Here is a 243,793-nt window from a genome sequence, read left to right as displayed (position 1 = left end):
TTCAACTTCAAGCAACTGCACAGAAATGCTAAGACTTTGGTGTGCTCATAAGAGAGGCAGGGCTGGATGTGGAGTCCAGGAAAACGCTCCTGTGGCTGCTGCAAATTCTTCTCCTTTTGTTAATTCATTTTTAAGAAGTAGGCTTAGCTGCAAGGATTTCACTTGGAAAAAAAATAGTAATGCATTTCACATAAAACAACTGATCATCACTCAGCTGAATAAAGTCTTGCTGCAAAGGTTTATTATGAAATAAATAAAAAGTCCATAAGAGAAGTTTGAAAAATCTATTTTATGAAGCTTTAAGATGCACTGAGTAGAATTATCTATGGTTACATTTAAATCTCAAAATAACAAAGTTATTTTGGGCAAGACACTGAAATGCCAAAAGACTTGATTATCATACAGGTGGAAGATAACATGTATGTAGCATTTTTCTAACAAATTGTCCCATCAAAGGAATCATATTTACACATTGCAAACATTAGCTAGATTTAAATGACTTCTTGCATTTCATTTTGTGTTTTGTACACAAACCCAGGAATATTATTCAACTGATACCAATGCCATGGCCTTCACAGTGGTTATAGGAAGTGTATCTGCTTCGGGGGCCAGGTTCTCCAGTGCTTGAGAAGCACCAGTGGCAGGGCCCCAGCACCCTGCCCGTGAAGCCTGCATGCACTGCCAGCACAGCCAGGCCAGCCTCAGTCTCTGCACAGCCAAGATGCTGCTTGTTTCAGTTAATTGCTTGTCTGCATCAGTAAGTCCAGTATCCCTGAGATAGGAACCACTGCAGGTGGAGGGGCAGGCTCTCCAAACGTTACGTGTGTGATAACTGATGAGTCTCTTGGTACCAGAAGTAAACTCGGCTAAACCAAGGCCTGAATGGTTTCTGGCTTCATACCCACTTAATGTTTACTGGCAGCAAGTCGTTTCAGTAGCGGCTCATCATACACCCAGCATTCTCCATCTTCATGGAATAACTGGAACAAAGGGAAGCATCAGATGTCAGCTTTTTATGACTCAGCTGGAAAGCAACAACGGCTGCAGGTTAGAGGGCATTTACACTGTTCCACTCAAGCTCACCCTTGTTTCCCATGAGGTCTCGTTCTCCTTTCTGGCTCTGGCTTCAGCTCTTTGTCTCTCCTCAAGCGCGTGTTTTGCAGCCGTGGCTGCCTCAATGTCTCTGATTTTTAAGTTGTAGGTCACATCTTTCCATAAGCTTAAAAAAGAAATTGAATGGAGACTGCTTTAGAGAAGCAAAGTGTTACAAGGTTTTAGAAACATGTTACTGGCTATTGGTCATCAATATTGGTGTGAATGAAGGTAGGTCAAAAGGGCAGTCTGCTGCTGGGAGTAGGAAGCTGTGATGGAGTCCTCTGGACTTCCCTCAACATTTAGTCTTGATGAGGATGTGACCAAGAACTACAGGTCTCCTCTTCCCCCTTAAAACCCCAGCCTGCCTGTACCTGGGCTCTGTTCTGCAGCAAAGGCTAATGAGAACAGTTCCTCCATGCAGTGAATGGCTAAATATACCATTAGTCAGACTGTGCTGCAAACCTGGTCTAACAACAACATAAATAGCCCATTTAACTCAAGTTCTTACCAGCGAGACTCAAAGTCTTCTTGGTCCTCCAATTTCCTTACCTTCTTCTTAATTATAGGCATTTTCTTGGTATCTATAAAGACAGCATTCTCCTAGAAAGAGAGATGAAAACAAGTAAAACCAGTTCTTTACCTTAAAAGACTTTATACCTTCACATTCTACTACATTGGTTGTTAGGAAATACATGAAAAAACATTCTTTAGATTTGGTTCTTGTGATAGAAATCACATTATCTTAAGAATAAATTAACCAATTCAGGACTTTATCCCAAATTCTGTGCTCGTGATCTGGGCAGCTTCATACAAGTTCCCAGCTATATGTTCGTTTTGTTTGTTACCATTTTTGTTTTGTTTTTATAACCAACCAAAAAACCCAGAAGAGAAAAGCTGCTTTACCCCTGTTGTGTATTTTGCATACATGACACCATTCCATTCTCCTTCAATTGAGCAGAAAGGTTTCTTGTCGTTGGGAGAACTAAACAGAAAGAAACACACACTTCTCTGTTGTATTATGGTAACTGAAAGGCCCTAAAGGATCAAAACTTCACCCTAGTTGTTGTACAGTGGTTTTTATGTCAGCCTTGAAAACAATCACCAACACAGAAAAGTTCTGTTACACGTCAGAAGTTTTCTATTAATTAGTTCAACAGGATAAACCTTACGAAGAAGGTTCCAGGATAAGCCAGGTCTTGCCTTAGGACTGTATCTGAATTTAGAGTTTAGGAAACTAGTTACAAGCTTTCAAAACAGATTTAGAGTGGTAAGTTTAAGCTTAAAAAGGTTTAACAAATTCAAAGCTTCTTCCCCAGACTACTGGGAAACAAACTCATTCACAAGTGAGGTCTATCAGTAGGCATAAAGATGTGATTTAAAACCAAGTTATGGATCCTCCTTTTGTCAGTATCACTTCCTGACATTACAGCAGATCTCCAAACAAGATCAGAATCTCCAGGGAATTCTCTGCTCTGGGCATGTGCACAGGGTCTAACCAAAATCCACCAAATCACTGGTGTAAATACATCTGTCAAAGTGCAGCAGGGCTTTAATGACACGCTATAAAGAGCAGCATTACAAGGCTTGCTTCTGTATTTTTAGGAAAAACAATGAAGAAATTTTGGATGATTAAGGAGTGAAAATTGAAATTCCTTTTGGCCAACATCTGGGAATGTTGTAGAGCAGTCCTATGCTGGTTCCCTCTCACAAATCCTGGCTATCAAATGGCATCCTGTGACAGGTAATCATAAGCTGAGTTATCGGGTGTAGCTGTTCCAGTATTTTACACTCATGATTGTGTTGAAAAAACACTGTCAGCATTTCAGGAGAGAGATTAACTGAAGAAAACTGCTTACAAGATTTCAGCTGTAACTCTGTGCTTCTTTCCTCCATAAAATGGTTTTGTGTGGAAGACAATGGAAGCGTTATAGCCCGTCTTGGAGCAATTTATACTGCATTCTCCACCCAGTTCTATCCATGGCACAGTGAGAATAGACCTGCAATTAGAAATACATGTGTATATTTATAACCTTTTAACTTTTAATATTAAGCATTAAATATTACAAGGCACTAAAACCAAGAATACCAAACAGAGCATTTACTTGCCTTCCATATCCATTAGGAAAGGTCAAGATGTAGTGTTCATCCTGATCTAGGCATGAGACACACCCTATCAAAGAAAAATACATTGAAAAGACATCCAGCAAAACCTCTACAAGACTTTAGTTACAAACAAACACCATGAAAAGGAAAGGTGAAAAGCTGTATCTAGTTGCTGAGTACATTCAGCTTCTAGAGAAGGCAGGGAGAGTTGTATTTATGTGAACAACTGGGCCCTAAATTATTTCAGCACACAAAGTATGCAGAAGGAATCACCAATTCCTAGATACATCAGCTCAAATTACATAAAATCAAACATTCCTTATGTTTAATAGGGTGACTTTAAATATTTTCTACCAAAAAACCTAATTGCAGAATGTAAATCTATCTTGTCCTGTTAAGTTCATACAACACATACCTTGCCCTATGTTGTGAACCCCAATAGACATTCCTAAGAATTTGGACTTGGTCCATATGTGAGCGTTGAACTGTATCCTCTTGCTAAAACACTCGGCATAAAATGCTGAAACTGAGGAAAAAGGTGTTAGAAAGAGCAGCACGAGACACTTAACACTATTGTTTCCCAATTCATTCATCAGGAAATACCTCAAAGTGCCTCCTGCTCATGTGGCAACAGAGTTTGCAATTTGTTTCTCACAAAAACAGTTTCTAGAGATAAACCTTCAGCTTTCAAGTTTGGAGAGAAGTAGTAAATCCAAGATGTAAACCAAGAGCTGGCTTTACTGTCACTCCTTTCCAGGTGCCACCTCTATTAGCCAAGTTATGGTCAACTTACTTGGAGGATGATGGGAGACCTGCTCTGCCACGAACGTTACGTTGCTTTTGCTGACCCAAGGAACTGGTCCTTCTGAAACTGTCTCCTGTGTGACAAGAGAAAGGGTTCCCATCACTGACAGTGTCTGGAAAACACTGGGTGCACTTCCAAGAGAAGGTGCTTCCACGTGTAAAGCTTCTAAAAATGTATTGCAGCCATTTTAACATAACTGTCAGTTTGATACTTTCATGGGGGAAACCCCCCTACTCCTGCTTTCTGAAGAACATGCAGCTTTTGCTCTTCTAAGTATGAATGTATCTGGGGAGATACCCCCAAATGCAACAGTTAAACTGTCATGTATAAACCCAATTCTAAAGTAATACTTAAATTCACTTAATTTCTTAGTAACTAATTAAGAAATAGGTGACAGAAAGAGTTCTCATTGCTTTTGAGAAAGTCTGATGTGCATATTAGTAGTGACAAGATTTTATATATATATATATATATATATATATCACAAAAACATGAGTCATTCATTTCCTGTGGCAAACCATGAAAAAGGTCATTCATGATTACAAGCAATGGAAGCACACACACAATATTGTCTGCAAATATGGGAGTCCAAACATTCACCTCAGAAACAAAGAGAAATATTTCAGCAAACAAACGGGGGAGGGAGGAGATGCAAATTAAATGGGAAAAATTCCTGTTTGGTATCTAAACAATCATGTTTAGATACACTAGACTGAGGCTACAGCAAGTATCTCACAACAGCACTTCCTACATCATCATTTGGAACTTGACAATGTGAGAAGCCTAAATGAGGTATTAAAAAAAAAAAGACAACTACAAAACCCCCCCCACCAGGCTGCACTGCAAGTGCTAGAGCTTTCCTCTAAAACTAGGGGGGCACTGTGTCAACTGTGGGTCACGTAAGTGGTTAATCCTCAAGTCTCACTGAAATTTGGGCAAACGAGAAAAGCTCCTACACTGGTCGATGATTTCAGACCACTGCTGTTACTGTGTCCTTCACTTCACCAGACATACTCCAGTAAAGGACAAAAGGAAGAGTAGTGGCCAGACCCAGATGCACAACTAAAATATTATCCAAGCTCAGAATCCAAATTTGAGAAGTCTACAAGAAGATTTTAAAAGAATATCATGGAGAAACTGCACTGCTTTCTCTGCTGTGAGGGAAAGAAACCTCACTTAAAAATATAAGGGTTTAGAGAAATTATTATTAAAAATAAATCAGAACTTTGGAAGAAAGGAATTCACACTCAGTGCTACAAAATCACTCAGGAGAAAGAACATTTTTGACATGTCAAATAGTTCTTCAAAAACCCAACAGATCCATTTTTGTTTAGGCAAGATATTTTAAAGAGAAAGGGTAGAAGGGGATCAGTTAAGAAATTGTCTTAGTTTGTTAATTTCACTATTTAAAGATAGTGTAAGTAATTTCAGTCAGTAATTTAATAAAGCTCTGGGAATAACTCATGTGCATTCTAGGCACCAAAAAAATCCCACCACAAGAAACTGACCGTATCGTCTTCACCTTCAGTGCCTGGTAACACCCAGTGGCATCGGAAGATCTCACCCAGAATGGGATTGTAAGGCTTTTTAGCAACTGACCCTTTTCTTCCTGCATGAAAAGCTGAGAGGTACCACTTAACCACCTGAACCATTCGTTCCTTTGGATCCTTCTGGTCACTAATGCTACATGGGCCAAAAGAGAGAGAAAGACAATTAAATACAAGCAGGTACCCCAAATACAGGAAAGCTTTTTGGATGTTTGGCTGTTTTACAACTGGAAGTCTAACTACTTTGACTATTTTTCAAGCTTAGATCAAACCCCAAGTAATATTCTTCAAAAACTACCAACTTACATTTGACAGCCCATATGGGCCACAAACAATATCAGAACCATTAATTTTCTATTTGAAAAACTAAGTACCTGACAAATAAGTCCGGATGTGCAAAAAAGTCAGCATACATTTCCAACAGGGATCTTCTTTCAAGGATAAAAGTTGGAAGAACCACCTGGGTGAAGCAAAACAACTCTTACAAATCAAGATACTTTACCATCCTATACAAAAGCACCCTACAAACTAACTGAAAACCACAAGCAAAGCACAGAAGGCTCCGTCTCTCTAAGCTGGTGGTGTTCTCAGACTTGCCAATGAGTCCTGACATTTGAAAGCCAGTTGCCATCTTCTAAAAGCCAAACGTGTAAGGTGAGCTGGCTCTTGTCTGCTGTATACTCTAGTCCTGCTTAGAGCATATCCAACTACACAGCTGAGCTTACCAGAAGCTGTTCTTAATTACAGTAACACTAGCAATTTTCACTTATAGTCAGAAATCTCTTTCCATGTAGTTACATCCTCTGATGTTCCTCTTTTTGAAGGTTAATCTTTTTCCTATTACTTTTCTTTCCCAACAGCATTTGCAGGTGCCCTTCTGGTGGATCTGCTGCCTGCTTCAGTGTGGTGCAGACCACTGTTGAAAGCAGTGTTGATGGCTGTTGTTGACTTCAGAGTGATCCAGACAAATGCATGCTAATGATGCTTACTGGCAGCTTAACTTGAGATCAACTATTCCAGGAGTCCCCCAAACCCATTTTGGATCAATTCCTACTCAGACTGCCAGAAGCTTTCCATAGTCTACTCAAGAGCTGCAGGGCATTTCCCCAGAAAAGTTTTAAGTTTATCTTTCTATTATCTCTCCTGAGTTTCAGACTGGACAGTTAAAGTCATCCACTTAGGGAAACTAATAATAGGATTAATCTCTCCTGTTCTTTCTCAATCTGGAATTACTTGTTTAAATTTATCCAAGCTGCCTAGAAAGATCACTGCCTTCAGAATGCTGTTCATTCAACCTTAAGACAGACACCAACACGAATCATACTCAGAAAAAAACTGTACTTGCCAGTCCTACACAGAGCATTTTCAAGTAAGTTACTCAAGAAGATCCCAATTAAGCCAAGTATTTCACAGTGTGCTTAATTCCCCCATTTATTTTATCCATCTCTTACTGAATGTCACCACACACTAGGATCTTGTAAAGCTTTGTCCTAGGAAGCTAAAGAACATTACTACTACACAGAGAAACATTCCCACAGCATTCCTCTTATTCCAGCTTTACAGACACTCCAGACACTCTGAGGATCAGGTTCAAAGAGAACAGACAGCTACTTTCCATAGCAAACTCTTTGCCCAAACAGATTTTAGCAGTTAGATATATTTATTCTGCTTTCTTTTTTCCCCTCCCAGTAACAACTCCAATTAAAAAACCGCCAGATTAGAGAGATTATAGCTTAACTAGCTCTTGGAACAAACAGAGTTGAATTATTACTTTAACATTGAACTGATTTGCACAGAATTCAGGCTTTACTCCCCCTCCCTCCCCCAAGAACAGTCATTAAGTTTACCTTTGTTAGATCCATTCCTAATCTAACTTGTGACAACAGATGCATAATAACACTCTTATGTTCTTCCACTGATTCTCCTTCCCCATCATCCTCTCGATCATCAGGAGGATCAAACAGATCTAGAAAGACCAAATTGTGTTTGTTTTTCTCTAAACCTTCAAAGACAGACTGTATTTAAGTAGCATGTATATTAGCTGTCAAAAAGGTCTTATTTATAACAGTTTTTAAATTCTACAATTCAACAATGCTCCATTACTAAAGAAAAATAAAACATTTTCCCTAAGTACCTCGTCACGTATGAACAGCCAAACAGAGTGTGACACAGTTTACACACAGATCAACAATCAAGTTCACAGAGTCCTCTTACCAGCATCATTTGTGCCATTAGACAGGGAAGAATTGAGGGACTCTGTGGTATCTGGACGTTTCAGACTGCTCCCTGTACTGCTCCGGGTCAGGACTGCAGCAGACTCTGAGGAACTAAAGGAGAGTAATAAATTCCCACAATTCACAATGAACAAATTATTATAATTTGTTATACATAGACATCAATTCCCTGAGGAGTTTACTGACAGATACTAATGCATGTGCTGCATATGACTGCACAGAGAATTCAGACTGTAGCTCAACAAATGGGAAGGCCTGCAGTCTGAGAGAACACCTGAAGACATCAAAACAACTGAATAATTAATTCTGCTTTCAGCTAGCGTGTGACAGATTTTAAACTTAATTTTCTGATTCATAAAATAGAAGATTAAACAGACATTCCGTGGAAATGCAGTCAACTGAAAAAAAAATATAAAAAAATTTAGTAAATATGAAAGGGAATGGGCCATGTACCAAAAGCTGCAAAAAATGCCTATGAAATACACCATGGTCTCAAATTTAAATGTGCTGGGAGCTTCCCAAGTTTAGTTAGAGTTTTGTCAACACATCTACCTGATGGAATGGGAAGGAGCAGAAGAGTAAACATCATCCCTCTCAGACAGCTGCACTGGGGGAAGGGGTCATCTCATTCTGTTACATGGAGTGGCTTTTTTGCCTCCCCCTGTTTTGTTTTTTCTTTAAAGCAAATGCAGCTTATTCCCTCATTTAGCTTAAATAACTTCCCAGCAAACCTTGTAGACAAAAACTGTACTCAGCATACACTGCAAGCTTTCAGTTACTTACTCCATACACCGCTTTGGGGAAGAGCTGCTCTGATAGAATTCATCAGCATCATAGAATTCATCCTCACTGCTTGAATAAGAAAAATCTGGGACTGTGTTTGGAGACAGGTTGACATGGCTTGGAGAGGTGAGACTACTGCTAGGTGCTGACTGCCCACTTCCTGTAGATAGTAAAAATTACAGATGTAATAAAAAAAGACAACAAATGATTTTAAATCCACCACTCCTAACTTCTGAGTAACATTGTTGAAACCAGTGAAGACCAATACGAAGGTATGATATCATACAAAATTAGAAGTTATTGATTAAACATTGATTAAAAGCAACATGCACAAGACAATACAGTGTTATCTTAATAGCTAATTACCTTAGGTTACAGACTATATATATTAAGGTTTTGTTCTTGTACTTCAATGAGACAGTTACACACAACTGTACCTGTACTATTTGGTGTTGGAGTCTGATTTCCAAGCGAAGCTACTACAGGTCCCACTGGCAAAGATGAGGGCCTCTGCTCTGACTTGCACAACTGAGCAGGTTCTAGGGGATATTTTGATATGTTAAACCCAAAAGTCACATTTAAATATGAGAATTATACTTTTGTTGAGAAGAGGATTCTATGTTATTTCACCTTCAAAAATTAAATTATTTTCCATCAAAGCTGTTCAGACAGAAAAACATGTTTCCATCATCATTATGCAGCTCTTTGTTATTCTTAAGCAAAGATGGCTTTTTAAATAATTGCACAGATTTAGCTAGAAAGCACTAACTTTTCTGAAAAACCACAGTTTCATCTATTTTAGGAAAGTATATTAGAAACGTAAGGTAGTAACTCACACAATGTATCAGCTTATCCGCAGAACTAGATGCACATTTACCTGATGGCTGAGGAAGCTCCTGCTCCTTTCCCTTCCTTTGCACCCCTGTGGTGAGCCTGCACCTCTAAGTGCAACATGCAGCTGTGCTGCCTGTGACACAGCAGCTCCCCACCTTTAGGCAGCCCCTCCATCTAGACTGCAAGCTCCATCCTGCTCTGCTCAGCAATGTTTCTCCTGAGGTTCTTTTTCTGCACACCATACCTGGAGGTAGAACCGCTTGGGAAGGCATCGTGCTGATCCCTGACTGCTCCAAAGGGCTGGGCTGGTACACTGCGTCAATTGGGTTGATAGTGCTCTGAGACAGAAGAAAGAAAAGCACATTTTTTTCTTAATTAAAAATAAACAAAGCATTGGTAGCAAGAATATGGCGAGCACAAGAAATGCCCAAACGCAAGATAGCAAATTCCTGAGAGAGAAAGTAAAACACAAATTGACAGCTGAGGACATGAGGAATACTTTCAAAGCAATCATACTTTAATTCTTTACACAGATTTTACACTACACTGAATTTGCTCCAGATTTGAACTGCCCTGTAAAGAACTCCAATTTCAAGTTCTAGCTTCTGGTATTCCTTCCAATGTCCATTACTAAATAGTGCATGCAAAGAGTGGAAAGTTAGATGCAAATTATCTGACAAAAATCAGGATAGGTAAGCTGTATTCTTTCAATCATTTTCATTCCAAAATATTTTTTTTTCCAGACCATAGTAAATCAACCCATAAATTAGAACAAGAATCATCAAGCATGCTTACAGCCACGAAGTGATTTTGTAGCCAAAACTCTTTGCAATGCAAGCTGACAGTTTTCAGGGCATACCCAGTAGAGGACATTTCAATCTACTTATGAATGTAGGCACTTTGAAAACGAAGCACCAATTCAACTTGACACTCACAAAAGTCACTGACTTCAGGATATGTTCTTGGCTTTTCTACAACAAGCCTCTTGGAAATCTGAAGTGCAATGTTTTTTAAACCAAACTAGCATGATTTTGCCTTGCTTCACTGGCCTTTAATCTTGTTATCATCTAAGCATCGCTTGTTATACACGTTTACGTACAACAACCAGTAGTTCTGTGTTATTCTGGGTTGTTTGGAACACCTTTTTTGGAAAAAAGGCACATGAAACTCTTTTCTAAACATGTTGCAATTTAAAACAATTTATCTATGTCAGAACTGTGAAAGTCTTTGCCTCAGTTCGCTAGGAAATTAAGCTATTGTGCTTCTGTTGAAGAATATCAAGCACAGGAACGTCATACAAGCCAAAGATCTACATTAAAAAAGAATAATCTGTTTTTAAAAAACCTAGATATGCTTTAAATTAAACAGTATGTTTATTCCTGTCCCCTTTTTAGATCAGTATTTAAATATTAGAAAAAGAGGAGAGTATCCAACTGCTCTTCCATCGCTTTAGTCCATTAATTTCTATTCACATGCAGACAGAAGGAAACAGGGTCATTTTAACTTTCTTCCTCCCATTTTCCTACTGAAGGAAGACTTCATTCCTTCCTTTCCTGGTTAGCTGTTACTCTGAACTTTATCCTACATTTAAAATCAGTGAAGATTTTTTTTTAATAGTGCACAACTGATTTAGTTGAAAACAAAGCTATTGTTCCCTGGTTGTTTTTTTAACTAGATTTTTTCTAAAAGACATAAAAATTTTTAAAAAACATAAAAACCCCATTTTTTACATTTTACATGTTTGTTGGTGTTACTAAGTAGCATACAAAGAAATAATCCAGCACATATAGTACTACTCCACTGTATTCCATCATAAATCAATGTCCTTTACACATCACTTCAACTGCTTTGTGCTATTGTGCATGCAATACAAGTAGGTCCCTGCCCCAAATATTTCACAGTTTAAAATCATGATCTCATTTGCAGAGTTAAGAAACTTAAAAATCCTATGATACACAGGATGATATTGCTATTTCTACTTCTCTTATTTTTGAGGGAAACTAATAATATATATGATACACTACACTGGTGTGATAAAAGAAAAAAAACAACAAAGTAACTTTGACTTTGTATGCAGGATTGTAACCTTATCCTTAAACAATTCTCCACAAGGCAAAATTAAGTATTTTTTTTAGATATTTTGGGATATGCCTTTGTGGTTTAGAAACAGATGACGGCAGACCTGAAATTTCCTACTCTGAGTTTAATAACAACTTTGAAACAACCATGCAGAAACAAGGTTCTCATCCCACCATGGTATCAAACACTGATCATATTCTGGCCCAAGTCTATATCCTGACCTTTAGCCCAAGCTAACACTGACCTCAAGAGCATCAAAGTTTCACAATCACTGATCTATCAGTTTATATATTCTTACAGAAATAGTCTGGGTTTTTTCCCCCCTCCGTGCTACAAGCCAGCCTACAGATAATTAGAACAGTGGCTAATCAAATTCAGACCGTAGTAAATTGTAACAGCTTTATGAAATTTCTGAGTTGCAGATCTAATTTTCAAACCACCACTGCCCAAGGTTTTGCATAACCACTGTGGCTGCATAACCACTCTTTTTAGGGCACACAACAGAAGTCCCATGACACTAAGACCTGAACTATGTGACTCTCCACAAGGTAACTGTTTCTCTTACAAGAAGCATAAAACCAAAATCTGTCTGTGCATCTGTACTCCAAAGCTCTTACCAGAAAATCATACTGTTCAAGTTGTATATAATGGAAAGACAAATAAAGCTTGGGAATCATTGTCAGCTGTAATGAAAGCAAACTATGACTTTGAGAGTTATGTTTTACTGAAACCAATCTCCTGTCAAAAGTATCTGAAATGTACTCAAGTGACAAAAAGAGAATGAGGAAAGAGAAGTCATGTGGGACTGAAACCAAAGATGACAGAAGTGATATTAAAAAAATGAATAAGTTACATGAAAGAAGAAACATTGCTTAAACAGACATTAAACAACTTAGGGTCAAATGAGCAGCACTGTAGAGAAGACACTATTTGAAGCACACAGATAGCTGATTTATTTCATACATAAAGATACTTCAGAGGGAACAAAAAACTATTTCCCTTTCATCTGTTCACATGGCAGATTTTTATCTACGTGTTCAGTCACAACACTGCCATTTAAGACCACTCAGTAGAAGTTGATCTCTATTTTCTAAAGGCAAGGGTGTTAGACAACCTCAGAAGCTAATGACTCAACAGTAATTTTAACAAGACATTTGAAGCAGTAAATTAGAGAAAGGAAGAAGTATGTTGCAAAATGAGTGGAAATTCAGGTCTCTGTTCATATGTTCTGCAGAAATAAAGGGAGATAAAGATTAGATTTAAACTTACTATAAGTCCATCTGCGTGCTTCTCCTCATTATTTTGGTCCTTAAGGAAAAAATGTTAAAAATATCAACATAACAGTCTTGTATGATTTATCAGTTCTGTGTTAAGCGAGAACAGCAAGTTTCTCTAGGAATGTTTAAGTTTTCAGCCATAAAATGCTCCTCATCATGTGATAGAGTAACTAAACTTAGAAGAAACAATTCTATACATAGTCACTGCATCTCTGAAGATTAGAGTTTTCCAAGGATCTTTCCACACAAGTTTGAAAAATTTAAAAAATACCCTTTTTCCACTGCAGACTACAATTATGCTTTACAACACAGGTTCTTCCCAAATGGCTAAGAGCCCCCAAAACATGGTCTGCAGCACCAATGAGTCCCTGAGAACCAAAAGTCCCTGAGAACCAGAAGTTCCCAGTTCCTGAAGAACTGCAGTTTGCACACAGGTCAAGTTTTCAAAAGCACTTCTTGCTTCTGAAAGGCAGAAGTGCCTTTACAGGTTAAATGTTTTAAACCTTTGTTTTTTGGTTTTCACTAGATTTTAGAATGGTTTTAGATTATTTACCATCCAGGATTTGGGTAGGGGTTTTTTGCCTAGAAGCGTATGTGAAAGAGCAGGCAGTGAATGGAATAAAACTGTCAGCAGGGGAAAATACATTAGCAGGAGAAAAATTAATGTCAATCTACAGTTAGCACAGTTTTAATGCTGTACCAGCAGCTGTACACATTTTACTGGACACTAAGCCAAATCCCCTCACTTCTGCTGCCAAGTTCATATTACCAGTGTATCAATCCATAACTTTCTGCAGTGTAAGAGGTCAGACTTGCCTGCTGAGTATCTCCCCAGATTTCCAGTTGTTACAGTTAAGAGGAACAAGAGAAAATAAAACCAAAACACCTGTAAACAGTATTAAGAAAGCTGGCACATACTTATGCTTTGACACTTTACACATTCTTCCTTAGCTTATTTGGTTGGCAATAATCTGCTGAAATTTACTGTCTCCTAGTTGACACTTCTCAAGCAAGGCTTTCCATGTCAGAAGTGACACTAATGGCAATGAGTTCCACTGGCTTGCAAACTTACAAATGAAGAAGAAAGAATAACACTGGACTTCTTTTTTTTTTTTTTAAACAAGGTTTCCATGTTATGCTACCATCTCTAAGACCTAAGAAAGAGAAGGCAAAGATGCTGCATTTGTACTGGTGTTTGCTATCTTATCTCTGCATTGCACAATCAGCAACGTGGCATGTTGATGAGGTAAGGAAGGCAGAAGTGCCACAAAACCATGCAGGCAAGACTGACCAGAAATGGTGGAGTGAAGAGGGGAAGGCAAAGATGCAACAACATTCAATACCTAAGTGTTAAAAGCTACAAAACATGCAATACAGATTTCTAAGACTGCAGTTTAGCAATCCACTGATAAACTACTACATATATTTTACAACACACACATCAGTAAAACTGGACATCTTCAATTGTCACACACGAAGGGGCCAAGCCGAGCCAAATGCTCCTTTGACCCATCCCACATAGTCTATTTTGATTACTTTTTGATAACTGATGTATGTCTTATATTCCTATTTGACTTCATTATTTTGAAAATGCCTTGGATACAAGTAGCATGATTACACACTTGATTTACCAGGAAGTTTAATGAAAATTTAACTAAGTCCTAAGGCAGATTGTTTTAAGAGTCCACAACACAGCTCAACAATTAAAAAACCCAAAACTCTAAACCAACCAAAAAGACAGGTTTGCCCCAATATAGCAAAAATCATCCTAGCAATAAAAGGCTGTGTGTTTGAAGCAGAGAGATGTTCTGAGTATACAGAGAAGTTATAATAATTTTCTAGGTATGCAAACAACCAGAAGGTAATTGTGAAGTCTGTCTCCTAATGAGCAAGGTACTGTAGAGCAGAAATGAGGGGCAGGGGTGGTGTTATGTATGATTTATTTCCAAACCTCCCACCCCCCAAACAACCCAATGGATAAACCCACCTATTTACACTGGTTAATATTTACTAGTACTGAAAGGAGGACTTCAAGGTCTGATTCAGTGTAACAGAAAGCATGTCAGCATCTTTGGGAGACCCATATTCAACCTATCTTTACACTTATATGGTACTTGGAGCAGTAAAGCACTGAACCTGATAAAAAAAATGACAGCAACTGCCACCACAAGTTGAGTTTTGTCCAATGTAAGCAAACCACCTAACCAACTAGAAAATATGCCTAGTGTCAGCACAAGATAAGCAGTCGTATCTGCCTATCCCCCAGTTAACCTACCCAATAGCAGAAATGGAATTTGATATTCAACAGAAACAGGAAAGCTAACTCAGCCACCTACCAGCTTTCATCAACTATCTGAAAAGCAGATTATAGTTCTGCTCTTTCAGATTTGCTAATTGCACAGCAGAGCTTTTAAAAAAGCAAATTTCACAGGAGTTAAACCTCTGTTAAAATAACAACTATTAAATCCATTTATATAGTAATTAACAAAAAATGAGCAGGTAATTTGTTGCAGTTTCTCCAATACCTACCTTAATACAGCAAGTCAGATATGGCTGGGTAAGAAATTGAGCATACTGCCATCTGATCTATCTATAATTGACTCCTCCAAATCCCCAGAGAATGACATACAGTCTGCTGCTTTCACTGTACTAGAGCAAATCTAAACATACCCAGTCCTATATAACAGCAAATTATTAAGTACTTGACAAGACTTTTCTTGCTATCATTACAGTGGAGGATTCTCATATCACTGTATGTTAAATAAAGACTGTTCTAGCTTGCTACTACTTGCAAAATACTTTTGGTTTTGTACAGGGCTGTGAACTAACAAACCATTTCTTCAGAATTTTTAAGCTACTGATACAAAATTTGAATTGCACAAACTATGTGCTGATCCTTTTAGTGAATGACTTCTGATCCTGTAAAATTCTAAATACTTCCATTTTCTCTGGCCTCAAAATTTAGTACAACATATCTGGCATCTAGAATGAAGACAAGCAGCAGTATTACAATTGAAAGTTTAAAAAATAAAAAAGTTGATCTAGACTAAAGAAATAATTAAAGAGCCTACACCAATTTCTGAGTAAACTAGAATGTGTTCTGATCAGATTCAGCCTTAAATTCTGAAAATACCATTAAACAATTTCTTTCGAAAACACTGTCTTCCTGCACTTTGGTCACAAGATATAAATCAGCAGCTCATAATTAACATATCCCAAAGACAGTATATGAAGGCTCACAAGAGTAGAACTTGACAAAAAAAATAATCCTAATCTCACTAAATTAAATCAACTAATATAATTTGTACTTGAAGAAATTCCAACCTAATGAACTTCAGGCCTACTAAAAACCTTGCCAATATAGTTTAGATTAACATCACCGTTTTCCCTTTTTCTATTTCTCTAAGTTACGTCCTTAAATGAAACAAAAATAAGAATTTTGTTAAGTTTCTATTCTGTCACCCTTATGTTTCTTGAAGTTTTTATTTACTCTAACAGCAAACTCTGTGAAAAGAGGTTTATCTCAAAATAAAAGCTTTCTCATTAACACAACTGTTACCACAAATATTAACAGGCCTCTCTGCGATGGAACTCAGTATTTCAGAAACTTCATTGAAACAGCATAAATCAACTTATAACCATTTTTTCATGTATATATCCTAGATCATACAGAAGGCACTTTCAGAGTTCAACTGTTTTCACACAGATTAATGCTGTATAATTAAAATTCAAAATACTTTATAGTGTACTTACTTTAGCAATCTGTAGCAACACAATGCAGTGTTTTATTGATTCTACCATGCTCTAGGAAAACAAAAATAACAAAAAACACCTTGTATTACTATCCTATAATACTTTGCATTTACAGATACTTTTATTAGTTATAAAGAATATTAACTGAAACACTGGGCATGAACTAAATGGACACACTTCTGCAGAACCCCTACATTCTCCCTCCCTTTTTTTATCCAGAGACAAAAGCACAGCAATACAAACTGAAGTTTCCAAAAGCCACATACAACACAGGTTGTCAGGGTGAAACTGAGGTCAGCTCCAAATTTTCAGAGCACTTCATGTGAAGAGAGACAGAGAGCTGGGCTTGTCTAATCTGGAGAGGAAAAAGCTCAGGGGAGACCTTATCAATGGGCATCAGGATCTGATTGGGATGGCAGGGCATAAGGAAGACAGAGATAGACTCATCTCAGTGGTTCCCAGCAACAGGACAACAGGCAATGGCCACAAATCAAAACACAGGAAATTCACCTTACACATAAGAAAGCACTTTTGCACTCTAGGGATGATCAAACATCAGAACACATTGCCCAAAAAGGTGCAGAGGCTCCATTCTTGGAGTTACTCAAAACACAACTAGATTTAGTCCTGGGCAACCTCCTCTAGCTGACCATGCTCTGAGCATGGGATTGGACTACACACCCTCAGAGGCCCCTTCCAGCCCCAACCATTATTATTTCATGATTCTAAGGTGCTAAACATAAATCTGAATACAGCACCAGAACCAGGCTGCCTCTGCCATCCCACTTTTCTGTTAAAAGCTTTGAAAATTTTCTCAAGAAAATAAGGTGAATCTCAGAATTTACATATAATAGATATAAAATTTAAATAAACTTACACTGGTTGTTTCTTTGAGACTTTCAATTTTCTGTAAAAGAAGAATCAAAATAATGTGGTTAAAGACAGACTGTCCAGCATAGAGTTTGACCTAAATACTGTACAAACACTATATTTTAATCTTAAATCAGGGGAGGTAAAAAGCAACCAACATCTCAAAGACTATTTCTGTATATAGACACTATTTTCATTTTGTAATAGACAAGACAGAAGCCAAACCGATTATTAAAGTTTAAAGATGACAAGGTTAAGAATTTCTGAGCAGTGAGATACACGTGTACCCATGAAAGTCTACACTTCAGTTTTGTGTAACATCAACAAAAATTAAACATAGTATGAAGACTCACTCTAAAAGCAATTTGTATTTGTATATAGTGTGAATGGTGGCACATTTCAATGATCTGTGTTACTTGACACTACCATCATTCAAGTGTAAAAAACATCCAGTTAAGCACAGTTTAAAAAAAGTAATGAAAACCAACAGTGCACACGTTCTTGAGCTTTCCAAGTCTTCAGTAAAAGTGCATTTGGAAATCTGCCTACTTAATTTTATCTAGAGACATTGGTTCATAAAGCTTTCCTGTGTGGAATTGCACTCCAGGCATGCAAAAGGCATCTGCATGCTATTTTACACAAAAGCACGACCTATCTAGGAAGCATATGCATCCTGTTGATGTCACAGAATCAAAGAATGGTTTGAGTTGGAAAGGACCTTAAAGATCATATAGTCCCAACACCCCTGCACAGGCAGGGACACCTCACACTAGATCAGGTTCCTCCAAGCCCCATCCAACCTGGCCTCGAACACTTCCAGGCATGGGGCTTCCACAGCTTCCCTGGGCAACCTCTTCCAGTGTCTCACCACTCACGCTAAAGAATTTCTTCCTGATGTCTAACCTAACTCTCCCCTCTTCCAGTTTTAATCCACTACCCCTTGTCCACTTACTATAAGCCCTTGTAAAAAGCCCCTCCCCAGCTTTCCTGTAGCCCTTTCAGGCACCGGAAGGCCGCTATGAGGTCTCCCCAGAACCTCCTCTTCTCAAGGCTGAAGAACCCCAACTCTCCCAGCCTGTCCTCATAAGAGAGGTGCTCCAACCCTTGGATCATCTTCGTGGCCCTCCTCTGGACTTTTTCCAGGAGCTCCATGTCCTTCTTATGTTGGGGGCTCCAGAATTGGACACAGTATTCCAGATGGGGTCTCTCAAGAGCAGAGTAAGGGGGAGAATCACCTCCCTGGCACTGCTGGCCATACTTCTTTTAATGCAGCCCAGGACACAGTGGCTTTCTGGGCTGCAAGCACACATTGCTGGCTCATGTTGAGCTTCTCATCCATCATCTCCCCAGGGCCTTCTCCTCTGGGCTGTTTTCGATCCATTCTCCACCCAGCCTGTGTTTGTGCTTGGGATTGCCCTGACCCAGGTGCAGGACCTTGCACTTGGCCTTGTTGAACTTCATGCAGTTTGCACGAGCTCACTTCTCAAGCCTGTCAAGGTCCCTCTGGATGGTGTCCCTTCCCTCTAGCACGTCAACCTCACCCCACACTATGGTGTTGTCAGCAGACTTGCTGAGGCTGCACTCACTGCCACTGTCCATGTCACCAACAAAGATGTTAAATAGCACTGGTCCAAGTATCAACCCTTGGGGAATGCCACTCATCACTGGTTTCCATCTGGACATTGAGGCATTGATCACCACTCTTTGAGTGTGACCATCCATCAAATCCATATTGTCACAGTTTTGATACCAGGATGTTGTGTGGGACAGTGTCGAAGACTCTGAACAGGTCCAGACAGATTACACTGGTTGCTCTTCCTTTGTTCACCAAAGCCATGACCCCATTGTAGAAGGCCACCAAATCAGTCAGGTAAGATTTGCCCTTGGTGAAGCTGTCTTGGCTGTCACCAATCACCCCTTTGTTTTCCACGTGCCTTATCAGAGCCTTCAGGAGGATCTGCTCCATGATCTTGCCAGGCACAGAGATGAGACTGACTGACTGGTCTATAGTTCCTTGGGTCTTCCTTCTTTCCCTTCTTCAAAATGGGGGTTATGTTTCCCCTTTTCAAAGACTTTTCAAATATGATTGACAGAGGCTTTGCAACTGCCCTTGGATCTGTCTGCAGAAGGCAAAATTTTTAAACTGGACTCAGCACTGAACCTCTATTAATTCAATTAGAGGACCTCTTTATTTTGATTAATGACTGCCTCATGTGACCTGAGTCACAGTCCTTTTGATTTCTGAATAATCGAACTGTGTAAAGGAGTTTTTTTCCATAGACAGCACTGGAAGCCAAATTCTACACCATAAGAGAGCAGTGTACATCTATAAAACTACAGAAATTAACAGTCTCAGCTTATTTAAAAAAAAATAATAATGCAGTGACAGGTTCATAGTCAATATTCGGGGAATTATTTTTCCAGTGATACTCTATTCTATATACTATTCATAAGGATGCTATGCATTTTCTTCAAGATTAATTGGCAAGAGATGATCAAATAGCACCCAGTCTCAGCTTTTTCCACTGAAAGACTGGGCCATGCCAATCTAGGAAATAACATACCAGGGATGTTATATCACAAAGTTATATTATATTTACTTCTGACTCTAGCAGAGAAACATGTCAACAGCTAAAACCACCTTTGTTTTGGTTTTGTTTTTCCTGTCTCTACTATACTGCCAGTACAAACTTTGCCAAAACATATTGAAAAAAGCATTTTAAAGATGACAGCAGTCAAGTTTTAGTCTTTTAGCACCAAAATAGAACAGGCACTGTACCCAAACATATAGATCTTGTCAGAGGAAAGATTACGAAGCTGAAATAAACCATTCAATCTCAAAGCTTTATAGCTGACTGTAGACAGCTATCAGCAGCTTTGATTATTCTTTAACTATTTTATCCGCAAAATGTTGTATTTAGACACCAAATAAACTGGTACTTCATTCCCTTCACTGATATCATCTTTGCAGATAATCTGGAAGTTATGTCAGGCCATATAATGTACTTCAGCCACACTGCTCTGCCCCTACCAATTTGTGATTTTCCATGCAATAGACTTAAGACATTGTTATTCTTACACACAGTAGAGACTAAAGGGTAATTTGTCCAGTATCACACAAAGATGTGAGATGGAAGAAATCTCAGGACACTTGGTTTCCAAGGCCTATCCACAAATTATACAAGCACAATTTTTTGCACTATGGAAATGAATTACTGGGAGCTGGACAATTAAAATAGTAACACTACATATTAATCCAGTCTTTTTCACATTTTGCTGTATGGCTACCTTGCAGGAATACAGCAGATGGAACTGGAATATTGTCTTCCTCATATGTACACAAAACTATGAGAACAATGCAGGCAAATCAGACATACTCTGGCCCTGGAAAGACCCTTCTTAAAAGATTAATCCCTAAAAACCAGCTCATTCAATGCTCTCAACACTTGGAAAAAACAATAGCTCAGGTTTTAAATGCTTAGTCATAAACAGTTGCACAAAACAGCACTCAGCCAGCTGGGGAGCACAGTAACACTTAAATAACCAAATCTTGTTTCTTCAGAGGAAAAAACTGTGGGTTGGGTGGAAGCCTCCTGCAGGTTACACTCAGCCAGTACTCTGAAAGCTGAACCATACTTCCAAAAACAAATAGGAAAACTGCTAAATAGAGAATCAAAAAACCTCCTACCTGCTTCAATGCAGGAAGAGATACGATTTTTTAAAGTGCTTTGATGAGACTTTTTGATTTTTAATAGACATTAAATGGACTCTATATTAATAGCATCACTCATCAAGATTTAAAACCAGGAGAAGCTGACCTCTTCTAAACAAGCCTTCTGCTTTCTCTATAAAGACAATCTGTCTGTTCCCTTGCAGAGAGAAAGAAATAAATCAGCACAACATGCTGAAAGTCCCCAGGAATGAGAAGCACTGTCCCAGGGAAAAAGAAAGTACTGCCTGATCTGCAAAGTAGCATCTGGAAGGAGGTCAACATTGAAGGACAACTCTTCCCAGTAAGATGCAACAAAGGAGAAACAACTCCTTTGGTCAGTTGTCTACAGATTAAATATGCTTAACACAGAGAATGTTTGTACTTCAAAGTTATTTTAAAAGCTTGTAAATGCAAAAGGCCTCCAGAAAGACCATCATTTGTGAAGTCCCTAAAATACTACACAACACATCAAACAAGATGGATAACACATGAAAGGTCAGAACCATTAGAAAGTAAACTAATCACAGAAAGCATCAAACTGTTTTCAAAACTGAAACTCCAAGAGAACATGAGCTTCTTTTTCACAAGTGAAAAGGAGAGAAAACCAGGATGACATACTCTGCCACTTTATGACATTTAATTTACTGCATTTCCTGAAAACAAAAGCAACTCCTTGCTGATAAACACTTGATAAGGAAATGTTAAATCCCTCCTCCACACCACACAAATTAACATACAAAACCAGCATGCTGCTTAATGCCAAACCCACACCACTTCTTCAACTAAGTGGTTGAACTCTGACCTACAAATTTGACTTGGAAAAGGAATAGCACGGGATGCAAAAAAATACACAAAGCTTGAAGTGAGTTACAGTCTTGTTAAAAAAGTAGTGCTCCCCACATAGCAAGTTATACTTTTGGAATCCCCACCAGAATGAATTCTGGTATTCTCAGACTTGCCATGTCTGGCATGCTAGTCCCAGAACTACACAGGATGCAGACTGATTATGTGAAATACATGATTCTTTAGTTTTTTGGTTTGTTTTTTCCTTCAGAACAGCTTTGCTAGTCTTACAAATATTAAACACTCATCCTTGTTAAAGATTGAGAAATAGCAAATTTAAAAGTGCTTTGATGGTTGTAAAACAGAGGGGTGATCTTGACAACTTGAGTTTGAGCTGTACTTTAAATTTCTATAGACTGCAGCAAATCGATGCACAAAACCATCTGATTAAGCAAAATCAGCAATATTTAAGACAAAATGTACTTGCTTTTCTCTGTTCATCATCTTTGCAGTTCTGGAGTTTTTCATCAAAGAGCTAAAAGAAAGAGATACTTGTGAATATACTGAAAGTGTTATTTTTTCACACAGTTATCAGCAAGAAACACCAAAATTTCAAAACCAAAAGCATTGAATGAGTATGTAAGTTATATTGGTATTACAACCCAAAGCATATTTCTTTACAGCATTTGTAATATAACAAATTTGTAGCTAATTTCTGACATTATCCCACCCTGCAAGAGACCAGATCTCAGGTCCCAGGTATTTCCACAGCTCAGCCTGGCATGGTTCTATCACGGTTTGAACAAAAAGATGAGGGTAAGTGATACAAGCATCACTCATCTGAACACCTCAAACGGCCTTTTATTTTATTTCAGCAAAAGCCTTTGGGGCATACAGAGTGCTTACCAGAACAGCCTCAACCCTTACCAGCCCTTCCAGGTACCTTGTTATTTAGGCACGTGATTTGAATCATGTAAGATCTGTAAGAACTTATTTTGCAAAGAATTTGGTGATTTACCAGCATTAACTTCTATTTATTTTCTTCAATGAGGATCATGAGAAGCAGCTTAGCAAAGTGAAATGAATTCTTACTGAAAAGCCTGCAAGTGCATTTAACACAAGCTGTGCTGAAACACTTAAAAGTCATCTCCAAGAACCTCCCTCTAAGGTGCACGTACAAATGACCATTAAGTACAAGTTGTTCAAGGAAGAAAAAACATTAAGGTAATGCTCAAAAGTTCATCACATCCACCCCTGCTCAGGAAAGAGGCTGTAATTTTTAGTTTGTGAACTACAGCTCTTCTCTCAGCTGTCTGCCTAAAACCTACTCATGTTCCTTTTCCCTTGAGGGCTGACTTCTGGTTCTAAAAAAAAACCTGCTGTCTAAGTCTCTGTCCATCCTCCAATTCACTCTTCTTTCATTATTAATTAACTCCTATACTCCCTTCCCCAGCTCGCCTGAAATAGCAATTAGAAGGTGTAAAGATTTAAATACCTTCCTTCAGTGAAGCATGCTCAAATGGCTCCAGAGCAGGAGACAAAGCTAACTCCTGGATCAAGTCTATGCAGTTTAGCTTTGACATTTGTTTGCATCTCTCTTGCACATCTTCATTTTTTTATTGTTATGCTCCTCCCCTCTCTGCCCTCCCCTCCCACCGATTTTTTTGCTGAATATTCTACATGCAATATGGGGAAAAAAAAATCCAAACCAGCAGAACTAAAGCAATCTGAACAGCAATTTTAATTTGCTGAGTCATGAGAAAAAGTGTCCCAACCAGCAGCAAAACCTGTTTTTCTCAAGAACGTGAGTACTCAGAGATCCCTCATGATTCCTCACCTTCCCACCTACTCCTAAAATACATATTCAAAGTGTAAAAGAATGGTATTTGTACAAAATTTCTATATAATGTTTTCACTCAAGGACAAAGAACAGATTATTGCCACTGCAACAAATTCTGAAACTATCTGAAACTGCAGTTACATTATTACTTAAGATAATTTTCTCCATAGAAATTTTAAAATGCTAGGAACAATACAGTGATTTAATTATGTTTTCAAATTAAACTTCAGTCATCTCTGCCATTTCCATGAAGCTATATACACAAAAGAATGCTTCAGTCATTGTAAACCATTCTATAAAATCCATTATCCTAGTTTTCTGAGTCTATTTTAACAATCCCAAGATACATTCTAAGAGTAAGCCATTTTCAGGTTATTTCAGTCCTTAGCTTATAACTTTTAATTTTTATACTTCTAATAAATATCTCTTTACTTCAGAAGCAGTTAGAATGTATGTAACATGCTAAATGAGAAAGAGAAAACAAAACTCTATCATCAGCAGACTTTATATATAAAAAAGGTATGTTTTCTCCAGTTCAGTCAGCTCAGCCAGATGAGTTCTCTCTGCCTCCCACAGTAACCAGAACACGGGTCAAGCCTAAAACAAGATTCTGTCCTACTGTTGAGCTTCCTCTCAACCAGACACTGAAATCCACACACTGACAAGCAGACTCCCAGTACAGTAAATACATCCATAGGTTAGCATACCTTCAACTGGTCTATCAAGATCTGTAAGTAAGCATCAGCCTCGGTAAGTTTCTTGTCAAAATCGTGAACACTGGGAACAAATCCCGAATCCACACCCTAGATATAAAGAAATAAATAAAAATAAAATGTATAATTAAGAGTTTTGCATAAATAAAAGAGATAAAAATACAGTTTTGCCTACCAACTGACTGATAAAATGTTGCCTTGCCTCTCACCCTGCCACATGCAAACAGGCACAGAGCTGAACACATCTGTCTTCCATTTGCAGCTAAATGAGGAACAGTAACTGCCACACATTTTCAGTGGGGGTATAATCATCACACAACAGAGTATTTCATTACTTATGATTGAACAAATCCTCTGAAATTACACTAATTCAAGTCTTTCTGAAGACTGCCTTGTGATTCCATACCCTTAAGTTACAGCTAAGGAAGACAAAACCACACCCAATTGGATGACTGCTTTTCACACTTCAGACAATACTGTTCAACTCGCAGCTTCTTAACTCTGAACTGAACTTAGGAATGCTAAATCCCTCCTTAAAAATGGACCCACCTTTGATCTGAAAATTTCAAATTATTCCTGTTTGCCCTACTTCCTTTACAGCTATAACGATTTGCATCCTTGTCCCTATATTGGATTTCTTACACTTTGTTGCACACAGGCCCACAGGGACAAAGCAGCAGCCATGAGAAGGCTTACTTTCGTATTTTCTTGCTTGCAAATCCATTTCCCTTAATAAGGCAAGACTCAAAGCACACTTTTGTATATAACATAATCCCTACCCTGTATTTAAAGACCTCAACGAACTCCCACTGGGATACATCTTTAACTACAGGAAAGAAAAGAGAGGCTTCTCAAAATTGGTTACTTCAGACTTCATGCACATATGCTTCATAAACACATTTAAGGTTTATTTATATAATACCTTTAAATTGTTCCTACTACTTACACCCATTTTCACACCGATCTAAAATGTGGCATCTTCACTTCAAACTCTCATGAAACCATCAACTGTGCTGTTTTGACTGCTGAGAATCTCATAAGCCTGAATGCGTAAAGGTCAAGCAGTGGAGAAAACAAACATCTCCTATGGGGAAGTTGGGCAATCCATATTTGTAAATCTCCATCTTAGCATAACATCTTCTTTGCTATTGTTTGCTCACTTTTATTTTCCTGTGATAATGGCCAACAACATTAACAGCCTTATTGATGGCTCTTTAGAGGCATGAACACTTGCATGCAACAGAGGAATGACTTGCTTTTATGTCTGCCAAGCTGTGTGCACAGCATCATGCCCACCCTAAAACATACAGACATCTACTGCCTGCAGAAGATCCTTTATTTATTTGCCAAGTCTTAAACTGTGCTACAGACTGAAACCCAGATCTTGACAGCAGTTCTACATGAGTACATCTATTCACACAGCTTACTTTGTAAACCAGCACACACAGAGAAAATGAGAATTCACCCCACATTACACAGTCCACATTGGACAAATTTATAAATAGTGTTTTGAAACAAAGAGGAAGAGAGAAGAAAAGAAAGCAACCATTTTGACTATGCCAAGAAACAAAAATAATAAAAAAACCCCACAAAACAACAAACAAAGAAACAAACCCCTGCGTAACATGTTATTAAAAAGCAACTATCAGGCAGAAGGGAGAGTGCTCTCAACCAATAAACTTTTGACACTCCCTCAAACTTGTCAAGTTTAAATTACACAGAAACTAGATCTGAAACTATCTGCAATCAGTATTCTACTTCCTTGTTGGAAACAGAATTGTCTGTCCAGCTAGCAGCCAACACCATCATTTTAACAAACGGTCTAGAATGCTCAGTTAAAAAATTCTAGAGGTCAGGTTTCACACACCAAAGCTGCATGAACTCCACAGAAAATTTCTGCTGAAGATACTATACACAGAAATATCGAGTGTGGTGCAAGTTATCACTGCAGCAAAAAAGGAAAACCTGATTAACACATTTAGGATTACAACTGGGTAGACACCCACATCAACCACAGAGTGAAAATTGTGACCTAAAAAGTTCTATTAGAAAGTTAAAATATAAAGAAAAAGCCATAAAACCAAGTACAGTGTCAAGCTGACAGCACAGAGAGAAAACATGAAAATGACTTTGAATAAAAACACAGGTAGTTAAACCTGTAGTGCTTCACAAGTTTGCTCTTGGTTTATATAAAGACAGTTCAGGTTACATTTTATAACCTACTGAGCAAATTTACTAGCCTGTGGTACATGAGATTAGGTTAATACTTCTAAGTTCACACATAGTTTTAAAACTGAAAACCAAAAGATAAATAGGAAGCTAAAAATAAGAAGATTAGCAATAGCACAGAAAAAAACCACATTGTATAAATAGCAATCAAAATCAATCAGTATTTCAAACCCAGCAGTAACTTAGAAAAAATAGGTATACAAAGTGCAGATTGGTATAACAAATCCTTGTTTCTTCATTATCAGGTCACCCAAAGACACAGACCCTTTCTTACCTTTTCTCTCTCTTCCCTCCCTTGCCACGCAGGAAATGAGGCCTCAATAGAAACGGGTGAGCAGAGTCAACAGAATGGCATTTAACAGCTTGTTAAACATGTAAATTGGGAAACTGCACATCTGAACTACCAATCAGGTTTCTATGAGAAACTCGTATTATATGCTGCTCACCTATTCATAAACTGACAAAACAGATTGCCTGCAGATATTGTTGAACCTCCACCCTCGGAGGGCAGAGTTCAAAACTCAACTGGATTTGACCCCAGGCAACTTGATCTAACACAGAGGTTGGTCTCACAATGTGAAGGGCCTTGGACCAGGTGACTTCCATAAGTCTTCTCCAGCTGAAGTTATGATGTGATTCTAAAATAAGTATCTTCAAACTATGAAAAATAATAGAACTCAGACTACTGAAGACCTTTAGAAATGCACTGATTCTTTCTTGCTGTCAGCACCAATACAAAGTAATAATCCAAATCAAATCAACCTGTTTTTTCATTGAATAACTAGATCTATTGGTAAATACAGTGTTCATGTATGTTTTTAAAAATTAAGTTTACCAGATGAAATAGCTGCAGAAGCCAGTAAATTATGTAACTTCTAGTCTGCCCATCACCTTCCAAAACAACACATTTTGTATCTGACTCCTCCCCACAAAGAAATCCATATTAATAGCAACTCTAGAGAGAAAACAGCAAACATAGCATCCTTTCCCTCATCCCTCCCTCCCCTCCTACAATTTCTGGGATGTCCCCTTCAGGACACCAGTATCAGAAGCTTGGAGACTAGATTCTACAGAGCGCAGCCATTTACCTACATAATTTATTATGGATGTAGATAATGCACATGTGCCAATGTGCTTATTTGCTACCATAGTTATTTTGTTAGCAAAATCTGGAAAAGGGCAGCATGCCTCTTAACTCTATGCCCTTCCACCAGCTCTTGAAACACATCTATATTGGATATTTTCTTATCTAAAAGAAGTTGTTCCTAGTTTTATGCAAGCATTCTTGACTCGCACTAGAAGCAGCATTGGAAAGCCAGTAACAATATAACATAGTTAAGAGAAAAATAGGAAAGTTTTACTCTATTCTTGTTTGCAGCTTTAGAAAGGTAATAAAAAATCCTGGTTAATGTGATACTAAGTGAATTGATGCTAGCAACACAGCTTCACACTCTACACCAGTCTAAGTGAAAATGAAACAAATCAGTCCTGTTGTTTATTCTGACCCTTTCTCAGCTCTTTAGACTGAGCATAAACATTTACCTTGTCACACAATCAACTCAACACTGAAACTAATCAGGGTTAAAACTAAACTAGGAAAGGGAGGGCAGCCTAATTTGGGCCCTCTTCCCCTTTGCTAAGAGAAGTGAGACAGGACTGCTTCCAGCTGCAGTATCCACTCTTACTGGTGAGGCCATGGTGTAACCCCCAGTATTTCAGCCACTGTGTCACTCTTCACAGCAACCGCCCCAGATCCACTTCTTAAAACATAGTTTTCTTACCCTACTGTTTGGTATTTACAAAGAAAACACCTTGTTTAAATTATGGAGGTATCAAGCTACAGAGCATTTTATGATTTTAAAATTCCTTTCACTTTTATAGAGGTTAAGAAACAGCCCACCTTTTCGCTGACAGTAATTTCAGTTCCTTTGTCTCTACAGTGAGTCGCACCATCTAGTGTTCAAGGACTTCTCAATAAACAAAGCTAATACTAGAATTATGCATATTTTTAGATATGTGTTTAATGCAAGAACACATAAAAATGCAGCAAGCACAACAGACTTCAGTTTCAAAATTCAGAGAAATTAGATTACAAGCATATCCGAAATGTTTCCTCCCTATTTTTGTTCCATTTGGATCCAACATTACTAATGGTCAGCCAGGATCCCTTTACTCATTCTATACGTTTATGACTAAGTTCTCTCTCAGTTCCTTCACTGTAGCATATTCTTGCAAGTTGAGGTTTCTTGGGGGTGAAGGGGAAGTGTGTTTAATTATTTGTGTTTCAAAAACACTTCCATTATAAAGACTGAAGGACAACACAGCAGGACGTTTAGGCAAATGTAAAATTAGCAGGACTAATCAGACTAGAGGACACCACTTCACCTCACATTAATTCCTTATCCTTTCTGTTGTGGTTCACACAACATACAAACCACCCAGCCTTCGGTGCACCTTCTCATGTCCAACAGATACGTATTTGACACTGTGAGGGCAAGTTGATTAAAGTCTGATTTTCTAAACTTGAACATTCCAGTACCAGGACAGACTGAAAGCAGCATGAAAAACTGAAGAAAGAAAGAAAAAAAAAGACCGAGAAAAAGATGTATGATTTGGGGCAAAAGCAGAGGCATGAAGGTTTTATAGGACAGATAAAACCACGTTTCTACTTGCGACAGAAACTAAGAACCTAAGAAAAAAGCCCTACAGAAAACAATCTCTGCTACAGCACTCGAGCCCCCAGCCGTAATCCTCCCAAATAGCTCATCTGACTTTACTGTCCGAATAAAAAGGAAAGCAAGAGAACATCAAAGTGCACGAAGCGGCGTTTTGTTTGAAATGTTAATCGAAGCCAAGGCGTGTTGGTGCACAACGGGCTCCTGTAACCGGAGGCAAGCATCCCTCTGGCAGGCAGGGCGCTCGGAAGGAACCGCAGCCGTTCCCGGGGACCCGCCGCGCAGCCGGTGCCCGCTCAGCCCCGCTCCCCGGGGGGCAGCCCCGGGCCGGGCCGGGCCGCGGCGGGAGGGGGGCCTGCCCAGAGGGGCCCAGCGGCAGCCCCGGCACCTGCCCCCCCGTCCTTCCCTCCCCTGTACTCACACCGGCCATTCCTCCGGGCGCTGCGGCGACCCGAGCGGGGCTGGCAGGCCGCCCGCGGGGCCCAGCAGCGCCGCCTGCGGCGGGGGAGCCGGGGCAGCCGGGCCGGGGCAGCCGGGCGGGCCGGGCAGCCGGGGCAGCCGGGCGGGCAGGGCCGGGCGGGCCGGGCACCCGCCGCCCAGGAGTAAAGCGGGCGCTGATTGGCGGGCCGGGCCGGGCCCCGCCCGGCGCAGCATGGCGGCCAGCGGAGCGGCGGCCCCGCCGCGAGGGGAGGCGGCCCCGCTCCCGTCACCCCAACAGCAGCTGGGGCGCGGAGCGGGCCAGGCCCCTCGGGCGGCCGGGGAGCGCCGGGAGGGCCGCTCCGGGGTTACCTGGTCAGAGGCGGCGCTGGGTTGGGCAGCGGCCGAGCGGAGAGCGGGGTCACAGCGCCCACCCGGTGCTGAAACCCAGCGGCTTCTGCTCCCAGCCGCCCGGCCCCGCGGGCGGGCTCCCCGACTCCAGAGCCTGCTCGTTCCGCCTGCTCATCCACCCTGCGGCGGGAGAGCCGAGAACAGCAGTGAGAGCGCTCTCCCAGCTCCCGAAATAAAGGTACTTTGCGAGGAGATAGGCTCCTGTTCCCCTCTTAAATGGCGATCTGCTCGGCAGCGGGTGCCAGTGAGGACGGTGAGCCCTGACAGTTCCTGAGCTGAGGTGCAAGTGAACAGTGTTCCACGTCGTCTAGAAGTGAGCACGCAGCTGCGGTGCACAAGGTATTACAAGTTTAAGAGGGATGAGGATGTATTTCTTAGCAATTGGTTCTAGAATTTTAATTATTCCCTCGAACATGACTAGATAAATTACTGATTTAGGCTTTTTAATCTCAATATGCCTTACTTATTTGAAAAAAAATCCTGGAACATAAACAGGTTATGTAATGAGACGCAGTTCTGCTACTACCTGCAGTCATAAAACCTATGTCCATCAATAAAAGTACAACCAGAATTTCTAGAGAGGGTGGAAGTGTCCATTTTGATGCAACTGCAGTACATTCTGGTGTTTCATTTCTGTAGTCTGTACCTCCAAGCTGTACAGGTGGAGAAAACTGCACAGATTCCCTTCATTTCAGACCCTAAAACACCACCATTCACATTAACCTTTCACTTTCTCTCTCCAAGCTGAGGATGAGAAAAGAGGCATCCCTTAAGAGGCAGCTTGGCCCTTCTAAATCCATATGTTCGCTATTAGATAATCTGCCCCCTCACACCCACTGCAGAATGGAGGTCTTCAGTCTGTGGTCAACTAACTGTGTCCAGATGGAGAGATTACTTCCAAAATGTCCATGACATGTTACTAGGGATACAAAGCTGATTGTTACTTCATTCAGGGATCTGCTATCCACTAGAAAATTTGTAGTGGCCTTTAGTAAGCCAAAAAAAGCTTGAAAACCACTGTTTAGCAGGAAATCAAGGTAAATTGGCAGAGGCAGCACAAGTGCCTCAAGTTGGATGGATAAATTCAGGTTTGTTCTTACTCTTTAGATTGGGCAAATGTCATCTAAATCAGCCTTCATAAACTGCTTCTCCTTTTGTGATATTAGGGGTTTTAATATATCTCTCTTCATACAGTGTCGGTCATTAGCAGTCCTAATTCTCCTGCCATCCTCCAAAAGATTACCAAACCTTGATACAACACAAATCATGAGTACTTAAGTTTTAAGATTTCTACACTGCCATTGACACCTTTGTGGAACAAACCAAGTAAAAACCCTTTCATGAAGAGTTTGCGTTTCTCTCCTGGGCAAAAATAAAAGTTGAGCAAATCTTATAGACGTTTCCAAGTCTAGAACATGACCAGAAACTGATCTTAGATAACCAGTGCTAAGTACCAGCCTCAGTTCAACCATCTGTTTTTAGAACCAGAAAACTACTGATGCAGCTTACACAGGGGATTCAAACATAAGGTATTTACCTTTTTCTGTCAACCTAGAAAGAGGTTGGATACTGCTGTCTCATTTTGATTTCAAAATTAGGTGGTGTACAAGCACACTACAGGCTTGACCCAAAGAGGTCTGACTCCCAGTTTAAAACAAACAAGCAACTAAAAGTACAATAAGTCTGGAACCACCAATTAAAAATATAAGTTAATAAAGGGAAGTCTTACACTGACTTTTCATTATAGTAAGACAAGTAAATAGTAACAGAAAGACTCAAACCTAATCTCAGGTACCTATACTGATGTCTTACAATATCTGATCGTATAGGCTATAGAACAACCAGATGTCACACTGCATTTGTTTGATATTGTATTTAATTGCTTTGAAAAAAAGAAAGTAAAACAAGTTAAAAGTGAAAGTGAAACTTGCCTGAAGCTGGAGGGTATGACGGAGAATGGTGTCCTCTAAAGCATGAATCCACTTCTCTCTCTCATCAGCATCTCGAGCTGAAAAAGGATTCAAAAGATACTGTTAAATTATATGCAGCATACTAAAAGCCATAAGCAAACAGATCTAATGTCATCACTAGATACAGAAATTAAACTATAGTATCTTTGTTAAGTCACCAAGGACGTAATTCCACAGTTGTCTTAATATCCTGTTTATTTTTCTGTGGTTACGGCTCTGTAACATTATTGTGTTAATCTGCTCTATGGTACAGGGGAGATCTTTTAAATAATCATGCAAAAAGCTTTTATGCTTTGGTAGAAACTTTGTTCTACTGATGACTCTGTACCATATATGCCAAATTAAAAAAAAATAAAAATGTAAGAACATGATAAATACAAGGAAGTTCTGAATTATTGCTATTTGTGATTATTCTATGTGTGGACATAGTTAAGTTAACCTTTCAGGTATGGATTCATAAGACAGGATGAACACCAACTCTGCACTTTTACTTTGGTAGTTTAAAAGAGTTCCTTGCTGTGCTCTAACTGTTTAAAAATCACAGGAGCAGAGTCAGTGGACTCCAGGTGAAGAAAGAAGAGAAAAATCCACAGGCATTTAACAGACTAAACAAACAGGACCACATATAGTTTTAGAACAGTTACTGACAATTGTTTCTAGTTCCTCATTCAAGTGAAAGGTATTTAAAAGGAACAGGAAGCCTGCTTAGAAGCAAGGAAAGCTGAACTGAGCTAGCAGCTATTATGAAACAGAGAACCAAGATTCCTATCTGACTTATTTGTTATGGATTTCAGAGGAAATATCTGTAAGTTATTCTACTGAAATGTACTCTCCAGACCCCAAACACTTTGTTTTCCATGTTCTCTTTATCACCCTTATGTTTCCATTGCTTTTATTCTTTGGAATTGTGCAGCTCAAACCTATCCCTACTCAAAACCACCACAGGTTTTCCAAATGTAAGATGGCCTCACAAAGTAGTGGGGCGAAACTTCCACTGCACTCAAGGTGAAAGCAAAAGCCTAGCTTGAAATCTAGCTAGTTTCCTAGATACTATAAGTCAATCCCTACTAATTGTTCTTTTAAAATAGTAAAGTGTGTTCAATGGCCACAGGTATTCTGGTAATGATACCATCAACCTGCACAAATAAAGACTACAAAAAAGGGAAAGTGACCACCCAAAGTGCTGTCATATGAGCAAAGAAAGCCCAGAGGATGAAGTTAAAGTAATTAAATGTTACTTTGAACAGCAGGTAAATAACTTTCCTGCAGGAACTTCATCAAGTATTGAAAAGCTGGGGTTTCACCATCTGTAATACTCTCAAAAACTCATTAGAAACACCTTGTAACTTACACAGGTTCTTCCTACTAGTTCTCTACATTTTAATGGAAAAGCTGAAGTAGGTGCTGAGGACAAGTTTGTAATGAGTGAAAATAGACAGGATGAAGGGCAAGAAACCTTATGAACTCTGCTGAGATGACTGCATGAAGGCACATACATCTTGCTATGTGCAAATTATGATTTTTCACCTTATGTACACAAATGCACACACAAACACCCTATTGTTTTTTCCATAGCATTGCTTACACTGTAACACTCATTTCAATTAATAAATTAGTCAATCAGGATCAGGCATCTTCTCCTCTGATAGTAATTTTAATGCTTATTAGCTTCTTTGATTCTCCTTACCAAGAATAGGCCCCTTGACAGACACATTAATCAAGTTTATGCTTCCTTACACCAGTCACCACTGAACAGTTAACATATAAAGTTACGTATGTCATTCATCTATCAGTACTTCAACCATGTTCAAAGTGGCAGTGGTTAACATAATTAAATGTCTGTAAGGTTTCTTGGGTTTGTTTTCTGTCTTTCTGTCTTTTTTTAATCAATCATTTCCCAGTCCCAAAGAACATCTTACTGGGGAGCTGGGGTATGAGTCACTGAGGAGCTACTAGGTAATTCATGAGATGCAAAAATCCTGTGTTCAAGTTTTTTTGTCTACAATTATTTAATCCAAAAAAAAGGAGCAATTAAGCTTCAGATCAGTGAATTAATCCTTGTTTTGCAATAGACTTCCTATGACCTGCCATACTGCCAGCAAAAGGAGGTCACTGTATTAGTTAAATACTAATCTCAATACACAGTAGCCCATTAAAAAAGGTTATAACATCAAGACTTCTCTCAGAAACACTGACAGAACAGAGGCTGCTTACAGCAACAGGGAAGGCCTAGAAACCAGCCAAGCAGTGCAGTTCAAAAACTGAACTGGCTTCCCCATGCTTATAAATAAACTAATATTTTGAAGCTTCTTTTCCTCCAATAGCCCTTTTTATAGCTCTCTCTACCAGGGTTCAGCAGAAGGAAAAAAACACTGTTATTTTTTCCTCACATACTTGACAATGCAAATTTATGGTATAGCATCATCAGTCCTTAGGTAGAACTCAAACAAAGTCTCAGCCATGATAAATCCAGGAAGACTGCCATGAGAAGACTGCTTACTGCATGGAAACACACAGCAGTGAAACCTTTTAAGCACTCTGTTCAGGACACAGGTTTAACGTTCAGATCATCATCAACAGCAGGTCCTCCTGGCTCTCCTCCATACACTCTTTTAAGAAAACCATGGAGAAAACAGTAGGATGCAGTTTTTAGTAAAGCAAGCTGCAAGAAAAGTTATATTAAATCTAATCAAAATGGCTGCTGTGAGATTAGGTGCAAGTAAAAGCTCTCTAATGGTAAAAGCAATTTAGAACTGAACAGCTGCCAAAAGATCACTGATGAAAAAAAAAAAAATCAATGGGAACATTCAAAAAAGAGATTAGCCAACACACTCAGAAACAATTTATGGGAAAAATCTACACACAATAGTCAGAGATCACTATCTACCCATCTGTGGGGAAAGCTGGATATCCAAGCCGTTTTTATTTAAAGAGGACAACTTTGGCCAAAGAAAAAGCTCTAATATATTTTCAGCTAAAAAGTTTGTGATGCACACTACATAATCCCCAGTGAAGCCTTTCTTCAGCAGATAGGAGACAAAAATGCCCTGCTCATTAGTCCTGAGTTCCTATCTGAAGTACCCTGAAATCAATCCAACCTTTTTCATTATTTGATCAGGCTTCATTTGAAAGTTAATTCCACCCCCATCTCCCCAGCTCCTATGGGAAAGCTACTCCAGAATTTCTTTCTGCCAACAGATTTGGGATAAGGCAATTACTGCCCAGTCCAAGGAATTTCACTAGTATCTGTGCTTTTATGAAAATGGAGGAATGGTACGTGCTCCCTCCTGACAGAAAACTTCTAAAAAGAGAAGAAAGATAGGGGGCAAGAGAGAAAAAGAAGTTACATTTTACTTGGCTGACTCTAGAATAGCAGTATTACAAAAGACAAATAAGAAACACTGAGACATCTACATAATAAATAGCTGGCATTTAAAAAACTTACAGGCGTTACTTCAGCTGTTTGTAAGTGATTCAAGTGTTTTTATACTAATGAGAAAAATAAATCAAACAGAGGAGCCCACTACACTACATGAATATTCACTGTGGTTCTTAGTCTGATGGATTAATGGAATAGTCACCTTGTCAGCTTGCATTCAAATTGTAGTAGGACATCAATTGTCCATAAAAATATGACTGTCTGCACTGAGAGAACAGTAAGAGTCCCTGTGCTTCTCTTTAAGGGCCAGAATAATTAACTCTTAAGTTTTTACTGCAGTTTGCACACAGAACCAGCTAAATCCACTTAGAGTGATATATTCACTTCTGTATGCAAGTAATGGCTTAAACATTGCAAATTTACCATGTCAGTTAAGTTACTGTTACATCATTCTTGTAAAACTAGTCTTTATGAGCTAGATTACTATTTGTTCCCTTCTGGTCAGCCTTTCTCTTCTGTGTCTATGGTCCATCCATCCTTTGAAAGGTATTATTATGACATCTCAGGCATGTCTGAGACAACCACAGGGTACTTACCACAATCACAGTCCTAGTAACAACTAGTTCAGAGAAGCACACTTGAAAAGTATGTAATTGCAGTACAGTGAGATTTAATATTATAATAATATTTTTAAATATGTGCATTTTTTGAGATCTGTCTGGTTGTGCTTCTTCATATGATATTTTAACCTCCATTTTTTACTTTAAAAAATTCTGAACTCTTACCTAGAGGAGGTACAAAGAAAGAAAAGCACTTACTTTAGTAAAGAAAAAATTACAGGATGGAAAAAGCACTAGAGACATGTATTACTGCCTCCACAGAGGAATTTTGGTGATTCAGAAAAATGATGTTTTACAACTCCTAAAATAGGCCCTTATGTCTGAATTTCCCAAACTGCCACATCAGATATGGCAGAGATTTTAAATAGTTCTAGTATATGAGGATAAGAAGGCAAATGAAATGCAAATACATTGAACACACTCAGCCTCTATTAATTTCCCCAAAAGAGAATAAATTTTGTAATTTAGAGTTTCTATACTGTTTACTTTGTTGTGAAGAGAGTGTATGTGTTTATATAACATACACCAAATGTTGAAGTATAGTATAAAACAGATTACTTTTCAAGCCTAAGCTTGACAGCATCAAAAGATTAGATATAAGCAAGTTTAACAACTCTGCTCCATGATACAGCATTTACCACTAGCATTTCTAGGTCATGCAGAGCAATACTTGGAAGACAGAATATACAAAACATACCACCTCAGAATTAGCACAATGGCACTTTTTTTTTTCTCCTGTGTGCACCTACATGGGCATCAGGATTAAAGAAAAAACTCAAGAATTAGTTGAAAAATCACTAGATTACTTAGAAATACACCATACTGGCAAAAAGTGAAATGCAGATTTTATTTTCATTCACTGTGACCTACTTACAGGCAGAACTCAGTAAAAGAAGTCTATTACACTCACAGAGTCAATAGAGTCAATTATGCAGCCTTCACTCTGACAAAATTCCCACTGTTTTTTAATGCAAAATTCCTGTATTTTCTCAGCCAAGTGCATCACTACTGTTGTATCTTTATACACAAATAACCAGATGATAGAGGTGAAATTCTGTCTATATTGAGATTATTAGAACTTTTGCCACCAATCTCAGTGGAGAGAATTTTTATCAGCAATAAGGTGCCCAATAAGGTGGAAAAGTCACACATCAATGGGCTGTTCTGTGGCTATATAAATGTCTTTTTATAGTCACTGAAGACCTTTCAAACCAGGGAAACACACACAAGATGAAGCAGGGTTTCATACAAGCCTACCAAAATACCATAGCTTCACTGCTTACAAATACCTTTCTACCACATGCAGCTCCCCACATCTGTCAGTAGGTTGAACAGTAGTCTCAATACCTTATTTCCTCTGTATCATAATTCTGGAGTTGTCACAATCATTATTATATCCACTAATCTTCCTCCTGATGCCATTCTCCACCCACACATATAAATCAACCCTCATTTTTGTCTGCAGGTGTTTGACCAGTCTGCTCTCTCTGTACCTACTGAAGACTCCAGCACAGTCACAAGAGAAAAAGAGAAAGTCTAATCTCATCCAAAGGAAAATTATAAAATGGTCTCCTGTGTACAATGTCTTTGTAAGATTAATCTGTGATCATAAGAAACCAACTTAATTGCTGTTTCACTGTTACCTAAGCTCAAAAGCTTTTTTAGTAAGCTTTATAAAGAGCCCATAAACACCTTCAGGTGGAAACTCGTGTTACGAATGAAACGTAATCCAGATGCTATTGGTTCTCTCTGGGAATTCATACACAACATGTAATTTTGCAGTTAAGTATTTCTGATTGTGGGACAACCTGCAAGTATCTGGGCTTTCACTAGAAAATGTCAATATTTAAATATTAATAATAGTAACACTAAATAATACTTTATATAGTATACTCTGTGGAAATTGTGCTCAAGGTATGCTTGTATTTAAAAGCCACTGCAGATGACACTACACTAGCCCAGGACCTACTGGTTTAAGGTAGAAACCATACTTTGGCTTGAATTAAAAAAAATCAACATAGAATAACAAAAATGTAAGCATTTTCCTTAACCCCTAGAGTTCTCAATTTAACAGATCAAAATCAAATTTACTGCTACTTGGAATTTCTGTTTAAAACAAAAGGAAAAGTGTTGAATTTCTAAGTATCTCTCCCCTACTTATAGTGAGACATTTTCTGAGCATTTTTCCTCTTCCAAAAACTAGTTGCCACGTATCATATATACAGTTGAGATAATAGATTCATATTGATGCCAAAAGTAAGAAGCAATAAATATACTATTTCTTCCAGAGGGAGGAAAAAAGAAAACAACCGGACACATCACACAGATCCTGCTTCAAGGTGTTATTTTCTTTGCTACTCCCAAGTTTAACATACATTGTTATATCTGCTGCTTGGCCTCAAGAAATGGAAAACCAAGAGTTGTTTATATGTGACCATAAACATTGAGTGCAGATAGCCCCATTCAAACTGACACTGTCGTGGTATGATTAGAAAATAGACAATTCCCTGTGCTCTGGTTCTGCCATTTACTGGTCACAAGTTTCAACAACTCAAAATACTAGTATAATACATGAATAGCAAAAAGGAGGTAGATGGAAAAGAGGTGAAGATAGAAAAGACATACTGCAAAAGCTAAATGTAGTTCTTGTTCACAGAGGAATTTCTGCAGTTTTTCCCATCAGGAGATGAGGAGATGCAGCCCAGACCTTTGTGCAGCACAGATGAGGTCAGTTAAAGGGAGGAGTGACAGGTACATCAGTTCTGGGTTAAGTGTATGGAGAGACAAGGCTGGAAGCTTTACTCTTAACACAGCTGCTCATCCTCCTCTACAATATAAAAGCACCACTGAGCCTAATGTAGAGGAATTCACTGTTTCAGCACTACCAGAGCCCCAAAAGGCCCTGAAATCCGTTAGCTTAGGGCAAATGACACAGCCGCAGCAGTTATAAACACCACTGAGGAAACCTGCACAAACCGAGATTTCACACCAAAATCTCTTTCTAAGCATTTTTCAATGTAAAATTTAAAAAGGTCTCAAAACTTTGGGGGGGGGGAAGGGCTGCAATTTATGAATCGTTATTTCAATTGGGTAATCTGATAAGACTAAAGTGCCTCTTTTATACCACAAGGGCAATCATCTTCCTGTCAGCTGGACGGTGCTAAGGTTTTCTAGAAGACTATAAATATTGACTGTTTCCCTGAGTAGTGGTGAAATGCAGGTCTAAAGCCATTATACTTAATTTTGATACTTAATACAAATACTTAAAGTCTCAAATTCTGATACTGCTCAGCAACTAAGGCCTTTGTGGACCCTAGTAAATGCTTAGTAATAGTAGTGTCCCACATTAACAAAAATTTCCTGCTTTTATAACATTAAGGCAACCTCTTGCTGTGCAAATCTCTTGTCTTTTCTCAGCTGGGATATTAGGCAGCCATAAATCAAGCTACAAACTGGGGCAGGATGGGGAAGGAGAAATCTACCTTACAGGTTGACAGCTTTCGTGTAATAGGGGAGTAAGTCACACAGCAACATTCATGCTTCATTTCTCAGATACTTTTGTGGCAGGAATAGGAAAGGAAAGACAAAAGCTAAAGCAAAATCATCTCAGATCAATGCACTGGGCTGCTTCCCATCTTTCAGTCCTTTATTACACCAAAAGGTGGTGACAAGATTGATTTGCCTTCCAAGGAACTGTGCTGCAGGCTGTAAAAATAAGAGCTGCGTTTTCAGGTAGGAGTTAAAAAATCTGAATTCTTGTTTGTGTATACAATGTGTGTTTAGTGAAGTATTTCAGTCCAAATAAAAGCCATTATTGCTTCTGGTTAGACAGTAATTCAAATACCAAGAAGGCAACAATACCCTTGATGGACTACCTTGAACATCATGTTCCCACTCTTGAATTTAAGCCACAAGCATCCTAGTGAGCAGAAAAAGCAGCTAAGTGATAAAAAGGATAGAACTGACTTTCCAAATTGAGAGAGCTTATAGATAGGTGATGATAAAAAGATATTAAATGGAAAAAAAATAACAACAACAAAAAAAGAAAACCCAAATCCACAGTGTTTGAAGGTTATGGAACATTTAGAACAGCAACATGTATTGCAGCAAGAAGTAATATATTATAAAGAGCTTCCTAACAGGAAGATGCATTAGTCTGGGAGTATTATCCCAAATGTCTTACAGCAACTGGAATGGATTTTTGCATCTGATGTGAACAAATCCATGAGGGAATACTTTGAGATCTACCTAATTCAGAAGCCTTAGAATCAAGCCATGAAACTGGATATATGGTATGACCAAACAAGGACCAACTGGGAGATGAAATACATTACTTTTAAATATATTTTACAATTTCTGTGGACATTCTACCTCTCCCTTCCGCCTCCAGTGTGAACAGATACCAATACATAAAAAATGAAGGAAAAAAAGATCTGCTGGACACTCTGGCAGAACTAAAGTTAAGTTAACAGTAAAACTAAAACATGCTGGTTGTTTCATTGCCTGTTATTAATTCACTTCTTTCATTTATACCCAGGCACTAAGTATACGGATACATTTGATACATGCACATTCATCATTCAAAGCCTACATTTTCTCTGTAATAAATACTTTTTAACTTTTACTGATGTTCAATACAGAGGTGGCCTCTAGGAAGCACAGCTGCAAACAGAATAGAAGGCAGCAACAGAATCTGAACTACACACTGGAAAGACTCAGAATTTCTCAAGATCCAGTGACAGAAAATCTTAAGAGGAAGATGCTGGAAGAAATTTGGTTACACACACAGGGAAACAACATCCCTGTGAGAAGTCAATCAGACATCTTTAAATGACTTACTTGCCCTTCATCTCATTAGTTACATCTCTAAAGTATGCAAATGTGCAATTTTGAGCAACTGACATTAAGGAATAATTAATGAATCCAGAATGAAGTTTTTTCTTCTTTTCCCAATTTCAAATTCTATCATTCCCTGTCAGCAAAATTTCACTGAGGCCAAAGAAGATTCAAGTTTTCACCAATCAGTGCTTAAAGCCTGAGCACAAAACATTTTTCTTTTGGAGCCTGAAACTACTCCACTGCAGATGGATCCATAAATTGGATTATTTAAAGTTATGTCACTTTCACAACCAGGGGCCAGGTTGTTTGGATCCCTGGCTGTCTTGGAAGGAAAGCAGTAAGAAGGAAGATTGTATCTTGTAAAAAAGTTGCCATTTCTGCAGCAGCCTTATCTTGCACAAGACTTCCTTTATAAAAGGTGAATGTATTTAGAGCTATAACTACCTCTAAAAACAAAAGGTCTATCTGGATCGTGTATAAAAGAAAATCTTAGAAATGGTTAGGAATACTGAATGTTTTCTTGGATTATGTCCAGAATCTGTTTTACATATCCTATGCAGTCTCAGAATACATCTTGTAGCATTTACATTATTACCCATTCATGACTGATACTGACCCATATTTCAGATACATTAAAGCCTATGTAATACTGAATTAATTTAATATACTGAAAAAACATTTCCTCTATGAGGTGAGAAGACATTTACAGTGACTGTAAGAACTACAGATAGAGTTCCACAGAGCTATTTTATACTGAAATATCCCAGCACTAATATTTATCTGTCCTTTTACATTTTTGCTTTACAGCCACATATATTAATACTGTATTTGTATTATTACCATTTGCTGGGTATCAGGGAACTTATCTTCATAATATGCTAATAGAAAAAGCATAATACTGAAAACAGACTACAAAACCTTAGTTCTACACTAAAGGAGTATACACAAATCCTGATATGAAATGCATATAAATGAGATTATAAAGCATGATCTTATGTGACAAAACTGGGATTCAAAAATTATCAATATTACTTAGAGCAGAACATGACTTCTATTAAGTCATCTGACTACCCCAAAGAGTATATATGATTCTATGATAACATATAAGAAATCAGTGCAAATAGGACATATTAAAAAAGTTATATCTTAGTAACTAAAGATAAGAGATTTCCAGATTTACCTGTAACAAATGCTCAAATATTCAGCAGCATTTAGCTTCATAGTACTGAAAAAATGTCACAGTACAGCACTCCATTACTGCATTAGCAATTAGCTTGCATTTTATCAGTTATCCTTGGAAACAGATTTAAGTATTACTGTGAGCTCAGCATTACAAAGGTATGTTTATGAAGCTTAATGCAGTGAAAAGGCAGACTACAGCAGCATTTCTGAAGAACTGTAGCACAAGGAACACAGTGACAATATGGTGTACAATTAATACATATCACTAGAAATATTCTCACAAACACAGCAGTATTAATGACAACTCCCATTTCCAAATCACCAATTTAAAAATACATACAGTAAAATATAGGTTATAGAATTATTCCAGTTTATATAAATTAACATGACTGCTTACATGCAAATGTGCCTCTTGGATATTTACAGTTTCCAGCTCTATGCAAAGCAATTCAATGATTTAGTCACTGCATTTTAGAGGAAAAGCAAAAGGACTAACAAATGTTAGTTGAAAAATATTTTCACCACACTTCCCTAGGATTTCAACATTCAGAAAAGAGAAGTTCTCTAGTCAATATTATCACAGTATTTTGTCCCACTGCTGCAGATGAGATAAAGAGTACATAACAATGATATAGTACCTTACCCTTTCTACCGGTGAACCATAGCATGCAATGACGAAACATAGCAGTGGCAGATGGCATTGGTGCTAGTAAATGTGAATAAAAGGATAATAGCAGAGAAATGGTGACTGGCAGACAAGATACAGAAATGTAGATGAAATGAATGCAAGCTGGTACATCTTGAAGCAAAGCTCCACCTTTAAGCCAAATGTTCCCTCTGGTCTCCTCATAATTGAGCATTAAGTTATATTTGGATACAAATTGCAACCTGCAGATCAGTCTTGATTCTCTTCATACAGAAATGCATAATTGTATCTTGATAATGAAGAGCAGAAACGTTTTGTAAGCGAAACCCATAATCAGAAGCTCATTGCTTTCTCCCCTTAAGTGATTTATTCTTTACATTTTTAATCTCCAAATCCTGCCAGAGCTACAGTCTCTTTCCAGCACATATGTATCCACTGCAGATGTAAATCCCTGCCTAAACTGCAGCACCCCTGGATCCAGAATATTCTCAGTGTGCTCATTCATGCTGTTCTGTTGCCAAACATTTAAAATCATCCATCAAATACAAGTGGAATCTATTATAAGAAAAAACAATCTCTCCTTTCAGCTCACCCTGAAAATGGAAGGTTTTCTGATCAACAGTTATTGTGAAGGTGCTGTCGTCCTCATCGTCTATACCAATCACAGCTCCCTGTGAAACAAAGAACAAAATCCTGATAAGGCAAGCAGTGACATCAGCAGCCTACACTCTATCACTACACCACTGGAATTTAAAAGCACTGACAAATTAAAAGCAAACTGAATACAGTAAAGAGCAGAAAGATTCTCTGTTTAATCACACGATGGATACAAGTAAGTTTTTTAAAAGAATACATTTTTAGTTGCAGAAGAAAAAAGTAATTCATTGTAAAACTGTGATTTTTTGGATAATATGAATCTTTTATTTTTGTAATGGAAGTGGCTTTTTGCTACATCATCATTATTAAACAGTTTTCTACTACATTCCAACTTATATTTTAAAGAAGAGCAGGAAGCAATATTTTATAAGTAACTTCCAGGTATAAAAATGCTAAATCACAGATACTCTACAAAAAAAAAAAGCTCTTGACCACACTGTATCTACCAGTCTACAAAACAAATAAATCATTCTAGCAAGATTAATTTGGCCCATCGTGTCGTATCACTGGTATGCTCTGTGATCTAATTTTCAGTCCTTAAGTAAATATTAACAGTAAGTCGTCAGCATGTATCAAAAGAAGGTAGCTTTGTCTTATAATTGCTCATGAATTATTAGAAGGAAGTGCAAATAAATTATAGAGTTAAAGGCCACTTTAATTCCTGCCCCTCCAAACACTTCATAAATAACACAGTTTCATCCAGGAGAAGACAACAATGAAAAAAGAACCATCCCATGCCTCTGCCAACCCCCAACAAGTTAAAAAATTACCAATGGATATACTCAGTTTCTCTTCTTCTCCAGAAGAGATAGCATCAGGATCTGTTTTATCCTCCCACAAAACAGACAGGCATCACTGAAGCCCCCACATATTTAAAAGGGAAAATTCTTATTGTTAGAGTAAACAGCATCTAACAGTAGTTGCAGTGCCCACGAGTCAATTCCAACAAGTGCCTCCTTTCAGCCCACCAGGTATCACACAGCACCTGCAGAGCAGGGGGTCAGGTATACATCAGGATGGCCAAAATTTAAGAATTGTTTTGGTACAGTCTTAAGGGCAAAGGGGTCTGAATCAATTCTATTCACACACAGTCTTCATAGCCCCTATATGAGCTTTCTGGCCAATGGTAGCAGCTCATGTATGGCTGGGACTATGAGAGGCACCACAAGACACGGTGGAAGGAACGGGTCCTATTTAAGAACAGCACCAACCACAAGTGACTCAAGGGTACACAGCAGGAAGGCGTAGCTCCAAATTGTGTTTTTTTCTTTCTTCCACCGCCAAAAATATCCCACTTAACTTCTCCAAAACAGTATCTTCCATACAGGTGTTTCAAGGACAGCTCTGTGACCACTATAAAAGAGGCACCTAAAAAGTATACCCAAGCCAGTATAATTCTGAATACTTTTCTTGCCAGTACACAACAACCACCAGACGACAAGCCACTGCAGTCAGATTACCTGGTAATCATGCAGTGTGCCAGTGACATAGCATGATGGGCCAGGCTCATTGGGCCAGAACTATTTGTTATTTTTTAACATACCAATAGACAAAAAAATGTCTGGCACTTGGAGTACATGTTTTGCTACACAATGTATCAGAAGTTGTACAATATCATCCTCTTTACCAGCTATATCAAGAATCTGTCAGTCAGACATCAAGAACATGAAAAAGATATTCTCCCCAGAGAATGCAGGTAAAACTAAGGTAAGGCTAAAAAGGTCAGACTGGGACAGTGAAGTCCAGCCTCCATCTTAAGTGGTGGGGAGAAACTGAGGAGGGAGAGCACAATGCTCCATGAAGTGCACAAGCTCCAGTTGTAGTGCTGAGGCAAAGGGTCTGACTGTAAACATAGAAGATGCCTCTGTTGCCATGCAGATAATAAATATGAACAAGTAAAAGAAAAACTGGAGTGTGAAAGTTTCAGTTTATATTCCAGAAAACTTAAGCAGGACTTAAGCATTGTACAGAGGAGATAGATTCCTCTATGAACACACCTTCTTGCATACCCTATGACAGTCAACAAAATACTTTGAAGATGAAACTTCAGACCTATGAAAACTGTGTATCAAGAGCAAAAAGGTGAGGAACAAGCTTTTAAAAATACATTCGAGAAACAGGAAGTATTTTAGCCAAATTGTTTGAATTACAAGTTTGTTTATGTTCACACCTAGAGTTACAAATCAACAATTACTCTAAACAGAAAACCTCTTTGATAGAATTTCAGACTGCAGAAGCCCATCTGTTCAGCTGCCAGTACCACTGTCATCTGCCAGAGGAGCTCCTTTACAAAAGAAGAAAAGAGAAACACACAAAAAACCAACCCCACACACCATCAGAGAAAGGATGGGGGAGTCAGCCAATCTTCAAAAAACTGCAAAGGGTAAGTTGGGGTGGAAGAGCGGCAGATGGGGAAGAGAAAGGGATTATTTTATGTTGAATACATATAAAGATGGATAATGCAACACTGAACAGATTGTTCACTTTTAATATTTCCTAAATTGACAGGCTGAGGCCAACCTCCACACTGACAGGCTCTCAACACTATTAAAGCAGGCATGTTTTTTCAGACTAAATTTTTCCACACAATGCAAAACACATCCTCATGAATCTTTGGGAATGTCATGGTTTGAGTTTACATTCCCCTTACAGAATTTCTAAATGAATATATCAATATATTAAACAAGGGGAAGTGCAAAAAACCAAGTAATCTGAAATCCAAGTGAATGGAGATTCTCTGTACCAGTCTCAAAAGGCCATGGGTACCCCTTTATTAGGCCCACAGAAAAATTAGAAAGGAGTAACAATAGAAGGAAGAAATAACTAGAAGAAGCAGAGTTCTGCTGCAACACTCATTAGGTGTGTGTGTCAGACCACAGATCACCTTCCCTAATACTTCTCTTAAACACTGAAAATGCTCCCATTCATACCCTCCTGACCCCTTCCCCTGTTTACATTAGCTTTCACAAGACTGCTGCATACTGGAACCAGAGATTCTATGAGGAATGTGAAAACATATTTTAAAAGGACTTTTGCAATAAATATTTTTGGCACATACATGACCACAAGGGTAAAAACTGGGCATATATAAGGACATCACAGCATTCCCACCTCAGCTCAGTACTGTCACTTCAAGCTACAATAGCAGCACTCAAGGTTAAATGTCCCAAGCCAGAGCACCTCAAACAGGTAACACTCAGTTTTCCCACTCTTCATCTTCTTACCTCTGTTTCCCCAATTTATATCCCCCCTCAGCTGACACATGAAAAACTCTGCCTGCTGTGTTCTTCCTTCCCTTTCCAGTCCTCCTTTGTTTTACTTAGCTCAAGCACAGTCAAGTGGCAGGCCTAAAGAGTGTCCAAACTGGCAGAATGGAGGACACAGTAAGAGAATAAAGGCAAATCAGAAGGACAAAAGGAAACAGTTTTGCAGTGACTTTTGTAGGTACAGAACATATATGTACATACAAATACATCTTCACACACAAAGAAATGAGAACGGCAAACAGAAACTTTTTCATAGTGCACTACTAAAACATCTTACTCTGTCATGTTTTTTTATACAATGTATACAATACATGTTTTTATATGATAAAATTATAGAATGTATTTAGCCCAGCATGTTACTTGACCTCTAGCGTTTTCTTTCTGTAAATACTTTCACTATTTCAGTATTTTGCTGAGTCAGGAATACAGCACAAACCTCAAAAGTCTCTTTGCAGTTCTCTCCATTAGGCCACATTATACAGAGCAAGGCATTAAGTACTGAATAAAACAACACTTACCCTGAGTCTAACACACCCTCGGCGTGATCCTCTCATCATTTTGTCTTTTGACTGAAACAGGAAAAAAAAACAGATCACTGGATTAACAAGTAACAGTAAGAATTGCAAGGAGAAAGTTCAAAACAACCAAGAAAAGAGCAAAGCATTTTTGTATGTTTTATTGACTGATTAAACAAGATTAAACTTCTGTTACAAAAGAGGTTAGTTCTCACACAAAAGAAAGTACACCACCATGGTATAAAACAGTAATCTTTCAAAAAATGATAATTCAATATCCTACTTCAAGAAGTTTTGTAGAAAGCTTGAAGAAATATTTAAAAGATGCAGTCCACACCTCTATAGAAAGTAAAAAGAAGAAAAAAGGAACTAGGAAATATTAAAAATTGGCAGTATACTGTTTTAAATCTTCCTCCTTTCTCTCCTACTCTGAGATAAGAGTCCATATAAGAAAATCCAGCTGTACAGGCAGAAGTGTACAAATGAAATTGTATCCCTGTCAGGAAGTTTCTCAGATTCATACCCCTTTTCATACATATAAAAATTTCCTGTTTGGACAGGACCTTTAACTTTCAGCTGTTCCTAGCACTGACATATAGATTTATCAGTAATTTTCTGCCTATGTCCTCAAGTGTGACTGGGCAACAGTGGCAAGTCCAAGTGGCAGACACACAAACTCTTTCAGACAAAGAAAAAAATAAAACCTTTTAGTCATCCTAAATACTCAGTTTTTCTGATAGATGCAAAACATCTTTTTGGTTTTCCCAAACAGACACCCCTTCTGTTTTTTACATTAGAAATTCTGCAAAGGTAGTCTTGTTTAATACAACCCCTTTTCTCTTACCACCTAAATATTCAAACTCCATTATTTCAGGTAATGAAAACACAGCCATCTCTGGAGCCTTGTGAACAAGATCTTCTTGCTGTCATCCTCTGAAGCATCCACTTCTTTTCAGCACTATGTTAACAATTTCATCTAGGTAACATATTGATGTGATTATGACCCTCTCTATTGTCACTGAGGCCATTAGGCAATGACATCTTATTGGCATCCATGGAAAAAAAAAAGAGACAGGAACAAAAAGTACCTGTCTTCACAGCAAAAAAAATAGTATTTGTCTGCTACATATTTGAGATACAGCTACAAGAAAAGCCTGAAGCAGTCACAGCAAGTACTAATCACTAAAGATAACTTGAAAATACAGCAGTCAGAGCTTCAAATCATATTTTTGCTGATCTCTTGTTCAATTCAGTCTAATTTGTCAAATGTGTCAGAGTTGTTTTCTGAATGTTAGAAACCATCAGTATTAATCTACTTGTTTTCACAACAACATGGGTTATCTGGTCAGAATGAAATGGAAGTAAAGACCAGCAGTGCATCCATAATGTATTCTACAAATATATCATTTCTTTGTAGATTTCCTGACTGAAAACTTCTACATAGGGAAGTTTTGGGTTTTTAATTTTTTTTATTTAAGAGCTCAAAACCAATAAAGGATCTGGAAACAAAGTTACTCCATCAGAAATTGCATATATTTGGGACACACCTCACTAGAGCACACTTTTATTTTTTATATTCACGGCCTTAAGTGTTCTCCTAAAATGGGAGAACACTACTGAGAGTTTATTACTCCCTCTGGTGGTTTCAAGAAGAAATATTGACATAATCTTAGCAGGAAAGAAAAATCTCTGGATTGAGGATGCAACTCTGCGGCAGCTGAAAGAAACCAATCAGGTCTGTCTGGATCACACACTCCAGGCCTTCAGTGTGCCAGGAAAAGGGCTCCTGGCTCGCTGTGCTGAGCACAGGCAAGGAACCAAACCAGACAAAAAGCAAAGGTAGCACAAGAGACGTTTGGCTTGGTTTAGATCCCTCAGTCCTAGTGTGCAAGGGAGGGCAGAATCCCAACAACTCTGATTTCCATTCTGCAGACTGGCTATCAACTCAACTGCAAAAGATACTGTAAAAGCCTTGCTCTGTCTTGTACACCACATTTTAATGGAATGGAAATTAAGTTTAAACGTTATCATGTTCTCAGTCTGCAAAAATATTCACAAGATAAATCATATATTCAGACTGTGGTTGCACATACATAGAATTTCACCCTTTTCAGACAGAGCTCTAATTGGTCAATACCAATTATAATGAAGGGGTAAATCTAATCCATTCCACCTAAGTGGAATAAAGCACCCGTCATTCCAGTACCTGAACTCCCTGTGCACTAAAGCATGCAGCTATCATCCCACAGAGTGCTGTATTCTCTCATCAGAACACAGCAAATCTTTACTGGTTGCTGCAGGAGAGTATTCTAAAACATAACTCAGCTGACATTTAAAATCTGTCCCCCTCAAAAAAAGGTACGGTTTTATTAAAAATACAATTCAGACAGCTTCAGCTTCCCCTTAGAGCATTATGTTTTACTCTTGGGTTTAAATCAGGCATGAGCATCCACTGTGTCCTATACTTGTCCAAGTGTTCTCGGATAAGTAAAGCCTCCTATAACCTTTTTGAGGAACGGTTCCATTTCACTAGACAAAATCTCATACAGCAGAAAGACTATGGATGGCTAATAAATGGTTTCCTTTTGTATCTAAAGTTTTAACAGGCAGCTATCTTTTTTCAGTGATCAGTTTTACAACCTGACACAATGACACTTTCAACAAACTTTCAATACACAGTGTCCTGATTTTGGTGATAATGGACTTGAATAGGTTACAAGCAGACAGCAACAAGAGGTAAATTTCAGCTGAAACTCAAATAAAAATGTGTAAAAATGAAAAAGCCATACAGTATTCCTGCAGGAGAAATGTAGGTATCTGTAATAATAATTGCATTTATTGGTTGCTTTTTTACATCCACACAGTGAAGTTGATCAAATACAGAGCTGATCTAACATAAGGCATTTCAGGCAAGCTACAACTTCTTAGAGAAATTAAAACAATGCTTGGATCTATTTAAACCAAAAAAACAAACCAAAATTAAAATTCTACCCACCCAAAGGCCCCCAGCCCTCCTTCATCTTTAGAACTACTACTATTTCATTTGAGTTTTACCTGTTGCATGCAAACTTTAAGATTTCAATATAAAACCCAGCTGCTGTCTGCCTCCAGAACTTCCCAGGCACAAGTTCTGCTTGTGCAGAAGTGCACAGGACTTGAAGAGGTACATTTTTTACTCACACAGTGCTGCTGTCAAAGAAATCTCTAACATAAGTACACAGATGAGCAAAACCACTTATGACGTTTATTTTCTGTTGGGGATGAAGAACCTGCAACAAGCTCTATTTATAAAGAATGATTTTTACAGTTACATCTACAGAAGCTTTTGTTTGGATCACTTTCCATGATAGTCATGGTTCTCATCAAACGCTAAGGCAACCCTCATTTTCAAGGAGAAATAAACCCCAACAATTAAAAAAGTGTACATGTTGTTGCCATCCCTGCATTCCTCTAGCTCCCTTCCAAGGCACACTCCAGTCTGAGAGGAGGACCTCCTCAAGCACAGAGACAGCATCTAACAGCAATGTTGTTTCTGCAGCTGAAGCTTTGACTTCTGTGGATGCAACCATCAAGCAGGAACCAAGACATGGCAGCAGTAACTGAGGATGCCACTGGGGCACATTTAACGTCAACAATTGCCAGTACAAACTAAACCCATTAAATTTCTGAACAAATCTGAACAGGCACAATATGTTTATATTGGATGAGAAATGCCAGTAATACACAAAGTAATGATCAATTATTGGGAGACCTAAACCCAAAACCATAGCCGAAAATACTAAAGAGGAGTCAACTACTTAAATTATAATCCTATACCAATTTATTTGGTGCATCAAAACCTGTGATACAAAGCTGAAATTATGTACCAAATTAAATTTAGTGTTGTGTAATAGCCATCAATATTTTTCATCCTGTGTCTGTAAATCCAAAATTCTTTCTCTTATTATACCTAGTTTGCTTATAGTTTCATCTGTTTTTATTAGAATCACTGAGCTGTTTGCAGTGCATGTGACAGAGCAAGTTATGACAGGAAAAAGTGTCCTCAGCTGAGAATGGAAAGCAGAGACCTCAAAGGGAATGTTTGGGCAAAAGCAGCTGTTTTATTTTCCTGTTTTCTTGGGATTTTTGTACACAGCTGTTGATTGAGAAACTGTATTTGGAAAAAGCAAGAAAATTTATTCAACTGAAAGTCTCTACCAGAGGGGCACTGACCACGACTCCAGCTCCAGAGGCATCATTTGAAATCAAGTTAGCAAGATTTTTTTTTCAGTTCACCACCAAAGGCTCATGAAACTGCTGCAAAATTTGAGCTCCCCTCCTCAACACCTGGACTGTACAACCCACAAGCAGTTCTTCAGTACAGTACAACCAGTATTCAAGTTGCTAACTTTAAAAAGCACACCACCACAACTACTTCCTCCAAGTGTTTTCACACAGATTGTGCTCCTGAAAGCATTCAACCAGCTTTAAAACGTTTTCTGAAGTAGTTTGATGGAATGATTAGTGAAACAATTACAGAATACCTAAGCATTTAAATCTATTTTAATGCATTTATTGGTCCAAGAACTGTTAAGATGACGGGAGGAGCAGTTTTGTTTCAAGACCACACACTACGGAGTTGTCATACACAACAAAATTTTATTGCAACACTCACTCACTATACAAGGCATCTAAGTCTACAACATATTGAACAGTTCTCCTTTCAATACCACCATATGTCAAATATCCACAAAGTTTTAAAATATTTTAGGGAACTGACCTTCGTATCTACTGGCTCTGGTTTTAGCATTGTTTGCACAGCTATGCCAGTTCTGCTTTCAATTTATTATACAATTAAAATATTTACTTAAAGAGTACACTTAAAAGAAGAATTTAAATCAGATTTTCAACCTTGAGGGGTTCTCTGGATTATTTCTACAGGATTCCCAAGCGTAATCAAGGCTATAGCAGATGTGTATTTAAGACAGCTCTTCTGCCAGAAAACACAAACAAAAAGCAAATCGCATTCAGTTCCCTCCCTAGCCATTTCTTTGTCTTCATGCTATCTTCCAGATTCATGCCAACACACATTTTTATACTGACATGCAGAAAACAAATGACAGAACAAATTCAGCTGAAAAAATAAATGAGCAGAAAGTTCTTTTTCAGCTGGAATCCAGCTCACGGAACAACTTTACAGCTCCTGTGCCAGCAGAAGGCAGAAATGAGCTACTTCGAGACTTTTCTGTTAAATATTGTCAGTGCATCCAGCTACATCCTGAAAAAAACTGCAATGCTTCAGCAGACTTAAATTTGCTCCACCTTCAAGAGAAAATGTAGTGGATTCATCAATTAAAGAATATTGAGGGGGGAAAAAAAAAAGAAGTAATTTGTCAAACCATTGGTCAAACTCATCCAAAATGGCACACAGTAATTTATTACATACTTTGCTCTTCCAAAAAAGGGGAAAAAGTAACCATTTGCTGATATCAGACAATCATTTATTCAAGCAAAACTGTATAGAGACAATATTTGGATGACAAGCCCAGACCAAACTCTCTGAAATATATAACTCATAAATAAATTCAAACAAATGTCATCATAAGCAAATTTGACAATGTACATTTCTATTCTGAAAGAGAAAAAAAACACCACAAACTGCAGGTGAGGGGAAAAAAACCCCAACAAACAATTTGGCATTGTAAAAAACCTTTGTAAAACAACTTGGAAATGCATGTAAGGAACACTTGAATTCACACTTACAAATAGTACTACTAGTGCTCACTGCAATTCAACTAAGTAGAGAAAGGAAGAAACTCACAAATTAAAACAGAAGTGTGAATATTAAATTATCTTTTATTCCTGACTCAGACATGATGTAAAACCTTTTTTTTTTTGCCTTACTCCTTGAAAGTTCTAACCACATCAGAAATGTAAATTCAATTGAATTAATTTTCTTCTGATGTATGTATCCAAAATATATTTAGGTTAACATCTGTTTACTCTACTAAAAGACAAAGCATGCTAATTTAAGTGCTTTTTTTTCTTTTTTTTTTTTTCACAAATGCATCCATGTTTCTGGATCTGGCTCAGCTGGAAACATCAGCGGCATCAGAAGTTGTTACCCTGCAGTTTTCCACAGCTCCTTTGCCAAAGGTTAACTGGCTATTGGATCTACTGGAGGAAGAGTTTCCTGCACACACAGTTTTCTGGATTGAAATGGGCTAAGGAGTCTGCCAGAGCTGATGAGCAGGTAAAAAGCTCATCAGTTAAGTGCAATCTCTTCTATCAGCAAAACCCTTTCCATTTTGCATGTCTATACAGCCAAGTTGGAACAACCTCAGCCTACCCCACCCATGCATTACACTTCGAGGCACAGGCCAGTTTCAGGCTCAAAAATCATTCAGTTATCATTACACAAGCAGAGCAAGGCAACTATATTGCTTCTGACTGCAACTGGCTCAGAGGGGAGTACACGACCCTACCTACCTGACCAGAGACATAAGGCTTTAATTCAAAATACAACTCTGCATATACAGAGTCACAACAGGCCATTTCCCCCCATAAATAAAGCCCCCAAACCTGCTAATTCTCCAAATTAACGTTGCTTATGTAGCAGAAGCTTGTAAACTACTACTCAGGAGTCAGTGCTCAAAAACTAAAGGTAGAGTTGAAAGAAACAGTATCCCACTACCTTCTCAATGCTAATATTAGTACTTGTGAGACTTGCAGTCAACTGGGACTTGGTCTGAGTTCTCTTCCAAACCCATGCAGCCCTCTGAGTAATCACCCCAGCACACATGAAGAAAGCAGCGTGTGTGCTGAAGGACTGGTTCTTTTGGCAGCCAGTCTTTCAACACCACACACACCCTGAGCTACGAGAATGAACTCAGAGGTCCAGAGAATGGCAGAACATGTGCTTTACAGACGTACGTGCAGAAAAGATAGCACGTCGTTCTTAGCAGTAAAGGCACACAGAGCAGAGAACATTATTTGATTTCTTGAATTTTTTAGGACAGGTAGTCAAAAAAGGATTTTTTGAGTTGCGAACTAAAAGTCATTATAATAACAGAGAACATAAATCATACATAATAAAAGTGTAATGCGTATGTAAGGATACCTAATCACATTAAATAATTAAATATAAGAACTGATTTTTATTAAGAAGGTGAAGACCACAGAATGACAGTCAGTGACATAATCAGAATTATTATTATACACACTAGTCACCAGCAAATGTTTCTATTTCTGTAGCTGAGCACTAAATATGACTTTGCACCTTGGACCTTTACTTGGACTACACTCACTAAGTCATCTCAGTCAAACAGCTGACATTTTACAGCCATTAAAAAGCAATTCTACAGTCACTTTTATTTATCCATCCACATTCCAGTTGAGGGGTTTTGAACCTAGATGAACCAAAGTAGTTTCAGAGACTGTAACTGTTTTATGCTGAGAGCCTTATAAACTTCTAGGTCTGCAGAGAAAAGCTCTCTCCAGATTTAGGGGGAAAAATATATCAATATGCAATGCTTCTGTATAAATATACCTTCCCAGGCAGCATGATACTCCAATGTAAGTTATTGGCTGTGAATCTATTACAATTTACTACAGGTTAAATCCGTGTTTTATCCAGACTGACACACTAGCAGTAATTTCTCCATGCTGAGAAAAGTTCACTGTGATTCAGCCATTTAGCCTTCTCTTTAAGTCCATATCCTTGGAAAAAAAAATAATAATAATCCTTTGTACTGTTAAAATATTTGTAATTTAATTCACACTTTTATTCAAGAAGCTGAACAAGCAAGTCAGGATCTGCCAGTGGTTACGCAAAAGAAGAGAGCCAAGACAGCCAGCGCCGTCTCTTCACGCACGGCACTTTGAAAGTTCGTGCTGGAAAGCAGGAAGTCCCGCGGGGAAGCAGGGAAGCAGCTCCCGCCGGGAAGCACCTGCCCCGCTGGGAGCCGCGGGGCCCGGGGAAGCGGGGCCGGGCCCTGCCCCGCGCAGCCGCCACAGCCGGGCGGCCCGGGAAGGGACACGCCCGGGCAGAGCGGCCAAGCTCCGGGCAGAGCAAGTTCCCGCTGGACAGAGGGGAGGTCACTGAAGCAGCGAGACCCGGGAGCCCGAGGCCACCCCCGAGCAAGGCTCCGGACCAGCCGGGGCGAGCGGGCTGGCCCCGCTCCCCCGGGACAGAGGGATCGCCACCCGCCCGGGGGTGGGCGGGAGGCCCCAGGGGGCGGCAGAAGCCACCGACGGCTTCGCACGCTCCGCCAGAGCCCCCAGCGCCAGCGGCCACCGGGGAACCCCCTGCGCGGGGCAGCGGCCCCTCCCGCCCAGCGACCCCGCCCCGGAGCCGCCCCCTCCCCCGCCAACAAGAAGAGCGCCGCTCGCCCCCGCCGCGGCGGCGCCCCGCAGCGCCCTCCCATTGGCTGCTCCCACCGCCTCCTCCCTCCCCATTGGCCAGCCCGGCGCTCACCCCGCCCCGAGTCCCTCCCCACCCCCACCCTGCGCCTCCACCGGTTTCCCGGCTCCGCGCCCGCCCGGCCCGGCGCTGCCCCTCACCGTGTAGTAGGAGAGGAGCCCGGCGTTGTAGTCCAGCACGAACCAGCGGTACTGCCAGCCCTTCATGACATTGGTCCATTTGCTCAGCGGGCCCTCCATGATAGACGCCATCTTAGGCACCGAACCGGCACCGCCGCCGCCGCCCACCCGCGCCGCCCGCGCGGTGAGGGGAGCAGGGGAGCGGCAGCCCGGCCGCCGGGAGGGAGGGAGGGAGGGGCGGGGCACGCAGCGAGGGGCGGGGCCAACAGCCGCTCGTCCCGGGGCGCGGGCGGGAGGGGGCGTGGCTTGCGCGCGCAGCGGGAGGCGGGGGGGGCGGGCAGCCTGGGGGGGGGGGGCGCCTGGGGTTGGGGGGCAGGTCGGGTTTGGGGGTGTGAGCGGGGGGCTCCGGCCCCTGCAGCGGGGGCTGCCCCTCAGGGCTCGGGGGAGGGCCGGGCGGCGCCGCGGCTCGGGTGTGCGGGGGCGGGAGCGCGGCAGCCTGTCCCCGAGGAGCCTCGGCGTCGGGGCAGCTTTTCGCTTCTCTCGTTGTTGTGCTTTTTTTATATATATATATATATATTATTTTTTTTTTTCCGTTTTTTTCCCCTGTCCGAAGTGTCTGTCGGGCTTCCCCGTCGAGCCCAAAGGCCCGGGTGTGCTCCTGAAAGAGCTACGTGACCAGGGTGCACCCATGAAAAAAAAAAAAACCATTCGTGACTCGAGGTAACCTTTTTAGGGTAAGGCTGGTTGAAAATAGGACACGGCTTTCCTGTGGACTGATCCAGGAATGCGGAGTGAGTTCCCCCAGGAGCTACGGGCGATTGTAAACCTGTTGTTCCGTGCAAGGCATGTCGTTTGGCACTCATCTTCGGTAGCATGAGTCGAAAACTTTAGTTGTACTTTCACATAAAAACTTAAAAGGACTCAGACATTCATGTGCTTTCCTAGGGTTCCTCAGTGTAGCAGCACAAAACTGCCTTTGCCATGAGGCTTATGTTTGTCATGCTGTCTTTACCGTGTTCATGGAGTAACTTTTTCCATTTTTAAAACAAATACAAAACCATTTATTTCCTTTTTGTTATTTTAATATTAAAATCCCTCTGTAGTAGGGCTGAGATAGGTCTAGAGTCTTAAAATGTCGCAACTTTCTGTTAAGCTAATTGTAATAGAAAAACAACGCTTTTTGTGAAAAATAATCGCTCAAAGGGAGAGCTTCTGTGTTTGGTTTTAGAAAATAAATACTTCCATATTTCTAATTCATCTTCCCATTTCACATGTCGCATTGCTTACTAGTTGGTTACCAACTGGAACTCATAGCATTTGACCATATAACCCTCCTTGGAGTCACCGGGTACATGGTGTTGCCAGTTTAATCTAGCTCATGCACAGTTCAGTTTTGAAGTCCAGCTTGTTAATGTTGATAACATTATTTTTCAAGCTGCATATGACCTTAGCAGTCTGTTTTCTTCTTTAGTTTCACTGACTAAACAGAGTGTGGCTGCCTAGAGATAATACCCAGGCAAGCAAAACAAAAAACATCAGATGGTGCCAGAACATTACTAGTACTACCGTTTAAAGCTCTAGAGGGACTGAAGCTTTTTTATCTCAGATCACTGCCTTGACTATTATACCACAGGATTTGAAACTAGGCAAAGAGCTTGTACAAAAAAAAAACACCAAAACGCAAACACCCTCATGGCTGAACTGTGAAAGGACTGTCTGTGAGCAGAGCATTCTCAAAGAGAAATTCTCCACAGAAGAGCTTTCTGTTTACCTTGGTTTGCCAGAGGCTCAGTTTGCTGAATGCCAGGATACGTGGAATATCTTGCTAGTTCTTTGTTCTCTTTGACTTTCTTGAGGGAAAATGTGCCAAAGACTTGTCTCCACTAGAAAAAGCCTGTACTGTAGCTAGTGCAATTTAGCTAAGCCTTGCAGGTCCTAGAGTAGATGGAAAAGTTGTGTTAACAGGTGTTAAAGGTGAACTCATCTCAAGGTTTCTTTTAGAATTGTAACGTGGGTATTCTCTTGAGGTAATTTGGCAGAGAACTGAGAATCATTTGCTTTCCAAAAACCCACACAAATTGAAGTAAATACATAGGAAATTTTGGTCTGTTACCAGCATTCAGGATACAGTATCATATAGGTTCATGCACTACTTTATTGTCGTGCCAGAATGTCTTTTCTGTGTATAACAGATTATTCCAGTATATATTGAACATGGTTCATGAAGGCATTGTTGAAGGGATTAGGCTTAATAATCTAGATCCTTCTGATAAAGATTCTAGGTACCCATTCAAATTGTTTTGAAGGATGACTTTGTATGTTACATCATCAGCATCAATTCTTTTGAATTAAAAATTACTTAAAATCGAAGTTAGTTACTTCCTTAATCAAATAATTTAGTTTGCTTTAACATGTTCTCTCTATCAAGTTTGTGACAAAGAGCTGTTATTTTCTGTAATTGTAGACAGTTTTATTGTCATGTTCTCCATATTTTACAAAACTTAAATTAGACTAGTATGTCACTCTCTTTAGCATGAAGTAGATACTGTTGTCTGAGGTAATTATGTACTACAGAGATCAAGAGAACGGGGCAGAAGGCAGCAGCTGTTACCTTATGCTGCCTCCATTTTACATGTGGCTCCATCAGCTGAAAATCTTGTCCAGCATCATTCTCTGGCCACACAATTAAATTGCTTTGCTGTCGTGTCCCAGCCACAGGCAGATTTCCTGAGCAGCCACAATGTTCAGCCCATAAAGTGGCCTCTAGAATACTCAGATTGTCCCAGTAGGAATGTTGGGGGAAACCTCAGATATGCCCACTCCTTACTGTGTTTTCCAGGGCAATTTGCACTCTATTTTTAAAAAATTCTTCTATATTCTTTTCCTTTGTCCAAGCTTGACCAATAAAGTACATCTGGGTTTGGGGTTTTTTTTGCCGTTATGGTTTAAATCTGTATGGTTTCTAGCCAAGAGAAAAAGGTACTGCTGATTTAGAGTAAATACCAGTGAAGGACCAGGGTAGAGGGAACAAGAGGCAGAAGTATACTACAAGTCTGGTGTCTGGGAGTGTGACTGTCAGCAGTGAAAGCAGCTTCATCTTCTCCCAACAGCTGCAATCACTTGGGGTTCTGTAGAACATAAGGAAGCCATTTGGGAAGTGAACAAATGACATTTTGTTTCATTTTCCTACATCAGGAATGGCCTGGTAGTTTCATTTTGTATTTCTTGTCCTATCAGGTCGCTGTGTCAACTATTGACAACATAATCATAATAATTAAGAAATTATGTTTTAGCCTGATGGAGAATGATGCTTTTTCTGCCTGTTGGTAGTAAGCAGTGTCTTCTTTTTGTATCTTCAGGAAAAAAAATCCCTCAATTTGTTTTTTTAATGGGTTACAAATGCAGTAATAAACTACAATCAAGTAGAAAATGAAGGCTTCTGTGTCATCTTCAGTCTCCTGCTGCTGTCTTTTAAAGGTATTTTCTAATCCTCTGTGCATATGCCAACTACACTAAGAATAGGAATAGTGTCAAAGCCTAAACATTTTTTATTTTGTTTTGTCAGAATTACGTTTGGTTTAGGGGGTTATGAAGAGGAAGACAGATGGGAGAGAATCACCCTTACCCTACAAACATTCATTCTTAAAGGAGGATAATTAAATCAAGTATGCCAATAAGTGCCATCGTAAGTAGATTTTCTGAGTAGATTTATTACACTGTCAGTGTTTTTAGTATAACTGTTTATGAAAAAAAAAAATAAGCAATCAAGTGGAATGAAGAAAGTAGTTGGTTCTTTGGCTTTCTGAGGCAAACAAATAATTCTGTCTTGGGCCTTTCTTGCCAATTCCTGTATGATCCCAGTAAATAAAAGCTATTAGCAATAAATTTTCCTAATACCATTTAATCTATTTTTTTCTCTGATCTGAATGAATTGTCATCAGTTCCTCTAGGTCAGGGATGAGGAACTTCCTCAAGGGCTGAAAAGACCTTTCTGAGTCTTCTGAATGACTACATGTTAGCATACACCAGAATAAATCAAATTACCACAGGTTGTATGGAATTAAAGTACTCAGGCCTCAGAGACCCTGTCCCATTTCTGCTTGTGGCTGTGTTTGGACCAGGATTTACAAGAGAAGGGACTTTTCTTTCTCAACATTATAAAGATCTGCCTCATTAGTGTCCAGATTCTCATCCTTTCATGGTGTGTTTAGAGCTGCACTGGAGAGTATTATGAAATTGCAGCCATTTCCCCAAAACACATGGGAAGTGTTCAGCCAAAATGTGGTACCATTTTAGAAAGCTGAAGAATTTCTCTTGCCTCTAAAGCAGCTAGAGAGTATTCTGAAAATCAGAATCTGTAGTTATTTAGTCTTTTCTCTTGATGCTGTATGTCTGGGGGATGATGCAGCAAAGACACAGCTGACTCACCTAACTGGCACTGTTGCTTGACAGGACTAGAGAAACTTTGTCAGATACTGCAGCTTGTGCTAAAAACAGAGTGTGGTGATATTCAGTTAAGCAATTCAAGTGACTCACTGACCAAATCCTGTTACAAGGTCTACAGAGAAACACATTTTAAAGGCATCATAAATTTGAATAGCTTTGTAACAAATCACATAAGTGAAATTTTTATGTGGTCTCATAAATGAATAAATTCAGGTTACAGTTTTGCAGGACAGTTTGGCATGACTATTATCTGGGAGTTGCAAGAGATGTAAGCTGACATTTTAGGGCTTAATGTTTCTTCAAGAAGTACATTTCTGAACTTGCTGAGGGGCTTTGCCATTTAGAAATGTGGGCATCTTCTGTGCTCCCTTTACGCAAAGGGCAGAGAATTCCTCCCACGTGTCCCTGTCACACTTAAGATGTTTCAGTATTCAGAGATGAAGGCATAAACAGCAATACAAATTTAATAGGGAAAGAACCCTCCAACAAAATCTGTAACTTAAATATAGTCTAAAGCTTGTCCAAAAGAATTAGAAGATTTGCCTAGCATTTATACTGAAGAAACAGTTACATGAGCTATTTTCAGGTGCACATAGACTGAGCTCTGGTAATCTGAAAATCAATCTAGCAATTAGAAAAATGCTGGAATGAGTTTTGCAGGGTCAGTTATTCACTATAATCTTAGTGCTATTTTATTATAAAACTTAGAACATTGTCGTTTAGTCTTGAGAACAACAGGCCTGATGTCTTTGCTGAGTTTAGAGTTTGCAGCATGCTGAATCACATTTATACTCCTAATGCATTGCTTAGATGAGTAACAACTCATCATTTGATTTAAGCATCTTATCATCCTATGGGCAGAGCTTATTTAAAATTTAATGCAGAAGCCCATGCTATTTTCTCAACCGCAAATAAGTGTTTTCTATTTTAGTCTCCACAGAGACTGACAATATATAGGGGAATGCTGCTCAACTGGAACGTTTACTTCACTGCAGCCCTGGTATGCAGCCTACTGGTACAAAAAGGCAAATAAGCACAGTCTCTTTCCCCAAAGCTTTCCCACCATCACCTCTTTTCATAGTCTTTGGCCTATTAATATGCTTCAAAGAAGGTTACTTGCTGTTCCTAGGCCTGTTGTTTTTCAGTGATGCAGTAGGTACATTGTCTTCTCACAAACCTTAGACTGTTTGATGTGTTGCAAAGTTAGCAAGGGAAAAGGTAAGAACTGATTTAATTTAAAGAGTATTGTCCCTAATCGTAAGTGTTATAGAGTATCTTTATTTGCAGTGAGGAGTGTTTATGTTTTTCTTTATACACGGTATTTATCTGTTTTTAATCGATACAGCGATATCAAAGCTGGAATATAGAGATACACAAGTAGGTTCCAAAATATATATCTGTTATTAAACTGTTATGAACAGTATCTGTGCTGTCTGGTACGAAGTCTTATTAAAATCTGGAGGAAAAATACCTTTCCTTGTTTGGTTGGGTTTTTTTTTGTCCAGGTAAATAGCAGAAATAATGTATGAGACTTAAGCATAAATCTGACTATGATAATTTTTAGGGTAGTAGGTAAAAAAGCCAAGGAGATGAAGGAGAGGATAAAAGTAAAGTAAAGGAGACATAAAGCTGAGCAATAAATCATAGAACACTGGTATATAGAATGAGCACTATCCCATGAGTGCTTCTATTACTCATTTTATTTCCATAGCTATAATTATTAAAGAGGTATCTGTTAAAACTAAATTTCAGTTGTGTCAATTTAGAATCAGTTTCTGGCTCCTCCTGCATTTCATTCAGGCATTTAAGCCAAATTATTTTTCTTTAGATCTAAAATCACTTGCAGTGATTTGTACTCAGGAGAAGCAATATGTACAGTATAATCCCTCATCTAATACTGCCCTGATTTTGGGATGCCAAAACGATATTTTCTTCAGGGTTACTGTTTCTTGTAGAAGAACAGGAGAGGAAAGTAGCAAGGTTTATCTTATAAAAAATTGGATAATTCTTTTTCTTCTTATCTGAGAATTAAAATAATCCTTTTTGGTGCCTGCTTAAAGGATTTGCTTCTTGTTCTGATGGAAGTGAAAATGCAGAAATTTATTCATCCTTCTCGCTCTCTTTTCTGTGAGAAATGGAGGAAGAAGAAGCAGAAAATTGATTTAGTAAAAGAAAAATAAGTAGTCACCAGAACTGGCAGAATAAACTCAAATTGTTCCCCCAGAATCATGATCTGCACTTGAACCTCAATTTAGAGAGCAGATGGGTGTTATGGTACTTGGACAGCTCACAGGAGGTGTCAGGAGACTGTCCTGGCTATGTGTGAACTAGCAGGCTCACATGCAGAATGCAGCCACATCTGATTTCCAGCCTAAGTGAGACTTCAGTTCACAGCAGCACCTCCTGCAGCTTCATCAGCTTGGAACCAGCAAGAAGAAAACCCAGGTTCAAAGATCAGAGGAAAGGCCTAGCCCACCCTGGCTCAGTTTCCAACCTTTGGTAGTTTGAAGACAAAATCCTGGGATATATTCTAGGACATATTCAACAGCTGTATAGACTAAAACAGTCACTCACACTGAGGGACTCTATAGGTATCCTTTCAAGGAGGGTTGTTGGAGGGTTTTTTCCTGTAAAAGTGTGGGGTCTCTGTGGGGATCTCTAATGATACTGAAGCCTAATTTTACATTTTAGTAGCCGAACCTTATTTTGCCCATTCTCTTAACATTAGCAGTTTCACTGACTTTTGTTGAGGCTGAAATAAGCCCAGATGTCACGGTCTGAAACAAAGGGAGTCTTACTCAGCTTGTAGGCAGCAGCATACACAGGGTGGCTCTGTTACCCAGTTTGTAAGCCAAGTACTTGATGAAAATCCAGGCCTTGTTGCATCTGTTTGCTTCCAAGTTTCAAAAGTTCAGCCTATTCTATTTGTACTTCCCAGTGCCCTAATAAACTATTCAATTGGAACAGTAACTGCAGCATAACTTCTAAGCAAATGCTACAATAACATTAATATTAAAGTCTATAAATGCTACTGGAGTTAACCAAATTCTCTGGACAGTTGTCAAAATGGAGAGTCACGTAATTTGCTTTTTTTTTTTTTAATACATTTTATAGGCTAACATGCAAGTCTTAACTATAAAAGTAGTTTGCAGTCTACAGGGAGACTTTGATTTCCATAGCATAAGCTGAAGTTGGTAATGTCTAGGATGTTATAGTTTCTTACAGTGTGTGTTTACTTGAGGAATATATAATAAATAGCTTGTTTGAATTTACTTGTCACGTTTGCAATATAGTTTGTAGATTAGCAGCCTTAAGTCTTTGGAAATAAGGTATCAACAAACAAAAGCATTAGTTTAGCCAGGTGTTTCCAGTTCAGCCCAGAAGCTGTTCATACTTGTGTGTTCCAGTGGTGTTGATGTGGTTACATGTACAGAATCAAGAGCAAAATGTGTCCCATTGATTTAAAGATTAAAGCATGTAGGTACCCAAAGTTAAGCTTTGTTATTCATCTTGCATAAGAAAAGAGAAGGATCTGAGATTTTCATTAGTATTACATTCTGGTTTATGCTTACTAGTTCTAATTACAGAGTTTCTGGTATGCCAACTGGAGAAAAGATGCAGCACTTCTGAATACAGCAAAATCCGTAGAAGTTAAACTGTTGTCTTATCAGCCTTTCAGATTTTGGTTTCCATATCTGACAATTTGAGACACAACAAAATCCTACCCACAGTTTTCCCTGATCCAGCTGTCATTTACGTATTGATAACGTTACCCCTTCTGTCACTTTTGGATGGGAATTTAATCTGTTAAATATCAGGGGTGATGTCTCATACATTCAGTCTTTACAGAGTCACTGCAATCAACTTACTCATTGCACTGAATTTCCAAAACACAAGGAGGACAATGTTCTTTTTCTTGTAGGTAGTCAACCAGTCTTATACTGAGTATTTTTCTTGGCTGTAGAATTAACTCAACTTACAATTTCTTGGTGGTTTTCAGATTGAATCCTGCATAACCACAAATTCTTAATTTGTGGCACTTTAGTACTTTAAACATTTCTGGGGATGATCAGTGCAGTGTCAGCAGACACAGTGACTATGTGAAGCATGGGTAGCATTCTGCAGTGGAACTGATCTTGGTGGTGCTTGGCTGACTCAAGTGATGGCTGTCATTTCTGTTCCCAGTAGCAACATGAGTGCTCTGACAGTGTAATTGCTTCTTGGAAATGTTAGATTTTTTTCATGGGCAGAGAAACTCTGTGGGATGCAATCTGCCATTCTCTGGATTCTTTGAATGTAGAATTCCTGAGGTTAGGAAATGCAGACAACTAGATGAAGAGTTTAGGGAGATGGACAAATTAGTCGACACACATATATGTGCAGAGATGTGTGCTGTGTCCTCAGGAAAAAAAAATCCAGATGGAAAAAACTAGCATATCTGGAAAAATCAAGACATATGGTAGCTTTGTATCAGGTTTATTTTACAGTGAAGGCATTGCCTAAGGCATCATGATGCCAGCAGGAACAATGTCTTCACTTAGGCAAGCCAGTGACCAAGTGTTCGACCTGTGGAAAGGCTAGGAAGTATTACAAGCTGGGGAGAACTTTCAGGTAGCAGTTCCTGTATCAGATTATTCAAATGGAAAATCAGTAGACTTCATATTTCAGGCATTTAAAATTATTTATTTGTGCTTAAGCCCTGCCAACCAAAGCATAAGTTAAAAGGGAATTTTAGTCTCTGAACCTTCACGGTTCACATTTTCAAGCTTTTCTTGGCAACCGTGAAGGCCAGAAACATCCTATATTTTGCTGCTTTCTTGGGTATTTTTAATTAAAACTCAACCCATGCAAGCTCTCAACTCCAGAGGATGGAGCTTTATTAAAAAAAACCCAAAAAATTGGAAAATATATTATTAAGTCCTGGTAGCTGATAAAACTGGATTTGTTTTGTAGAGCATGCCATATTGGAAAAGATTGAATAGAAAGACAGAAAACAAGAAAAGAGTATCCTGCAAGCAGATAGGCCCTGTTTATCTAAAGTGGGACAAGGAAAATTTTTGTCCCAGTTAACTTTTGCTTTTGGATGGCATTTGAATTGGCCTCGTGTGTTTAGCAGCTCATCTGTTGAGCCATCTGTTTTAAATTATCCATGCTTGGAGGGCACATTGCATCCAGGGATACAGTTCCCCTGAACACAAGAAATTTGAATTGGATTTGCAGTTTAGTGATCTGTAAACATGGATGTGCAATCATACATCTAAATAAACTCTGCTCATTTTTGAGAAATAAAAGCAGTTATATGGCTGGAGAAACCTGAGGAAGGTTCTCAGTGGAAAGCCTTGGGCCATATTCACTGTCCCATGTCCCTGGTACCAGTGCTCAGGCACTGCAAAAGAAAAGCACCCAAGGTCCCCAGCTGGGCAGTTTCTGGTTTGAACTGAGAAGTTCTTAATGGACCAAGAGCTGATACAGTGACCAGTTTTACAGCCCATTTAAACAGTCTCTTAAAGGGCTTGTAGGGCAGAGAAATTGCAATTTGGCACTCTCTGTTAATGAATCATCTCCAGTCCCATCACAGGGCTAGAGATGCACTGGGTAGTGAATCAGAGAGCTGTAACCAACACTCTGAGAGCCTTTGTTATGCAAATACATCCTGTCCAGGAAAGAGGATTTGATCCATAAACTTTAATGGTGCATTAGGTAAAGTTTATATTATTTATGGCACATTAGTAGCACGTACCTTTTTCATATGTTATCTGCTTTGAACATACCTTTTTTCTTTTTTTTTCTTTTTCTTTTTTTAAGAATATACTGCTTGTTCCACCCCTCCCTATTCCTTCCTTTCCCCAGAATGCTGACTCAATTCCTTTTACTCTTTCAGTCAGCTTGCAGTTTTAGGCATTTCCTTGTCTGGTGTTCAGTGGGACACATTACTTCCCTCTCATCAGCATTGTGCAGCTCTGTTGCTGTTGTTGAATAAATAACATGCTGGCTGGAGATAGAAGAGATTGCTTCACAAGCAGTAGATACTGACAGAAGACCATCTCTCCATGGAATACACTGGAAGTATGGAGTTGGGTAGCAGTTGTGCAGTTCTAGATGAGAGAAGGAAATGTGGCTCCCATCATGCAGTGATAGAAGTAATGGTAAATCTAGAGCCAGCAGGAGACTCGAGGGATAAATGTAATTTTGCCATAGATTCTCTTTCTACATTATTATTATTATTCCTTTTTATAGGTTTTCACATTGGACAATCCCCCAGATTGTTTGCATTATCAGCAAAGTTTGAGTCTTCTGGTGATGAGTTTCAGCCTTAAGTAACATAGTTTAAAATAAATTGTGAGCAGAGCATTGACCACATGTAGATCTATTATATTGTTTACTCAACGGGCATGAAGGGTCTAATTATGACATTAGCTTCAGTAAGGTTCTTGAATATTTTTCTTCCTGCTAGGAGTAGCACACAGTTCATTTAACCAAATATGCTCAATTTGCACATCTAAAATTTTAGGAATTTTACTTTTTGTAATAAATTTAATCTGCTTATCTGATTAAAAATATCTTTGTATTGCATTGCTTACTCAAGTATTAGTTTGTATTACTTTTTAAATTAGCAATCCCAAAAGAGCTGCAGGAACTGATGGACATTGTTTCAGCAATGTTACAAAATTGAGGTACCTGAAAGAAAAAGTCTAATTAAAATGTTGCCTTTTTGAATCTTGTTAGCAGAATAAGTGCTTTCCTCATATGACCAATTTATGAAGTAATTACAAAGCTTCAAGGGCAGGGGACAGAATTGCAGACAAGTAAAAAAATCAGCAGAGGGGAGGGAGAGAGATTCTCTGCTGGATTTAGAATCTGCCAAGGATGTCATGTAGGTGCTGGGTTTTGAGCAAGATAACTCTTTTAGATCTGGCTGGCTTTTGTCTGTGCCAGTTGTTACACAGGCTGAGCCCCGTGTCCTGCCTCTAGTACATTTCTTGAAGTAGGAATTAGATTAAAAATACAGTCATTCCCAGTTACCTGACTGGAAACATACCTATTAAGTGATTTAGAAACCCAAGGAAGTGATCCAAGCTTCTGTGCTTGCATCAGAGACTGATCAAAAGCTTCCTCATCCATGCCCTGAAGCAATTTTTGGATACTTCTCCCCTTTCAAGCCTCACTGGCAGCAAAAAAGCCTGGCTGTAGGATCTGCTCCAATTTGCTGTCCAATACACATGATAAATACAATTACAAAGCCCAAAAAAACCTCCACCACCCACCCCCAGGTCTTCTCTCTAATTCTTTTAATTAGTAACTAATATTTCTGAGATGTCTTGCATACCAGCTTTGTTTCCTGTGGTTCATTTTTACAAAAGACAGAGATCTATCACACCAAGGTTTTCCAAAGCCTGTGTTTATGTTAAACTATTGATATCTCACTTAATCCTCTAAATTATTCTGTAAATGCAAGTCTCAAGCCTATATTGAGGGTAACTGTAGATTTCAAAGTTGTGGTTGTAGGAACTCCATCTACTGGAAGAAGGGATTTGAAAATATCAGTATTAGATACTCTGTTGACTTCTATTTGACTACAATAAACTTTGTGATATCATTCAGGCCTGTCACAAACTTTTGTTGTTTAGATTAAAAGAGACATCTTACCTACCTGAAAATCCCAACTGCAAAAAATATACTGAAAAGTAAGAATAAACATAGTATACCTGTGTTTATAAATACAAAAATATAGGTTTTCTTGACCTTGATCTCTACAAGGTGCCTGTATGATTTGTATTTTTGGGCTGACAGTTGTGCCTCCTAGCTAATGGATTTGCTCTGTAGTCCCACGTGGGAGATCCACAGCTAATTTTTAGCCTTGGCTTTATTCTCTACTTAGGAGAATTGGAGTTAAATTAAGTAACTCATCTATATATTAATTTTACAGTTAACTAAATAGCTCTGCTGGTGCACACCTTAAAATGTTCCATCAAGGCTGAATCACTGCTGCATTACTTTTGTAACTTAATCTTAAAACAAACAAAATAAATAAAAGAGAAGACAAATCAGTCATCAAGCAAATAATTTGGTCATCCCTAAGGATATTTCCTATTTCAATTGCATTGTATGTGCAAAAAAGGAGAACACATATTAAATTGTGAACTATTCCCTGCACCCTTACTTTACTGCAATGAGGTAATAGCCAGACTTGATATTTAGCAGTGATATTTATTGTATGTAAGACATTTTTCATAAAGAAAGATATTTTAGGTGCTGTCTCATCAGTCAAGTTACATTACTAATATTGATAGTACCAAACTGATGTAGAAGAATTAAAAAAAATAACTACCCATCAGTCATTCAGGAGTCTAGAAAACAAAGAGAAGTTTTAAGGCAACATTCCTCAGTTTTGCACGTCAACACCAGTGGGATTATATGTTTTGCACTTAAAGGAACATTTTGCCTGCTGGTGTTGTGCAATAGTTGGCCCAGGAAGAGAAAGAATTCCTCTCCCTGCTACAGACTTGGAAAAAAATAATCCCACATGGTGGATACTCATTCATGGACATACAGCAGGATCATGGTTCTGAGAAGGGGTAGTGCAGCAGAAAGAGCATCTCTAGAGATTCCTAGAGAATCACAGCACATTCCTTCTGCCTGCAGGAGGAATGCTGCAGTGTGGGATCTGATAGCTTTCACAAAGTGCAACCTGCAGTCTCCCTTCTAGCACACATGACTGATAGGGATGTAGACAAGTCATGCTTTGCTTCTCACTATATTTGTCAATAATTGGTGATCTTTTCCATAGCAGCAAAGGCATCAAAACGTATTTTTTTAGTCAGCACAGTTTTAAGTCTGGCTTAGTAATGGATAACTGACATGGTAAAATAATTTCTGTCCTTGTCTACTCTTCAAGCAAAATCATTAACACCTTTTCAAATATGATTGATTTTCCACTTCTTGTTAAGGCTTTTGACTCATCTTCTGACTATACCTTTGGCAGTTGTGGTACCATAACTCAGCAGAGATCTGTCTTTTGTCACCTGTGGTCTTGTCACTGTAATTCACACACACTAAAGAGGTTATTGCTGAAACCAAGCAGAATATGGTTTCAAATTAGGAGAGGTTTTAACTACTAGTGTAAAATTAAACATGACTATTGTGTCGTCCTGAATGAGGGTGAATTTAAATGTGTATTTTAAGTGTTTTGCTGTGTTAGTGCCTGAATTGTTGCTCTGCTTGAGGACTGGATTACAGGTAGCAGGTTACTGTGATTTTGGAAAGTTAGGGTTTTTGTCTACTGACCAACGTTATTGCATCCTTGTTATTTTATTTTCATAATTTCCAAACAATTTTGACATTGTTATGATTGTAATTAAGACTAGATGAAAATGAAAGAAAATTGAGAGGAAGGTAAGAATATCTAAGAAGATAAAAATAATTAGGAGGACTCAAGAAGAAACACTTGGTAGTATCAAGTTTTACAGTAAGGCATTAAAAATAGCTCCATGCCATAAATAGTCATAAGTTTGTCTTAAAGACAAACCATCTCATCAGAAGAAAAAAAGTCAAACAGTCCATAACATGCTCTCTTACCTAATTACTTCAGGTACCTTTTAATTCTGAAATGAATTAATAATCTTTGTGAAATGCAGTCTGAATTAGTTCTAGGTTAGGGGAATGCAAGGAATTCAGTGTGTAGATTCTTTTTTTAAATACATTTTCTATTTACTTAAAAAATAATAGAGTTGTAATTGCTTCAGAAAGGTGAACCATGCATTCCCTGGATTTATAGTATAGATAACATGCCTAAGGAGAAAGGGAACAGAAGAAACTGTTGGCAACAGCCTTTCTGCCTGCTACTTTGTAAACATATTAGTTTTCAACTCTCATTTTGGTCAAATGTAAAACACACTTTACAATATTGATGTGTTTAATTTATAATGAAGACTGTTGCTGTTTCAGCAGTGGTATCAATTGTTCTATTTCTATCAGAGCATATATTAAGCTGTACAAGGAACAGCTCCATAGCCAATGGCTGGACAGCATATCAGATTAGTGCCTATTGAAGATTTTTCTGGGTTTCAAGTATGATCTTGAATGAAAAATTAAATCCGATGTGAAAAAAGCCATTCTGTTGTGTGTCATCTGTCTAGTTTATAAAAAAGGTCAAATTGACCCCTTGCATATGTATGTACCTTTTCTCTTAATTCTTTTGGGGCTTGAGGTTGGCTCATGAAATTGGCTCATACAAATTCCTTGGAGAAGAGTATGCTTATGGTCTTAATGGGAAGATAATTGTGTATGTTTTAAAGTGATATAGATGGGTGTGCAGGGCTGCATTTTACATTTGCCAACTCTTCCATCAAACATAATTCTTTTGAAGTGACTCACTCAAGCATTATTCAGGTTATTATCAAGTGTAACGTTCCAATCTCTTAATAAAAAATCAAGGTTGTTCTTTCTAATTATCACAGTTAAAAATTTTTTTTTGCGCTGTGGGATCCTGAATATTTGCAATATAAATGACATAATTTTACAAAAAGAAAAAGGTACCATTATTCCATACTGTACTCTGTTTCTGTGTGACATGAGACTGCCAGATGAAGAAAATAAATTCAGATATATTCAATTATTTCTAAACATCTGAACAGAAAACGCTGCTCAGACAAAAATATTTGCAAAGATACCTTAATATCCTAGTTTGTGCTTCTTTAGTACTGCTACGCTTTTGTATAAATTTGATCATCCTACAGTCTACTTTAAAACACTGTCAAGGCAGCCATAGCTTTGAAAGTTTGCAAACCACCATGAGGAGCCATGAGCAGAGCACAAGAGGAATTAGCAGATTATTCCTAAGCAGTTTCCATGATGACCCGTGTACGTTCTTTGTACCTAGACATCCTCCTAGAAGATACACTGTAGGACTCACACAGTACAGGTTTTATGCCAAAAAAATAACATTTCTATGGAATGAAGAAGGTCAGGCTAGGTTATTGTAAAGGTCTCTTGTGGCCTGAAAACATACCAGTCTATCAATAACCCTATGTCTAGAAAACTTGCACCTACATAACCTGTAAAGAGCACATAAAACATATCCTGGGGTGTGTTTTTAGTGAAAGGCTTGCCTGCAGTTTTGACTTCCTGAAACAACTTGTGTCACTATTCCTGGAAAGTACTCTGAGATTTCTGATAAAAGGTACCTTTGGTCCAAAAGGTCATCAATATTTTGTGTGATAATCTGACTCATTACTCAGCAGGGATATCTCAATAAGTGTGGGAAAATGCTGCTTTATGTCAGGAGCTCAGCTGTTTCTTGGCTTTCTGAAACCTGTGCAACATAAGACAGTCTGTTTAGGAGTGAGCTGGTTCCCTTGCATTCATTCTTTGATCACAGATTTGTAATTTTGACCACAGATTAGTTGTTTTGTTTAGGTGTTTTGTTTGTTTGTTTGTTTTGTTTTTGCCCAGGATTTTGTGTGTTCAAGCATATAGTTCCTTTGGTTCTGTAAAACTCAAAATGGTTGAATTCTGAAATGTAGATCCTTAATTCTGTGTCTGTTGTATTGGAGCTACTAATCTGCTTTGCACTGAAATTCCAGAAAGCTGGGTATGTCATTTCATGTTCAGGTATGCAGTAGGCAGGAGTGAGTCATTCCTCTGGTCAGCCTCCTCAGTGTTCAGGAGTTGTAACAATACTTTTCCTAGAACGAGTCATACTAAATGCCTACATGTTGTTTTGGAAAAAAAATAATGGGCTTCCTGCATGGTGATCCATAATGTAAACAAAGCTATAATAAAGGAAGGGATGGACACTTGAGATGCTGCTTCTGGGAAGACCAGTGGATGGGATTAAAGTGTTATTAGCTTTACTAACAAAGATCTTTGGTGATCATAAGAGATTTGTAAAGCACAGAGGTCATTAGTGTCATTCTGACTTCTCTAAGGCCTTTCTATGCTGTCTTGCTGCAGCACAGGTTTCAAATTTAAGTCAGCTGTTCTAGAACAAGTCATTTCATGCACTTACACACTGTTTTACCATGGGGATTTGCACCGGAACAGTTATGCTATTGCTATGGTAGCTGCTCTGGTGCAAGCCCCATTCTTCACAAGCCATTTGGCTGGTTTTGATTTATTTATAGTCACTTCTTTGTCCAGTGTAGACTTAACCTTGTGCATTGTACTTCTAAAGAAACAATAAAGCATACTAAGATCTAGTACCCATTTGCCAAAACGTCAGAACTTAGAATCACAGAAAATCCTTTTATACTTACAAGTAATAGCATGCTAATCCTGTTCTCTGTGTCCTTTTGGTATCAAAAGTGTCCTTTACTAGAGGATCTTATGGCAAGTAGATCAACATGTAGCAGTTATTACAGAGCAGATTAGAGATAAACACATCTCCTGCAGGATAATTGATGTTGAATGGGAGAAGATAAAAAATGAAACTTAATTTAAGCTTTTACCTAGCTCATGAACCTTGTGTCTTTCTTATGTTCTCAACAAGATTTCCCAAAAACCCAGTACACAATCCCACCACCCTTCAACATCTACACAATTCTCAGTGGAGGAAATATTGCAAAAAGCCAAGATTCATGGGGTCAGCAAAGGGAGAGAGGGAAAAACAGGGTTTCCAGTGAGGAGCAAGTCAGGGGAGAGAGACCTTTAGTAACTCCCACCAATTCCAGATTTCAGGAGGCTTGCCACCCTAGCCAAGCCTTAGCTAACTGCTTTTGGCTAAGACAAGGAAGTAGTTGGAGGGCATTGTTTTGCAGACCTGACAAATATTTTGGGTAAATTTTGGTAGCCCTGGTTCTTCTCTTGACAGAAAGTAAGTATGAAGCCCAGTTTTATCACCCTGTGTCAGGAGATGCCATTTTGATTCCAGCTTAGAAGCAGAGAGCTATTTCCTTCCGGGAGCTGTCAGAGCAGGCTCATACAGATCTGCAGTACAACAGTTCATTGTCAGCAGGCTGACAAGTGCCATTGTAATTATTACAGATGTCTGAGGCCGTGAGCTAGTTGTTTTAACTCAGGTGGTTGGAGGCATCCTGCACAATGTTTGTCTGTGGAAGGCACAGAATGCTCAACAGCAAGGACCTATGTGACCACACCAATCCAGTGTTGATTGAAAGGAACTGGTTATTATTTTAATTTGCAGAGGCCACAGTGATTACCCAGAGTGATTCTTGCACTTGGACTGTGGGTAGAGTGATCATGCATGATGACCATGTGTTTTGAAAGTCTGTCCACCTCCCAGAGGAGCCAGTCATGCTATAAGCAAGGCCAGGGTGTGAGGGTACGTAACCACACGCCTGGCACTGCCTGCTAGTTCCTAAGCAGTCTGCTGCTGGTCAGGAGACCTCCACAGCAGCATGAGAAGTATCTCTGGATCAGCACACTGCTGTGCACTTCACGGTTTGAGGGAACAAAGTGGTGGTTTTTGTTGTGTTTATTTTCTAGCCCAGAGGCTTCAGGAAGGTCAGGCCTTCAGGGGCAGTCATTTGGCCAGAGCTGACATAGCTCCTGGACAGCACATTCTGCTCAGATGGGTCATAGGACATTCAATCATGCTCTGGGTGAGGCTGCCCTGCATGAAGGATTCTGTTGGGGGAGGCAAGTACCTGCCTAAGTCCCTGGTGTTCCTTGACTCAACACCCTTTTTTCAGAAGTCTCACTGCAGCTGTGGGTCTAGTCCTGGACCAGATGGGAAACACTTGGTGAAAGACTCAGCAGAGAGAAAGGGAACAGCAGCCAGAACACATCTGCTGAATCTGATAGCCTGCCTACAAAATCCTGCTCACAGCAGCTCTCAACATCAAGTCTCTGACTCCAGAACCTGGTCCCATTACCCTGATGTGTATTTTATTTCTATTTGCAATGAGAAGACATCAGCCTGGGCGTAACCTCTCTCCTGAGGGTCCAGCAGTCTGCTGGTAAGCTCTAGCTGTTCTCCTCACCTTGGGAGGAGGCTGAGAGAAGGAAAAAGCAAATGACAGAGCAGGGGACAGCCATGTGAGATCACAGCAGCAAACAGAAACCCAGGCCCTCCAAATGTCTACTGAGGGGGACCTGCCCAGTACTAGTGGGCTCCAATACTGCTGTCCCCAGGAGACACAGCTCTAGTTCCACAATCCTCTGGTTTAATTTCCAGGCATTAATTATTGTGGGATAATACTCCAGTTTAAATCAAAGAAGAAGAAAAAAAATCAACCTAGAAGTATAACAGCCTGTGCCATTTTCTAGGGATTTTACTTAGGAGGAAATGAGTGTGAGGTGCAGTAGAGGTGTAACGGTGTGTGAATATTTTTATATCTATTCTGTTAGCTTTTTATATTCTTCCCCTCCATATCATCTTTTTCTTGTTGAAACAATGACTGAGAAGCAGGTTGAATAAAGCAGAGCTTCTACAAAACCTTTATCAGAGAATAGATGGGAGGGAGGGATCCCACATGCTTCATGACAGATTAGGAGAAATAGCAGCTCAGAATGACTGCCAGCTGAGGAATGACAGGATGCAGAGGTGGGGCATGAGCATTATTAGCACAAGCATGAAACTGAGCTGAAGAGGACAAAAAAATGCAGAGTGGTAGAAAGCCAAGTACTGAGAAAGAAAACAGAGCACATCGTGAAACTTGTCTAATAATCAAGTATGACTCCAGGTAGTTTCCTCTTACTGGTCCAAATATGTGTTTTAAGTTTAAATGTGTAGCTAATCCATCTTGGGGTATAGAAAAAATAGGAATGATTTTCTTCCAGCCTCAGTGGTGGATCAGGTAGCACAAAGAGTTTGGAGCGGTAGCTGAAAGAGTGGGAGTGAGCAGGTACAGGAGGAGCAGGCTCTCTTGTGGCAGAAGAGATTTGCCTGAGTGAAGCTGGAGCTCGAAGTGGGAAAACAAGCAGGAAAATCCGCGGTGACACAAATACTGCTTTCAGCCAATTTGTACACGGTCGTTTGGTGAGGAGAATGTGGTGCAGTTGGCTTCCCACTCCAGCGTGCTCCTCTGTCTCTCACTGCCCATGTCTCAAGGTTTCTCCTGTGATAAGTGTCGCTCCTCCTCCTCCTCCTGCTTCTCCTCTGGCAGAAGACCCCGCTCCCCAGACTGTTCCCGAGCGCAAACAGCCGGACGGGGAGCTGGGTGCACACAACCAGCAGTCGCCCGGGCAGGCGCAGAATTTCCTGTCAGCAGAGAGGTCTGGGGGAGGGCGGCCGAGCCCAGGGCTGCCCCTCATTGCTGCCGAGCCGGGGGAGGACATGTCAGGTCAGCACATCCTGCCGGGCTCACACGCCGCTTCCTCCTGGGCCCGCTGCCCAGTTCTGTTGCAGCCAAGCCCAGACCTGATGTACCTCCTGTTCTGGGACTTCCCCAACCTGTGCTGTGACTAAACGTGGGGCCTGTGAGCGTCCAAAATGCTTGAAGCATCTGCAGCAGAAGCGGGGCCAACAGAGAAGGTACGCGGGGATGCCGGCCTCCATCTCAGCCCGAGAAATCCGGCTCCGGGTTTTTCTTGCAGCTGCCTTGAGCGGGCTCCGGCTCCGGCTCGTGGGCTCCGGGTTTTGCTTGCGGCGCCTGGCGGAGGCTCCGGCTCCGGGCGGGCGCGGCTCCGGTGCCGGGTCTTGGCCGGGGCCGGCTGGGGAAGTTGCCGAAGTTGGGCGGCGGGGCCGGGGCCGCGCGTCCTGCTGCGCCCGGCCGGGCATGATGGAAGCAGCATGGCCGGTCACCTCTCCCTCACTCAGGTACCCCCCGCCCTGCCCCAGGGTCGCCTCCCTCTCCGGGCGGGCGCCGAGGGCTGCCGTGCGCCGGCAGCGGCGCGGGGTGCGGGGCGAGGAGCGGGGCCTGGGGCTGGCGCACGGAGCTGCGCTGGGCGGCGGGGTCGCCCCGGCGCCGCCGGGCAGGGGCTGGGCGCTCCCCGGAGGCCCCTCCGCGGCGCGGCCTTGCGTGCCCTCAGCCGCCCCTCCGCCCTGCGCGCCGCCGGCGGCGGCTGAGGGCGCCCTGGGAGGCAGCGCCCAGCCCCCCGGCCCGGGAGGCGAAACCGCGGCCGGCTGCAGGTGCCGGTGGCCGGGCGGAGCGGGGAGCGCGGCTCGGCCCGGCCGGGGAGCGGCCGTTCGGGCGGGTGGAGCCCGGCGGAGCTCTGGGCTGCGGCTGCCATCGCGGTGGGTCTTTTGTCTCCGGGAAAGGACACCGGGCGGCTGGTTTAAAACAACAACAAACCAAAACACACCCGCCCCGTAGATACGGAAGGCAGGTGTTGAGCTCGGTAGCGCGGGGAACGTTCCCCGCGGGGGGGAAGGGCGGTAGCCGGGGGGGAGGTGGCCGTGGCCCGGTGTGGGCCCGGCCTCCCCGCCCGCCCGGGGCTCGGCGCTGACAGCCCGGGGAGCCGCGGGGGTGAGGGCGTGAGGCTGTGCCCGCAGGGTGCCAGGAGGTCAGCTGCGACGGGAGAGCGCCGTTCCTGGTTTTACCAGAAACCGACTCCCAGAGATACTGCTTGGGAGCAATCTTGCCTTCTGTGTTTTTTTTTTGGTGAGCCCCACGGCATGGGGGCACCATCTTGGTATACTGCTAGTGATGGTCTTAAACCTTGGGGAGTCGTGGTGCCGTTCAGTGCTCAGGTGATCTCACTTCGCCTAAATCTTTGTTGCTTCCGTTTGTTTCCTGACAGTAGTAGAATTGCTTCATACTGTTGAGATTCCCTCGTATTTTCTAGATATTTGGTAGCTAATAAACTGCACCTTTGGCTACTTCTGTTGTTTCATCTAGCAGTCACAGGAGAAATTTGCATTTCTACCTGACATAAGCCTGAGCCAGGCCTGTCAGAGCACACGCTCCTGCTTGGGATGCTTCTGTCCCATTAACCGGTTCTCACATTTCCAAAGTAAAGCTGGTAAAAAAGCATGAATCAGTTAAGCGCATATAAGTGAAGTTTAAGAAGCTGGCAGTAAGACTACTCGATTTCTCTGTTGAGAAAATCATCAGCTATTTCAAGCAAGGAGGTTAGTTCTGTGGAAAGCAGAACTTCAAATATGTGGAGAAAATAAATGTGCCTTTAAAGGTCTAGAGATACACAGTTAAGAAGTAGTACCTCTGTGGAAGCTTGCTTTAATATTAAACAATGTTAGGCTAGCCTTTTCTGAGTCTCTTTTGCAACAGTCTTCAAAGAAAAAAGTTTAAAACACCTCCTTACTGAAGGGGAAACAAGTTGCTGTAGGCAAAGTCACCTTAATTCTGTTGGTCTAAAGGCATGGGCTATTCTGGGTCTGTATCTGGGGAGAGGGGAGGAGTGTGTGCCCTGGTGCATTCCACAAGACGACATTATTGCTTACAGCCTATGCAGTCCTTTCATTGTAGAATTTATTTACTTTTTTGGTCACATGGAAGGAGGCCTAAATACAAATGTGATAATGTTGACAGAAGCAGAAAAATCACCAGTACCCTTAAAACAATTGTGACTGCAGCTTACATCAGTGGTTAAATTGAGGAAGCTATTTCTGCTGTTGTTGACCACTTGTATGGGGACTTTCTTTTTTGGTGGTTTGTTGTTTTTGTGTGTGTGTGTGTCTATTTTTTTCTTCTTGCATTGCATAAGAATCATCTTAGAAAGTCAAGCAAGCCTAAAGGTAATTTCTTCCATGTAGGTTCTAACTTCTGGAATTTCAGGGTCATGAAAAATCATAACAAATTTTTAAGTGTTCTAAATCTGTTTAGATGAGCATGGGGAAGTGAAAATGGCAGTGCAGGGGTGGAGCATAGCATTACTGTCTGCAGTACCTCAGTTACTAAAATCAGCAATAAAAAGTGTGCAGATTGGTACTTTCTGCTGTAGACCAGATGCAGAGACTAAGAGGCACATTAACCTGCCATGAAGCTCACAGTTGTATCAGGTTTTCTGTTCCTCTTCCCGTGTTTGAGTAGACTCTGATTTAACACAGCTAGGAAGTTGGGTATTTCCAAATGAGTCTAGGGTATTTTCAGATGACTTTGCAGCTGCAGTGGCTGAGAGGGCTAGGCATCCTTTATTTGAATATCAAAGCTCTGTTTAAGTAATTTGAAACTTTTTTAGAGCTAATTATATTCTGTTGGTTGATTAGTAAAAATATTTCAGGACCCTGTAGCTGGAGTGAAATTTATTGCACCAAGTATGCTTGAAAGTGTGTTGCAGAATGAAGGTGATTATCTCCCTCTCCTTCCCTCAATTTATTAATAATCTGAAGTATCTTTTATGTCCCCATTTTTAATTCATTCTGCAACATCTTGTTGCCACTTGGCATTTGGTCATTAAGTGTTATGGTCTGACCATAATTGTGAATTTAATATAGAACTTCTAAGGAAACAAGCGAAGAGAATGTTTTGTTGTGGTTGCCTTTAGTTTGGGAACAGCTAGCAGCATCAGTGTGATGGAACTGTTCCTATCTCACAAATTGTCATCTGTTGTTGGAAAACTCAAATTAAGCTATAGCTAATGTGAGGAGTTCTATGTTTGGCCTTCCAAGGATGGTTGCTTATCTGTCCTGTTTCATTTAGGGAGAAGGGACAGAAATCTGAAGATGCAGAAAATGCATTTTGAGAGTGGGGAGGATACGTTTGTTGAAAGCTGGTGTACTATGCACATTCAAAAACTTGTTGCTCTTGAAAATTGAACTTGAGGTTTGTTCTGAAAAACTGCCTCTGTGTGACTGAGGGGGAAGGACTGTGAAGAAAACTTCAGGGAGAACAGAAAGATAACTTTGTGTTTGTCTTCCCGGTGTCATTTAATGCTTTTAATGAAAAATGTGGTATTTATCTTAAAGTAGTTAGGAGGTGCTTTGGTAAACAAGACAAAGTAATGTAAGACCAGTTTGTATCCTAATCAGCTGCAAGTCTCACTTCGAACTTCAGTATTCTATTGTGGAGTCTAGAAGGCTGTGTGTTGTTGGAGAGAAGCATCAAATGTTACAGCGGAGGCTGAGCTAGATAGATACCTGTCTAATGTATGTATTGCCAGGATTAACATTTTGTTACTGGAATATGTAGGGCTTAAGTGTTTAAGAGTATTAATGGCACTCTCTAGTGTTATAGTAATATATATGTTAACAATAATGTAGAGCCAAAGACTTTGAGGTCTGGCAAACCTCTGAGTATTTTTTTGGGGGGGGATCAGTGAAATGATAAAATGAAAATCTTGGTTTGTTCTTTTTACTAGAGGAGGGGTCTTTTGTTCCTCTTTCTGACCTCCGTGAAAAATGAGGAAATCTGAGTACATGTGAGTGTTTAAACTTGTGTACAGAGGAGGCCGACTGCTCCTAAAGTAGATAGAACTATTCTCTAAACAGATACTGCAGCAACCTTGTTAGAGAGTAGCTGCATCTAAAAAGGCAGTGGAGCTACTCTTTCATGTTATACAGGCTTGGTTCAGTACTGATTAGAAGATGGTGGAGGTTTTCTGTAGCACTTTGAAAATTAAATCAAGCCATTCATAATTAGGCGGTGACATCTATGGAGAGTGAAGACGGCAGAGTTTTTGTGGATGCTTCAGCTTTCAATAGAAATGAAAGGTCTGAATTTTTAAGTACTTGGTAATATATAAGTTTACAGTAAATATTTTCTTTTGTTATAGCTATAGGAGATGTGCTTGGTTATATAGCGGAAAGTGGTAGAAAGCTTTACCATTAAACATTTCACATAAAGCAGTAAAACAATAGGGGGAAAAGGGACAAGCCGATTACTGTAAGAAAATCAGCTTGCATTAAACTTTCCTCATTTTTGGCTGGCTGACTACATGAAGTACATTTACAATCAGAATGTGTTGTTTGGCCTGGTAACTCTTGACATTAATTGTGGAGCTTTGCATCATAGTAGAATACAGTATTTTGGATTTTAATCAAAATAGAGTAGGTTGTTTTCCCCCTTTCTATCTCATTTGGGTTGGAGGGGAATGTTCTTTTTGTTTTTCTCAATAGACAGTTGTTGTTTTTTCTTTGTCTTTAAACCTTTTTGGGGTGAAGGAGGTCTGTGGATGGATGAGGTGGGCAGACAGGTAGTAGTATCTTATTACACCTAAATGTGAGTGTGCCAGAGGGATGAAAACACAGGGAATATAAAGGCTTGATTGACAACAGAAGATAAAAAAGGCTTGTGTCCCTGAAGGTATTTTTTATTTCCTAGGTTAGCATTCTAAAGTTCATAGGTTTGTAACAAAGGTTGTAATTCTAGAACAGACATGACTCTCTTGAAGTGATAAACTTTTATATGAAATAGGAATAATGTATTTCTATTTTTGTACGCTGTGGAATCTGACCTTTACTCCCTCCCTCCTTTTTGCATTGAAAACAAGTTGAATTTACTCTCTGCAATTGGTTTTTACAAATCCCACAACAAGCACGTTGCCAGGTAAATTCAACAGCAGCCCTTTGAAAGATGTTGAGCAGTATTTTTTTTTCTTATTCCAGAAGAATATCCTAGACTACATTTGTATTTGTTATTTTATTGCGGTGTATACTTTGAAGGAAAAACAAATCTGCTACTAGTAAAATAGCGTGTGAAACTTTTTTACTACTATTACTCTATGTGTTGTCACAGGAAATTCCAATTACTGCAGCAATACTGATGTTAAAATTAATATTGGAAACACTAATGAAAAAAAAAAAAATGCTGGCTTGTGCTCTTAAGTACTAAGAATGAAGAGATTGTTTTGCACTTAGTATTTTCATTGCAGGACTTCAGCACAATGTTTCCTGTCCAGGAGTGACAATGATCAGTCTGGCTGTAATAATGAAATGTTTGGCTGAACAAGAGGTGATACTGGGCAAGAGGGATGATGTGTGAGAATTGATACTTCTAACATCTGCACTGGCCAGCTCTGTTCTAGTTTTCTGCTCATAGCTTCAATTTGATTCTGTGCCTATAATTTCACAAACGAATACTTAGTAAGCAAAATACTTGAATGTTTAGAAGAGCTACCCCCCTCTGTAGTGAGTGTAGCTGAGTTGTTAAGTACAGCATTTGAGGATTAGTTCAGAAAATGTAGTCTGCTTTGGAGCATACCATATGCTGGAAAGTGATTGAAAGGGTTTGTTACATTGGCATTTTGGTAGTCAGAAGTCTGGCAAAACTTGAATATATTTCATCAGGCTATTTTAAGGGATGTGTGATGGCTGAAATAATAAAAGTCTTTGGGTACCAGAGCAAAGTCAGAGCAAGGTTAAGCTATATAAATGGAGGTGTTGCAGGGAATACCAATGATGATTTCTCAGCATATGTGATTTTTAATATCTGGCTGTGCAAGAGGTGTTTCCCACCCTAACCTTCCAACAAATGAAAACTTACTGTCCCTTTTCTGTCCCGTCCCCCCTGCCCTCTCACTCCCCACAACAAAACCCAACCAACCAACCACAACAACAAACGACTAGAGAATCAGAAATGCTGTGTGGCTTTTCAAAGAATCTGAGGGTCTCTGGGGCAGTGGACTTGCTGAATAAGCAGATGTCAAGGTCTGAATAAAAGTTCTGTTTTTTCTAGCTGTTCTCTGTAATTTATCTTTCAGGATGTTGTGGTGATACTGCACACTTTCTGTTGTTGAACAGGATCACACTAAACCTTTGGTTTCTGCCAAACTTCCCCTCTTAATATTCTTTGATAATCAGCTTCTCTGAACATAAGTGCTTATCCAAAAGAGCACTGGATTAGCTATTGCTGTAGGAGAATGAATGTGGTTTTATTTAGGGTGTCACAATTTATAAAGCTGTAGTAAACTATTTTCTGTAACTATATAATTAATGACATCTGGAATACTGTAGGTTTTCATATTTCAATGCAAACTTCTAAATTTTAAAGCCGAAGAAGCTACCTTGTTGGATTCAGTTTGTACAAAGAACTTTAAGTCCTGGATTTTAAGATCGTATTCCTCTTAAGGGGGAGAATTGTATTTTTGGATGATACTCAAAGTTTGGGTTTGGGGCTTTTTTTTAGTATGTACTGTGTAATTAACTTGTATGGGTTGTTCCAGCTGGGTTTGCAAGAGTCAACACACTGTGATCATTCTAGGGTTATCCTCTTCATCAATGCCCCCAGTTGTGCACCTAGTCTTTGGTTTAGGCAACAAGCACTTAATGAAAAAAGTATCTGATTTTGTGCCTGTTTTTATGTTAGGAAAGGGGGGTAACCCTAACAGTATATATCTTGAGAATCTCTTGAGCTAGGGTATTTGGTGTAGGCCAAGGTATTACGTTTTGCATAATTTCAGACCTTGGGCTTTTTTAGACTTTCTAAGAATGGTTTAAAAATGAAATAATAAAGAAAGGGCCTTTTCCAAAGAAGCTGTTTTATCCTTGTCTACCTAATTTTAGGTGAACACTGAATATTTGGTTGGTGGCAGTGGAATTAAGGCAGAAGTTCTGTCTCGCAAAGATTTGAGTTACAAAAACCAAAGTTAAAATATTCTCTCTTAATTTGGTACCATTACTGTGCACTTAGTTGTGGGTCCAGGACTTTATTTGGATATCTGACAATTTTACAGACTAATAGCACATAATGCTAAATTCTAAAGAATGATGTTGTGGGTAATGAAATAAAATCATATTGCTTTGTATTCATTAGAGAGCACTTCCTAGCCTATATAGTTTCAGGTTTCTTTTTTTGCCTCTCAATGATCTTGCTTAAGAATTCTTGTGTCATGCTGCCTAACCTGGTGACCTGCCTGATGGTAATTGGATAGTGGTTGGTATCGCTGACTTCAAAATAAGAAGTTAGTCTTCCAAAAGTTACAGCATGAAGAGCTGTTGTACTCCTCATCATTTTAAAGAATAGATAGAATTATACAAATGCTTAATGCTTCTTTGAAGACCAGTAAAAAGTGTATCATGTCTTTACATATTCAGGAATAGGGGAATCAAAATACAGATCTTTATGATTAATTCTCTTTCTCTCTTTCTCTCTCAGCTATCGAGTGCAAATCCTGTGTATGAGAAATTCTACCGACAGGTATGTATGTTCTTGTTGACAAAACAGGTTTTATTTTGTATTTAAAATGATTTAAATACTTTTAAAGTGTTTACAAGTCCATGGTATGGACTTCAGCATGGCCAGCAGTGTGCAAGCAGTACAAGTTATCAGTTTTATGTGCTTAATAATGCAGTTACCAGCCCCAAAAGTTTGAGCTTTCTATTCTACTTATAACAAGGGTTTTTCTCCATCTCCACTACAGGAGAGTAGCAGATTTGAAATTGCTGCCAAAGCCTGCCTAGAACATTAGATCTGGAGCATCCAGTTCAAAATGTCTTTGTTCTAATGTACATGATTTTTAATGAAAGGGGGTTTTTCTTTTTTTAAAAAAGGCTGTAGTGATTGTGTTAACTTGAGCATTCATTTTTGCTAGCTTTTTGAGAGCCTGTGTAAAGAAATTGCATCATATGAGGTTTTTTCTCCCCCAGGTTGATTCTGCTAATGCTGGAAGAGTGTTAGCTTCTGATGCAGCTGTTTTCTTGAAAAAGTCTGGATTGACAGATTTGGTACTTGGAAAGGTATTTAATGACAATTACTTAATTATCCTGTCTCTTGCTTCAATTAGTATCCTGTGTAAATTAAAATACTTAGCTGTACTACAGGATTTGTGATCATCCCTAATGTGTTTTCAATTGTGTTATCCAATAGTTTCCAACCATAGTATCCTTGCTTATTCTACTTTGTATGCAGCTTGTGGTGGAAATGAAAGCAATTTTAAAATTTGCCACCAGAAATAAGTGTTGTTATGAAAGTTAGGACCTGTACTTTCATGCAAGAGTGCATTCTTAAATAGTGTGAGAACTTGCCAGCTTCCTCTCAGTGCTGTGGAACATTTTGTGTCTGTGATTTGTATGTTTCAGATTTGGGACTTAGCTGATACTGATGGCAAAGGTGTCCTGAGCAAACAGGTATGATCACTTATATGATATATGAGGTTACTCTCACCATTTGCAGGCCTTGAAATAAGATAAAAGCTAAGATTTCTGGTTCAGGAAAACAGCTTTTCTAAGTGATTTTTTCAGATTTTTCTAATTGGAACTAGATTTGTACTTTCCACTTCAGTATAAGCTACAATAAATTAAGCAGCCTTCAGCAGTCTCATCAGTTTTTCTTCAAGTCATAAAATGAGCTACTCTGTAGCTGTGCAATATGCTGAGAAGTAATTTAAGGGTTAATACATTTACCACAAAGGTGACTTTTTTCTCATAATCTTGCAGGAGACTTAATGCAGAAATGAGAATTCTAGTAAAATCTTCAAAATTCTTACTTACCTAATTTTGGTGGTCTCGACATGAGTACATTCTTTTGGGGATTGTACTTCCAAAGTGGTAGTGATGAGCAGTATGGCAGTCAGACTTGTGCCTCGTTGTTGCTGTTTGAAGTGTAGTTATTTGAGGAAAGACCTGTGAAGAGCTGGCTGCTTCATCCTGTGATAGAAAAAGGAGGAGCTTGTGGCATCTACCAAACAGTATTTTTTTTTTCCAGACTTCTCCTTTTGGTTCATCTTTCTCACATGCTCTGCCTTTCTTTCCAATCCCTCCTTCATCTGCCACCTTCAGGATCAATTCAGTACCTCCAAGATAAGCAGCTGTAATTGCTACTTTACATTTTCACTGCTTTGCCAGAGAAGAACTGAATGCTAAGAACTGACTACATTAGCCAGGAGGTTACTAAATGCTTGGAGCTAGTCATTATAAACACTGCCTCACTGGAGGAGTGCAGCAACTGCTTTCTGCTGCTTTCTGTCACTTTGTGACCCCTTTCCATTTGCAACCCTCTGTGTATATAGCAATACTATAGAAGCTCATAATTCTTCTGAAATGTGAGTATTTTCATATAATAAATACTTTAAAATTTCATTTTTCCTGTAGGAATTTTTTGTGGCTTTACGACTTGTAGCATGTGCACAGAATGGATTGGATGTTTCCCTGAGTAGTCTTAATTTGCCTGTTCCTCCACCAAGATTTGTAAGATTTTTTTTTTTTGATTGAACATATCAACTCATTAATAAAAACTGCTTTTAAGTAAAGAAGTAGGAATGTTTGGTATAAATACCCAACACATGTGAAAGTGATGTTGCAGGGCAATAGGGCCCTACAGTAGGGAAAAATGTTGCAATCTGAAGTAAGAGTTAGGTGCTACGTGTACTAGTGGGGATTTGAATAAAATTTTGTGTATAATTTGAATTTGTATGGTATTTATTCTATTAGCATTGTCTTTAATGGAAGAAATATTTTAAATTTCTTGCTGTAAATTTTGGTATCCTAAACTAAGGTATGAGTGACTAAAATGCAATTCTGGCTTTGAGAAGGAGCACTTTGTCAAATTAAGGAGTGGTTTTACAAGGTCAAAAACATTTCTCTTTTAATACAGGTTTTTTCCCCTGTTTTTCTCTAGACTGATACTAATAGTCCTTTGCTACTCAGTGGAACAGGATCAACTGATGTACCATGGGCTGTTAAGGTAAACTAAAGATCAGGCTGTTACCTAAAACTATTATGTGGTTTTCAAGAAAACGTAAGTCTGAGAAAAAATGCTACTGGTAGCTATGTTTTATAAAGTATGATAAATCACAATGTCAAATCTGTAATTGAGATACTGGACCTAATTTAATAAGAACACTTATCCCTTGGGAAATCTCTTTGTGTTTAGAAATTGGATTTTTTTTTCCTGAAGCCATGAAAATAATTGAAGACTGAATCCCACTGGATTTTGGATGAGTCTGTAACTGACTTAGAAATAATATCTTTTTCTATTTTATTTTACGCATCAGGAACTGCAGCCTGTGTGTTTCTATCTGTATCTTAAAAAATAAAGTTAATACTTTGGAAAGCACTACTGCTTCTTGGCCTACAGGTGTGACTCTTTCCATAAGTAGTATCTTTTTCTGCCCCTGCAGCTGGAAGACAAGGCCAAGTATGATGCCATTTTTGACAGCCTAAATCCTGTGAATGGACTGTTGTCAGGTGATAAGGTGAAACCTGTCCTCCTTAACTCAAAACTGCCAGTGGATATCTTAGGACGAGTAAGAATATCTGTTTACTTAATTATTAATTTACAAGTAGTAACTGCTACACTCAGCTATATCTGTTTTTCAGGTTAAAAATTTGTAATAATAAGCCTAACTATTAAATTCTGTCGTATGGAGTGGCCACATGTGTAACTGTAAAGCTGTAAAAAAATCTATATATTATTTTGATATTTTGATAGATTGCCTCTTAGCACAGTGTATCAGTTAGGTGTGGTCTTTAACACTTGGTTTAGGTCAGGGTACAATTAGTGAATTATGTCTTCAACTTAACAGCCTCTTTTCTTTTGCCTGATTTGTATGAATGTATGTTGCCTACTGAAAAGTAATGCTGTTAAACTTAATTGAGATAGGGTGGAGGGATGCTGTTCTCACATTTGTTTTTAATGAGGTTTTAAATAGAAAGCTTCTGCAGTTTAGGCAAACATCCCTATATTCTGCTTTTTATTGGTAGGTGTGGGAACTGAGTGATATTGACCGTGATGGAATGTTGGATCGAGATGAGTTTGCAGTTGTAAGTATTTCTGCCTCTTGGGGTTTTGAAAGCCTAATGGCAAAGGTTTAAAATAGATGCCTTGTATGTAAGTACTTGACTGATTGTGTCGGTTTTTTTATTGCCTTTATTCAGAGATCCTAATCAAGTTTTAATACTAGCTCGTGTTTCTGTCAGTTTATTCTCTCTCATTACACAGCAGTAACTTTCTTTCTGGGCTAAATGAACCATTAACACTTATACCTGTGATCTGCTGTCCCATGAGAGACCCGGTGTTTTCACTGAATAAGTTTTACCTTAATCTTCAGTGTTTATCATACTTGAATGCCTCCAGATACCTTTGGGGAAAGTTTTAAATACATACATAAATTCTTCAGAAGTTTGTAGCAAATTAGAATTCTAACACTATTAATGTCAAGACTGATGAAATCGTGTAAGAAGCAGTAAATAAGTGTCACCTCCACCAAGAAATGGCAAGTGAGAAGAGAGTAGGAGGTTCTTGCTTTTGAAGACACTGTGAGTCTTGAATGGGACAGTAACCATGAATCAACTTTTTCTCATAACTTTCAGCTAGTTTCTGCATGGAAGTGAATTGGAGATGAAGGAATTATACATTCACTTTGGAGGAGAGAGATATTAATATTACACAGAGAATTACCAAACCTGAACTTAAAGGTTTGGAAAAGCTAACAGAATATTTTAGCAACATTCTGCATGGCAAGAATCTTGAAAAATCACTGTGGCCTTTCTGTCCTTTGGGGACTAAAGCCAGCATTTGATTTTAATTTCTACAAACTAAGCTATTGCTCATCCTTTCAGAGTAAAAAAAAAACCCAGCAAACAAAAAAAAAACAGTTTAAAATGCCTGTTTAGCTACCAAGAATTGATGTTATGGACATCAAAATCTTGGTTTTTTTTATGCAAATATGATGAATTTTGCTTTTTCTGCTGTCATGTATTTTTTAGAAAGGATGCAAGTGTAAAAATTGCTTTCTTGAATATTGTTCTAGACATTTTCAGGGACCTATAAGCTTCAATTTCTGCTGAAACCAATTCCTTTAAGACCCTATTACTTAACTGTTGCTTGATGAATAGAATACTTGATAAAGAATAGTCATTAAGAGGAGCAACTGCTGCAAAAACAGTGAATACATTAAAATCAAGTGTTTAAAGTTCCCCCAAATAAAATTCCACTAGTGGTGGTACAAGCTTGGTAATATTTAGGAGAATCAATTTAATGTTCTGAAATATACTAAACTTCATTTGCTAAGCACTGAACCTCAAAAGAAACTAGTAAGGATAAGCACAGGTACGAAGGCAATAAGCTGCAATTCAGTTCAGGGGGCTTGTAAAGGAGAAACATAATGAGCAAATGCTGCAAAGTTATTTCTTAACTATTTTTTCATATATACTTATTTCTTCTTCAGGCCATGTTTTTGGTGTACTGTGCTTTGGAGAAAGAACCGGTGCCAATGTCCTTGCCTGCAGCTTTGGTGCCACCATCCAAGAGAAAACCTATTAGTGTTCCAGGAGCAATGCCATTAATTCCATCTTCAACATCTACTAAAGAGTCTCATCAGTCCTTGCCACCTGTGGGCATTTTAGCTGCCAAAACACCATTAACACAGGTATAGTTCTGAAGCTACTTGGGTTACAAGATTTCTTCTCTTAATGCTGTGCTTTGGAGACTGCCTGTATGAGGAGTCTTGACACAGGTTTATTGATTGGTTGATGAATTTGAGGAGGCTAATGGGAAGACCAGGTGGAGAGGTACAAAATTTATCTTCTGCTTTTTCTACATGTCTTCAGATACAAACAGTTGGATAAAAGATTATTTAGTAAAGATTTTGAAGGTGTTTTTAAAATAAATTGTTTCAAGGCATCAAGCTCAACCCAAAGGTCGGAATATTAAGAAAACAGTTTTAAAATGTAGTCCAGGTGTACATCTTCAGAACCTAAGTCTTCTGGCTGAAGACTGATTTGAATATGGACAAGTTCGTTAAACGAGTTGTGACAGGCGTGTATATGCAGTTGTATGTGTGCTCATGCCTGCAATTTGAAGAAGATATTGGTGAAAATGGAATTGATAAATGCAAGCAATGGGAAAAGGACACAAAGGTTTGGCATATCCATCTAAACACATGAAATTTGGTGTTTTGTTTCATATGTGATTATTAAGAAATTTGATGCCTTCAACTCCCTGAAGCATCTTCATTAATCCTGGTCATTGTAGAATGCAGACTTTGGGAAAATGTCTTTTAAATAGATTATCACTTAGTCATTCAATTCAAAATAAGAAAAAATTTACAGGGATTTGAGGTAAGAACTGTAGTTATTTAATGCATAAGATACTGCTTGGACATCTGGGTCCCCTTATTTCACTAATCAGCAAGATACTGGCATCTTCCTTCTGGAAGTGCCATGGTTTTCATCTGGCAGTTCACTTGGTAGGTCTTGTTTTGTGCTTTGCAAAGCAGTGACATTCTGGATGGCTGTTTTGGTGTATATTTTGTGTGCAGCACCTTTTGGAATTCATCTTAGTGTCCTTGTATGCTGAAATTAACTAGCATCCACAAGGCATTTTCACTCAAGAAAAAATAAATACATCTTTATGGTATCAGCATTTGGAAAAATGGTTGAAATAAGAGAAGTGGCTCTAATTTCTGTCTTTACCTTGGTCGGAGGTAAATTCAACCATCTAGAATGTGCCAACCATGAACAGTCTGGGCTTGTTCAGTTCTTCAGTCCCTCCAGCTAAAGCTCCCCAGCTGTGTAAAGAGGAATGAAATTGATGCAGCCAGACAGTAAATAGGGCTGTGACTGAACACAGTGGTGAGGGCACAACCCCCTGCTGGGGAAATATCTGGGCTCCAGGGAATATTTTTAATACATAGACAAAGAGGCAGAGCAGCATCAGCCAAACTTGGTGCTTCAGTGATGGAAATACTTTGCTTCTGCTGTTGCAGTTGCTTGTTGATCTGCATTTATCTCTATTTTGGAGGATTAAACTGGTTCATGAACTAGGCACATATGTAACTTTCTAAATCTGTGCTGTAGTCCTTGAATTACATAACCCTGAAAAGAACTGTCTGAAACCAGAACTGCCTATATCTCAATATTGTGGGTTTTATTTTTTGTGTGTTTTTTTTCCCTTCCATCCCCACCCCCCTTCAGTGGGTTGTGTCGCCTGCAGACAAAATGAAGTATGATGAGATCTTTGTGAAAACTGACAAGGACATGGATGGATTTGTGTCAGGTGTGGAAGCCAGAGAACTATTCTTGAAGACAGGGCTGCCTTCTGCTCTTCTTGCGCATATCTGGTAGGGATTTTTTTCCATGGCAGCTGTTTAGGCAGTGGCATGGTCGTTGCTCTTTCCTTTTCATGAAAAGTGCTATGTTGACATTTCTGGAAAGTGAAATTTGTTTTTTTTTATGTAATAGTGTGGCCTCTGTATAAGCAGTGGTAACTTCCTTGCTTCTACTTTTGGACAGAAATTACAGGAAAACAGGTTCATGCTATGGATCATCTCCTAGGGAAAGAAGTAAAGCACCTGAACACAGATTGTTACAAATACTGCACTTCAGCTCAATCCCTGTATTTAAGGCATCATAGTGTTGCTGTGTATCTCAATACAGATTCCATCCATATCCTGGTAATGAGAATTACCTGTATAAAAAATAAGCATATGAGCCCATTTAATTCTGCAACTTATCTTTCATTACAGCTAATAGTGACATCCACTGTCTTTTTTTATAATTCTTTCTCCACTTTAAACTATCCTAAGGCACTGCGATAGGAAAAAGTTTGTTTCAAGGTATGGTTAACATAAAAATAGTTAAACTTGTGTTTGCTGTGAGAAGTTCTTTCATTCATAAGGAACTTCAGTTACAGACAACATGTACAATAAGCAGGGCTGTGCTTACAGAAAGGAGGTTTTGATTTATTTCACATGCATCTCTGTACAGGGCTCTCTGTGACACAAAGGACTGTGGAAAGCTTTCCAAGGAACAGTTTGCTTTGGCTTTCTATTTAATTAATCAGAAGCTAACAAAGGGCATTGATCCACCTCAGGCTCTGACTCTAGAGATGATTCCACCTTCAGACAGGGGGCTCAGTTTACAGAAGGTAAGAATGGCTTTGGCATTTTTTATATAAGTCTCAAAGCATGTCAGTTTCAAAGGCTATGCATGCAATATCTCAAGTGTTAGCATACCTTGAAGTGATCATAATATCAAGAAGAAAACAACTCTTAAGGGCAAAGAATTGACAAAACACTGTTCCATTCTTGTTTCTGAATGAAGCTGTCATGTATTATGGCCAACCAAGCCAAGAGATCTTATGTTGAGAAGGCATTATTTTCTGTTTTGAAATAATATCTTTCTACTACCTGTCTAAAGAAATTTTAGTTTGCATTTGAAATAACATGCACACGTTCAATGTTTTTCTGCTATTGTGTTTACAGTTACCTTTTTTGCATTTCTTTTTTAAGATGTCTGTGAACTAAATAAACTTTAGAATTACATACTGAAAGTTTTAAAAGTAAATGGTCTTCCATTTTATAGTTCACAGTTTAATTGTCTTCATAGTCTGTTAACTGTGATCTATCTTAGTCCAGCAGTAGACTATACCTTGTATTTATCAGAGGAGGTCACACGAATTCTTACTTTTACACATCACAAAGTCTGATGTGAGGTACCTTTTCTTGGTTGAGCAAAACATTGACCTAATTCTACAACTCTCTTAAACAGAATAAAAAATTGGCACCTGAAAAAATGAAACTCAAAATTTGGCGCTACCTTTGAGTTTCTGTAACTGGTATCTAATTTCTTTTTACATTCTGTTTTTAAAAAGTAATTGCTTTATTTGCAACTTTACTAATCTTTTTTGTATGTTTGCCTTCCTTTCTATGTCTCTTTTCTAGTTTGGACTGTTTTTTCCATTCTGCACCACTCTGCTTTTCATCCTTATTATTCTGTCAGTTTGTTAACTCTGCTTTCTCAAGGTTAGAGAACCTTTGCTATTCTAATATTTACTGTCTGTTGGTTTAATAATGAACATCCTTCTAAGACTCTTACATAATCATGGAAAAAGCACAGCACTGCTCTGAAGTGTCACAGGATGTTGTGATCTCAAATTATTGCTCATTTCCATTGTTGTTCATCTGGAAGAACCCCAAGGTTCTTCCTTGAACCCAGACCTCTGTGACTGTTACCTGTTGGTAATATGTGCTGCTTAAACTTAAAATGTTATGTCTTGAAATTGCTGGGGAAGTGGTGGCAGAGTAGTAACCAACCCAACATGACAGTTGACAGTTATCATTAAAACTAATAACCAAGGTTTTACTGATTATATTGCAGAAAATGTATTGATCAGAACCTATTAGATGAGATCAATATTGGTTACTGCTAATCTGTGTGTTTTTGTAGAACTCTCAAAGCCATCAGTGTGATTATTTATTTTTTTGCATTACTAACACAAATGGTAAGAGTAAGAATATTGTGAAGGGAGGTAAGAGTTCTTTTAATTTGTTCTGTAAATTATCATGACTTTTTTTAACTTGTATATTGAAGCTAAGTATGTTGGCTTTTATGTTCCTCCTCCACACCTGTCCTGCTGCACCATTTTGAAAATAAGATTGAACTACATTTTGTTAAGTTTGATGCTGGCATTAGTGTGCAGGATTTCTTTAACTGATGAGAGAAGGAGGCCTGGAAAGAATTTGTTCTTGTACCTAACAGCTCCATGTTTTCCTTTTCTCCTCTTCCTAAGGAGTAGTAACAACTTTCTTAATGAAACATCGTGTAAAACTCTGGAAAACTGTGTAATTCCTTCAGAACAGGATTTAAGTTATAGCTGTTTTGTCCATTAAAGTAACCAGATAAAGAATGGCTGTATGTTTGGAATTTTTAGTTCTCAATTCATGCCATTTGCTCTAGTAAAACATGCATCTATAGTTCTGCTGAATAATATTCTCTGCCAGAGTGTGCTCAGATTTACTGTTTAGGTCTTTTCATGGCTCGTGTTATTTTTTTTTCCAGAGTATGAGCCTGAAAAAACATGTAGTTAATAGCATCTTCATTTATCTTTAGAGAAATTTCAGCATTTTACGTAATTTTGGGCGTATCACTTGTCTTTTTAAATTATTATTTACTTTTCCTCCAAACTTAAGTCTTTGACTTTATTCAAGAACTGATGTGTTTATAGATGGTAGTAACAGTGACTGTGGCTTCCTAAACATGTTCATGTTGTGATAAGGCCCAGTAGAACAATTACAGTATTTGCTAACCTGTGTCTTCAGCATTTGTTGTCTAGTCATTTATGTGTACTTTTTTGAAACAAATATTTTGTATTACAGTGGTTGTCTTGTTATAAAGACATTAAGTAAATGGGAGCTCATGGGTGTAACTTACCTGTGACTTTGTGTTCTCAAAGTTTCATCCACTACTCTGGAGACTCATGTCAAACTAGCTCAGTATCACTTCAAGCACTGCAAATAAGTGTCTATGCTCTGCAACAGGAGGATCACCAAGATGAAGAAACAAAAATACAGAAATAGTAAACAAAGCACACCACTCTTAAATGAATGCTAGGAAGCCAGCTAAATGTTAACTGTAAGATAAATCTCCTTTTTGTATGAACAGATAGTCCTGTGCTTTTGTGGAAGGTGTTTTCAAGAGTTTACAGGAGACAAACTCTGTTTGAATTACTAGATGCATTGAATGTGTCATGTTCTGTTAATAAAGCTTCTGGACTGTTTTGGGGTTTAGATTGAAGATTTGAAATGCAGTGCTACCAGCAGTTGTTACAAGAGGGTAGCTTGTACTGTCACAAAAAAGTTAAGTGAATATAGTTGCTGGACAGCGTAAAATATAAACTAACAGTATTTATTTTTTCTGTTTCAGAGCACTCAAGGACCGAACCCTGCAGCAGATTTTTCTGCAATTAAAGAACTTGATACACTAAACAATGAAATAGTAGACCTGCAGAGGTAGGTAAAGGAGGAGTAGTAATAGTTGCCTTAGGTTCTGCTGTGCTACTTGCTGTTTTTTAAATAAACAATTAAATGCGTAAGTGAAAGCCAGGTGGTAATAGTCTGCTTTCCTAAAATAAATGGTTAGCATGTCTGTCAGTGTCTATAATGCTGTTTAACACTTCTACTCCTTGTTCAGTCAGATGAGTGCATTTAATAACAGCAAGACTGTGGAAGCTCTGTCAGTCATGCCTTCTGGATATGTTTCAGAGAGCTGCATATCTTAGCATCCTGAGATAGAAATATTCTTTTTCATCTTTATTGGCAGATGAGAATGGAGCAGATATTTAGGATGCTTGAACCATGATATCACTTGGAATTGTTTTTGATTTGTAGAGAGAATTCTAAGGGCTTTTTTCTACTGGCAGTAAAGGAGAAGGGAAAGATGAAAAAGGATGCAGGGTAGAGAGTGGGAAGATATATGGACCTTTGCTAGGGTTTTGATAGTGGTAAAGATGGACGTGTTTATCTTTAGTAAAATAAATTGTTGCACTGAGAAAAATAGTTATAATTTGAGGTCTGCAGACCATTTGGTTCCAATAATTATTTTGAAGGTAATTAAAAAGATGACTTCAAGTGAATAAGAAAATCAAGTTCATATATGTTGCATAGTTTTCTTCATACCCTGAAGATACAGCAGATGTTTTTTCTTCACTGATTATTTTGGTACTATCATGAATCTACTGAGAATTCTATTAAGAACAATTAGTTCTACTATTTTATATGAGTGCTTTGTCATGATGAAATCTGTCTTATTCGTGTCACTTGTAGGAAGGATTTAATTTGGCAATGTGTCAAAGCACAGTCTGTTTCCTAAATACATGTTATTTCTCTTCAGCTGCTTATTCTCTCATTACTCCCACTGCCTCCTCAGTTCTCCCTTCTCTGCCTTCCTCTGTTGTTCTTTATGTTGCATTAATTCCAATTTTGGACTTGCACTGTTATTAACCTGAAATACTATATACAACCATGTATATTTGCTGTTAGTATCTTAGAGAGAAACAAATTGTTCACTAGCATGAATTTTTAGACGAAGTTGGTTTTCAGTAGGTGGGCTTGCAGCCTAACATGCAAGCTGGTCGTTTGTCCTGTTTTCCTTTCTTACTGTGAAGTGTGAAGGAACAGAGGCTTTCGGAAAGTCATGGCTTCCTTTTCTTGAGTGGCAAATGTGCTTGGACAGTTATTTAATGCACATTTGAATGATCTTAGATTGTTGAAGATATGGCAGGGGCAACTATTAGTATGTATTCATTTTTAGAAAGGGGAGTTTTCCTTGGCAATTTAGAGCTTCAGGATAGAATTGTGTTAACAATCTGAGGCTTAAGACTATGTTGTCCAACTGGAGTGTAACAGAAGGAGTTTTGTGTGGTTCCAGTGAGAATGCTGAGCAAACTCTTTAATGCCACAAAGTGAGTTGAGGCTCAAGTAAAATTATTAATTTTTTTCAGGGAAATGACTTTTTTTTCATTTTGAAAATCCTTTAGCCACTGTAGAAGAGGTATTTTGGTAGCAGAGCAACTGTTGCTGCTCTGTACTTTCCCTAAGCATAGGAGGCAATGGTAGGCAACAGACTCTCTGTGGTAAACGTAGGAAACTTTTTCATCTTTGGCAAATCCATCTTTCTGTTATAACTGGTGAAGTACACTTTCAGTCTTACAGTTATATTATAAAAATGTAATTTGAACTCAGGTTATTTTTGTTCATTATTAAACAAGATACATTGTTCAGCTGTTGAACTCAGTATGTAAGAATTCTAGTCCATGATTCAATTGAGAAGTATCCGTGAGAGCTGCATTTCTGAGACCAAATAATAGAAACTTAATCTGGTTTTGAAGTGCACTTTAAAAAAAAACACAACAAGTGGCAGCAGAGGAAATGCCTCAAAAGAAGGACAATATCTGGAAAATAAAGCTTTTTGAGAGACTGAGCAAAGAATGCAGAGGTGATGTGTTGGTGGCTCCAGAGTTTGTGTGGGAAAGATTTATGGTGGCCAATAGCTTTTTAATCTAATTTGATAAAAATTCTATATCAGGAAGGTGGAGGTTGAGGATCAGATGAAGAATAAAATGCAGAACACTTACTAGTGAGGATAATTTGCCTCTAAAAGGGTTATGATTTGCCTGGGGATGTTAGGGAATCTGCATTATTTTGAGCCTGTCAGCGCTACTGCCTGGAAATTCTGTTTCAGTTGCACTATATTTTTAGAAAGTTATTTGAAGCTTTTTGTGATTGGGATTGTGGGAGGCTAGACCAGATGTTCTTAATATTCTTTTTTTGAGCCATAAAACCTTTTTTTTCCCCAGAAAACCGTGCTTTGCTTTTCTGTGTTCAAAGCTAGCTACAGCCCACAAATTAGTGGCATTTCTTCAAGCTTTACCAACACCATGTTCCTCTCTAAGCACATTAAGTAGTGGAGCATAATTTAGTAAAGCTCACCAAAGGTGCCATCTTTCACATATGTTGGGCAGCAACAGTTACGTTGTCTTGAATATAAATCAGGCTAAAAGGACTGTAAAGCTGGTGAGTCAGTCTCTCAAATGTTAAGAAACAGCAAAATGTCCCCAGAAGAACAGGGCAACCACTCCTTGCCATACACTTGCCTCAGGCCTTTGCTTCAGAGGTCAAAAATCTACAGATTCTTAGCAAATCAATGTTAAGAATTTTTATGTAGGCTGGATTCTTTCTTCTTACCTCTGGTTTGGAAGCAGCTGAGCTATTACAGCTGCAAAGGTTGGGGGGGACAAAGGGAACAAGACGTTAGGCAAACCTTAGCTATTTTTTCTAGCATTCCAAACTGACTTACTACGACACTAGGAATCCCCAGAGTTACAAATGTATGTGAAAACAAGTAATGTTGGGCAACTCTGAGTGTAGGTAGTGCCACCAGCTCTGTGAGTAGTTGTCTGTTGCTTATATGGGAAAGAGCTATGATTCTTTGCTTTTGTAACTAAGGTGTTTCTAATTGTTGGGCATCAAGAAGCCTGGCCAAGCTTGTTGCATATTTGGCTTGAATGCCTCTACTGACATGGGGACTCCTCGGTTGTCAGCTACCACGAATATTTACAATACGGTGGCTCCCATTTATAAATTACTCTATTCCCAAATTAGTATAAACCTTACAGATTTACTAAGAATATTTGATTGTAAATGCTGAAATATCTGCATTGGAGAAACCATCTCTTAGTTTGGAGTTTTTTTAGTCCTTGCTTGTAATGTCTTTGTGAGATTCTCTTGACCTGATTCCTATTAAAATACACAGGGAAATTGTATTGCTTTAATAAATTGACTTGAATTGGTTACAAGTGTCCATTATTGGCAAGACCATGGTTGGTTTGGGTTTTTTTGTTGGGTTTTTTTTGGTTTTTTTTTAAGTGCTGATGTGGTAAGGGACTTTGTGATCCAGGAAATTTGTCATATCCAATAAATCAATGTTGTTACTTGTTTTTGGTTCTTTCAGTTGCTGAGCATTCCTACAGGGGCATACCAGATAGTTTGTAAAAGAAATGGAGGCATTCAGAAGAATTAGTGAATTAAGTAGGTCTGTGTTGTCTTTTTTTCGGAACAAAGATGAATTACTGGGGGGGGAGGAGGGGATGTGTTATCTGTGGACTATATACACTCAGCTTGTTTTCCTTTGCCTGAGACTGCTGCCTAAGCTTTTCTTGTTCTGCCTGACAATACTTCTTTCACTTGATTTTTTCCAATTCATTGTTTGTGTTGTGATTTGGCCAGTGTAAGCTGCCTGTGGGTGGGTAATTGTATCCTGTTGCTTGCTTAGCATAGTCCAGATTGCAAGGTTTAGATACCTGGCTGCTGTTGAAATAATAGGGAAATTATCATCTCTTGACGCTCTCTCAGGCATATCAGTGGTGGTAATGTGGAAAAGCTGTGTATTAAAGCATACATACTTGCTTGTATTTCTATTTCCTGCTCAGGTTTCATACCCAAGCAGGAAAAATAACATGGGTTTGTTTACCTAGTCAATTATTCTATTTTATCTTCAATCAGGAATAATATGCCTGAATGTTTGCCATGCTTGATGTGTGTCTGAGGGCCTGAAGGTATTTTTCTGCCTGACTTGTATTTACCTCTGTGGAAGCGCTTTATTGAGACTGAGACCCTTTGTTCATGGGAGATTACAGGAGGCAAAATCAAAAGAACTTGTTTCAACCCTGTGTTGCAGTGATTTAAATATCGACGAACAACTGTGCCACAAACGCTAGTTTATTGAGCTAGAGGACTGTGCTATAGCTTTGATGGAAATGGTAAAGATTTGCTTAGTATTTACTTGATACTTTTTTTCTGATGAATGGAGAGTGATGAATTTTATGAAACTTAAAGGTTCACACTTAAAATAACTAGCCTTGTTCTTCAGAGCCCCTCTTTTCACATCTTTCCTTTTCCTTCCATGTAAACCTTTCCTTTGAGTACGTTCAACTAGTTGCTGTTTAATCAGAACATAATCTGTAGTAATCATTTTTCAGAGCAAATGTTCATTTAAGATCTGTGAAACCTGGATGTTTTTTTATTTTCCATTGAACGTGGTCTAGAAGTAAACAAGAATTCCTCAACTTGAGTAAAGAGAACTTAAAGTTGACCTGCTTTGCTTTGGAGACAGAAATACTTTATACTGTATTAAATAAGAGTAAACAGTAGGATGGATTGAAACAGTTTTAGATTGATTACCAGTCTGCTGCTATTAAAATACTGTTACTTGAATTTCAATATGTACAAATAATATGATTTGGTAGCTTTACACCCTGGTATTTAATTCAGAAATGTTACGTTTATCATTGCTCAAAATCTAACTTCTAGTATGTGAGCTAATTAATTAACAAAATCTTATTATTTACTTATGAAAGTAAATTTCTGTATACAGAAGACAGTGTTAAAACTGTAAAGCTTAATGCTTTACTGCATCTATGAAAGGAGAGAAGATTCCATATACTGTCTAGAGAGAAACGCTCTCAGGACTTTTTTTAAAACAGTAACACTTGTGAGTTGTATGTTGGATTTTTTTTTTTCCCCATCTTAAACCTATTTTTATGTCTGACTGCCAAGAATTTATTGATAATTCCCCTGTCATCAGTAGTCACTTTTAAACTTAAATAAATGTCTGTAGAGACAGACTGGATATGACACAGCAAACAACTACATACGGAGTCTGTGTGCAGGTAGTGATTTCAGCCAGATAAACTTGCTGCTTTTGACAGAGCTTCCTAACAGATGTATCTAAAATCTGATAGACAAAATTAATTAATCAGCTAGATTGGCCTGCTGGAAACGTTTTCTAGCTGCTGTTAGCATAGGAATTACTGTGTTTGCAGGGGTTAATAGATGGAATCTGATGCAATCCCACCCACTTTTCCCAGCAGTTTTCATTAGACAAGTGCTCCATAGCAACAGTGAGATCACTGGAGACAGTATTTCATTGATTTTTCTCTCCCGCCCTCTTCCATTTTTGAGCCATTCTTATCACTGAAGTGCAGTTGGGTGAAAAGACAGGGTTTTTTTATGCAGAACACTTCTGTGGGCTTCTGTCTTGTAAATAATTTGGAAAGCAGAAATCCTTCACATTTTTCGTGTTTAATGTTTCACTATGTATTTAAAGAGAGATACAGGCTTAGGGGGCTGGATAACTGTGCCTGCTGTAGCTGATGTTCTTAAGTATTCTTGCATTGTTTGCTGGTCTTCTAGGGAAAAGAATAATGTAGAGCAAGACCTGAAGGAGAAAGAAGATACCATCAAGCAAAGGACAAGTGAGGTCCAGGTAAATAAGACACAAAATTATTCTTCAGACACCTGATAACTGCACCATGTGGTGCTTTAATGGCAGTGGGATTACTGAATCTTTAGACCACATCACTTATTATTCAGTGATGTGATCATCACTACAAAAGAAAAAAAAATTGGTGGCTAAGAAAAAGAATGTATTTTAAAATGTATTTTCTGTATGAATGTGGGTTGGTGTAGGTGTGCATCTTGATATATGCATCTTGATATATGAATGTGTGAGCTGTTAGGATATGTAGCCTGCATGGAGTTTTAAATGAAATATATTACAAAAGAATAAATTTATTCTTTTCTTTTTCTTCTTTTCTTTTTTCTCTTTTTTTTTCTTTCTTTTACAAGGCTGTCTAATGTATAGTTAAAACTAAAGAAGACATTGTAGCACTGCCAATTAATAAACCTAAGTGGCTGAATTAAAAGGGCTTATGAGCAGGGCTGCTTCTTAAGAGTCGCAGTAATTACCAGCTTGGGAGGAATGTTGCCTCAAGTTAATTTTGCCTAACATAAGTGAATTTAAAAAATAATCTGTTTGATTTTTATTTAAAAGGATGACATTGAATTTCCAGAATATTGAAAAAATTAACAAGTGTTTTACAGAGATTAAAAATTACACAGTCAGCATCAGTGTTGAGAGTGCTAACGGCTAGTCAAGCCCTGAATTAAATGCAGCAAAGCAATATTTCAATTAAATTTTAAGCTGCAAAAGCAGCTGTAGTTGCTGCTTTAAGAAAAATCTTCAGTGTGTATCTGATCACTTAGATTTATTTTAGGGTCTTTATTATTTTAAATGGTCTTTATTTGACTAAGAGCAAATTATGCAAAATTTTGGCATTTTACTCGGGCAGAAAAAGAGTGAATGTTGAGAATTTTGTGCTTGGCTATTTAATATCCTTAAAGCCTCGATGACAATTAATAGTCTGACCTTTCAGAAGATAATCAGATGCTGGCCTGTTAGTCACAATGGCAGCCAGATTCAGCAGCTGCAGGAATGCACAGAGAAGTTGCCCATGTCTGATTTTGTCATTCCCCTCCCTACTCCGCAGATTGCCTTTCACACTGATAAAATTTCTTATGGGTGTTTCTGGTTTGGGGCATAGGATGATTTTGTTAGTCTGTTCTGGAATCTGTGTGTGTTCATGTGGTTGTTGAGTTTTCTGGTTCCTTTGTACAAAATGTATATAAAGCTAAATGAAACCTTACCTTTAATGTTACAGCATTAATGTATATGTTTATACATGCATATGTTTAGGGTTTGATAGTCAACAGCATCACAGAATTAATTAAGTAATTGTGTCCAGAGCAGTAATGTTGGAAGCAACTGTCTTCAGTCCTTAACCTCTTAGTGGTGGCACAAGCTATTTGTCCCTTGCTAAACACAGTTATAGAGTGTGTCACCCTGCAGAGAAGGAACAATCTATTACTAGCTGGTCAGAAAAATGAGAAACCATCAGGATCAAAGAAAATATGGCTGCAGCATTTATTTAAGCTGATAGCCCTTTACCTCTGTACCTTTCTAGCTCCTGAATGTTGGAGGACCTGCACATTTCAGGAAACTTTCCAGAGCTTCTTAGTCTGTCATCACTATTCTCAGAATATCTTTACATCATGCTTTATTCTTCTTTTTTTTTTTTCCTAATGGTGACATTTCTAAAGAGATGTACAAAACCAACATCTTCTCATCTGTCACCTTGGATCAAGCTAGTTTTGTGGCATCACACTCCAGGGTTTCTGGTACCAAAATTACTTCCATGGACACAGACTGTAATCTCAAATATAGCTATGGTGTGATGGATCAGACTAATTTGTATGGGAGGAGGGAAAGAATTACAGTTTCTCTTCTATAAAATAATTTTATATCCTATGATAGTAAAAAGCAAAGGCAGAAGAAAGGATTGGAGGGAAAGCATAACATACTGGTAGGTTTTAATGTTCTTATTAAAATATCAGCTCTTCAGTAGCAAAGATTAAGGGTTGCTTTTCCTTGAGAGGTTGTGGGCAGAATAACAGAGATCAAGAAATTTATAAGCTATAATTTATTTAATTTAGTCTGTGATTTGGATTAGCATTTTCCTATAAATACAGGAGTTTAACTTTTCTGTGCTGTTTCAGGCTTAGCAGTACTTAGCACATGAATTGTTGGGTGAAGTACAGACTGGCAAGCTATTAAAATCCATTGTCTATCTGTGGAAATACAGATCTCTAGATGTTCCTTGTTCTACACAACATTAGCATGGAGAGTTATAATGATCATAAATCTAATACAAGAATTATTATTACCATCATAAAAATGCTAGTTTGTACCACTTCAAATATGTTAATGGTTTTCATGTAGAATTTCATTCAGTGTTTGAACATTAAGATGATGCTTCTCTGCTGATGGTATTTTAAATCAAAGCTTAACTGGAGCCTGGTTTACTTCACAAAGATGTGTCTTTGAGTGTTAGCCCCACTTCTGTGTATTGTATCTACTCCAGCCTCTGATTTTGGAGTGGTTATGTGAACATGTTTGGTTTTTGTTTGTTTGTTTTGGTTGTTTATTATTCTTCCTTTTCTCTTCTGGAAGCCATCAGGCTTAGTTCTCTTCAGTGCTTCTCTACTGCTGTGCCTAGGAGAGACATTGGCATTCAAGGAACAGTAGCAAAGAGTGGAGGAGATCTATATTTAGCTTGTGTCTGTGAGAATCCTTGCTTCCTTGCAGAGAAAGGAGACTGAAATATTCTGAAGCTGTTACTTTTCCCCCTCGTTGCTTGTGTTCAGCATCAGCTGATACTTGCTTTTCAAAGCAATGTAAAAAATTCATGGATCAGGAGTGTCCCAGTTATCCAAGTCAGTGGCTGCTGTAAGAGCTTTTGATGTATGCTGTTTTGTCTTTCATAGATTAAAAATAACCAGTAATTTACCTAGTCTGACTGCTGTACATCAGTTGTATGCCCTTTACTGAACTTCAGATGTGATTTGGGGGTTTTTGTGTTTGGTTTGGTTTGGCTTTTTTTGGGTTTTTTGGGTGTTTTTTTTTGTTTGGTTTTTAGGGTGGTTTTTTTTGTGGGTTTTTCTTCACAAAAGCATGTATGCTGTTTCTCTAGGTAGTCTTCCAGTTGTCTTGAGGTTACCTATTTCCCTAGCATCTGACTGCTGCACCATATGCCTTTCTATTTTTACCTGGCTTTTTTGTCCTGATTATCTGGAGGTGGTAGCACATGTGGATAAACTCTTACAAAATAAAACCCCTTAAAAAAGAACAAGCATCTTAACTTAGAGTAGCCCATGAATATATGATTATAATCAGAAATTCACATCAGCCTGTCTTCTTATCTTCTGTAATTTTCTTTTATCTCTGTTTTTTTTTACTGTTGCTCATGATTCTTCTTTCAAAGAAAATATGGCTGCAGCATTTATTTAAGCTGATAGCCCTTTACCTCTGTACCTTTCTAGCTCCTGAATGTTGGAGGACCTGCACATTTCAGGAAACTTTCCAGAGCTTCTTAGTCTGTCATCACTATTCTCAGAATATCTTTACATCATGCTTTATTCTTCTTTTTTTTTTTTCCTAATGGTGACATTTCTAAAGAGATGTACAAAACCAGTATCTTCTCTTCTGTCACCGTATTTTCTCAGGCTCTAATATTTTAATCTAATATTTTTCCTTTTGTATTAATCCTTTTTGATCTCCCTGTATTCTCTGACAATTCTTCCTAAATTCTTTTCTTGATGGTTTTTCCAATGTTACCTCTGCAGTTTGTTGAAGTATTACCTATTCTTGTTGCTCTGAAATGAACTAGTTATCGTATGATGCTACTTAATGTATTTAGAACACAAGGTATTTATTTACTGAAGTTCCATAATTTAAAAGATGCCATATTGTTATGTATGGCATGTGCATTTCTTACCAGTACTGCATGGAAAATAAGATTTTTGCAAATTCAGAGGCAGAGGTGCTCCAGAAGAGTGTATTTGGGTTAGTAATGCACTGGTTTGGTCCTTCACTGTGTTGCTTAAAGAAGTTCCTATATTTGGCCATGTGTTTTTGAAGGGGGAAGGAGAAGAATAAAGAATTTCTATGATTTAGGAACTTGAAAAGACATTTTGCTTTTAAAACACAGGAGAGAGAAAATGTAGCACCCCAAATAAATATGACTTCTAAGTTAAAAATGAAACCCTAACCTTCCTGTGAGTAGAACAGAATCTCTGTTTTGATGCAGGATCTTCAGCATTTCAGTGAGATTCTTTTTACTAAGGAAAAAGCAAATAACCTCATTATTTTTATGGATTAGAATTTTGAGAATACTTGCTTGTCTGCCATTGTAAATGTCAGTTTTTGAAAGATAATTTGTTGATACTTTGAAATCTGGGTTAGTACTGCAGCTTATACTGTGGAGTTTAGTAGTTGGGAGGATAGAGGGAACAAATGCGAAGTTCATCTGTTTTATTACAGGATCTACAAGATGAAGTAAAGCGGGAGAGCAGTCACCTGCAGAAGCTGCAAGCTCAGAAGCAGGAAGCACAGGAAATTCTTAATGATCTTGATGAGCAGAAGGCCAAGTTGGAAGAGCAACTTAATGATATCAGGCAGAAGTGTGCAGAGGAGGCCCATTTGGTAAGGTCTGGTAGCTCAGGCCCTTTGAAGAGTAAATGCCTCATTGTGAAGAACTCAGCCTTGCAGTGTTAAGAGTTGTTGGGGCAGGAGAAGAAACTTTAGTGGATAAACCGAGACTGACAGAACAGGAAATAATGTGACTCATTTCACTGACCTCCTATTTTAGTATCAGTCTGTCAACAAATATACTGAGATATACTTGCACACAAATAAGGCTAAGTGCAACAAATAATTCAAAATTATAATGCAATCTAAGTGTAATTAGAAGCACTAATTATTTGGACTGATTTTTCAGCAGTTAAAAAGAAATCTTATGGTTATGTAGATTTTTTTTCTAATAAAAGGCTATGGTATTTCTTTATGGTCTAAAATGGTATTTTCATTATTAGAAATACCTGTGTTGGCCAGGAAGACAGCCAGAATACTCTGCTCTTATTGAGACCAATAGAGAATTAACCTTTCAGTCAAGTATCATCTAGAATATCTGCAATAGCTGAGAGATTTTTACTTTTTCTGGTCACAAATAGTAGTATTTGGATGTGTGTGTTTGTTGTTGTGTGTTTTTTTTGTTTTGTTTTTTTATTTGGCTTTGAAATATTTGTTCATCCTTTAGATTGCCATGCTGAAGGCTGAAATAACAAGCCAAGAATCAAAGATTTCAGCCTATGAAGATGAACTGAGCAAAGCTCAAGAGGAGCTGAGTCGCCTGCAGCAAGAAACTGCAGAGCTTGAGCACTGCATAGAGTCTGGGAAAGCACAGCTGGGACCTCTTCAGCAACATCTGCAGGATTCACAACAGGAAATCAATTCAGTAAGGCAGTGTGAAAGACCAAAAAAATAATAATTTGTTTTTAGCTGACAACCTTTAGTGTGGTTTTTCTTAAGGGGGAGGCGGTTTTTTTCCTTTTTCTTCACTGTTTGCTCATGTCTGTAGTTGCTTACAGGTGTTCTGTTCAGCAGTTGTTGGGACTCTTAGAGGCTGACTCAAGATACTTCATTATTTTTCTCTTTTGTTTATAAAAAGGGATAATTTGTCTTAATGTAATGAATGAAAAATATATAGATAATGCATGTTTAAATTCTCTGTCCAATAGTTATTTAAACTTTCATTCAGCTATGGCCTGGGCCATGCTCTCACTATTCTTTTATTGGTGTGAAGTTGGTATAGAAATGCTAACTTGTACTTAATGCATTGTTGAAGGTACAAAGTAAGGTGAGTGTAAGAATAAATTAGATTGAGAGTAGATACTGAGAAGCAGATAGATGGCTGCACTGTTTTTTAAGCACAGAATTGTGCTTTGAGGTGTCTGCTCTTAGGTTAAAGGAATACTTTTTAGCTCCTCTCTTTAATCAGTGATTTATTATTATGACTTCAGTGTTGCATTAGCTTGCACACCCTTTCCTCATCATTCTTCTCTCACTTGCCAGCTATCTAATACGTGATTCAGAGTAACACCATTATCAAGAGAAAAACAAAACAAAAAGGGTTCCTATTCCTATTTTGAACCCTAGAAATGGAGGCCTTTTGGTTTGGTCATTTCACACAATTCATGTCTAACTTGTTAACAGTTTTTTTTCTTAATACTTCCACTGCTCGTGTTCACGCAAGATCACTTTGTTCTGTGGAAGAGCTTTACAACATAATTTTTAAATGTGGCTTTGAGGTTTAGAAACTGAAAAGTAAACAAATAGGTTTTTCATTGTTTCATCACAAGTAAAGAGAAGGTTGTACTATGTCATTAATATATGAGTAAGAGGTATTTGCAATGAACAGATTTGGGGCTGATACTATATCTTTGCTCACAAATAATAAACAATAGGTGCTTTGGTGCTTTAGGCAAGTTTATCAGTGGTTGGTCTGAGGTCAGTGTATTTGAAAGACACCTGGGGTTGTCTTTGCTGCCACCTGACTTGTGACCTGGGCAAGACAATGAAAACTCTTATTAGGTTACTGACCTAGCAGAAGTCAGTGGGGTTCAGATACTTAATGTCTGAACTATCTTCATGCATCTGCGTAATCTGCAAAATCCAAAGATTCCTTCATAACTGGCAGGTTGGTTATACATGTTTGCTGTGAGGCACTGTGTTAAGCACATTGCTGAAATAATATGAAATAAACTCTTTAGGAGATTATACTGTGGATTTTGTAGAATTCAGAGGTCATGTGGGAGAAGATATAAATTAATAATTTTCCTTCTTGGAAGATGGGAATTCTGATAAAGCAACTTTTTTAATTTAGAGATTAAGACAATTGCAAATACATAATAAAAAAAAAACCCACAAAAAAACAACCACCCAAAAAAGCCTCCCAAAAATAACACACAAAACCAACCAAACAAAAAAAACCTGAAAGCTTTGCAGTTCTTATGAGTTTGAGTAGAAACAAAGCAACAAGTCTTGATGTTGCCAGTGATGCAGTCTGCTTCCTTAGCAGGAGAAGGTTCTCAGGTCTGTTACTCAACTACATTGCATCTCTTCTAAATCAGCTTTGTGCCATCTCTCAAATTTCAGACTTTGATTGAAAGATCATGTGGGGTTCTTTTATATGTGCTTTTGAAAAGATTTTAAGACACGTAACTTATATTTGAGAGTGAATGGTCATAGTTTCTGCATACTGCCATGCTGATGCAAATACATTTATTTCTGTTTACAGGTGCAGACAAAACTTCTTGAGCTGAAAGAGCTGGAAAATACCCAGTTTAGTTGGCACCCTGAGCCACCTCATATGCTCGTTAATGGAACTGCGGATCATTCTAGTCTGAGCAATAGCAGCAGTGAAACTGCTAACCTTAATGAGAATGCTGAAAGGGAAAGTATAGTGGAAGAAGAACAAGCAAACAGGGTGTCTCCAGTAAGTAGTGTTCTGCCTGCTTGATCATGATGTAATGCAGCTGTAAAGCTGGAATAAGTTAAGACTGCATTAAGATTATGTTTTTAAACAGTCGCACAAGTGAAATTTCAGGGTCTTATTCTGAGGGACTGTGTTTCAGCAATCTGGAAGTTGATAAGCAGAACAGGAGGAAATTTTAGCTTGGCTGGAAAGCACCAATAGAAAATTTTCTGTATTTGTTTCCAAACCAAAATGTCATAAATTGAATAGCAAAATTAACATTGAAGGACAGCAACTGTCTCCAGTTGGTGCAAGAATGGAATAAGGAATAGTACAGTAAATCTAAAGGTGCCTTACTTTAAATGTCTCTCCTTATGTTCAGTAGATTTTTGAAGGATTTTTTTTTTTAACTTTCACAGGATTTATGGAACACTTTAGTACATTCTGTAAGAAGTATGAACCTCTTGAAGTATCCTTTAGTATACTTTTTTTAGCTATTATATAATTAAAATTATATTGTGTGGTCTTCTATTTACTTACTTATGGTGAATTTCTTTTATTCTTTTGTAGATAAGGAATAGTCCTGAAACAACAGTCTCTGTTGTGGAAGAAGAGAAAGAGACTCCAGCTGCAGCTGCTACCAAAAAAGTGAGTTTGTTCAGATTCAGGGGAGGAAAAAGTATATTAAAAAGTTGTAGTTAAACTACTTCAGACTTGCATCATGGTCATAGAACAACAGAGAAATAAAGTTGTCACTTCTTACTGTTTTTACTTAGAGTGTGATATCATTACAACATTTCATCTCGTATAGCAGGCAGGTTGTTGAGAAATGGTTGGGATCTCCATTGATGAATTATGTACAATTCTAGCTGTCTCTTTTTTTTCTTTTTCCTGTTCAGAAGCTACCAAGTGGTAACAAAAAACGACACAAGTGTTTTCCATCCTGTATGTCTTAAAAATGTAACGCCTTTCTCTACTTCTTTTGTGTTGCCCAGGAAGATCCATTTGATGCTGAATCTCATCCATTGCCTGATTTAGTTTCTGAAGCCAGCTTAGAGTTCTTCCAGTCTGACCCTTTTGTTGGCAGTAAGTAAACTTCTCTCTCTAAGACCAGATTTGCAGAAACAGGTCTTGTATGAACACCTCAGACTAACCTTCACCTTGGAACTGCTCTTTATGGAATAAATGTGAAGGTGTTTGAGTGGCAGGAGTATGGAGCCAATAGCATGACAAAAATGGAAATGAGAGTTCCAGTGTGTTTCTCCTTCTTTCACCTGGACTTTCTAATTAGCTGTGAAAATTGTACCTTTCCCTCACCACTCTCCTGAGCACCTCTCATACCTCCCAACCCCCTGCAACATGCTGCAGAGATCCACAAACAGATCAACAGAGAGAGTTCAGGGAGCTGTGGTGCAGGGAGGGTGTGGGTGGTGGAAAATGAATGGCTGTGTCCTACTTTTGGTGAGTTTAGCACTCAGAAAGGGGTAATGTGGAACTGCACCATCTGTTTGTCTTGTGGAAGTGCTATGCTGTATTTTAAGAACTTGCCACTTCAGAATGCTGTTGCTCTGATTTTTTTTTTATGTTGGAGGAAGTGATCTGTCTATATGGAGCCACTTGGAGAAGGGGAGTGAATTTGGATTAACTGCTGAAGCAGATGTTTTCAGCATGAATATGATTTAACGTGTTTTCAGAATCAACACGGTCTGATCAATTTAGTTCATACCACTTCAAAAGGAAAATAAGCTAAATTTGTTTCAGATCACTTGATTTCTGGAAGAATATCAGTGCAGTTTTAATACTTGTAATGAATAAATTAGCTTAATTTAAAACAGATTGAATGTTTCTGTGTAGACACTGCTTGATTTTTATTTATGTTGAAGTGGTCCTATTTAAAGCACATGACCAGAGGAGAAAGATATGTCTGTTAGTAGCCAACCTTTAAGCTTCATGTGCTCAGTATGTTCAGGGGTAGATACTTACAGCTAAGAAACAGTACATCTACATCTCTTAGATGTAGATGAGGCAGAAAAACTGGTGCTTTTGGCACCATGCATCCAGTACAGAACTGAACACTTAGGAGCTACCATCCATGGCACCTGAGAGAATGAATGAAAATTGGGACAAAGCTATCAGTGGTTAGCCTGGATTGAAGTGGTGGCAGATTCTGCATAATGTGGGTGTTTACAGACAAAAGCCAGAAGAAGTGTATCTTTGAGATGGCTGCTTTTGTATGTGTTTCATGCTGGTAATGAGCTGCTTGATTAATATTTGCTTTGTCTAACACTAGCTCTTGTCATGCCACAGGAAATAGTGAAGTTATTCCTCTGCATGCGAGTTGTTTAATTTGTAGCTGTAGAAGTGAGTTTGTATTCAAAAGACTTGAACTGAGTATGTGCTTTATGACAGGTAACTTTTTTTTTTTTTAAATAAACAGGTGATCCCTTCAAAGATGACCCTTTTGGGAAAATTGGTAAGTAACTTTGTAACTTCTAAAGTGTTTGTTCTTCTAAGTGATTCATACCAGAAGAGTTTGTGAGGAAAAGTGTTGCTGCTTTCAGCTTAAAAAAGGTGGAAATGTCCCAGAAAAGTCACCGTAGGACAGACAGATATGTAGCAGTAGCAACTGGCCTCTTGTGTGGAAGCTTTTCACAGAGGCCCATTGCCAGTGAACTTCACTCTTGCAATTGGAGTATCCTTACTTGGGATTTAAGTCTGTGAAGGTGGTGAACACAAGGCCCCAAACTCCTGCTGCCTGTTTTGCAGGCGAAGAAGTAGGACTGTACATTCTTTTAAAGGCTCTCAACTTAGCCACTTTCTTTGGAACTAAATACTGAAAAAGGTAGGGAGTGTATTTAGACTGGCTGGATAGGCCATGCCATTGTGGTATTTGCTTGGTGCCAAAAGGCAAAATGGCCAGTAGGAAGGCTCTAGGAAAATAGTGGTTTGCACCAAGTGCCAAATAAGAAAACATCAATTGTGTTTGGGGGGTGAAGGAGAGTAGAATAGAGTTATGAGAAATTTTTGGTTCTATAAAATGTTTCACTTTTAGGGGGCTTGGTTAGAGAACCTTTATGCTTGGATGATTCTGGAACCAAACCACTGGCACCATCCAAAGTTTTCATGACATACAGAAGATGTTGGCTTGTCTAATATTTTTATCACAGAATACTAATTACCACAGAATCATTTAGGTTGGATAAGATCTTCAAGATCATCAAGTCCAACCATCAGCTCTACAATCCTGTGACCACTAAACCATCTCCCAAAGCACCATGAACACCTCCAGGGATTGTGCCTCTACCCCCTCCCTGGGCAGCCTGTTCCAATTCCTCACCACTCTTCCAGTGAAGAATTTTTTCCTGATATCCAATCTGAACCTCCCCTGGTGCAACTTGACCCCATTTCCTCTTATTCACAGCTGAATTTTGTACTTGAAAAATCTTTGGTCTTAAACGTGTTACCTTCTTGCAGTACGAAAAAAGCAATATCATCCTTAGTTCTTAAGGTGTCAAGCTGAGCAAAGCTAGCAGAAATGTTAATGAGATTTTTACTTTTTAGATCCCTTTGGTGGTGATCCCTTCAAAGGCTCAGATCCTTTTGCAGCTGACTGTTTTTTCAAACAATCCTCCAGTGATCCTTTTATGACTGCTGGCTCTGATCCATTTAGCACTGCAGACAACAGTAATAGTACCACAGTAAGTTTGGTAGCATACCTTTTACTTCCTTCTATATATGATTTGGACAAAATAACTCACTTTGTGCATTTGAACACACCTTAAAAAGTAGATATTCAGAAATCATATAGATAAAAGGTTACCTCTTACCCTGTGGCTCTGTCTTGTCTTTTTGTTTCGTATTTTCTAGAAATAGAACTAAAAATAAAAGCATTTTTTACATGTTTTCCAGTGTGGAGTTTCATTGCTCCACAGATCACGACATTTCAGAACGATGTGATAAGCTCAATTGGTAGCTGGTGGAAATTACTCAACATTAAAAGAAACCCAAGATTAATCTCACCAAATTATGCTAAGACACTTTCATTTTTGCCACCAAAGCTTATAGGATCAATAAGTATGTTCTAAATCTTATCTGACATCTGATGTGGTATGGGGTTTCCCCTCTGAAAAGTCAAGTTGTTTGGGTTTTGTTGTGTTTTTTTTTAAATAGGAGTCACTGAAGCCCTCTCATAAAGTGGAGTTTCTTATTGAATGTACCTCTTTCAGGTGTACTTAGGTGTACCTTTTAGCTGTTCACATTGAAACTGAGCAGTTATTGATTAGTCTTGAGCTAAGCTAGAGCTGGGTGTGAAACCTCTGATGTAGAACTTGATGAAGATGAAGTAATATTTAGTGCTGATAGACAAACAGTCTAAGAGGCTTGAAATTCTTACGTTGTAAGTTTGTCTCCATCCTTCTGCCATCTCCTTTCTTTCTCAATGCTGCTTCTGTTCTTGTCTTGCTGTATATAAAATGTGTACATGTATATAAAAATTAAATACATGTGTTGATTAGGAAGCAAGTTAAGTGGCTATAGATTGTGCCTGAGGTGAACCCACAACAGCCAAGATAGTGAGAAATCACTGCACCTAACAGTGATGTTCTTGCCCTTCCACATGGTGATCTGCAGATCTCAAGGTCATATTACACACCACAGCCCACACCTCCAACCTTAAAAAACTAGTTTTCTACACTCTTCAGTACTTACTCAACACACTGTCCTTTGCCAAGTTTTAATATTCTAATATAAGCAATTCTTGGTCATATTATAGTCTGATAATAAGAGAAGTACAAAAGAGGAGAGGGGGAGAAAGAGGCGGGTCAGAGCTGTGGTGTGGGATTAGCAGCTGATTCTTGTGAGATCTGATATTTCTCAACTGAAGTGAAGTTAGGCATTCAGCCTCAGTGCTTTATCACATCTTTATGCTGTTGATAGTTTGTATGTGTCTTCCTGAAGATGGCTCTGGTGGTAGAAATGTGAGTGGTAGATATTCTTACATTTTGTGTTACTGGTTGCAAAGTGTGTTTTGCACATACTGCACTTTTTTTTTTCTATCTTTTTAAATCATTAATCACTGTTCTGAGGAGGAGTTTCTGTTAGCAGCCTTGATTACTGATTCTGAAAAAAGCTACTTCCAAAATAGTTTAGGAGTTTTAAGATAAAATAAATTGTGTTTGTATTCTTAGAAGGAGGAATTGTTCAAACTGAAAACCAAATTTCTCTCCAATGTAATTTTTTTTATTTTAGACAGAGACATTGAAGAAGAATGACCCTTTTGCTCCTGGTGGAACAACTGTTACTACATCAAGTGACCTAGGTAAAAGTAGATTATACATGTCAGACTTCTTGGGTTTTCTTTTTATTTGCTTTTGCATATTTTTGTTTCTAGCCCTTTAACTGATTTTTGTGATGGAGCATTTTAGGGATTTCCTAAGTTTTCTGAAGTTTCCTACAAAGTATGACATAAGCTGCAGGTTTTGCAGGGGAGGTGTTCTTATAAAACAAAACTGTCTCATTACCTGTAGTGCCTATCACTGATGAGTGATTCTGCAACCATTTTCCTTTGCCTTACCTAAAACTGGTGAAATACCCTGATCTAAGTGCTTGGACTATATTAATGGTTTGTACTGCTTCCCATTAAGGGTTGTTTTTAGAGATTTCATGTTAATATCTCAGTAATATACAAGATAGCTTTGTACTACAAGAGATGTGGGATAGAATAACTTCTTCATCCAGAATTTTTACTCTTAAAATTTGCTCCTTTTGTTTTGCTCTGACACTCTCTCATGTGAGGGCTAAAGATGGTTTAGGGAAGACTATTACCCATTTTCCCATCTATCACTGTCAAGTGGTAATCCAAAACATGAATCCATGTGTGATTTCATATCATAAACCTGTTCAGCTTAATGGTAGGAAAAAAAAATGCTGTTTTCTAGAGATGCAGAAGTATTTGATAAAGACAGAGCACTTCTTGCTTTACAGTAGAACAGCAGTTTTTGCATATTTTGAGGCACATAAGAACTGCTGAGTTAGATTGAGATGATATGGGGTTTAGGTTCTCTATTCCACAAGTGGGCCTACATTCAGAAGTGAGCTCTTCTTCATGCTCATATATATACATTTGTGTAGGTATATTTGTGGCTATATGTACACAAACATACCTCTTTATACAGACATGTATCTCAGCAGAACATCCAGTATTATGGTTATTTGATCCTTTTAGTGAAATTTAACTTTTTCAATGTAAAATACCGCTATTTCTTTTGAATTACTTTCTGTTCAGAATTCTTATTCTTAATAGGTAGTTGACACTTAGACTTTTTGTGAAAGCTGCTTAACTTGAAGTGCCCACCTCATAAAATACTTCAATTTAATTAGTTGGTGCTGCAAAACATGTCGCACTTGCTTTGTTGTAGGATTTTTTTTTTTTTTTTGCTCTTTTATATAAAACTTTTAATTTCATTCTATTTGCTTGATTTGTGTGTATTTAGCTACTGACCCCTTTGCCTCTCTGTTTGGAAATGAATCCTTTGGAAGTGGCTTTGCTGACTTCAGCACACTGTCAAAGGTAATGTGAAGCTGCTGCCACTCACAAAATGCATGAACCTCTACAGTGACAAAAAATAGTTTCATCTCTCCACCAAGAGTTGTGTTAGTTTTGACACTACTAAAAATTTATCATAGCTGACATTTTAGGAAAAGAGTTCTTGATAGTAAATTGTTTTGCAGTTCACTGTGAAGAATGCAATGTAATATTTTTAGCTTTATACTTATTTTGTCTGTATTTGAAATGATATTAGAGCTATATTTTAAAATTTATTTAGTTTAACAACAGAAGTATTACTTTTGCATCTATAACTGAACTCAACTCTATATTGCTGTACATTCAATTTTTCTATATTTTAAATCTGGAGTTATGTGGATGATAAAAACAAAAGTAATTTCCTTTTTTCTTAGTCCAAGCTTTCAGTTCTAAATAAATATCCCATCATGGAAAAGAAGGGTAGGTATAGTAGAATTGCACTGAAAATGTTTGTTGCTGTTTTCTTTGTTGAAGGCCAACAATGAGGATCCCTTTAGTTCTTCCACATCAGGCTCTGTCAGCAGTGTGATCATAACTAAAAACTTATTTGAGGAACCACCAGCTAAAAATGAGGATGTTCCTCCTGCATTGCCCCCTAAAACAGGAACTCCCACAAGGCCCTGTCCACCACCACCTGGTAAGAGCTGATCCTGAGATGTTGTCAACAATTGGCTGCTTCAGTATTGGCAGTGGGACAGTAGTTCTGAGGGGACTGTGAAGTGTCTGAATACAGAATGAATGAGGAAGATGTGAATTAAGCCTGTGTCTCATCTCTTGGTTGTTATCTCAGAGTTAAATTTTGCATGGCTTTTGGGATCATAGCTTGTTTTTTGAAGAGAGAAAGGATTTAGAAAACAGAAAAAGAATTATTATGAACACTAGCAAGAAAAAAACATGGCTGCAAATTAAATCAATACTAATGTGATACATTGTGAATCTTCCATTAATTTGTGCTTAAAGTGAGAATCCAGTGTGTTTTATCCATTTTGAAACTTCTCATTTTAATGCAAAGTTAATTAAAAAGGGTTAAGTGACTCTCAGATTTTCAGACTAACTTTTTCCAGGTGGCCTTTCCAGAGGTCTGTAGTAGTAAACCTAGCTAAGCCAATGGAATAGTAATAAACCCAAGTTTCCTGTGTTGTTTTCTGTTCAGTGATGGCTGAGTCCTCTGGTCTACTCGTGGCACAAACCACTCTGCTTTCTAGAAAAGGCCACAATTATCAAAGATAACAACACCTTCTTGTGGTTGCAACAAGTCTGTGCTACAACAGACTCCTCATTCTCAATTTTTTTGCGCCTAGATTGGAAAATACATCACTGTTACTCCTTTCTAAGTCTGTCCTTTGTTTCATTTTCTTCATAAACTACTGCGTAATTTTTTTTACTCTTACACTATATGGATGAATCTTCAAGTGTTTTGGAAAACTGTAGCATGGAACTTAAACGTGTTCATCTTTTTTCCTCAAAAGAAGGGGACCACAGTAAATATAAGAGTGTTAATATAAATGTTCTGTTTAATTTCTAATGTTCATGTGAGATCTGGTTCATGCTCATCCCTTGCCAATAATCACTTTCATTGTAAATAACATTAAAACAGCTGACAAGTGATGATAATCTGAATGCTTGATAGTGTTTTCTTTTATGGTGGTCCCTATTTAAAACAAAAAAAAGGGATTTCTGATGTCATTTATGAGAGTAGCTGTGACATGGTTTACAGATCCACTTTTAGAATGCAAGCTTCTAGGGGGAGAACAGCAACATCTTTAGGTGACTAGAAAAAAACCTGCCTGTTTTGATTTGCACATATTAAAAATGACACCGTGGTCATCGTGATAACTAATCCAAATAAATTATTTTCCTAAGGGAAATAAAAATTTGAGATATTTCTGTGTGTTTGTTTTTAATTAGTCCCTTGATTCGATTCAAAACAAGGGAGTGCTTTTTCAAGGAAATGCTCCAAAATCTTGATTTGTTGCAGTGCTGGGAAGTGTGTAGAGGGCCTCTTTGCTTGCTTCTGACATCTGCTGCCTTTCTAGATACTGATAAGTACCTGTTTCATTATTTTTTGGCAGATTTGGAGATTGTGTATTTCATATTCTTACAATTATTAATCCTTCCCATGTAGAAATCAAGCCCCCTGGATGTCATTTGCAGCTGCTTCTCCCATACTTTTTGAGAAGTAGACATGCGTTATTTGCTAGTAATAGAACATCATCAGTGAATAAGAAGTATCATGGCAAAGTTATCTGAGAACTGTCTTAAGTAAATTACATTTTTTTAGGGGGGAGGGGTGTTCTCTAAATCTTTGCCAAACTAGAATCTCTCTTGGTCTATGAAAGAATTTTTAGACTAACTTGCAAGAGTGATACACGAAATAATAAGCACTTTGGTCTGATTCTGCAGTTTGAAATTGCAACAGAAGCAAGTTTTAAAATATGACCATTGTAAGTGTTGAACCACTTGAAGAACCTACTTAGTTGAGTTCAGGAACCTGCAATGAAACCTTTTCTGTAAGCAGTAACAATGAGGAGAATGGTGGTATGAAATCCAGCTTAACTGTTCTTGGAAGTACTTGGGTTAATGTCCTCCAGGGTGTTGAAAGCTGACTGGGGTTAAAATGAAAAAAGACAAGATAAGTAGGGGCTTGTACCTGATTCTGTTCTATCTGCAGCTACTTAGGCAACGTTTAATAGAACAGTTAAAGCTGTGATTGCTTGTTATCATGCTCCTTCATTCTGGTAGTTTAAAAACTACAGAAATTCTAGGTGTTAGCATAGTGAGAGGATATGGTGTTTTGAAGACTTACAAATAAATTTCTGGTCTCTAAATGAAATTCTGTGAACTTGATTCAAACAAATAGTAAAAGAGCCTTTCTGGAATTATCATGGACAGTTGATAAGCAGAAGGAAAAAATACTGTACTGTTAGAATAGGGAATACTCTTAGAAATTCTTTTTCCAAAATACTTAATTGGTATGTAACTGTGTTCTCGAAGCATTATCAGATGTGTTCCTTTTTACCTGATTACTGTTAAATAAACTATGGACCATACCCTCATTTTTAAAATTGGCGACCCTTCCTCTGAAGTCATTGCAACTCCACTAGTTTACTAGAAGTGGTTGCATTCCAAGGAGCTATTGAATTTGTTTTTCTTTTTTAAACTATTTTTGGCATGTTTGTTACCTGCTATCTTAAATTTATTTTAAATTCATTTTAATCTAAGGGAAAAGACCTATCAATCAAATAGACTCTTCAGATTCCTTTAAACCGAGCGATCCATTTCAGCCTTTCCCCACCCTAGACATTCCCAAAGAACAAGAAGCAGATCTATTCTGTGATCCATTTGCTCCTACCAGCATCAGTAAAGAGACTGACCCCAACAATTTTGCAAACTTCAGTACTGTGAGTAAACACTTTTTACATTTGTTTCAGTGTAATGACAGCTTTGAATTGTTCACACTGAAGTCTTCAGTCTAATTTAAAAATATTAAAACATATCCCAAGTACAAAAGGGATACTGCTTCCAGTTAAACCAGTATTTCAAATCAGGTTACTGCTGAGGCTGTCCTAAAGCAAAATACTGCAAAATGTTGTAGTTAATGTTTAAATGGCACTGTTTTTGTGAGTTTTTTTCATGGAGGCCTCCTAGCTTTTAGAAGATAGGACTTCCAAAATATCTGTGTTCTAGGGATTATCCATTTTGTCAGAGCATGCAGCAGATTTCAATTATCTATAACAAGGACACTGATAACTATCCAATTAAAAGGTGTGATTTTAATTTAGCTGTCACTGAACTGTTTGGTTATCATTTCAGTGTTCTGAAATACTGATAAACAGCCTCATCACTGTGTATGTTAATGAAATATAAGTTGGTGAGTTTTGAGTGGCTGGTCAATTCCAGCCTTATGTACAATAAAGTCAAAAGTAGTGAGTGTCTCTTTATAACCAAAATCCATTTCATAGAAGTCGTGGTGTCCAAGCAGTAGAAGCAAATCTAAAGGTTTGTGCATGCCTATGTTTTTATTTTTCTTTTTGAGCTTTTGCAAGTAGGAGTTTTGAAGGGCATCTCACTTTAAAGCTTGATACTTGTTAAATGCAATTTGCATTTACAGTATCTTGACCATACTGCATTTTTAATTTTCAGGCCTAATAAACCATGTGCTTGATTGAAGTAAACTTGAGGATTGACAGGCTCTCAAAATTGACTTGCACTGGTTGATGTGTCTTGTAGCATGATAATTTCTGAAATGCTGTTATTTTTACCACTGTTACTAGTTAGAGGGACTGAGAAGCCAGTTTGAAGGAGACAGTGTGAAATGTGGAGGAGAAAGCAAAAATGTTAATTACTTTATGAAGGAAAAAGTATTCTTTTCCAGGTTCAATTACTGAAAATACTAAGTAAGCTATTGAGAAAACTCAAGCTTTTCTATAGGTATTTCCCAAAGAAGCAGCTCAAAGCAGAAACTAGCTGGAGTGGGTTATGACAACCCTTTCAGACTTAACATTGGGACATTCATCAAGACATGGGCTTCACCTACCTCTTGGCTTTTCTGCATGCTGACTAGAAACAAACATAAGCACAATCTTTTGTATTTTATTTGAGATAATATCCTTAACTGTCTCTCATTTATAATTGTAGCACCACAGAAATTTTGTTCACGTTCTGTTCACATCAGTGTACATGGAAAAAATCTGTTATTTTTTTCTGTAGTACCACAATGATAATTTTTTTTTTTTATATTGCTGCTAGGCTTCTAACTGTACAGTTACCTTATTATTTTGCTGTTTCTTGGCAGAAGTCTTTTCCATTTGCAGAATTAAAATCAGTCATTCTACAGCTAATTTTTGCAGTCATTGTCACCTGGAAAAATCATCCCTAATGAAAGTAGGGTAAATTAGGATGCCCGACAGTGTGGATAGGAATGTATTTTGCAAACTGTTTTCCTGATTTATTAAAATGTTTTCTTGTATAGGCTGTTTCTAACCCAAAATAATTTGAATTTAAATTATAGCACTTTCTGCACAGTAACTGTTTTGAAACTTAGTACCGAATTTTGAAGCGTGGCATATTCCATAAAAATGCATCAATTGGATGGTTTCTATGCAGTTCTTAATAGTTTAACCTTAGACTGTAAGATCATCTTAATACTGTATTAAAATTAAAAAGCAAGTAATATTTGAAGACTAGAATGTGTACACTTTTAAAAAAACTGTAATTGTCTCTTAAACCAAGGTTATAATTGTATTATTAATCTGGTTTATTTTGTCTTTTAAAAATGCAGTATTCTACTGAGGAAGACATGATTGAATGGGCTAAGAGGGAAAGTGAGAGAGAAGAGAAAGAGAGATTGGCAAGACTAAAACAACAAGAGCAAGAAGACTTGGAACTGGCTATTGCACTCAGTAAATCTGAAATATCAGAAGCATGAAGTTTAGAATAAGTCTTATGACAACTGTTTGTCCCTTTTCCTGAATACCTAACCTATTTAAATGTTAATCAGAAGATACATATATACAAGAAACTATGAAAGGTTTTAAATTTCTGAAAGTGGTATGAATGTTCCTGCTAAATTCAATCCTTTTGGTTATTGTTTGAATAACTGTTAAGTTTCTCTCACGTTTTCAGAAGAACAAAGTACTTTTCCCAGCTGTAAGCAAATCAGTTTAAAATGCAGGTAGTGAGATTGTAGTTTGACTGTAATCTGTCAGCAGTTGGTAATTGAGCATAAAGTGAACCTAACAATTATTCTGCCATGGCTGACTGCTCCCATCAAACAGTTAGTCACTGGAAACCTTTCATCCTTCTTAAGAGATTTTGGTAATGCCAGAGTTGTGGAGTGCTTCATTTTCTATGTATGCATATAGATTTTTCTCTTCATTGAAGATTCTGCATTTGGATCTGAAAAAAAACAAACACAACAATCTTCATGGAGTCTTAAGTCAGAAAGAGTGTGTCTTTCTGAAACTAGTACTTTTCTTGCATGGTCACAGGTTTTAAGACAGACCTGTTGTTTTGTTTTATAAAGCAGTTAGGTTGAAGATTCATGTGCATTTGCTGTTGGCCAAGAGGACTGTCAAATTAGAGACCCCACTGCTATTTGAGCCACTTTTGCCTGTGAAATATGCAGCTGAACTGGCAAGTTCAATTTGAAAGAGGATTGAGACTAGAAAGAAAAAACAGGTAGTCTGATTTATTATTTTTTTTTTTAACCACAGTTGTTTCCTGTAATGTAATTTATTGAATGCCAACTGATAGTTGCACCTTAAACTGAATGATTTCTTTATGGTCACTGAGTCAGAGTAGGATTGATAGAATGTTAAATGAAAATAACTTAATGAAAATAACTTATTGTTCATTTTGAAATAACTATTCTGGAGAATCGGTTTCATTAAAATAATTCCAAAAAGAATAACCTTTTGCCCTATCTAAGAAGAGTGGATGTCAGCAGCATAAACATCAAGAGATTTTTTTTCTTTTTTCTTGCACTTTTGACCTGTGGTATTTCTATTCAGGAGATTGAAGTGTTTTAACACACAGCACTGGGGGGAAGGGGGAGAACTCAGCCATGCTTCAGTATATTTAAGCTCTTCCCATTACCTATCAATGCTGCTGTTGCACGATTTTGAGGGTAGTTTTCAATTTTTCAGGAAAAAGAAGTAACCTGACTGGGATGTTTTTTATTTTTGCACTGGGAAATGAGCATTTAAACATCTGCTCAACAAAAGTAACTTAAAATTTTGCAAGTATTAAATACTTATAACTTATCTATACATCTTTGTAATGAGTGTACACTAATCTTGCAAATCATATGCTTAACTGGATTACATAGTTTCTTATCTTTTGTTAAAAATGTATGCTCAGTGGACCAACACAATGTTATATGTATATATTATATATATATATTCCTGCTTTCCTTTACGGAATTTAAAGTTTTGAGTCATTTGATGTTACATTTCATGTTACTGACTCTGACTATAGTACTTTTATTCAGACTACCAACAAACCACTGCTGTGAGCTAAATGGCATTACTTTATTACTTTATCCCACCTGTTTGGGTGGGATTAGCCTCTATTTATAGACTTCCATTTTGTTTAAAAATTCTAACAATAGCCTGTAATTATGAAGAAATAAAGTTTAAGTACATAAGTATGAACTCTGCCTATTTTTTCAAAAGGTGCTGTGAGCTGTAAAGCAACATATAAATGTAATGCAAAGAATATAAAATGTTCCAGTTGTAATCTCATGAGAGTGGGTTAATTTTCACAGAAGGCAGTTTCCTCAATATTGAGGTTACCTGAAGCTCACAGTAATACCTCAGCTGTCACTTGCTTCATTAGGAGTTGTGGCAGCTTCAGAGAAAACACAGGCTACTCTTGGCCAAGGGTTTTTGCCCACAAAAGGGTTGCAGAGCCCAAATGTTTAGATACTTAAGATGTATCTATGAGGATATGTAAGCATCCTCTACTGGCTGTTGTCAGCATACAAGGCATAAGAAATCTTTAGTTTGACCCAGCATGTATGATTCTTATAAATGTGTCTTTCAGCATCTCTGCTGTATGTGAAGGTGTCAAGTGCTTGGTCAGAGGTTCAGGAGTTCAGCAACCATTTACACGTGTCTTTGATCCTTTTGTTACAGAAGTGCCAGGTTTTATTACACTCACCTAAGGGGACACAAATCTCCTTGTCTATTTTCCCTTACTGGGACATCAGTTGGATTAAGCAACCTAGTATCTTCATTAATTATATCAGGTTCACACATATTGTTGGGACTATTTTAAACCTCCTGTGGACTGTCCTGTTTTGTTTTTTTTTTCCAAGTCCCCTGTCAAGTTTCCAGCTTGGACACTCTTAGCCTCTCACTGTGCTGCTTTCAACCCTCTCTCTCCCCTCCAAGTTGTGTGCAGTCCATTTAGCTCTTTATCATGAAACTGAAGATGGTTGCTAATCATCTTAAATAATTTGATACCCTCTTTTCACCTTCTTTCTCTAACTTCCTATACTATGAAGTTCTGCCACGTGAAAGTTTCTGTTGCATTCACAGAATACCATTGCACTCAAAAGACTGAAGATCTAATGTTTAGCAGATGAATTGGCCACTTGACAGTTACATTTCCAATGCAATTATCTGAAGCAACTGGAAACTGTATTGGAATAATGTACTGGGGATCCATGTTGTTTGTTCTATCACTGTGAAATGTTGACAAGGAATAAAATGGAAATAAAGGTGCTTATTTAATGCCTGATATACCAGGTTGACTGGAACTGAGTTCTTTAGAAAGCTGTCTGCTTTAGCAGAGTGGACTCTAAGCCAGGAGACTTGATGTGACAGAGAATACCAGCCCTTCCGCTTAATACTTAAAAGCTGTTGTTATACCTCAGTATTGGGCTTACCAGTTTATTTGGTTTACATGGATTTCCTTGCCATCCTTTGCCACCTGCTGTATGTCACCTCTTCACAGAAATAGCATCCAGCTGTTGGAACTGTCTTGCCTACTGTTGTTTCCCCACTTGCTTCTCAAATGCGTCATTTAGCTATTTAAATTGACTGTTTCAGAATTTGAAGATTTAGCAAAATTGGAACTTCAGTATTGTAATGTTTTAGTCATGCTTTAGCCTGAATCTTCAAGGTGATTTTGTCAGATAACAAGCCATCAGGTCTAAGTCAATAATATCCCGAAACAGAAGTTATTTTCATCCACAGTCTGGTTAAAGAAACATGAATAGCAAAAAACCCCACATAAATAATACCACCTGCATTGCTATTCCTTGCTCAGAATACTTAAGAATTCTTGTTGTGCTAAAATTGAGAGATCTACAGCTGCTGGGACTTTATATCTTAAACTGAAACAAGAAGCATTACCTTTTAAAGCTAGGTGAAAGAGGGGAAAAATGCTGCATTGTTTGGATGTGTATTTAAGAGGTCAGGGTGTTGTTTCTAGTTATCTCTTGCTGATGTGTTAAGTGATTTTGGACAAACCACTTCTTAATGCTAATCTGTTTCCTGTTTTCTAAAGGACAATGAGTCTGATAGTGTGTTTCATAACTGCTGTAATTTAGAAAGACAATCTTGTGCAGAGTAAAATGAATTTTATCCCATTCTACTTCTTTGTATCCTATAGGTAGGAGGGATGTTTTCTCTATTAGCAAGAGCAGCCAATTGCCGTTCAGGACTATACAAATAACTGAAGATAAAAATGCTGCTTGGAACAATATATTTTCTTGAGGATTTAGATTGCTGATAATGCAGGGTGAAATTTTTAACTTTGGGTGTCTGTCACAGCTGGCATTGTCCAGCAAGAGATCCTTGTTGCACTGTCTGCAAACTGTCAGATTTTTCAGGTTTGTATCTGACAGTGTCCAAGGATTTTTTAAGGATTCATCCTGATCCACTCACGCTGATTTTGTGTGGGGACAGATTCAATATTTATTCTGTTAAGACTGTCAGATACTAAAAGCACAAAACCTTCTATTTACAAACAAAACAATATGCCCAGGAGAACAAGTGATTAAAATGGCAGTAAAGCTAATGATGCAAATTTGCCCAGTTTTAGCTTTTTCAACTTTGTCCCTGCAACATCGAATTTCTAAAAGCTGTGATAAACAATTTTAGAGCATATTATGGGGTTGTTATTAATAAAAATGTTATTTAGGTTAAATGTGACTTGCTATTGAATATGGGCTGTGTCTAAAGTGCAGAACTACATGGGAAGCCTCTCCATTATGAAGGTTGTGAGCTGGAATGTAGAACCTTCACAATTCAAACTAAATGTATGTGGCAGGTATTTTATGCTGTGAGTTTGCATCTGTACCAAAATACCTCTGTAAAGGTGCTTGTCACTCGTCTTTACTTCTGTCATTGATCTAAAATGTTTGATCTAGCTAAGACAATAATGAATTTTTGCCTGTTGTCAGACTAAAGAATCCGGCTCAAATTGATCACACACAATCTCTTCAATTGTCTTAGCTTCTCTCTTGAAACAGCTGCACCCTGTGCACTGGAGTATCAGGCAGCCTGTCACCTACCTCTCCTACACAGCACGAACCACATTGTTGGCGTTCAGCTAATAAATTCTTTCTTTTATTAACCTTATACATCCACTGTTCTCATTAATGTGCCCATTGTTTCTTTATGTCAACCAAGTCCTTCTGTTTGTCCTGCCACTCCCTCGGCCAGGTGCACCTTTGCCTTCTTTCCCCCTGTGCCTTCCCTTCCACAAACTCCTTAATCTCTTCTGATCCCTCTAACCCTGAAGCTGCATGATTTGATAGGATTAGATTCACGGCCAAGTTAAACAATTTATTCTTTCCCGTATTGCGTATCTTTGTAATTTCAATCGGTTCAGCTTTATTTTTAACTCTGCATTTTCAATAAGTCGTTCATAAACGGGTACATCTGAAAGGTGAGCACTCTGGGTGTGCCTTTTCTACCGCTGACCGACCATTAGGGTTGGGGCAGAGGGCAGACCCCGGCGGACGCTTTCTTGGGAGCAGGCTCGAGGAGACTGCTGCCTGCTTCCAGACTTGGTCAAACGCGAATTACATCTTCCTCCCGGTTTGGGTTGGGTTGGGTTTTTTGCTGTTCTTTCTTTTTTTTCCCCTCGAGAGGGATTAATCAGGCATGGTTTCCGCTCAGGTGGGGGCGAGCCTGGCCCCCGGCCTCCTCCCCGCCGCCTCGCACAGCCGCTGCAGCTTCACCCCCCCGGGCAGCGGCCCCGCGCCCCGCTCCAGCCCCCAGGGGCCCGTCCCCCCTCTCGGGGAGGGTTTATCGCCCGGGGCCGGGCCGGGCCGGGCCGCGCTGCCAGCGGCGGGGCGGGCGCTGCCGCAGCCGCTCACCTGAGGGGCGGCCCCTCGGCCCGGCCCTGCCCGAACATGCGCCGAGGCCCCGGCGCTGCTGCCGCCGGTTCACACCATGCGAGGCGGCTGCGGCTGCCGTCCGCGCCGGGAAGCACCAGCAGCAGCAGCCACAGCAGCAGCAGCGCCGGCCCGAGGCTCCGGCCTCCCTGCACGCAGCTCCTGGAGCCCGGGACGCCCTTCGCGACGCCTCCATGGAGCCCCGCGCGGCGCAGAGCGGGAGCGGCGGCGCCCGGTACGGGGCTGAGGCGGGCGGGGGCCCGGGCGTTACCTCAGGCCGCGGGGCAGCGGCGGCTCTCCCGCCACGGGCAGCGCCCGCAGCCCCCGGCCGGGCGGCTGGGCTGCCCCCCGCCAGCAGCACTGCCTCTCCCGAGGCTTCGGGAGGGCTCCGTCCCGGGGGGTAGCGGGGGCCCGCGGTGGCGGCACAGCCGTCCCGGTGCCGGCCGGAGCGCAGGGTCTGGCTGCAGGAGGGCAGAGCAGGCTGCCCCGGCGGAGAGGGGCGAGCACGGCTGGTCGCCCGGGTAAGCAGCCCGCCTTGGCCCCACGCCGTACATCGAGGTCGTTACCTTTCTGAATGAGTGCGGACGGGCCGTGGGGAGTCGGTGGCTCCTGCCCTTCCCGTCCCCTCTCCGGGCTCGGGGCCGGATCCCCGGAGCGGGCCCGCCCGCCTCAGCTCTGGGCGAGCCGCTCTCTCCGCCTGTGTGTCCTCTTACCCACCTGAACCCAGCCCCCGAGCGGGCAGAAACTGGTTTTGGCACTTTCAGGGGTGCTATTTTGTTTCTTGTCTTTCCTTGGACAACAGCATTGTCTTGATCCCGTTACACACTTGTGCTGCAGCCCTTCGGTAGTTAAATACAAGTTAACTTTGGTCTTCAAAGTGGTGTTTTAAGAGTGGTTGTCACCTCTCAGAAGTCTACGGAAGAGTGTGGAAGACCCAAGTCCTTGAGCAGCTGTTTGCACAGCTTGGAACAGGCCTTGACAGTGAAACGCTGGCGCTAATTACGCTGTAACCCAATGCCTTCATGGCCGCCCTTAGGAGCAGCCTGCAGGTGGATAACTTCCCTTTCTCCTTTCCACGTGTGCACTCCCACTGCCCCTAAAATACATAAACTTCCATTGTGTGCGTGTGAGGGAGTTGTTTCTTCACCAGCTGAATCAGTGTGCAAATAGCATTCTTACCCAGTGATGATGACAGCTTGCATTTCAGACATGGCTGCCTTAAAGGCCTGTTTGTGGATTCCCTATTTGACATAGAACTTGAGATAATCTGCTTTATAATCTATGCAGGAGTAGAAGCTTCTAAGAGTGCAGTCGTTTGAGCGGTCAGGAAACCATTTCTTTGCTTAGAAGAGTGGTACAGGGTCCCTTAATGGCTCTTTGTGACATGCTAGAAGTGGTGTTTTGCTCGGTGCTTGCCCTGTGTCTTAATGTTGAAAATAGCAAACATCAGCCCAAGATTTTAAATTGGTCTGGAGAAACCATGACAGAAAGCATTTCCTGGAATCTAGATTAGATAAGATACACAGCAGTGCTCATTTTTGATGGCATCTGTATTAACATTTGAGTTACTACAGAGTGGAGGTAGCTGGTCTAGTGACAGTGGAAGCAGCGAAGTCCCATAGGATTAAAAAATACGGAGTCTCTTAGCCCAGTTAATGATCAGAATTATGTGTATTAGTGTTTGTAATAGCCTTGTACATTTTTGTTGCCGCACTTTCCCTTGATATCCCTATAATGGATCAACAATTTTTAAATTTTCCTTTTACCCTCTGGAGTGGGAAGGTGGGGCAAACGTTTGCAGCAGTGATTTTAGATGACATCTCTATAGGACCTCCCAGTCCTGTGTTTGCCTTGGCAATGGTAGCAGCAAAGGCTTAGTGATTGCTATTGTGATGCACTGCACATCAGTGACTTACCAGGGCACAGAAGAATGTCTGCAAAAATGTTCAGAAGCAGGAAGGAGTTTGATTAATTTTGCTAGATTGGACAGATTGTCCCAGATACTTGCTGAGGGTGCTGGAGAACCTTGGTGTTGAGTCCTGGTCAACTTTCTGTGGCTCTGTCTCCTGGAACCAGCTTTCATATTTCAGTGTGTCATTGCACCGGGATATAAAGTACTGCAGATGTTTTGGGTACTGGACTACAAAGTGCTGAAAACATATCTGTCAGGATTTTTGCTATTTTGTCTTTTATTATTACTATTTCCTTACTGTAGTTCACATTTTACTTAAAATACTCCTTTAAAATCCTAGTGAAGCTCCTAGAAAATGTTTTCGCATTGAGCTAGTGATGCCAGAAGGATCCCAGACTGTTCTACTTCTGAGTTCAGAATTAGCTTTTCTTGTTTTTAGTTTTTGGGTTTGTTTTTTTTTTTTGATGGTGGTTTGTTGGGGTTTTTTGCTGGTTTGGGTTTTTCTGTTGGCTTTGCTGGTTTTTTTTAATTTATTTGTTTGTGGGGATTTTGTTTCGTTTGGGATTTTTGTTTTTTTAAATCCTCAGGTATCCAGCCTAAGTTGTTTTTCCACTCTGAAATGGAGATAATCATAGCTGTTTCTTGAAACCATTATTCCTAAGAATAACTCTTCAAAATAGCTTTAGAAATACTGACTGCCAAGGCAGCTTGAAACTGGTACTTCTATTCTCCAGCATTAATTCAATAGGCAGGTTCAAGAGAGTTATAAAGGTGTACTGAAGGGCTATGCTTGAATTTAATTGGAGAGCCAGTGGCATTGTTATTGGTCAAGGTACTGTGAGGTATGTTTTCCACATGACTTCTGAGTTACGAAGTCAGTTTGTTGGAAGCTCTCACGGAAACATAATCTGAAATTTCATGTAAAGCAATGATTAAAAGCAAAGCAACTCTTTAGGAGAACATGAAGTACTGTTCAGCAATGGAATTTAAACAAAATCATGATTTTTTTTTTTGGAAGTTGCAATAAAACATATCACAGAGTAATTTATTTTTAAGATGTTTTGCATAGATTTAATGCAAAAAAAAAAACAACACCAAAAACCCAAACAAAACAAAATACCAAAATCAATAAACATTTCAGCTCAGATTAAGTACTGCTGGGAAATGCCTTTTGGGCCAAAATGTGTGTTTCATCCCCTCCATGTTCATCCTCGCCCTGAAGGCAGAAAGAAGTGTAGTGTATCTAAAAGTGCTCAACACCTTTGCAAGACAATGGTCTAGTGCAGCTGCTGTTGATTTCTCCTTAGTTTTAGTATGACCCGGTTTAGACCTTTAAAAATTGAGTGTTAGAAGTGTAGATTGACAGAGGCAATAGAACTAGGAGAAGTTAGAGGACTTGGACAGAAGTGCAAATGACGATGTATTGGAAGGTTACCTAAAGGCCTTAGAAATCTTAACAAGCCATAAAGGCAAGATATGAATTACATCTGTCCTTCAAAGTGACAAAGATTGTAGAGAATTTAAATTGAAAAAGAAGAGCTGTTAAAACTTACTAATCATCAGTACAGACTGATTTATGATGAAAGTTACTCTTAATTGCAGCGTTCTTGTAATTTTTTTTAATGCTGGATGTATTTGTTTTATCTTAATTTTGACCCTGTGTGAGCTAATTTCTGTGGACATTCCAATAGGTTATGGAGGTTCCAGGATGCTTGGGGTGATAATTTGCAGTTTGCCAGACTATGTTCTATCTGTTGCTTTTTGGTTTTTTCTTTCTTTCTCTTAGGTGCAGGCAGTTCTACTAACTGGGAATAATCACCCACAATGTGTGTGTAGCCCTCTGTGAGCAGTCATGGCAGTACAACACGGAAAGGGAGCTGCACAAATGACACCAACACGTTTTATTTGTCTGACCAAACCTATCTTAATGAATTTATTGCATTGTTTGCCCATTCAGATACAGGATGAGAACTATGAATGCAATGCAACCTAGATCCTGCTTGGTGCAAGTTAAACAGTGGTGGCACCAAGGGCAGAACACAAGTCTACTGATTCCCTGGACTTTGTTCTGCTCTCTTGGCTGTTTTGCCACAACTCTTTGTTTTGTGGGCTTTTGTTGAAACAGAACGGTCAAAAGCTTGAGTATCTTTAACAAAAGACCTTTGCTATCAAGAACTTGGTTTCAGAGCTGAGTTAACCTCAAAAATAAACTGTCATACTCCATGTACATCTTGAACTACTGACTAAGATCTCCTGAATTTTTAGAATTGCATCACTTTCGTGTCTCTACACAGAATATTTGGAGAACACGGATCTTGAAATCTTTCCAGTTGCTTTGTTGTTGTTAGAAGTAATGGCATTTCTGCTGCGCTGAGGAGTCTTAGTCACAGGCCAGAAACGTGTTCAAGAAGACAAAAAGAGAACTGCTGAGGTGTTACTAGCTTGGCACACAGAACAGGAAAGGATACAGTAGAACTAAATTTCTTGCATTAACTTATTTGCTTTTGAATTGCGAAGAAGTTTCTGTATTGTCTGAAAACTGAATAGTAACAATTTATTGGGAGAACTGCTTAATGCTTCTCCTTTTCATGGTAATGAGAGAGCCATTCATCTGAGATTATTTCTGATCTCATGTGGTTTTGGAAACGTTTGCGAAAGAGGAAAAGAATTTCCTAAGTGATGTGCGTTTTGTTTTCCTTGAATGTAGAGATATTTTCAGTCTGGGCTCAGAATGTTTGTAACCTGATGGTGCTCAAAGCAGTCATCTATTTAGGAAAGATGTGGTCATCAATTCAGGAATGACTAGGCAAACTTGAAAAGGCTAAAGAAAGTAACCCCAGGTGTATTCTGATACTCCTTGTAAAGTTTCTGTGATTATTCACCGTTATGCGGTGTCAGGGCAAGAATCAGTGATATTTTTGAAAAGATTGCAATGAGAAGGACACCCGTGTCAGTGACAGTACCTGCCACACATGCTGGCCTGTGTCTCAGCAAGCCAGGTTGTGATCAGAAGTTGGAGGTATCTTCAGATATTTCTTTTTTTCGTTAAGAACTGAAACGCAGACCTTTGCATTTCAGTATTTCGGGGTGCTCCTCACATCTGTGAATGGTTTGACATGTTAGCACTGACCAACCTTTGGTAGCCCAAGTGGCACAGCGTTTGTAGGGAGAAACATAGTTTTACTACTCCTTTCTCTTAGGAAAAAATGAGGCTGCTTTAGGTACATGAGACTAATCTTCTATTTCCACTTCATACTCTATAAAAAGATTGTTTAAGAATTTACCACTTTTTTTTTTTTTTTTTCTATGTGGTTAGAAGCAACCCTCTAAATCTCTTAGTAAAGACAGAACGGAAAGCTAATTGTTGTTCATGTGTATGTAGTGAGCTTTCCACCATCACAGTAGTAAGGTGTGCTGCAAGGTATATTCAGTGATGATGGAGGTAGCTTAAAAAAGCTGTAAAAATACCCAGGCTGGTATGCGCTAGAGTAGCTTTGTTGATGTTTATGAGTAGGCTGGAAGCAGTGTTAGTACTGAGTCAGATTTCACTGGTGCTGCTCAAGCCCTTGAGATAGAAGGACCCTAGTGTGATCACAGAGATTTAGCTGTGAAGTTTATTTGGAATAGGAATATAATCTTTCCTTTAGATGCTTTTCTTTGATCTTGCATCTCACTTGCTTTACATGTTTGGAGCTAGTCTGTGTTTTGGAAAACATGGTCTGCTTCTGCTTCTTGCTGCTCCAAGTCTCCTAATCATGGAGAGAAGAGTCAACTATGAATCACCAGCATTTGATATTTTCTCAGGTGGTTTCTTATCAAGTACTGATTTAGCTCAATTGTGCTTGACTCTTTGTGTTTTATTCTCTTCCTCTAAATTAACTTACCCATGTACACTACCTCAACTGGCTGATGCAGATGGTGTAGATTTGGCAGACTGGTTCAACTTGCATTCAGTGTTTTACAATACTGAAGGAGCTCTTGAATTAATATTAAAAGCATTACTATAAAGGCTCAAATTTAAGTTTTAGCTATTTTTTAAAATTCCATTAATTCCTGAGGTAAAATGAGTCAGTCGTGTTACATATTTTTGTATTTTGTAGAATACAAGGTTGAAGATCGGTTTTATTAATGAAATCCGTGAAACCTAATAACAAATCATAAAACATATGTGCTGCAAACTTAGTGTAAGAAACCAGTCAATATCATGCACACAGTGAAATAAAATTTATGCAGAAATACAGTAACTTCCTTGCTCGAAAAAGTCTTCCTTCCACCACTAAAGCCCCCACCCTTTTGCCCATGGAAAACACAATGATTCTTTACTTTTGAAAGTGCTTTACTTTTTATTAATATTCAGAAATCTAATTTTGCCTAGTTCTGCTTATATATATTATGCTGTTGGCATAAGAAGGATTTGATGCTTAAGAAAAACGGGCGTTGCCTAGGATGTCCTGAGTAATTGCACTCCAAGTAGAGACAATGGAGATGCAGGGGAACAAGATCAGGTCTTGCCTTGAGTCAGAGGATACACTGTAGTTATGATGTTTGAAGCACCCACAATCATGGTACCTGGGGCAGAGAATGATGATTTTGTAAATAATAAAACCACAATGAAAACTATTTGACTGTCCTTGCAAGACCTGACACCAAAAAGCAAAAAAAAAGATGCTTCTAAAATCAAAGGGGAAATGGTCTAAGTTTGGAAATACTTCAGATCTTAATATTTTTCTGTTTGTTTTCTTAAGTGAAAACATAGATATATATGAGGGAAGAGATGTTGCATGCTGAGGGTTGTCTGAGCATGTGGTTGTTACCAGAGAAATGACACTCAAAAGACCTACCAACTCAAGTCTTGAAGAACTTGGCAGAAACAGCCAGAGCCTCCATCATACAAGAACTTTAAAGGCCATTTGAAGAAATCAAGTGTCAATTAGAAATTGTATAAACAGCTAGTAAAAGTGATGAATAATAATTTCAGAGTAGCTCATGATCCTGCCATGGAAATATCCCAGTTAACTTTAAGCTGTAGAGAGTAATTACTCTTTTATCTCCTGCTGTTGCCCAGGTACATAGTGCTGTTAGGAGCATGTAATGAAGTCACTAACAGGGCAACCTGTGGATCTTTTACAGTAATTTTTATACCAGTTGCACCACAGGTTTTTCCTGTACAGCATGTCATAAAAACAGCAAGAGATTTAATCAGGTGTGTTCATGCCTTCAGAGTAACTTTCTGAGATTATCCCTTGCTTGTGTGTAATTTTTGGGTATTCCTTCAGCTGTTGATGTCTTCAGTATTGCAGTTGCTTTGTGTAATCTAGCAAGTCAGACTGGGTACAGGAGAAAAACAATGTATAATTTTTAACACTAGATGCTTGTGGAGAAACTAATTTAGATAATTAAATCATAGCTAATAAACTTCTACAGTCTAGCTGTCATAGAGAGATGACTGTTCTTGCTGGCGGTGGCTGCCCTTCTTGCCTACACAACCAGTAGTGCTGATGCTCCAACAGAAGAGCTTGGGAGCATACCCTGGTTTATTTTGGACAAAAACTGGCCAAGTGAGCTCACAGCACTGATTAAATTGTTTATGGCCACCTGTGTCATTTTGCACGGCTTTAAAGACACATTTTTGCAAAGAATGTGCAAAAGCATCGCTACCTCCCAAGTTTGTAGGAGCCAACACTAAGCAGCAGTTTGGCTGGTGGGCTGGAGCCTGTTTTGCAGAGAACCCTTGCTGGGGAGAAGTACTTTCTCCTCTTTAGCCTGTCTGCTTCTCACATTCGCAGCATCAGTGCCTCAGCTCTGCTGCATGTCTGCGGCCTCGTTTGACTCTCCCTTCTGGTTCAGGGCTTTGCAATGTGTTCTGCTGCCACATGCGGCAATCGTTGTTTCCGATGTGTAATTACAGGGATATTTGACTTGAGCTTGGTTCATGCTGACTGAAAGATAGCTGGTGCTGCCACTAATTTCAGACAGGTCTGTAGATGAAAGATGTGCTGGCAGCTGCCAGCACCTTCTGCATCAGTAGGAAGGATCCAGTGATATATGAACTTCGTGTGTCATGGACCGGCTCCCAAATAGCTCGTTTGTAGTACCTTGTGAGTGAACTGGAGATGCTCATAACTCTCATCCTATCCTCCATAATGACCAGTGGGAGGGTACAGGGAGGCACTGCCCTGCCCTGCACTCCCAGCGTGACTGTCACTCGGGGCTGGGGAAGTAGCACCGGGTGCTGCTGCTGGTGCTGCTGGATGTTGGTGCCTCAGTGCTGAGGGGGCACACAAATGACTATGTCAGAAAACACAAGGGATTTAGCAGAAAGGTAAGTAGCCGTGCTCGGCGTTTTCCATTTGGCTTAGAGGCAGTTCTGATCCTGCTGTTGGAAGCAGGAGAGGAATCTGCAGCCCACTGAAGCATGACTAATCAGTTTGCTAAAAAGCTCAGCACACTCTAGTTTAACGTATTTCTTCCCTATTGTTAACAGCAACAAATGTTGTGTGGCATTTCTTTAAGATGTGTATTGTGTTCAGGTCTAAAGCCCTTTACTTGGGAACCACATCAAATGGTAGGTTTCTATGGAGCATGAGTAACTTGTAATTTTGCTGCTGTATGCAACTTGTATGTTTGCTGCTGCTGAGGGTGGCACTGTGTTGTTATTCCAGAAAAGATGTTAAGTTATTAATACATCTTATTTGTGCTTTGACCTTCAACAGTGTTTCTTTCTTTGTCATCTTTCTGTTTCAAATGAATATTTTGAAAAGGTTTATTTGTATTTACTAGGGTAGTTCTGCATGATAAGAAACAACCCAGGTAAAATGTTACTAGTGTAAGTAATTTAAAACAGATGAGAATATCTTTTACATAGTATTAAATATGCTGTTTGGTTCAGGGACACAGGTTTAGAAAAGCAGGTAAGAACTGTATTACATGTAAACAATAATTGTCAAAATTTTAATTATTAAAGTAAGTAAGGCTCAGAATAGGTAGGCAGACGTGATGTTGCGTATTGTGTGAGTCAGATGCCAAGACTTGGTTAATCAATTTTTGCAAAGCACTTGGAGAGTCTCTTGGGTGCAGAAGGATTTGCAGTGTATCTAAAGTGTGATGACAACAGCTGCTGTGAATAGTGTCATATAATGTTTATCTCAGATTTATAATCCTGTTTTTCATATACATAATTGCACTTTTTGTCTTCCTTTGCAATCATTATTTTTAAAAACAAAACTGAACCACTGCTGCAGTTGGTGACTATTACTGATGCTATCTGCTTGTTCTGTGCTCTCTTGTGTTTTTCCTTATGATGATACCAGAACTCTGCTCTCTATTTTTCCTTTCAGCAGACTATGTGTTGTGCCATTTTTTAAGGAAGTAGCATAGTTTCTAAGTCACAAGACAGATCACATCAGTTAGAGCTGTTCAGAATCAGGAACATGATTATTAATTTGGTTATACTGGGGGGGGTGTGCTTTTTTGTATGGACTTGTATACAACACATTAGTGCAGTGTGGCTCTTTGATCATTACGTGCAGATGTCCTAACGTTGGCCAGGTTACCTTAACTTTGTTAGTGCAAGGCTTTATTGTTTCTTTTGTGGATTTTTTTTGTCCAGCAGTTCTGGTGGGGATGAACCTGGGCCAAACTTATTCAGCTGGTCCGTATTATCCTGTTGCCAGTAAACCAAGACCAGCTGAGAACCCTTGTGACAGGTCAGGCTGACATCTGAATGTTGCAAAGGAGGAAAGTACAGCCAGAGTGAGCCACTGAGATAATCTTCTGGCTTTGAGTCTCTGTCAACCTTACACACAGTCAGATGTGCATTGTCACCCAGTGCTTCCGTGTTCCTGCTACCTGAGCTGATCACGTTGCCTTGCTCCCACCTGGTAACTTCCACATGTCCAGGCTCCTCTTTACAACACATGCACTTTATCTTACTTACAGAAAGTACAAAACTTGTATTTTCTACATGTCACAGAGTGAGAGCATAGTTAAAAAAAAACAACCACAAACATAATGGAAGACACTTTCATTTTTTGCAATCACTAGAAATGGAATAGCAGATCCTACACAGGAGTAAGACTAGAGCTGAAGATGGGGAGCTGAAATGTAGCAGTAATGCACTGGTAGAAGGAGAACAAGTGTGCTGAGTTTATTCTCTCTCCTCACAGGTCAGCTACATCAGACCTCAACACAGCATTGCATGAGTGTATGGCAGCTTTGGATTTATTTCTTAACAACAAATTCTCAGATGCTTTGGCTTCTTTACAAGCAAAGTAAGTTGATTACTTTTACTGGTTTTCCTCTGTTTATTTTTCTTTGCTTCACCATCTCTTGGAGAATTGACTAAACAGCTAGTTGTCTAGCCTGATAAGGCTGCATGGTTTTGGTTCAGAAGGGGGCAGTAAGTTAATGTGTTAAGTTTTGGGGAAGACAGAAGAAATGATTTACACTTGAGTGAATAAATGATCAGAAGTAACTATAAAAGGTACTGAATGGTGATCTGAAGAAGTAACCTCTTATCTGTGGTACAGCTCCTGAAAGAATAAAAACCATCTTCTGTCACTTTCTTTTTCTCTTCCTTTCCCATATTTTTCTGCATACTGTGAGAATTTGGGAATTTATAGTTATGTTTCTAAATGAGCAAGTGACCTTGTATTGAATTCCCAGGTTTGGGACACATCACTTGAGGTATGTTTTTTTTTTTTTAATTTTTTTTTTTTTTAATAACCACTTACAGAAACTTTCTCACAGCTGATTATGCAACTCAGCATTGTGATCATGCACTCTGTTTCCTAATTACACTGCAGCCCAGCATGTAATGAGTGCCCCAGCTGCAGGCAATGAGGTCATAAAATAGCTCCTAAAAATCATTGTGTTTTTACAATGTGTGTGATTTTTCATACCCTGTCCTGAAGTTACCTGAGCTGTTGGCTTGTTGAAATCTGTGGTTAATTCACATTTCCCCCCCCAGTTTACTCCATTAATTTTTTGAGCCATCAGAAAATTACATCATCCTTTCTTTCAGGTCCCTGGAATATGAAACAAGTAAAATTCATAGGTAATAGTATGTGTTTGATATTCATCAAGGCTAACTATAGTGAATACTACATACCTGCTTCGCTGAGGTATGAGCCTCAGTCATGGTTAAGCTAGAATCTGTAGCTTAACCCTAGAAGAACAGTCTGTGAAATAATGATAAATCTTAGGCTCAGATGTATTAACAATACTGGTTTTATTCACAGCAGTGTTGTTTTGTGTTGATATATCATCAGAAGATAAAAATGGTAAGAAGAATAACTGTGTTTTCATTAAATTCTGACGGTAAACCCCCTGTACCCATCTGGAAACACTCAGTGCTTAGCATAAAATAGGGAGATATTTTATTGAAGGGGATTTCCAAAACACTGCAAAAGCTAGTGCTGCTGGGGAGGGAGGTGTCTGTAAATCCATTTTTCTTCTATTGCGTATGGTTTTCATTCAGTTTTTGTTGGGCCCTGCAGAATATATTTCATGAGCTGATACTCTGTTTTTGTACCTGAGTGTATTCCTCACTGCAGAACCATTTTGAAAGTGATTTTTCATGTTAGCCTGTTGTTAAGAGGAGGCCCTTATTCCTGTTGCCTTTGGCAGTGAGGGAAATAAAGACTGAAGATCTCTGGGAGTGTAATGCAGAAACAGGAAGCTAAATTTCCCCACAGATGATATCCATTATGGACTCATGCCATCTCTTTAGGGGATGACAAGAGCTGTAGAGTGGGCACATGTGTTAATACTGAGTATTTACTTTAGGAGTCATCAGTTCCTCACTGTTGCTTTTTAGCATGCTGAGATTTGAAATTGGTTTTCACAGTCCATAAACATACTGTCTTTGTTTAAAGAAATACTTTTCAGTTTTTACATGCTTGTAAAGAATTTCATATCGTAAGTTTTGCAGCTTTACCACTTACGTTGTAGGAGATACTCTGCTCTGCATTATATTATTGCAAATTCACTGAAGTGCTCACATGTGGCTTCCACAATAATTTTATTTTCAACTGATTTGTACCATGTGTAGCTGAGAGCAGGTTTGGCAAGTTATGAGAGTTAAAATTGGAAGATCTTTCCTAGCAGCTTAAAAATAAATATCAGAGGATGGTGTCTAGACATGCATTGAGCTAAAACTCTTTTTTTCTCTGTTAGAAAAACAAGTCCATCATAAAGAGATTTAGTTTCATAAAAAACATCATGTGGCATTTTTGCTTCATGTTACATAACTTTTCATTTTTCCCCAGCTACCTTTTAGGATTTAGAGTCAGTTCATTGTCATTAACAATCATTGTACAATAGTGGGCTCCAGTTATCTCATGTTTTCTGCAGTAAGTTAAATTAAATTAATTTTGTATATGGAGTATTCACACTAAGAATTCTTTAAGAAATTCCTTAAATTGAGTCACCAACCACAGCATTGATTTTCAATATGTTACCTGTTAACTCTGACGGTGAGTAACACTGAAACTGTCAAGTCACTGAAGTGGGGAAAAATCTTATTTTCCTCCTCAGCCCTGAGGTACATACAGTAAATCAATTGAAAGCTGACTAGATTTTTAGCCCTCATATCAAACAGATAACTGTAAGTTAAAGAGTTGATTCTGGTGAGATACCCCTTTCCTTCCCTAAGACAAATGTTGAATATTCAAATAATTATCCTGAAGGAAAGCATGACATCATCACCTGATAGTTTACTGACATCAGATCACTTGGGAGAATGGTAAATAATAAAGATAAATTTGTGATTCAGAGTAATCTGCATAACTGGATGAGCTGCAGCACATCTGTGTTGCTGCTTGTAGTGTTATAAGAACAATATGAGAATGATTCATTCTGGGCAGTTGACTTTGTTCTGAAAATAGTCTCCAGAAAGCACTTGGTGTTTTTGGGTGGAAAGTTAATTCTAGAGTGCCTGTTTTTGAAAGGTAAATTCAGTCCTTTGATGTGGGAGTACCTCAGGTTGGTGTGAAGAGATTGTGTTACTGCTTAGCTAGTAACTTGTGAAACTGATTGGAATAGTGTAGTTCTATGGTAACTGTTTACTATCACTGGAATTTTTAATATAAACCCAATTTAAAATATTATGTATTATCTTGTATGTTCTGACCTTTAAAAGTTGAAAGAGGATACCGAGGAATGGAAGCCTTTTGTAATGTCTGTCCTCATGGTGTGATGAAATGTTTTTGCCCTTGCAGAAAAAAAGCAAACATAAGGTTGTTAAGAAGGGTGGAGGAGCTTTCTCTGGGAACGGATCTAACAAGGGAGGAGTGTAGTTATCAAACTAAGAGAGCAGTGAAAGAGTAAGGAGAAGCTCATAGTGTGAAGCTCCAGACAGTGTTTGGATAAAGATGGTGTACAGCTCTGCAGGAAGCTAGAGTTACCTATTTATGGTAAAGAACATGAAGAAAGTAATTATTTTCACTTTTTTAAAAATCTTTTTATGTCTACAGTCTGGAAGAACACAATTTTTACAGTCTTTGTAAATAAACACATTGCTGCCAAAACCTGACTTAACTATTTTCACCTCCTACCAGAAAGAACTTGCTGCATTCTGAGAATGGCTTAGATCAAAAGGGCTCGGGGTGCACTTGTTGAACAATGTTTTTTGTGCTTAGACCAGACTTGACAATTCTGACAGCTTGTGGGAACTAGGGAACCAGGCTGGTGGCCCATCAGAATGGTCCTTCCTAGTTGTAAGCTTTGTGCTAGTGGGGAGTTTTCACAGGAAATGAGTTTTTCTTGGAAAATGAGAATTCATCAAAACTGAGTTTCTGTGGAAGCCCTTGCAGTAAGTCCAGTGGGTTGTTTGGACATTGGGTGGAACTTGTGAGTAAAGATGAGGAAAGCCTTCAGGCCCTGTGAGACCACGTTCTCCTGAGGCAGTTTTGATTTGGGCCTCAATATCTTGCTTTTGGGTACATCTGGATGAATGGACTGCTGGCTGGTCTGTGGAGGGGCTTTCTCATTCTGTGCTGTTGGATTTGTTTCACTTATTAGAAGCATCTTGATACTAAATCAGGGCACGGACTTTAACCTGGCAACACGTGTCCTGCCTGCTGGATTATTGGAAAAGGATCCTCAGAAAGATTTTGGGCACTGTGGTTTTCATGAAAAATTCTAGCCCTGTGTTAATTCTGAAGTCAAAACAAGCCTATCTTTTTGCTTTTCATACTTCAGCTGGAGGGGAGAGTTGTCAGTGTCCTCATTTAGGTGCTTGTTTTTAAGCAAGAATGAAAGTGTGCTCCAATAGCTCTCAAGAAGGGGCAATGCTATGAGATGATGATGATTGCACCAGAGTTGAGAAGAGGCATGTGGCATGACTCCAGAAGTGCCTGAAGATACTACTTATAATCCTCTTATTCAGGCATGTGATACCAACTACTGGGATAAGTCATTAATCAGAATATTAGTTGTATTTATGTCATAAAGGCTTGTTAACTCCAACAGTGTCCTGGGGAAAGTGCTGCTGAGGACTTGAAAGAAGAGTTAAAAAAAAAAAAAAAGAGTTCTCAAGTTTCATTCCATATCCATTCCTTAAAAATGCAGGCCTTGCAACTTCTGGCAATATGCCAGGATGTAGCTGGCAACTTTAATTGTAGAGTTAGTATAAATGGCATAGATAACTGTTACATTTGGTTGCATTTCCACCCACCTCCCAGTCCCTGAAGAGTAAATTTGTGTGTTGATAAATACCAGTTGACTAATGATAAACATTACTTATCTCCTTTAAATATTAGTAGCAAACTAGATTAAACCATTGATTAGGGCAGGAGGGATTTGGTATCAGAAGTGTATTACTGGAGAGGGAAGTCCCTCTTCACCCTGTGTATATGAAAAGTATAAATTTTCCTTTTAGTGCAGTGAATTTAATATTTATTTGCTTTGATTTTGAAAGCAAATTTCTAAAATTTTGAAAGGGGGTTATTTTAATGCCTTTCCTGTAGTTTGAATTTGAACCTTCAAAAGTTTTGTTTTAATAAATACAAGATGAAGTGTGTTTCTCTGTGCCCACTGAGACTGGTGAGTAATCAAATGAACAGGAACACTTCAGGCTGGCATTTTGTAGTATGTTAATTTTTTTTCTACTATATGTATCAATCTACAGAAGGAATCCTGATGCAGGAGGCCAAGACAGAGCTGTCCTGAGTCCACTGGGTTTTAAACTAATTTCTCTATTATCTGTCTGTTCTTACTTACACTGGAGTTGAGGTGGGGGTCAGCAAGGTCTGGGGCTCACAGCACTTACGGTAGGAGGTGATTTACCAAAATGTCTTTTCTGCTAGATGCTGTTGAGATGCAGGTAGAAGTTAATTGTTTTCCTTGCACTGATGCCAAAGATTTTTGGCTTTCTTTAAAAGAGGCACCATCTGAAATCTCACAGAAGAATATTTCAGTTGAACAAATTGGAGTGTGAAGGTTGGTGAAAGGGGAGAGGAGGAAAAAGCTCTAATGTTTGGTGTAGATGGGAACCACTTCCAGGGGGAAGATCTATTTGAAGAAGATTCGACTTTGGCCATAGTTGCAGGATTGTGTTACTTCTCTCCTTGAGTCTGTCCTGAGTAACTGTCCCAAAATAGAATAAGAGTATCTGATTTGTGTCACATTTCATAGTACTCAGTAGATACTCCATTAAAAACAAAAACAACACAACAAAATAAACAAAAAAAATGTTTCCGTGGTCTCTGAGTGGTTAGCCATGTGATGAATGCCTGAGCTTTGTTATGCATGTTAAATATCTGTCCTTGGCTCAGAATTGGCACATGTCATCACAGTTACTGAAACTGGAGATGTAGAAATTATTTCCTGTACAAATCTCAATATATTACTGTTTCTTGATAATTTTGTATGTCCTTTGTGTTTGATTTGTAGTTTATTTAGACCGAGTTCACACCATACTGATGAGTTTCTGCAACTGGATTTGTGTTTGTTTTTAAAAGTAATAATATGATCAAATGAGCTGTACTTTGCATCTTGTGTTTTCTTGCAGAACTAAAGATAGTATGTATCATGCACTGACTTATGCCACCATATTGGAAATGCAAGCTATGATGACTTTTGATCCTCAGGACATACTGAATGCAGGACACACAATGAAGGAAGCTCAAGCCACTTGTCAAAAGTAAGTGTGGAGCAATTCAGTCAATAAATAAGACTTTCATGGGGAAGTTTTGAAAGACATTCAGCTAAGAAGGGACATGTAGTTTTGTAGAAATCATAGGAAAAATGAGGTTGAAAGGGACATCAGGAGGTCATCTAGTCCAGACTCCTGCTGAAAGGAGCCTCAATTATGAGGTCAGACTACATAGGATTTTTAGCAGTCTAGTCTTTAAAACTTCCGTTTACTGCAATACGTGAATTTTATTGTCAGGTAGATTTTTGTCCTGCCTGTAGCCCTAGTTCTGCAGTGTCTGGAAGTTCTTTACCATTTACAGACACTGTAGAACCTTCCCCTGTGGTGATGGTTGTACTGTAGCTGTCTGCAAGTCAGCTGTACTCCCACTTCTGTGCACATGTACACTTGCACATGCACACTTGCACACAACATAAATCAAAAAAACCCCTCATCCCTTTCCTTCATCAAGACAGTTTCCTGCACGAGGGGTAAAAGATGGATTCCAGAAGGACCATATTGACTAAGTTCTGTATGGAATATGCTGAATTTTGTATATGTGGTGAGATGACAGGGTTGCTGAGCTACTGGAGGTATGTTAGTGTCTGAGTGGGTGGCCAGCTGAAAGACACTGTTCTCTGTTCCTGATGCTTCATGTTCAGAATGACCAAACTGACTTGTCTGCAGATTTAGGAAGAAATCTACAGTAGCTGATTCTATCAACAACCTTGTGCATAGACAAAGCCTTGAACACTTCACTGAAGGTAACATTATCCTTAACATGCATAAAGTTTTCCTCTTTTTTTTTGCTGCAGTTTGAGTTGTGTAGAATTGTTCACCCAGTGTGGTTTTGCAGATTATGAGTTCACTGACAAAATGGCTGGTTTGGCATTTGCTGGCTCACTGTTTTAGCAATTGCTGTGTCACTACAGCCAAAATTACAGTTTTTATTGTTTACTGACTCAGCATTTCCAAAAATTGCTACATAAAGAAATGCCTAGAAAGATTCTGGATCCAGGAATTCCTGGAAGGCACCATAGAAGTTTCTGTAACTGTATGTCATTTCTGTTTGTAGTAACCTCAGTAGTCTAGGACTGAAACACTACAGCAAATTTGGAATAGATTTTTCTCAGTTTGAGCTTTGTAATCTTATGTGTATATTAATGAGCTAAGTGTTTTTAATTACTTGTCTGATTGTTTTGTTTTCTTTCCTGCTCCATGTGACACTAGAGGAAATCCATGCAGAAATTTGCTATGCTGAATGTTTACTTCAGAGAGCAGCACTCACATTCCTACAGGTATGATTCCTGCATGGATCCTTAAGGAAAAGAACACACCATACAGGTGTTTTTTTCTTTAACTTAATGAAATTGTGGAAAAACCTAGTTTTACCTAGTGGTGTAAGACTCTTGGATGAAATCTGGATTTTATCTGGACTGTCTGCTGATGAGATAGTCCAATGTTTTGTTATCCTTGTGATTATCTAAATCACTTAAAACCTTTTAGTTGTGTGAAATGCAGCAGCATTAAGCACTGATTTTCAAATACTGTATCTTGGGCTATCAGTTTAAAAAAAAAATAAGGAAATGGTCATTGAAGCTGTTTTGGTCAGGCTAGTATTTGCTTTCTCAAGACTATTCTCACCTGTTCTTGAAACAGCTATTATGGCTATTGGGCTTCACACATGCTTTTTGCTTAACAATGCTGCCTGTCTTTAAAAGAAGGGGAGCTTTCCCTCTTTCTTGAATTTTATCTGTCTGTATTAATTCAATTGATTTGCTTAATGGATAAACATTGGCAATACTTACCTGGGCTCCAGCTTGCAATTTAAATTGTTAATCATCGTTGGAAAACCTAATTTATCTTCTTGTACTTGCTCTATGACAGTGGGCCTCTTTGTCTATGCAGAGGAGATCGTGAAAGTCACATTTGAAAGGGGTTCTGCTTCTGGGCTCAAAGCTGCTGACAGAGAATGAAATGCAAATGGTGATTTTATAGTGTTTGGAGGTTGCCAGATGAGCTCTGATTTATGTTGGTTATGATAGTTTAGGAGCAGTGTAACCTTTTTCAGAGAGATCTGCTCTGTGCCTCTGCTAGAAACCATTGCTTCAGAGCAAAAATAGTAGTCAGAGTAGCTTCTTCTGAAGATTTTTAGAGTGCTGCTGCTGCTGACTTTATAGGAAGACACTGGACTTTGAAATAGCTGAGGTGTAGCTACCTATTTCCATATTCCTTTGGAATTCTTTGGGTTGAGTAGCCTCTAGCACTGGGAACAATTTGGGTGATACATGAAGCTATGGAAGCAAGGCTTTTCAGAACTTCCCCCGGTGCCTGTAAGAAAGGAGTGCCTAATGCAGTGTCTCTTGATTTTAAGCACTATTTTCACAGGTATCTGTTCTTTAAAAGTGTTTATAGAGACACGAGAGATTTGAGAGTAAGAAAAGAAGTTCTTGTCCTCTTCTCCATAAAGAACGTCTGTTCATTTGCTTCCTTTTCTATTCTGCATTTAATTTTTCATGAACTGGTTTTAAAAATGAAACAAAGGCACTTGGTTCCAACAGCTATCAAAGTGGTTTAGTTTTAATGCTTGATGTAAATGACCAAATCCAAATCCAAAGTGAAAACACTTAAAAATGAGTAGCAGGATTTAATAAGATGAATTATTGTCACGTTGGTTTTATCTGTTGTTGTTATCATGAGTATTTAAACATTTAAAAGCCATCTTCTTTCCTCTTCCCATTTTCTATTCAAAGGAAAATATAACTGAACCCTTACCTATGGTTAGGTATGCTGTAGCCCCAGCTGCCAATTAAAAACTGACTTTTTCTACAGAACAAATAAAAACAGGGTCTCATTTTTCTGTGGTTATTTTGCTTGCATTTGATTAGGATTCAAGTATCTGGGGATAAATCGTCAGGAAAAACAGGTTCATTTATGGTGTCAATTCTGTCCTCAAGTATCACTCTTGATAACGTTTCTGGTACTGCAGGAATAAGCCCCTGCCCTTCAATTCTATAGGAAGCCTAATAGCTTCCTATAGTAATTCATGGAAAACCAAGTCTGGAAGAAGTTGAACTCTAACTTTGATTGGATTGAGTTATCTTCCTGATTTACAGGAGGTTGGAAAGCTCCCTGAGGCAGGTTCTGTCTCTTTTTGTACACATCGATGAGCACACTTGGACCTTGTTTCCTTAGCAATAACATTAAAACAACCAAATGATCATCTAATCCAGGCTATTTTCTCTGCAACTCTTCATATAGCTTCTTAAAATACCATCACAGAAAACATGTCTGCTAAAACACATGTAGTCTTCCTATCCCAAAGTAACAGCAGGTATCAAAACAAAGCAGAATGACAGATTACATATGATGAGGCAAGAAACTGCCGCCAGAAAAATACGAGACTAAAGAGTTCTGTCTTTGGGATACAACTGGAAACCAATGGTCCCCCAGGTACACTTTGCTGAGAGTTCTCAGTTCATGCTAGCTTGTAATGCAACATGTTACTGCATTAGTATGGATCTCATAGGTACTTGAATGTTCAGACCAGAAAGAGCACATCCTGTATAACTTTACTTACCCTACTTCCTGTTTAGGATGTGAAACTATATTCTGTAGACTCCTGAGAACAGTTATTTGATTCTGGTGCTGAGCCAGGAAATGTTCAGATCTTAATTGTGCTGAAGGACAAATGAGAGAAAGCTATTTTTTGAAACAGCCACAAATGCCTGTACCTTAGGTGCCATTCATGAGCTTAGTCCCTGTGTTCATTAATGCAAATTCAGATGGTCCAAAGGTCCCAAATTAATCTCAGAAGGCATCAAAGTAAAGTGTATATGTCCATACAGAGTAAAAATAGTTTAATATAGAAAGGAAATCCTAAATCTATGTGTAGTTTCTCAGAGACTTACGTTGCCTGTGTCAGGATGGTTGTACTCAAGATGTGTTCATCTCAAGAAGACAAGAGCCCTTTATAATGCTTATAAAGTCATATTGCTGATGTGTTTGCCTTCTAACAGGATGAGAATATGGTTAGCTTCATAAAAGGAGGCATCAAAGTCCGAAACAGTTACCAAACATACAGGTAAGGCAGAGTGATGATGTGATTAAGCATACTCTTTCAGTAAAAAGTGCTGCTGGTTGAATTGCTCAATTCACAAATGAATTACTGTTGTATTTATTGCAGCCTTTACTGTGGGGCCCAGGTCTGTAGCCTTTCTCAGCCCACACAGGTTCCTCCTTTGCATTACAAAGGCCATTGATAATACAGTTGATTTGGACTGTAAAGATAGTGGACCCTAACCCTATTAACTCCCATAGTTTGCTTACTTCAAATGTATCCTTGAAATTATGTGAAAAAAATAACTGTTCTAAGTGATGTCATGCTCATTATATCTGCACAGCACAACTTGGAGGTCTTGCAGTTATTAGGGGTGTGAAATGGCATTTCCTTGTAGTTCTGACTGCAGCTTTTTGGAACTTTCAGAACCAGTAGCTGAGGCATGAATAATTCCATAATAAATGCATGAAACTAAAACAAAACTAAAAGACAATAAAATGAAGGACTTGACATGGCTTTAAACAAAGATTAAACACATTTACAGGAAATAATGTTTAGAGGGGCTAGTTAGCATAGGGGAACAGATGCAGTCTGTCTGTGTCATGAGGTCCCTGAACAGTCAACTCCTGGAGAATGTTTTTCCAAGCATATGCCACTGTCTGAGTGAATTATTTGGTTAGTTGGATTTTAATCTGGTTAAGTATGGCAGTTGTTCTGCTGTAAAGAAAAGATGCATCATGCTATTGAGAATAATAAGCAGAGTTGCTTATCTGAACTTACAATACTCCCATTACTTAGTGCCTGTAAGCCAAAAACATCTGCTTAAGCTGACTCCTCTTCATCCAGGAAGATACAGAGAGCTACTTTCAACATGTACAAAAGGCTTTCAAGTGCAATAATCAATTCTAAAAATTACATGAAAATGTACACCATGGGAAGCATACCCAGTTGTGCCTCACTAAATTAAGATCAGCTCTAGTATATGTAAAAATGAAGTGCTATAAATCTAGTAGCTCTTGGGTGGTCTTCAAAGGTATGCTAATAACAGCTTGAATATGACTAAAACATGTATTTTAAGAAAGTTTGTATGTGAGATTGACAGCCACAATTTTTGCACTGTACCTTTGATGTCAGAAGAAATAATGGCTTGCTGTTTTGGTGAGAGCAGGGTGCAACAGAGAAAACAATAAAAAATGGAAGTGAGAGTTTATTTGCTTTGATTGATCAGTATTATTTACAACATTGTTTCTGATATTAAAAAAGCCATCTTTCCTTTCCCTGCTGTCAGCAGTTCTGCTTGATAATCCACAGCAACAGCAACCTTGAAAATACAGGAGGAGTAAATGTTGCAAAGATAAAATTTTTAAAACTCCCTTTCAAGGACAAAAGGCTGCCAGACACTGTAGAAAAGATGGAATGAAATAATAATAATAATAATAATAATAATACAAAAATTCAGAACACAACATTTACTGTCAGTGAATAGGAGGTATCAGAAAATTTTCACCATAGTACAGACTATGAATAATTTTTAAAAATGAAAGCTAAATATGCATGATTTTTGTTTTATTTTAAGACTTGAAATTTGGATTCAGAACAGCCACAGAAACTCATGTGTCTAGCAGACACAAAACAGCATCCAGTCCAGGTTCTCCAGAAAGATACTGAAAGGGAGAGGGATGGCAGTGTCCACGTTTGTGGGGGTTGAAGGTGACTCTAAATTCAGGTCCATTGTAAAGACTGCCATTACAATGAATAGTCCAAGCAGATAAATAAACTAGAATACTAATTTGAAAAACAAATAGCTATAGAAAGCTTGGAGACAGAAAAGGTTCAAATCCAGTTGGATTTGACAGGGAAATAGAGACACTACAAAGCTGAAATCTCTGAAAGTCATAAAAGTAAGTGAAAAGTAATTTATGATACCCCTGCTTATTTAAAAATATTTCTTACAATTGTCTTTTTCTATATGAAACAAATATTTTTTGAATGAACATGCACAAAAAGGGGATAGCTAATCCAAGAATTAGTGACACTCAAATCAAATTTACCAATTTAAATTATTTAAATCTCCTCATCATCTCTTTTTTGCAATAAATGTCACTAGCCATTCTTGAAACATTTTCAGGCAGAAATGTGGTTGAAAATTTACCATGTCTGACAGAAATTGATCTCCAGGACTCCTTATTGTTTAACTGATAGTAATGTGACAGAAATTATTTGTTGATAATTCAAAAAAATGTTGTAGGTGTTGTTCACCTGGCTCAGATGACAAATTAACTTTTTTTTTTTAATGTGATGCAGTTCAAGGTAATTGGGTTACTTTCTTACTGAATTGTAATTAACCATTTTGTTTACTGACAATGTAATGGATTCTTGTGGATTTTCAGGGAGCTGGACAGTCTCATACAGTCTCCACATTACGTCAAAGGCGAGAACCATCTTCATTTTGAGGGAGGTGTAAAACTTGGAGTTGGAGCATTTAATCTGGTAGGTACCAATAGTACTTCTCTTGAGCTGAAGCCTTGAAGCCTTCTGAAAGTGATCTTAATTTATAAGAAATACCTGATAAATTCCACTAACATCAACGTTACTAATTATAGGGTTAAAATTTAGGTATGTGCAGGATCCCAGTCTCTGGTCTAAGAATGGTAGTAACTTTAGAAGTAAAGAGACTGCTACCTGCAACATGGGCTATAGTGCTCTGTGTGTGCATACCCACTTGCACATCCTCATGGGGAGATCAGCTGAGACATTATCTCATCTGACATGGGAGGTACTTGGAAGGTGAGGTGTTACAGTTACATGAGAAGGGACCCACTGAGATGGAGCCCAAGAAAGGCCTTGTACAGAAGCAGTAGTTGCCTGTGCTTGTTGACTTCCACTTGCTGTTGAAATGGCACTTGGGAAACCAACAGGGACTTGGCTATTAACAGGGCAGCTGGTGGGGCAGGGTGTGTGAATGGGGCCTTGGGTGCTGTTCAGGCCACTGTTGGCTGTTGTTGTTTGTCTTCTGGTCAGAAAGTGTGTGGTCGAATAGTGCAGGACTGTTCCTGGTATGTCAGAGGTGTTGACCCAGAGATGGTGTGGTGTTCTTGTTCAGGTGATGGGCTGCAGAAAGTGCCTGGTGCCTCCCCTAGCTGACATTACTTTGTGTGAATCTGGCATACGCCTAAATGTAAGATTTATTGCAGAAAGAACAAGTATGTACTGTGTAGTATGCACCAAGTAGTTCTGAAACATGCAAGAAATACTTAGAGTTACTAAACATGTGCTGTGTATACATAGATCTGTGCAGGGAACCCTGGAGACGCAGGGTCTCTGTATTAAACAAATACTCCTGATTGAATGGTATGTAAAATTTACCCAGGAAATCATCAGACATAGAGATGTGTGGAAAAATTGTAGGAGGTAGGTGGCAGCTGAAAGGCAGAAAGTCTGTTACTGTGTTAACTTGCATTTCTTTCTGTAGACATTGTCCATGTTTCCCACACGGATTCTGAGATTGCTGGAGTTTGTTGGATTTTCTGGAAACAAGGTAAATGTGAGTTAAATATTACTGGTACATTCACTTTTAAGTTTAAAAATTGAGATGCTTTCTGATGCTCAGTTTTTCGTTATGTTTTTGTCTGAACTATTACACTTCAAAGATTTTGATACCGTTGTTCGATGTTCATGTTATGAAATATGATAAGACAATGACTAATACAATGATGTTAACATACATGATTGTACTTAGAAGTCCATAGCCAAAAGTGTTTTCTTAGCCTTTAATATATTTGCTTACGTGATAATTACTATCATTATCGTGTGTGAAAGTCCCTGACAGATTTCTGCATGAGATCCAGTTAGGAAAAAAAATTCAGTTCAATTTCTGATTATTTTTTTTTTTCCTCCATGTCTTTAATAGCAACTGGTGACTTGAGTGTGGCACCTAAATTGTTTTTCTCTAAAAGAGTAAGTGCTTTTTTGCCTAGAGAGTAACCAGTCTGATTCGTGTTGTTTGTGGATGCAGCTTAAGGACAGAAGTTTAGTAATGAAGCATCAATAAACACACTTGAACTTGAGTTGTTCCTCAGGGCAGATGCACAGAAGCACCATGTTAGGGTTTTTGTGGATTTATGGTTTCAAAATAGGATACTAAATTGATGGGAATATCTTGGCCTTGTTACCTTGTACCTGCCCTTGTCTCTCATTCTACCTACAGACCATGAGATTCATTTGAAGTTGGGTTTCTGGATTAGGAAAGCATGGTCTGTTTAACCTAAATGCTATTCACATGCATTTCATAAATACTGGTAAGGTAAATGTTTGATGTCCTGCAAACACAACAAAAGCTGTATAAACAGGTTAAAACTTAACTCCTTTGTAATGCTTTTTATTTACAAAACAAGTTTCAAGGAGCTGCACCCTTACATGACGGGTGGGTGGGTGTCATCACCATTGTATTAGTTTACAGGAAAGATTTTAGATCTGAAAATAAAATGTCTTGTTGGAAAAGAAGGAGCTTTTGGCAGAGGACGGATTAGAACTTGGAAATTTCCAGGAATGGCCCAGGAGCTGTTTCCCAAGCAGTAGAGGCAAACATCAGATAGTTCTGCCTCTCAGTTACAATGTAAGGGGCAATTCTTGTACCAGCAGAATTCTGAGAATACTTTGCAGAACGCTCATCTGATTTCTGCAGATTGAAATTGTCCCTCTAATTCAATTTCTGTTGGGTTTTCTTAGCCCTGGGATTTCTTGTATGGCTATGAGTGGGCTGGTATTTGTGTTAATGAGCCAGCTTCTGTTTTTTTAATGAGTCACTGAAGCATGACCTAGATTACCAGAAATTTCAGCAAAAACCTGCTCTCTGCATACCATAAAGAACAAGTACTTTTAAACATGTTGGTCAAAGTTCGTTGATGGTCATTTCTTTTAATATCCCAAAAATGTCTTTCTGCATTTAACATTTGTGAGTCAGATGCCTAAAGCCAAAAACGAAATTGCAATTGCATTTGCAATCCTTCCCAGTGGTAGTTTTCCAAAGCTTGCAAGAGAAAGCTGTCCCCTGCAGTACAAAGAGTCTTGAAAGTGAAAGAAACAGTTACAGAGGAGGAGAGGGAAAGTCCTGCACCCTGACCAGAAGAAACGAATTTTGAATGCATCAGTGTTTGCTCTTGCAGCCTTTTCCAGTAAATGCTCATGGTCAGCATCAGACTGTGCAAAGGACGAGAGAGCTGTGGTTGGTGCCTTGAGCTGTTTACAGTTTACCTGAGAGAGCTACAGTGCATGGGAGGACAGATTGCTTTCGGTGTGGGCCATGTGGTTATTAAAACTGGATGTAGAATTGCATTGTGGTATCTTTCACAATACTAATCTGCCTTGGAGCCAGCAGATCTGCCTTGAGGGACTTGTCTCTCAGACATGTCCTGTCTGATAGTAAATGAGGACATGCCTAAAGCTCCATTACTTTCTAAGCCATTTGTGGGCACTGTGGACAACATGATCTACTTAACAGCAGCCTGGAGTCTCAAAATAGTAGGTGGGATAAGATCAAATAAGTATAAAAGTAGCCTCAGGCCATCTTTGTTCCCTTCCACTCCAAGATATGCCAGTTTTGCCATTCTTACTTTCCCCTATATCAAAATTCAGGCTTATTTGATTTAATGGCATAGGACCTGCATTTGGGCATTGAGGCTCAATGCAGTTTTGCCCAATTCTGTGAAATTCTTGTGGGCAGAATTATGTATTACCCACCATCATGTTTGCTGTGCATGCCTTCCTCACTCTCTGGGCAGCAGGTGGAAGATGTGTTCCAGCTGGACTTTTTGTGTTTAGTTGTAACTAACTTCTGATGTATCTTCATATAAGCCTTGAACCCTTCTTACGGATCCCTCTGCCAGGGGTCGGGCTAATATTTGCTCTTGTGCTGGTTTCATAGATGATTACAAATTCTGTGGTGCTAAGCTGTAGAAAGGTTTGTTATGAGCCCACCGTATGTTAAGTGAGATTTGTCAGAGGGTCACATAACAGCATGATTTCAGGGAAGGCAGGAAAACTTTCAGATAGAACCAATTTCTGTCAAATTATACTTTTTGATGTAGGAGGATTTTTCTGAAAGCAGCTGAGCTAGAGAATATTTTTGATGTCTCAATTTGTAATAAATTGAATTCTAGTTTCCCACTAAGCATCTTTCTGATTTGCATTTTGGTCTCTTCTGCAGATTTAAAATGAAGGTTAAAGCCAAAATCATTTCCTGGGATACACAGAGATGCCCCATCTACCCATTTAATTAGCCTGTTCTTCATAAAAGCTGTTAGCATGATCCATTCTCCTTGCTAAGACTGCAGTAATGTGATCAGGTCATGGGACATGAACGATGACCTTGCTTTGCTTTCATTGTCAAGATCCCTAATTAAAAGAGAATTATTTAAAAGTGCCATTCAAGAGCTTTCACTTTGAGGAAGCAGATGAATTTTAGTCAGTGACAGCTTAAATTAATATGAACCAGTCCCAGCATTCTCTGATAATGGTTTTGAGCGGTGTCCTGGTTCATCCTGCATTCACTGTGGGAATCCCCACTGCTCACGTGGGGAGTCCTGAATGACAAAGCATTGGATGACTTAGAACAAGGATCAAATCAGTGAGATACTGATGTAATAGAATGTAGGAATAATCTTAGGAATTAAGAGATTGTGGGACGTTAAGAGCAACTTGCACAGAAAGGTGAGGGTTATTGTATTGGACCACGTTTGTCTCTAAGAAGTGTCCTTGCTCCCTGCTCTGCATTACACTTTATGCCCTTCAGAGTAACTTATCTTTTGTGTGAAAACAAAACCTAAATGTGTTCATGTCATTTAAGTGTTTTGGAGAAATTATGACCACTTGTTGCCTTTACATTAGCTCTATATTGTAGCAGTATGCCCTGTAATGGGCTTTTGAAGCTCGTTCTTGGTGTTCTGGGATTGCTCGTGTCACCTGCAGCACAGGTGTGGGAGATGCTTGTGGGTTATTTATGGTTAGAAGGTGTGTCCTGGCAATGAAATATAATACTTAGTGACTGGCAGCAGTGACTGTAGTTTGTTTATGGAGTTACTTCTTAGGCTGAAGGAGTAGCTGCTTGTGATTTAGCACCGAGATGCTCAGCGTGATCCCCAGTGAGGATTACATGGTGTAATAGAATTGCCTAACTCAGGACACCTCACTTAGCTGATAGGTTTTCTGGCTCACCTCTGCAGGCTCCCTGTGGAGAAGGAGTAGGTGCTTGAAAAGGTGATTCATGATGTCTGCCTTAGGCTTCTGTTCCTTGGAGGAGCACCTCTGTCTCTGCCAGTCACACAGCCAAGGCAGGCTGGCTGCCTGAACAGTGTCTAAAACGTTTCCCAGTGACAACCTGCATCATCATCCCACCTCCCTGGGGATCTCAGCATAACAGAAGCAGGTTGCAAGAGGCTATTTCAGGAGAAGCATCTTTGTTGTAGCCTTTTCTAAAAGCAAGTGTTGAAATATTAGTAACAACTACTTCCAGATTTCTTGTATTCAGATGGTGTCTGCTGATAATATTGTTCCTTTAATATAGAAAGTTTGGGGTATTCAAGTCGCAGAATGAAAAGTAAGCATTGGTTCATACCTGTACTGGACAAAATAGGATTATGGACATACCACAGTGTGAACTAACCTGCTTGATGAGCTTCCCATACCTGTGTAACTACTCCGTTCAAGAATTCAGTCTCAAGTGTGCCAGATTTGGAGCTCTCTTCTGATGAATGGGCAGTGTTCTTAACCCAGTTACTTCACAGCTGCTGCTCTCCAGGATGCTGTCCCACGTAGGGTGGGTGTGGGTTGCACTCCTGTTCATACAGATGATAGCTTCGTGTTTTATTTTATTAAAATGCATTTTGGGGACTAAAATAGGTAAATGAGATCAACTTGACAAATAATTAAATTGTTCTATATGGTTAATATTTGTTTCTCTGTCATTCTTAGTGCTATTCACAGATGTGATCAGCAACCATTGTATATGTGTTTTTATATTATGTGGAAGGTGTCAAACATTGCAAGGGCTAGTACTGATGTCAGTAAAGGCTTAGTGAAATATCCAGCCTGAAGACTTTTCACTTTACAAAAATGTACTTTGGAAATATACTTTGGATTTTTTTTCTGCCAAAATTCATTCCACAGGTTGTTTTGTCTTACTTCTACCTTGCAGTGCTACTATTTTTTTAAAAAATTCAAATATTTGTGGTTTTCATAAGGCAGTTTAAAGAAGTAGAACATGTCATATTTTGTTACTTACTGTATCAATCAAACTCTTACTCTCAGGAGAAAATGTTGGCTTTATTTGCTGAGTGTTTGATTTCCATTAACTTAGTGATTTGCAGTAATGATTTTACTACCTTTTAATTTCTTCTGAAGTGACATGCAAGTTGGTCTTTTTGTTGTTATGTCTAGGCTAGATGTCATATTAATTGACCTGCAAATATGTGCATTAATGGTACTTTCCCCTATAGCAGTAATAAATAATTTAAAAAAAACAAGACACAAAATAAATATGTATGTGAAAACAATTAACCACACTGATAAAGTACAGGTATAATTGAACACTAGAATATGATTATGGGCATCAGGGATTGTACAGTAAGTGCAAGGGTTGAGGTGGTCTAGCACCCTTCTGTTGACAAGAGCACAAGAAATTAAAATCTCCATTGAGACCATGCTCTGAGTGTTCTGAAACCTTCCCCTTTGGCTCTAATAGACATCTCTCAGGGTCCCTACTTTCAGTGTTTTTGGTTTGAAAGGGTGTGTTTGCAGTCACATACACCATATTCCAGTAACTTTCCATTGCAGTCATCGTGTAACTTGGAACAGAATTGTCCCCAGCACACTGGATGTCTTACTGCGCATATTTACTGGTGGGCAGATGTCATGTTTAAAGTGTTTATATACTTACATTCTTGCTGTTGAACCAGTCCTGGAAAGGCTGCTAAATCCTGTTGCCTCAGGAGTTTGAATCCTGAAAGTTGGTTTTCTCTTGTGCTGTCACTGAATAGGAATACAGCCTTACGCTCGGTTGCTTTAGTTCTTTCCAAAGAGAACAGAAATACTTCTCTTTTCATCATATTTTTCCATTGGTGGTAGCGGGCCAACATCATTGCAAAGCTCCTTTTGTTCTTAACGTACTTAAAAACATCCTTTTGCCCTAATACCCTTTTCTCTGATAGTTGCAGGTTTTTTCCTTGGTATCTTAAAACTTGCTTATGCAGTGAATAACAATACACATGGATACACTGCACAATGGCCATATTTGTTACATTTCAAAACTGTTTTTTTGTTTCTGGAATGCTGTTTAGCAGCACTTGGATGGTGGTGTTGTCTCACGTTCTCTTATGGTAACCATGTAATAAATCCCAAATTGCTGCTCTGTCATCAGATGTTTTCCAGGCTAAGGAAAACTGTGTAGATAACTTCACATGTGTGTCTTAGGTTGCTAAGCAAGCAATGTGTGTCAGTGCAGCCAAGTTTGGGAATTTGGGGAGCGAGCAACCTATAGATGACACTGCAGAAGTTAACAAACTAGCAAAGCACAGCTTTGATTCTTTTCCAGTCCTTTGTCCTCCTCACCTCTGTTTGCACAGGAGCGTGGTCTGCTGCAGCTTCAAGAAGGAGCATCATCATACAGCTTTAGGTCGGTGCTGTGTACCATGCTGTTGCTTTGCTATCATACTTTCATGACCTTTGTGTTAGGTAAGATTGTTTATAATAACTCTTGGATTTGATTAGTTCTTGTGGGACGCAGAGGGGGGGAAAGGTGATTCCATCACCTATTTATTCCTGAATTGTTTGTTCATGATCAGATTAAATGTAACTCATTTGTGGGTGATTTGACAATAGTGATCAGCACTGAAAGGAGCATCTTAAGCTCTTAAGAGAGCGAGGTTTGTTTAACACAAAGGGAGAAGATGGAGACAGCAAAGGAAGCTGGGAGAACTAAATCTTTTTAAAGTAGTCAGGTGCGTTATTTGGGAAGTTAAAATAATGGTTGTAAGTGATAACTTCCTGAATATTTTGTTTATGTCTATGTCATCCTTGACCTTTTTGGGAGGTAGTAGCTTCCCACTGAGATACGCTTCCCTGTGATCTCCTGCTAAAGCATTCTACAAAGTGTGTTGGGCTGTGCATAGTGAGTTTTCAAGTCAGTAAGAGTAAGTGTACTGGCCAGACAAGGATGGCTACTCAGTACCTTGCGTTCCTGGTTTTGATTTGTTTGGTTTTTTTCTTTTCTTACTATTTTAATCACTTGTATTTTTACCCATTCTAGGGACAGGAAAAGGAAATGTTGAGGAGGCAGAAGCACTACTGAAGCCTTACTTAGCGCGCTATCCAAAGGTAAAATGAATCATAATTTAGTTTGGTATGATCATGTCATGTTTTCCTGCCAACTAACAAAGATCTAGATTGTATGGTTAGCTTGAAAACTGTTATAGAATACTTGCATTTTTATTATTATTTGTTACAGGGAGCCATATTCCTGTTTTTTGCAGGCAGGATAGAAACACTAAAGGGTAATATTGATGCGGTAAGTAATACTTTTGCTTTTGGGAAAGTAAGTCTCAGAAGCTTTAGAAAAACTTCAGGAACAATCTTTCCTTTTTGGCTAATGCTTCCCAGGGCTTTGGCCTACATGTAATTTATAGTTTATGAATTACAAATAGGAATTTTGGAAACTAGTTGAACTAGCTTGTGTGACCAGCTCTTTTTGCTGCCCTTCTCAATTTCTGGTGATAATCTAGTCCACCAGTATTATTGCCACAGTTTTCTCATTGTCTTTTCTACCCTGAAGCAAATTGTGCCTTTAATGACATTCAGTCATAATCCTTTGCCTTTGGTTTGAGTGGAGAGTTGTACAAGACTTGAAAAAACTTGGGAGATTAAGAATGTGTGTCCAAAGTATTCCAAGACAGATTATCAGCTGGTGTGCAGTGCAGTAGCTCCCTTGAAATTTTTGGAGCTGCAACAGTGAATGTCAGCTGAGCATCTGTCCTCTGACTTTAGTTTCCTCATTTCCCTAGGCACAAGCATTCATTTTGCCTATGCTTAGCACTTAATATAATGTCCAAGAATGGTGAGCTCTGTGGCAAAGGTGAACTTGCTAACACCAGGGTGACTGTAGAGTCAGGGATCCCTCGTGTGAAGCCAACATACATGATTTTGGAAAATACTGGGCTGTTAATAATTTGGAAGCTGCAGGAGCCATGCTGGTAAATCATGGAGCTCCAGTGTCTGTTACAGCATATATGCATTCATATATGGTAAAATCAGTGTTTGGAAATCTCTGTGTTCAGGCAGTTAAAAGGTATGAAGAATGTTGCGAGGCTCAGCAATACTGGAAGCAGTTTCACCACATGTGTTACTGGGAGCTCATGTGGTGCTTCACCTACAAGCGCCAGTGGAAGATGGCTTTCTTCTATGCTGACCTGCTAAGCAAAGAAAACACTTGGTCAAAGGTAAGTTAAATGGAACAGGAGGGCAGAAGGCCCTGTAGTGTCTCTTAACTTTCAGTCAGATTGAGCTGATTTTTCTGTAGCTTTGAAGCTTTTCCAGCTGTGAAGATGAAGATTGTAAAGCAAAACCTGGTCGGTCTGCTGTGGCTCTTAGGGGACAATTTGAATTGCAGACATTCAAATCTGAACAGATTATGGGCAAAGAGAGATCTTTGGGGCCTGACATGTAGATGAAGAACATCTTGTTAAAGATGTTCTGCTTTGTATTGACTGGTTGTGTCATCAACACATTGCAATTAATGGCACAAGTTGCCATTTCTTTCATTACATTATGGATATGAGCTCTTATAGTGATGAGTGAGGCTAGCCATGGTGGTGCCTCCAGGATAATAAATATAATTAGAAGAGGCATCTTGCCCTGTGCATCTGAAAGGGAGAAGCTGTTCCATCCAGAATCCTGGTAGCTTTCTTCCCTCTGTCTTCCCCCAAGCCCCAGGGAAATCTGTCAAAAGGAAGTAGGTCTGTCTGGGAGGCATGTGGTTGGTTGTAGGTTTATTGGTTTGTTTCTTCTTAATGTGATTAAACGATGTGTGGGGAGGGTGTCTCTGTCTGTTTTTTCTACTGCACATTGTATGTATTGGCCAAGTGGAACCAAAGCCACCATGAGTTCCAAGCAGCCAGGTAAGAGCAACTTTCCCAGTGCTCCCACTCAGGTGACAACTGCAGGATGGCCCCTCTGTGCCCTGGGGATTCTGGCAACATGTTCAGCCAGGTGCATTGGCTGAGTAGCTCCCACAGGACTGGTGCAGCCAGGGATGTACTACCTGGCCAAAAGCTTTAGTGCCCTGGAATGCTGTAGGAATATCAGTGCGTATCCTTTTAAACTGTGTGTACAGTTTTATACTGTATTGCAAGGGCCTTAGAGAAGCAGAGATGATGTTTCTTTCTTATTAATGTGTCATCTAGAGTGCAATGTGATCGTAGCAAACTAGTAACTACTTGAGCCAAATGAAAGATGGTCACATATATACACTGTTAGATTCCACTGTAGCTAAATAATCACAGCTTGAAATATTCCAGAAAAATCCTGAAACTTACAGTTACTGTAGACTCCTTAAAGCAGTACTAAAGAACTCACTGTTAATTCTCTACTGTTGCAAGAGTTGTCACCTGCTTTCCTTGGTTGCTGAGCATATCATTGCTTAGCTATCCTTATGAAATCAGTACTTTTCGTAATCCAAAATAATTAAACCCTTCAAAAACTGTTTCATGTTCTGTAGGACCGAATATTTGAGATAATGCTACTGAGTTGTGGTTGGACATACAGATTATATAGTGGTTTGTTTTTTTTCTCTGAGCATGAGCTTCTCATAAGTTTCCTAGCATGTGTTCCTGAGAGTAATAGAAATTCATTTTACACAAACATGACATTTGTTCTTGGAACATGGGCATAAACTATAGGTTGATACAAAGTAAACAGACATCAATGATAAAAGGATTTTCTGTACTCCACTTTCTAATATACTTCCTGCTTAAAATGTTTTAAGATCACGCCTGCTTGTGAGCAAAAGCAACAACTTCTTCCTTTTTGTTGCTGTTTTGTGATTTATATCAATAATGGTGATGCTTTAAATTAATTTTTCTATACAGATGTTTTTGATTGCTTTTGCAGGCTACTTACATTTACATGAAAGCTGCTTTTCTCAGTATGTTTGGACCAGATGACTGCAGTCCTTTTGGAGACAGTGAAGTTGAATTATTTAGGTAAAATGTGCTTACTCACAGTTAAAACAGTTTCCTATCTTTTCATGTCATGGTGTTGGGGGAGGAAAGGCAAAATTGTTCATAGTGCAACATGTAAGATTTGTGCAAATAGAGTTGAACTGGTAAGAAATTGCAGAATGAAGCATTCCCCTTAATCAGCCCTGAATTCAGACAGTATGTTTCTGCTGGCCTGGAAATATTTTAGAGACAGGACATTAGGTCTGTCAGCCATACAGTGGCTGCTGCATGTAGTATTCACATTCTTTCTCAATTTTTTTCTTTTAATTAAAATGGCATGGAAGGTCTGAAAGCCTTGAATGGATTATGCTGCAAGATGTGTGCCTCCTCAGTGGAGACAGCATCAGTACAACTGGATTCTTGGGGTTTGAGTCTGACAGGAATATGAAGTAGTTGAATGTACAAGTGAATATAGGCATTATTAACACAGTGAATTAACCTAATTGTAGTGATTAAGCTCAAAAAATGCCTACTAAACTTCGCTGGGCCAAAGAAAATGGTTTACTTTGTTTGGTGTAATTTTTAAATGAAATCTAAATATGCCTTTTTTATGTGCTTACAATGTACCATTACTTTCCAGACCTTCCATGTCTTAAAACAAGTAGATTTCACTGGATTTGGGAATCCATTGCAAAGAGTTTGGTCTTTGAGAGAATGGGAGGAACACTGGCAAAAGCTAGCTTGCCTCTTTCTTAGTCTGTGAAGGGAGATGGGCCCTTTATGAGTTTGGTGCATCATCTGATTTATTCTTTGGGTGGGGAAGAGTCCCTGTTCTTCCTGCTTGATTAAAGAAGAAGCCTAGAGATACACGTGCCTTGCATGAAGACAGCTTTTGTGGGTGTGTGTTGCTCAGCTTGCCTAGAGGTAGTGGTAGCTCAGTGTGTAACAAAAGCTAAATTCTCTTTAAATTCTCTTTGGTTTGATTTTTTTTTTTTTTTTTAATTCTGAACTTTGAATGTGTGTTTATTTTCCCAGAGGCTCACACAGGAAAAAATGCTTACATTTTCCTTTAAACTTTCAGGATTGTTCCCAGTTTGAAACTGAAAATTGCAGGGAAGTCACTGCCTACAGAAAAGTTTGCAATTCGGAAAGCTCGACGGTATCTTTCTTCAAACCCCATTCCTTTGCCTGTTCCACCTTTGGTAAGTTAGAAATACACACATCCCCCCTTATAACTATTTTTAATTTCTGGAAATAAACCCGAGAATTAGAATAGTGTCTTTCCATGTTTCTAAGGTAAAGCCTCTGCAGGAGACTGGAATGTTCCCAAAGCAAAGCCAAATGAATGCGAGGAATGCTGTGAAACTGGGGCATGCACCAGCCACAGGGAACTAAGCCAGTTGTTTGGGACATGTAAATGTGTTGCATGTGTAGCTCATTATTCTAGCTATAGACAAGCATGCTCCTAACAGCTTTCTTTTGATTCCTCTCTGAGGAACTTTGCCCTAGGTCTCTTTTGTCATGTGTCATTTACCAAGGCTACTAGAAGAAGACTTAAAGGTACAAGTGAAGGGGGGGGGTAAAGAAAAAAACCAAGGAAACAATGTAAGAATTGGGGACTGCATGTAAGTGTCTTTTTAATGTGCCTCTGAATGTTTGTAATTCATTGCTCTCCAGAGCAACTTATGGGTGCTGGCATGAAACAACCAAATCCTTTACTACTCCAGAAAAACTGTTGCTTACGGTTGATTTTTTTTCTTTTTCCCTTTTTTGCCTGTGACTCTGGCCTGTTCCCTGTGGCCAGATGAGAACAGCTGCATAAGGCACCCATTGCCTGGCTCCTGGTGCACTTATAAAAATCTGTCTGCAAAGAACACGTAAAAGAACATAAAAGGATTTTCAGTCCACCAGTTTGCCAAGTGCAGTGGTGTTAACATTTTCAGTTTTTTGAGCTGTGGCATTTGAGAAACAGATGGATAATTAGTAAATACTCTATAAGAAAATGCCTAAACAAGGACAGCTTCTTGGAGACATGAGGAAGTAGTCATTTCTCAGTCCCCCTCCTCCCCAGCTGGGTAGGTGCCACAGTGCTTCTGGAAGAAATGTAATTGTTACAGCATAGCATGAGTGTTCTCCAGGGACCACTTCCCACTAAGTCATAAGACTGATATGAGAGAAATAATTAGGTTACTCTGATTTGCCTTTCAGGATTCAGAGATGGTAGAGTAAGAAATGTATGCTTTGGGTTTTGGCTGGGCAGTTCTAATGGGATTTTAGCAGAACAGGTCTCTGTGCTAAGGGCTCTCCTTGGAGTGACTGGACATGGTGACCTGTGTTTCTGCTGCAGTTGCATTTCTGAGGCAGCAGATGCTGCTGAGCAGTTAAAAACACTCAGAATGGGGAATTGGGTGCAGAATCTCCTCTCTAGGATTATTCTTTTCACTCTGAAGGGACCTGCTGAGAGCAGAGCGTCCTAAAGCAAGTCTTAGTTCAGAGAAGTAGCCCTGAATACATGTAGCGTGAGTACTGCTGTGTCAAAACCATGTTAACAAATCTGCACTAGATACAGAAAGTTCAGCACAGGTTTTCCAATCAGTAGAGACCAGATGGTGAAAGCAAGAGTGACTGGGGTTAACATACTGCTTCATCTCTTCTAGCCTGACAGCTTTTTACACTGCAGTTCCAGAACTCAGTTATTGTCTACAGAAATTTTAAGGAAGAGCTTTAAATTACCAAATACAGACTAGGTCATGTGAAGAAAAAAAAAAGTAACTTGTGATGATGACCACTTGTAAACATACATAGTATTTCCATCTTTAACTCTGTGATTGTTAGTGGAAGTTTGGTCTAGTGATACACTCTTAAGGAGAACCCCAATAACAAATAAGAATAATAGTTTACCCTAAGAGCAGTTGAATAAAAAAGAAGTTACTTTCTGTGGGAACATCAAAACCACCTGAGGAATTTAAGGGGTTTGCAGTTTAGCTCTAAAATTCTGTTGGTCTGTTTGAAGCTTTGTTTAGAGATTAGGGTTGTTTTGTTTTGTTGTCTCGTATTTTTCTGTAGAAGCAATACATTGTAGTTATTTTTATTTATTGCTGCCCTGGCTGGTATAGAACTGAAAAGCAAGAGGAGACTTTAGTAAAAGAGACAGTTAGTCTTGTGCCATGAATGTTTTAAGTCTGTTTTGTTGGTACTTGCCTTCATCTGTAAGTGAGAGATTTTGCTTGTGTTCTGATCAAGCAATCCTTGCATTGTGTGTAGTACTCAGTTGTCTTCTAGAGCTAATTTGTTCTGAAAACCAATATAACAAGTTCTCAGTTGCAATGAAAATATGTTTTGACAAACTGACTTATTGTTTAATAGATCTGTAACTTTTTCATAATACAAAGATAGACTAAACTATTTATCCAGTGCTGTAATTAATGATGCTGTCATTTCTCTCTGACCCTAGGAAATGATGTATATCTGGAATGGCTATGCTGTAATTGGACAGTGTCCCAACTTAACAGAAGGCATGTTAGAGACTTTAATTGAAGCAGAAGAAGCACTGGCAAGAAGTTCAGGTAATCAGAGATACTGTTTAAGCAGGTATTTTAAAGTGCAATAGCTAAAGATATTATCTGTGAGTAGAGATGCTCATTAGTAAAGTTAATCTAATTAGAGGAGGAACATAGATAATAAAACCATGAACTGTTTTTGCAGATAGGAATATAACAATAACTTAGAATAATAGCAAGTGACATTCTGGCAACAAGCGTGTATTAGGAACAGTTTATTACGTGTATTAAAGGACTGGTTATTTTGCTAGATCAAAATCAGCATATGTATTGACTTGATGACTTGGATCATGAAACTTCATTATCCTCAGATACTGTATTTCAGTTTTGAAGGGTAATTAGAAGGAGACAAGTAGCTCTTCTGTTTTAAAAGTGCTGTCAGATTATGACGTGTCCTTGGGCTGAATGGTATTGGTGTGCAAACAGTAATAGAAATAATAACAGAAAGCTGGGACATCAGGGTTGGGCTTCCTTGCACTATGAATGAGCTAAGATATGGGGCAGTATTGAACTGGCACAGGCTCTGCTACCACATCTTCTCTTAATCGGCCATCCATGAGAAAGTTCAATTGATGTTTATTTCTTGCCAATCTTTCCCAGCTCCTACGGGAGTGCAACCAGGATGCACAATTTTTCTCACAAAGTTTACCCTCACTAAATGTTTTGCCTTCCTGCAGAAGGATCAGGCCTCTGATGACAAAGGGATATGGGCTAAATCACTCCACTGCAATCTCTTCTAGGACCTTGGTCTTCCTGTGCACTTTCTGTCATGCAAGATTTGAAAGAGTTGCTTAAAAGACTAAAGGTTAAAGCTATCTCTTTTTTAAATTAATTGTGAACAGAAAAAACCCAGATATTTCCTGTGAAATGTATCATGCAAAAATTTGCTCATGGAGAAAGAATGTTGTTAGTAATGACTTTGAACTAGGCACTGGTAGGGCTGGTAAGACTGGGCACCCAGAAGCGTAAACTCAAAAGAGGTGAACAGAAGGTATGGCAAGATGAGGGGGTATAAGGTGCAGGTAGCAAAGTTTGGCATAGTTCTGTTAATTCAAACAAAGGTGGAAAATTGATAAAACTTGCCTAGAAATAGATCATGTGACTAGAAGTCAAGGAAGTAGAAGAACTACACATATTAAAGGGCAAAAGGCATGAGATTAAGACATTATAAATTGGACCTCAATATTTCCAAAGTGGACACTTCAAATCAGTTTTTATGTGTTGGAACAATAATCTTGTGGAATAGCCATTCAGTGGGAGTAGGGAGGAAAAGAATAGCCCAACAATTTTTAGAGAAAGTTTTGATCAGTTTATGAAAAGGTTGATGTATATCTGCCTTTGCATTAAATGAATCTAAATTGACCAGTTTGATTCCTCTGTCCTATGTTCTAGTAAATGGATTGTGCTCACACCTCCCTGTGTGTAAAAATCTCTGCTATTCTAGAGTTTTCTAAAATGTGCTATTCCCTTCATCTTGCAGCTACAGAATTACTAGCAGATGACCAGTGTGTGATAAAACTGTTAAAGGGATTATGCCTCAAGCATTTGGGCAAGATCTCAGAAGCAGAAGACCATTTTAATTACATCTATTTAAAGTAAGTTTTCATACCTGGCATGGAAGAGAGTGCTTGAATTTCTCAATAACTGCTCCTTTGAAGTAAGAGGAGATGAAACTGTGATATGAATAGAAGGGAGAGGACTGCAGTATCTTTATCATTTAATTCAGTTGCTTTGATATCAAGAAATTGCAGGTTTAATTGCCAGTATTGTTACTCATGCATGGAAGAAGAATTGCACATCTGCACCTTCTACTGAGATACTTTCTCCCTTTTTTGGGACTATACATGCATACAATTTTTGAGATACCACTTCCCTTCCCATCCCCCCAGCCCTTCTTACCAGTTATGAAGAAGTTGTACCCAAAAAGCCAAATGCAGTCTGCAGAGACAGATGGCAGCACAATTATACTTGGAACTTCTATGCACCATGCAATGAATGGCATCTCTCTTTGTCAGTTCACATGGATAGAGCTCTTAAAATTGTCATCTTTTTAAAATACTTTCCTGATAATACAAAGTATTTGCTTTATTCCTGAGAAATACTATACTTAGCAGGACTGTTATGAAAAATACACATTTCATAACCTGGATGGTAGATTTGGCTGGAGAACATGACAAGTGTTGTAATAGAGATTGATTACTCCTTCTGATCTCAGCTAATCTCATGTTTGTGTTTGGAACTGTTAAATGAAGGAAACAATACATAATTTCAGCATCATGAGGTTGTTTTTTCCCAATGCAGTGAGAAGAAGATAAAATATGACCATTATCTAATTCCAAATGCCTTGCTGGAGCTGGCGATACTGTATCTAGACCAGGATAGAAGAGAAGAAGGAATAAAACTACTGGAAAGAGCAAAGTAAGTGAAAAGCCTGTACTGATACCTGATGGGTCAGGATGGTATTTTACTGGTTAGTGGGAAGCAGAAACATTTCATTAATATCATGGAAACCCATTGTTTCCTTTTTTCAGTGGAAAATGAACTAGTGGAACATGCACTAGTTTTGGTTTGGACCTTTCCAATGGCAGACATGAGCTGATTGTTCAGTCTGTGCCTTACCCAGCCATTCTGATGAGAGTTAAAAAAGATTTTGAAGATGTTATATGAATGGGAAAGGCTTCCGTAAGAGATAATCCATGTGTAGCAAAATGCAATAATCTTTGTAGTCTATTTACTTACAAGATGTAGGAGATTAAATCAAAGCTCTGTGTTATGTCTAAAATAGCATTACTCAAATTCATAGCAAGCAGTGCTGTTTTCTTTCCTTGGTGAAATGCATTTAAGACAATGCTTGAGGTTGCATTTAATATCTTTGTATTGTTTCATCTGCATCTGAATGGCAACTTGAAATATCCACTTCTACTATTTTGTGATTGATTTTTCTAGCAAAGTAGATTTATCAGGAATAGTTGGACCTGATCATGTTCTTTATTATAAAATTAATAAGCCTTCTCTGCTGAGTCTTAAGTTATTTTGAGGGCCAGAGGGAAGGCAGGGAATCCAAACCAAACAACTGTTGCCCTCTTCAAGCTTCCTGCAGCAGGGTAGGTCACCTCTCTGCTGGGATCCTGAATGAGTCCAGATGTCTGCACCTTTCCAAGTGCAGACAGTCACACCAGCCACAGGTGTTAGCAGCTACAAAACTGATGTCTGGCACCCAGTTTCAAAAGAGGTCGGAGTGTTTGTGTTGAGCTTTTGTGCAAGTCAGCCTTCTATGCCAGACAGAGCAGTGAATCAGCCTACTGAAGATTATGCCAAAAGCCTGTCAACACAAAAATTAAATATTGCAATCCTTACTCTCTTTATGCTTGTGAGCCTGGTTCTCTGGACTCCTGGAAGATATTAACAAGAGCAAAAACTGCATGGGCGAAACGCAATGGAAAGTGTTTCAGTTGGTTTCACATTCCTCAAAGCAGGCCTCTCCTCCTGCCCTCATTTCCTTTGTTCAAATCTCTCTTAAGAAGAGATCTGGAAAGGAATGATGTAGAGTTGCTTGTTCCATCTGGAACGTCTGTCACTTGCTGCTCAGCCACAGCACCTTTCCCCCCTTTCCCCTGATGGCTCAGTGTGGCTCAGGTCACACACCCCCTCCAGGGAAGGTGTTTGGATTAATGAATAGCAGACAGCAGCTCCTAAAAAACTGTTATTTCCTAGTGTAAGGAAAGCTAATGTTCAGGTCTGCTATGCTCAGAGAACTCATGGAAACTGTAATGATATGCCCAAAAAACACAACCCACCACAACACTCCCCCTTGGTTCAGTCATTTAAAAAAAAAAAAAAGATAGTCCTTCTATTTCCACCTGCAGCTGTTAAACTACATGAACATGCTTCAGCTTTCAGCTGAAAATGCTGAATGTCTTTGCAGCCACCAGAGGGAGAACGTGTTGTCCGTGGTGGGTTTCAGGGCTGCAGAGAGATGTTTGCAGTTGGCAGGAGTGCAGAGGAGCTCGGGGCTGGTGCATGACTCTTGATTTGCTTGACCTAAATCCACACACGGCTGCTGGCTCCAGTGTTAGCTCTGGGAGAAAGACTGGAACCAGATGATAAGCAGTTTTGGCTTGGTTGTGCATGGAAATATTTCTATTTGTGTTACTGCAAGCTACAAGGAAAAATACCAGCCTGCTAATGAGAAATACAGTATCTGCACGACAAAATCTATTTAATTTCAAGACTCCAGAGAGTTTCAGGTCAGCACACAGCACAACCCAGTCACCTCCTTTTCTCATTCAGCCTCCTGGGTGTTGCAGAAATGAAAATAATGGTTTAGGATGGGCGTGGAGTTAGAGACTGCCCCAGTGGCAGATACTGTGCTTCCATGCTTGAATTGAATTATGAATTTTAAATGCTTTTAAGGTATATAGACAGTTTAATACTTAACGTTATGTTTCGGTAAAGATGACAAATATCTGCTAAAGAAAAGCAGTGTGGTCTTTGTTATCTGGATTCTGCATCAAGAGCTGACATGTTAATTCCTGTTAAGTAGGATCTGCATTTTTTTATGTGGTCCTAAGGCCATTTTTCCATGAAAATACATATTTCTTTAATGTTCCTGTAACTCTTTAGAGCATGACAGCTACTGGAGACTATAGACAGATGACAGTGCTGAGTCAGCCAGTAGGTGTTTGTGGGGAAAGTCCTGCCAGTCTTTTCCCAGGCTAGTGAATTCCTCCAGGAAAGCTGGTACAGTCTTGTTTGTGCCCACTTTCTCTTTCCAGCCTTCTAGGGAGGCAGTTTATTGGCCTTATTTCCTACACACAGTGCACATCATTGACAACCACAGGATGCAGATGGGGTGTTTGCCTCTTCTGGCTCAGGACAGCTTCACTGTATTCTATTTTTTGTCTTTTCTTTACTTCCTCGAAATATGTCTGCTGAATTAAAATTAGTCCATCTTAAAATCAGAATTATAAAAAAATAATCCTGAAAATGGTTGTTATGAAAATTTGTCAGTTATACTTCCGGAGGAGAGAAAAAAAAAATTATATAATTTCTGAATGTAAACTAAGTGGATATTTAATGTGAACTCAATATTTTGATGGAGTGGAACAGATTCAATTACTTATGAAGCTATATTTTACTGGTAATTGCCAGACAGTGGAACTACAAATAAAGAACAAAGAGCTGCATTGTTGGCTAGGAACACATGCCTTGTATTTTAGAGTAGGCAACAAAGGAGCTTGTGAAGAAAGGCTTTTTTGCTGTCTGCAGTTGTTTCACTTAAATCAATATTATAGAGATAACTTGAAAACGTTTTTTAAAATCTATATATTCATCAGAGTGGATCTGCTTTTGTTTTAGACAAAACTACAAGAATTACTCCATGGAAACAAGAACACATTTCAGAATTCAAGCTGCCCTGCACCAAGCCAAATCCACCCCAGAAAATGGAATGCACTCTGGAGCCTCGGCAGTGTCGTAACTTTTGCTTCTTTGATGTCCTGTTTGTTGCAAACTCTGGTGCAGAAAATTACTGACACTTTAGAGTTCCTTTTCCTTCTCTTTCAAGTCAAGTGAGAAACCAAATCATTTAACATTTTGAAGATGATGCATAAAACATTAATCTAGTGTAGTAACATGGCTAAAAAACCTCTCAAGCCGACCATAGCCCTGAGAACATACTGTTTTTCCAGCAGTGGCTTTTTTGAATACTTACATCTGTGTAATTCATTTTTCAATCACGTGTGCCTTTTTTCCTTGTGTTTGCAACATTCACTAAGCAAGCTGCAACATAGAGAGGAACCACTGAAAAAAAACACAACAAAACTTTAAAGATTCACAGATTTCATCTCAGTTAGCTATAAATGCTTGTTTGAATTCCTGCTGGTAGCAGTTGGGATGGAAGCATCACTTTTTCCAAGTACCTGCTTGGCTGAAATGGTGAGAGAAAATCTTTGTGCACAAGAAACAGAGCAGGGAGGAGCTCTGAATCCTGGGCATTTCCAGTTGTGCCTAGAAAGCTTCTCTTTACCAGCTTTAACTAGTCCCACTTTTGCTTCTGCAAGAGAATAGCTGGTAAAAATGTGGCCTCTTTTACACAAGTAGCTTGACTTTTTCTTTAACTTGGTTTTCATGTCAAGTCTGCTGCTCGTGGCAGCTGAACAATTTGCCAAGGATTTGGTGGGGGCAGGGTGATGACTTCTTAGTCAAGTTTAAAAATGAGACGTCCTTAGAAACAGTTTTTTCATCAGAATGAACATGTTTGGAAGTTTATATCATATTTTAAGCACAAGTCCTTGAAGGTCACTTAAGAATTGCTCTGGCTGCACAGCAATACAGAGTTACTGTGACAGTCAATTCCTTCTTTAAAAAGCTGGTCTTAGGTTTGCCTAACTTGAGATGTCGGTGTTTAAAGAGATAGTGTGGCCACAATCCTGTGTTAACAAGCTGGGGTTGGAGCAAGCTGTCTTGGCACAGTGGATCTTCTTGCTCTTTTTGGATATTTTGGGGGAATTTCTGTGTAAGGGGCTTGTAGAAGACAGCACAGAGTTCTGCTTTCCAGTGCTGTCTGCCCTAGAATTGCAGCTTTTCTGCAAAACTGGTGAAGTCAGACATAACACATCTTTGACTTGTATTTACTGTTCGCTGGGCTAGCTCCATGTTTGTATGTCTGTGGTTTTTCTGGGCACACTTCTACCTCCCTTTTGAAAGAGCTTCTTCCCCATGATCCATTCTGATAGGTGGAGATGGGAGGTCTTCTGACAGCCCTTTTTCTCCAATGGAGATGTTTGTCAGGAAGATTCATATCTGTGTACCTCACAGTGAATATTCTTTCTAAAGTGATTGTTCCCAGCAGAGGAGAAAATTGACATTTTATAGCTCTGCTTTTACCTTCTTGAAGGAAATGATGTGATTTTATAATTGCAAATTAATATGCAAGGAGACAGAACCACCTGTTCCTCAACACAGAGGACTTGCATTGTCTTAAAAATAGACACACTTTATAGAAGTCTTCCCAAGCTAAAATCATAGATGAAGAATGCATTTTTTAAAGTGACTTTCTCAGACAAATTCAGTTCAGATAAGTTTCTCAATTCAGATAAAATTCAGTATAAACAGTTATGCTATTTACATATTGCACATAAGTGTAAAAATTCAGTCATTCTTTATATAGAATAAAAAAGATTCTTGTTCTAGTTCACGCATATAACGCCTCTTCTTCCAGCTGTGTCCTTTTCAAGTATTTGGGCAGTCTGAGCATCCTTTAAGCAAGCAGTGCCATGAAAATTAGCATAAATTGTACTTTGCAGAAAAGTGAACAATCCTTCCGACTGTAAATTCATCTCTCAAAGCCACTGAAACACTCTCTGAAATTTCACCCACAACAGAGTTTGGCCTGATCACAGATACATTGTTGCACAAAGGACATACTGTGCAACATGCAGTGAACTTCCCTGCTTCTTTGCAGTGATGAAAACCCTGAGATTTTCATAATCATCTTTGGTCAAGCACAAAGACCAGTCACATCGTGGACCTGATCTTCAGCTGAGAACTTTGTAGTGGGCCACCATCAAGGGGTCTGTGCTTTCATTCCAACTTTTTTAGCTCCCTAATGAAAGGAGATACTCACTGTCCTGATGCAACAAGGATGTAGAGTAATATTCTGAATTCACTAAAGGAATAGAACACTTTGCTTGCTAAAGGATTAATGGAAAGTCTGGTGCATTGTTACTGTGCGCATTTTTTATGGAGTTACATTTTGAATTGCCCACCATTACTCTTTTGTTCATCCGTGTACTTATTTTGATTCTCCTCTGTAGCTAGAGATCAAAAATTCAGTGATCAGCCTGGGCTGGAAGGTGGGATTGTTTCTCCATTGCTTCTCCTGAAGCTGCTGCATTCTGCCTGAAGCAGCTGCCCTGGAGTGTAAATTGCTTCAACGACCTGGAGTCCCAAGTACAAGGAATTAGGGAAAGCACAACTGGTAGAAGTTCTCAAGCAGCTTCAATGTTCTGTATATTTACCTACCAGAAAATAGCAGATGCTCTGATGGAATCACAAATCAAGGATTTTCAGCATGGCCTAAGAGTCAGGAAGTGTGAGTCCTGCTTCAGCTGGATTTAGCCAACACCTCATTTGCAGCAGCAGCACTGCCTTCTGCTTTCAAACAGGGCATTGTCTGACCAGTGCCAGAGAAACCCAGGCTGTGCAGGGCAGGCTTCAGCCAACAACTGCTGGTATCAACCCAGTCCTCAGCACAGCCAGAGCAGTTAACCAAAGGCAAACTACTAACTCTCATAGCAGAAAATAGTTCTCTGCACTTGGTAGGACCTTTATCATAAAACTTAAAGCTGTATTTCTTTTTCTAGTACAACCACTGAGAAGTGGTTTCCTGCCAGTAGCTGAGGAGGGGTAGAAATTCATACTCTTGTTTCCTGGTTGCCTGCAGCAGTTGCCACGGTGCCCTGGGTGATATGGCTGTGCCATCAGAGTGGCCGTGGTCAGGAGGGGAAAAACAGTGAAAAGAGCATCACTTCCATCATGAGATCTGACGTGTGGAATCCTTGTGTCCCTCATGAAACCAAAGGGAGGATATGGGCTGAGAAGCCAGCAGCTTAAACTGAGGCTCATGAGGTGTGACTACATCAACACCACGCTCCTGTAAATAACACCAGATGAGATAACCTGTTGGATGAGGAGTGGTGGGCTGAAGCTGAACCTGGTCACAGGTTTTCTTGATGATCTGAGATTTTGTTGAAGTCACACGATACAACCATTATTACATGGAAACACCCACTTAGGATTGCTCAACTAAACCAGCAGCGTAAGAACATGCTTCGATTTATTACTGGTACTCAGTTCTATGATGACCAACAATTACCACATTATGTCATAGATGGTTTGTTCAAAGACTGCCCCATTCTGACAGTGCCTCAGGTTGCTTGTACTGCAGTGATTCAGACCTTTCCATGGGAAACTGCCTTAAATAAAATGCAGCAGCATAGAACAGGATCTTATCAAACATTTCCTCCCATTTCACACTTGTTTTGACATTAAACACTATATTGAGGTTCTTAGTATTTTTAGTTGATCCATGGCCTGGGTTCAGAACAGCTACAAAATGATGGGATGATAGCTTGGATTGCTTCTGGCCCAACAGGAGCATCAAGTAATGCTCCTCTGTGTGAAACACGGTTTTCCTGGAGGTCAGCCCCAGAATGCAAGAAGCACTCCCAGGAGTTGAAATGCCACACTTGCTGCCTCCAGCTCCAGCTGGGGGGTGCATCGTTTTGCCTTCTCAAGTATCAAGGCACAGCAGCAAAGCACATGTATATGGAATGACCAAAACAAAGCATTCCACACAGTTCCTCCTCTGGGAGGAAGAGGAGATGATAAAAGAGGTGAGTCACGTTGTTTATTGCTGTACAGGAAAATGGTTAGTGATTGGAAACATCACTGATGAGCAAGACTGGAAAACCTGAACAGACTAGAAATGAACTTGCTTCTTTTCTCATTATATGCTGCAAATACTTTTTGTGATAGATTATCAGCTAAGCATGTATTGGCAAGTATTTTAATTAACTGATTTGTCATCATAAAATATTTTTCAAGATAGTATCTAGGTGTGCTTCAGGTGTTTAAAAAAAAAAAATACTACAAATCCCTGTTTCCAAGATTCATGAACAGCAGCACAGCTACCAAATATCTGCATTGCCCTGTGGTAAAATTCTGCGTGGTGTTTGCTCCAAACTGAACAGTATTTTTGTAGGACTAGGCTGTGTTCCCTTATTTTCTGGGTATTTTACATCTCAGAACATACTTCCCTTTTATTTCTGGCTAAAAGCAGCAAAATGTTTATTTAGAATTACGTACTGTGCTCAATTCTACATGCTTTGTCTCTCCTTGACTATTTTACAGCAAGGATACAAAACAGAGCAGTCACAGCCCCACGACCCCCTCTTTTTGAGCTGCTTCAATTCCAAAAAGAAGAAAAAATATTAAGGAAAAGAAAAATGTTTATCTGATGTTAGACAAGTTCTGTAACAACAGTGTCAGGTCTGTGGCTGAAAAGCAACGTAGCAGTGTGGTGATAAAGAGCAGATAAGCAGAAGCTGCAACATTCTGGATGGTTGTCATCGCTCACTGTTCCTTTTGTCCCACAGCACACAAGGTGTGGAGGTAAGGAACAACTTCCTTAGCCCTGGAGCCGTAGGGGATGTTTGTCTGCAGTGCTGGAGCCCCAGGGGCCAAGCTTGGTGTTGATAGTGTCACAGGTGCATTCTGGGATGAGCTGGTGTTTTGCTTGGGAACATGGTGCTTTTCCTGATGTTTTGGTAAAGGTGTCTGAGGATTGCCTCTGCTGATGCTATCTGAGGATGAAAAATAGGAAGTATATCTCCCAAAGGTTAGCAGAGCTCAGCAAATCATTCTAGGGAGGTGAAGCAATGTTGTTTAACTCTCAAGATACAATATATGGATCGTGTTCAATGTCATCTTCATTTGGGTACAGTACCCAGCACTGCTGTCATCACTACCAAGGTTACACAGCCTGTGCTGGGCAGCTGCAAGGCTATTTTTAGGAGCAACCAAGAGGGCCAGTTAGAGTTTTGCTATTTGCTTTGGCCTTCATTCTTCTGGCTTGTGGGTACCTGGGTCAGGTTTCTGTTCCATGATGCTGGGCTCATCTCTGATGCAAATAATTCTGGGTATTCCCAAGGAACAGCAGGAAGCTCAAGCATACAGGCTTTGCTACATGTCTTTTGAAAGTATATGATCTGTGACACACACACGTATATAAAAAAGTATATATAGATAACAGAAAAAGTCTATGTGTTTATATACTCACACACACCAGTAGCAGGCTCTGTAGCCAGACCTTTTTGAAAAGCTGTCAGAAATGTTTGAATTCAGCACTTAAAAAAAGGGTGAAATACACAGAGCAAAATCTTTGCCAGCCTTTTCAGATGATGTCCGAGGAAAATGCAGGGAGGTTTATGGCCTTTACTGGGGGGCTGCTGTGGGATCATAAAGGAAGCAGTGCTTTGTGTAGCCTTCTATAAGGAGAAATCCCAAAAGAAGCAGGCAATCTAGCAGGAGCCCTTCAGTGAGGTAACCTCACCAAGAAGCAGCTGTAGGCTGGGGTATTAAGGGCATCAGTTTTCACTCTGGGACAGCACCTGGGATGGCTCCATCCTGCTCAGAAAACACCATGTTGGAGTGAATAATCTTTTTCCCCTTGAATTTCTGCCTTGCCTGTCTCCCTCAATCTGCTTACCCAGTGTGAATTCTTGATTAGACAAGCACTCCCACTAATGTGGCAGAAGGGTAGGGAAAAGATGCTAAAAAGGTGGACATTTGTCTTTCTGTAGCAAGAACCCTGGCTAAAGTGCCCGTAGTGAGCAAGAGCAGAGCCTGTTCCATCCAGGAAAAGTGGGGGTGTGGGCAGCCAGGGTGCACGGAGTACGTGCAGTGGATTGAAATGTTAGTGGTGTGTGCAGAGTTGTTGTTGAAATGCCTTTTTTAAACTAGGGACAAATATTTTCTAGCTGTCAGTGCTGCAAAGAATAGGTTCATGAAATGATTCCTCCTTGTTTTCCAGCTGAGAGGACAGAGGAAGTTTGGGGGCTTATTATTTGTTTGCAGTGTGGTTGGTCCTCTCTTGCTCAGCAAGTAGATGCCTTTGTGCTGCTAGAAACATGCACAGGTGTTTTCACAAATATTTTTTCCTTATAGATTCCTCTCTGCAGCTTTTACTTGGCTAAGTGCAGAGTGGATAGTGTACTACATCAGTAGCCAGCAAACAGTTACTCTGCTTAAATCAAAAAGATACTTTTGGAGAGTATGTTTAGACTGTCCTTTTTATCAAAAGGTATTAACTTTGCATTTCATACCAAGAATTCCAAAGCCCCTAACGCTTATCCCAGAACAGGTTTAAATGCAAGATAATCTGCAAAGGATGGTTAGCATAAATTATATTCTTCAAAGTTAAATGCTATATGAAAGGAAAAGTTAATCCTTGAAGCTATTTTTTATTCTAGGTATTAAGTTCAGAAGGGTTCTTCTGAAGATACTTTATTCATGTTCTTTTATAGGTTAACAACTAGTATGTCTGTTTTTAATACAAAGTGGTGTCTGTAAAAACCTGTATTTGTAATCAACTAGCATCCACTTTGTTTCTAAGTCCATTTTAATCCAGGATTTAACTTAACGAGAGGCCATGTGTGTTTGGTTTCAGCCATCTTGTTATTTATTTAACTGACAGTCTGAGTCAGAAGGATTTTCATCTTTACCACCATTGCACAAGGACAGGAAATGTCAAAGTGTTGAAACTGTGGCAACTTAAGTAAGTTCAGGTATTTCATAATCTCTTTGCCTAGAAACGTACACTTCTACCACTGCAAGGAGAGGTCTGTCAGCCTTCCAAACACCTAATTGCTTTCAGCCCTGGGAACTTGCAAGACAGTAGGAATTTTTAAAACCTTATGTGGTTAAAGCCCTTCTACAACAGTAGCTCCTCAGAAAGAAATTCTGAGCTTTTTTTTTTATATAGAAATGGTATGATTCCCAGATTTACATAATGAACTGGCAAGAAGTCACAAAGATGACCATCCTTTGACATAAGATGATAAGAATGGTAATTTCAGTAGCATGCAAGAATTTTTAAGCATAAAGGTCTTGATAAAATTGACTATTCATTATTTGTTATTGCATCTCTTTTGCCTCAGATTTGTGGGGATTTTTTTTATTCTATTTTGTGAGACAAAATCCATTTCCTACTATAATCTGCAAACATAACCCAACAGTCTCCTTGCTGTGCAAGAACCGTGGATGCTGGCGATGCCCTTGTCTCCCCCTCTGCTCTGTTTCTGGGGCAACTCTTAGGCTGTAAAAGGGAGAGCAGGTTGCTCTGAGCTGTGGTGTCCAGCACTGAGTAGGGGTGTGTGGACTTCCCTGTGCACTGGGTCTTGCAAAGGATTAAGGCTGATGATCCACTCTGCTATTGCTGGGTCTGTGCCAGGGTTGTTCTGCCAGGTAAAGTTCTACAGCACAACCAGTGATGTTGTACTGAACACTTTCTGGTTACTGTTGCTGCACCTACAAGCTTGCTTACGTACAGCAGCTGGAAGAGTATGGGTTTTTTCTTCAAATTTTAGCATGGGCCTGTCCAGCCTGAAACATAGAGCCCTGGCATCAGAAAAGCTATGATTGAACAGGTCCAGCTGAGTAAGAGCCAGCCCCTTCCCCTCACTGAACTGCAGCAGACTCTGGTTAGGAAACAGCTGTGCTGTAAATGGACTGTCTAGTATGTTTGAAGTGTAAGTGATTTATTAGACCCCTCTGGGACAGGAGGCAAATACTATCTTCATCTTACAGAGGGTGGAATGAAGACACGGAGCTGGTGTCACAACTGTAGCTAAAATTCAGGTTACATGTTACTCTGTGTTCAATCAGAAATCATCCAGAACAGCATTGCACCTAAAAACTTGAAAAAGCATTTGATTTATTTGTTATATTTACACAGTTGTCTTTAAGCTAAAATCTGAACTTTTTGGAATGTTTCTCTGTAATCAACTCTAGTTTTAGCCCTTCAAACCATTTTGCTATTTAACAAGTATTTTAATAAAAGTAACTTTTTCCCTTAGCCCGGTGAGTATATCAGTGTTAAAAGTTCAACTATACAAAGTGCCTAGAAAAGCATTCAGCTCAGTAATTGGTCACTTCATCTTTCTTTCAAATCTCTCTTCATCAAGTCGTGTAATAAATAAAGACTAACACCAACATGACAACGCTCTTTTTTCAAACTGTTCATTTGCCAGTTTTAACAAGATAAAAGAAATTAATACTTAATGTGGACACTGTTTTGCCAAAAAAAAAAAACAAAACAAACAACAAAAACCCAACCAAACAACCCACCCAAAAAACAATACCCCAAAACAGACAAAAAGAAGGAACACACATGGAATGATGAAAAGGAACAATGATATTGCACAACTTCAGGTCTCTCTTCCTAGATTTTGATCCATGTAAATAGGTATGTATGAATTCAGCAAAAAAAATGGTGCCCAGATACATGCTTAGCAATTTGAGTGTATCTAGAGCTGCAGACTGCTTCCAGGTCCATCTGACTGCTACTTGGGAGTTCTTCTCTAAGAGAGTAGGCTGCTGTCAACTGCAGGAATAAGAAATAAATCAACATGTCCATTCTACATTTGGCTGACCAATCCTTCAAAAAAATTATCCATACCATGCACCATTCTTCTATGCTGTAAATACACTACATCTTCAAAGTACTTGAGTCTTTAAACAACTAGGATCAAGTACTGGAAGTACATATGAAAAGCAATCAAGAATGTTCCCTGATTTGGTGTGGTTGACTTGAGATTGCATCTCCTTTTGCAAGATGTATGAGTGTTGTGTTGAGTGTATAAAAGTCACAAGTTAGGGGACATTAAGGAAAAGAAAGAGAAAAAACCAAAACGTGCTAAGTGGATAAAAGGTCTTAACAGCTACAATCTTGGCTAGACCACATCTTAAGAAGCACATCCTGTTTGCTACAGAAATGAGCTAATTGTGTCCTCCTGGCTATAGCACTACTGGTTCCCCCCTCAGCTGCTCATAGGACAGTCTGTGTTCATAGCAAGTTTGCATTTACATGCAGAACAAAAGGTATTTTTTTTTTCCTATCTGCTTGGTGGGCTGATGTGTCAGCCAGCAGGGCTTAACAGATACATTTCATACAGGAGACTGAGATACAGTATGTTTATTCTTAACTTCTGATAACCTAAGAACTACATGAAGAAGAGATGCAGTATCCATTTGCTATGAGCCAAGACAACCATTTTTAGGGAGAAAAAAGTAGAATAAGTGATTAATGCTAACACTACATTAGTTCCAAATTTATTTATTTTTTTCAGTCATGGTAGCTTAACTACTTATTGTCCTTCTGGCCCACTTTTTAAGCTGATCAAGTTAAAGGTGACATCTGAAAGTTTAAGGGCTATTGTTTCATCCAAACTGAAGCAAGTTATAAAAAGCCATGAAACCATAATTTCAGGACTTGTTTCATAGCTTCATAGTCTGTATCAGGTGTAGAAAAGGGATAATGCATCTCAGTTTGCTTACAGGCTAGGAGATCACTTTGAAGTCTGCATATTCCTAACTGCAAACAAAATATAGCACTTTTAACAGGTTATAAATAAACTGGTTTTCAAGCATAGAGCCAGCCCAACAATAACAATACACTATTAAAAAGACCTAAGGCAATGAATTCCATCTCCAATGGAAGAAAAAAAAAGGAAGAAAATAAAAATAAAAATAACTGTGCAAACAAGCTTAAAACTATTTCTTTTGTGCCAGTGTTATAAAATGTAGATTTCAATAAAGCCTTGACCCAAATGCCAGGACTTGTGAAAAGAATCAGAACAAAACTGGTTACTTTATTTAGGAAAAAAATACTCTTACCTTGCTGCTAATAAAATTGGATACACGTAGTTTAAACATTTACAGTTGCTGTAACACTTTACACAATTCCTATATAAGGGTGTAAGAACAAACATTAAAAGACAATGGTGGGTCAAGGCTTTACATTAAAAATAACAACCTACTTTTCTATAGTCTCTAAAATACTATGTTTTTTCCAATATTTGCAGCCATTCAGGAATATTTTATTTATTTATTTATTAGGAAACATATACTTTGTGCATGATCTTAATTCCTAATTCCTGGCTCTTTGGGCTGAATGACAAAAGGATCAAACCCATTAAAGTGGATGGTCTCCTTGAAGGTTTGGTGGAGAAACCCTGGCTCAGTTAGTCTCATATGATGAAAGCAGTGCTGCATCCACTGGCTCCATGCAGGATGGACAGGTAAAGGATCTCATCAACCAGTCATCTATACAGTCCAGGTGGTAAATGTGCATGCACGGCAGAAATCGGATAGGGTCCCCATAAACAAAGTCCATCATACAAATGACACATCTGGGGGGAAGAAAAAGACATCAGAGAAATATTGAAGCTGCTGGTACCATGCTGGCAAGTCAAAGTAGTGTGATATCTACTTTGGGTGTGCTTGAGTCAAACTTTTAGTAGCTGTAGCTACTGTGAGGAATTCTCAGCTCTGTCAGTGCTGGCTCCACCGACCACTAGATGTTTTTGGTGTTTCTATTGTAGAATGGTTACCAAGCCAGCAAGGGCAGGGAAGCCTTCAGTAGGCATGGTGGGGACAGGTCAGCAGAGTGCATACATGAGAAAAGGTAAAAGAGACCCCTACAAGTGAGGAAGTAACATGAAGTTATTTCCTCAAGAAGAGAGGAAAAAGAGGAAAAACCCTCTAAGGGCATGAATTACATGGGTCAGGGAAGTTAAGTTTCACCTGCAACTGGAAGAGCCTTCTGCATGGGTGGGGTTTTTTGCAGCAAGCTACATTAACTTACAGTCCCTGAAGAAAAGCTAAAAGCAGGAGGATGAGATGAGGTTTCCCAGGGCAGTACCATAAACCAAAGCCACAGCTACGTTAGTTCTGTTGGGTGTTTGTAACTTACTCTCTGATCTTCTTCTCGGAGCCGTCTCTTCCAGGGTCATAGACTCCTTTAGGTAGATGCTGAATAAGGCCTATCCTCTGGGCTATTCTGATCTGCTCCTCTTCTGTCAGCTGCGTGGCTAGCCTGGTCTGGCTAGGGGTGGGGTGATACACAGGAACAGGAACCTGCTCCTAAAATTAAAATATTTCCATTAAAAAAACCTTTCCTAGCCTCTAGTAGCACAGCACAGGCAATGTCTCTCACTCTCCCTCTCAGTCCCACAAATGTTTGTACCATCTCCCATGCCTACTTTGCAGTTTTGGGGCTATAATCATATTCAGAATAGGACAAAGAATTGAGGCCAGTGTCTTGAATAAGGAGCTGCTTTTTCTCTCCAGGAATCATTCATACATGAAATACACATACAAACTCCACAGGGCAGCAGGCAAATAAACCTCACAGGCACCTGGTTAACTGCTGAGATGCTGAACTGAACAAGGTGATGGCTGAGGAAGAGCCCCCAGTATTTGCAACAAAAAGTAGATTATTGGGGGTTTTTTATATTTAGGAAGGATTATGTGCAAAGATGAGGACAATGTGTGTTTAGAGAGGAAGGTTTCATTTGATCTATAATAACAAGCTCTAATCCAGTACTGTAGATTTTATTCCTTTGCATTTAAAAAAATGTCACCTGGACAATAAAAATAATAGTTGAAATCATCCAATTTTCACATTTGTTCTCACACATTAGTATGATTTTACAAGTACTCTCAATCTGGACTTCATCTGCTGTTTAAAGCACATACTTCCCAAACGAAAAACAAGCAACATGCAGGTATTAAGTACACAGTTCTTCCTCTGCTACATTCTCAAAGCTTCTTTTGAATATTATTGAACTTCAGATAATTTTACTAGCATTTATATTGACGCAGTACTCATTTTACTTGCTTTTTAAAGCAATTTTTTGGATGTAAATACCAATTTTGAACAGAAGATACTATTAGGACAGTAGTGGCCAGTAGCCATCCTTCTGCTTTTAACAGGGAGGTGATTTCTTGCAACTAGCCTCTTCTAATGCTACTTTTTAAACAGAGGAAAAAAAAAATAATCACCTTCTGGCTGTGTTCTGAAAATAAACCTGGTGCATCAGAGACACAACAGCATCAATTCATCAGTTTGAAAAATGCAGAAGTTGGTGTTTCAGAGGACACTGCTGCAGGACGAGGGGACTGCAGGAGGTGCAGCTGCAGGGCTGAAGTGCTGGTGCAGCACACGTGCCCTCCCTCCCACAGACTTCCCACGGCCCCACGACTGCTCAGGAAGATGTGGGCTTTCACTGTCTGTGGCAGAGCAACCACCTTCTGAGCACGTGTGCCTGACAGAGCACAGACCACTGTGGGCATCTCCAGGGATTTCCTGCAGCAGGAACCCAGCTGCCTTCCCCTCTCCGTTCCCTCTTTGCCTGCTCCAGCGATAGCCTAGTGCCATGTTTGGCACTGGGCAAAGCCCCGATGCAGGGGTTAACATGTGTAATGCTGCACCTGTAAACCCTGATAATGCAATTCCTCTTTGGCTGCTAGGACTCATGGCAAGCAGGAAGTCAGGCAAGACTCCTGGAAAGCTGGGAAAGAACAGCCCCAGGCACAGAGCCCCTCGCCAGCTGCTGCGGGGGGAGCCCAGCAGCAGAAGTCCTTGCTTATGAGAAATACCAAAATTACAAGTCTGCCTGACAGTTCTTCTTTCAACACAGTGCCTACCACTTGCAATTCAGCTGTGGGGTAAAATTCAAAGTCTTTATTTAGCTACTCCAGGATTTCCCCCTCTGATTTCCTAGCAGAACTCAGAGGAATTACAAGAAGGTTAAGAAGACAAAATGCCAGTCGTTCTGTAAGTCTGATTAATTTCCTCACTACTCTAAACTGTATTTCACAGAATCACAGAGTTCTTCTTTGGTTTAAATTACCTGAAGTATACACAGGAAAAGCATCAGCTGAAGCCAGAGATGACCTGTCAGATATTAACACTTTGCATTTGGAGAATCCCATCTTGGAAAACAAAACAGCTGCATGCACAGCACAGGCTGGTGCTAATAAAAGCCCAAGGGGAGGCTACTGTATTTAATATAACCCCCCTTGGCAGAACCACAACTGCAAGTGATCATGCAGAAATACAAGGAAAGGCAAAAACAGGAGGAGGACAAAAGATCCAAGAAACTCTCAAAGTATCTGAAAGTAACTGGCAACTGACAGTGAATGTCTGCCAGAACAGCAGCAAACTCATCAATCGCCTCAGCAGAAATACAGCAAAAGAAACTACAGTTAAATAGAATCTGTTGAGCATTAAAACTATCCCATTTGGACAACTCTGAAATGAGAAATCAGTCACACTATCCAACCAATGACTGCTTTGCCTAAATTCTGGACAGTAAATGAACAACTTTTAGGCCTGTAACAAGCCAAACAAGAACCAAACCTCTTCCCCTTGTTAAGAGTTTTGTACAGGCATTTGCTGTGGGCCACCACTGAGAGGCAGTTTGCCCAGGGAGCCCAGGTCTGCATTATTGCTCTGTGCTGCTTCCCCATGGAGACCTGAAGAACCAGGGCCTGATGGACCCCCAGGTCCCTTCCCCTGCCAAATACACACATGCTCTCCCAATCACACTGTATGGAAAAACTCCTCCATGTCTCAGGTTCCCTCCCAGCAGAGCCACCACCCTGTGCTACATGTCTGCCATGACCCTTTAAGGCAGGAATTTATAGTTGCCAGCTGTGGGCTTCTACAATTTCACATACTAGACAAGAAGCTCTTGTCAGATAAGGAACTCCGGGTGAAAATGGTGTTGACTTTCACTACATCGTCTTCATGCTTGTGAATATTAAACAGTGGGGTTGGTGTGGCTGCTGAGCTGTTGCAAAAAAACTGCATTAATTGTACTCTTGTAAACAAAACTGGGTGACCACTCAATACCCAGGACCCAGTGCACTTCCTTAACACGCTTTCAGGTGGCACTTCAATCTCACCTCCCAGTTACTATTTAAAGCCTGCCCAAACACAGCTAGCAGCCCACTGCATACAAACATGCCAGTAAACTGGAAGAACACAGCTGCACACATCACAGAGAGTCAAACTGTAAGATTGATCTTCCAAACCAGACCTCTCCCCCCAACAGATAAAAAGGTGTGTTTATACCTGTATGATACTGAAAATATTTACACTGTTTATTCATGAGAATATGAGAGTCCAGACTTATGACTTGGGTTTGCTGAAGTGACATTTGGTATCTTGAGAGGGGTCAGAGATGGAGCAGACTGCATGAAGTACCCCCTCAACTACACCCTGACCACCACCCACCAGTTGAGCTGGGCTCCATCAGCCCCACAGGCACCCACCCAGGTTGGCCCCACACCAGAGGCTGCATCCTCTGGCTTCACTACCCCATCTCTGAAGCATTTTGGGAAGTTAAGCTCATCCAACAATCATTTCAAGCTGCCTGTAAAGACAGAGCAAGGTCCTGCCTGTGCAGGTTGATCTTTCACAGTTTGTAATGGCAGAATCTTACCGACCCACATGAAGGCCAGGTCCTGTTCACTCCAGCATGGATACTCAAGGGTAGCAACATGAGGATTCGAGACTTCAGTCCACTTACATCTGTAGCTAGAGCCCCCCTGACCCATATAGATAGAAAAATATTGTATTCCTCAAGTAATTATAATTTTACTCCACAGACAAGCACTAATTTATTGCTCATGTCCCTTATCTACTATGGAAAATGTTCTGGCAGACCAAACTGCAAAATACTGAACTACTAGCCAACATCTGCACTATTTATCATGTGATAAAGGTGTCAGGCATTTCAAACTACAATGAAGTTTCATGTTAAATCTATTCCTCCATGCAAAAAAACTCACCAACTTTAAAAGGCCAAAACAAACCATAAAAACTATATACTCATGTCAGGCAAGGAAATAATCATTTTCTGGCACTTAATAAGCTTTAATAAATTATTTTTCCCCCATGTGAATTTAGTAATGATGAACCATCTCAGATGGCCACAGTCCTGGAGATACGTAACTTTTTTTCTTCTTAAAAAGTAGATGGAATCAGCATAAGTTTCCTTGGCTTTCTGTGCACAGAAATCATTCCTTCCTGATATTTATTCAGCCCTTAAGCAACAGCATTAATTTAGACTTGAGGACTGCAGTGGGGTTTGTGTCTCCATATCACTCTGGCTCCTCCTCCTTTGGGGGGGGGAGGAGGGGAATAATCAGAGGGCATCTGGAGGTCTGCATTTTTCACTTAGAAAAAAAATAAATGTTTTTGTACTTAAAAGGCCCAGACACTTTGTGTGCAGATTCCCAAGCACGTTTTGGGTTCTTGCCTAGAAAAAGGAGGTTTCTCATCAATACAACTTACCTTTGTTGCTTATGCTGCTGTAAATCTGCTTCCCTCTTGTTTTACAGCATTTTCATCATGTTTTTGCAAGTGCAATGAATTTGTAATACTCTGAAAACAGGTCAGTGGTAGATCAGAAACTCTCAATCCCTGGATAAAGATTATTTTAAGATCCCTCTACGCCACATATCAGCAGTGCCATGTGGGGGCTTTTGTTTGTTTGCTGTTTTTAGGAATTGCACCCAACATGCACAAATTATCCTTTCTAGAAGGTCAAAGGTGAGATGAATAATTCATAACATCTAATAGTTCCAGAGGTCCAAGCCCCCAGATGCTGGCTGCAGCCACCTGCTTTCCACTACTGGCCACTTTGCTCAGTTTCCATCTCTACATTTTCTTCCCCATCTGATCTAATGCTCTCAGTATGCCTCACCCAGGGATATTTATTTGCATTTTAATGCCAGATCACCAGCTTATCTGTTAATTCAGCTCGACAAAGATCTTTCTAGCTCTGTATACCCTCAGTCTTTTTTACTTTTTTTTTAAATACCAGGAGCTACGGCACTTGCGCTCCTTGCAGTTGCCACCTTGCTAATTAATGCAAATATAACAGTTCCATTTGAATTTCCCTAGCCATTCCCACAGCTCTTTTTTGAAATCCCTTCAATATGCAAATGTCTTTTTTTGCAACGTGCTGTCTGAAGGCAGCTGCACTGGTTCCCACACAGCTGCAGCAGGGCCACATATGCCTGGCCTGGCCTTTCTGCAGCTCCAACAGATCTTTCAAGCCTTGCTGCCTCCTGGCTTTCTCACTTCTAAGGTGAGATGCTTAGCAGGAAGGCTAATTAACTCATGTAGACACGAACAACTGCAGTTTCTAGATGTAAAGTCAGGATGTGAGACCAAAAAATTGGTGCTTTTTGCTTTCTTTGTAAAATCCCTGCTGAATGTTATGAAATTTTCTCTCCTTGCTACTTTATTACTCATAAGGAACTTGCTGGAATGATGGTCCAGGGGCCTTTCCTGAGAATGCCATTCTGATCCGGGTGAAAAGACTCAAACTCCATCCATATACGAATACACATTCTGAAATAATACCCTCCCCCAAGACACATTACTGTAAAACCACTCACCATTATAATGTGCATTATACGACAATTCCAGCTTACTTTAATAATCCTTAGAATATTACGAGCAGCCTGCCAACTATAAAAACCTTTTTCTGCCATGCAGAAGAGAACAGTTCATTTATAAACCTGAACACCAGCTGCTATAAAACATCACGTAATGAAATCGTTACCCAATCTTTAATGTTCCTGCTTCCAGGTATCAGTCAGTATAAATAACTGCTGAACACTTACTCTAAAATTAAAGTCCTTTTGAAAGAAAAATCCCCTCCTCTCTTCTCTCCCACTTAAGAGGAGACACCTGGGACAGAACCAGATCAGAGAGGAGCCCTTCTGGCACAAGGTGGAATCTAAAGCAGGGGTTTGTCTAGCAGACCCCATTCACTTAACAGTAATAAGAGTAAAAAAGAGTTTAAACATTAAATTAACAGTGTATGAATCAAAACTGTAACTGATCCTTTACTAAATTTTCGAGAATGCCAAGGACTGATTCCCTTTGTTTATGTGAAAAGATCCAAGTAGTTATCTTCCAACAAATAACAATATATTTCACAACAGATTCATTGTACTGCTCTAACTACACGCTCACCTTACAATACAGTTCCAGGTCCTTGCATTTCTCAGGATTCCCACATTCCCCCCTAAGACAACTAATCACACAAGTTCAAATTTGGAATGTATGTTTAATTCATGTGGAACTTTAAGGCTGATAAATCTATACTTAATTTAAGATTTATTAATGGATTGCTCTGCTACTGCTTGCTAGAGAAAGCTACTTTAACTGTTCATCACCATTTTAAACAAAATCACTTTACTTTTACTTTGTTTGATCTATTTATTCCTTTATAAGTTTGACAGCACTGACAGACACAAAAACCAAACCCACAACATACAAAATTTTACATCTCAGTTTTTCCTTTAAAGTTTTCTCATTTAAATACTAAATAGATCATTTTCATACAGAAATAAAAGCATGCCCTAGCATCTTCCTGCTCCATAGCCAGTAGGAGGGGAAGGCTCCAAAACCCAGCAAGGACCCCTCTGCACTAGGAATATTCTCAGGTACATAGACTTTTCCCACCTGGAGCGGTAGGAATTGTGCATTGTAAATATGGTCAGTAATGAATGTAACAACAGACAAGAAATGGTCTGTAACAGAGGAGAAGAACCTGCAGAATCTGCACAGCATCTCCCCAGCTGTCAACCCCAACTCAGCAGCAGCACCACGCCGTTTCAGTCAGACACCATTTCAGAAGGATGTCTGGGTTTGTTTGTTTTTTTTTAACTCCACAGTGGCTCCACACTGAGGGCCTGGCCTCATTCATTCCTAAAACTGCAAAATCGTCCTTTGCCTTTTTCACAATTATTCCACTGAAACTACTGAGAGAGAAATCTGAAGAGTTGGAAAAGATAAGCAACCATCAAAGAGAGTGAGTCCTGGCTGCCAACTCTTAAAATACGTCATGTCCCCTGAGGTCAGCTTTGCTACCAAAACCAGGGCTGCAGGCAGAGAGAGAGGAAGTACAAACTAGATGTATCCTGCCTGCTGCTTTACTCCAGTCAGTGACAAGGACTACTAGAGAAAGGGACGTTTTCAAGCTTCTTACCTGTGCTGTCACACAAAACCAAAAAGACACCTACCTACTGCCAGGTAAATACTCTGTGGTGCCCCTTTCAGCTTGGCGAGTGCAAACCCAGCCATACCTGGCAGATGGAAATCACCTGCTGCTCTGTAATTTGATTAACCATCAGTGCAAACCTAAATACAAAAGATTAGTAAGAAGCAGTTGTAGGGGAAAAGCAGTAATTAAAAAGCAGTAATTAATCCCTGGAAGCACACACTCCTGACACAACCAGACAGTTTTTAGATTTCCAGGCTGCACAGCAGGTTTCTCTGGCTCAAGGGTCATATTCTTGGGTACAGTTTCACTAGCTGAATTCTTGTTCACCAGCTTTGCATGGGTTTTAGCTGCCCTTGTGCCTTTCTCCAGTGATCCCATCAAACCAGCAGGGTGTGAATTTCTGCAGGAAGGGGAAAGCACATACACCAACACATCCCAGACCATCTAATTGCCCACCAGAGAACTGACTCCATCTCTCCAGAAAGCCCAACTGACAGCTCCACTTACAGCATCAGGCTACAACTTCTGAAATATAACCAAGTCCTCTTATTACAGCTCCTAGCAAGTTTACTTTAATAGGTTATTTTTCTATAGAGAGGGATAAGATTCATAAACAATTTACAAAAAAGTCATGCTTTTCTGTCAAGCTGCTGCAGTGAGCAAAGCCAGGGAAGAACAGTTGCCCTAAACATCAAATTAGGGACACTCAGGCACAAAACACAGCCTCCTGAGAGCTGCACACCCCAAGGACTACAAACCAAAGCAGCTGGGTAAGGAGAAAATCTAGCAGAAGGGGCCAGTAGTCATTTCTTCTGCAGCTGGTGGTAGAAAAACAACACATGTATGTGGATCATCCTACCCCCACAAGCAAACCACAACATCTGCATTATGGGTACATGTTCTCTCCTCCTTACGCCAAGTGGTTATCTTTGCAGAAACCCCTTCTTACGCCTGGCAAGCGCCGACAGCTGTTATAGTGCTGTATGATTCAAGCAAGACTGGAGAAATGAGGAGCAGATTTAACAATAAATAAAAACATGAGGTTTTGGGAAGAAAAAAAATGGTCCTGTAGTGGAAGGGGCTGAAAACAAACATCTCTGTCTCCTCTGCTGAAGGGTACAGAGTGAACCTATTGTGTCCCATTAACTTACTGCTGTGGAACTGCTTGCTAGCAGGAAGCAAAAATGAAAAAGAACACCCCAAACAAAAGAACCTGGTTAACATGTTTTTTGGAGGCTACATTCAACCACGAGAGATGGGGAAGCACTCCTGAGCTTGCTCACCATCTGCCCTGCTTGTCCCATGATCTCAGAAACATGTGGTTTGTCCCAGACACCATCCTCCATGCACATGCACCCAAACTGCTCACTCAGAGGCTTTGACTCACCTCAGGGTACAGAAGACAAAAAAGCTTAAGCTTGCACATGCTCCTGAGACAGAAGCTTAGCTCAAATCTACCCTCCCATAACCCCCAAAGCATTGCATCACTCGGACAACTCCGTGCAAGTGCCTCCCATGAAGGGCTTGGTATGGATTGCTGGGCATGCAGGCACTCAATGGAGAGGACAGGCACACAGGTGGCTTCAGGTGGGCAGTGTAATGCCCTAAGAACAAGTAATGGTGCACACCATGCTCTGAACAGGCTACTGAACCCTCAAACTCAGTGTAGCCAAGCTAAGCACACACAAACACTGCTTACCTCCTGGTGCCATTCCAGGGAATTTGGGAATTCGAGTGCAGCTGACTCCAGCTGGTCTAAAACTGTGCTGCCTCTGAGGCATGGGTGCTGCCACTGCCCTTGCACTGGCTCTAGTCACTGGCTGAGAGGACACTGATCTGACTCTTCACCTCATGAACAGCAAACAAGCCATTACCACCAACTGTGCGATAGCTACAGCCACTGAAAAGCTGGAAAGAGGCAGCCAAGAGATAAATGGAGGAGTGCCCCTGTCAGGGACCTCAGCCAGTTATGAAATCCTAACTCCAAACACTTAAAAAATAGCAAGAGTGCTAAAACTTATCTTTTGGCAAGAATGGGGTCAGCTTCGAGGCAATTCTAGGAAAAAACTGCCCTTCTGAGTACTTCAGGAACAAGATGGCAAAATTACAGAAATCAGCCTTAATTAGCCAAGAGGAAAGGCTGGGGACAAAGGGCCAAAACAGGGAGTAAATACCAAAATACACATAAGCCAAAGATATGAGCAATCAATCAGGAGAGAACTGCTGAACTATACATACAGGCTGTATTCCTATGTGTAAATACAAGATGTACATATGTATACTTACAGGTGCTAGTTTGAGCTAAGAACAGCATATAGCAGATAAATAACTAGGAATGTATTTAAGAAAACGTATCTAGTGAGTAGGATATCAAAAGACCAGTGAAATCCACTGACAAATGATGTTATCTCTAGGCTCAGAATATGGTGTTATCCGAGTGTTACTGTTCAGTGACACAGCAGGCACCCTCCTTGGGCACAGAGGGTTACCCAGCACACAATTTAACAGCTCTACCTAAAGCAAGTTTCAACTCACATGCAAAACCATCGTATCAAATGCAACTCCTCATAGACCAAGTTCCTAAAACAGCATTTAAATCAACACAATAGCCCCAGTTGGAATGGGAACACCACCCCCACGTATGGGTCTTCTGGGAGGTATCAGTTTAGCTTCAGATAAGAGGTAACACATAATGAAAACAAATGGGCAGATAAAAAGTAACTATCTCAGATTATCTACCCCTGATGTACTATCCTAGGTGACAACACAAAATACTTTTCAAGAGCCACACAGTTGTAAGCAAGCACCAAAAAGGAGGTTTTTAAGGGGTCACCAGTTCCTCTTATAGAGATACAGTGTGACACCCGATGAAAATACACAGAAGAAGCAACACAGGAGAAGGCTTCTGCAAACCCTGACAGGAACCTTCACCAGAGAAGGGGTAAAGAACATCTGATGAGGCAGAGCATCACAACCAAGTTACACTAGCCCTGGAAGGTGGGCTAGCAACTGGCTCCCTCCAGCAAGGTGAGCCAAGAAGAAACCTGATGGAGAATTTTCCATCAGGCCTCAGAGCAAACAGGGACTCGGCAGAGCAGAACTCACAACACGCAAAACTCGGCCAAACCATAAAGAGAGGAGAGAAAACAGATTTCTCTACTGAGGATAAATGACTTGGGGGAGTAGAGTGTTAACAGTCCACATCCTATTGCAGAAAAGCTTCAAAAAGCAGATGGGGCTGGTGATGAGCTGGGTCTGCATAATCACAGAGCAAGAAAACCTGCAGCAGAGAAACTGCTGGCATGGGGCACCTGCTTTGAGACCGTGTCAGCAAAACAGCCCATGACAGCAGGGTTTGTTTCAAAACTCAGGAATCTTGTGTTGTACTTCACTTGATCATAATTTTGTACTCAATCTGAAATACTTTAATTACCTTTCTAACAAAACCATCCTTAATAATGAATGCTTGCTCAAGCAGGAAACTGCCACACCTTGGCAGTTTGATGGTACACTCAGATCCACAGGCCTTTTTATTTTCTTAATAGCATGCAAATGTCTGTCATAGAGTGAATGCACCTAAGATCCAGGTATGTGGCTTGACATCTCAGCCTAGGCAGGGCAGCAGGGGACTGGGCTGTGCAGAGGCAGCCAGGAGGCTTTCTGAGGCCAATTAAAGGATATAATCAATGCTGCGTTTTGCAACAGCTTAACCACGGCTTTTTTTTAAGCATGCCTCTGCATTAGCCGGCTAGAAAGCCACAGGTAGATGAAGCCTCATGTATGTGAAGGATACACAGGACACCTGCCACACCTTAAGGCACCTCAGTTGTGGGACAAGTCTTGGTGTGCAGCTGTCCCAAGTGTCACCAACACCAAGGTGTTGATGACAATGATGGCAAGGATGTCTCCAGTGCCCACCCAGCCAATGGCTCCTCCCTTTCACCAGATCCTGAGTAATCCGTGGGGGAATTTCTATGATTCCTTTTGAAGCTGAAGCTGGAAAGGGGGTTTGCATTGAGGTGCCAAGAGCACCCTGAAACACGGGGCTGTACTCGAGGTTTCAGCGCAGCCCTGACCTCCGCATCCTAACGACACGGTCACCTCTCCCAGGCACACACTCGCTGCCATCGCCCACTTCAGTGAGAATGAACACACCCAAAAATGAGACTCAGCTATTTGCTTAGCATCATTTGATAATAACATTAATTATTTCAACTTCAAGTTAATGAGCAGCAGCAGTAAACAGCCAGAGGCACCAATTCAAGCTATCAGCTCATCTCAGCCGGTCATTTATTAATCCTAAAGGAATGTCTCAGGCATTAGACAATTATTACTAGATCTCTTGGTCTGCTTTTTGGGTTTTTTTTTAAGCAGTGCTCTATCTAAAAGCAAGGAATGACTGTATGAACATTAAAGCACACTAAAGCCTGACGAAGCTCCACTTTCTAATGCAGTATTAGCAGTGAACACAAGGGCAACACTTCTATTTTTTCCAGCAAGTCTTGTCCTCACAAGCAGTGACTCTGCGTTTTTAGCTCACAGGGCAGGAATCCAAGTGTGATCTCATGCAACTGTCAAACCTCTTCTAACAGAAAAGAGGCCTGTGCCAAGGACAGGTAGAAAAATCATAAATAGCTCTCAAAGGAGTTGGTTATGCAAGCAAAATATTTCCAGAATGTGTTTTTTTCCTACTTATTTTAGGGTTTTCAATGCACAGAGACAGTTCAATGAGCATCTGGGCTTTCCTTTGACACTAGAAAAGACATGTTCACTTTACTGCTACATATGAGACATGCAGCCAGCTGGACAAGCCACACACATCTAGTTTCATGGATGAGTAAGGTACAAGGTCCTTCACTAACTGTATAAGCAACCACCTGCCTAATAAATATTTTTAGTCTGTGGTATTTTTTTTAAATACTCTTCTTTGGAGCTTGCCTCTGCTGGTTTCACACCAAAATCACCTGTGCTAGTTTCAGCAGAGGTGGTTTCAATGGGGAACTGCAGCAGGTCCAAGGCTCTGCAAGGGCACAGGAGGAGAAGGGGAACCTGGAGCCCAGCCCAGGCTCTGCAGCTGCCTCAGCTCTGTCCCAGTGTTCGACCCCAATGGGATGGAGAAAAAACTCAACACTGTTAGGCAGGTTCCCTGCTTACCCCAGCTCCCAGGAAGATGGCAAAAGCTTTGTTCACATTGCAACTGTCTTTCTGAAGAAGTTGAGATTTCCACAACAGACTCCTCCTGCTGACTGCAAGTACCAGACAGTAAGATCTACACATGTCCCCCACTCCCACTCCAGTGGCACACTTGGTAAGGATTTTTAATGGAGCCATGAGTTCAGTGTCAGGGACAGGGTGGTTTGCCTTAGCACACACCCTGCAGCCACCACAGCGAAGGGCTGGGCAGGACCAGGCCCACCACTGGCCAATATGTCACCTCCACAGTGCCAGGGACGCAGCACTCAAGCACCTACTTAAGCACTTGCCCAAATTAAGGCTCAGGCTGCTACAAAATCTCAGAAAAACAGACAGCTGTTTGAGAGGAAGGACACGAATACAGAGAGGTCATTTTTCTGAATATGGACTGACTGGTTCAAAGACAAAAGCCCATTTCAACCCAGCTCGCCCATGTGAGAGCACAGAGCAGCTGCAAAGTCTGAAGATCTCCAGCCTGAGCTCATCCATACGCAATGAGGGATCTTTCCTGATGTGGGACGTGCACCAGAAGCCTGGAACAGCTACTACAGTCATAGATATGATCAGTTTAGAGCTGGTGTTTAGAAGATTACATGGGAATACAAAGGTTACCTGCACAAATCTAAAAGCACTAATTAACTAAGAATGTTACCCGTGACTTTCAAATACTTCAAATGACACAGATTGGAGGAAACTCCTCAGGCCCTGCACCAAAGTGTAACTCTACTATAGGTGAGTTAAGTATTATTTCTGCCCTTAGAGGCAGAAATGAAAGCCTAATGTCATTAACATTACATTACCAACACTCTTTCAGGCCTTATGAAGATATAAAGAAATACTTCTACTTACTGTAGTCTCCTGCCTCAATCTTTAGGGAGGAATAACCATGCCCTGCTACAACCCACAGGATCACTAAAGTAAGTTTTTCCAGTTTATACAAACACAAACTGCAGTCATGACAAAACACCCTAATGGATAAGAGTGAGCTATAAGCAGAAAGCTTTGAGACAGTAAAGCTGGAGGTATTCAGTATGTCACAGTGTCCAAAAAATATACATACAGCCACAGCAAAACAGCTATCAAGAAAGCCCTGGGAGTTTTTTAGTTTTAATTAATGACATTTAGTCTAGAATATGCCTTCTTACCTTGGGAGACATTAGAGTGTAACTACAGCACTAACTGTAATGGCTGGAAGAGAAGACAAAAAAAAGGTGGAAATCTTCTTGCTCTCGTTTTAACTTTATTAGCATTATCATCAATTACTACAGAAATATTGTAGATACTTTTCTAGATTTATTTTTTTTATAGCTCATCATACACTCACCAAAAGGACACCCACCTGAAGTGCATCTCCAAGAGGCAGGAGATCCACAAGTGTAGTCTGGGAAGCAAAAGGCATTTAGTGCCACTTCTCCTCCCGGTCTGAGGACCTGCAGGACTAAACTAATTTTGTCTCCTTCTGCACTGCTGTGGTTAAGTGAAGTCAGTGAAGGTGCTTCCCTAGGCATACTCAAACTTTTTGAGTAATTTCTGAACCAAACAGGCAAGGTAGCCAGATTATTCTGAATTCCTGTCTTTATCTGGGATAGCTCCTTTCCTATAGGCACATCTCCAACACAGTGAAGGCATGAATATAAATTAGTGCAGCAATTTTTTTGTTCTTCCATTTGTTGTTTTGCATCAGGAAGTCTCCCAATAATTTTGGGAGAGTGGCAGCTCTAGATATTTCTTAGGGAACAGAAAAGGGCTTGGCATGGTTTTCTCCATGAATTCTGGCAAAAATGAGCCAAGCCACAGAGCAAGTTCCCTACCGAGCAATTTCAGACTGGCAGATAAGGTTAAAGAAATTCTCTTTGCTCTGCTGAAGCTTTGTACAGAAATTAGCCTTGAAACAGGCCTGGTCCTGATTTTTTTGTATCATTACATGCACAACACAGCATTCCTGGTGAGGTCTTCAGCATGGTTTGGAAAGGTTTACTCCAATGAGAGAGGATAAAGGCTAGGAGAGTATGAAAAGGTGGTTGTCCCTTGGACTTCTGAGCTGCAGATTTAATGTAAATATTGTCTATGACTTTCATTACCAGTCACCATGACAAAATTCTCTGCAAGATGCTGAGCAGTCAGTCAGTGATCCCTCAGTCACTTAAAATATACCCTGCTTTAATCTTCCCCCCCACACACTGACTATGGATGAGACAGATTTTGTTTTGCAGAAAAAACAAGTTACTTGGATATCATATCCATTAATAAACTAAGATAGAAACATCAGCCTAGAAAAAACAAAGGCTGAAAGGAATATGGGACTGATTTTTAAATAAGAGTAGACATCACAAAAGCAGCTGAAGATCTGTTTGGTACAAGAATAACAGGAGCAAATTTCCCATAAACAAACCAAAAAAGTGAAATAGCTTCTTGAGCCTTAGTTTTTGGTTGATCACAAGAGGATCCCCTGTAAGAAAAATAAGGGCAGAGCTGACCAGTGTCTTATAAGATCACACAGTATCTGCAGAAAAGAACTTCACTGAGCTTAAGCATAACTATCTGAATATCACCTTGTTCAGATTCCAGAAAACAGTCTAATTCACACATTTGTAAATTTGCAATCTCCAACACTGGACCGAACAGGGCTCCTATCCAAACTAATATAATCTATCATGCAGCACAACGAGCAATAACACTTGTCATACTTAACTCGAAGCTCACTTAAATAAAATACTGAAGGTAATGCTCATTAAATCTGAGCCTCATTTTCTTGAGGCAGTTTTAAACATCTGCAGACACTGCCGTAAGTGGGTGCACCTGCAAGCTTAAGATACTAACAAAACAAAAGCTTTACAAGTTAGAGAAGGAATATTTGGGCAAAATAATGTTCCATTAGCAGTTCTCGTTTGATCTCTGCTAGGTTTTCAATAGCTCACTGATAGAACACACCAATGGCAGGAGCACAAAGGTTCTTGGCCAAACCCTCTTTCTAGCAGCACAAACTAAGGTAGAAGCAGGAGAGATGGCAGGGCTGAAAAAAAAAAAAAAAAGACCTTTATAAAGTTTGTTCTGCTGACTCTATGCTAGTAGGAACTTTTAGCACATTCTGAAATGCCCAGCTTTACAAACCCACTTGTGCTGCTTGCTCACCAGTGACCAACAAGGTCACAGAATTGACAAGGGTTGGTGACACTGTATAAGCAGATGCATGAAGAAGATTTGCTGCTCAAGTGTATTTCTTAAAATAGGGTTTTGTCTCTCTATTTGCTGTAAATAAAACTGACTTCAATAATAGAAAACTCATGGCCTCTCCTGAGGGGCACCAAACTAGCACAGGGAGCCACAACAGGACAAGCAAATTGAGGTGGGCAGCTTAGCATCTGCTCTTGCAGAGTTCTATAATTTCTTAATTTTGAACGTTTTAGACAACAGGGAGGCTGTTAAATTAAAAGCCACATACACTGTCAAGTCCTCACATACATATGCACAAAGGTAATCAAACTCCTAACAGAAGTGACAAAGCTTGCCAAGTTATGTTCAGACTTTGGAAACCATCCATGGAGTCATACTGGAAGGCTTGTGTGAGGAAAGAGGCAGAGCAGCACCCCACAATGCAGATGAATGATGTTACTGTAGTCAGCTCTATCCCAAGGGATATCACAGTCTGCTGCACAACATGAACAGGCTGTGAAAGTCCTCACCCATTCCTGCATTTACCAAATCTACTCATGAACTGTTAGGCAACATTAATGAAGTGTCTTTAAAAAAGAAAAAGGTTGAGGAAAGTGTCTTTAATGGAAGTTGTGGTAGACAGGTTTATATTATTTTTTTATGTTTTGTTAAGACTTTTTTTTTAAACCAGAAAGATCACATTTAAGAAAAACAGAACTAAGGCCTTGTCTACATCAGAGATTTGTCCTGAAGCAGCAAAATCCCTCCAATTGAATCATCACCCCACTGAAGTTAGAAATGACACCTTTAGACTGCACTTCATGTACAGGTAATTCCCAAATACACTCACTGCCCAAACCAGTATCAGGCATTCATTCTGTGCATGCTCTGGTATCCAGTTAAGTCCCAGTATATCCTTAATTAAAACACGGAGAAGCCGAAACTCCTGTAATACTTGGTGGTAACAGCTTGCATCGAACACCTGACACCTTTAGACCTTTCCAGAGATGTCAGTAAGTAAGATGCAATATATAGATTGCTAAGAGTGCAGATAAATAAACTGACAGGAAGTCAGTTTGGTTCACTAAGCTGACAGGAGGAAGTAAGAATAAAAAAAACCCACAACATTTCAGACACTTGAAAAGGTATGAGCTGACTCACTGAGAGGATCAGATAAGCACCACAGCCTGTGAAGCATGTGGCTGCGAGAGGAAAACAGGAGGGAAAAGTGAAGTTAGATCAGACCACCCTGTGCCAGATACATGGATGCACACAAGGCGGATCATGAGGAGCTGCATTTTTGCCTGGTTTCAGTTCATGGCCTGCTGAACACTGAGATGTCCCTGAGTCTCTCTGTTGGCCTCAGCTGCCTTCACTCCCAAGCAGTGTCTGCCAAAGTCATTATTTCTAAGTGCTGGAGCAGACTCCTGCCTCAAATCAAGTTGAATGAACACTGATGCCAGTTTCCCCACGTGCCTGATGTGTACACAACCCAAAACAGAGGCACCAATGTTCCTGGTGTGGTGAGGTCCCAGGGAAGGAGTTATTTGGTGGTGTCAGACAACAGCACTTTCTTTAGGAATACAGAAAGTACCCTTCTCTCTCCAGAAAAGCCGCAGAAGCACAAACAGCTCATGTTGCTGACACACTGATTCAGATAAACCCTCCTATATTTAAAAAACACCTTATGCTGACAAAGGTATGGACTAATTTCCCCCAGACTATAGAACTCTTCCCTGTTTGACTTGTTACCCCAAGGTGGAAACATTTGTCTGATCCCTCAACACCAACAGCCTGCTTGGCAGGATCTGTTACATAGCTGCTACAACCATTTTCCCAGTTTTTGCTTTTCAATAACAATACTGTCACACCAGCAGTGCCATCTTGGTGGAACCTTCATCTGTATGATCCAACTAGAGCAAAGAACACACTGACCCCAGGATACCACGTCCAGAGTCCACTGCAGAAACTCCTGCCAGCATGAAGGCATCATCCAATTCACTCATTAACCAAGAGGTAATTGGTTGTTAATCAGCCACAGCACATGGAGGAGACACAGAGACAAGAAGTTCTGTATATTTCAGCTGGGAGTTGGGACATCTGACCTTCACCAAAAAGGTAATTAAAAAAAAAAACAAAAAAACAAACCTTCTTTCCTACCTCAGCCTAAACCTTTAGTGCTTTTCTCCTCAGTTCATCATCTCAGAGTAGGTGACAACTCCATAAAGACACTTCAGCAGAAGCTACATATATGGTAAAGTGAACTTTTCCCCAGGAAGCTCTAAACCTGGGTCATCTTGCTTCTTCTGGGAGGTGGGAAAAAACGGGTGAATTTGTGAAACAGACACTAAAGCAATGACTTACTCATATTTCATAAGCTAAATCGAAGATTCATGGATGCAACTGCAACACAAACAGAACAACCAGGAAATCAGGAAACATCAGAAACTGGCAATAGCAATTAACCAAGTACTATTATAAAACAAAGTCTACAGGTGTTAAAATCTTAATTTCAGCATTCTTAACTAAATCTGAATTTTGAGCATTAGTTTGTTGATCTGAGACTTTTATACAGTTCCACTGAAAATAGCAGTTCACCACTGTCTATTAAGCAGTAGCACAGACCAAACCAGTTTAGCAGTTTGGTATGTCTGTAGTCCAGCAATGCTTGCACCTGTTTGCTCAAAAGCTGAAAGCAATCCCTTCCTTTTCTGAACTTGAAATAAAATTAATGTATTCAGGCAAAATAAACACGGGTCTTAATCTACACTGCAAAATTATACAATGTCTGAATCACAGATTTCGACAACCATGATAATAACGTGCTGTGATAAATGTTCAGTGCACAGAATAAACTCTGTATCTGGGTTTAATTACAATGATGAATAAGTCAGACATGGGCATCGTCCCAGAGTAGTCATGCATTATACTGTCCCTTAGATACTGAAAGAATGGAATCTGATGCACTTTGATCTCTTAGATAAGTCTCCTGCAGCTCTGAAACAGAAAGGGCAAAAGCACCCGGCCTCATCCAATCCTCCAACATCCACACACTGCGTCATAAGATATTTGGATCCTCCACTACCAAGATTCATCTTATGGGAATAAATAAAGTCAAATAAATATTGCTTCATTTCCTTCTGGCTAGAGCTTGTACATAAATCCTCAGGAGAGCCATACAGAGCGATAGTGGTGAGGACTACAGGGAAACTTTACAGTCTCTACAGCTATCTATCTATAACATAGAACTACTGTCCAAGTATATATTTATGGGTTATATTTTAGTCTGACTTTTTAAAGCAGTTTTGTCAGGACAAAAATTAGAAACTGGCAGGATCTGGTAAATTTAACTGCTTTAATTGTAACTGCAGGATAGCAGATTCCTTCCTTTTGTCCAAACCAGCAGTAACTTATTTTTTGCTTACCACTGGACTTCATTAAATTTTATTAGTCATAAACCCAGAGTTTCCTTAATGTTTCTAGGACTTCCCTCTAATGGCACATGGGCTAACTATAATCCCAAGCTCCAGAAAACTCAGCATTGCCAGCCAATTGAGCTTTGTCTTTGAGAATGAGGTTATCCCTGCATGGACATTTGGCCTTGGAGCTCAGTGAAGCACATACAAGTTCTGCTTCTGAACTATACCTCTGGAAATACTAATTGCTCCGAGTGGGGAAAAAAGCAGATGAGAGAGCACAGAGGCCTCTCCAGCATCCAAAAAATACCATCAAGAGAAACAAGTTTCAGTATTGCAGGGATAATAGTCTGCACATTCATCGCTGCATGCTGGGGCTAAGGGAGGAACTGAATTTCCTGAGTCACAGTTTCTCTTATTCCTCCCACAGTTTCAGTCCTGCCTCAGGCACCTCAGGTCTACATCATCCCTACACTAAACCAGTGGCTAAAAACAGAGGCAGGATGAGAAGGCTCAAATATAAGCCCAGCTCTTGACACGACAGGGCGTGCAGGCATGCGAAGCAGAGCAGGCGTGAGCGCCCTGGTGGGTCAGCAGAAATGCCCAGTGTGATGAACCAGCTGGTTGTGATTTGGCTGACACAACTGCAGCTGAAAGGACATATCTTTTATCTTCTCCTCCAGTTCCTGCATGCATCTGCTGTTTGTCCATGCCACAGGATCGTGGCCCAGCAGCTTTTACGCCACTGCCATCCTGACTTTCTTTTTCTCCACTGAGGAGAAACAGAGCAGCCAGAAGATTCCTACGGAGGGCTGGTAGATTAAACAGCTCCCTATAACTGTTTGGCCTCTTGGAAGTTGTTTCATTAGTTCATAGGAAAGTCACAGTTGATTTGCTTCAGTCCATTCCACAGATCATTATCTCTTCAAAACATAAAACTGGTTTATTTTCTGTGGTTCAGAAATCGAAGTCCAGATGTAGGACCAGCCACAGCTGCTGATCGCCGAAATGAACCAGTGGTCCTAGATTTTGGGGAGGGCAGCAAGGCTTGTTTGGGTTGGCTTGCCTGAAGGAATGCACAATCTCCCAGCATAAGGAAGATTCATCATCCTGATTAGGCAAGATTTCTTAATACCATCTTCATGGCCTCTTCATTCCTACTAATTGAGCAACTGGAACGCAGGCTGCCAAATAAATGCTGAACTATCAGATTCCAAAACAGATTATAGGAGACTTATCTATAGCCTTAAACAGATCTTCTGATAAAGCTCCCTCTCTACAGCAGCAAGTTTGTAATAAATTCCTGCAGAGGTTCATTTTATAATGGAAGAACATTATTTTATGAAAATCCAATTATCATGGAACCCTTTAAAAAGAGGAATTAAATTACTAAGCACGCCTGCACTAAAGATAAACTTTATTACTCCTTTACAGGACACTAAAGCACAGACCAGTTATGTCATTTGTTAAAAGCTACAAACTAAGCAGAAGGCTGAATTAAGAATGCTTATGCTATGGCTGCTAGAGTGACTTTTTGGTAGATTTGGGGGGCTTTGTATAGGTTTGGAGGCGAGTTGTTTTGTTGGGGTTTTTTTTGGTTGAAGCCCAGAGTGCAGTTTTATGCAGCAAGAAGCTACACGTCAACTCTAGCTCTGCTGGGATAGGTCCCTGCTATGGCCACCCCCTAGGAGGCTGGCAGAATGACAAGCAAGATAGCATCTTCTACAGAAACACATCCTACCTTCACAAAGCAAGACTCATCTTCACTGCTGAGACCTTCCCAGTGTCAAGACAAATTCTTCTCACTGGTCTAAATCAAGACTGAAGCTTCCTTTGCATTTTAGAGTCAAAGGAATGGTGACTCTTCATCTTTTTTCCCTGGAGAGGTTTTATTCTAACTCAGTTAGGACATCCCTAAAAACCTGCTCATTTTTTAATTCCTTGGTCTCTTAGGAACTGTTTCATGAGCTCATATAAAAGTCATGGCTGATTTGTTTTAGTCTATTCCACAGACCATTACCTCTTCAAAGTATAAATATGTTTCTCCTCATGTGTCTGTGGGAAAGCAAAAACAAGGACAGGCACAAAGACTGGAAGACACAAATCTGTCACAAGCAACTGGTGTTATTTTTAGTTTCTTGACCCTACACTCTGCAACCAGTTTGACCACAAATATTACCAGTGTCTGAAGAAGTGTTCATTAAACCAAGCTGCTTTCCTTTAAGTGATGAACAGGGACACAAGCAGACAGGGAGGGACCTTGCCTAGCATCTTGATTCATCTTAAAACATTTATTGCAGAAATCCATCTACAACAGCAAGCAACACTCCAACAAATACGCTTATAAACATATCCTATTCTCTCAAAAATTCCTCTTGGAAAACCTTCTGGCCAAAATGCTAGGAACAGATCTTAACCAATTGCCAACTCAACAACTCTGAGTCTAGAAGCTGACTAATTTTCAAAATTTGAAGACAATAACAGAGAACTCAAGTATCAGCATACACTTCCCATTTCCTCTAGCCATGTCTAATTTATAAACAACTGGAGTTAAAAATCTATTTTAAGCAGGCAACAAATTACAATATTCAGCCAATATTCATTAAAATACTCATTAAAACCAGTTTATTAATGGGTATTTTCAAGATCAAAGTTACTTCACTCTGTGACACCATCTGGTATCTTTATTTTCAGGTTTGTCTGCCTTCCTTTTTTCTCCCACTGCTCCCCCAGCTTTCTTCACTAGTAAAATGATAGATGGCAGCCTATGCTGAAACCAGTATGCATTAAGACAAGAAACACAGGTGCAGTTTTTTCTAACTGTTATCTAGAAAGGAAGTCAGACTTTGCACCCTCAGGAAACCTTCCATCCTGCACCAATTACCAGCAACAAAATTCTCTAGACAACTTGCTGCCTTTTTCAGACATGGAAGGAGTAAGAGGTCATGGCATATTGTTTACTAACCAAATAACCTTGGATAGTAATTACAGTGATGTTCATAATACATGTATTTCATTACTGTCTGGATAAACTAACTGTATATCCTTATATGGGTTTAAAAAGTGTTTATTACTTTGCATATACAAATAATCTACCAGAACTGCACCATTGGAAATGGAGCACTTACAGATACTCTGAATGCAGCTGTCTAAATTGTATCATAACTACATATCTGGATTGACTTTATCACTTTGTGCTTGGTCTTTCACAGAGATATTATCTAGAATATCAATGTATCACTCGTTCATTTCTGAGAATTAGTTATATAAGGTAGCATAAGCAGGCATATTTTTGAAAAGAAAAAAACACAGAACATCACACCAGCTTACTCTAGCATTTCTCATCCAAGCAGCAAGCTCTCAACTTCAGTGAGAAGGGAAAATGATGGAGGTGCTGAAGCAAATTTCCACCCATGGCACTGCTGCCAGAAGGCACTAGCCAGCAACAAACCAACAGAGTCACACGCTTGTTTGAACCCCTCTGAAGCTTCCACTGGAATGAGGAATTCGGACTGAAACGAGGAATTGGGACTGGAATGTTATTTCAGTTCACATCCACAAATGCAACTATAATTCAGAGAGGTCATTAACAAGATATGGAGTGCAAGCAGAGAAAAGGGCAAGAACTGCATGGGCAGTTTTTAAATATATTCATTTATCTTACATGCAAGTAAACTTAGTAGTTGATTTTCTTCTTTCATGACTAGTTTTCTGTATGTAACCACAGAGCCACAGAATGGTTTGAGTTAGAACCAACCTTAAAGATCATCTAGTTCTAACCCCCCTGCATAGGCAGGGACACCTCCCACTAGATCAGGTTCCTCCAAGCCCCATCCAACCTGACCTTGAACACTTCCAGGGATGGGGCTTCCACAGCTTCTCTGGGCAACCTGTTCCAGTGTCTCACCACCCTCACACTAAAGAACTTTCTCCTAATGTCTAACCTAACTCTCCCCTCTTCCAGTTTTGATCCATTACCCCTTATCCTCTCGCTACAAGCCCTTGTCAAAAGCCCCTCCCCAGCTTTCCTGTAGCCCCTTCAGGCACTGGAAGGCTGCTTTAAGGTCTCCCTGGAGCCTTCTCTTCCCCAGGCTGAACAACCCCAACTCTCCCAGCCTGTCTTCGTAAGAGAGGTGCTCCAGTATCCCAGCCCTAATGTTTTCCCGTCATGTCTTTCCTCCTCTTATCCTGTTCCAACATCGACCAACAGTTCCAGCTTTGCACAATCACTCAATGCCAAACAATACTACTGTTGTCTTTCTTCTTGCTAGATACCTGCAATCGCTGATGATAAATCATCTCTCTTGCAGCCCAAGAGAGCTTTGTATGGATGTTTCTATGAACAAGTGCAACTGCTATATCAAAATTATTTTGGTTTGCAACTTTTAATGATATTAATTACCAATTACTTTGAGAAGACAGCAATGGAAAACCAATGCAATACATTACTTAAGTCACGACAAGAGCATAATAAAAGCTTTGTTTCTCTGCTGAGCAAAATACATCTAACACAAGCATCCACAGAAATGCAAACTATTTCATTTAAACTGGGGACTTCTTCAGCATCTTGGAAAAGCAACACTCCGGGGCTGCATCTACTGCACTGTGCTCAGGCTGAGGGAATCATGGAGGGCAACTTGTTAGGGGCCAGGGCCACCCTCATCACAGGCTGCTGTGCCACCTCCCTGCACTGGGAACAGCTAGAACTAAGCAGGACAAGACAGATGGGGATGAGGGTACGATGCGTACAGGCAATGTTCACTTAACAGAGGAGGCCAAGGAGGCTACTGCAGCAACCTAAGTTTAAGGGAAGCCATGAGACATCCCAAATTGCTCTTTCAAAACCTGCTGTCCCCAGCGGCTCTTGGAAGATTATGGGAGTACGACATTGGGTTAAGCTCGTGTTTGTGATCTCTCATCTCATTTTGTGCCTACAGTCTAATGAAAGGAGTATTCAGGACAAAAGGTTTTAAAATAATCCTGCCAAATAAAAATTAAAACAAAACAAAACCCAAAAAAAACCCCAAAAAACCCCAACCCAAACCACAAACACTAGATCCACTGAAACGTTTTATCTGGGTCTGTAAGATAACACAGAGTGGTACTAAGTACCAGAGCATGCTTTGGATCTCTTCAAGTAGAGGGGTAAAATATTTTTGTACTCTTACCAGCCACATCAACATATCAAACATTATTTTATGAGTTCAGCATCAATACTTTTCTCATGCTTTCAACTTAGCAAGTGGTATACATCTGCTTTAGAAGGCTGCACTGCATTTTGCCCACTTTTTAGAAACTTTGGGAGAAAAGATGTGAAGTATTCTGTACTTTGCTGTGTCAAATTCCAAAGTTTAACAAACCAGGATATTACTTCCTGCAACTATTAAGGGACTGCTTAAGAACTGCAATAGGAGACAAGGATTAAGAAAAGTGTCACATTTGTTCTGCTAAATAAAGTCTTCGAGAAGAACTGCTACAAGTAAGATAAACTGGAAAAAAAACAGTGAACTTATATGGAAAAACAGCAGAAGGCATACTGCCAACAGATGGTGAAGAAGTCATACACAGAAAAGGAAAACAAACTTGAAAGCATATTCAATTTTGAGGACTTGAGCAAAAACAAAACCAAAGCTAACTCTTTCCTAATCACAGATTTACTGGTTAAAAATGGAGCTGCATGTGCTTAGCACTTAGAAAAACAGTAGTAATTTCTGGGTTCTAAAATGGAGGCATTCAAAATTAGCCTGTCTATGAAAATGTTGATCCACTCTTGAAATCACTTCTTTTCCTCCATACACACAAACACACACTTTTTTAATCACATCCCATGTTAGCCATTAAGTTTGATGGACTGCAAAATGGCTGATGTTTTAATGGACCGTGTTCTCATTAACTCAGGTACTGGCTTAAAAAGATGCTTCCTCTCTGAAGCTTTTCTGCTGTAGCTTGTAACACATCCTGCCACAGAAACTGAGAGCGGACAGGTATATGCAAAGTGACTGCATGGAAGTTATATTTCCCATTACTCCATGTGTCCATACTGCAAATTCAATTTTCAGTCTCACTTTTGGAAGCAGAAATTTTATACAGTCAGTTCAACAGTACTCCCTGATGACAGAAATTTGACATGCATTACCAAAATTATTACCAGGGGTGCTTTTTGCAGTTGGAAATAAGTAGCTAAAGAAAAATTATGGCTGAACAAGATTCCCATATGGATGCCCACAGCACAATCCTGTCAGAACATGAGAAAGTATTTTAAGTGTCAAAATAATACAGGAGTCAGTTACGAGAGACATAAAAGTCATTTTCTACACCTGGTGCCTCTTCACCCAACAAGCTTCCCCCTCCTAGTTTGCATACCTTGCAAGATCTGGTCAGGAAGCTGACACATCATTACAGCAAACCCAAGAGAAGCAAACATACCAGATTTTATTCTCTTCTAAAATATGTCCACTCTATAGCTGAAATTTCAGTAGTTAGATTTTAAGTTTTCATCTCCTAGTTTCTCGCACACGCTGCTAGTTGCCACAAGGTACTTTACAAACTAAATTTTATCTTCTTTCTTGCTTCCCTTCCTCAGGTCTAGATATTCTCATAAACTGGTTAAGACACTGTGAAAGGAGTAATTATCACAGACAAAGACAAAACTCCTAAATTCCCATTTGTAACACTAAATACAAGCTGCTACTTGAAAGTTCAAGTGAGAGAGTGTCCTATTGCTAGCACAAGAGAATAACAGAGCATAAAGAATTCTCCACCTTTGGAGTCTGTCTTGTGCATCTTCTAAACTCAAAACGACCCAAAATTATAAATTCCCTCAACCTCAAAGTGCACCAAATGCTGCACAATATTGTAGGTAAGGCCTTTTCTCCATCACAATCAACCATCACAACATCACATCCAACCACTGTCGTTAAAGATCTGTGGAAAGACCAGCTTTGAATTTTAACTATTTGAGACACAAAATGCTACTTTAAGGTGAAGCTTTAGAGTTGCTAGGATCACTGGAGGGGATTTCAGGACAGCCAGGGACATGTGAGACAGACATGCACCTGTGGGCACATCACCCAGTGCTACACAGCTCTGTCCAAGAGGGCAGTTTTGCTATGAATGCACTTACTAAATAACAGATACCTGTCTGCTCACTTCTTTTACTGCCTACTATCTTCTCAGTCAGCCATCCATACTTATGAGTAGGAAGTTCTTAATTAAAAAAACTTAAATTTAAAAAGAGCAGTGATGGAGGAAGAGTAGATCTCTACACTGCAATCCAAACAAGAAGGCTTACAGAACACATATACTTGATTCAGACTAACAGGTTGTTTTCAAAGGGGGTAAAAACCCTCCACAGGTCTTCCCAGGATCACAGATGTAAATGCACCAAACAGCATGAACAGTCAAACTTTGTATGTTGATTTGACAAAAGTACAATGCATTCCTAAATGGCATGGACAATTCAGGCTTAATTTAGAACAGTACAACCTTTAAAAAAACTTAATCTGCCACCAGGCACTTTCCATTTATCAGACTTCAGCAGACATAGTTTAGAAGACAGAAAAAAAACCTCCCCACATCAGGAAATTTATTCGAGTACTAAGCCTCTGGACCCAAACAAAACAAACAGCTACACACTGCCAAGCAACAGAAGTGCTGCTTCTCTGCAGCAGGAGTGGCTGCTACATATGGGGCTCTTCTTCAGCACTTCAGGGGCTCCCAAACAGGGCTGTAATTCTCAAACTTGTTAAAGCATTTGTAGATTATACGTCTGTCCAGTTAAATACTTCCTGTAGTTTTGTTAATTTTATGTCCAGGTCTGCAACTACTGAATTACTCCCCCCTCCAGAATTTGTCTCTCAAATGTCATCTCTATAGATTTCTCTGAAACATATCTACCTCAGCCAGGAAAATACTTTTGAAACTTGGATAGAATGTGCAGTTATACCACTGCACTTTTGACATTTTTTGCCACTTTTTTTTTGTTTGCATTTTTAGTGCTGTACAGCTGTTTAGTGTAGATGGCTTCTTTAGGCCCATAATCATTTCTGTATACGGGGATGGGGATGACCAGGAGCAGAGCAGTGCAACCCCAAGTTCAGCTCTGCCCCTTTCCCCAGCCCCCCCCCTGGAGGGGCAGCCAAGAGCAGGGCTTTCCTTCACGTTAACGCCATCATCCCTCCACATCCATGTTCTCCTCCGCTGGGAGACAAGTGGTAAGAGAAAATACCTGGCTATTATTATTATTATTATTACTATTTCCGCCCCACCCCGACTCGTGATCAGGGTGTAAATTAACAGATCCTCTCAAGAGACAGAATAAAACTCGACAATGGGAAACACTTCCCTGCTGGTGCCTCACACGAAGGAGGGAAATACGATCCAGTGCGCTGGGAGAGTTACTTACTGGGGCTCAGATGCTGCCAGAACCCCGGGAGCAGGGCCGGGACAAAGCCCGGGCGGGACACGCGCCGCCGGTCCCGGCGCGTCCCCCGGGCAGCGCCAGGCCAGACAGTGATGTCACCGCCGGCAGCAACAAAGGCCGCGGCCCCGGCCGGACACCCAGCGCCGGGCCCCCCTCCTCCTGCTCCGCCGGGACCCCACGGCCGCCCCCCGCCCGGCAGCGGGGCCGATCCCCTCCGCCCCGAGCCAGGCCCGGCCCGGCCTGCCCGGCGCTCACCGCCGGAACCTCGCCTCCCGTCTGCCGAGAGAGGCCCGAGCTGCGAGAGCGGAGGAGACAAAGCGGCTTCCCCCCCGGTACGCGAGGGCGGAAAGGGAGAGGTCCGGGCGGCCGCCCAGCGCAGCAGCGGCGGCGGGAGGGCGCCAGCCGCGGCCCCGGCCCGGCCCTCAGGGCGAGCGGCCCGGCGGCCGCCCAGGCCCGCGCCCCTCGCCTCGCCCTGCCCAGGGCCCCGCCGCCCGCCCCGCTCCCCCCGGCCCGCCGCGCCGCCCGCCCCCTCCCCTACCTGATATGGCGGCGGCGGCTCCTGATCCGGCTCAGCCCCGTCCCCGTAGCTGGCTCTGTCCGACTGGGATTCGTGGAGCAGCGAGATGTCATCCGAGGTGGGGGACTTGAGGCAATTCCCCATCTTCCTCCCGGGGCGCGGGGCTCTCCCTCCGCCTCCTCCTCCTCCTCCTCAGGGACGGGCCGCCAGCCCCCGGCGGCTCCGCGCCCTCAGCCTCCCCGCCGCAGCGCGCAGCCCGCAGCCGCCCGGCCGGGGAGGCTCATGCCAACCCCGGCCCTAAGCGGCTTAACACCCGCCCGGCCGCCTCCCGCTCGGCTTCGCAGCCGCCCCGACCCCCTCAAGCCGGGGGGGGGGGGCGGGCAGGACTGGCCTCCCACCCCCCGGGGGCCGGCGTGGGGCAGCAGGCTCCGGTGGGCTGCGCCCGCCCCGCGGCAGCCCGGCGCGGTTCTGCTTCCTGGTCACCCGCTCCCTGCGCACTGGGCTTTGTCGCACAGGCCGCCCTGGCTCCTCCTCTCACTCCTCCCTGCCAGGCCGGGCTCAGCAGCCGCCAGGCCCGGCGCGGAGGGGAGCCCGGCCCGCCCCGCGGGGTAAGGCTGACGTCGCCGGTGAGGCGATGGGCTCCCCCCGGCCCCCAGAATGGTGGGTCCCGCCTTGCTCCACCCCCGGGCGCGCTTTGTTTTGGTTCGCTGGCCGGGCCCGGCGGAAGGGCTGCCCTGGGCCGCGGTACCGGCAGGCAGGCCTCTGCTCTCCGCCGCGGCCTCGGGGAGCCCCGGCCCGGCCCGGCCCGGCTGGCAGTGGTTCGTGTGAGGCCGAGGAGCCTTCCCCAGCGCGTGGTTCAGCCCCGGGCTGTTCCTCGGGGAGGAAGGAGGGTTCCTCTGGTGCTTGTCGCTGGCGTGACTCGGGGTGTAGTTGTGTGTGGCTCCCCCAAAGTGGAGCAAAAAGAAGCAGCAGGCACTTCTGGTATCGCTTTTATGTTTCTGAAGGTGGTCTTCAGGCTTTTTGTGTGCACATAGCATGATCAGCTACATGTGAAAAGCAGGTATTAAGGCTGTTTCTTAATTAAAAATTACCGGTATTAGTATAGATAAGTATAGATAAATGCACATTTCAAGAGAGTGAATGTCCCTCTTTCACTGCATTAGCATGCTAGCACAGAGGGGAACAACACTTTTTTTATATTTTTCCTTTACAAGATGATCCTTTGAATGTTCCTTGCAGGAATCCCAGTCCATTGTCATCTGGGATAGTTCCTCAAAATCCTTTTCTGGCTTTTGGATTCGGCCCATAGAAAATATTTTAAAATCCATTTTGTTACAGTTTGTGTTTTTTTTAAGTGAAGCAAAATCGGTGCAGGTGACAACAGCTAGAAAGTATGGCTGGTAATGCAGGACACCATGGCCAGTGTTTATCAGAGGCTTCTCTGCTGGTCCATATCAGTCCTAGTTTGCTCTAGAGCTTCCATCTTAGGTCAAAGTATCTAAAAACTGGTTGTCCACAGTGGTACATCTAGCTCTACAACCTTTACTTAAGCATTTGAGAGGTCCTGAGGTGGACCCCTTAGCCTGGGAGCAGAGTTTTTTTCTGATTATCCTAGAGTTCTTCCTTGGAGATTTCATTTTATTACTGTTGAGGAACTTCGTTTTACTGCGTAAATCACTGGATAACTTAGGCAGCCCCAGTGTAAAACCTGTAGCAATAGAAAAGTTGTTACTGGCGTTTTAGGGGGTACAAACAGTTTTAGGCTTCTCTAAGAAACTGAGAATGAAAATGGTGCATGAATGCGTTGCTTGTGATGGAGAGGCTTTGCCAACGACAGTTGTACATGACTTGGTCATCTGGGTGTTTATCCTGTGAGTATGTCGCCTTGGTTTAATTAGGCAAGAAGACGTTGGAGAGGATCCAGCAAACCACTGCCTCACCTAGTCCTAGTGACAAGGTTAAGGCAATGTCAGAGCTGTGAGAACCTGGTGGTGAGACTCCAGCGCCCTTACTGGTCTTTTCAGCTGTGCAGTGGTAACATCAGGAAGAACATTACTGACAACTAGAAAGACTTCCTTACTCGGTTGTCATTTCATGGTTTATTCTCTCTGTGGAGCTTCAGCCTATGTTCTTGGTGTAGCTCAGTGTAGGCCACAGGTGTGTGCCACAGTGTGCCTTGCAGTCCTGCAGTGAGGAGGTCCTGTGGGAGCAAGTGGTGCCTCCTCACTGGCTGGCATGCCAAGGTGTTGTCTCTCTGCAAACAATCAGGCAAATACGGGTTTCTGGTCTCATCCTGATATGCAGTCAGGGCATAGCTGGTGCGTATTCTGGAGTCCCACACTATAGGTGTTGCCTTTCTTTATCTCATCTCCAAAAGGAGTGACTACTAAGCCAAGTTAAAACCTTCCTGTTAGGAGGTACCAGATGCTCCAGCCTGGGCTCCATTTGGAAGACAAGAGACTTGTCAAATGCCAGAAGAGATCTGCTTTCCATGATGGACTCACAGAGAACAAAAAGGAAGCAGTAGTTCACATTTGGCTTTGCAGCATGACAGACTGCAGCTGTGAAAGCTCTGAAAGGGGAAGAGCTATTACCGTTCATTACTGGGTTCTTCGAAGTAGGGATGGTTTAAGCCACTTGTTTTTCTAGGCCATTCACTCCTGTTGTGTCAGGCAGCTGGTTAATAATGGCTTTGCACCACCAGATCAAAAGTTGTACAGTGGTCCAGGAGCTGCAGAACGGAGAAAATTATTGTGTTCATGACTGCTTAACAAAAGGTTTTGAAAGACCTTTTCTGTCCTCAGCATGGAAAAGTTTTTTTACTTACTTTCTTCCATCAGGCTTATTTTCCTAGCACTTATAATCTCTTGTTATGTTCTTATCTTCCTTCTGGGTAAGATTGTTCTCTCAGTTCAGATACAGAAACCCAGTTAACTTCTGAGTGCAGGCTCTCCATGCCACGTTACCCATGGGTTCAGAGACAGTGCTGTTTGTTCAGGTAATGTTGGTGAATAAGGCACTTTACAATTTTAAAACCTTTTTCTGGAAGTGAAGGCCTTGTATGCCTCTGGAGAATGGAAGTAAATTACATTCTTCTATTATATATGTGAATCTGATTATGGGAATGACTGAGTTAATTTGCCTGGTTCTAAAGAACACAGCATCTTTAAAAGGCACATGATTATTTTTTGTTTTGTTGATTTTAGCTGAACCGTAGACATTTCTCAGTATGTATTACAATTGTATATTGTTTTCCAAGGGAGGGTGAATGCAACACTAGAAAGCAGTTACAGAATTGATACATTTCCCGGAAATGCACTTTGTGATGCAGCGTTTTGCTCATGTTTCTAAAAATGACTTAAGCCTCTGCTTAAATTATTCTTGTATCACAAATACCACACATAAATTTATCCCAGAGACTATCTTGGTAAGGGTGGGTTTTCCATTACTGGCATTAAAATGTTGCTTTCCATAACAGCTGTTTTCCATGGATCCAAAACATTTTATCACCAAGGAGTGTAATTCCTACCTTCTCTGTGCACTGGATCTCCTACACTGTATGTCACAAAGAATATAAAGGACACGTATTTTGGCATTTAAAAAAATACAACAAAGCAGACAGTCATCATACAGAAGTAACCTCTTCAAATAAACCTTCTGTCACCCAGATCCTTGGTGAATTTTGTGTAGGAGGCAGTTTTCCTTTTTCTTGGTGTACCACATATTACCAGTCTTGACTTCAAGAATGATCAGAGAGCTAGAAAACATGATCTAAGAGGAGAGTCTGAAAGAATTGGGGTTGTTTAGTCTAAAGAAAAGGAGAGGAAAGTGTTGGGGAAAGTGGTAATGATCTTCAAAAATATCAAAAAAGTTTCTCTCCAGGGAGAAGGAATACATTTTTCTTCATGTTCCAGTGGATCCAGGGCAAGAGTTGATGGACTTGGAGTAGGAGATTTAAGGTAGACATTAGGAAGCTATTTCAAACTGCTGAAGTAGTTTAGCACTGGAAATGGTTACCTGGTAATCTCACTTACTGGAGGTTCTGAAAGGCAGATTAGGTCAGATGTCTCAGGAATGGTTGTAGTTGCAGTAGATTATACACAGATAACCCCCAAGTGGTTCCAGACTGGTTTATACTGTTTCATTTCTCTGGGATGATTTACAACAGATGCATTACTGCTGTGTTATTTTCATTCTCACCCTTCTTTTTATCCTTAGAAAATGTTAGTAAGAAAACATGGTAGTAGGTTAAAAATTGGGTAAGTAGAATGGGTGGTGAAGTTTCCAATAGCAGAATATTAAGTTATTAATAATACATAATAATGCATAATATTAATACATTTACTGCAGGACAACTGTTGTGTTTGAGCAGGAGTGTGACTTGCTGGCACATCCCCCTGACAGACTTTGGGGCTCTTGAGTACTGGGATGGCATTCAACAGGTAGTGGATATTCAATACACAGAAATCTATCTTTCAACTAATCATCTTTTAAATTTTAATTTTATTTCATTTAAATCAACTTTAATTTAATTTTAACATGTAATGGAAGTGTTGGTCTTCCTTCACCTTTTGCTGTGTGTAAGTACTTCCCGAATTCTCAAGGAGCGAGCTCCAGAGTTCACCAGTGGCCAGTGTGTCAGTCATCAGGTACTGCCACTGCAGGGTCAGGGATATGCTGCCAAAGATGTAGGGGAAAAGTAGATATTTGGAATAGCAGGCTTAGAAGCCAAAATTACCTCAACTAATGAGGAGAATTAAGTTGAACATGACATCATGTCATCTGGATTTTACTTTTATCATGGAGACTTTTGGTTCAGTTCACTGCAAGGCAGTATCCAAAATGCTTGTTCCTATTTGAAACAGGATTGGGGCATTTATCATCTGTCCAAGTTGAATACGCTTTCTGCTGTGCAACTTAAAACATCTTTTGTTCACCTTCTCCTAAGTCTTCCTGTTTCTCTGGTTTTCACCATTTTTCCCATAGCCTGAAGTCTCTTTTCTTCCACTAGGGAGTGATAGGTCCTCTACTATAACAGAGTGATAACATGACATATGGGAAGTTTAATGAGAATTTACAGAGTGTGGCCCTCTGAAGTACAGCTCTGTCTCTGTCCAAAATCACCTGTATCTTTGTCATTCCTTGACAAAAAGCTGTTGAAATGGTTTCTGGATACTGAGTGATGTCTGCAGGTACTGTGTTCTAATTCCTTGCAATCTCAAAATTTTTCCTAATATCTAAGATTGTTACAAGTCAAACTTTTTATTGTGTGTCCTGTCTCCATTGTTGCAGTGACTTTAGATATCTGAATACTGCTACATTGCTGCTTTGTTTCAGTCTTTTATTTAAGGAACATCATTTGTAAATCTCCCATCCATTTCACTGATCTGCAGACTCCTCCTTTGGTCCACTTTTTCAGTTAGCATTGGCATCCAAAGCTGGAGAGAGTACTCCACTTGAAACCTCAGTGCCAAGTAAAGAGAATATTATTTAGTACATGCAAAGGTGCCATTTATCAAACTCGGTGTGCTTCCTTTTTTCTTAATACAACATCACTGACTTCAGTTTGTAGTGCACTGTCACTCCCTATCCTTCTCTGGGTAATTCCTGCCTACTCAGATTCTCTTGTTTTATGCTTCTCCAGATGGTTATTCTGAAGGGTACTATTTTATGTTTCCTCTTGAAAATCTGGTCTGTGGCAGCTTAGCTAGATGAATTGCAGGAGACAAGGTACTGAAAACTGCACAGAAGGAAGGTGATGTGGAATCACTGAAGATTTTGTAGAAAAGTAGTAGGTGATTGTGAATGCTGCTGGCACTGGGGAGGAGTTAGTCTTTGGGAAATTAACTTTACCATCTGGCCAGAAGTGTTTCCTCCTCTCAAGGTTCAGGTTTACTTTTTGAATAGTCTATGTGTGTGCACCCTCCTCTTGGAGGCTGGAAATTTATACCAGTATCTGCTTTTGCATGCACAAACACTTCTGTTGTCTGACAGAATGCTGTGTTTTCTGCAAAAATTCAGAAAACAACTATATCATACAGAAGATCGAGTCTTCTTCATTTCTCTCGTGCTACAAGAAGGCAGTTGTACAGTCCCAGTTAGTCTGTCCTGGTTTGGTTGTGTAGAGGTTCCTATAATAAGACATGAAAATCTCAATAGTTTAATATTACTCACTTGGCAAAAGAGGAAGGAGGCCTTTGTTTTTAGCAGAACAAACCACATACTGTTTAAACAAACACTTCCCACACACAGTGGCAACAAGACAGTTAAAGCTACTGTAAGTCTGTTCCTTTTTTTTTTTTTTTAATGTTTCAACATTTTTATGTCTAAAAATAAATTTTCATTTATTTGGAAGTGCATGGCTCCAGTTAGTTTTTATAATAGCAAACTTTTCCCTCTTTCTGTTAAGTTTCTAGAAATTACAGACTGTGGAGGTACTTTCTCTAACTTTTTTTTTGGACATTATCACCTTACCAGGAGCACCCTAACAGTGGACTTGCAAACTGCTTTAGAAATTCATATTGACTTAGGAAATGTCTCAAAACAACATACACTTGGTATTTTGGACTGTGTGCTTTTCCACAAAAGCTTGTTTAAAAAGTAAATGACCTTACAGCATCTCTGCAAAGTGTGGGAGGGTTGTAGTGGTGCATGTTGCCATGAGCTGAACACCAGCACAAAGCAAAGGTTAAGGACAAGGTCAAATCACTTTCTGCTGTTTTGATTTCCTGAGAGGTTATTGTTTTTACAAAAGAAGTGGGGAGTGGGGTTTCTTTTGTGAGGACTGTTCCTATGCCAGAAATTGAAAGCAAGGGCCAACAGTGTTTCTGTCAACTGTGATGCCATTCAGAGCTTTTGCATCAGAATCTTGATTTTGGGTAGGAAAATTTCCGTTGTAGAGGCCCCATCTTGTGGACAACTGATCAACAACTACTTCGGCACAACAGATTTGAAATATTTAGAAAATCTGAAGGTATTTTGGTAGTCTTTGCAATAAACTGGGGAGTACTCTTATTGCTGGACAGTATGGAAATTTTGTTCTGTGTAGATAATGGCATAGACTTCTTGAAGATGATTTTCTCAGGTAGGAAATAGTGAGTTACAGAGATGCTTAGGAGTTTTTGACTGACTCCTTTTGTTTCTCAGTGATCCAAACCCTCTTTTGAAATAGAATTCTTTGCTTTGTTGATGGGCATCTTTGAGGAATTGTCTGAGCCAGGGCAAAACCTTTGAGAAAAATGCTTGTTGTCAGTTTTTACCTCAGTCTGCTCCTTAAGGAAGGAAATACTGACTTTAGCAATATACAGAACTAATTATTTTACCTGAGAGCAAATTCTGCTGGAACCAGCATGTGCAATAAAATGAAAAGTCTTTCTTAGTGTGAAATGAAGCCTTGAAAGGAGCTTTCTGGCTCCTTTCTGTGAAAGGTGTTCCTTCCTCAGTAGACAGGGAACAGCAGATGCTAGTTCACCCCTCTAGGGAAGAGTGTATGAAGTGGGAACAGCTACTTAGAATTCCTGTACTTAAATAACGAAGCAGGATCAATTCGTCAAGAGAAGTGCAGGCAGATGTTAGTATGGTGTGAAATCTAGAGAAGAAGCTGTAGCCTAGGAAAAGACAATGAATATGTAAAAGTTGTAATGAATGGGTATTGGAAAGCAATAATTTATTCCAGAGGTGTCTAAATAGGGAATAATGATTGCTCAGAATCCCTGATCCACCAGGTGAATTCATGGTAGTACAGAGACAGGACAGCCCCTGGTGTAAAGGACAGAGTATCTCCTTATTCTGAGCAGAATGCTCTAGAAACCAGTGTTGGTAAAAGCAGAAGTCTCTGGACAAGGATAAGACAAGGGCAAGCATTCATACTTTTTGTATTAGATTGGATTAGAAAGTTCAGTTGCTTGTGTATGCCCACATGAGAAGGGAGCCACTCCTGTAGCCCCTCCTGCTGCCAAAGCCTGGCCATGCAAAGCCAATATAAAGTTGCAGAGTAACATGAATCTCTTGTACTCACAGATTCTATCAAGAAAATACAGCAGGACTGGAAACTCAAAAGTTTAAGTGTAAACTTGCAGTAATCCACTGGCAGAAGAGTTGTGTAGGTGTATAAAATTGGTTTGAAAGGGAATGAGGAGGCATGACTTAGGAATTGCTACTTTTTAAATATAAAAAATTAGTGCACACTTTAGGCCATGTTAAAAAAGAAAGGAAGTCTTCATCCTTATCTCTTTATTATGCACATTTTTGTAAGCGTTTTCTTTGGTTGCCTCTAGCCTTTCTACTATTTTAAATATTTGCATATTAAGTTACTGGTATAAAATTGTTAAGAGAAGTAATAATATCAAGTGATCTAGCATTTTAAAAGATAGAAATATTTTCAATGCTCATTTGAAAAGAGAGCTTAATATGTTACTACAAAATTATATATATGTGCCATTGAGCTCTGAGCACTTGTGTTTGTAATATAAAGTGTTCTCTTATATGTGTCTCCATAATGACATTTAAATTCCAACTTTGGTATGTAATTTTAATACAGTACCTCGTGTTTTATTTTCAGCAGTGTAGGATTTTGCAGCTAGGTGGCTTATACTTCAAAGAGATTCTTCTTTTTCTTATCAAAAGGAGGAAGGCTTTTGCTCTACCTCTTTATGAACTCACCAGAGCCGATCCTTCATGCCAGAGTTCATGATTATTGACCAGACAGTGTTTCATCTTGGCAATTGACTTCTGCAAGAGTACAGAGCTGTAGAAGCTATTAAGGAACAATATTGATGTTACTGTAGCCTTTTACCAGAATCATTACTTGAAGTATACAGTTCATTACTTAGGTTTTCATGTCTGTGGTGTAAACCTGTTCCACTACCATGCACCTGTACTGTCTCTATCTTGTGTTCCTTCCTCCTCCAGCCCTGTCCCTTCCTGTGGAGCTGTGGTGGTTCCAAATTGCCCTAACCCCACTGCCACTTTTGTTAGTCACTGCCATAGGATCCACTTCCACAGAGATGGATCCTGGTCCCTGTGCATAAACAGATCAGCAAGATAAGGAGAAGGAAAGACCTCTGGCCCCTCTTCCAAGCTCTGTCCAAAAGGCTCAATAATCCTGCCATTCCTTATGGTAAGACAGTTTTTCTGGTATTGATGTCATGAACATTCTAAAATGGCATCAGCCATTAATTATCATCACAACTTTTAATTCTGGGTTTCTGTTTCAAATTTTCCCTAGTTCAATCAGAACCAAAAGTTAATGCCCGTTGGCTAATTTCCAGTGCATGCCTCCACAGAACAACTGTTGCCTTTAACTGGTGCAAAGATCAAGGCTTGAACTGACAAAAGACATCTGTATCTTGGAAAACAAATTAATGTTTATGTTTTAATTTATAAGTTCCTGGCTCTTTTATGGTTCCTGTTTTTCAAGTAATGTCTCTTTGGATCCTTAGCTGATGGAAAGTCAAAATGGAAAAGGCCCATGAGAGAATTATCACAATACAACATCTGGTCTGCATTGGAAAAAGCTGAGAAATATATTCAGCAGCTCTGAGGCACTTTGAAAGTCAGTCCATGAAAAATCACACAGGTTGTGGCCACCTGGGCCAATCTACTGCTGTTTTGGGAAGAGCTACTCTGCTTCCTAGCATCTGAATTTTAACCTCACTTCAGCACGATATGTGAGAGCTAGGAGTGGTATGAAAGGTGTTTGCTTTTCATAATGTTAATCTGAATCCCAGCGTTGTCCTAATTATATTCTGGTTTTTTGCCAGTTTCCCAGTTTTCTTTTGAGCATGTTAGCTGAAGAGTTGAAAGGCTTTTCCAGGGCTTTTGGCATAGCTTTATAGGAGAAAGGATGGGAAGGACTTTGTGCATTTTTGGAAGAATATTTTGTGTCCTACTTTAAACTATTCCAGAAGGTGAAAGGGCATAAGCTAGACTGCATATTGGCTCATGTACTGGTATGTCACTAATGGCAAGGAGTTTTGCTTTACCTAATTGTTCCTGTGTTCTGGAGTCCCAGACTATGAGAAATGCAAAGATATCACGGACCAGCCCAGGCAGTAAGGGTACCACTGGATTCAGAGGGAACAAACTCATTCCACCCCATGGAACTTTGGTCCTTTAAGTCATCATAGCTCATGCAGAACAGAAACAATTTAACATGTATAACAAGAAACACTGCAAATTGTTTGCCAAACAAAGGCATATACTGCAGATGGAAGAACTGATGAAAATTGTTTATAGTTGAGGAACTGAATGTGGTTTCAGGAACAAGGTTGCTCTCTTCCGTGCCAAGACAAACAAATCTGGTAGAACATCTCATTGCTTTAGGCTGCCTGAGGACCCACTGGAAAGTCTGTGGACCTTTCTCCACAGAAAATTTGTGTGTTGTCAGTACATAATTGCATTGTCCACAGTTGCACTTTGGCAGCTGCAGAGGAAGTGGAAGATTCTCAGGAATACATGAGGGAGAACTGGATTTTTGGCTCCTGAAGCAGTGTAGAGTGCTTTTGGAAACCATGGAAGTTTATGAGTTGGATGTTACTGCTACAAAGGTTATCTGTGAGTTAAACATAATGGTCATTAATCTGCTATCTTTAGAACTCAAGTCTAAAAACATGATGAAATTGAGAATTCATACTCTTTAGAATTGAAGTTTTCCAAGATGAATTCATTCCTACAGAAATAACAGATTTGCACTGTTAGAGGTTTTCAGTGTTAACCTTTAGAAATACTCTGTGCACAGATGTTTTTACAAGGCAGTGGATAGTCATCCCTAACAAGTATTTTTAGTGGGTCAGTTACTTAGGAAAAGCATGTAGCACCAGCATAAATACAATCCCTGATGCTGACATAAAATATGTATTAGCAGATCAGTATATGTTGTACTACCCTGGTATATAGTAGGCCCTGAAAATGTAAAACTAATTGTGTTCTTAAAATTCTGTTGTATCTTTAAAACAGACACTGGAAGAGAATGCCAGCAGCATTCTGGGTTGCATTAGGAAAAGCAGTGCCAGCAGGTCATGGGGGGTGATTATTTCCCTTTACTCAGCACTAGTGAGGCCACAGTAGCAGTGTTGTGCCCATTTTGAGGCTCCCCACAACAAGAAGGACATGGACCTGCTGGAGCGAGCGCAGGGAGGAGCAGTGAAGATGATTTAAGAGACTGGAGAACTGTCATGTTTTCCCCAAAGAGATTGTGGAGTTGGCATCCTTGAAGATACTCAAAACCCAAGCAGGCAAGGTCCTGGGCAGCCTGCTCTGGGTCATTCTGCTTTGAGCTGGGTTGGAGAAACTGGATGATCTACAGAGGTGCTTCCAACCTCGGTGATGCTGTGAATATTGGAAGCAGTTTTCTTAGGTCTTGTCAGCGTTTTAGCTGGAACTTGGCTGGGTAGGAATCCTAGAGAAAGCAAGGACTGTGGCCCTTGAAATACATCCACATGACTGAGGCTCAGAAAAGGTGTTGTGGTTGCTGCACGCTATTTTGAAGATCTCATCAGAGTGATATTTGGCTTAAAATTACAAACACAGAAGTGACTTGGGTCTTATTATCAATGTCAATACCTACAATGATCTCTAACCTCAGCTGGACTACAGATGGTTAACAGCCTCTCTCACTGTCTGAACACCTACTTCAGCTTAATCTTGCTCTAGAAAATCTTAACATATACTTTATTCTATAAATTAGTATTTAGTACTGTATGATGCAGAATTTGTTGGCTTGTTGCAGACTTTCCTTCTTTGCCAATCCTGATATTAAGAAATCAGAGTGTATTTTGACACATACTATAGGCACATACTTTCGACTCAAGGAGCTGACAAAGTCATAATTTGAGCAAGGTAAAATCTAAATATATAATCACATTGCATGTTCCGTGGCACTTCATACAGTTAGCTTGTAACTGTTCTTTTAGCACCTTCAGAATAAGAAAGCTGAAATTTAAAAATGGCTTGCATTTTGTAATAGACACAAGATCTCTATGGAAAGGTAGAGATAATTCATTTTTGTAGGTCACCTGAATAGTGATAGGAAGATTTACCTGTGGCTTCCATCATGCAAATGCTGAGGAACCTACTTGCAGTATTGAGAATTCCTGGATCCTCCTTCTTTAGAAAACTCCTTGTCTTTCATATTGCCCCTAAGAAAGAGGGAAAGCACTCTGGAAAATAAGAAATTGAGGAACATTACATAAGGATTATAAAGCATTTAATTTAATTTCATTTTATTTCATTTCATTTCATTTTTGCACTTCAGCAAATGAAAGAGTAAGTAACAATAAGATAATAAGTTTATTTTCCATGTATGGAGTTTCATTGTGTGTTATAGACTAAGACATAAATGTAGAAGTAACACTCATGCTAATTATCAGAAACTATCATATTTTCCTATGGCTGTATCATCCTGAAGACACAAAATTAAGTCTTCAGACCTAAATAATATATGAAGGTCAAATAAACTTAGTCGTAAGTTCCCATCTTCTACAACCACTTTCCCCTGACTTACTGCTTTTAAGGCATATCTCCTCTGATTGCAATGATCTTCCCCTGGGATGGGTTTTTTGGTGGGGAGGCTGTTATTTTAAAATGAAACCTCTAGCAGCAGTTCCTACTTCTACTGTTTTTATAAATTCTTAGCCTATTATATCTGTCCAAGCCTGGCATAGCTTCAAGTCAACCATTTCTCAGTAATACAGGAAATTAAATCTAATGTCCAGTAAGCATAGAGGCTTATGCAACTGTCATTCACTGAGAAAAAATAAATAAAGTATTAAATAACATAATAATTTCACCTTGTCTTTTGATAGCTAAAGAGTTGTGCCCTTTGTTTTTCTGTAGGCCAAGTAGGTGCTGCATTTGCACTAGAGGAGGCTGGGTTTATCCATCCCTTTCTGAAAACTTCCTGAATGTCACCTCAACATTCTTCTCTTGTTGAGGGACCCCCTGAAGCTTTCATGTCTAGGGTTTGGTGCCCATCTCCACTTTTCCCTATGGTAGGAACCCCCTTGGCTCCCCAGCATTAGGGGCTGCGTACCCCATAGTCTTCCCCTGGCAGTGCTGGCTGCTTTCTCACCCATTCTTTCCCTCCCAGAATTTTCTCCAGCCTGACCAGATTTCTGCCTGTTCCATCCCATTTTCTGGTAATACCCACTACAATTCTGTGTTGGTGACATTTAAAAATACAGAACTCTGACTTTAAGCCATACAGATTAGCACCACAATTTCAGGGGCTTGTCTCCTACATGTATTAGTTTAGTAAGTGGATTTTTGCTGAATACTTTTAAACTCTTTGTCTGGCTTCTGTAATACATGGAGTGATAACAAGGTTCCATGCTGTGCAAATTGGTTTTGCAGCTGATACACTAATTCTGGAAGAAATCAGTCCTTGCAGAAACCCCAAGGGAATTATTTGAATATAGTGCCATGCTACTTTGTTCACTTTCAGGAAAGAGATAATTCAAACTTTCAGGAGACTTCCAAGTCTGGAGAAAATACCATTATGGAAGAACAAGGTTATTTTTACCACACTGCTAGTTAACTTCCTTTCTAAAGCAAATCAGCTGAATGAGACACAAAATAACATTTTCACCTGCTCAGGAAAATAAGAAAGGTCAGCTTATAAAAAAATAAACTGAGTTCAGTACAAGAATAGACTTGGCACAGTCTCTTTTGTGCCACTCACCCCGGGTTTACTGTAACCACTGCTGCAATTTTCTGGATGAAAACTTCCATCCAAATACATCCAGAGCCATTAATAAGGCTGCACTAGTGTAATGATTGCAACAGGAACAGATTGTACCTGGATGGTACCTAAGGAGAATCTCTGTATTTAATATGAATAAGGGGTAGAAAATCCCTTATTTTTTCAGGAACAAATTTTTAAGTTAAATTGAAAGTAATTTTAATAGTCAATCTTTAAGAATAATCACTAAAAATATGCTAGGGAATTACTGAGCACAAAAAATTAAAATTACTGTAATATTTACTGTAATATATTTATATAGTATTTATTAATATACTAAAGGAAAACAATTTTACCCACATACACTGCTTCATCTTTTTGAGAGTTTTTTTTTTGTTTATTGAAAAATGAACAAAATAAAATTGAGTTTTTAAGAAACAGTTCTAAAAATATCTGTATTGTAAAAATTGTATTGTCATCATCATGTTTTAAAAGGTATTTTAATTTTATGAGATATTAAGGGGGGAAATGGCATTTTACTTGATGTTCTTTCATAAAACAGGTACAATACTGCTATTCCCAAAGGAAATAAACCAGTTCCAAGAAGGGTGGTGTCTGTTCTGGAATGATTGATAAATGGTTCCAAATATCTACATAAAAAAAGAAAGTGTAATGTTTTAATGTTTAAAGTTTTAATGTGAAGATAATGTTATTGTGTGCATCCATTGTGTTCAGACTGTTCTGTCTCTGATGGCCCAGGAACTCAAACAGCTGTGTTAGTAAACCATGGTTTTCTAAGATAGGCTTTATACTGAGCAATATATAATTGCATTACATGACATTTTAATTAACTCTAACTTCCTAAAAATCCATATTGATGTATATTCTGATCTTCTCTGATGTTCTGTTTCAGAGTGACCTTATGGAATGGACAACCCTCAGAGGCTGCTTTGCTGTGTTAACTCCATTCCTGTAATCCACTCCAGTCTTCATTTTTCAGCTGGTAACCTCCGATAATGAGCAAAATATTTAAAAAATGGTTATTTAACAAAGACTAAATTTGACTTTGAATTTCATTGTCATCTAGGTTTCTTTCTTGGTGCAGTACCTGTAAATCGGATTATTTGCAGCTGACAGTCTCCAGAGCCTGTGCCACTGCCAGTGCTCTACTCCTCATCCCTCCTCTTCCGAGGCTGTGCAGCAGTGATTATTTACCTACTTTACTAATCATGGAAGAATAGAGAAGGGTGGAGGCTGGGGAATCCATGTGAGTAACATGTCACCCAAACGCAGCCAGAGCCACAGCTTCTGGGTAAGATCTGCAAACCCCAGGGCAGATGAGTTTCCTTCCCTGACTGACAGTGCTCAAGATCTCATTTTAGCTAGACTGAGACTTTCTGTGCTTGGTTTCTTCCCAGAGTGGTTTGGTTTTCTCAAATGCTACATCACTGCTCAGAATTAACTTAGATGTCAAGCAAGCATCCCTATAAAAGTTTGTTAACTATGAGTATTTGTTCAATTTTGTTGCTGTTTCTCAGCAAGCACTTCAAATGGCCGCCAGTTCATCTCTGTCAGAGATGATTTTTCTTGTGACTTGGCTTGGATACTATTCTCACCACTGAGTTTATCTTTCTGGAGCAGGACATAAGGTTTTCTCCATGTGTGCAGTGTTATAATTCTGACTGCAAATCTGGTTGCTTGGGATACTTGTATGATTAGTGTCTGTTTGCACAGCAGCAACAGAACGGGGGTTCAGACACTGCTAGTTCATCAGGCAAGAAGAAGGACAAATACTTTCAAAAGCTACCACTTTTCTGCTGAGCTGGTACTCAGAAGAGTTGGTAGAAACTGCAAAGACAACTGAGTACACGGATGACAATATTTATTATACACTTTATTTCGTAAGTGGATTTTTTAAAATAAGTTTTTAAATTTAGTTATTTTGCTCTGATTTAACAAATCGCGTGCGAATAGAATTGTTGTTTTTTTCCAAAATGCCTGCTCTTGTTGCCTCTGGTCGACTTTTCATACCGTGTAGAAATGTCCACAAGGTGGTGCCACAGCTAAAAAGTTAGCAATAAATCAGACAAATATAATTTGATAATTCTACCTGCTTTTTGTAACTGACTAAAGCATCTGCATGATGAAATAATTAGTAATTCTTTTATAAACATAATATTATCTGGATTTCTAACGACATCACAGGTTTGCAAGGTTTTTTTTGTATCAATCACATACATGTAGACAGAGCTGGGTGTGTCTGCAGTCTGAGTGGGATCACTGTAGATATTCTCTATGAGCTCCCTCAACAGATAGGTTTGAGTCATTTATGCCTCACAATATTTTGTACAAAAAGCAGCAAGAAAAAGGGATCATTTAAAATACATTTCAAGTGAGCACTGAGTTGATTATTGCTCCCTGCTGGAATCTCTTTTTAGTATGGTAGACCTGAATCAGAAAGAGCAAAACACCAGATTTTCATAATATATTTTCTCTAAGTTGCTATATTGTAATTTTAAAACATACTAAAATTCCAATGGCTTGTAAGAGGCTCACTGGAAATTATATATACCCAGGAAAGATGGTCTCTCCCCCAGCTATAAAGCAGAACGAGAGTTCAGGCTTATTGAGTCCAGTTCTAAAAGTTGCCAAATAACTCAACTGTCACCTCTTTCTTTTATTTTTTCCAAGGATAATATTTTAAAATTATATTTTAAAGTGGTTTACAGTATTTTAAAACTTTGCATTCCAAACTTCTATTTGAGAAAGTCAGGATCAGAGAACTAACCAGAAGTACAAAGTCACTGAATAGTTCAACTAGATTTAATTTCTGAGTTAGTCCAGTTAGTTTGGACTAACTGTCTCTCAGCAGTGACACTCAAGAGTATTCCTGTAAGACTGTTCTGAGTGGATGGCTGCAATGTGTGCTGCAATTAAAATTACATATTTCTGTTTTACTTTGGACTTTGTTTTTTCTCTGGTTTCATCAAATTACTCTCAAAAATGTATATTTTTCAGATTTTGCATAGGGAAGAAATGATGCTCTATGCTAAAGGGGATGTCAGAGCACCTGAGATTGTACCTGTAAGTTTCCACTGCTGGTAAACCCCAGGTATGCATTATTTTAGTGATTTGACAACAGAATTGAAATCCTGAACATCTGCCCTAGAAACATTTGTAACAATTTAGTGTTCTTGCTGAAAAGCCTGTTAAGTATTTTTAAAACATCAAAACTGTTTCCCCTCTAAGTGTGGTTTTCTGATTTCTCCTTTAGGCAATAATGAATGAAACATGCTTTAGCTCTATATTTAGATCCCATTAAATATGAGGAGAAGGTAATTTCCAGTATTCTAAGTTAGGAGTTAGCATGAGCATGACTGAGAAATCATCCTGCAGATGCACAGTGTTCACCGGAAACAATTCAGAATGGCAGTGGTATCCTGCAGGATGTGTGCAACTCATTCAGCTCTCTGTTGATTTACACAGGACTACATTATAGATATACATTCTGGTAATTGTGGTATTGTTATTGCTAGGCTATATCTAAGCACAGGAAATACATATAAGCACATGTGAAGTGATAATATCCACTCCCGTTTAAAAAGCAATATTTTATTCTTGTCTAAAAACTCACACATAATAGGGCATTTGCAAGAGAAAGCAGGCAATTTCCTACTTAGTAACTTTTCCAGACTTGTAGAAGAAAACCCTGATTAATTATGGGAGGCCCATAACCAGCATTTACAAATAAATCCACATAAACTTTTATTCTTAATCACATTCAAAATTATTTTTCAGTATGGACTTGAATCCAAGATCAGGAAGGAGACAGTACATTGTCATCTGAATACACAAGAAAGTTCAAAATAAATTTTTCAGTTGGTCTCCAAACCCACAGTACCAGGTTTCTGTTAAGGAGATTGAGTGATACCATTCTAGCTATGTAGAATGTTGTGTGTGGGCAGTAGTTCTTTCTGATAGGGCAGATCATATGTTCTGCAAGAAAATTACTCCTATCTAAAATCTTGCCCTATTTCTTCAGCTCAGTAAGAAAGCCTGCCCACCATGCCCAGTACCTGAAGTCCCTCTGTGCCTGCTTGTCTGTTAGGATCCAGGAAGAGGCCTGTTCTCCATCCAACATCATTCCCAGCCCCATCTAGCAACTCAGGAACAGGTTGGCTCCAACCTTGACTTGAAAAGAGACATCTGTTCCTGGTGCTGCTCCCAGGATGTGGGATTTGGGTTCATCTACATCTCCGCAGCTGGAGACAGTGTACATTGAGGCCCCTCTCACAATTTCTCTTTAGCAGTGTAGGCTTCAGACCTATCTATTCACTTAGGAAAATTGCTCATCAACTCATGGTCTCCCAGGTTCCCTCCTGGAAGGGTGTATGGATCTGTCCAGAACAGGGAGGGAACATCCATCAGATTCTATATGCCATCCTCTTCTCCACAGACAACACTGACAAAGCATAGTTAATGTATTATGCATGCTCTGCCTATTTCCTGCTTTGTTTCACAAGGGAAAATAAATTAGAATTTGTATAAAGTTTTCCTCTTGTTCCTCCCAAAAACAGAAAATTACCAGGGAAGAGAAAATAAGACAAAGACTTAACTTTATGGAATAATGAGAGGAGAGCATATGATGTTCTCTCAAAAGGCCTTCCAGCTAAACAGATTTGGGTTTTTTTATTATTATGAAACATTTTTGCCTGTATTTAAAACATGAAAAATGTAACAGTAGAACTGTGAAGTGAATTAAAACCTACCAAAAATATAAACCCCTGGGCCATAGCAAAATCTATATCCATGCTGCTGCATGATGCCAGTTGTATTACCAGTGGTACAACCAGAATTAGTTGATGCTCTTTGATACTTTTTCTGTTCATAATCCTGGAGCTTGTAGGACTGTTGCAGATCAAAAATATCATGCTATACTATGTAAATGGATTTGTTGAAATTATAGTTAAAAGTGAGGTTTTAAACAGACACTGCAACATATATAGGATTGACCTACTAATGGATCTAATGGTGATGTGATAAACACATGTACAAAATAGCCCAAAGCCTCATGATTTGCTTCATGAGTTCATTAAAAGCTTTTTGTTGTTTTCTATCTATATTATTGGATAGTAAGAATACATTTGTCCTATGAATTTATAAATGCTACTGGTCTGTAATTTTTGTGCTGACAGTCAAACTAACACTGAACAGAGCTTTAGGTTTGTCAGGTCTCATATGAGCAAAATTTTGAAATACTAAGGTGGCTGATGCCTCTAAGTTAATATTAATGTGCCTTTGCTCTTGTGGGGAGCTCATCACAACATTCTTTTGGAAGTGTCACCTGCTTAGGTAAGCTTTGATTTACAAGATAATATGAAGGTATGTTTAATTTGAACTATGATTTCAGTATTTTCCAAAATAGGAATCTCTGTCCATAGTTCAAACTTGTAATATCCTGTTTAACAAAGGAGCAGCTTCAATAATACTGAGTACTTGATGTTATGCAAGTTTTCTAAGTTTGCTGCTGGGGTCAGGACTTTAAAAGGAAAGCTCAGGTAAGATCCCTTCTTGGAACACACTGGTATGAGCCCCTGTGTTTGTTTTCTCTTCATATGTCTACTTATTAAATAGACTAATGATAACCTTACCTTCAATATGATTACATGTATTTGTATAGTGACAGAAAAGGAACAAATCTGTGTATTCTGTTGCTCAGCACCCAGACACTGCTGCAGCCTGTGTGAATCTCATGTTGTCTTTCATTAAGCAGTAAAAGATGTTGCCTGCAAAAATATGACTTTAAAAAGATTCTAATGTCTGTCTGTTTCACACGGGAACTCTGTTTCATCGCGCTTTTACGTGACAGCAAAATCAATGTGTCCTTCCTTAATCATCACTATGGAGAATCAGTGACAATGGGAATGAAAATACCAGAGGCTGCATGCCAGACAAGTTGTAATTAGCTCGAGATATCCAGAGGAATTCTGTCAGTTACTTTAGTCTCTTCATTTTACCTTGTCTCAAATCTGTCCGATATTGTTTGAGTTTATAAGAGCAACTTGTCACTGAATTTGTAGTAGAAATATGATTCTTCATCATTAAAATCCCGTGAGTTCTGTCACTTGCAAGGGGCCACACAAAGCCCTGGAGCCCTTGTGACTGCTGGATAACTTGGAAGCTTCCTCATCTGGCTTGAGCAGGATGACAGAACTCTTAACACCTGAGTTATCTTTAGGGCTTAAATATTTGGTTTAAATATCTGAAAGATAAGAGTTTCTTAAGCATTAGAAGACACAGAGTTTAAAGATCAGATTGAGCCATCCCTCTTGCATTTACTTCTTTAATAAAGCTGTCAGGCTGCTGAGCAGTTTGCCTGCCAGATGTGCTCTTCCAGATTTTGGGTAAGTTATCATTTGGGCCTGGGATCTACTACACAAGTTGTGCCTGCAGTTATTTTAGGTGACAAGTGGTCAGCATAAACTAAGAAAACTTTGACAGCATGCCAGAAGAAATTCCTTGGGATTCAGAGTCTAAGGTTTAATTTAAATTAATTAACAGGATGATGAGTAGTATTTATTCCACACTAGGGCTCTGGAACACTGTCAGCTAGCTTCAATGCAGGCAAAAAGGTATTTCTTCCTGTATAGAAGCCCATGTAGATATAATCCAGTTTGCTCTCCTCTCTCTGAATCTGGTCTGCAAGGACAACAGGAACACAGGCTGCAGCTGACCTGGGATGTCCTTGCCTTTGGTCGTGTGTCAGCAGCCTGATCTAATTTGGCAAGTCTATTCTCCATAAAATAAGATTATTATAGACAACAATATGATGAGCTGAAAATTTCTCAAAGTTGCTAAATGATCTCTAGCTTTGAAGAGGAGCTATATCCAGCAGATACTTGGTGAGGCAATGAAGCCCAGTGGGCAGAGTGCTGGGCAGGGATTGAGAAATCTGGATTGTTTTACAGACTCTCCTGACTTTTAAATTACCTTGAGCTGTCACTTCTGTGCTTCAGTTTCACTGTCTGTACGAGGATAGCGATCCTCCATAATAATTGTAGGTTTTCTGAGGAAAGGATCTGTATCAACACCAGGCCTTTCTTGCACTAGCCCAAGCTGGATGCAGCTGATGGCCAGGATTTGGTCAAAATTCCAGAAAATCTGAGAAACTTTGGTTCCTAGACTCCTTGCTTTCATTTGTCTCTCAAAACACGTTTCCATGTTAAAGGTCTTCCTTATCTTTCAGATCATTACAAAATATCTCCAGAACATTTCATGTTATTTAGTTACTGCATTAATATTCACAGTTCTTACTGATGTTGCTGGGAATTGCAAAGTGCCTCTCAGGGTCATGCAAGTAATAACACAGATCATGGGGTTTTGACCCCCAAAGTTTTGCAATATTGTACTTAACATATCTGGGAAAAATATTAATCAGTTTATGTCATAAGTTAATTTAATTGGACTTTTAGTTTGAAACATTCTGCTTAAAGCTAAAAAAAAAAAAAAGTGTTGTTTTTTCTTTTAATTATATCTTGATTTTATACATTTTGTGTTAATATACAACTACAAGCTCTGTGCACAAAAAGAACAGTCGACTTTCCAAACTGTTGAATGCTTTGACCTCAAGGGCATAGAAACTGTTGACTCATTGTTTTTACTGCATATAATATTAGTCCTTTGTCACATCCAGGGAATGACATCATCTTCTTCATTGTTAGCAGCAGGTTTGAATAATAGAAAAAGTGCAGCATTAGCTGTCTGCTGTATTTGCTCTTAATAAATGAATGGATATCTGGTACCAAGATTCAGATTAGGATTTTTGAGTAACATTCAGAACAAGTTTGTGCCCAGGGCAGGGAAACTGGCAGGAGCACAGAGCCTGCAGTGGGAATGTCACTAGTGGTTCTGGCTTCTCAAAAGCCATAAAGGGGAGACAGGAAAGGCAGGGACGAGGCACAGAATGAAACTGATCTTTCCTTCAAGGTCAGGTTAGTAAAAGGAGTGAATCCCTGAACTTCTCAGAATCGTGTTTCTCTGGAATCTAACATTGTGAAAGGTAATTATCTGAAAATGAGTCATGTTTAGGTTATGCTGACAAAGTGGGAACTGATTCTCTTCAAAATGTACCAGGATAAGTATTTTATCAATTTCAAACTTGTATTGATATCTATTAGTCTTCTGCTCCCTATAACTGAAATGTCTGTGTCCTATTCTCCAAGAGCAATTCCCTATCAGCAGTATTTGCTCACACCTCTCTGCTTTGTGGAAGGAGGAAACATCATTATGGGTGGTAATCAGGCTGGTGAAAGTCTTCTTTGGGGTGATATGCCACCTTCTCCTATTGGATTCTGCAGAATTCTTTCATGACAAGGAAAATTTTCAGTGTTGCTTCCTGAACAATAAATATTTCCAGTGAAGCAGAGTTTACTCAGGGCGAGATTCTTTGAGTCTGATAAAATGCCAAATCCTAATCTGTCTCCATTATCCACTGTCTTCAAGTTTTCCCAGGAAAACATGACTTATCTAACTAGAAAATAATGCCTTTGTGGTCCCAAAAAGATTTTATGCCGAATATAAGTTCCTGTGTTGACAGACTGAATCAAACTTGACTTCAAGAAGCTGAAATCCATACAGCTGTGAGAGAAGAATCAAGACAGCAGGCTGGGAAAGTTGGAGGCAATGGTTTAAGGATCCAGGATTGCTTAATCACAGAGGCCCACATACCAAGAGTGGACCCAGACAAGGGGTACACACATGGAAATACTTCCTAGAATGCCAGAGCTAAAAAAGAAAAAACAAACCATGCTGTAAAGGATTAAATTTGGGCCCACTGGCTTGGAAGGAGCAGGGGCCTCATGTATTGCCCTTTTCACAAAGGACTGATCCGTACTTGTGCAGGTAGAGACCTGCCTTGCAAGTAGATGGCTCAGGTTTGAGCAGGTGCATCTATCCTAATTTCTACCCCAAACTTAAGTTCCAATTTTCAAACTTCTCTGTTATGAGAAGTGAAAAATGTTATCCTTTTTTCTCTGTTTCATATGCTTATGCCATATGCAGCCTGTCTTCTTTTCTTAGTCTGCTCTTTCAGCCCAGTGTTCCTCTTCAGCCAACATTAACAAAAAAAATCTCAAGTAGCATGAATTTTGGTGAGGCTAAATCACTTGATTTTCCCTTAACGTGTTCAGAGGAGGCTTTACTTGAAGAAAAGCAATAATGCCAGCCATTTCCCTTCATCCCTTGAAAATTTCTGGCCACCTCTAAAGAACTTGGTCTCTCTTTAATGTCACCTTCTGACAACTCGGATGAGTTAAACAGGTTGCTGTGGCCAAATTAAATGCTTGGGAAATAGACCATACAATTAATTTGCAATAGTAAGCTGTCTCAGCATCATTTCTCTTCCTCTCCAGGGGAATGCTGGCTCAAGCAGAAGAAAAGATCATCATAATAAAAATATTCTGAAGACATCCTGTTAATTGTCCCAAGTTCAGATTATATTGTCTATTCTTGTGTTGTCCAGAGCCAGCAAACGGTGTAAAATTCAGAATTTCTTCCCACCCTGAAAGTGTAGCCTTCAGTGCTACAGGATAATCTCTGCCTTCCTGGAAAATGGATGGAAATGTGGCTTGGCAGAGCTTTGCTTTGGTCTGCATAGGTGATCTCAAAATGATTTTAGATACATCAGCAACTTTAGTGAAGCGAATAAAAGTATCTGAACAAAAGGGAAACTGCAAGTAAAATAACAGCAAATTTTGGAAAAGAGAAGAAAATCATTCTCTGAATATGCAAATAAGGTTTCCCATGTTTGTTTAGGGACAGAAAAGAGGTTTTAAATTCAGCCAAAAATAGAAGCTCTCGTTTACAATGACATTTGCAATGTTGACCTTGGATATCACATTCAGTGACAGCAAATCTCATGTGAGAAGTAAGTTAATATATCCAATAAAACTCAGGAACATTCACAAATGGCTGAGAGAAGCAAAGCTTGCAGAAAAGATAGATGTTACAGGAGCCTGTCTTTCTTTATTTGCTCTCAAATGCCCTTTCCTCAAAGTGGACAAAGCCTGATTTAAGGTATGGTTGTTTATGTGAAAATAGGCATAGAATCTGTAAGAAAATACAGAGTGTTATTTGCTTCAGTTCATGTAAACTAATCAGGCTGAATGATGAGAATTCCTGTCATTGGGAGCACTGCTGAATACTCAGCATGGAACAGTGTTCCTCCCCTCATCAACAGCTCCAGCCTTGCATATCTATCAGTGCAGAAAAATAATTATTCATAAACTACTTTTTAGGCACTGGATTCCCAGAAGTATATTTCTGTGACAGCATCTAGAAGGAAATGAATCTGTTGCTCATTTAATCAGTTAATCTTTCATTTCATGGCCTTAAAGACACCTTGAACTTAAAAAATTATGTTTGTCATTTTGAAAAGCACAACTTTTCTCTCAGTTCTCATGCTCACTTCCTTCCTTCTCCTTCTAATATGAATTATTGACATGGATTCAGTGTGCCTTATTTCATTTTCTCTCAGACTGCCAATTAAGATGTTTCTTAATATTTTATCAAACAGCAGGTTCACTGCAAGAGGCTAATTTGTTGTCCTGCTTTTACTATTTGTGTATCTTTCCAAAAAGAACTGCTTTGAATGTGGTGCTGTTTTTTCACATGTTAAATATAGATTTTTTTTTTTTTACATGTCATCATCCTGCAGAATGCTAAGGAGGGAAAATAAATCAGGTGTTTTGTCTGATTGCATCTCATCAGGTTTTTCTGTCTTCTCAAAAAGAACAATGTGGAGCTTCACTTGCTCCACAAAAAGCATTTTTAGCTTTGAAAACATTGTAAATACATCTCAGGAAAGCCAGACCAAACACTAGGAGTGGAGTTCTACTCATCTTAAAAAACAAGAAAGACTTGTATTGCTTTACCATGGTCATAGCTGACCATTTAGGAGCAGGTATTTAATCTCCATTATGTGATTTGGGAAAAAACTTACTAGTAGGTTAGCCAAAATATGGGCAGAATTTCACCCACCATAATACTTCTGTCACCCTCCATCACTGACATGAATGGGGGATGAAAAGTGTCCATAATTGTGCTTTTGGGTACATCTGGATACGTGGCAACCTAGGAAATACTGGCCCTGTGTGTCAGGTAGGTACTAACCCTGGTAGGAGAGATACGTGACCCTTCAGATTAGGGAATTTTACTGTCTTGGAAGTATAAATTTGAATTAATTACATTAGTGGGAAGTTCATGGTGGCCATGGAAGTCTAAAGGTTGTGGTAGGGCTTATGTCTTTTAGTAGGTTAGAAAAGGCAAAACAAGGTGTTGGGTGGGCAAGTGATGTTGCCCTCCTTATGATATTCCTGCTCTAGGCAGAGGATGTTGCAGATTTCTTCTGAACATAGAGTAATCCAAGAAAACAACAGGACTGTGAAAATCCAAATGTTAGAGTTCCATTATTTTCCATCTCCCTTATTACCTTCTCAAATTATACTGCAAAGATCCAGAGCCTAGACCTCTGGGAAAGCTTCTCAATCTCTGGGAAAAAGTCTGAGGAAGACATTCTTTAAAATAATTTACCATTTAGTTTCCTCAATATGGTAGAAGTTAGATACAGCTCCTGTCAGTCCTCCAGAGGTGCCTCCCATTTATAAAAGGCACCTAATAACAAGTAAATCTTTTTTGAAACGTTTGCAAGACTTCTCAGTGCTCCAAGATACCTTATGTACCCAAATTGAGTTCTTTCTTTTGGTGCCTCTAGTGCAAAATTGCTACATTGTCAGAAATAAATCCAGCCTAACTTTTTTTTTTGGGGGGGGGGGGAAAAAGTGGATTCCGTCATGTGTTTTGTGTTGTACCATTATGAAAATGCTATATTAAATTAAAATACTTCCATTGTACCATCAGATGGTGTCATTATGTGGCTTGCTAATTGATAGGTTATTCCAATGGACATTATAATTTTAGACTTCTTAGAAGCATCCAAGAATTGCCAAACTTCAGGGATGTCAGCTGAGTGTTAGGAAGGAAAAAAGCATTTACTGAGAATATTTCCTAATGCATATCACTGAAAAATCATTACAAAGCTGCTGTGTGCATTCCAGGACTTGGTGCAGGCTATTTTTAATACCTGCTATGAAAGAACTTCCTGCTACTTTTTCTCCTTGAAGGCTGCTTTGTGGTTCATTACATCATGTTGTCAGGCCAATTTTTCTGTTACCCTTAAAGCTCATTTTCCCTGCTAAAAAAACCAACCAAACAACAACACCAACAGAAAAAAAAACAAAAACAAAACAAACAAACAAAAATAATAAAGATGAAACTGTATCAAATGGAAGAAGGTGCTGAGCACAAAACACCATGAAGAGCAGGTTTTGTTATGTGAATGTTGCAGTGGTCCCAGAACTAAGCACTGCCAACTCAGGCTTCATATTGAACCTGAAAAGAAATCTGAACATGTTAAACACCTGCACTTTTAAGAAAAGCAAAGCACTGCCAACTCAGGCTTCATATTAAACCTGAAAAGAAATCTGAACATGTTAAACACCTGCACTTTTAAGAAAAGCAAAAGGACTTGTCTGCCAAGCAACAGAACCTAGCAAGATTTTTCAGCCTGGTGTTTATGAAGACAGATTATTTTATTTTAGTTAGTTAAAATTTCATGTTGTTCCCCATGCAGTGTTATCACAGGTCACCATTTTGACCATAATCTTTATAATCATGATCATTAACATAAAGCATTTTGCTTCAATGCAACCAAACTTCTTCCAACATAGGCAATGCAAGATATTTCAGGATATTTTAACTGCACAGAAAATGTACAGCATTGGTGTGATTTGTGCTGTTAAAATCCTAGACAAACACAGGCTGGTAGAGCTGAAATGGCCAGAGGGACCACCATTTTCACCTCCTCTGACTTCCTGCAAAACAAAGGCTGCAGGACTTCCTGAATTAATTTATTTTCAAGCTAGAACATGTCTTTTAGGCAAACGTGCAGTCAAGTGACAAATAATTAATTAGCTCTGCTAAAAAAAATTTAAAAGTATTAATTTTATAGACCTAAAAAAATAATTAATATCCTTGCAAGTTAACAGGCACTTCATTGTCTGTTAGAAAGGACTCCTAGGACTCTCTTACTTCACCCACAGCAGAGAAATTGAATGACAATTTTAAATGCAAAATAGCATTCAGGGGGAATTGCTGCAGCTGTTGAGTGAACCTAATCTTGGGGTCTCTGGCAGGGAAGTGGTGAAGGGTTCAAGTCAGATGACTGAAGCAGGTAGCAACACCCCCAGCTGCCCAGCATGTGCTCTGCCCTACGTCCGCATCCCCACGGCAGGTTTCAGCACACAGAGCAGCTCCCAAACTGCCTTAGTTTTTAGTTTGGTGTGTGAAGGCAAACAGTCTGCTATGGGAGATGTGGAGCACCTTTAGAAGCCATTAGGTGATGCTGTCCCTGGGAGCTGTGGTGGGAAGCTGAACTGCCAAGGTGTGGGGAGGAGGGTACCTGCTGTGGGTTTAAGCCATCAGCACATGTGGAGCAGAGCCAGGTATTCAAGTATTTCTGAGCTAACAAGATATTTGGGCTTTCCTTTCTGTTGTTCTGATGTTCTCCCACCAGAAGCAATTCCCACCCCCTTTCCCTCTGCTTCTCCACAAAGTTTCATCTCCATAGAATACTTCTTGATCATTTATTTCTGCACTTCTGTAGATCTTTCAATTGTTTTTGTTGCCAAAGAAACTTCTCCAGTCCTCATTCCCAGTGCTCCCAGTCTTAATCCCAATGCACTCCTCCCTCTCCATCTTCACCTCAGAGCACTCTGGATCATAACCTTTATTTGCAGAGGAAATATCTTCTCCAAAAAAAATCTGAAATGTGCTGAATTCTGCTTATTTCAACAAAGTTATTAAGAAATTCATTACAGGTCACTTAAAAATCTTCCACATTTAGGCCAAAGTCACGGAACTGCTCTGTTTAATCTTGTCCAGTGCTTCATAAGAACATCTTGTTTTCAGTTACTTGTAACTGTTTGAGCTGGGATTTTCCAAGCCAAGCATCTGCCCCAGGTTTAATTGTTGGCAGTTTCCAGCTAAACCACTGTAGCCATTTTCAAGAACAAGGTTAAAAAAATATTTTGCCCATATTAAAAAATAATAATCTGGTCACTTGATGCAGAAGTGTTGGTATCCCTGTTCCTCTACAGAAGGAATTTGAAATGGAACACAACCACTGGTCTAGTTTCATCCCTGTACCTTTTGAGCAGCCACTTGGAATTTGGCAGCACCGTTGCTGTGGTTTCACAAATGTGCATCCGAATGTAACAGAGTTATAAGATTCCATAAAAATCTCAGTGTGCACGTGATGGGTTAAGAACAGTTTAATTTTGGCAGCTCAGTTTTCCAAAGCTCAGCCTCCCAGCCTGTGCTGACCGAGCTCAGAGTTCAGCCTTCAGGCACCACATGGAGCTTTTTTAGCACAGCAACCAAGTGGGGTCTTTGCCTGAGGCAGGGGGGAGCAAGCAGCATTTCTCTGCAATGTCTCCTCCTGCATGCCTAGGAAATGGCTGTCTGCAAGATCTGGGTACCCTTCCTGTGGGCATCATCTCCCCTGGTGCTGAGGCAGGGAGAAAAGGAGGATGGGTCACAAAGATGGAAGTTTGGGAGGAGGCCTGTCTCTGGCAGAGCATGGGAGGGAGCAGAAAGCAAGAAGCAAAAGGAGGAGATGAAGGCAGTAAATGCCAGGGAGACAATTATTCCTGACCAGTGCTAGGGCTTCTCCTGGGACAAGTAGGACATCATGGAGAAAAATCAGCTGTGGAAGCTGTTCTTCATGGCTAGGGAAAAAAAAAGATTCTACATATATACATAATGAGATTCTGCTAGGCAACGGGGAATGGGTATGAAACATCAGCAGGATGGGGACAAAGATAAGATGCCAGGGGAAATAATTAAGGAAGAATAACAGGGTGGGTATGCAGATGAAGAAAAGGAAACTAGGAGATGAAAAGAGAGAGTGAAGAGTGCAAAAAGGCAGGAGCCAGGGAATGGAGGGATGGATAAACAAAGTGTGGAAGAGCAGGAGCTGGGAGTTAGTTGAAAACGGCACAGGAGAGAAAGAGAAGGCAGGAGCTAAGCAGGGGGAAGATTAATTAAGAGCATCAAGGGAGAGAAGAAGTGTGAGTGCAGAATGAACTGTAAGAATAGGCTGATTATTTGAGTCAGAAATCAATGCAAATTGTGATTTATCTGTAATGATACAGGAATAGGAATTGGGTATGGCTGACATCTACAGACACACTTTTTTTGTTGGGGCTTTTTTTTTTCCTTGTTAGAGAGCTTATTTATCAAATATTCTGGATCTTTGGAGACAGATCTCCAGAGTTAAGGTGACCACATGTCACTATCTGCTTACTTTTAAGGCTTCCTCTGTTTTTATTAACAAACATTTGAAGTGCCTAATGGTGCAACATGCTGCTTTTTTAACCACAGTAAAAAAAATATTGCTTCAAAATACATTTGAAAATATTTTAAGTAATTTAAAAATTATAGGTAGGGCTGCCAGCAATGCCTCTCAGTGGCAGAGCAGAGCAAGGCCCTGCACTTAGCTTGATGGCTTTCACTGGGGCTGTTTGTCACCTCAGAGGGCTTCCACCACCACCACAGCCTCCAGGCACACTTCAGCACAGGGATGAGCAGCACTGCCTTTGCATTTATTTTTTTCTTCCACCAGCCAGGAACAAAACCACCTGGAGACATGGGAAGAAAGGGGTGGGGAGGGCTGGGTGGCCTGTGGGTGCCCCAGGGACAAGGCAGAAATGGAGATCCTGGAGCAGGAGCTGGGGAGTGCAGCAGCTGGAGGTGGAGAGGGAGGTGTCCTGCCCCGTGGTACTGCTAGAGCTGCAGACACCAGAGTTAGTTACACTCTTGGGGGCTGGGGGGGGGGTGGAATTGTGATACTTGCTTCTAACATAATTACTCAGCTTGCCAGCTGGAATTTCTTTAACATAAGTGGCAAATGCTTCCCTACAACCAGCACATCTGGGCTGTCATGTTCTCTGTCAGCTGGAAGGCAAGCTTTGCAGAGCTGAGCTGCTTTACTTTCCTTTTGAGAATGAAAGTAGCACTGCTGTCAGAAGATTAAGTTGTTGGTGAGTATCAGGTGATAGGAAAATTTACTCTGAAACTGCAACTGGTCAGACATACATTTAATTTTATATATCTGGGAGTTGCAAGTGTTGATTTGCTGTCTATTTATGACTGTCAAACTGACAGCTTAAAAACACGAATTAGAATCCTAATAATAAGTCCTAGGGGTAAAGCTGCTGTTGCTACTTGTTCCTCCTAAAGATTAAACAGAGCTAAGAGCTGATACATGGACCTATTGCTTTTTGAAGCAAATCCTGACCTACGTCCCAGCTAAAAACGCATTCAATCTTTCCTTAATTTGTAGTAGATACTTGTGGACATTACAAAACCATCTCGCAATTTGGCAAATTAAGTTGTCTGTGGTTAGCCCTGGAATTGCAGAGATATTGCAGTGCACTGCAGCATTGCATAACGAGCTTCCCCAGACTTTGCCTTACTCGAGTGAGTAGCAGTAATCCTTATCTCCAGCCAGCATCAGATCCATCCCATTTTTGAGAAAAGAATTAGTATCAAATATACGATGGGCATGTTATGCCTTGTGGCTGCAATGTTTTTTCAATTAACTTCTCTGAATATACCACAATGAAAAGTGTCAGCTTTTTGCCTCAGAGGCCTATAATTAGATTAAATTAATGCAGATAATTATCTACTACCTTCTTTACACAAAACACTAAGTTTCTATAAATTAAAATGCTTGTACAGGAAGGAAATTCTTGTTCACTCTGATACATGTGTACACTGCTGGATTGTGAATGCTGTGGGTATGTCCTAGTGTAGCACAGCTTTTTGTCTGCAGCCCTTCTTTGACAGGAGATAAATCATATTTGAAAAATCCACAGACATCACACTGTTTAGAGCATATATGCTGGTGCAAGGAGGTGATGTTATTAAAAATTACAGTGCTCATGAGACAAATATCCTTTTCTCTTTCACAGATGTTCTCCATAAAATTCCTTTAGAGAGATTAAATACAGGTTTGTTTGTGTACCTACAGTCACACCCTCAAGGACGATGGTATGTCCAGATATAAAGCTGCTTTTTCTCACAGAGTGTACTTCTTCCTTCAGAAAATTAAAAAAAATATATAGTCCTTTTTGTAGGGAGTATTTACAATTAGCAGCTCTGTTTGCAGGCCTGCTGGTGTCCTAGCTAGTGTGCACTGAAAAATCTTCTCCAGTGTTACTAAATATAAGCAAAAGTTCATGTCTGATCAATACCTCCCATCCTGGTGTGCCTGATTTAGAAGAGCAGATGTTCAAATGGAGGTACATCGCCTCAAGGTGACACATCTGAAGCAGAAAGCACTCTTTTTTGATTTGACAAAGTGTATCCAAATGTTCCTATTTCCATCAGAAGAGATGTTAGTAACTTCAGGCCTAAACATGCAGTCTTCCCTCACCAGAAAATTACCATTAACCTTAGCAAAAGCCCTTCTTTGGCCTGCAAGTGTATTCTGCATATAAATGCAGTGTGTACCCAGGACTGGTCTGGTGTTTCCTGAGGGTCAAACCCTGAAACCTTTTGAATACTCAGTGTTCCTAGAGGGAATCGCATTTTACTCTGTTTTGTGCTGTGCAAGCATCTTTGTGTTTTAACGTTTGTCAGCTCCGTGTATGAAAGTGTTCACTGAAATATCATTATTGTAGATAATAATCTTATACTGAGGAGCAAAGAGGGCTGTGTTGCCATGTAAGTGCTGCCCCTTTTCCTGCTCACAGGGTGTCACAGGAGAAAGAAAGACCATCTTGATAGGCACTATCTGCTGAAGGGAAACTTGCACCAGGGAGCTGTGGAATGACTTTAACCTTTCAGTGGCTGCACTGTGAAGCAAAGAGCTTTGTGCTTCCTACACAGAATGAGGATTTTTTTATATGTGTTTATTTAAAATTGTCATAACTACCAGTTGCTCGCCTAATTACTTCTACAAATATCAGAAAGCAGTTACAGAGGAACAAAGAAATGCAACTGGAAACATGGTTCAGTGGTCTTGTACTTCCCTGAAAAGCTGATTATACTTTTGGCTGATTCAGTTTCTTTCAGAGGGAATTTACCCTTTTTGGCAGTGTGAGTTTCAGCAGTGCTGATTGGGCTAACGGCAGAAAATGCATCTTGGGCTGAGGAAATTCACTCAGGGTCCTGTGTGTATCAAACGGAATTTTGCCAGCGAGCTCTAGATTTTGTCTCTTAGCCCCTTGGTGTCCCCTGTTTAGCAGGATTCAGAAGCCATTTTAACACTAGTTTAAAAACAGAGACATTTCATGTGTGCTTTTGCAGGTGCCTTGCCCGATTCCCTGCTTTCCCTGCATGACTTATCTTTTAGGATAAGCTCTAATGAAAGGTCAAGGTTATTCTGAAGTATCCAAGATCGGGGAGTTCTCTTCCTTGTAGTTTCTTAAGATGAACTTCACACAACATTAACTGATGCTGTGCTGAAACGTAACTCAAACGCTCTGAGAAAAAGTACAGAATGACGAGCAGTCACCTTTAGCACTGCAAAATGTCCCTGGCGATTTGTCCTTAGTGCTTCTCCAAAATGCAAGAAGCCATCTTACCACTCAGTGCCATGCCAGAAGTTCATTTTCGAGTGTTGCTCTGTAATTTGGGTCTGCAGAGCGAGATTGGGCACATCTGGCTATCAGAAATGTCCCCTGTCATTTACATCCGAAGAATATTTCCTCACCTCCGTGACACAGAAACCAAGAAGCGTGGGTTTCGCGCCCCCCCCCCCCCCCCGGTTTTGCCTGCCTGTAATTTTCAAAATATAACAAAAGGTCATGAGAAGCTCGGGCTGGGAGATACACCTTGCTTCTAATTTTTTAAGGAAACCTGGAGACAAAGCTGCCTCTTTTTGCCTCCTGCGTGGGCTGCGCTGGGAGAAGATGCTTCTTCATCCCTGAAATCGGAGGAGGGGAGAGGGAGGGGAGCCCCGACCCCCGCGGGAGCGATGCCCCGCAGCCCGGGCAGCAGCCGCAGCTGTGTCATCAGATGTGGGGCCCATCAGCCCCCCGGCAGATGTGGGTCCCTTGTCTGTACTCACTGCGGCTGAGGGGCTGCGAAGGCATCGGGCTTGTGATGAGGAGGTTTCCAGTCCCGGCTGCGGGGAGAGGGAGGGAGGAAAGGGAGGGAAAAAGAGAGGAGGGGAAAAAAAAAAAAAAACAGAGAGGGGGGTGGGGGGGGAAGAGAAGAAAGGAGAAGGGGAGGGAAAAAAAAAAAGAAAAAAGAGAAAAGGAAAAAAAAAAAAAAAAAAAAAGAAAGGGCAGAGCGCAAGTTTCGAGGAAAAGCGGTGGTGCGAGCGCGGAGAGGGCTGCGGAAGCCCGCGGAGAGCCGCGGAGCCGCGGCCGGGCGCGGAGCGCTGCGCGGGCCGGCGGGCACCCCCGGGGCCCGGGGCGGCGGGGGGCAGAGGCGAAGCGGCGGCAGAACCGGCGGAGGAAACTCAATAAATAAAATCAGACTGTTATTTCAGGCGCGTAAATTTAAAAATATTTGGACAGGAAGAGCAAGGGGAGAGGAACCGCGGCAGACAAACCTAACGGTTTCGCAGCCGGGCCCCCCCCCCCCGCCCGCCGGGCCCGATCCCGCCCGACCTGCCCCGCACCTCCTGCCCACCCCCGCTCCCGGGGGATCCCGGCAGAGCCCTCCGGGAGCACCGACATTTTGAATGCATGTGCCGTGGGGCAGGCTTTTCTGAGGCTTGGTGAGAAATCTTGCTTGCTTGCTTTCTCTCTCTCTCTCTCTCTCTCCCCTTCCTTCTCCTTTTTTTTTTTCTTTTCCCGTTTGTTTTTCCCTTCCCTCCCCCCCTCACCCCGCCATGCACACTCCTCACAAATAAATGCAGCAGCTTTTCTCCCCTCGCTTTTTTTCGAGGGGATTTCAGCATTTTAGTTAGTAGATCATAATGTCGGGTTACTTCTGGCTGCCTAGTGGTACCTTTGTGGAAGGGACTCTTCTCTATCTTCTAAAAGCTAAAAAGTGGTGGTTTTCTGCTGTTTTAACTCTTTCTTCTTGTGAACAATACAATGGCATTTCCTACGAAGCTAATTTCTTATCCCACCATGGAATAAAGCATTAATTTAATTCATCTCCCCACATTGAAAACTGGAAATAAAGTATTTTCGTGTACTTAACTGCAGGCATTTATTACACTGAGCTGAATTCACCTTCAAATACTTTCCAATTTGCACTCCTCTGTAGAAATGCAGGGCCAGCTTTAGGTGCTGCTGACACGGATTAAATTCTGTCCCTTCCCTGTAGGATCCCTTTAGGATCTGTTCCTTCTCCAAAGACGTTCAGCAGCCCCCGCCGTTCTTCCGAGGGCGATTTAGAAACAAAGGTCAAGTGTAAGAGCTTTGCTCATCCGTGTCACTGAAATAGGGGAGAGGACTCTTTCCCCACAGCTGTATTCTTAGCCTGGTCAGTATGAATCCTTGCTACAACTACATTTTGTGCCCTATTTCTTCACATTTTTTTCCCCGTGCTTGCTGTATTTCTTTCTATTTATACACCTCATCTCGATCCCATGTTGTTTGCTGCCTGTTCCTGGGCTGCTGCGGGACAATCTCTGCTCCTGCCTGGGAGACTTACTTTTCAGCTGGTTTATGACTCAGTGAAGGCTTCTCAAAATATTTCGTTCAATCTCACCCCCTGCAGTTTTTCATCTCTAGGGAAATACTATTGCTGCCATTTTCACATATATCCGAGTTGGTAAAATTTGACTTTTTGATGTTGCCAGAACACTAGGGAAAAATCACAGAGGTGATTTCTGAAACCACACCCGTTATTAGAACACTCCTTCGGTGTAAAGATCCCTGTTAGTGACGCTTGCTTTATATTCTTTTCTCCTCTCTCAGTAAATGCAAAAACTCCGGCAGCACAGCTGGCTCCCCGCAGAGCACAGCCAGGCACCTTCTGTCACCTTCAAACTCTGTGAGGTGCACACAGCCCACCACCCCATTTATTTATTTGGATCCTCAGTGGCTTTTTTTGTAGTAACTCTGAATTTCCCGGGGCGAGAAAGAGTAATTTTCACTTTCGAAGTATCTAACTAGGAATTCCAATTTGTATTCTTGTTTCCGATAAATGGAGTGGCGTTTAGAGAAAAGGCAGCAGTAAAAGCAAATAAAACGTAGCTTTAAACCAGCCTTAATACCGGCCGCGATTTAATCGCTCTCAATACAGGTACGACCGTGGTGTGACACGTCCTGGCTCTGAACCTGAACTTCTGGCACTCAATAAAACCTCGCTATTTCTGTCTAGGCAGGGCTGTTTTATTTTCTTTGCATTTCCTAGGCAAAGCAGTTGGTTTATTAAACCACTGCTTAAACTTCGGCTTAGTGTAAATGAAATGCTGATGGAACTCAAAACGGGTCTGGAATTTGGGGGTGGATTTTTTTAGTAGCGCGGGTGAAAATGAAAAGACGAATATTACCTTTCGGTGTTCAGCTCAGCTGCGGCAGAGAATGGAAGAGATGCTGGTGGCAGGGTTGGCTTCTGCTTTCTAAGAGGAGTGCAGGGAACCGGTTGTGGAGGAGGAAAAAGCTTGGAGCATCCACCAGGACATGAGGAGAGGGAGATGGATAGCAACAGAGGGTGGTTTGGGTGGCTTCTTCTCGGGGACCTGCGGATTGCGCTGCTCCGTTTTAATACTTCAGGTGCCTTTAGTGCTCGTTATCCCGCGTGTTTTGTGGGTTATTTCCCCGATCATGCACCCTGCAAGCCGTGCTGCTTGGATTAATGACCTCTAGATCCCTTGTGAATAAAAAAAATTGTAACAAAAAAGGAGCAAAGCTTCATGTTTCCCAGAGGTTTTTAATCAGAAAACACAGCAGTGTGACAGTTTATAGGAAACCTGGCAGACAGCTTCAGCAAATTACTTTTTACTCGAAAACGATAGTAACTGATTCTTTGGGGCTAAAATACTTTTTGAAGAGTTAAAAATCTAAACTAATGTACACCCCTCCTCCTTTAGGTACTATTTTAAGTACTCTTAATTTTACAATTATTTGAAGCCTTATATATTGCGCAATTAAAATTTACACTATTCAAAATAAACTCCCCATCTGCCCAATAATTAGTTCCTGTACATATATTAAAAGTATAATACTATATTTTTTTCTGATGTACTGCTGAGCTTCGTTAGCTCCTGTTGTAGCTGGAGAGGTAAATGAGTTTTGGTCTGATTAATACTCTCAGCTGTATCGCAATGGAAATTTTTCAGTGGTTAAATCGTGTTTAGGTGCAAACAATAACATGAGTTCCCGAATACCAAACGTGCTGCTTCCGAAGTGTCACTGTATTCAAATATTCCTGTTCTGTGAGATGCATCTATGTCATTAAAATAGTTTCTTCCCAGGCAAGACAGAAGAGTTGGTGGAAAGCAAATATTCCTTAAAGAGCATCTAAACGCCACTCAGTTTACGAAGAGACCAGAAAACTTGGTGTGTGGCAGCCTCCGTGTCCCCCTGCCTCTGCCAGTGACTCTCTGCTGCTTGTTTTGAAACTAGAAAAAACCATCTTGTTCAGTGCACAGTAAACACGAACTACTCAACTGAGTTGTTTAAAACCTCTGGCAACCAAAAAAACACCACTTACACTGTTTCTGGTAACTAAATTCAAAACCAGCTTGGTGAAAGTTTAAATACACAAAGGGGAAAAGTGTCATCTACATTTAGAAAGTAAGTGACCTACTTCTACAAGCTCTTGTTAGTGTGAAAATGCAGCTATTCCCCAAAGCCTCTAAGCGCCATCCTCTGTCCTCAGGCCAAGCAGCCTTTGACTTCAAGCTCTGCCTGAGCAGAGGGTTGTAGGTTACCCCTTAAAAGGCTGTTTTAAGCCAAAACCGGACTTCGAACTCTCAAGCCTGACCGGAGGGGGAGAGGAGCCGGGGGCGGGGGGGGAGGGAGCTGGAGTTTAGAGGTGGGAGACATCACAGTCAGCTCTTTCCTTTTCTTAAAAGTCCAGCAACATTAAGCATGTGAATATGTAGCTCTTGTATTCATTACTTAATGACCTAAAAGAAATGGCAAAAGTCGATACTTGGAAAACTTAGTATGAGCAACCAACAGATACACGGCCGGGTCTGTGAGCAGTCGGTAAATGGCAGGTGTAAGAAATCGCTGGGAGCGTTGATTTAAAACATTTCCACGACCTAAAACCCCACCTCTAGAATTTCTTGAGACTTACACTAGAAGATGTTTTTAAAAAAATAAAAACAAAACAAAACAAAACAAAACAAAAATAAAAAGGTAGCTACAAATGTTATTCAAAAGGAAGAAAGAAAGAAGAAGGCTGAAAGCCGCAATGTCCAAAGGCGGGCACGTCCAGGTTGGATTTTAATTCATGTCTGCAGGGAAGAAGCTGCTGTCCTCTAAGAGCTTCACCACGGAGGACCTCTTGTAGAGCTTGGCCAGGTCGTAGGCGGTGGCCCCCCGCTTGTTCTGGTGGCCCACCTTGCACTGCCCGTGCTCCAGCAGCATCTCCACCACCCGTACGTGCCCCTCCCGGGCCGCCAAGTGCAAGGGCAGGTTGCCCTCGTTATCCTCAACGTTAACATCAGCTTCAAACTCCAGCAGAGTCTGCAAAGTGTCCAGAAAACCCTCTCTGGCTACATCATGAATTACAGCGAAGCCAGTACTGTCTTTCAGATTGGGGTTCGCCCCCTTCATGAGCAACCTCCGGGCAATCTCGGGGTTCCCCAGTTTCATGACCTATGAAAGAAAAAGAAGAGTTGAATGCCCAGGGGTGGGTGTGTTTGCTTTAGCACTGGGTTTTCATCCTTAATTCTTATCTCTGGCTTTTGTCACGGCTCAGTCCTCATTTAAAACAAACAGGAGAGCCCCACTATAAAACTAACGATACACCAGAACGCCTATTTTTAATGTATTTTCTTACTAAACTCGGTGAAATGGCGAAAGATTGTATCATTTAGGTGGTGATAGCTTTCTGTCTCCAAGAGACTAATGTCTGAAACAGGCGGTGTAGAATGAGGGATTTTTATTTGTTGTGTTGTGGTTTTTTTTTTTTAATTATCGTGGGTTATCTCAGTTTCTTAATGTACAAAAATTAAGTCTGGTTCAGTTTTATTTGTCTACGTATTGAAATACCTTTGCATTACTGCTTAATCTCGTTAAACATCAAATATAGGGTCTCTGAGGAACAGATATTTCACCTCAGCAACAGCGAATATAGACTGTGTTTTTATAAGCTTTCAGGTGTTTACATTGTCTATGCATTATCATAAAACAAATATTTGGACCCTACCATAGCTCTGTCTGCTAAGAAAAATAAATGCTGCAAGAAAGTTTTCACCCCAATATTTGTGTTTCATCATGTCACCCACGAATGAGAAGTTAAAAGGAATGTTTCAAAGTTCCACAAGT

General features: G+C 39.8%; 5 protein-coding genes and 3 long non-coding RNA genes across 25 annotated transcripts in view; 4 read left to right on the top strand and 4 right to left on the bottom strand.

Annotated features, from left to right (window-relative positions):
* Positions 1 to 219: 219 nt before the first annotated feature.
* OSBPL9 (oxysterol binding protein like 9) lies at positions 220 to 55,979 on the bottom strand. Of its 6 annotated transcripts, XM_051625199.1 has the most exons (24): positions 55,776 to 55,979; positions 47,238 to 47,288; positions 43,389 to 43,467; positions 32,092 to 32,168; positions 24,423 to 24,518; positions 22,363 to 22,410; positions 17,388 to 17,417; positions 16,511 to 16,561; positions 12,750 to 12,788; positions 9,646 to 9,739; positions 9,005 to 9,106; positions 8,568 to 8,727; positions 7,765 to 7,877; positions 7,398 to 7,516; positions 5,925 to 6,010; positions 5,512 to 5,686; positions 3,992 to 4,076; positions 3,614 to 3,724; positions 3,202 to 3,265; positions 2,952 to 3,092; positions 1,999 to 2,077; positions 1,604 to 1,695; positions 1,084 to 1,219; positions 220 to 980 (listed from the first exon to the last, which is right to left on the bottom strand). In XM_051625199.1, the coding sequence occupies exons 1-24, from the start codon at positions 55,884 to 55,886 to the stop codon at positions 906 to 908; spliced, it is 2,214 nt and encodes a 737-aa protein (XP_051481159.1). In that variant the 5' UTR covers positions 55,887 to 55,979; the 3' UTR covers positions 220 to 905. The 6 variants fall into 6 exon arrangements, 5 of the variants coding, with proteins under 5 accessions (XP_051481159.1, XP_051481160.1, XP_051481161.1 ...); XM_051625200.1 differs by lacking the exon at positions 12,750 to 12,788; XM_051625201.1 differs by lacking the exon at positions 24,423 to 24,518.
* On the top strand, positions 30,069 to 37,711 carry LOC127387193 (uncharacterized). The gene is made up of 2 exons (XR_007890070.1): positions 30,069 to 30,499; positions 37,595 to 37,711. It is a non-coding gene; the product is annotated as an uncharacterized LOC127387193 (long non-coding RNA).
* On the top strand, positions 43,422 to 48,758 carry LOC127387192 (uncharacterized). The gene is made up of 3 exons (XR_007890069.1): positions 43,422 to 43,628; positions 45,673 to 45,836; positions 48,109 to 48,758. It is a non-coding gene; the product is annotated as an uncharacterized LOC127387192 (long non-coding RNA).
* Positions 55,781 to 123,595, top strand: EPS15 (epidermal growth factor receptor pathway substrate 15). Of its 9 annotated transcripts, none has more exons than XM_051625194.1 (28): positions 55,781 to 55,823; positions 56,368 to 56,474; positions 59,114 to 59,231; positions 59,320 to 59,439; positions 83,093 to 83,134; positions 83,584 to 83,673; positions 84,016 to 84,063; positions 85,027 to 85,122; positions 85,553 to 85,618; positions 86,055 to 86,180; positions 86,638 to 86,697; positions 88,104 to 88,304; positions 89,851 to 89,996; positions 90,643 to 90,802; positions 93,580 to 93,665; positions 99,405 to 99,477; positions 103,930 to 104,091; positions 104,705 to 104,902; positions 106,745 to 106,942; positions 107,492 to 107,569; positions 107,917 to 108,007; positions 109,359 to 109,394; positions 110,483 to 110,619; positions 112,169 to 112,238; positions 113,413 to 113,489; positions 113,979 to 114,141; positions 116,727 to 116,905; positions 118,786 to 123,595. In XM_051625194.1, the coding sequence occupies exons 4-28, from the start codon at positions 59,422 to 59,424 to the stop codon at positions 118,930 to 118,932; spliced, it is 2,748 nt and encodes a 915-aa protein (XP_051481154.1). In that variant the 5' UTR covers positions 55,781 to 55,823; positions 56,368 to 56,474; positions 59,114 to 59,231; positions 59,320 to 59,421; the 3' UTR covers positions 118,933 to 123,595. The 9 variants fall into 9 exon arrangements, with proteins under 9 accessions (XP_051481154.1, XP_051481153.1, XP_051481151.1 ...); XM_051625193.1 differs by having other exon boundaries at positions 56,368 to 56,488; XM_051625191.1 differs by having other exon boundaries at positions 56,368 to 56,545.
* Positions 123,596 to 124,441: 846 nt separating this feature from the next.
* On the top strand, positions 124,442 to 168,509 carry TTC39A (tetratricopeptide repeat domain 39A). 4 transcript variants are annotated; one of them, XM_051625411.1, is made up of 18 exons: positions 124,442 to 124,591; positions 134,434 to 134,538; positions 140,280 to 140,411; positions 141,090 to 141,166; positions 141,633 to 141,700; positions 144,422 to 144,486; positions 146,853 to 146,952; positions 147,935 to 148,000; positions 154,080 to 154,188; positions 154,763 to 154,830; positions 154,961 to 155,020; positions 155,787 to 155,948; positions 157,618 to 157,709; positions 158,749 to 158,869; positions 161,122 to 161,233; positions 162,708 to 162,822; positions 163,529 to 163,645; positions 166,586 to 168,509. In XM_051625411.1, exons 1-18 carry the CDS (start codon positions 124,551 to 124,553, stop codon positions 166,704 to 166,706), a joined length of 1,731 nt encoding a protein of 576 aa, XP_051481371.1. In that variant the 5' UTR covers positions 124,442 to 124,550; the 3' UTR covers positions 166,707 to 168,509. The 4 variants fall into 4 exon arrangements, 3 of the variants coding, with proteins under 3 accessions (XP_051481371.1, XP_051481373.1, XP_051481374.1); XM_051625413.1 differs by lacking the exon at positions 124,442 to 124,591 and adding an exon at positions 132,517 to 132,590; XR_007890078.1 differs by lacking the exons at positions 163,529 to 163,645; positions 166,586 to 168,509 and adding an exon at positions 161,905 to 162,032 and having other exon boundaries at positions 162,708 to 162,737.
* Positions 168,510 to 174,694: 6,185 nt separating this feature from the next.
* Positions 174,695 to 206,085, bottom strand: RNF11 (ring finger protein 11). The gene is made up of 3 exons (XM_051625417.1): positions 205,607 to 206,085; positions 177,765 to 177,934; positions 174,695 to 177,201 (listed from the first exon to the last, which is right to left on the bottom strand). Exons 1-3 carry the CDS (start codon positions 205,727 to 205,729, stop codon positions 177,030 to 177,032), a joined length of 465 nt encoding a protein of 154 aa, XP_051481377.1. The 5' UTR covers positions 205,730 to 206,085; the 3' UTR covers positions 174,695 to 177,029.
* Positions 206,086 to 210,068: 3,983 nt separating this feature from the next.
* Positions 210,069 to 238,506, bottom strand: LOC127387275 (uncharacterized). Its single transcript, XR_007890082.1, has 3 exons — positions 238,456 to 238,506; positions 217,624 to 217,743; positions 210,069 to 210,262 (listed from the first exon to the last, which is right to left on the bottom strand). It is a non-coding gene; the product is annotated as an uncharacterized LOC127387275 (long non-coding RNA).
* Positions 238,507 to 241,203: 2,697 nt separating this feature from the next.
* CDKN2C (cyclin dependent kinase inhibitor 2C) overlaps positions 241,204 to 243,793 on the bottom strand; it is a 6,824-nt gene continuing 4,234 nt past the window's right edge. For both annotated transcript variants that reach the window (XM_051625415.1, XM_051625416.1), the window contains one exon: positions 241,204 to 243,121. In XM_051625415.1, coding sequence (XP_051481375.1) covers positions 242,747 to 243,121 — 375 coding nt within the window. In that variant the 3' untranslated portion in view covers positions 241,204 to 242,746. The remainder of the gene's footprint in view (positions 243,122 to 243,793) is intronic.

The sequence above is a fragment of the Apus apus genome, chromosome 7 (genome assembly GCF_020740795.1).
Source record: "Apus apus isolate bApuApu2 chromosome 7, bApuApu2.pri.cur, whole genome shotgun sequence".
Taxonomy (NCBI): domain Eukaryota; kingdom Metazoa; phylum Chordata; class Aves; order Apodiformes; family Apodidae; genus Apus; species Apus apus.
The sequence above is the reverse complement of the archived record's forward strand: the minus strand, read 5'-3'. Positions and strand labels throughout refer to the sequence as shown.

Coding starts and splice junctions, on each gene's coding strand:
- TTC39A (XM_051625411.1), top strand. CDS start 124,551: ATGGAGCCCCGCGCGGCGCAGAGCGGGAGCGGCGGCGCCCG. Junction 154,189..154,762: donor TTTCATGACCTTTGTGTTAG/GTAAGATTGTTT, acceptor TACCCATTCTAG/GGACAGGAAAAGGAAATGTT. Junction 163,646..166,585: donor AAACTACTGGAAAGAGCAAA/GTAAGTGAAAAG, acceptor CTTTTGTTTTAG/ACAAAACTACAAGAATTACT.
- RNF11 (XM_051625417.1), bottom strand. CDS start 205,729: ATGGGGAATTGCCTCAAGTCCCCCACCTCGGATGACATCTCGCTGCTC. Junction 177,935..205,606: donor AGCCGCCGCCGCCATATCAG/GTAGGGGAGGGG, acceptor TTTTAATTTTAG/GAGCAGGTTCCTGTTCCTGT. Junction 177,202..177,764: donor TCCGAGAAGAAGATCAGAGA/GTAAGTTACAAA, acceptor TCTTCCCCCCAG/ATGTGTCATTTGTATGATGG.
- EPS15 (XM_051625189.1), top strand. CDS start 75,592: ATGCTTGAAGCATCTGCAGCAGAAGCGGGGCCAACAGAGAAG. Junction 93,666..99,404: donor GAAATAGTAGACCTGCAGAG/GTAGGTAAAGGA, acceptor CTGGTCTTCTAG/GGAAAAGAATAATGTAGAGC. Junction 99,478..103,929: donor AAAGGACAAGTGAGGTCCAG/GTAAATAAGACA, acceptor GTTTTATTACAG/GATCTACAAGATGAAGTAAA.
- OSBPL9 (XM_051625199.1), bottom strand. CDS start 55,886: ATGGCGTCTATCATGGAGGGCCCGCTGAGCAAATGGACCAATGTCATG. Junction 7,517..7,764: donor TAATGGCACAAATGATGCTG/GTAAGAGGACTC, acceptor TGGTCTTTCTAG/ATCTGTTTGATCCTCCTGAT. Junction 2,078..2,951: donor AGAGTTACAGCTGAAATCTT/GTAAGCAGTTTT, acceptor CTTTCTGTTTAG/TTCTCCCAACGACAAGAAAC.